Source organism: Haliotis asinina, chromosome 3 (genome assembly GCF_037392515.1).
Source record: "Haliotis asinina isolate JCU_RB_2024 chromosome 3, JCU_Hal_asi_v2, whole genome shotgun sequence".
In the NCBI taxonomy this organism is placed as follows: Eukaryota; Metazoa; Mollusca; class Gastropoda; order Lepetellida; family Haliotidae; genus Haliotis; species Haliotis asinina.
Genome location: NC_090282.1, coordinates 25,153,967 through 25,436,227, shown reverse-complemented (window position 1 = coordinate 25,436,227; position 282,261 = coordinate 25,153,967). Strand labels below are relative to the sequence as shown.

Below are 282,261 nucleotides of genomic sequence, written 5' to 3'. Positions count from 1 at the left end.
TCGATACTTGGAAGTATGTTCCATGAAGCCCAAGAAACAACTTCCTGACAAGCTGTTTGTTGACTTCCTGTCCGCTATGTCGTTGGTTTGTCAAATTTCTCGAAAGTCCATTCTGACTTGAGTGTGAGTGGATATACATATGTATTTTGTTTTATGCAACATTTCGCAATATTCCGGCAATATAACACGAGGTGCACCAATACCAAGTATTGTACCCTTGTGGGGAATCAGACCTGGGTCTTCGGCTTGATGGACAAACGTCTTAACCTCTAGGCTAGCTACCCTCACCGCCCTATTCTGACGTGACCTGTACTGGGTTATCCTCAGTGAAATAAAAAGACAGTGAAATAAAAGCGTTTTGGAACACTTACATATTTGCAGGGTCCAAAATAATTACCTCCTGTCCCGTTAAGCAATTTTCGAAAAAATATTTAAGCGAAGTGGACAGATGGTTACGTCTGTTGAGACCTGACAATGACGTTTTCACCACGTTAAAAAATGTGGCTGTTGTCTCCAAAACGAAAACGGTGATAGCCTCAAAGCAAGAATACGTTCAGTAAATGGTAATTTACTCTCTATCTTTTAAAAAGTGGAAATCTTACCCGTTCATGGTATTGGACTCCAGTATAATGAATATTTCGTTATTGCTTTTGTCACAAAGGTGTTTGACGTTTAAAAGTACTTCCACAAACATACACTGGAGACAACATAGTAGGTATCATGGAATATTTCTATACACGTATATCATAAACATTTAAAGAAACTCCAATTTCCTCATGATCCGTGTATATTTGTACAGCATGTCTTTACATTGTTGACTTGTATAGCAATCCCAAACGTTTTGTTTTGTTTTACACCAATTTCTTATGATACTCTGAATACTATGGAGACACGAATGCTTATTGTTACATTGTTAAGTCGGAGTGAATTGTCTGTTCATGATTTAGTCGGGGAATACATGCTTTAAGTATGTCACGAGCCTACAGTCCATGAAGATACGACTTGACCTGATAAAAATATTTTGTAATATTGTTAACCCATCCACGAAGCATTTATGATACTTTTCTTGATCTTCATCCTGCATCCTACCGATTGTCATGTCGGTCATGCCCTCGTAGAAAAAGTGGTGTATCAGTAGGAAAGGATTATATAAGTTTTTTTTCTGGATTGAACGGGACATATTTTCACCGCAAATCCATACAACGTGCATGTATATGATTACACGATACCATTTAGAAAGTGGTCAAATGCAACATATGTCATACTTGGGATTTCACTTTCTCAGTAAAGTACAAATTCTGGTACTTTTTTGGTTGAGTCCCATCCGGGATTCGAACCCGCACCCTCAGAGTCAGGCACCTAATCGCCAGCACACAAAGTCAGCCGCCTAGTCCGCTCAGCCACCGTGACCTCCTGGGACTCAACCAAAAAAGTACCTGGTCCAGAATTTGTACTTTACTGAGAAAGTGAAATCCCAAGTATGACATATGTTGTGCATGTATATGTTTATCACCACTCCGAGTATGGAATAAATCTGTTCTTATCACCAAATGTGTCATCATCAATAGCCAGCGATTGTGGTTGGTCAACAGCCGCCGCGAGCAAAGTTGGCAGCAGATCCTTGTTTGTATTCACAGCAATTGCAGTCAGCAATCAGCAACTTTAACAATTTCTTTCAGTTCCGTTGGGAATCTGTGAATGAGCCGGGTTTTACGATGCTTCGCTGTTATCGGCTTGCCATTTTATCATAGAAACATATGTCAGTGTCAGTATTGAACTGATAACAGCCAGTCTCCATTATCCGACGAAACAGACTTCATTGGTATAAAAGGTACAATAGCACTGACAGTTATATGAGTTGATAAAAACAACAGCGACGACACCACTTGCTGGCGTATCCTGTCAATCCATTTTCAGTGGCAAAATGTTCATAAAACACGGCAAGCGCCTGTACCCTGCCATGTAGACCTTCCAGTGTGGATTAAGTCGGAGACACGTGTTCTGTGGGAGAACATACAGGTGTCGGGATAAGACTGGCAACTCAAACTCAAGGGTGCGCTTGGGATTCGAACCCATGATGAGAGGCTCCGGAAACGTCTACTGTGCGCATCTCTTTAGCGAATTCCAGCCTCTGATATTGCAGGAATGTTGTTAAAAGCGGCGTAAAACTAAGTTCATTCACTTGCTCACTTGTGAAATGATATACCAACAATACAGCAACTCCTGCATTGTGGTTACAACTCCTGTCCATACAGTATGAAAAGGTGATGGGCTCGCTTGCTAACCAGAGGGTCATAACAGATAACACTATGTCATTGATTTATTGAGTATTGAGGACCGAACTGACCAATTCCTACCCTAAATGCGGGATGTGATTGTTAGCCATTCATGCAAATTCCACGGCTGTTTTACTTCTGCGTCCAATGGATCCTGTTTTGTGGGATAATCGTGTTATTTTCTGGATTTCAAGATTACACAAGAAACGAGACTGACAAGGGCCACAATGGTTTCATCACAACACTGGGAGGGTCACAGTCAATATTCAAGTCTCACTCCTTAACTCTACCATGTACTATTCCAGTCCTCTGTGACATTCTACAGATTTCTCTCGGCCTGACTGTTACTCTTAGGAACTGACATAATGTGTGTGTGTTTTTTCGGTTGTACTTACACATAAGCAGAACTAAGCCCTTCAGGCAGAATAGTAAACTATCAAGGTTTTTAACCGATCCCACAGATCGTATTTACATCATCCAAGCCCAACACACATTCCTTTTCAACTCAAGAAGTCCATATACATTCTCTGAAAGTAATGAATAACATCTGTCTGTCTGCCTTGAGGGTTCCTCAATACCCAGTGGTTCCCAGATGAAACCATTCCGTTGCTTCAGAGACAGTAATTGTCTTCTGGTAGATCAGTATCAGTCTGTACATCATGGCCAGACAACCTGATGGCTGATAGTATGAGCAACCAACCAGATGGTTAGGCACAAACTCCCCATGCTAGCCAGATCTTACTACAAGCTGGTCAGCTATCTTGATCCATGTGTCTCACTGGGACAGACTTCAATCCAGCTGCATTGTCTCTGTTACAAGGTCTGTACAATGGCTGGTTGGCTGCCTGTTTAACAACACACTCAGCAGTATTCCAGCTATACGACAGCAGTCTGTATGTAACTGAGTCTGGATTAGATAATCAAGTGATCAACAGCATCAGCATCGACCTAAGCAGTTGAGATATGATGACATGTCAAGCCCGTCAGCGAATCTGACCACCAGATCCGTTAGTGGCTTCACTGGACAAACAGGTATCAATTAACACGTCACAATTTAATTCTGGACTCACAAAAGTCCAGAAACTCTCAGCACTCTGGCCATGCTCTCACAAAGGATTTGGCAAAATTAAACAGGCAGCTGTTATGTATATGTGCTAAGGATGAAAAAATGAAAAAAAATTTTTTCGAAAACTCAAAATTTAAACTCGCTCGCCCATGGGCACACCCATGGGCGAACAGTGGCCAATGGGTAGGCCCATGGGCAGGCCCATGGGCGAAAGAGTATAATTTCATCCAGGATAAATGTTTTGGAGGTTGTAAATGAATGAAAAAATGATAATAAGTATCATGACACAAATTTCAGCTTGCTGTGACTTGACTCTGCTAACTGACAGCGATTTTAAAAAATCTCGCCCATGGGTGAAAAACATATTGGCCCATGGACGAGAATAATTAATTTCATTGAAACTACATGTTTTTTCCAGGCTTTGAAGTTTTTAATAAATAAGCGTGTATTTATAAGTGTCGTGACGCGAAATTAAGCTTATTTTGACTTAATTCGGCTAATTTAGAGTGATTTTTCAAAACGTCTCGCCCATGGGCCAAAATGTTTTTTGCCCATGGGTGAGAATGTTCACTTTTACTCAAAATACACCTTTTCCCATGTTTTGGAGGTTGTGAATGGATGAAAGTATGTTCATAAGTATCATGTCACAAAATTCAACTCATTTTGAATTAATTCCGTTAATTTAGAGCTGTTTAACAAAATCTCACCCATGGGCTAAAAAACATTTTGGCCCATGGGCGAGAATATTTCCTTTTACCCCAAACACATCTTTTCCAATATTTGGAGGATGTAAATGAATGAAAGTACATTTATGAGTATCATGACAGAAATTTCAACTCATTTTTACTTAATTCCTCTAAATGAGAGCAATTTTGAAAACTGTCGCCCATGGGAGAAAGACATTTTGGCCCATGGGCGAGAATATTTGCCTTCACTCAAAATACATCTTTTCCTGTGGTTTGGAGGTTGTAAATGAATGAGGATATATTTATGAGTATCATGGAACAAAATCCAACTCATTATGACTTAATTCTGTTAAATGAGACCGATTTTCAAAAACATCTTGCCCATGGGCGAAAAACATTAGGCCCATGAGCGAGAATATTTCCTTTTCACTCCAAATACATCTTTTCTAATGTTTTGGAGGATGTAAATGAATGAAAGTGCCATTATGTGTAGCATGACACAAAATTCAATTGATTTTGACTAACTTTTGCGCATTCAGGAAGATTTTTTAAAAATATGCCAGAATAATTACTTTTACTCAAAATACATCTTTTCCTGTGTTTTGGAGGTTGTAAATGAATGAGGATATGTTTGTAAGTATCATGGCACAAAATCCAATTCATTTTGACTTAATTCTGCTAATTTGTAACAAGTACAAGAATCTGGACTTCCACTTAAATTTTCATAGTTTTTTTTTATTGTCTTGGAGGTTGTAAATATATGAATGAAAGTGTGTTTATAAGTATCATGACAAAATAAAATGAAATCATTCCGGTCTTAATTCGACTAATCTCGCTCGTGGACGAAAATATTTTCGTTTGCTTGTTTTCGTTATTTTGCAAACATATGGTTTAAAAATAGATGAAATTCTAATGACAATTCAGTTTAATTTCGTGAGTTTAGTTTTATGTCGCACTCAGCAATATCCCAGCAATATGGCGGCGGTTTGTAGATAATCGAGTTTGGATCAGACAATCCAGTGATCAACAGCATGAGCATCGACCTGCACAATTGGGAACTGATGACATGTGTCAGCCAAGTCAGCGAGCCTGACCACCCGATCCCGTTAGTCGCCTTTTATGGCAAGCATGGGTTGTTGAAGCCCTTTAATTCCAGCAACATGTACAGTACACTTAGAATACTAAGCCTGGAGATTCTTTTGAATTTATCTATTCTATAAAAGATAACAAAATTTGTACTAATTAGTATGCGCCTCGCCATGCTCCAATGCACAAAGTGACCTGATTCGTTTCCATCGCAACTTAGGCTGCGTTTCGCAGTACTTCAGCCAGTTTACTGTATCAGTCGAAATCTTACAATGAATGAATGAATGAAGAGCAAGAAGTATATGTGAATGAATGAAAGAAATAATAAAAGAAAGAAGTTCATAAGTGAATGAATGAGAAAGATATAATAAAAGAAAGAAGTACATATGTGAATGAATGAAAGAATAAATGATACACCACGGTTATCCCTTCCAAAACATGCTAAAGAACGCAAAACTATCGTTAGATCACATGTGTTAACATCAGCTTGTTATTGTCTCCCTGGTCAGACGTAACAATTGTCAGACAGGTTAAAACAACAAACTATCTGGTTGACTGCACAGCTGCCTGTTGACGTAGTATACCCACATCACCTTCTTTTCCTGCGTAACCTTCATATAACCATCCTTAATATATTGAGCAGAGAGCACAGAAGGCCGTATAGCTGTAACCATTGAACCGTGGCGTCTCTCTGCTCCCAAGTTCCCAATGGGGGGTGTCCTTCTCTACCTCTTCCATTAATCTTTAAAACATCTAACAAGCTCAATGCATGCATCTTTTTTATTAAAATGTGATGTTATACATAATCATAAGAGTATTTTTATGTATTAATCAGTTGATAAATCATTATTTTATGATCCATATATGTACCATATTTTGCTTTGATTCTGTAACTATCCACATTATCACATTGAGACCTGGACAGGTCTAGGGCATTTTGTGTTAATTTACCATTCCCATTTAATTTACCATTTTCATAATGCTTAAAAAAGACACTCATTAATCTATCACAGAGTTTGTCATTCCTTCACTCCAACATGGTTGCTAAATCCCCTATGATCATAGTATATCGACTCTCCCATACCCAATTCACCTAATCCTGAGAGATCAACCAGTCATGACATACCCACATCGCCTAATTAATTTTCCGTACCTATCGAGTAAAAAATACATAAAATGGGAGTGAGCCTTGTAGGGAGAACCCTCACTCTCACAAACCCATATATTGAGGAGAAGCGGCCGTGTTTGTCGGGGATTTTTCTGGCGTTGCTAAATAAATCGTACATAAACACGTAAAATATTTTGCTTTGATTCTGTATCTACCCACATTGTGACATTGAGACCATTTTGATTTATCGAGTAAAATACGATTGAATAGTTTTGAGTTTGAATCTTGCCACTTTTGCGCTCTATCTTTTTAAATGGGGCGTGCATACTAATATTTAGGTGGTTTTTAGTATTCCATCTATTTGTTTAAATTAATTGATTTATCTGTTTTTGCTTTGTTTGGTTTTTTTCACTGCTAGTGGCCTAGCGAGTGAGTCTGCTTTGATACCTGTAAATTTATTCTGACGTTTGACGAGCGGGACGTAAACAAGAACATATATGGAGCCCCTGCATCAATACGTATTAAATTGTTTGAAACATTATACTAGACCAGTATTTGTACACAAATGATGAAATGTACCTGAAAGATCAAGGTTCATAAGAACGTACAGGGCACATTTCTCCTACCCCATTTAAGAATGTCCATTTCTGATTGGTTCACGTGGCCTTGCGAGGGAGAATAGATCATTAAGTTTTTCCCCGCCACGTGGGAAAAGCCTGCATCCACGGCAGTCAGTGAACTGTAAAGCAGTGGTTCGAATCGACTATAGTTAGTACCATGTTAATATAATACATGGTATCAGCTTGTTTTGATGCTCTATTTACATAAAGTGATATTTAAACATTCGTTATGGTAAATACTTTGTAGCAATGTGATGAAGAGTATGCGGGTTTTCTTCATCCCATTTCATCCACCGATGAGAATGGTGGTATCCTCTTTTGGTTCACACCCGGATTGTTGAATGTTTTATCAAATACACAACAGGACTGTGGAAAAGCAGTGGAGTGTGACAGTGCTCAACTCTGTTCTAATGACACCCGGAGCGTCGACTGCCTTGGAGAACTTGTGCCCGAGAATAGCAGAAGACTCGTCTCTTCGCTAATTAACGATCTAAAACACATACACAAAGACATCGGTGAAAGAATGAGCTGTGGAACCAATTCCTGAATGATACGAACAGTAGTCGAGAAAGCTGGCGTCATCGTGAATCGAGGGTCTGTGAGCAATGTAAACTGCATATTGTGACACAGTGGCCACAATAAGGAATACAGAAAAACTTGACAAGGCTTCAGCGTCTCAACGAGCAGCTCCAAAGACAAGAGATTTCCGTAATGAGCTGTGCTCATCAGACTGTCTGCCTCGCTCATAGTGACCACGTTACTGTACTTTATAACGTATTTGGTTTTCCTTCATGTCCGGAGCGTCGAACGCCAGAGTGTTGACACCTGATTACCTCCATACGTAATCCCCGAAACATCGAATTTACAAAATTTTCAATTCAATTTTAGACAGCCCAGGCAAGTTGATTGTTTAAGGAGTAAGAGGATTAGGAGGCATGGTCGACTAGATTTCTTTGTTTAACTAATCTCACACGGCCTTCACCTATAGACGGAATGATTTCTGTTCAGTTATGACATTTATGTTCTCCATAGGTCTTTATTTTCTCTTTATGTTGTTGTATATTTGTGTGTTTTGTAACTCTGATTGGGACTGGTGAACAAGCTTTACAGTACCTCACCCATACAGCATATAATACAATATAAATGAAGCATGTGTCGTCATCCATATGAACTATCATATAATAACATATGCATACATATCATTACATCAAATACAACTCATATAAGTTGTATATGGTTTGTTGTGTCTGACTAGCTCTTTGTAGAAACACTGAACATTTGCGAGAAGGTTTTTGACAAGTTAATTAGTTTCCTGTTAAAAATTAAAAATCAAGCTTAGGATTCAACTGTTTTCTGGTTTTCACAGTGAATAAGTTCTTTTCCGTTCACCGAAGTCATCATAGACCACAGTGAGAAATGTCGATCTTCAAGGAGTAAGGAAGACCATGATAGCGTATGGAGTACGTGTGTCTTGGTCGTCTCCTCCGTTACCCCCTCCCCCGAATCCACACCCCACCAGGGCGTGTAGGACTTGTCTCGGTGGATAAAAAGGGACTCCTTTTGTGTATCCGGTTTTGTGTATTCTGTAATATTGTATACTACTGGTGAAGTGTTAATCAAAGCAATATTTTGCTTGCTAAACGAACCACATTCTTTGAGAATCAAAATATGTTTTAAGCACATTTCCAAAATTGAAATGCAGCATGCACACAATAACTAAATTGGAAGAATATCGTGCCGGACAAGGTTTTTTTAAAGGACATGCACATAAATGTCAATGTCTTTCAAAGACTAATATGTGCAGGTCTTGCAAAAGGACAAAGCAGGTATGCTTGACAAAGTTCTTGCCAAGGAGGTTTATACACAACACCAAAACCAACTGGTCAGCTCGACGCCTTATAAAACAATCAATTCGAGATTTCCTTTGAACGTGAGATCTTTGGCTGCGCGTCTTGCGCAATCAGTTTTTTTTCATCCATATATACTCACGAACACCTGTTCATTTCAAAGCTGGTGTCCCCTAATGACCTAATGTGATCCATGGATGAATTTTGTATATGACAAGTAAAATACACTTGAAAGCGGCAGCTGTTTTACTCCAATAAACAAGACCAGCGGACGAGACATGACGTTTTCGGCGCAAATTGTCGTAGGCGCTTTGCGGAAATTACGTAAGTGAACGCGGAAGAAACAAAGCGTCATCGTTCCGCTCAGTTTCCACTGTCTTTGCGAGTTATGCTGAGATACTCAACAAACTGAGATAAAAGTCAAAATGATGAAAAAGTTGAAATCAGTGTGTGGATTAGAACTTGAAAATCACTTATGAAGTCTCTGACAAAGTAATATCTTTTCAGGTCATGATCATTTGAAAAAAAACCGAAAGTTCTATGGATATACAACTTCTTATAGGGTAAGCAGCATTTCGGCGTAGCTGTTAAACTCGTTATCAAGAAAGGGATATCTACAGGAGAGTCCTGTAAGTTAAACCTTTGTTTTGGGTCGAGGTCAAAATCGTTTGGTGTAGTGACAACGGTGTTGTTTTATGGGATTAGACACGGATTTTCTATAAAAAAAAGTAAAATGTGTGTCCGCAGGAAACGAAATAAGACACGTGTACCAGAATGTAAGTGAATCGATGTTAGCGAGTTCAGTCAGTGACTTCAGTTAATAAAATGGGCTTTCAGTTCACTCCTTCCATTAGTAATGAGTTATTTAGTTTCTTGATAAAATTGCTTGCAAGGTGAATGTTAGAAATGACAGTTTTCAGGATTATTTTAACAACTTCAGATATGGCAAATGCACTGCTATGCTTCCTACGTATTTTACGGGAAGATACCTTTGTGTAAACGGTTATATGTTCATTTTGAGAAATGGTAAAAAGGGAGAAGATATCTTGTGAAAATGAATTTTGAAAGACTGCAGATCAACAGTTCCAGTTGTCTCAACAACATAATTTCTGAAATACTTAGAGACCACAATCACGAAAGCCAAAGTAAATCTTTTCGAGTGTAGCAAAAATAGTGAAAATTATATTACGTATTCCTCATAGCCCGATATAATGATTACACATTAATAGTATGAATACGTTAATCTATAGTTTAAAGGTCACATGCAACGTAAAACACAACTTTGCAGATTCTGGGACCTTTCGGTATGCACTTACCGGAACAAATCATAAAAAATGCCAATTCAACCTATAAAGTTGAAAAAAAACGCGATGAAAGAAAAGCCCGCGAAATCGGAGTTCAAACGTTTCACTAAATTCCCCCCAGCGCTGGGGGGAAAACTGGTTTCAGCAGCTGTGCTGCGCTGCGTCCATAATGCATGCGCAGTGAATAGGTTCGTGGAGCTTGAAACAGTATGCACGTCCAGCGTCTTAGGTCGTGAGCAGTAGTCTAATCCTGGTTGTGTACACAAACATGTAAATAATCTACTCGTTACGTAAAAAAAATTTGTTGATTGTGGTAAGCAGTCTCTGTCATAGAGAAAGCTCATTGTCTGGTATATTCACACCTATATGACTGCCTGCCTGTGTGCTAAAGACAACATGCAATACACAGCTTCAGTCAGTGACCACGTGCAATTTAATCTTAGCACCTATCAGACTATACGACATGAAGAAAACAAGTTGATTTATGACTCGTGCACTCGAGTCCCGTGCCTGTCACATTATGTAATTAGGTACGTGTGATACACATGACATGTTTTTATGTCTGTGGGTTGCAAACAAACTACATTCATTTTTTTCGGATGACTGGATCTGACGGAAACTTGTGCAAACTCAAGTCCTGCTCTGTACTTGGACAGATTACAGCCACGCACTAGTTTACCATCTCTACTGACATGATATTTGATTGGATCGAACTCAAATTCAGAGAACATGTATTTTCCAAACCCAACATCTGTATGTACATTCTTCATGGATAACGACTTCTTTTAGTGTATGCGATTTTGTTTGACAACACTATATGAATCCATACTGAAACGACGCATCAAGTACACAAAAAGAAGTTGTTATCCATAAAGAATCTTACTTTCTTGTGACTGGCTATACTTCTAAAATGCCCATCAAACAGATCATCTTTCTGTGCACACAATGAACCCTCAGCATATCAGCAAATGAAACAGCCAATCGGAAGCCGTCGTTACACTTGAGTGCATATCCACCCGCTATGACTGGGTTCGGTCTCCCGAAGGCTTCGTTTCGGGGGAAGTAAGCCCAAATACAAAATATTGCACATTTGAATCGCGATTGTACGCTTATAATTTTGTTTATTTGGTTTTTTTAAAGCAGCAATGTATATTATATGTCATGAATAAGTGATAAATGTGTTTTAATTATGTTTGATTTTTTGGTTGCATGTGACCTTTAAACCAATCTCCTCAAGTAATCGGGACTGGATTGGCAAGCATAAACATACATATCAATGCCGCTCCATACCAATAATTTAATTACATAACATACATGACAACAACACTTCATGTTCCGCTCGTCAAACGTCAGAATAAATGTACAGTTATCAAAGCAGATTAACAGGCCCACTAGCAGTAGAAGACAAAACAAAACAAAAACAAATAAATTAATAAATCCAAATGAATAGATGGAATACTAAAAACCACCAAAATATGCACGCCCCCTTTTAAAAGGTAGAGTGCAAAAGTGGCAAACCGGTAAAATATGCCAAGATTCAAACTCAAAACTATACAATCGTATTTTACTCGATACACCAGAATGGTCTCAATGTGATAATGTGGGTAGTTACAGAATCAAAGCAAAATATGGGACATATATGGATCATGAAATAATCATTTATCAACTGAATAATACATGCAAAATACTCTTATGATATGTATAACATCACATTTCAGTAAAAAGTTGCATGCGTTCAGCTTGTTAGATGTTTTAAAGATTAATGGAAGAGGTAGAAAAGGACACCCCCAATTGGGAACTTGGGAGCAGAGAGACGCCACGGTTCAGTGGTTACATCTATACGGCCTTCTGTGCTCTCTGCTCAATATATTAAGGATGGTGATGTAGATGAAGATTACGCAGGAAAAGAAGGTGATGTGGGTATACTACGTCAACAGGCAGCTGTCAACCAGATAGTTTGTTGTTTTAACCTGTCTGACAATTGTTACGTCTGACCAGGGAGACAATAACAAGCTGATGTTAACACATGTGATCTAACGATAGTTTTGCGTTCTTTAGCATGTTTTGGAAGGGATGGCCGTGGTGTATCATTTATTCTTTCATTCATTCACAATGTACTTCTTTCTTTTATTATATCTATCTCATTCATTCACATATGAACTTCTTTCTTTTATCATTTCTTTCATTCATTCACAAATACTCCTTGCTCTTCATTCATTCATTCATTGTAAGATTTCGACTGATACAGTAAACTGGCTGAAGTTGCGATGGAAACGAATCGGGTCACTTTGTGCATTGGAGCATGACGAGGCGCATACTAATTAGTACAAATGGTAAAGAAAACAAGCGAGCGACCTACCCCTGTTGTAGATTATTTCTGGTCTGACAAATAGGAGAATACCCCATAAAACCTCGGACGAAGAAAAGCCGGGACGGGCAAATGGGAATTACTAAAAATGGAGACCACACTATTAAAACGAAACATGCTAAACTGGGAAGGTACACTTAAAACTACTAGGTAGGTACATTTGGTGAATGTCAGTGGAATTGACAAGACATATTTCAATACAGTTTAAAGATCTCACAACACCGTTTATTAATGTGTCCCAGCATAGTCACTGGAGTTTGGTCACTCTTGATTAGGGCTTTCACAAATAACTTCAACGTCATAGCTATAGGTTGAATTTTGTTATATTTATAGAATAGATAAATTCAAAAGAATCTCCAGGCTTAGTATTCTAAGAGTACTGTATATGTTGCTGGAATTAAAGCTCTGTTCGGGACCCGTGAAGATCTGGAGTAGAAGAGGGCTTCAACAACTCATGCTTGCCATAAAAGGCGACTATGCTTGTCGTAAGAGCTGACTAACGGGATCGGGTGGTCAGGCTCGCTGACTTGGCTGACACATGTCATCAGTTCCCAATTGTGCAGGTCGATGCTCATGCTGTTGATCACTGGATTGTCTGATCCAAACTCGATTTTCTACAAACCGCCGTCATATTGCTGGGATATTGCTGAGTGCGACATAAAACTAAACACGAAATTAAACTGAATTGTCACTAGAATTTCATCTATTTTTAAACCACATGTTTGCAAAATAACGAAAACAAGCAAACGAAAATATTTTCGTCCACGAGCGAGATTAGTCGAATTAAGACCGGAATGATTTCATTTTTTTTGTCATGATACTTATAAACACACTTTCATTCATAAATTTACAACTTCCAAGACAATAAAAAAAATCTTGTACTTGTTACAAACTAGCAGAATTAAGTCAAAATGAGTTGAAGTTTGTGCCATGATACTTACAAATATATCCTCATTCATTTACAACCTCCAAAACACAGGAAAAGATGTATTTTGAGTAAAAGTAATTATTCTGGCATATTTTAAAAAAATCTTCCTGAATTCGCAAAAGTAAGTCAAAATCAATTAAATTTTGTGTCGTGATACTCATAATGGCACTTTCATTCATTTACATCCTCCAAAACATTAGAAATGTTGTATTTGGAGTGAAAGGGAAATATTCTCGCTCATGGGCCTAATGTTTTTCGCCCATGGGCGAGATGTTTTTGAAAATCGGTCTCATTTAACAGAATTAAGTCATAATGAGTTGGATTTTGTTCCATGATACTCATAAATATATCCTCATTCATTTACAACCTCCAAACCACAGGAAAAGATGTATTTTGAGTGAAGGCAAATATTCTCGCCCATGGGCCAAAATGTCTTTCTCCCATGGGCGACAGTTTTCAAAATTGCTCTCATTTAGAGGAATTAAGTAAAAATGAGTTGAAATTTCTGTCATGATACTCATAAATGTACTTTCATTCATTTACATCCTCCAAATATTGGAAAAGAAGTGTTTGGGGTAAAAGGAAATGTTTTTTGCCCATGGGTGAGATTTTGTTCAATAGCTCTAAATTAACGGAATTAATTCAAAATGAGTTGAATTTTGTGACATGATACTTATGAACATACTTTCATCCATTCACAACCTCCAAAACATGGGAAAAGGTGTATTTTGAGTAAAAGTAAATATTCTCACCCATGGGCCAAATGGTTTTCGCCCATGGGCGAGACTTTTTGAAAAATCACTCTAAATTAGCCGAATTAAGTCAAAATAAGCTTAATTTCGTGCCAAGACAATAATAAATACACGCTCATTTATTGAAAAACTGCAAAGCCTGGAAAAAACATGTAGTTTCAATGAAATTAATTATTCTTGTCCATGGGCCAATATGTTTTTCACCCATGGGCGAGATTTTTTAAAATCGCTGTCAGTTAGCAGAGTCAAGTCACAGCAAGCTGAAATTTGTGTCATGATACTTATTATCATTTTTTCATTCATTTACAACCTCCAAAACATTTATTCTGGATGAAATTATACTCTTTCGCCCATGGGCCTGCCCATGGCCATTGGCCACTGTTCGCCCATGGGTGTGCCCATGGGCGAGCGAGTTTAAATTTTGAGTTTTCGAAAAATATTTTTTTCATTTTTTCATCCTTAGCACATATACATAACAGCTGCCTGTTTAATTTTGCCAAATCCCTTGTGAGAGCGTGACCAGAGTGCTGAGAGTTTCTGGACTTTTGTGAGTCCAGAATTAAATTGTGACGTGTTAATTATAACCTTCAATTATCTCTGACTGAGACATAACTGTACCCAGCAGCATTTTCCCCAGGATCTCTCACCTGTTCCCTACAACAGAATGATTCACCTCAAAACAAGTTACGTGGTAAGGTTTATTGCTTGTAAATACTTGTAAATCAATTTAAGTAAATCGAAACACTGGATGGAATGAACTAGTATCACACGTTTGCATAGGGTATTGCTGGTACAATTATTTGATGATGGATCAAAAAAATCACAGAACAGAAACACATTACAAAATGGACCGGTGCTATTCCTGCAAGATTAATTATCAACACAGAAATGAAACACCTGTCCTAATACAGAAAACTAACGCTAACAAGAAGAAATATCAATTTCCATTCAGATGAAACATCACTCCTTGTGTCATGAATCCAGATCAATGTGTATTCTCCTCCGCCTCCTGTCCTGTTAATGAATGGCCCCAGCATGCTAACTGTAACTTAACAATCAAATCTTCACATATAAGAAAATTAGTATGGATTTTTACAACAATTCTGTCATGGTCTTGAAAGGCTTGCTGGGAATGAGACTTGAAAGGCTTGTTGGTAATGAGCTATTTGCACTACTACTTCAAAAACCCCAAAACATGATGTTGTTATCTGAAACAAAATCTGTTTATCTGTCCATAGGGAGTCATTATCCTTTACATACAGCACCCGTGACCTTGGTGACAAAACTGGTACAATGTGGCTAGATCATTTATTGCATCAGGTTGTTTCCATTATTTTCACAGTGAAAACAACTTCACTGGCTTTTCTCTATAAACCCAAACCTTTTTCAACATTTTCACTTGCACTTCACAACAAACTGAAACACCAGTATGCTACTGGTTTTAGATGACTTTCTGAATCCAGTTATTTTGGTTGTTTTCACAATGAAAACAAATCCTTTTTCTACACTTGCATTGCACAGCAAATAAACTGTAACCTCAGTTTAAAAAAGTGTGAGACGATACAATACATCAAAAAGCCTGTCACAACTTGGCCAACAATCCCCTTGTGTCCAACCTCCACCAGGTCACGAACATTGAGATAATCAACAACCTGCTTCTAAAAACCATCAGCATTGAGATAATCAACGAGGTGTTTCTAGAAACCATCAACACTGAGATGATCAATGACATGTTTCTGAAAACCATCATCATTAAGATAATCAATGACAGCACAAAACCACACACTGGTGTAATATGAGAAACATACTTAGTTTCTGTGGCTAGTTACTATAGCAACAACCACTACATACAGTAGCAGGGCTTCCTGAGTGAACGTGACAGTAGGTTAGCATCCCTGTGTGATGGTCATTTATGGAGGAATGGATGGGCTCACTGGACAGCATCAATAAAAGAAATGACACTCTGGGGAAAACTCAATAGTCAAAATCAATAAAAATATTGAAAAGGTCCTTTGGAGAAACCCTGTTCTTCTAACAAAAGTAAGGGCAGTGGGGTAGCCTTGTGGTCTAAGCGTTCGCTCATCACATCAAGGGTACAGTCTGTGAAGCTTATTTCTGATGTCTCTTCCCTGCCCTCCAACCTCGATATTGGTGGAATAAAAGCGTCATAACACCATACTCACTCAGACAAAAGTATCATACGTCAAATGTGGACGTATACAATTACATGTATGTCTTTGTCACTTTTTAGAAAGGACAATTGGTTAAAACAAATTCAATTTCTAAAACAACTAGTTAGGAATGTGTCTAATTCAACCAAAAAAAACAACCATGTGATGTCCCAAACAAACTTTTATCAATATGGTCATCATAATTGATACATTTTATCTAATGAATCTGTGTGCTTTCTGAAAACATTTCTTTCTTTCTCAAATGTACATTCCCGAAAAAAAACAACACATTTTTAAGTTTGACATATTTGCTGTCATTGCTACAGGCACACATACATATTCAGGTAGCACATGAGAAGTCTACAAATGAGTAAAACAAATACACATTATGCTTTTTAAAAACTTGAAACACTTAACTTCTACACAAGAATAATTCAGGATTTGATAAAAACTACCAAGGTAAGAAAATGGATTATTTCTAAGAATTTTCAGTGGCAAATATTATCAGTAATGTCCCATTGAGGAATAAATTTCACAAACACTGTATCAAGTACTGCTCACTTACTGGTTAGGCCGAACATTTATAACTGATCATATCCTAATATTATTTCAAATGTTATTGTCAAGGAGAAGCAGTGAATATTGATTCATGCTGCATCAGTTTTGCTGCTGGCAACGTGACATGTTGAGTTTTACTACAATTTTAGCAATATTCCAGCAATATCACAATGAGGGACACCAGAAATGGGCTTCACATATTGTACACGTGTGGAATAGAACCCAGTGCTTCAGCGTGATGAGTGCACACATTAACCACTAGGCTGAACCACTATCCTGTTAGTGGAAGCGACAGTTAACAGACCTATTACAGAGATTCAGAGACAGTCAGTAAATGGCTCCTGACCTGTCAGTACCTGCTGTTGCTGATAGAAATGTATCCACCATAATGATACAACTATATCGCCCTGTCACCTTTATGTTCATAAATCAAACACATTGGTCTAATAAGTATACTGGTTTGCTGAAGCAATAATGTATGAAGCTGGTAAACTGATAAATGGAGCTGATAAATCTGAATGTCAGTTGCATTTTCTGCCACGTGGATGGAAAATGAGAGAGTTCACTTTTAGCAATATTCCAGCAATATCACAGCAGGGGACATCAAAAATGGGCTTCACATATTGTACCCATATGAGGTGTGATGCACAAATGCTCTAAACCACTAGAAAGAAAGAAAATAACCGGCTATAAACTTTACCATTTTTCTGAAACAACGATAAGCAGAGCTGATAAATTTGTCTTTTGTTTTTGTTTTGGGGGTTTTTTTAAGGAAAAAAATACAAAAAACATAATGAGTCTTTACTATTTTGTTGTTGAAGTCATGATACACAGCAGTGATAAATCGGGTGTTGTCTAGTGGTTTTCTGTCACACAGAAGGAGAGAAAAGCCACAGGTAATAAAACTCTACTATTTTCTTTAAATGAGGATGAATAGAACTGATGAATGAGCAGGTGAGTTTTGTTTTCTGCCACATGGAAGGAAAGGACAGAAACATGTAATAACACTTAAGTATTCTGCTGAAATGATGACGAAATAACTGATGAATCAGCAGGTGAGTTTTGTTTTCAGCCACATGAAAAAGATACAGGTAATCAAACTTAACTGTTCTCATTGTTTTGTTTTGGGCCACACTATCACTATCTCACTTTCAACCTGGCATACATCGTGAAAAAAGTGTTGCAGGTCTGAGACAACGACCAATGTCGTGACGCCAAATGGCAAAAATACTTAAAACTTGTACCAAACTTGATTCTGTGATTCAAACCAACCATCACAGATTTCTGGCAGCATTAAGGGACACATCTCAGCACATGAGTTTGTGCTGCTTCAGACAACTTGGTCTCCATTTCTCACCAACAGATTAGCGTGGTCCTTCAAGTTCTCATTTCATTTCTCTGTGCACCAGACAGACTAAACATGGACATATGCACTTAGTGAAGCAAGTGTTTTGATTTGTCTGGTTTATTGATTTTTGGTAAGCAAACACAGTAAACTGTCATTATAATGACCTCAAAGGGACCATTAATTTGTGTGTTATAACTCAAGTTCTCTAATTTTAAATATGACATACATCAAATGGTTTGGACCAAAAGATTTAGATTTGCCAATTTGTTATTATTGCCAGTATGTTATAACCTTGATTGTCATAAATGCAGTTTACTGTAACCAGGGAAATCAATTTTCAGCTGAAAATGTAATAGTGTGTTTTTGAATGGGGGTTCACACAATTCACATAATCAATCAGTTTGAAATTAAATCGGTGGAAATCTGCGGATCTACAGAATATCGCCATCCCTGTGTAACTTTTTATAATGGAAATAAATATAATATAGTGTTTGTATAGTTTTGTGTTTTATTTATTAGTTGGTATGAAGGTATCTGGGTTAGTTTGAATGGTGAGGAAAAAGACAAAAATATACAGTGTAAAGCGCAGAATGATGAGTGTTTTTTCAATGATATAGTCCCGAACATACTTTCGCTATGGTTTGTCCTGTTCATATAAACATAGTAGAGGCCACATAAAATACCTCTGAACAAGTAGGATTCTGTTTAATAGTGACCCTAGTTTTGTATGATTTTTAAAGTTGTATGGTTTTCAAATTGATCAACACTTGAACTGGCGGTGAGTCAATACCAATAGTCTGTCACAGGTAATGATAAAATACACAAAAGCAGATAATCCCTGAAAATTCTAAATACAGACATTTATCCTGAGTCCTTCTGTTTCTAGTTATGAGTGACTAGAATAGCATAACATACCATGATATGGAAATATAGAACCAATAACAAAATACATAAAACAAAACAACATCCCTTGTGTGAGACAATATTGCACAGAATTAATAACAACTGATACAATCATGGGACATCAATGAAAGGTAAGATGGAAAACATTATAACTAGCTAACACATGATGTGGAGCACATCGTGGTTGGATGATTACATCATCAATCCCTTGTCACCAAGCATATCATTGTAGCCATCTTGACTTGTTATGCAGCACTGACCTTAATTAACAACTTTCTTCATCCAACACAAATCTGTCATTTCATTTTCTGTGCTTACGTGAATATTATTTAAACATCTATGAAATGATATCCAGATTTATCTCCCTGCCCCTCCCAAATGTGATACATGCCCAGATGGTGCAGACCACACCCAACCACCCACCCCTTCTCCCTCTCCCTAGAAAAGCATTTGCCTCTACACCTTGGCCCTACACATGCACACACACGCCCTTTTCCAAAATCCTAGATCCACCATGGTGCCCACAGTCCATGAGTTCCCCTTTTAAATACAAGTAGACAAAATGAGTTTTTCTTATTCTCAATACTGTTAAAATACACTACTGTCAATTCTTTGGAAGTTGTGACCTAACCTTTGTTGTGTCCTAGACACTTATTAAACATATCCATTTCATATTTCTGTAATCACATCCACAGTGCTGAAATCACACTCAAGAAAATATACAGATAACTTTACAAGTAATACTTGATTCGACATAATGAAAATCAACTTGGTTCAAATGGACATTTCAGCAGAAGAGGAGGGTTTGTCACACCATCACATGATCATGACCGCAGCTACAGCCTGATGTGAAATGTGCTGAAACAAAGAATACCATACTAGATACAGCAACGGTGTATATGGATTTTAAGTTTTTAACTGCTGTTAACAGGGCAGGAGCTTTACAAGATGTCAGATTACTGTGGAGGAAAGAAAAAATCTGGTGTACATATGGTTACAACAAAGTGTAATGAAGTTAGTTACGAACCCTGCCTCACTTGATTGAAACACGCCACAATGAGAAACATTTCAGCTTCATAACAGAGGTCTGTAAGCAATCAAATCTAACATGCAAGAAGCAGCTATCAGGAGTGGTCACACTCACTGACTTGGCGGACACACGTCATTGTAGCCCAGTTGCATAGATCGATTCTCTTGCTGTTGATCACTGCATTCTCTGGATCAGACTTGATTATTTACAGACCAATGCCACAAAATTGGAATATCGCTGTGTGCAGCCTGTAACTAAACCCCTTCACTCAAACCTGACACCAACATTCCAGTGATTGGTACTGTGATCAGTTCATCTTCATTATAGGTGTCACCCTTCAAGCAGTCGGCCTTAATGCACACCACACCCCTCTCTATAAGGAGGAAGCTAATACCTGTCATGATTTCAACTCACTTGAGAAAGTCTGGTGCTCTGGAGATGACATGCTCAAACTCGATGTATGACAACGATCCATCATCATCTAAATCTGTCTCCTCCAACACCTGAACAAAAGAACCATATCACTATCACTGTGAGCAAAGCTGATAGAACAATAAACAACTCACCAATATCACCCATACCATCACTATCAGGGTGAGATAATTACACAATAACTGTAAACTTGCATCTCACCAATATCACCCATACCATCACTGTCAGGGTGAGATAATTACACAATAACTGTAAACTTGCATCTCACCAATATCACCCATACCATCACTATCAGGGTGAGATAATTACACAATAACAGTAAACTTGCATCTCACCAATATCACCCAAACCATCACTATCAGGGTGAGATAATTACACAATAACAGTAAACTTGCATCTCACCAGTATCACCCATACCATCACTGTCAGGGAGAGATAATTACACAATAACTGTAAACTTGCATCTCACCAATATCACCCAAACCATCACTGTCAGGGTGAGATAATTACACAATAACAGTAAACTTGCATCTCACCAGTATCACCCATACCATCACTGTCAGGGTGAGATAATTACACAATAACAGTAAACTTGCATCTCACCAATATCATCCATACGATCACTATCAGGGTGAGATGAAGTGATATAACAGTAAACCTGCACAGCTAACAGTGTCACATGTCTGATCTTGTGACACACCACACCGCATTTAAAATGTATTGCCTTGGTGTCACAACACAGGATTCCTAACAATAACACAAGAAGGCAACTGATTTCTAATGATGCTAACTCCTTGCTGTCAAGGTAACTAGCCTGCAGAGATAAAAGGAAACATAATTCCAATCTGAAGACATCTTGCATACACATAGGGTTATCACCATGATACAGTTAACCTACACACTAAGTTCAGTCAGAAAATCCACAAAAATATCTCTGACCCATTCCACAACATAACAGCAGCAGTCAGATGAGTGAGGTGTGTTCAATGAATCTATGAACAGTACTGTAGCTACACCATTGTACATCAGTTTGATATGGGGGGTAGGCCTGAGTGATGCAGGTCTCAGTTGTTTGCCACACAGCCTATACCAACAATGAGTGTATGGAGCTGAAAAACCTAGAATCAGGTCAATTTGTGATATAAACCCACAATCCAAGGTTTCTGGTGTGCCCAAGGTATGCAACTCTGTAAAGCAAACTGCTGCAAATTTCATTCTGGGACACCCACGGTCCTGTACTCATCTGAGGAGTCAGATCCAACATGTAAAACCTCACATCAGGTATTATTCCACTTGTCAAACACTCTGATATAGTACTTCCTGTTTCACTTGACTTACTTAGCCTGTATAAGCAAAGGGACATAACTCTACATTCTAATGGAAGTGTTTGAGACCCCTGTACCACCTATGCACCTATTTCCAGGATGAATTCTATGACTGGACTGTGCACACAGGACAACTTTCTATAACAAGGGAAATGATCTAACCTTGTCCACAACAAATGTCACCTCCTCTGTAGACAGCTCCTTCCCTGACAGACAATAGAGTGTCTTCTCTAGATCCTCTCGATTCAAGTAGTTGTCACCATCAAAATCTGAGTAGAGGCAAACAATAAGGTTTGGCCAAAGAGATGTTTATTCACACATGGATGATAAGATGATGCAACAGTTATCAACTAGAATGAATAAGGATCTCATCTTTCACATTAAACTGACATACCCCTGTGACGATCTTGTTTGTAAATGGTCTTCAGCTTACTCTGTATGTCAGAAGAGCCAAAGAACAGGACTGGGTTGTCGGCTTGGTTGATGCATGTCATCATTTTCAAACTGCTTGGCTCAATGTTCATTATCTTAATCAGTAGATTGTTTGAATACGAATAAATTTCTCACAGACTTCTGTCCCATAGCTGGGATATTTCCCCATCAAACAAACAAATTTCGCATACATTTACTACATCCATCTAAGAACTTTATCAAAGAAACATAATTTTCATCTTACAACAACTCCCATTACTATACCATAGATCCTAAATGCATAGACAGTTTTGATGTCCCGAGGTGCAGCCTCGCTGAAGATGGAAAACATGTCCAGAAAGTCATCGAATGACATGCTCCCACTACCATCCTCAGAGAACACCTCACAGATACGGCGCTTGAATGGATTCTCCTGCAAGAGCATAATGACATTGACAAGTCTCTCTACAAGTCAACCATAATTTGACAAAAGAATGGCAACAACAAGTCCTGACCAAAAGCTTTGAAATGATGTTATGGATGTGTTTACCCATGGGTGATGTGCACTTTTAGAGTGTCAGGTTGATGTAACAGTGAGTGAGTGAGTTTAATTTTACACTGCCACTAGCAAGATTTCATCAATGTCAAAGTGGGTAACACCGGCAATGGGCTCCACACATTACACCCATGTGGCGAATCAAACCCAGGTCTTCTGCACGACAAGCAAATGCTTTAACCACTACTGTCTGTTTGGATCAAAAGCAGGCCGATGAATTGCAATGTATCTTGAAACTAATAAACATATTATACGCAATGAAATGCTGATCATAACCCAAACAGCAGTTTTTTTGCAGAATATATGTCCTAAAATAATAAAGTTGTTTAACAAACTATGGATAAAATACTGACACAGTTCACTAACTGTTACGAGGGGGGAGTGTAAAGAGAGGAACTGCCAGGTATGCGAGAGAAAGGATGAAGAGGGCACAGTATGGGTAAATTATTCTGTAACTTTGTCAGTACATGTGCATGTGCTCTCCATACACCCTAAACATTAAAATCTCTAAAAATGTTAACCTTAAATGATTCTGTCCTCTTAGCTGCTTCCTGTAAGATGATTACTGCCCAAAACAATCATGAACACCTATTTTTTTAAATATTAACTTTGAACTTTGTGGTCATCAATCAGAGGTAATCATTGTGATTTGAAACTTTGGATTATGTTGACTGACCAAAATAGACTACTGAAACATGTTAAGGGGTCAATATGCCACCCACCATCATATCAACTGAGTGTAAATTCAACAATTCCTCTAACTTCACCTTACTTATCTTTGTAAATTTGTGACCTAGTCCTCAGTCCAGCTGGTTTGAAACAAATTGAATCTCTTGAAAGGTTGGTGCTAAATTTAAGGCTGAAAAATTCATCATCAACCAACAGTGTACCTTGAGTTCTGACATGTTCTCTATGGTTTCCACTGGGATCTTGAGTGTCCTCGTCTCACTACCAGTCATGTCAAAAGGAATCTGATCAGGATCCAACATCTGGAAGCGTTTGAACACCCTGCACAGAAATACATACAATGATAATTCATTGAGGAAACATACATATGACATTCCAGTGTTACTTCCCAAGGTATCATTATGACACGCTGATCACAATAATGAAATATAGTACATGACTTACCTCAAAATCTCTTTTCGGGTAAAAAATGTGCAGTCCTAAAAAACAAAGAAGAATGTTGTTTATTGAGTGTGCCTAAGCTCCTCTCAGTGTTCTGTCATCTCTATGTGCATTGTCATTGAGTAAACCCACTCATCAGCCCAGTGCTGTAGGGAGTTTGTGTGATAAACAATGATGGCAGCAGCACATTTTACAGCAGGTGCCAGTTTATGAAAGCACTTTTGTATTAAATATATTTTACATTTTGCTTTCAACATAGTTTTTAGGGATAGATGAAATTATAAATGGGACCTAATGCATATCAATATTTTTTTCATATATCAACTTGCATGATTCTCATAGGAATGGAATATATTTATTACATTTTTCAAAGCAGTAAAAATGCATTACATCAACATCCATTCACACTTTCAAAACACCTATTATTTAAAATTCAAAATTAATCATCAATAAACCTACAGTGCACTATTATTTTTATTTATTTTTATTTTTTATCTTTTTTATCTTTTTTTGTCATATCCAAGGTCAAGGCCATGGGATCAACCATAAAACATGTCATTCTGGTGGTGAAGTCTTAAGGAGAGTCAGATGGAGAGTTAGTCCACCATATAACTAGACGACTTCACACTATACCAAGGTGTGCTCGATGTAGGCCTTGGCTGGAGGAATTTATTCATATGAACTAATGGAGAGTATGAGTTCGAATACAGGTTTAAACATTGTTGGTAACTATGTTGTAATTGTTAATTCGAGTGATTCTATAACAAGCAATCTGACTGCCGTACAGGTAGTAACCTGTCTTAGTGTATTCTACTAATTAGTTTAGCTAGCTGAACTATCTACTATAATCAGCAACCAACCAACAAATCCGTTACGCAATAAGATTTATCAATTAACGAAGTCACTAATTCTTATAACAAACAGTGAGGGGTTTTAACATACGTTTCATGAAAAGGCATAGCATTACAAATCCAGTAATACACCACTGTCATCATGCTTGTCGCCAAAGTTGACATCATTATGATAATAATCATTACAGACCTCGTCATACCGATGAATCGCACACTGTCACTTGCCTGATATGCTTCTAACTGATCCTCGGTGAACGTTGTAGCTTTGTTTCCCATGTTGATCACGCTATTAATCAAAACAATCCGTTAGATTCATGCGATAATGATAGAAGTTGATAGCTAAGTTTCTACGTTCCTTCCTCCGCAGTCGATGACATCCTCGTTCTGAACATCGATGTATGATTTAGGTTTTATCGGTTGATGGTGCATTTTGCAACGGGGCCGGCGTAATTATCCGATCTTTGCCGAATGAAATGTTTGCCGTAAACCAGGTTTTGTTGTCGTAAATAGTAAGGACCAATCACGCGAGTGTCATAGCAAAGCATATGCTCATGTGGAGCATATCATTTGCTTGAAAGTCCCTTAAAACGTAATAAATAGGATTGGTGTTTACAATAACATTGCTGATCATTCTACAGTTCACATTAACGACATTCGAACGTTACCATGGCAACGAAATATCTCTGGTTAAATTGCTCTTTTTGGCAAAGCTATTTACAAGTGAGTATATACATACACAGACTGAAGTTTATGGTGGTCTAATGTAATAAATAGGTTTCCAGTTTCCTTCTTCTGACATTTTTTTGTGTTTAGACAAAACTAAAAGAATAGTCAGTAGAGGGTAGTCGGGTATTGCCGAACGCTTAACATCACATCCAGCCTAATTCGCGTTGTTTCATTATAGGCATTCATATGTACATGTAATGCAAACAGAACCTTTGAGTTTAAACAAATTCACAAACAATGGCGATGACGTCCTGTCCAACATCCCTGGTGCTCATACACATTTTACATCATCCTTTCCATTTTTCTTACTTATGTCGAATGTCGACTCTTCCGAACATCTATGTCGGGTTATTACGAAAATAACATATGCTATAAAAATTAGTTACTGTTGAACTACCATTGCTCAGTGTTTTCAAACGTGTACAATAGGTTAGGGTATTCTTTCCTCGTCCCAGTAACAAAAATCTGAAAACTATGCAAAGTTCAGAAACCGGAACGAAGATTGAGTTCCTGGATGACAGACCAGCAGTTTCAGTTTATATGTACGGCGTGTTGTGTCTGTTTAGTAACAAGACGGAGGATATAAAACGTAGATTATCCCTGGTAGCGGGAATTGAGTTCCTGGATCGACAGGCCAGCCGCTGCAGTATGTATAGATGTAACCAACACAACCTGGTGTAAGTAGCTCTTTGTTTTACTGCATATTATTCACACGAAGGTATCTCTGATAATGTCGGATAGAGAGTCAGAGAGTCGGGTTTATCGCGTCTAGTGTCTTTTTACATGATGTCGAGGCCAAGGATATTTATTCGGTAAAGGACGACAGGACAAACTTGTGAATGACTAGTATATTTTCTACTGTGCAGTCCATACAAGGCCAACGAAGCCTTGTATTATGGTGTAGAATTGTGTGATGGTGGGAAATAGACATAATGCTATGGTTAGAAAGAGTCCCTGTTTGGGACACACAGGTTGTCATTGCCCTCTCACCGCCAGTGCACGATTCCGCGACTTTCGCTTGTTTCTCTGTTTTTCTTTGTGTTCCAGGGGCGATTGCGTAGCCTAGTGGATAAAGCGCCGGGTTCGATTCCCCTCATGGGTAATATGTGTGAAACCCATATCTAGTGTACCCCGCCGTGATATCACTGGAATATTATTGCTAGAAGCGGCGTAAAACCATAATCACTCACTCGCATTGTGTTCCAATTAAACAATTAATATTTTCTACGTTAAACGACGCGTGTTGCTTAGGGATTTCTGAAGTTATACAGACAGAAACAGCTGTCACGATCATCAAGTAGAGGAAACTATACTCAGTGGACCTTTTGTTTGATAATAGACGTTTGTTCTATCATAAACATCGCGGTATATGGAGGATAAGATTCTATTGCGTGTATCTCAAAGAGTTTTGAAACACTGAAATAACATTCTGATAATAATACTTATCAACGTAAAATTACAAGTTGTCCGCACTTTGCTTCGTTATTACGCATGGTAAATCATTGTCCATCTTAAAACCAGGAATATTTTACTTTGAATAAAAATGCAGAGTTATTCTCAGAAAAAAGTTTTCTTTATAAAATGCCCATTTTCTCTGACAAAATATAAACTGTGTCATTGGCTACGTTAAATGATTTTATTAAAACAATGTGAAACTGTGAACAGTGTAGTCTAATTAGGTTTGACTGCATCAAGTTGAGGCTGTGATTTTCATTCAGGGCCTCTAGATTTTAAATCCTCCAGTCGGCAGCAGGTGTCGCAAACATGGCTCTGATGCGATCCTTTTACGACCGCTTCATCCTGAGAAAACGTCCGTCTTCTCGAAGAAAGGTTGAGATAGCTGGAGGTTGAATTCTAAATATCAAACTGTCATTTAATTGCTAAATTTGGTATAATTTGCTAGAAAATATGCTCCGAACCTAATTATGCAATGAAAATAGCAAGTCAAGTCGGCATTTGATTGACAAGTGGCGCCCCGTTTGTAAAAAGTAATATGTCAATAATAGTTATGGTGAAAGTAGAGCCGTGAAGGTCCCGGGGTAGAATAGGCCTTCAGCAACCCATGCTTGCCATAAAAGGTGACTCTGCTTGTCGTAAGAGGCGACTTGGTTGACACATGTCATCGGTTCCCAAGTGCGCAGATCGATGCTCAGGTTGTTGATCACTGGATTGTCTGGTCCAGACTCGATTATTTACAGACCGCCGCCACATAGTTGGAATATTGCTGAGTGCGACGTAAAACTAAACTCACTCACTCTGAATAAAGTAAATTGTTTAGTTTTATTATTCAGTATGTATTTATATAGTAAATTCACACAAGATTAGTATCAAATATGATGAGAAGCAAGATAAGGGAAATAACCGCGTAACATAAATACCGTCTCTTGCTGTCATATCCCGTATCATACGATACGCGCACAAACCACGGTATCCAACCTCTTTAATTATGCGAGCTCTTGCAATGCCATAGGGAAATTTGTGACTCCTAAAGAACGATATCAGTATAAAAGGCATAACATGTAGATGGTAAACAACAACTGATGAAAAATATCCGAAAGATGAGCTTTCACTGTATTAGACAATTTCACGAGACACGAGAAGCTGATATAAATTTGCCATTTGCAATTTGCTTTCTGTAACTGTCCCGCTTCTCACTCACTGATGAATCATGAATACCCTTAACAGGCGAAGGAATCGGGACTGGGGGCAGCTTTAACAAACCAACCAACCATTATCTCTCTGCAATGAATCCCCAATCCCAAAGGGGAGAGACATTCATGAAAATGTTATTGACAGCAAAAGGAAACTGGTTGAGACTGACTTTTGACTGAAGTTACGTTTTCAGATCTGGTCAAACATCAGCTCACTGCACATTTACGAGATAAAGGTAAGTTGCAGAGGGAAAACCAGGTTCCATGGATAGTCAACGTCTTTATTGGCTTTCCTTCATCTTTACAACTTCTAAATTGCCCCTCAAAGAAGCTGTAGAGGTTGACACCGTTATATAACCTCATACCCCACTCCACCTGACCCCCAGTGAGGTGTTTATGGAGGTGGTGGTGGTTTTGGGTGTGTACAAATCATGCATGGACTTGCACATAAAGTCACCAAGTTAAGACTGAGTTGTTGTGGGCCTTGTCTTAATGAACAGAAATATCTAAATTTATATGGTGGGCGTTTCTGGATCACACATGAGCGGCACTGTGACTCTTTTGGAAGGCACCCGAACTACACCCCCCGTTGACACAAACGAGAATTATGAAAGAATGCGGTAAAGGAAGATACTCTTGAAAACTGGAGAGTACGTATCTGAGTAAAATGGAGAGTACGTCTCTGTTGTATATATATATATCTTGTTGAACAAATATATTGACCCCGTTCTGCAATGCTGCATAGCTCGGACTTCTACCAGCTGTGTACTGTGATAGATAAGACAAGTTCAGGTTGTACTTTGGTGAAACAACAATAGTAGTCTACAACAGTAAAAACCAGGATCAGGAGAGTGAACCATGTTGTAGATATTTCTATAAAACATGCCAAAACTAGGAGTGATATTCCAGCTATATTGCGGTGGTCTGTAAATAATTGAATCTGGACCAGACAACCCAGTGATTGTCGATCTAAGCAACTGGTATACGAAGACGTACTAGTATTTCAACCAAGTCAGCCATTACACTGAACGTGCTCTTAGTTACCAAGTCTTGTCTCAAACAAATAACGTCAATAATGCTAGTGCAGGCGATGGACATGAAGAGAGTTCAACCAGTCACAAGCCCTAACCAGGGAGCACATCTGCCCGGCACTGCGATATACTGATTAATATTCTGTGCCACTATCCACCCAACTGGGTTCCATCATCATCGCTATCCGGTGCTAATTACCCCCATTGCTCTGAGCTCGGCGCGTATCCCATTGTAGACTGAGCCATACTCCTGGCTATTATCTGTCCATTGCCGACCAACTACAACCTCCCTTGTTAAACGTCCACTTCAGCCGGTCTTACGAGTTCATGCAAGGCTATGTGCTTCATAGCGTTCACTCATCTCCTGAAGGAGGAATCATATACTCCAAAACGCCCTGTTCCACATATGGAGAAAATGGCGTCCAAACATCTCCTACCTTTAGGGTTCAATTCTAACGATTCAACGATAGTACAAATCCGATTTGATAATGCATCCAATGTCTGCTATCCTTTCAGGTACAATTTAGATTTGCCTAGAAATTGTGACTGTAATTTTGTTACACAGAGGTTTTAAGCTGTTCTGGAATGCTTCGGGTTATCGTTTGGTAACTGTGGAACCCGATACCTCTGCTCCATTTGTTGCTATGGAAACACAGTGGTTTATGCAGAGAGTTGTAGTTTTAGGATCTCTTTTCCTCTCGTACTAAGTTCTGTTTCACCTTGGAGTCTAATAATAGCTGTTTGAAAAAAGGTAATTACGTATGTAATTAAGACAATGTAATAAGGAATCCAGACCGTTGTGAAAGAGAGCAGAAATTCTGCTATATATTGGTAAAGAAATCCGTTAAAGCGTGTGTCGCGATCTTTATGCCTCTCCATGTCTCTCCGGTCGGACTGACGGTATGTAGACGCAGATGCACAAGGGGATTACATAGGTTCACTGAAATGCAGATCTAGAAGATGTGAGTGAGTTGAGTTTGAAATAACTTAAAACAGTACTTCAATCATGTCAGTTTCTGGAAAGTCAATAAAGTAAATCCAGTCATTAAGTGACAATGAGCTCACAAACAAGGGATCAGTACTTGCAAGCGTATGAGATTCGAACCAACAATCCTCGGATGCTGACTCTGCGAGTTTAGCATATCAGACCACCACCTCCAGTGATCCCTTGTTCCAGTTCATGGTGTGTTGTTGAACACTTGTATGCTTTCATAATAGGTATCCTAGTGTATCACAGGCGGTGTAGCATGTAAAATAACCTTGCACAAAATCTAGCCATCTGATTATCTCATCACTTTGTTGTAAACACCAGCAAGACGACATGATGACATACATTATGTTATATGTGTTCACATGTTTTATTGGCACAAATGGTCAGTGGGGCGGGGCAAAAATTGAGACAGTCTTCTATATACAGGCATAGATATATTAAAGTTTACGTTTAATGCGTGTGCGTGTGTGTGTGTGTGTGCGTGTGTGTGTGTCAGTGTAGTGTTACACGTCAATTATATACAATATCATGCGAAAATGTTGTCTGACGCTATCGTCTGACTGCCATGACTTTATAGAATATTCGACCCGTGAAGGACCCGGGGTAGAATAGACCTTCAGCAACCCATGCTTGCCATAAAAGGTGACTATGCTTGTCGTAACAGGCGACCAACGGGATCGGGTGGTCAGACTCGCTGACTTGCTTGACACATGTCATCGGTTCCCAATTGCGCAGATCGATGCTCATGTTGTTGATCACCGGATTGTCTGGTCCAGATTTGATTATTTACAGACCGCCGCCATATAACTGGAATGTTGCTGAGTGAGGCGTAAAACCAAACTCACTCACTCACTCACTATAGAATATTCATACGATGTACCAGCGGTAGCTATGGTGTTAATGAGCATAATGTGAGTGTTTGGGGTAGTCAGGAAAGAAGTGAGTGAGTGAATGAGCTTAGTTTTACGCCGTTTTAACAATATTCCAAACATATCAGGGCGAGGGCCACCACAAATGGGCTTCACATAGTGTACCCATGTGGGGAATCGAACCGGACGCTTTAAATGTAAGGCTTCCCCACCACCCCTGTAACACAAAAAAATACAGAGAAAACAGCAAAGGACAGGGAATCAATGGGATGTGATTGTCCTTTTTAATCACCTATTGTGTTACCTGTGAAATAGTAACCGGTGAACGGTCGGTTTTCCTTCCCCAAGCAACCTGAAGTGGGTTCATAATGATCTTGCTTCACAAGTAGACTGAGCATGACAAACAGGGAACACCAGGGATTGTCAGTCCGAAGAGGACTGGCCTTTGTTTATTGTAACAGATATCTTTAACACCCTTCCAATTTCTACCTACCTTTACGCGCACGCACGTGTGTGTCCGGAAGGTTTATTAAACCTCTATCGAAGCTCTCGCATGCAAAAGAAAAGTCACTGGAAATGACATTTAAGCATCAATGGAGTATTTGAACCTTTTTATAAATATACTCAAGTCAAGTTTGAGGAAAACATAAATCGTGGTCGTATAGTCTGTATTGCCCTATAAAGTGTTGTTTGAGAGGTTCGCAATGTTTTTGTTCGTGGAAAGGGGGAAGAGATCACACAAACACAACATTGAAATTGAGACGCACGTGCATTATGCATGCATTCAGGCATAAATTACCGGCTTGAATGGCAGTCGTTCACTTTTTCCTCCAGAGATACAAGTACATATGTATGGTACCTCAATATGAGCAGCTAACTAACATTAAAAACTACAGAAACAGATAAGCAGCGGCATAGAGACAATTGGGTCATGTAGCAAATAAGGTCAAGGTCAATACAAGGAAGATCTGGAATAACAGATTCTGACAAGCAGATTGAATACGAATCAAACGATCTCCATGGTTAGAAAAGATGTCTTTGAAAAAAACTTGTTGTAAACAAGAACTGAGAGTTCGTAAACCCCCTCGCATGCCGGTTGCATGTTCGTATAGACATAAAACGTTGATCATTATGAGCGCTCAGCTGAAAAACAAAAACGATTGCCTAATAATTGATATGCCTTGACATTCAAATGCACATTGTGACCCACCTTTTCAAACAACTCCATATCTGACACACATTGATGTCATGGCATCCGTTCAGACCATTGTCCTACCCAGCGTTCCATGCGCCCAGCACTGAACAGGTCTCTGACACAGTCCAGCGCCATTCGGTGCATCGCAAGGGCGGTGGGTAGCCTAGTGGTAGTAGTTCGTCTCACTGAAGACCGGGTTCGATTCCCTATATGGATGCAATGTGTGAAACCCAATTCTGGTGTGCCCCGCCGTGATATTTGAATATCACACACTCAGTATTCGTCACATCAAAGCCCTTTCAACATTGCAAATGGCATGCACGAGTCAAAAGCAATGGCGGACCTTACACCGAGTTTACGAACCCATTCATTTCCTTCCTGAAAGTACCCACTGTTGGCAAAACTTTGAAGCGTTCATTTGCTTGTTGTTAGTCAATTCACGAAAGTGGTTGTGAAGGAGGTGTTCTTCCGGCGGCAAAGGAAAGCGAACTTTGATTTGATCATTCAAAACGAATCTAGTATATCGCGTGTGTACATATAGGCCTATCAGTGGACAAATACACATGGCAAACATATTTTCAAATGATTAGAGATAAAGAAACTCTTGGAAACTCTTGCACTTAATTCTGATATACATTTTACACCTTTAGAGGATGTAATTTAAATTACGAAATTCAGTATAGTAAAGCGCTATTTTTAAAACTTAGTGCATCAGATTAGAAACCAGGGACATACACCTGTTCGTTGATATTATGATTATCTGAGGGTGTAACGATGCATCGAACTATTGATTGATCGCGATTGTGAGACCGCTGATAGCATTTATCGATAGGTGCATGAAATGACGATCCAACTATCGATACTATCGCTTTAATTTATAAAATAAATAACGGTAACTACAGTCGTGCTACTCCCGATATAGTCAGTTTCATGTAAGCGACAGCATTTTTCAGTGATGTAAGGGTTACCAAAATGGCAGCTCAAGCAGACAGCGGGTATTTTGCAAATTTTGAAATCGTAAACAATACGTCAGCTGTATGGGAACACTTTATGTTTGTGAAAACAAATAAAGTGGACAAGAAACAAGCAGCATGTCGGAGGGGTAAGCTAGTATTGAAGTATTGTGGAAATACAACCAAGTTGACTGATCATGAGCGTCGGGGGCACGGTGTTGATGCGCTCGCCCCTATCGAGGGTAGGCCTGAGAGAGACAAACAACCCTGACAGTTCTAAATGACAACTCTACTCTAAGCTCGTCGTCAAAAAGAGCAAGAGACATTTCGGCAGCCATTCTTGAATTTATTGTGAAAGATTTGCGGCCATTCAGCGTTGTCCAAAATGATGGGTTTAGTAACATGTTGAGAGTTTTGGAACCACAATCGCTCGCGACTGTATTTCTACCATTCTGCTTTGTCCACGTTGTATGAGACTGTTGAAAGTGAGGTGAGAAATGACCTTCCCTGTGCTGAGAACGTCTCACTTACAGATGATCTTAAATCTGCACAGACTCTTGTTTCTAAAGTAGACCAACATAACTGTTACCTGCCTTCATCACAATATTTGAGTGAAATCAGAGTTAATGTGAAATATTGCCATTTGCCAATTATGTTAACCTATCACCAAGCTATCTGCTGACAGATTTATTTGTGAGATTTCTTGATACTTTCATAGTGACAAAAGGTTGTTGTCTCCTATAAATGTTGATTCTGTTGACTGTTCAGTGCACTGGGTGTTTTATTATTCATTTATATGTTGTCAAATCTAAAACATGTCTACCAGTGAAATGTTTAATTTTCAACCTTTACACAGGGTAAGTGTTTTCTGTTGTAACTGAAAGGTGACCATTTGTCACAAATGTGACAGAGCCAGTATTTATTTTCTTATTTTGTATGTTATTTTATATACAAAGTTGAGAGGATGAAAGATTATGCAAACCACAGTTATAAATAATATTAAATCCTGTGTGAACGTTAGTCTGTCGTACATACCCTGAAGGATATATATCCAAGAAAGCCCACACAAGTCTAGAAAATGTGGCAAGTCTAGATTTCCATAGCTTCTGAAAATGAAGAAAGTCTCAGGGCTCCATTTCATTATATTATTTGTTTTCACTATGAACGTTCTTTTTTTCAGTAAAATATATTCATTTAAGGAGACTAGCTGTTGGTCTATGTGAACGTCATCATGACCACTTGACCAATACTGATATAAAAGTTATAAGTAATAAAGAGCTTAACACATTTTATGGTCTAAGTAGTTTAAAGTAAAAGAAGTTGGTAGAAAAGGGCCTGTTCATCTGAAATGTGAATATTGTCTTTAACTATCGCAATAGTAGCAAGCAAGAGTCTATCGATAATAGTTCCTTGACATAATAGACACCCCAATCAGATCATTATCACATAAATGCATCTGTTCGTCCGAACATTTAGTACTGTTTCGCAGACCTACAGTTGTCGATACTAGCTACCTATAACAATTTGTTCAAAACACGAGGAACTCTGTCTCTGAAATCAGAAAGCGCTCTCAGCCACTTCAGGCGATTCTAAACGCTGACATTTTTTCACCGACCACTGTATTAACTATGTTCCAGACATTTGTTCTTTGGGGCTGTATGTGTTTTAGTGCCATCTCAAAAGATACGGTTGAAGACACATTGTGACTTGCAGCGAACGAGACACCGGTTAACAGGGGTCAACTAGGTCAGGGACTTTGAACACCCGATCTAATTAGACTCTTCTTATGTCAAACATGGACCAAAAGATATTTGTTCCTTTAGGCACTGTATTTGCTAGTGTCCTCTTAACAGACGTGGTTGAAGACGCACAGTGACATGCAGCTATCGGGATACCATTGTTATTATGTGTCCTGACCACACGGTCTCATTAGTCGCCTCTTACGTCAAGTATGGGTTCCTAGAGACCAACTCTAACCCATAAGCCCTCGTGTCTTTGCAAGGATTAAAGATTAAAACAATTTTGAGATGCCCCCCGCGTCGAAAGTACAATATATCATGACAAGGTCGGACACTTTAGTATACCTCACCCACCTGCTTTGCCGATCGTTTCGCTACCATCGCATGCAGTCGATTAAATCTTAATGTTAAAATAATCATGGATGGTTGGACAATCATTTTTTGCGATCGCGCAATTTGCAATCAGAACTGATTCTAAAATAAACGCATGTTACCGGAAATATTGCCCCGAAAGGTAGCTGGGTCTGGTCTAGCATACCTGGGCCCGGGAACCAACTTAGTATTTCGCGAGACTTACGGGTCCTACTAACAAAGAAACTGACAATGAAGAAAGTGTGTGGCAACACTTAAGGCACATATCCTGTGATAAGCTAACTCAATAGCTTACCCAGAAAAATTATTACAACGATTTGTGAAAACGGACGAAACCTGGTTTCTCCACACTAGACAAACTACAAGTTATCGGGCAGCTGGTCGATCCTCAAGTTTGTCATTTGTTGTTTCTTTGTATTGTCAACCCATTGATACAACATCAGGTAAAAGATTCTAATGAAAGATTTCTGTCCCCAACTCACCATCCACAATCACAACACCTACTACTGGTACACGATGAAACGACTCCAATTCAAACCAGTTACTGATTCCATGATACCCCATGTGAATGTAGCCTCGTTATTAGATTGAACTATTCCCACCCCTTGCTGCGATGTCCTCTCATCATCTCTGTTCTGGCCTTGCAATATCGTTGCTATGTTTGTTTGTTTGTTTGTTTGTTTGTGTTACCGCTGACCGCAGCATTATTCCAGCAGCACGACCGTGGTCTGAATGTAATCAACCACATGACGAAGGGTTGTTGTTGCTACAGTGGGGAATAAGCAACGGTAGCGCGGTCAAGACTGGCTGGCACCAGAGACCATGTAACAGATCTACTATATGGTCTCTGCTGGCACCTTAAACAACAGAGAAGGCTGCTGAGTTGAGCGTTTATTTGGTGAAGGCAGAGTGAAGTAGCCTTCGTCGACTGCAGTATATATACAACTCAGGCCTCCTACTGTTTTACCACAACATTCCAGGTTGTCAGGGATATATCGATGGTCACCCTGGTCGGTTGTTTTATTATTTAGGAATTACGTTAAAGTAGGTTGTATTGCCTAACTAACCCTTAGCGCACAGTCAGACTGACCATGTGTGTCGACTGTATGATGTAAGGTTAACACACGTGGTGTTTCCAGGGAGCGTGACCGTTTACGCCGGCTTGACCAGACTGACTTGCGTAATAGCCTCAGGCTCCCAGATGGAATGACAGTGCAGTTAGTCACATACGTGAAATATAGAATGTCTTGTATGTGGTGGTCAGGTAGCGCAATTTCAACCCTGATTTTACTTTAGAAGTGTTTAGACTAGATAAGTATACGATGTAGTTCCTAGAGAGAAATAAGCAGGAAAAGAAAGCTATGACACACGCAGTGGGGAGGCGATAATGAGAACTGGTATAGTCACCTCGTACAATTATGGGTTGCTGAATATCGCACAGTAGTATTATGAAGCCCGACTGCCAGTTAGAGCCAGCGTCAGTGAATAAGAGAGGGAGAGAGAGGGATGGTCAGATAAGGTCGTACTTTGCATTGGTCACAATGTTTATGTATTCCAAGGTTGAGAGTTGAAGGTTTTATTGTGAAGGCCTCTCAGAAGTAACGTTTATCTTGTGACCGTCGGACGGGCAGATGTTCCGTCTATGGAAGTATCCTTAAGACAGCCTAGGGTGGATTTTCATGAAAGTAGGCAGTGGACGGAACCTAATGGTTAAAGCTTTCACCTGTCGCGCCAAGGTCCCACGTTCGAATTTTTAAAGGCGCACAATTTTGGAAGACCTTTCTGGTGTCGCCCGCCATGTTATTGTTGGAATATCTCTAAAATGGACGTAAAATCATATTTACTCATTCAGGTACTGGATATCCAGCAAGCACTTGAAACGCATCCTATGTAGGACAGCATCACTCGTGACTGACACAGTCAGTCATTCTAACGTTTGTCCTTTGTAATGGAAGCCGCTGATACACCTCTCAGCGGCTATCAGTCATTACAAAGCCAACACAAAGTTCACGGAGTGTGCATTGAGTACTGAGGAACGTTGCCTGACTAGTCGCCGTGTGATCTCAATCACTTGCCTTGGTGTCTCCCTCCAACAGAGGTAAGCAGGTGTTTAAATTGTGGTCATAATATTGTCTAGATGCCCGTACAACTGAAGATGAAAGTCGATTTGCTTATTGTCAATGATAACGAATTCCACGTGTCTTGTCAAATATACAATCCCTGTCTGTGGCATAACCGTTTATGTAGGAATTACTAGTATCCACCAATGGCAATGAGGATGAGGTTTTCATACAGGACATTATAGGGGATTTCGAACTTCATAAATTTCAGCGTTCGCCCGCAACGACAAAAACCTGGGTTCGATACCCGACATGGGTATAATGTGTGAAGCCCATGTCCCAAGAGGTGATATTACTAGAATATTGCTAAAAGCGGCTTAAAAACAAACTCACTTAGTCATAACTTGCCAATAACGTATGAGTGTCTATGCTTAAACGTCGCAATAACATAAGACTGGGTTAATGTTCATAGACTATGTCCACTTTGTCTTATATTTTTTAAAAGTTGTCTGTCCAGTATTATATGAAACGTCATTATACATAATACATAACATTTCATTCTTCTTTCTGTGCCACGCCACAAACATGTCGCAATAGAAGATACCTATCGTCCATATGTAATTTACATAAACTAGAAACTTGAGATTGAGGTCAATTTAATGTCGGGCAGAGCAGATCTGACACAGGACAATGGTTGTTACAGCAAGAGATTTAAGGTGGCGTGTTCTCACTCTGCGTAGAGTTATCAAGTAAACGAGAAAACTACCCAAATAGACAATCACAGCAGTTCCATTAATACTGTCAACGGTCTCGTGTCTAGTTTACCAGTTCTAGCATTTCAGTAAAACATAAATATTTTACTCTGTTTAAAAAATTATTCGTGTCTTTATTTCTTTACGGGAACATTACCTATCTTAGTCCGTAAATAAATGTGTAAATATCGGCATAATAATGAGAGGTACGTGAAATCATTGATTAGTTACCTGCTAAGAGGTGACCAAAGGTATCAGGTGGTGAGGCTCGCTGGCTTGCTTGACACATAGCATGTGTCGTATCGTATGATGTCAGTTAATAGATCCAGAAAGCCATCGCATAACTTTGATGTTGCTAAACATCAAAACATAAAACAGGCAGCATTGAGAGGTGACGGACCTTCCAGCTGGTTGAGAGTGGGGTTTATTGTAGGTTGCGATTGTGACGAATAGGGCCCGCGTCTTCATGTCATTTGTACATACAGCTGTCATATGTCTTGCCAGCAGAGCTCCAGATAAGATTCAGCACACGTGGGTATACTGTACCTACTGCATTTTGTTTTTGTTTTTGTTGTTTTGGGTCTTTTTATTTTTGTGAATGTTACGTGGGTATTTAATTTTCCGTTACCCACTGCTTTCAAATATGTGGGTATTCCAGTGATTTCACTCACCAAAGTATATGTCACTGACCAAGTTAACTAAACAGTCATGTACTGCCTTTTGTCATTCCTAATCAAAACCAGCTTAAATATAGTGGAAATGATTTCATTAAAAATCACTCGACCTACACTGACAATAAAACACTAGTCCTCTACTAACAGTACAGCGTTGATAGAAATGGACGTCTTTTTCATTACGCGGCCGATTTTTATAAATATATTCTGTATGCATCTGTTTTAAAAGTTTAGCGTATGAGACATTTTTTAAATGTGTAGTTGTATTTTAAATGTGTAGGTGCGCAACAATTATTATCAACGCGTAGCTGGAAACAGCCCGCTTATCGTTCAGTCTTGTGTGATGGCCTTCAGCAGTCAGCCTTTGTTCATGTTGACACGTTATATTGTATGTTACATTTCACGTTACATAAGTACGTGAAACGTCCTATTTCAGTAACTTCTTGGAGATAAAGACACCTGATCATGCGACCAGGTAATGTGACCGGGTCTGCTGGCACTCGACAAGACCACCTCAGCATCTCAGAATGTGTTTGTATTGACATGTGTGGGGGACCTGATCGGTCACGGACGGAAGATAAAGCAATGCCCTTGGCCACTGTGTAGAGTCCTTAACGTGAGTTTAATGCTGACTGTTATTTCTTGTTCTTCATATCACCTCGGTAACAACCACGTCAGTGAGTTACGTTTAACGTCGCCTTTAGCAATATGCCAGCTATAGAGGGCTAGGAACACCAGAAACAGGCTTTACATGTTGCACCCATGCGGGAATCGAACCCGGATCTTCAGCGTGACGACCGAACGCATAAAATAGCCACTAGGTTCTCCCGCCGCCTCAGTGGGGAATGGGTTTTGGAACAGCAAAACTTAGAAATATATATATTCTCCACTACAGCTTCAAATTTTTAGAGTTTTGATAAACTGGTAAACAACTTTAGTGGTGAATTAATTGTTACATATTTGAAGCAAGAAAAAATGTGTCTAGGGACACGAATGACCCCGCTGCTGAAGGAAGCGTTCCCTACACTGAGTGTGCTCTGGTGATTAATTTCTACCAAACAAATTCAATAAACATCTATGCAACTATGAGATACACACCTTTCAAGTCCCAATGAAACACACATATGAGTTTAAACCATTCTGTTGAGCAGTTTTTGTGGAAAGTGAATAGACTTAATCCCCTATTTTACTATCATCAGAGAGAAATTCCACAAAACTTATCTAAGTTCAAATCGTCTCATACAAAAAAAATATAAAATACAAAAACAAAATATGAAATGCACACCTTTGAGTCTCTGTAAAAGGCATATGTCAGCTAAATATGGTTTGTGCAGTGGTTTTCTAGGAGAAGTGGACTAAGTACAGACCCTGTTGTATGGGACGATCAGGATGAACAGATGCAAATTCAAAGTTCAGACATCTGTAGAAGTGACATAATTAAGAAACTGGATGAACAAGGTATTAGATGCACACCTTTAGAGTCCCCATGAAACTCCTGTAGAAGCTCAATCAATTTTGTTGAGCAGCTTTTGAGGAGAACTGGATAGAATTCATCCCCTATAACACTATTTTCAGAGAGAAATTCAACAAAAGTAATGTAAGTTTAATATGGCATTAAAATTGGAAAAATAAATAAAATTCAAAAATAAAATATGAGATGCAGACCTCTAGGGTCACTATAAAGCACATATGTAATTTACATGAATTCCATAGAAAGGTTTTTGAGGAGACGTGGATAACATACACGTCTACTTCACCAACTATAACACTATCATCGTAGAGAAATTCGGCAAAATGTACCTAAGATAAATGCGTAAACGTATAAAAAATAGAATACAAAAAAGCAAGAGATGCACACCATTAGAGTCCTAAGAACGCCAAGAACGTCACCGAATTTCATGCAGTAGTTGGATAAAGTACACCCCCTCCTTTGTGCACTAGTACACCATCATCATAGCGAAAATGTGCCTAAGTTCAAATGTCTCCAGACTTACAGAACAACCCAATAAAATACCAAAACAAAATATGAGATGCACACCATTAGAGTCCCAAGAAAACCCATATGTTTGTTGAATTCCATTCAGTAGTTTTCGAGAAGTGGATAAAGTACATCCCTGTTCCAGACGGACGGACGGACACCGATGATAACCCAATATATAAAATATGAAAGGTTCTTTCCATGTGTTTCCAAGAGCAGTATGTATATGAACCACCTTCTTGTCACAGGGAGGTCAGTGAAATATGAAAATACAACCCGTGACGTCAAAGTTAATGCACTTTCAAAACTGAACTCACACGAACTCTGTACTATATAGACAGAGTTATAGGTTATCTTGCAGGCAAGCCTCAGTACAATGGGCTCAGATAACGGCTGAGGAAGGTCAATCAAGGCCATCGTGACATCGGGAATCTGAGACAACTACAAAGGCGGTAGACAAGTTTGATAACCGTTGTTTTGTTTGAACACTAACGGGCACAAGAAACGTTCGCTTGGTCAAGACATAGAAACAAAGACGTATGTGAGATTTATCATTAGTAGTTTACATCAAACAGATATCATTTTCCAATAATATAATTGAAAATTCATCGCAAAGCAGGTCTTCGATTCATTAAGAAAGATTCTAGCGGTCAAACTGTAGCAAATAAGAGTTCATACAAAAAGTGTATAAAGGGTCACATAATAAGATTGGAGTTGTGGTAGTCTCTCGTACAGACCCTGATGCAAAGAAAACCAAGAAAGCCCAAGTCTAGAAAATGTGGCAAGTCTAAATTTCCACAGCTTAAGAAAATGAAGAAAGTCTCAAGGCTCATTTTCATTCCATTTTAGTTTCTTTCACCATGAACTTTTTCTCAGTACAACATGTTCATTTCAGAGACTAGTTGTTAGTCAAGGACCCGGGAAGGTCCCGGGGTAGAATAGGCCTTCAGCAACCCATGCTTGGCATAAAAGGCGACTATGCTTGTCGACTAACGGGAGGCGATTAACGGGAGGACAGACTCGCTGACTTGGTTGACACATATCATCGCTTCCCAATTGCTCAGATCGATGCTCATGTTATTGGTCACTGGATTGTCTGGTCCAGACTCGATTATTTACAGACCGCCGCCATATAGCTGGAATATTGCTGAGTGCAGCGTAAAACTAAACTCACTCACTCACTGTTCGTCAAGAGTTGGGGGGCACGTCATGAACAGCGAGTGTCACCACCCCGGGCATCCACATACGCCGACACACGTCTCCTCATTGATTTCATCAGTTACAAATGCTACGAGAAAAGTTACGAGATCTTAGACTTAGGAGAGTTTTGTGGAACGGGGTCCAGTTCCATAAGTGCAAGAGAGTCTGTTCAGGTTGCTGTGGGTTCGCTGGAGGTAGTATTGCTGGCGGTCAAGATGGTCAGAGGGGTGTTCAGTGGTGTTCATGCTCGGAGATGCCGCTAGCCAGGGCAGTAAGTTGACGTTAACGTTGTGCAGGTATTCTGAAAACAGTTCTGGCGGTGTGGGGCCTAGCGTTCAATCATGCATTCCTTTCCACAAATGCCGCCCTATACCTTGACGCATAGTGCGTCGAACGCAGTTTCGCACCTGTCGCTCTCCTGTGCGTCGAAAACCTCTCCAGTCGTTCCTGAACTGTCTGAACTACCTTTTATCTGCAAAGGGCTCTGTCACGCAGTTTGTGCCCGTCTGCACTGACGTAGGGGATGCGTCAAGGTCATTCCAAGGAAGGGTTTGTGGGCTTGCGTACCATGCTGCGTTTTGGCGAATGTGTTCTGCTTGGGTTAAAAAGTGTAACAATTCTTTTGGGTTTTTTAATACAATTTCTTTACAAGTGATGACCTTTTTTGTTTTTTGTTTATGACTGTATTTTCTTATCGCTTGGGGACAAAGTCGTCCATAGGACTGCATTAAAGAGATAGCAATTATTTTTTTAAATGATTTCCTATATAGGGAGTAATTTGTGTTAACATTTTGTTTTATAGTTTCGGTTTTGCATAATTTATTATCAGACATCACTTTTGGGACTTTTCATTTTTTATTAATCAGGAACTACCTCGTTCCCACCCATGAAGTTCCTGGACAGAATTGGCTTTGAACATCCCTTGTTTGTAGCAAGACGCGAGTAATTAATTGTTTGTAATAATTATGCTTAAACTAAACAACCCATTGACTGACATCGTCAGCATGAATTTTACCTTAGGATCAAGTCCTTGCGCATGACTACCTGATCCTTTTAATCATCGCGAACTACAAACATTTGGATTTCAAGGAATTGTCCCAGCAAATGAATAAAACAAGCCTCAAACCTGTTTGGTAGACAAGTGCTCAAGACCCGGGTTCGATTTGGCACGTGGGTTCAATGCTGGAAGCCCATTGCTGGTGCCCCATGCCGTGAAGTTGCTGGAATATTGCTGAAAGCAGCGTAAAATGCAAACCATTGTCTCAATGACGTTGGTACCGAGGTGATATGAAGGACAAGGAATAACATCAGCGTGTTTCAGCATTAAACTCTCGTTAAAGACTCTACACAATAGCCAGATGCATTGCTTTATCTTCCGTGACTGATCAGGTCCGCCACGCATGTCGGTACAAATATATTGTCTTTAGTTACATGTGGCAGTTACAAGAACTAGAGAGTGCCCATTGGCTGGTAAATAATGTTAAAATAATACTCTTTGGTCACTTTCAATAAAATTGGAGAGAACGTAAATCACAGTCATCGAGAGGCCTATATTACAGTATGTTTAGTGATAATCTTTATATTGAAATCTATTCCTTGCGACTTACACAACTTAGGGCCTATAACTATAGGCTACCTATCGAAATTGGTAGATGGCATAACATTCATACAGTAAATATATTGTGTAAGTCATGTAAGAGTGGAATATGGTATGAATATTTCACTTAATGCTAGAATGCTATCATCCTCCATGTCTCCATGGTATAGGTTCCGATAAATTAAAATCTGTCATTCCTGTCATTAAAGGTTTGATAGGACCTATACTCTCCAAGCTCAGTATCTCCAGGGTATACATTCAGATAAATCTCCACTATACCCTGGATGCATCTACAGCTCGGGATCAATGATGTTATAACATGCCTTGCCTGGCTTTTTATCCACTCAGACGTCTACGCTGGGAGGTTGAGCGTACCAATCACAAGTCACTTTCGCTTGATAATTTATCAAACGATTAAAATTGGCAACACAATTTATGCAGTGGAACTTTGGAAGAGGTAGGAATTCTTGCATAGATTTTTTTTAAAATTTCGGACCTGACAATTTGTGTGATTTCTTCAAAATCTGAGTCGCACTGCGAACAAACCTATTCGTAACTACTCGTCTCTTTTCGTGACCTACAAGAAGACTCGTACCCCTCTCGTACGCCATTATTGCCAAGAATCTTGGTAAACCAATCAAATCGCGCCTAGTAAAACGCATTTCAAAACAAAACATTTCAAATGGAATGGCTGTACTGCTGATTTGCCCACTGGGTGTAGGATATTCTTAGAGCAAAGGCAAACTGTAGCGCAAATGTGGTTGCGCAGCGTAGAGAAAATGACCAGTCTTCATATATGTGAGCGAAGCGAGCAAAGGTTGACAACGCACTTCCCTCGCTTCGGTTCAAAAAGTATTTTTCATGTCAATTTAAAACATCGCCACCATCAAATGCACACTCCAATTTCCTCACTAGGTTGTGCTCTCCGATTTCTAACCTCATATTTAATAATTACTGACGTGAAAGATGATTTATTGAACATTTTAAGCGCCATTCGTGGTATGCAGTTCGTTCTTCGCCTCCATTAACCCTGCCAGCTTCCGGTTCAAAGCAGTAAAGGAACAAGAATAAGCAGAAATTATAAAGATATACCACATTGCCTAATTGTATCATGATTCTGTTGGATTGTATTTGTTTTAAGTGTCGGCGTTATTGTTAGATCTTTTGTAACATTTATTCTACAATAAACACACTTCTGGCGTAGTGGGAGTATGAAGCATGGGAGGTAACTCTTTATGTATTCCATACGGAATACTAACTTGTTCCTTCACTGCTTTGAACCGGAAGCTGGCAGGGTTAGTGGAGGCGAAGAACGGTCTGATGTACCACGAGTAGCGCTTAAAATGTTAAACAAAACATATTTCACGTCAGTAATTATTAAATATGGCGTTGGAAATCGGAGAGCACAACCTAGTGAGGAAATTGGAGTGTACCTTTGATGGTCTCGATATTTTATTTGGACATGAAAAATATTTTTTGAACCGAAGCGAGGGAAGTGTTTTGCCAACCTTTGCTCGCTTCGCTCGCATATATGAAGACTGGTCATATTCTCTACGCTGCGCCGCCCAGTTGCGCTACAGTTTGCCTGCGGTTTGGCATAGACAACACCCGGTAGTAAACATGGCCACGAGGGCGTACTAGGCGCCAGACGCTTGCCGGAATGACACGAGTAGTTACGAATGCGAACAAACCTTCATAGCTGCGAATGCTATGTTTGTTGACACTGGCTCGGTCGGTTGAAACGACAGCTTAGTTGATTTGCTGCTATGAGAATGCGGAGCTAGCAAAGGGAGGTAATAAAACTATCGCCGTACATGCATCCTGGGTATAGAGAAGATTTATCAGAACGTATACGCTGGAGATATTGAGGATGGAATGCGATGTGTTACACGAATACGAAACACATATCTCCCTGCATAGTGCATGTTGTTGCAAAATATATTTCACCTATTTCTATCGCATGTAAACCCAAATATACAGATCATCCACTCTTAAAGTTCAGAACTTGTAATCATCGGTTACCTATTGAGACAGGGCGTTGGAATAATACCCCAAGAGGTACTGCTAGACACATATTAGATGATCCTGCGCACTAAACGCATTTGTGACAAGTGAGGCGGTACAACGAATTGGACGAGTACACTTGGCTGCTCCAGGTAGCTTGACGATTATGCACGTGCAATACATGCTAACCGTGACATGAAATCAACACCGCATATTCCTTTGAATGATAAGACTGCAATTTCAGGCATAAGATACTGATATTCCACGCAAACCTTTAGTTAAGATGAAGACAAATAGATTGACAAGCATTTTAAATATTCAACAATTTTGTTTTAAAAAAAACACACAGGAAAATGTCATTTGCTTCGTGAAATGGATCGGTGGTCCTAAACACATTTGCTCAGTATATTGTGTTGATTCAATTCGTTGGGATTGTACCTGTTCGCAAATCGAGTGTGCTATAACAATTCATGCGTGAAACGCACGGGGAAAATGAACTTCTCGATAATTATCAGACAACCTGTCTCCCTCTTGTTTCAAGTGGATCGTTCTGTGGGGCGTTCCCAAGTATGCAAATTGGGGTCATTTGTCAGGTCGTGGATCATCTTATATGTGTTTACCAGTAATAGAACTTATAAATTATGTGACTCGCCAGCAGTTGCGGACGAGTTCCATTAAATATTTCGCTGTCCTGCTCTTCATGAATCTAAGAGAAAATTTACAACAATCAAATTGCTTAAACACTCCAACCATGTATCTTGTAGAGTCTTGTTTACAACTTTAGATTGTACCGTTTGAAAAATCTAGCAAAGTTTGGTTATCTTTTCCACCATAAGAAAAGTTGGGTAGCAGACATGTCATACCAACAACAGTTACTTATCTCTATGATATAGTGTTATATTATGCTCCGCTGTCATTTTGACAGTAATTGATGTGTAATACGTACTCTTACACCACCATTAGTAGTATATTGAGAATAAAGTGAAATATATAAACTTTGACTTGACTTGAACGATACTGAACCGGTCTTGTCGAGTGCCAGCAGGCTTGGTCAGTTTACCTTGTCCCGTAATCAGGTTTAAATATAGACTCACTCACTCAAACTTGTGAAAACAAATTTGAGTTCCTTTCCTTGAATTATAGTCTATACAGGTAAATGTATATGATTTCACATATTCAACAAATGTTACAATCAGTACATGTATGTGCTGTAATCTCAACAAAACAAATATTTCAGCGATGTTTGTGTTTCGGCACTTAAAGCACAGTCTACAAACGTACTTCCAGCAACCTCATCTCCGCGTTTCTACCTAGCTCCTACTTTGATCTCGACTTCCCTTTGTCACTTCCCGTGCAGGAGTCCACGCATCACAATAGAGGGCACATCTGTGCTAACGAATGTTTTTTGTGATAGAGAAGAATAATAACGTGTTACAGACTGCGTTGTCACGGATGTTTTCATTTTATTATACACCGGTACATTGTCAATACTGTCGCGATACCTCACTCGGGGTGATCTCAGTTACGTCATGAAATTTCTACTGTTTTCACGTGGGCCTGACGACTGCGGGCATGGATATTCGCCACGTGACAGGTTGTAGTGTGTGGGTATAGATTTTTCACGCATTTCAGATCCCTGCCAGTTACAGATATACTTCAAAGGTAACTTCATTAAAATGTAATTTCAGTATTTAAGCATTGATCGTAATAATGCATGATGAAATCGCGTCCAAAGAGGGCCAAATGGTGTTTACGTTGGAGAACGACCTCGGTCGAGATATTTTCTGATCGCTGAACTCGCCTGACACGTGCATGGGTATGTCACGAATCAGAAACAAATCTGCCTTGATTGTGCACCACAGTATTGTTTTGAATGAATATACATGTATACATGGACTCCTCGGTCCTTTCCAGGAAAATCACCTTGACAAAATCGAGTTTGTTCCATCGTTATGTTTCCCATCACTGACTGCAGCGAGTGTCGTCGTCGCTGTTTTTGACGTTGTTGTCGTTGTCGATGATGTTGTTGTTGTTCATGGGCACAGGTACCATTTACATGTATTGTTCTGTGACAATGGTAGTCTGTATGTGCTGGTCATAGACACGGGTGTATTATATAATATCTGTACACCGGTACGGTCTGTACGGACGGGGTGGGGGGGGTGGGGGGGGACTTAGTGGTTAATGCGGTATATTGCTATACTCTGCGTTAAATTAAACTCGCTCATTGCACGGACTGTACACGCCCGCCCAAGCACGCTCACTGCACTCACTGTACATGCCCGCCCGTACTTATCAAGCACAGTCTCTATTGCATGCGCCAACACGTCAGCAACCTGCACGATTGCTATTATAACATCATGTCTAGTGGCGGTAGGGTAGCTCAGTGGTTTAAGCGTTCGCTCGTCACGCCGAAGACACAGGTACAATGCGGACGCTCATTTCTGGTGTCGTCCTCTGAAAGCTAAAAGCGGCGTAAAACTAAATCATCTGTTAAACATAGGTTGCACAGAGATAAAAGACCGTCTGCACTGACGCTGCGTGCCAGACCAGTCACCGCTGGCATAGCCCAAGCGAACCTGAACTCGAAAACATGCATCGTATGTCACTGTAGAATGTTGTGTTAAAAATAGACATGACAACTGGCTCTACCTCATGTAATTAGATATGTTGTCCTCGAAATTAAGGAAAGACCATAGGCTGCTGGTGGAGATGGGGAGTGAAGGATGACGTGAATGAGCAAGCTAGTGAGATCCTCAAGGGTATGTTCCCTATGTTTTATAAGATACTAGCCCCAAATGCAGTAATCAAACGGCCTCCTTTATATGAATTATGCTTGAGCGAGTGAGTGAGTGGGTCTGGAGTATGTTTCCTGTGGTTTACAAGAGAGTGGCCCACCTGCATCAGTCAAACGACATGCCATATACTTGGGCACAAATTACGTTTGAGTGAATGAGTCTTGAGAATATTTCCTTCGGTTTTAAGAGACTATGTCCAGCTGCAGCAATCAAACGGCATGATATACACTTTAGTTCAAATTACGTTTGAATTAGTATTGGGGTTTAACGCTGTTTTACTGAACATTTTAGTTGTAACATTTATATTTCAATGACTGGTCTCAGAAAGGCGATATGTTCATGAATCGCACATTCATCTATTTGTGAACACAATAGATTTTCGACGGTGTTACCTGAAAGTTTGTGTATCTTACAGTATTTATAGATCCCCGCCTGTTAAGTCAGTATGAGCACAGCTAAATGACTGGCGCTCCGAGAGAGTTACTTCTCCTTCAGGACATAAGCGTCTTCAGACAACATTTCTACAAGTCCACAAAGCTTCAGGCATTTCTGATCATAACATACCACAGTCACTCTGGGCCCAGTATATACATAATAGAAAGTCTGGTTACAATGTGTGAAGCCCATTTCTGGCGTCCCGCGCCGTGATATTGCTAAAAGCGGCGTAAAACTAAACTCACTCACTCACAGGAAGTCTCTGTTCTGTTGATCATTGAAAAGCATTCTGTTAAAATGTGTCACTCTTGTTCAAGTGATTGCGACGTTGATCCTGATCGGGACTAATCGGTAAATAAGTGGCCCCGAAATACGATTCCAACAAACTGATTCTGGTTCTTTTTCATTGCAACCTCGGAAGTAGTAGGGAGGAAGGAGAAAGGGGCGATGTGGGGCCAGTTGGTCAGTTCTGTCTGTCAGACAACAACGATAAAAAAAAAAGGCGTTGGGACCCTGGGGGTATACTTCCTCGGACAGGGATGGGCATGAATTATGCCGCTGCAGAATCACACGGCCTAACGGCATTTATTTAACTCAGCAGCGTCTGTCAGTCAAGTGACATGTTTATTTCTCACTAACACATAGCTGCCAACTCCCTCATTGTCTCTGAACCATTTTTCATTTCCGCCGAGCTCTTACCCTCAAACAAAGCTTCTAATGAAGCAAGTCTAGATTTTCCACACTTTCTCATCAGACTGGGGTTTCTCTTCACACTATGTAGTGGCTTGCGTTTACATACTGTCTATATGTTAGTGATATATTTTCCGACACAAATACTGTGTCGATGGTACAAACCGACAAAGGCCTGAGGGTTGTAGTATCAGCTTATAGCTTGAACAAGAAAAACACTCATCTCCTGACAATACTAACGTCCAATAATGTTTGAGGGGATGGACATATTAAACAAAGGATGCATTTCCAAATTAACTTAAGATCCGCTTGGGATACAACGGAGGTGGTTCTCCGATTACCTCTTGACACGGCGTGACGTCATGGTCCCATGATGACCTCCCCGACCTTAGACAGGCACTCCGACCGAATTTCTCGCAGCTTAAACCAGTACGCTGTAAACCAGCCGAGCGGCTCCATTACCATCCCTCCAGTGAGGAAATAACGCCAGAGCGCTGGCAGTGTGGCGGACAAGCAGGCTCAGAGATAGGCACAAGAGACCACGTGCACGCAAGGTACTGTGCTTTCATCGAGGATCATGCAGTTTGTCAGTGTTATTGATCCTTTAGCTACGACCTTCTTATTGATTCTATATGCACATGCTGCAACGTTACTTTCTATGAATATGTTCATATTTAATTTGTCTCCTGTCAGACTTTCTTTACATAATTTGACACGTGACACGGACGCGAATATTTTCATGGACAGCAGGTGTTGACAAAGATTTCGTGTGGAAAGAATACCGGTATTAAACAAAAGTCCACGCTGTCTGTTTGTTCAGAGGACTCACCATTACACTGATGTAACCTTCAAGCTTTGAAGGCCAGTGCTCCCTGGGGGCCATACCGAGGCATAATTAGAAATGAAGACTGTGCCTATTTCAGAATTTGCCCTCAAGGGGGGACTATGCGACTTGGTATGAAACGCCAGCATAATAGGTCTTTGTTTCAAGTGGGTGACTTTGCCGACGGTTATAAATTAATCATTCTGTAAGGTAACTGTCGTCTTTTCTACCGCTCGTTGAATCAAGAGAGAACGGGGTATTTCTTTGTCGCGTTATTCCTGCGTGTTGGTCATTCCTTAAATAATACAAATTCGCGGAATCAGGGTGAAAACATTTTGCCTCTTTTCGTCCCCCTTTGGAATTCATTAAGCATGAGAAAGTCTCATTAATTTTTCAGCTGAAATATTTCCTCTAGAGAAACCGTAATTTGATACTGAACCTTGTTACTACAACAGGCGAAAAGGTTAGGGCAAAATGTGGCGATAATATTTCCTGTTTTCCTGGGTGCTGTTGTATTCACATTCTTTAAAGGTTTTATTGGATAATTATGTTGACCAGGAAAAAGGTCTTCAGTATTTCGTGATGTCATACGGAAATGTGATAAATGTGTGATTTATCGAAACCAGTCACCGCATCAGGAAATAAGTGAGGTGCTAGTTTTCGTGCTGGAAACTAGAGACTGTAAACATGAATAGTTGCAAATATTCCCTGTGCGGTTTGTAGTGGTATACGGGGACTTATGTACACTGAGGTGCAAAAGAAAGTATCGTGAATTTGGATTTATTTAATTGAAACCACAACGGCGGTTAAAGTTTATTTTATTTCTATTTAGCCGTCACTCATTCGTGATCAGATTCTATATACGTACCTATTTTATTTTTATCTAATTGAAAATTGAAAGAAATATCATAAAATTTGACTATGGCTATTAGCCATCACCAATTCCTGAGACAGTTTGTGAAAAAAATATTCTAAGGCGGGGTAATTGTGTACAGCTTTATATTAGTACAATGAAGTCTGGGAGATGAACCAAATCACACGTGCACTGTTTTGGATGTTCGTTTGAGCCTTAGAAAGAGTGAGTGAGTGAGTGAATTGGGTTTAATTAATATTCCAGCAATATCACGGTGGACACCAGAAATGAGCTTCACACATTGTGTACATGTGAAAAATCGAACCCGGGTCTTCAGCGTGACGAGCGAATGCTTTAATTAATAGGCTACCCCACCGCCCCGCCATAAAAAGAAAATGTATTGGTTTTCAATGATAGGATGTATAAGATGCCCACGAGCAGCTATACGACATGCGTTTCCAATTTATTTGCAGATGTCATTGATAATGGGGACACCTTTGAATTTAAGGGAATAATTAAATCAACTAATGTACATTTATCTTCAAATTAATGTTTACAGAACGTTAAAGAGAGGAGAAAATTGCAGCTTTAATCTCACCAATGCGGACACGTGGCGTACAAGTCCGCTTTGGACAGATTCCGGTGAGACGGTCCCAGGATCCGTTTGAATAACATTATTTTTTTGTTGTGTGTATCATAAAATCACCCTTTGACCTTGGGTAGGGAGAACAATACAGTGCGGTTGCCGGAAACCTTTGAGTAGACGAGGAGGCAGTGGGGTAGTGGTTAAGGCGTTCGCTGGTCACGCCGAAGACCCGTGTTCGATTCCCCACATGGGTACAATGTGTGAAGCCCATTTTCTGGTGTCCCCCGCCGTGATGTTGCTGGAATATTGCTAAAAACGGCGTAAAACTCACTCACTCACTTGAGTAGACGAGTCGCCGTAATACTGCTGGAATGTTACTTAAGGTCACGTTAAACCTTACTCACTCACTCACTGCCAAACCAACTTGACACACTCTGTAAGTGTGCACATGGCTAAAGTCATCAGACTTCTGGTGTTATTGCTAGAATATTGCGTAAAGCGGCGTAAACATTACCCACTCCCCCGCCGTTGTCTTGTTGGAATATTGCTTGAAGTGATATAAAACACTCTCACTCACTCAATCACTCACTCACTGGTAACCAAACTATCACACTCTCTAAGTGTGGCTAAAATAATCATATTTCTAGTGTCCACCGTCGTGATATTCCTGGAATACTGCTTAACATGCCGTTAAACCCCACTCACTCACTAATTGCTACACCATCGTAACACACACTCTGTGGGTGCACCTGGTTAAGCAATCAAGCTTATTTGTGTCCACCGCCGTAATATTGCAGGAATATTGCTTATAGTCGCTTAAAATGTCATTCAATCACTCACTCATTGCTATGAACTTGACACACTCTCTCAGTGTGCATATAGCTAACGTCATGACATTTCCGGTGTCCACCGCCGTGATATTGCTGGAGTACTGCTTGAAGTGACTCGCTCACTCACCCACTGTTAAACCAAACTCACACACTGTCCACTATGAGTGCATATGGCTCTAGCACATCGCCGTAATGGTGCTGGAATACTGATTGAAGTGACGTAAACCTTACTTACTCATTGCTAAAACAACCTGACAAGGGGTAAAGTTATACAGATGACCACGGCATGTTTAAAGCATAATGATAATTTTATGCAGTATAGAACAAGCTATCGCAGGTTGTCTCTGGAACTGCACTGAAACGGCGGATTAACCGGATTTCTCTACTGAGTTGTCTAGTCGATATGCAATGCCTTTATCAACACAGACAAATGCTTCTACAGGCGGTGATTGTGACACCAGTGTTGATGCTCGAAAATCCTTTATTTACATTCATCTCACAGTTTTGGTGCAGACAAACAACGTCCCCAAACGATGTTCCAAGATGCTGCTATCCCAACAGACGCTACGCAGCTAGTAACCTAGACTGAGCTGTTGGGTTGTGGTTAGAGCGGTGGGGTAGCCCAGTGGTTAAGTGTTCGCTTGTCTCGCCAAAGGCCTGAGTTCGATTCCCCATGGGTACAATGTCTAAAGTTCATTTCTGCGGTTCCATGATACTGCTGGAATGTAGTTTAACTCACTCACTCACTCACTCTCCTGATTAGAATTCACCCTTAGCGTTTTCAGCGACCCATGCATGTCGCAGTAGATAAGTAAGGAGATCGGTGAATTAGTTGATGCAAATCATCGTTACGATTATATAGATCGATCCTCATGCTGATATTCACTGGTGTGTCTGGTCCAGATTCGATTATTTACAGATCGCTGCCACGAGTGTAGCGTTTAACAACATTCCTCATTATGTATCAAGTCTTCCTTGTCACAGTGCGTTGCTATGGTATCACAAACGACTCGTCAGCAATCGAATTGCCTTGTTCTAATGCACCCATTTGATAACGGTCTTGCATTTAAAGTCGAGTGTTATAGTATCCAAGGGCAGTGTCCTTATCTGTTGCACGAAGGTTGCAAAGGGAGGTGTATAATTGGCTTAGCTGAATTTGATTTGAGGTGATTTTTTGCTTATCTGTTCCTGTTTGCTTCATGCATATTCTGTTTTCAAATTACTCCGCAGTTGGTATTATTCAAACGTTGCTGACAATGGACAAACAAGCGTCGTCGTTATAAGCTGTGTGTGACACTGAAGACCCAAGTTCAGTGTCTTTCAGCACCCATGGTTTTCGCTATTTTTGACAATGTTCCCTTCACTCTAACTCAACATGCACCTCAAGAGTATATGTGATAACACAAGTCCAGACTTGTGTTTTACGCCCATATCAGTATACATGATCAAGCCACCCTAACCTGTTAAGGCGGTAACACATCGAACACGAACAATACCGCTGAGCATATAAAAACAGTTTTACAGACTGTAATATATTGCCCTCTTGATATTATATGTTGCAGGCAGGCGACAGAGCGCACCGTAGACCTGAACAACTTTGGAGGAAGACGAGAGAAATGCCAAGTCCGCATTCAATACCACTCTGGACACTGGAGAAACTTGGAACCGTCAATCGTAACTAAAGATTGACACTCTTCACGCTCGTCAATGTGGACTAACGAGCGACCTGGATTCATTGAAACGTCAAAGAGCCATGCACACAGGAAAATTGTCACAGCTAACTGTTTGCAAATTTGAAGAATTATGCTAAATAAGCACTAATCCATCTTATCAGGATGGAACGCGAATGAATGGCCACGGCATGTCGTGGCCGAGCTGAGTCAAAGGGATAAAGGCTGTGCCCAGTGCCGATGTATCTGATGTCATTCCCTCGCCCACCTTGGCAGCACATACCTTCCAAACAGAACGCCATAAGAATGCGCCTCCCGGTCAAGGCGCTTGTGAAGAGGATCTTCATTTGCTTCGCGTTTCTCTATTGTTTGTCCTGTCTTCGCGTGTTTCTTCCTTTGCCCATTCAGCCAATGGGGGTCGTGCATTTGGCGCAGCTTGCCGTGCACTGGCAACGGTTTCCGGTTGAAGGAGCAGACGACATATTTTTGAACAATATCAGTGTGCCCGTGTCTGTAAACGTTGATGCTGTGTCCAAATATCTCAATCAGACGTGGACGAGAACTATGCATTCCGAGAAAGATAATATTGAAAAGCAGTTTCAACCGCCCATGACGAATGAACAACGTCTAAAAATGCACGTGACGTTGGAGACATTTCTTCAGGCTTGTGAATGGGCAAACCTGACGTACTTTCTGATAGGGGGCTCGTTGCTAGGCATGTACCGTCACCATGGAGTCATTCCGTGGGATGATGATACTGACATTGCCATGAATGCATCAGAATGGAGAAAAATCCGCCATGTTTTGTCACGTGTCCCAGGATATGAACTATATGCCCCTAGCAACGTTCAGTGGAAGTTTTACATGAAGAACCTTGAACCTATTGAAAATAAGCCTTTCAGATGGCCCAATGTGGATATATTCTTCTACACCGAAGATTCCACGTATGTATGGGGATTAACAGCGGATATTAAAGGAGAATTTTTTGTTAAAAAAACAGATTTGTTTCCACTCCAATACCGTCCATTTGAGAACAGAAGAGCAGCAGTCCCTTGTAACACGAGGGATATCCTCATCCGTAGGTTTGGTGACCTTGACATTTGCGTTTCTCTGGCCTACGGGCATAGGACGAGCACCAGTGTGACGAATGTAAAGAAACGTCCCTGTAAGGAGCTCTATGGTTCGTATCCTTTTGTATTCAGGAGCTCCGGCAGTCATGGAGGTGTTGTGGAGACGTTGAAAGTTGGGCCTCACGTGGTTAAGAATGTTACGCTTCCTGATTTTTGTTCTTCAACGTTCCTCAAATGAAAGTGAAGATCTCATTATCAGTTATTCAAACTCCCTGCCATGGTTCCGTTTCCAGGATGACTGACACAGATGGAGCAGATCACATCTGGCGTACACAGTGGGAGTGTGTGGATTTCCTAATTAACGCTTCGTCAAATTGAAACTCTCATTTTCTGTTTGTCAAGGCCATGTGTTTCTTTGAAGAGATGCAAGTTCAAGGCTATGTGCTCGTTCTAATCAATGATGTGCCTTTGAACAATGGTTATCGCACCATGGGTTTAGTTTAACACTATATCCATTGTATAATATATTCGACTGTTAAACTACATCGCGTGTGCATATGTGATCGGTGGACTACGCTTCCTCAAAATTCTAACATTCTGAAGCTATTTGTCAAACTTTGGCGATTGTCTGGAGAGATCTGCCAATTCAAGAGTACAGTGGAATCTGCCTAATACGTACTTGTCTGGAACCAACTCATTTGTCTGGATTGTAAAGTAGTCCGGAATAGAAATGTTTCTGTAAGTTCGTTCGAATGAATAATGTGCCTTTTCAGTGTGTGTCCAGAATTAAGGCAGATTGGAACTTCTGGAATGGCGGGTCCCAATCAGCAGCTTTGCTGACCTCAGTTCTTGTCACTGCAACAGTGCAGAGTGATGCGCGATGCAGCTTTGTTAGATAAAATAAGGTCTTAGTGCTGTGTCATGCGCGACTGTTGAACTCTATCTGTTGTGCATGGGTCACCGGGGATTTTATCAAGGGAACAATAGAATATCATCATTTCGACAGCTGAACTCCACTTTTTCTGAATAGGTGCTCGGTGGACTTATTCATGAGATAGGTGGCCATCATGTCTGCTGTTGAATCATACCTATTCTCAAGTCGGAACTTAATCACGAAAAGGTTTACCATCTTTTCGACTGTTGAAAACCACTTCTACTCAATGGGTGGTCGTGGATTTAATCATGAGAAAGTTTACTATCATATCGACCGTTGAACTCTGGCGCAAATTTTGATACGATGACTTTATAACGTGAAAAACTTAAAATCATTATACTGTTCAAGTCCATCGCTCATGCATGTGTGATAGGTGTGTGTGGACTTGCGTCCAAGCAGCCCCGTTGGTCAGTCGGTGTTGACTGCCTCTCAGTGTGTGGAAGTACAGTCACTGCTCTGTGATCATTTTTGACAGAGTTAGTAGCTTGACTATATCCGTAGGAGAAAATGTATGAATTTGACTCAAATCGTTGCTTGTGGTGTTTGATCACGTTTACTTTGTTTATCTTCTTGCAACGATCTGAACTATCGCGAATTACATTCCTGTGTTATTTCATGAACACCCAATTCAAAACAGACGCCCATTTCTGTTGACGTACGTATTCTTGCACGGGGAAAGGTGTAGCTTTTAGGACACGTTATGGGAACATATAGACAGTGCATCGATTTCAAGAACGTACAAACAGTAGAGCTTGCTTGACGATCTTATATTCATATTTTGGGGCGTGCGATTCACTGTTTTCCTCATGTTGCACTGTCCTGTGTTTGATAAATACACTCTTATACTTCTTTTCACAATGCTCAGCTATTGCGGCAGTGCCTTGTGATTATAACCTCAGCTTTTTACAGGTCTTTCTGGAACGTCAATAATATTTCGAGCTTGCTTTATGAGAAGGACCTTATTACCACATGGTACCTTGATAGCAAGTCCCAGTTCAGTGTGCATAGTTTTGTCCATTTAATAATGGGTTCGAATCTCGGTTTTCAGTAATTGTTTGATGGTGCTTAAGCACTATATCCAACCTTACGTGGGTTTCACCAATGTGGTAAACATCTCCGTTGTTGGAAAACTGTTCAGAGCAGTGATAAACCCAATTCACACATCCTGTCGATCCCAACATAATCCAAGCTGGGCAACTGTACAGTAACTTGGTGGGACCAGATGACCAAGGTGCGTTTCATATCTGTTATAGTTAGATTGAGTGAAAGGTGACTCAACGAAGCAGATCATTCGTTCAATCCAACTTCGACATATCCGTATTGATTGTGTGAGACCAAAATGAACTTTACGATGTGGATTTATATCATACCTGACTTTTCTATGTGTTTTCTGTTTTATCACTGACGTTGAGTGGACAACGTTTGACTTCCTTCTATTTCCTTTATAAGTTGTGTAACCCATGCACTCAGCAGTATACCAGGGAGATGTCTTTATTTTTCCTGACAAGACATTCCAGTGATTAACATCATGAGCATCGCGCCAGGCAATAGGGATGTGGTGACATGTATCAGTTATGTTAGTCTGTCTCGCAGTCCCTGAACGGCATTATTTTCCCTGCATCCAAGCCGTCTCTTCAATGCTATTATGCTGAAGCCTTGAATGAAGCAAGTCTAGATTTCCCCGGGTTTATGCTGAATCTCCCATCTCACTGAGGCTCCTTTTAAATTTAAATGGGTTTATTTGTCACTGCCAAAATTATACACATCCACAGACTATGCGTTAATCTACACTTATCTCAGCTGGTCTAACATCGTTGACCTCCTCTAATTACAATTACAAGCAGTAATAATCTGGCTCTTCTTTCATTCAATTACTTCGGTGACATGTACATGTCTTCAATCCATCGCATGCCGTTGTATTTCGTCTTTATACTCTGAGTATTTACATATGTTTCATGTCAGTAAATTTTATGTTCAGTGTGACGCAGAGTTTTACAATTCATAAACGCAACTATTGACGTCACAGGTTTATGTGTACACATGTTAGGCTGATTAAAAAAGTAAAATGTTTCTCGGGCATCGGCGCGTCACTTTTATTTGTGCGCGTAACAATTATTTATGGCCGTTTAAGCAACAAAATGTTGTCCGCTATAAGAGTGGGTGTCTGTAACAACGAGTGTGACTGAATCTACAACTGATAAACACGTTATAACCTTTCCAAGCTGTATTCCTGAGAGAGAAAAAATAAGAATGTGTTACTCCCTCGTCACTTTTTTCTATCAAAATTTGTTTAAAACGTCCTCGTCACTTTTGAAAATTGTGCCCGAGAAACATTTCAGTTTTTTATGCAGCCTTACCAGCTTTGTGATGTATCGCTCTCAATCATTGTAACGTAAGTGTGAGCACGAAACGAAACTAGTGACGTCACAGGTTCATGTGTACACGTATTACCTGCTTTGTGATGTATCGTTCTCAACCCATTGTAACGTAAGTGTGAGCACGAAACCAAACCAGTGACGTCACAGGTTCATGTGTACACACACTACCTGCTTTGTGATTTATCGATCTCCACCCATTGTAACAAAACTGATACATATAGCTTGTTTCTCAAGAACCTCAACTTGTTTCTGTCTGTATTTGTGCTGTACCACTTATATGTCACTCTTTCCGTGCTCTGTTGAGAACCCTGTAATTTTCACTTGGACACCTGATAGCGTAACACTGGAAATTAAAATGCGCATGTATTTAATATTATATAATACAAAATTCAAATAAGATAAGGATAATGACAATATATTATAATCTTGAAATTTTCAATCCTCACTAATCATGACTGGTACATTTCACGCATGCAGTTAGAAATTACTCCTCACCCACATCTTACCGTAGTGTTTTGTCGTTCTGCAGGTATTTGAATGTATGTACGTTTCGTCAGCATGTTTTGGATTCACGATCAATGTTCAACATTCCATGTTCTCACAGACTGTGCAATTTCGTGATTTTGAATTTTGTCAGATGATCACAAGTGACCGATAATAACACATGCATTTGACATTCGGCAACTTGTTATAAACTGAATATTCCCAACGTTTTTGTCCTATTCATCATTTCGAACACAAACGTCACGTGCCTTGAGGCAGTTGGTGGAAATTGAAAGATGCAAAATAAACTCAATAGAACTTTATTTATGTCTGATTGTCTATTTAACCACCATGCTTTCCAGAAAAGTAATCTCTTGCCTGGTCATTTTATGATATATATTTGATTCAATGAAGACTGGGAAAAACATGCTTACGGTAAGTACACATGAAATGGGTTACGACCTTCCAACATCATGCCCAGAATTCAGGTAGGTCGATATTTCTTGTATATTCGATTCGATTCTTTATTCATTAAAAACTTGGGCTATATGTCCTATTAGAGCGTAAAATAAACAATTCACTCACTCACTCATTCACTCACTCACCACTGTATTCTCTCACTCACCCACGCTTCTAAAATAGTCCATTCCTAACTGAAGTAGTTGTAGAATGCAGGACAGCCGTAAACCCATTTATCCTACTTTTCTAACATATTTTGCAAGTGTCCATATATATTCATGTGACAAGCTTTAATGAAAGGAAGAGAAAAATATATTGTATAAAGAAAGTTTGAAAAGGTTATAAAGTTCTTCAGTCCGTTTTGTTTTGTTTTTGTCTGTCCTGTGGGCGGTGGGGAAACCCTGTAGTTCTTGCGAAGGCCCAGTTTTGATGCCACAGAATACACCGTGTGATGCCCAGACAATCCAGTGATCAACAGCATGAGCATCGATCACGCATACGATGACATGTGTCAGCCAAGTCAGCGAGCCTGACCACCCGATCCCGTTAGTTACGACAAGCTTGGGTTGCCGAAGACGATTCTAACCCGGATGTTCGCGGCGTAATGACGTTTGGACCAGATAAACCACGGTCAGTCGATCGAAAAACGTTCCTGCAAGACTGTAGTGTACTGAATTGTTAGTCCAAGGAACAATGGTTTCTTCCCATCATTTCATTATATTCCTATCTGTTTTCAAAGAACTCCGCTTTTAGAAGAAACGCTTTAAACATATTAACCAACGGAGATAAGAAACATCTCTTTTTAGTTTCACGCGTAACAGTTTTGTTGTTCTTTGGGGCTTTTTGTTTGATTTTTCATTTTTGAAAATATGCAAACATACATTTGGTACTTGTTCTCTCACTGTTTCTTACAACTTTAATTACATTGATTTTATACACCGAAACAACCATATACTTACAAAACCTACATCGGTTCGCTTTCATTATGAAAGACGATGTTTTTAATCTATATTGGGGTTTCCTGAGAAAGAGAAAATCAAACTTAATAACCTCAATCTTTAAATATTTAACTCTCCCCGGCACACCCTTTCACATCCATTTTGCACAGTTCTCAAAAGCACTATTTGTACCATATTTCAACTTGTAACCAGACATTGTATTGAACTTGTCAGAAAAAAAATTTAAAAAACACAATGTCAATCCCCCTTTTGTCGTGAAATTTTGTGAAATGGCCATTGCAACTCGTGCGAAAGTGAAGTGTGTACCCCTCTTTCTCAAAAACCTGTAAACCGCCTCTTTAAATGTTGCTAATAATACGTCCCACGTGATCAGACACAATAGCAACTTATCACACAAGAGTTGTTGAGTTAGTACAGGTGTCCCTAGGATTATTAATTCCATCATCAGTATTTTTCATATTTTGTCATATTTGTTTTATTTTGTTTTATACGGCGTGGTCCAGTGTGTGTCTGTGTGATAGAATACTGCTGTCAACGGGTGGATAAGCTCGTGATTTTGATGAACATTAAGTTGACGAAGACAAATGAATACGTTGATGAAGACGAAGGCATAGTTTAGTTCGAACTTCTTTAGTTGGTTTCACAAGACATGACAAACAAGTATACATGAATGAGGTGAGCGGACTTCCAGCTCAACACAAGGGCCTTTCCAGCGAGCGGCATAATCCTGCTCGCGGTCGTGCATACACTGGCAGTCGGAATGTCTGTCTCCACACTCACATCTCACGTACCAGTATAGATGTGAGCATACATATATATAGTTTTTAACACCAATAGACAGGCGAAAATTCAACAATGGACAGATAGAGAAACAATAGCACTTCCTTCTACAGTTGGTGTGATGACAGACACAGACAAAGGGGATGAACAATGAAGGTCATAAATGTCATATACAGTAATTAATGGAAGTGACAAAGAGGAACAAGGTAGCTGACAACACAATGCACTCTGCGGTAGTGATAAAGTTCAAGATTGTAGATTGAATAATAATAACTAAATATCATATAGCCTGGCTACACAGATTTCGGTCTTTAGAAATATTTGGAAATGGCAGTCCTGAAGTAGACACTATAACATTGCTATATAACTTGTAATCTGGGGCCAGGGATTTCTTAGTCGGACTTCCTTGTTGGTTATGAGGCCGATCACAAAATGCTGTCTTGCAAGTTAGGCTAAGTGCTGGAGATAAGGACACCTCGCTACTCCGCTACCCAGCCAGGTTGTCAGGGAGAGGTTGTGATGACGGTGTCGGGTAAGATGACATGCGTGTGATTCCCGTTGTCGCGGCACTTAAGCGTACTATTCAAGTTGTCATTTACTAAACAGGTTTGAACTCAGGGCGGTATCTTTGGAATAAAAAATGAAATGCTGATTGTGCATGGCGCGTTACTTTAAATTTCCATTGGCTATACCTATTTTTATGAGATCCCCCTCAGATTTGAAGCAGGGGACAGGTGGTAGTTGTGAGTGAATATCTGCATGTGTGTGTGCGTGCGAGTGTGTGTGCGTGCGAGTGTGTTTGTTAGGGCGGGGGATGAGAAATACTGGAGGTAGGTGAGCGTGGGGAGAGAGGAGGGACTCAAGCCACGTCTCATTATGTTCAGTATAAAGCAAGGGTTTCATATGATCAAATGATCTGTTGGTTGGTTGGTTGATTAACGTCGCATTCAGCTATGTGTCGGAGGTCTGTAAGTAATGAATTCGGGGCCAGACGATCCCCTAATCTGCATCAGGAGCATCAGTCTAGGCTCTTGAGAACGAGAACTAAGTGGTATGTGTGAACCACCCGGTCGCATTAGTCGCATCTTACGACAAGGTTCCTGAAAACCAATTCTTACACGGATCTTGACGGGTCTTAATCAAATGGGTCTGTTGCCTGAGTGTTTGATGCATCGCACTGTCTTGTCCAGCGACACACGCTATAACATGTTCCTGCTGTGTTATTTCTTCTTCTATGAAGAGGGCTGGTGGGTAAGCCTAATGGTTAAACCGTTCGCTCGTTACGCCGAAGACCCGGGTTCGATTCCCACATGAGTACAATGTGTGAACCCCATTTTCTGCTGTCCCCTGCCGTGATATTGCTGGAATATTGCTAAAAGCGGTGTAAACTCACTCACTCCGGTCTTTGAGATCCATGATGCATCTGTCAGTTTGAAACGGAGTGTTGCCTCGGCAAAAAAGACAAAAACCTGCAATCGATCATTGACGTCAGCGAGAACTCACTACATTTTAGAACTTGAAAACAATCAGAAAAATCAGAAGGATGGTGTATGAAAATATCATTTTCTTGAAGGTGCTAAAGCTTTTGATCATTTCGGAAACAACAGTAAAATATATCACAGGAATACTAGTACATTTGAGGCTGACGCCGTACCCTGGCAGATTTGGATTACTTATGTCGGAGGGAGATGTCCTGGGCCCGGTTCCACTCACTCACTCACTCACTCACTCACTCCCTCAATCAATCACTCTTTCACTCACATATTCACTGTTAAACCAAACTCTCATTGTCTATGTGTGCTTATCTTTGCAGTCATTGGATTTGTGGTGTCCATCGCCGTGATACCCACTTACCCACTCACTCATCCATTCCCTCAACACCATGGTAGACCTAAGGTGATCGCCACTTCCATTCTTTAACACAGACTTGAGGCAATCGCAGCAGGAAGCGTGGATGACGGTGCTATTAGGCCTGGAAGAATTGGAGAACCACCAAGACAGGGTGTCACACCCAGTTCTATACGCTAAAGGCGCTAACGTAGAACCTGTGTTAGGAACCAAATATTTTACAAAAATACGAAAGTTCATTATTCATGCAGACATCAGCTGTGAATGCAGTAAACACAACCCTCGGTATTCCGAACGTTTCTACTCAGGACATCTCGGAATCTGAAAATTACTTCCGGTATCGTCCTGAATGCGACATTGTGTCCACCGGAAGTGCTCGCTAAATATGTAGTTTCTTCATCATCATCATGGTTGCATCGTATTGGTAATTTCGTATAGGTTGTTACCTTTAAACCCACTGAGGAACTGCTTAGAACTGATCTTCAGAGCCCCTTGTTGTGATGGGGTCATTGGGTGGTCAGGCTCGCTGACTTGGTTGAATCAGATTACTGTGTAATGATGTATTGACAGTATTGCCTGATTGCATCCTTTATTTACAGACCGCCGTCGTACATCTGCAATAATACGGACTGCGGTGTAAAACAAGCAAACACACCTGGGTATCAACGCTAACGCAGACTGTATTAGATTTCAATGGAGTGATGGCGTCCTCATTCACCAGGCGTCGCTGTATAGGTCGTTGCAACTTGACTGCGTGTTATCTTCAGCAGACAGACTGTAAAAACTTCTGTGCATAGTTGTTGACGTGCATTCCTCAGAGGTCAGATTTCTGCAGTGGTACATGTTGTCCTGGGTTTAGAGCGTACGTTACCAGGAAACGGGGATATGTTCAGACGAATGCACTTTCTGGGTAGGATTATCAGTGCGTCTGAGATTAGTTAGGTGCACCTACTAAAGATTGAATTGATTGGGTTGCTCCCACCGCCTGCTTTCATGGAAATCCAGCCTAGGCAGCCTAAAGGATACCTCAACGGAACGGAGCATCTGTCCGTCTGACGGTCACCACATTAACATTACTTCTGAGAGGCCTTCACTATAAAACCATCAACTCTCTCTCTCTCTCTCTCTCTCTCTCTCTCTCTCTCTCTCTCTCACACACACACACACACACACACACACACACACACACACACAAACACACAAACATGCGGTTCCATGATACTGTAGATATTCACTGGTGTGTCTGGTCCAGATTCGATTATTTACAGATCGCTGCCACGAGTGTAGCGTTTAACAACATTCCTCATTATGTAACAAGTCTTCCTTGTCACGGTGCGTGGCTTTCGTATCACAAACGACTCGTCAACAATAGAATTGCCTTGTTCTGATGCACACATTTGATAACGGTCTGATAACGGTCGCGTGTTGTAGTATCCGAGGGCAGTTTCCTTATCTGTTGCACGGAGGTTACAAAAGGAGGTGTATAATGGGCTTAGCTGAATATTTTTTGACAATGTTCCCTTCACTCTAACTCAACATGCAACTCTAGAGTATATGTAATAACACAAGTCCGGACTTGTATTATACGCCCATGTCAATTTACATGATCAAGCCGCCCGAACCTGGTAAGGCGGTAACACATCGAACACGAACAATACCGCTGAGCATATAAAAACAGTTTAAGTCTTACAGACTGTAATATATTACTCTCTTGATATTATATGTTGCAGACAGGCGACAGAGCGCACCGTAGACCTGAACGACTTTGGAGGAAGACGAGAGAAATGCTCAATACCACTCTGGACACTGGAGAAACTTGGAACCGTCAATCGTAACTAAGATTGACACTCTTCACATCCGTCAATGTGGACTAACGAGCGACCTGGATTCATTGAAACGTCAAAGAGCCATGCCCACTTGAAAATCGTCAAAGCTAACTGTTTGCAAATTTGAAGAATTATGCTAAATAAGCACTAATCCATCTTATCAGGATGGAACGCGAATGACCACAGCATGTCGTGGCCGAGCTGAGTCAAAGGGATAAAGGCTGTGCCCAGTGCCGATGTATCTGATGTCATTCCCTCGCCCACCTTGGCAGCACATACCTTCCAAACAGAACGCAATAAGAATGCGCCTCCCGGTCAAGGCGCTTGTGAAGAGGATCTTCATTTGCTTCGCGTTTCTCTATTGTTTGTCCTGTCTGCGGATGTTTCTTCCTGTGCCCATTCAGCCAATGGGGGTCGTGCATTTGGCGCAGCTTGCCGTGCACTGGCAACGGTTTCCGGTTGAAGGAGCAGACGACATATTTTTGAACAATATCAGTGTGCCCGTGTCTGTAAACGTTGATGTTGTGTCCAAATATCTCAATCAGACGTGGGTGAGAACTATGCATTCCGAGAAAGATAATACTGAAAAGCAGTTTCAACCGCCCATGACGACTGAACAACGTCTAAAAATGCACGTGACGTTGGAGACATTTCTTCAGGCTTGTGAATGGGCAAACCTGACGTACTTTCTGATAGGGGGCTCGTTGCTAGGCATGTACCGTCACCATGGAGTCATTCCGTGGGATGATGATACTGACATTGCAATGAATGCATCAGAATGGAGAAAAATCCGCCATGTTTTGTCACGTGTCCCAGGATATGAACTATATGCCCCTAGCAACGTTCAGTGGAAGTTTTACATGAAGAACCTTGAACCTATTGAAAATAAGCCTTTCAGATGGCCCAATGTGGATATATTCTTCTACACCGAAGATTCCACGTACGTATGGGGATTAACAGCGGGTATTAAAGGAGAATTTTTTGTTAAAAAAACAGATTTGTTTCCACTCCAATACCGTCCATTTGAGAACAGAAGAGCAGCAGTCCCTTGTAACACGAGGGATATCCTAATCCGTAGGTATGGTGATCTTGACATTTGCGTTTCTCTGGCCTACGGGCATAGGACGAGCACCAGTGTGACAAATGTAAAGAAACGTCCCTGTAAGGAGCTCTATGGTTCGTATCCTTTTGTATTCAGGAGCTCCGGCAGTCATGGAGGTGTTGTGGAGACGTTGAAAGTTGGGCCTCACGTGGTTAAGAATGTTACGCTTCCTGATTTTTGTTCTTCAACGTTCCTCAAATGAAAGTGAAGATCTCATTATCAGTTATTCAAACTCCCAGCCATGGTTCCGTTTCCAGGATGACTGACACAGATGGAGTAGATCACATCTGGCGTACACAGTGGGAGCGTGTGGATTTCCTAATTAACGCTTCGTCAAATTGAAACTCTCATTTTCTGTTTGTCAAGGCCATGTGTTTCTTTGAAGAGATGCAAGTTCAAGGCTATGTGCTCGTTCTAATCAATAATGTGCCTTTGAACAATGGTTATCGCACCATGGGTTTAGTTTAACACAATATCCATTGTATAATATATACGACTGTTAAACTACATCGCGTGTGCATATGTGATTGGTGGACTAAGCTTCCTCAAAATTCAAACATTCTGAAGCTATTTGGCAAAGTTTGGCGTTTGTCTGGAGAGATCTGCCAATTCAAGAGTACAGTGGAATCTGCCTAATACGGATTTGTCTGGATTGTAAAGTAGTCCGGAATAGAAATGTTTCTATAAGTTCGTTCGAATGAATAATGTGCTTTTTCAGTGTATGTCTCCGCGTAGCCCTGTCCAGAATTAAGGCAGACTGGAACTTCTGGAATGGCGGGTCCCAATCAGCCAGTCCAGAATTAAGGCAGATTGGAACTTCTGGAATGGCGGGTCAATCAGCAGCTTTGCCGACTTCAGTTCTTGTCACTGCAACAGTGCAGAGTGATGCACGATGTAGCTTTGTTAGATAAAATAAGGACTTAGTGCTGTGTCATGCGCGACTGTTGAACTCTATCTGTTGTGCATGGGTCACCGGGGATTTTATCAAGGGAACAATAGACTATCATCATTTCGACAGCTGAATTCACTTTTTCTGAATAGGTGCTCGGTGGACTTATTCATGAGATAGGTGGCCATCATGTCTACTGTTGAATCATACCTATTCTTAAGTCGGAACTTAATTACGAAAAGGTTTACCATCTTTTCGACTGTTGAAATCCACTTCTACTCAATGGGTGGTCGTGGATTTAATCATGAGAAAGTTTACTATCTTATCGACTGTTGAACTCTGGCGCAAATTTTGATACGATGACTTTATAACGTGAAAAACTTAAAATCATTATACTGTTCAAGTCCATCGCTCATGTATGTGTGATAGGTGTGTGTGGACTTCTGTGACCAGTTGAACAATGCGTTGTTAGCAACGGTATGGATACAGGCGTCCAAGCAGCCCCGGTGGTCAGTCGGTGTTGACTGCCTCTCAGTGTGTGGAAGCACAGTCACTGCTCTGTGATCATTTTTGACAGGGTTAGTAGCTTGACTATATCCGTAGGAGAAAATGTATGAATTTGACTCAAATCGTTGCTTGTGGTGTTTGATCACGTTTACTTTGTTTATCTTCTTGCAACGATCTGAACTATCGCGAATTACATTCCTGTGTTATTTCATGAACACCCAATTCAAAACAGACGCCCAATTCTGTTGACATACGTATTCATGCACGGGGAAAGGTGTAGCTTTTAGGACACGTTATGGGAACATATAGACACCGCATCGATTTCAAGAACTTACAAACAGTAGAGCTTGCTTGACGATCTTATATTCATATTTTGGGGCGTGCGATTCACTGTTTTTCTCATGTTGCACTGTCCAGTGTTTGATAAATACACTTTTATACCTCTTTTCACAATGCTCAGCTATTGCGGCAGTGTCTTGTGATTATAACCTCAGCTTTTTAAAGGTCTTTCTGGAACGTCAATAATATTTCCAGCTTTCTTTATGAGAAGGACCGTATTACCACTTGGAACACCGATAGCAAGTCCCAGTTCAGTGTACATATGTACATATTTTTGTCCATTTAATAATGGGTTCGAATCTCGGTTTTCAGTAATTGTTTGATGGTGTTTAAGCACTATATCCAAGCTTACGTGGGTTTCACCAATGTGGTAAACATCCCCGTTGCTGGAAAACTGTTCAGAGCAGTGATAAACCCAATTCACACATCCTGTCGAACCCAACATAATCCAAGCTGGGCAACTGTACAGTAACTTGGTGGGACCAGATGACCAAGGTGCGTTTCATATCTGTTATAGTTAGATTGAGTGAAAGGTGACTCAACGAAGCAGATCATTCGCTCAATCCAACTTCAACATATCCGTATTGATTGTGTGAGACCAAAATGAACTTTACGATGTGGATTTATATCATACCTGACTTTTCTATGTGTTTTCTGTTTTATCACTGACGTTGAGTGGACAACGTTTGACTTCCTCCTATTTCCTTTATAAGTTGTGTAACCCATGCACTCAGCAGTATACCAGGGAGATGTCTTTATTGTTTCCTGACAATCATTCCAGTGATTAACATCATGAGCATCGTGCCAGGCAATAGGGATGTGGTGACATGTATCAGTTATGTTAGTCTGTCTCGCAGTCCCTGAACGGCATTATTTTCCCTGCATCCAAGCCGTCTCTTCAATGCTATTATGCTGAAGCCTTGAATGAAGCAAGTCTAGATTTCCCCGGGTTTATGCTGAATCTCCCATCTCACTGGGGCTCCTTTTAAATTTAAATGGGTTTATTTGTTACTGCCAAAATTATACACATCCACAGACTATGCGTTAATCTACACTTATCTCAGCTGGTCTAACATCGTTGACCTCCTCTAATTACAATTACAAGCAGAAATAATCTGGCTCTTCTTTCATTCAATTGCTTAGATGACATGTACACGTCTTCAATCCAACATGTGCCGTTGTATTTCGTCTTTATACTCTACGTATTTACACATTCTTACATGTCAGTAAATTTTATGTTCAGTGTGACGCAGAGTTTTACAATTCGTAAACGCAACTATTGACGTCACAGGCTCATGTGTACACATGTTAGGCTGAATAAAAAAGTAAAATGTTTCTCGGGCATCGGCGCGTCACTTTTATTTGTGCGCGTAACAATATTTATGGCCATTTAAACAACACATGTTTGTCCACTATAAGAGTGGGTGTCTGTAAGAAAGAATGTGACTGAATCTACAATTCATAAACACATTGTAACCTTTCCAAGCTGTATTTCTGAGAGAGAAAAAATACGAATGTGTTACTCGCTCGTCACTTTTTTCTATCAAAATTTGTTTAAACCGTCCTCGTCATTTTTGAAAATGTGCCCGAGAAACATTTAAGTTTTTTTATGCAGCCTTACTTGCTTTGTGATGTATCGTTCTCAACCATTGTAACGTAAGTGTGAGCACGAAACGAAACAAGTGACGTCACAGGTTCATGTGTACACATATGACCTGCTTTGTGATTTATCGATCTCCACTCATTGTAACAAAATTGTTACATATAGCTTATTTCTCAAGAACCTCAGCTTGTTTCTGTCTGTATTTGTGCTGTACCACTTATATGTCACTCTTTCCGTGCTCTGTTGAGAACCCTGTTGAGTACGTTTCGTCAGCATGTTTTGGAGTCACGATCAATATTAAACATTCCATATTCTCACAGACTGTGCAATTTCGTGATTTTGAATTTTGTCAGTTGATCACAACTGACCGATACTAACGCATGCATTTCACTTTCGGCAACTTGTTTTAAACTGAATATTCCCAACGTTTTTGTCCTATTCATCATTTCGAACACAAACGTCACGTGATATTTGATTCAATGAAGACTGGGAAAAACATGTTTACGGTAAGTAAACATGAAATGGGTTACGACCTTCCAACATCATGCCCAGAATTCAGGTAGGTCGATATTTCTTGTATATTCGATTCGATTCTTTATTCACTAAAGATTTGGGTTATATGTCCTATTAGAGCGTTACATAAACTATTCACTCACTCACTCACCACTCTATTCTCCCACTCACCCACGCTTCTAAAATAGTCCATTCCTAACTGAAGTAGTTGTAGAATCCAGGACAGCCGTAAACCCATTTATCCTACTTTTCTGATATATTTTGCAGGTGTCCATATATATTCACGTGACAAGCTTTAATGAAAGGAAGAGAAAAATATATTGTATTACATAAAGTTTGAAAAGGTTATAAAGTTCTTCAGTCCGTTTTGTTTTGTTTTTGTCTGTCCTGTGGGCGGTGGGGAAGCCCTGTAGTCCTTGCGAAGGTCCAGTTTTGATACCACAGAATACACCGTGTGATGCCCAGACAATCCAGTGATCAACAGCATGAGCATCGATCGAGCATACGATGACATATGTCAACCAAGTCAGCGAGTCTGACCACCCGATCCCGTTAGTTACGACAAGCTTGGGTTGCCGAAGACGATTCTAACCCGGATGTTCACGGCGTGTAGGTAATGACGTTTGGACCAGATAAACCACGGTCAGTCGATCGAAAAACGTTCCTGCAAGACTGTAGTGTATTGAATGGTTAGTCCAGGGAACAATGGTTTCTTCCCATCATTTCATTATATTCCTATCTATTTTCAAAGAACTCCGCTTTTAGAAGAAACGTTTTAAACATATTAATAAAAGTGACAAATTGTGACATTTGACATTGCCAACAATATTTTGAAATAAGGACTGCTCCCTTGATGATAGTCTCACCAACGGAGATAAGAAACATCTCTTTTTAGTTTCACGCGTAACAGTTTTGTTGTTCTTTGGGGCTCTTTGTTTGATTTTTCTGAAAATATGCAAACATACATTTGGTACTTGTTCTCTCACTTTTTCTTACAACTTTAATTATATTGATTTTATACACCGAAACAACCATATACTTACAAAATGCACAAAATCTACATCGGTTCGCTTTCGTTATGAAAGACGTGTTTGTTTTTATTCTATATTGGGGTTTCCTGAGAAAGAGAAAATCAAACTTAATAACCTCAATCTTTAAATATTTAAATCTCCCCGGCACACCCTTTCACATCCATTTTGTACAGTTCTCAAAAAGCACTATTTGCACCATATTTCAACTTGTAACCAGACATTGTATTGACCTTGTGTGTCAGAAAAAAAACAAAAAAAAACACAATGTCAATCCCCCTTTTGTCGTGAAATTTTGTAAAATGGCCATTGCAACTCGTGCGAAAGTGAAGTGTGTACCCTTCTTTCTCAAAAAGCTGTAAACCGCCTCTTTAAATGTTGCTAATAATACGTCCCACGTGATCAGACACAACAGCAATTTATCATACTAGGGTTGTTGACTTAGTACAGGTGTCTCAAGGATTATTTAATTCCATTATCAGTATTTTTCATATTTTGTCATAGCTATTTATTTTATTTTATACGGCCTGTTCCAGTGTGTGTCTGTGTGATAGAACACAGCTATATAACTTGTAATCTGGGACCAGGGATTTCTTAGCCGGACTTCCTTGTTGGTTACGAGGCCGATCACAAAATGCTGTCTTGCAAGTTTGGCTAAGTGCTGGAGATAAGGACACCTCGCTACTCCGCTACCCAACCAGGTTGTCAGGGAGAGGTTGTGATGACGGTGTCGGGTAAGATGACATACGTGTGATTCCCGTCATTTACTAAACAGGTTCGAACTCAGGGTGGTATCTTTGGAATAAAAAATGAAATGCTGACGGGGTATGGCGCGTTACTTTAAATTTCCATTGCCTATAGCTAGTTTTATGGGATCCCCCTCAGATTTGAAGCAAAGGACAGGTGGTAGTTGTGAGTGAATATCTGCGTGCGTGTGTGCGTGCGTGCGAATGTGTTTGTTAGAGGCGGGGGAAGAGAAATACTGGGGGTAGGTGAGCGGGAAGAGAGAGGAGGGACTCAAGCCACGTCTCATTATGTTCAGTATAAAGCAAGGATTTCATATTTTGCTCTGAAACCAAAACGCTAATCCTCTAGGTGATTACTCGCCACTTATTGAGTTAGATCAAATGATCTGTTGGTTGGTTGGTTGATTAACGTCGCATTGAGCTATGTGTCGGAGGTCTGTAAGTAATGGATTCGGGGCCAGACGATCCCCTAATCTGCATCAGGAGCATCAATCTAGGCTCTTGAGAACGAGAACTAAGTGGTATGTGTGAACCACCCGGTCGCATTAGTCGCCTCTTACGAGAAGGTTCCTGAAAACCAATTCTTACACGGATCTTGACGGGTCTTAATCAAATGGGTCTGTTGCGCGAGTGTTTGATGCATCGCACTGTCTTGTCCAGCGACACACGCTATAACATGTTCCTGCTGTGTTATTTCTTCTTCTATGAAGAGGGCTGGTGGGTAAGCCTAATGGTTAAACCGTTCGCTCGTTACGCCGAAGACCCGGGTTCGATTCCCACATGAGTACAATGTGTGAACCCCATTTTCTGCTGTCCCCTGCCGTGATATTGCTGGAATATTGCTAAAAGCGGCGTAAACTCACTCACTCCGGTCTTTGAGATCCATGATGCATCTGTCAGTTTGAAACGGAGTGTTGCCTTGGCAAATAAGACAAAAGCCTGCAATCGATCATTGACGTCAGCGAGAACTCACTACATTTTAGAACTTGAAAACAATCAGAAAAATCAGAAGGATGGTGTATGAAAATATCATTTTCTTGAAGGTGCTAAAAGCTGTTGATCATTTCAGGAAACAACAGTAAAATATATCACAGGAATACTAGTACATTTGAGGCTGACGCCGTACCCTGGCAGATTTAGATTACTTATGTCGGAGGGAGATGTCCTGGGCCCGGTTCCAGACTTGAGGCAATCGCAGCAGGAAGCGTGGATGACGGTGCTATTAGGCCTGGAAGAATTGGAGAACCACCAAGACAGGGTGTCACTCCCAGTTTTATATGCTAAAGGCGCTAACGTAGAACCCGTGTTAGGAACCAAATATTTTACAAAAATACGAAAGTTCATTATTCATGCAGACATCAGCTGTGAATGCAGTAAACACAACCCTCGGTATTCCGAACGTTTCTACTCAGGACATCTCGGAATCTGAAAATTACTTCCGGTATCGTCCTGAATGCGACATTGTGTCCACCGGAAGTGCTCGCTAAATATGTAGTTTCTTCATCATCCTCATGGTTGTATCGTGTTGCTAATTTCGTATAGGTTGTTACCTTTAAACCCATTGAGGAACTGCTTAGAACTGATCTTCAGAGCCCCTTGTTTGTGATGGGGTCATTGGGTGGTCAGGCTCGCTGACTTGGTTGAATCAGATTACTGTGTTATGATGTATTGACAGTGTTGCCTGATTGCATCCATTATTTACAGACCGCCGTCGTACATCTGTAATAATACGGACTGCGGTGTAAAACAAGCAAACAGCCTTAGGTATCAACGCTAACGCAGACTGTATTAGATTTCAATGAAGTGATGGTGTCCTCATTCACCAGGTGTCGCTGTATAGTTCGTTGCAACTTGACTGCGTGTTATCTTCAGCAGACAGACTGTAAAAACTTCTGTGCATAGTTGTTGACGTGCATTCATCAGAGGTCAGATTTCTGCTGTGGTAAATGTTGTCCTGGGCTGAGAGCGTACGTTACCAGGAAACGGGGATATGTTCAGACGAATGCACTTTCCGGATAGGATTATCAGTGCGTCTGAGATTAGTTAGGTGCACCTACTAAAGATTGAATCGATTGGGTTGCTCCCACCGCCTGCTTTCATGGAAATCCAGCCTAGCTAGCCTAAAGGATACCTCAACGGAACGGAGCATCTGTCCGTCTGACGGTCACCACATTAACATTACTTCTGAGAGGCCTTCACTATAAAACCATCAACTCTCTCTCTATCTCTCTCTCTCTCTCTCACAGACACACACACACACACACACACACACACACACACACACACAAGCATGCGGTTCCATGATACTGCTGGAATGTAGTGTAACTCACTCACTCACTCACGCACTCTCCTGATTAGAATTCACCCTTAGCGTTTTCAGCGACCCATGCATGTGGCAGTAGATGAGTAAGGAGATCGGTGAATTAGTTGATGCAAATCATTGTTACGATTATATAGATCGATCCTCATGCAGATATTCACTGGTGTGTGTCTCTCTCTCTCTCTCTCTCACTCACTCTCTCTCTCTCTCTCTCTCTCTCTCTCTCTCACACACACACACACACACATACACACACACACACACACAAACATGCGGTTCCATGATACTGCAGATATTCACTGGTGTGTCTGGTCCAGATTCGATTATTTACAGATCGCTGCCACGAGTGTAGCGTTTAACAACATTCCTCATTATGTAACAAGTCTTCCTTGTCACGATGCGTTGCTTTCGTATCACAAACGACTCGTCAACAATAGAATTGCCTTGTTCTGATGCACCCATTTGATAACGGTCTGATAACGGTCGCGTGTTGTAGTATCCGAGGGCAGTTTCCTTATCTGTTGCACGGAGGTTACAAAAAGGAGGTGTATAATGGGCTTAGCTGAATATTTTTTGACAATGTTCCCTTCACTCTAACTCAACATGCAACTCTAGAGTATATGTAATAACACAAGTCCAGACTTGTATTATACGCCCATGTCAATTTACATGATCAAGCCGCCCTAACCTGGTAAGGCGGTAACACATCGAACACGAACAATACCGCTGAGCATATAAAAACAGTTTAAGTCTCACAGACTGTAATATATTGCCCTCTTGATATTATATGTTGCAGACAGGCGACAGAGCGCACCGTAGACCTGAACAACTTTGGAGGAAGACGAGAGAAATGCCAAGTCCGCATTCAATACCACTCTGGACACTGGAGAAACTTGGAACCGTCAATCGTAACTAAGATTGACACTCTTCACACCCGTCAATGTGGACTAACGAGCGACCTGGATTCATTAAAAGGTCGAAGAGCCATGCACACAAGAAAATCGTCACAGCTAACTGTTTGCAAATTTGAAGAATTATGCTAAATAAGCACTAATCCATCTTATCGGGATGGAACGCGAATGAATGGCCTCAGCATGTCGTGGCCAAGCTGAGTCAAAGGGATAATGGCTGTGTCCAGTGCCGATGTATCTGATGTCATTCCCTCGCCCACCTTGGCAGCACATCCCTTTCAAACAGAACACAATAAAAATGCGCTTCCCGGTCAAGGCGCTTGTGAAGAGGATCTTCATTTGCTTCGCGTTTCTCTATTGCTTGTCCTGTCTGCGCGTGTTTCTTCCTGTGCCCATTCAGCCAATGGGGGTCGTGCATTTGGCGCAGCTTGCCGTGCACTGGCAACGGTTTCCGGTTGAAGGAGCAGACGACATATTTTTGTACAATATCAGTGTGCCTGTGTCTGTAAACGTTGATGTTGTGTCCAAATATCTCAATCAGACGTGGGTGAGAACTATGCATTCCGAGAAAGATAATATTGAAAAGCAGTTTCAACCGCCCATGACGACTGAACAACGTCTAAAAATGCACGTGACGTTGGAGACATTTCTTCAGGCTTGTGAATGGGCAAACCTGACGTACTTTCTGATAGGGGGCTCGTTGCTAGGCATGTACCGTCACCATGGAGTCATTCCGTGGGATGATGATACTGACATTGCAATGAATGCATCAGAATGGAGAAAAATCCGCCATGTTTTGTCACGTGTCCCAGGATATGAACTATATGCCCCTAGCAACGTTCAGTGGAAGTTTTACATGAAGAACCTTGAACCTATTGAAAATAAGCCTTTCAGATGGCCCAATGTGGATATATTCTTCTACACCGAAGATTCCACGTATGTATGGGGATTAACAGCGGGTATTAAAGGAGAATTTTTTGTTAAAAAGACTGATTTGTTTCCACTCCAATACCGTCCATTTGAGAACAGAAGAGCAGCAGTCCCTTGTAACACGAGGGATATCCTCATCCGTAGGTATGGCGATCTTGACATTTGCGTTTCTCTGGCATACGGGCATAGGACGAGCACCAGTGTGACAAATGTAAAGAAACGTCCCTGTAAGGAGCTCTATGGTTCGTATCCTTTTGTATTCAGGACCCCCGGCAGTCATGGTGGTGTTGTGGAGACGTTGAAAGTTGGGCCTCACGTGGTTAAGAATGTTACGCTTCCTGATTTTTGTTCTTCAACGTTCCTCAAATGAAAGTGAAGATCTCATTATCAGCTATTCAAACTCCCAGCCATGGTTCCGTTTCCAGGATGACTGACACAGATGGAGCAGATCACATCTGGCGTACACAGTGGGAGTGTGTGGATTTCTTAATTAACGCTTCGTCAAATTGAAACTCTTATTTTCTGTTTGTCAAGACCATGTGTTTCTTTGAAGAGATGCAAGTTCAAGGTTATGTGCTCGTTCTAATCAATAATGTGCCTTTGAACAATGGTTATCGCACCATGGGTTTAGTTTAACACAATATCCATTGTATAATATATACGACTGTTAAACTACATCGCGTGTGCATATGTGATTGGTGGACTACGCTTCCTCAAAATTCAAACATTCTGAAGCTATTTGTCAAAGTTTGGCGTTTGTCTGGAGAGATCTGCCAATTCAAGAGTACAGTGGAATCTGCCTAATACGGATTTGTCTGGATTGTAAAGTAGTCCGGAATAGAAATGTTGCTATAAGTTCGTTCGAATGAATAATGTGCCTTTTCAGTGTATGTCTCCGCGCAGCCCTGTCCAGAATTAAGGCAGATTGGAACTTCTGGAATGGCGGGTCCCAATCAGCAGCTTTGCCGACTTCAGTTCTTGTCACTGCAACAGTGCAGAGTGATGCACGATGTAGCTTTGTTAGATAAAATAAGGACTTTGTGTTGTGTCATGCTCGACTGTTGAACTCTATCTGTTGTGCATGGGTCACCGGGGATTTTATCAAGGGAACAATAGACTATCATCATTTCGACAGCTGAATTCACTTTTTCTGAATAGGTGCTCGATGGACTTAATCATGAGATAGGTGGCCATCATGTCTACTGTTGAATCATACCTATTCTTAAGTCGGAACTTAATCACGAAAAGGTTTACCATCTTTTCGACTGTTGAAATCCACTTCTACTCAATGGATGGTCGTGGATTTAATCATGAGAAAGTTTACTATCTTATCGACCGTTGAACTCTGGCGCAAATTTTGATACGAAGACTTTATAACGTGAAAAACTGAAAATCATTATACTGTTCAAGTCCATCGCTCATGTATGTGTGATAGGTGTGTGTGGACTTCTGTGACCAGTTGAACAATACGTTGTTCGCGACGGTATGGATACAAGCGTCCAAGCAGCCCCGGTGGTCAGTCGGTGTTGACTGCCTCTCAGTGTGTGGAAGTACAGTCACTGCTCTGTGATCATTTTTGACAGGGTTAGTAGCTTGACTATATCCGTAGGAGAAAATGTATGAATTTGACTCAAATCGTTGCTTGTGGTGTTTGATCACGTTTACTTTGTTTATCTTCTTGCAACGATCTGAACTATCGCGAATTACATTCCTGTGTTATTTCATGAACACCCAATTCAAAACAGACGCCCAATTCTGTTGACACACGTATTCATGCACGGGGAAAGGTCTAGCTTTTAGGACACGTTATGGGAACATATCGACACCGCATCGATTTCAAGAACTTACAAACAGTAGAGCTTGCTTGACGATCTTATATTCATATTTTGGGGCGTGCGATTCACTGTTTTTCTCATGTTGCACTGTCCAGTGTTTGATAAATACACTTTTATACTTCTTTTCACAATGCTCAGCTATTGCGGCAGTGTCTTGTGATTATAACCTCAGCTTTTTACAGGTCTTTCTGGAACGTCAATAATATTTCGAGTTTGCTTTATGAGAAGGACCGTATTACCACTTGGAACCCTGATAGCAAGTCCCAGTTCAGTGTACATATGTACATATTTTTGTCCATTTAATAATGGGTTCGAATCTCGGTTTTCAGTAATTGTTTGATGGTGTTTAAGCACTATATCCAAGCTTACGTGGGTTTCACCAATGTGGTAAACATCCCCGTTGCTGGAAAACTGTTCAGAGCAGTGATAAACCCAATTCACACATCCTGTCGATCCCAACATATTCCAAGCTGGGCAACTGTACAGTAACTTGGTGGGACCAGATGACCAAGGTGCGTTTCATATCTGTTATAGTTAGATTGAGTGAAAGGTGACTCAACGAAGCAGATCATTCGCTCAATCCAACTTCAACATATCCGTATTGATTGTGTGAGACCAAAATGATCTTTACGATGTGGATTTATATCATACCTGACTTTTCTATGTGTTTTCTGTTTTATCACTGACGTTGAGTGGACAACGTTTGACTTCCTCCTATTTCCTTTATAAGTTGTGTAACCCATGCACTCAGCAGTATACCAGGGAGATGTCTTTATTTTTCCTGACAAGACATTCCAGTGATTAACATCATGAGCATCGTGCAAGGCAATAGGGATGTGGTGACATGTATCAGTTATGTTAGTCTGTCTGGCATTATTTTCCCTGCATCCAATGCTTCATCTTCAATGCTATTATGCTATTATACCAAAGCCTAGATTACCCCAGGTTTATGCTGAATCTCCCATCTCACTGAGGCTCCTTTTAAATTTAAATGGGTTTATTTGTTACTGCCAAAATTATACACATCCACAGACTATGCGTTAATCTACACTTATCTCAGCTGGTCTAACATCGTTGACCTCCTCTAATTACAATTACAAGCAGTAATAATCTGGCTCTTCTTTCATTCAATTGCTTAGATGACATGTACACGTCTTCAATCCAACATGTGCCGTTGTATTTCGTCTTTATACTCTACGTATTTACACATTCTTACATGTCAGTAAATTTTATGTTCAGTGTGACGCAGAGTTTTACAATTCGTAAACGCAACTATTGACGTCACAGGCTCATGTGTACACATGTTAGGCTGAATAAAAAAGTAAAATGTTTCTCGGGCATCGGCGCGTCACTTCTATTTGTGCGCGTAACAATATTTATGGCCATTTAAACAACACATGTTTGTCCACTATAAGAGTGGGTGTCTGTAAGAAAGAATGTGACTGAATCTACAATTCATAAACACATTGTAACCTTTCCAAGCTGTATTTCTGAGAGAGAAAAAATACGAATGTGTTACTCGCTCGTCACTTTTTTCTATCAAAATTTGTTTAAACCGTCCTCGTCATTTTTGAAAATTGTGACCGAGAAACATTTAAGTTTTTTTTATGCAGCCTTACTTGCTTTGTGATGTATCGTTCTCAACCATTGTAACGTAAGTGTGAGCACGAAACGAAACAAGTGACGTCACAGGTTCATGTGTACACATATGACCTGCTTTGTGATTTATCGATCTCCACTCATTGTAACAAAATTGTTACATATAGTTTATTTCTCAAGAACCTCAGCTTGTTTCTGTCTGTATTTGTGCTGTACCACTTATATGTCACTCTTTCCGTGCTCTGTTGAGAACCCTGTTGAGTACGTTTCGTCAGCATGTTTTGGAGTCACGATCAATATTAAACATTCCATATTCTCACAGACTGTGCAATTTCGTGATTTTGAATTTTGTCAGTTGATCACAACTGACCGATACTAACGCATGCATTTCACTTTCGGCAACTTGTTTTAAACTGAATATTCCCAACGTTTTTGTCCTATTCATCATTTCGAACACAAACGTCACGTGATATTTGATTCAATGAAGACTGGGAAAAACATGTTTACGGTAAGTAAACATGAAATGGGTTACGACCTTCCAACATCATGCCCAGAATTCAGGTAGGTCGATATTTCTTGTATATTCGATTCGATTCTTTATTCACTAAAGATTTGGGTTATATGTCCTATTAGAGCGTTACATAAACTATGCACTCACTCACTCACTCACTCACTCACCACTCTATTCTCCCACTCACCCACGCTTCTAAAATAGTCTATTCCTAACTGAAGTAGTTGTAGAATCCAGGACAGCCGTAAACCCATTTATCCTACTTTTCTGATATATTTTGCAGGTGTCCATATATATTCACGTGACAAGCTTTAATGAAAGGAAGAGAAAAATATATTGTATTACATAAAGTTTGAAAAGGTTATAAAGTTCTTCAGTCCGTTTTGTTTTGTTTTTGTCTGTCCTGTGGGCGGTGGGGAAGCCCTGTAGTCCTTGCGAAGGTCCAGTTTTGATACCACAGAATACACCGTGTGATGCCCAGACAATCCAGTGATCAACAGCATGAGCATCGATCGAGCATACGATGACATATGTCAACCAAGTCAGCGAGTCTGACCACCCGATCCCGTTAGTTACGACAAGCTTGGGTTGCCGAAGACGATTCTAACCCGGATGTTCACGGTGTGTAGGTAATGACGTTTGGACCAGATAAACCACGGTCAGTCGATCGAAAAACGTTCCTGCAAGACTGTAGTGTATTGAATGGTTAGTCCAGGGAACAATGGTTTCTTCCCATCATTTCATTATATTCCTATCTATTTTCAAAGAACTCCGCTTTTAGAAGAAACGTTTTAAACATATTAATAAAAGTGACAAATTGTGACATTTGACATTGCCAACAATATTTTGAAATAAGGACTGCTCCCTTGATGATAGTCTCACCAACGGAGATAAGAAACATCTCTTTTTAGTTTCACGCGTAACAGTTTTGTTGTTCTTTGGGGCTCTTTGTTTGATTTTTCTGAAAATATGCAAACATACATTTGGTACTTGTTCTCTCACTTCTCGTGTTTGTTTTTATTCTATATTGGGGTTTCCTGAGAAAGAGAAAATCAAACTTAATAACCTCAATCTTTAAATATTTAAATCTCCCCGGCACACCCTTTCACATCCATTTTGTACAGTTCTCAAAAAGCACTATTTGCACCATATTTCAACTTGTAACCAGACATTGTATTGACCTTGTGTGTCAGAAAAAAAACAAAAAAAACACAATGTCAATCCCCCTTTTGTCGTGAAATTTTGTAAAATGGCCATTGCAACTCGTGCGAAAGTGAAGTGTGTACCCTTCTTTCTCAAAAAGCTGTAAACCGCCTCTTTAAATGTTGCTAATAATACGTCCCACGTGATCAGACACAACAGCAATTTATCATACTAGGGTTGTTGACTTAGTACAGGTGTCTCAAGGATTATTTAATTCCATTATCAGTATTTTTCATATTTTGTCATAGCTATTTATTTTATTTTATACGGCCTGTTCCAGTGTGTGTCTGTGTGATAGAACACAGCTATATAACTTGTAATCTGGGACCAGGGATTTCTTAGCCGGACTTCCTTGTTGGTTACGAGGCCGATCACAAAATGCTGTCTTGCAAGTTTGGCTAAGTGCTGGAGATAAGGACACCTCGCTACTCCGCTACCCAACCAGGTTGTCAGGGAGAGGTTGTGATGACGGTGTCGGGTAAGATGACATACGTGTGATTCCCGTCATTTACTAAACAGGTTCGAACTCAGGGTGGTATCTTTGGAATAAAAAATGAAATGCTGACGGGGTATGGCGCGTTACTTTAAATTTCCATTGCCTATAGCTAGTTTTATGGGATCCCCCTCAGATTTGAAGCAAAGGACAGGTGGTAGTTGTGAGTGAATATCTGCGTGCGTGTGTGCGTGCGTGCGAATGTGTTTGTTAGAGGCGGGGGAAGAGAAATACTGGGGGTAGGTGAGCGGGAAGAGAGAGGAGGGACTCAAGCCACGTCTCATTATGTTCAGTATAAAGCAAGGATTTCATATTTTGCTCTGAAACCAAAACGCTAATCCTCTAGGTGATTACTCACCACTTATTGAGTTAGATCAAATGATCTGTTGGTTGGTTGGTTGATTAACGTCGCATTGAGCTATGTGTCGGAGGTCTGTAAGTAATGGATTCGGGGCCAGACGATCCCCTAATCTGCATCAGGAGCATCAATCTAGGCTCTTGAGAACGAGAACTAAGTGGTATGTGTGAACCACCCGGTCGCATGAGTCGCCTCTTACGAGAAGGTTCCTGAAAACCAATTCTTACACGGATCTTGACGGGTCTTAATCAAATGGGTCTGTTGCGCGAGTGTTTGATGCATCGCACTGTCTTGTCCAGCGACACACGCTATAACATGTTCCTGCTGTGTTATTTCTTCTTCTATGAAGAGGGCTGGTGGGTAAGCCTAATGGTTAAACCGTTCGCTCGTTACGCCGAAGACCCGGGTTCGATTCCCACATGAGTACAATGTGTGAACCCCATTTTCTGCTGTCCCCTGCCGTGATATTGCTGGAATATTGCTAAAAGCGGCGTAAACTCACTCACTCCGGTCTTTGAGATCCATGATGCATCTGTCAGTTTGAAACGGAGTGTTGCCTTGGCAAATAAGACAAAAGCCTGCAATCGATCATTGACGTCAGCGAGAACTCACTACATTTTAGAACTTGAAAACAATCAGAAAAATCAGAAGGATGGTGTATGAAAATATCATTTTCTTGAAGGTGCTAAAAGCTGTTGATCATTTCAGGAAACAACAGTAAAATATATCACAGGAATACTAGTACATTTGAGGCTGACGCCGTACCCTGGCAGATTTAGATTACTTATGTCGGAGGGAGATGTCCTGGGCCCGGTTCCAGACTTGAGGCAATCGCAGCAGGAAGCGTGGATGACGGTGCTATTAGGCCTGGAAGAATTGGAGAACCACCAAGACAGGGTGTCACTCCCAGTTTTATACGCTAAAGGCGCTAACGTAGAACCCTTGTTAGGAACCAAATATTTTACAAAAATACGAAAGTTCATTATTCATGCAGACATCAGCTGTGAATGCAGTAAACACAACCCTCGGTATTCCGAACGTTTCTACTCAGGACATCTCGGAATCTGAAAATTACTTCCGGTATCGTCCTGAATGCGACATTGTGTCCACCGGAAGTGCTCGCTAAATCTGTAGTTTCTTCATCATCATCATGGTTGCATCGTATTGGTAATTTCGTATAGGTTGTTACCTTTAAACCCATTGAGGAACTGCTTAGAACTGATCTTCAGAGCCCCTTGTTGTGATGGGGTCACTGGGTGGTCAGGCTCGCTGACTTGGTTCAATCAGATTACTGTGTTATGATGTATTGACAGTATTGCCTGATTGCATCCGTTATTTACAGACAGCCGTCGTACATCTGCAATAATACGGACTGCGGTGTAAAACAAGCAAACACACCTAGGTATCAACGTTAACGCAGACTGTATTAGATTTCAATGAAGTGATGGCGTCCTCAATCACCAGGTGTCACTGTATAGTTCGTTGCAACTTGACTGCGTGTTGTCTTCAGCAGACAGACTGTAAAAACTTCTGTGCATAGGTGTTGACGTGCATTCATCAGAGGTCAGATTTCTGCAGTGGTAAATGTTGTCCTGGGCTTAGAGCGTACGTTATCAGGAAACGGGGATATGTTCAGACGAATGCACTTTCCGGGTAGGATTATCAGTGCGTCTGAGATTAGTTCGATGCACCTGCTAAAGATTGAATTGATTGGGTTGCTCCCACCGCCTGCTTTCATGGAAATCCAGCCTAGGTAGCCTAAAGGATACCTCAACGGAACGGAGCATCTGTCCGTCTGACGGTCACCACATTAACATTACTTCTGAGAGGCCTTCACTATAAAACCATCAACTCTCTCTCTCTCTCTCTCTCTCTCTCTCTCTCTCTCTCACACACACACACACACACACACAAACATGCGGTTCCATGATACTGCAGATATTCACTGGTGTGTCTGGTCCAGATTCGATTATTTACAGATCCCTGCCACGAGTGTAGCGTTTAACAACATTCCTCATTATGTAACAAGTCTTCCTTGTCACGGTGCGTTGCTTCTGAGATTAGTTCGATGCACCTGCTAAAGATTGAATTGATTGGGTTGCTCCCACCGCCTGCTTTCATGGAAATCCAGCCTAGCTAGCCTACAGGATACCTCAACGGAACGGAGCATCTGTCCGTCTGACGGTCACATTGACATTACTTTTGAGAGGCCTTCACAATAAAACCTTCAACTCTAAACCCCACCTCTCGCTCTCTTTCTCTCTCTCTCACTCTCTCTCTCTCTCTCACACACACACACACATATACACACACATTACTGAAGTACTTCAGTACACAGTACCCTTGATCCCTCTGTGCAATGCAGAAAATGATTAAAATCACACCTAGCCTTATCTGTTACTTTCAAAACATAGACTGGCGATAAACATTAAGTCAAATTCAATAAACGTATGTTGTGCAGAGTCTACGGCTGGACAACGGAGTAGGGTGTAAAAGCCAACCCGCCACTGCACCCATTCCTGTCGAGTACAAGTAGGTGGAGTTAATAGGGAGGACATGTTGCTTCACATGCAATCAGAATAAACAGCTCTTTTCAAGGCGAACAATTCCGAGGTTGCTGCTATGCACAACTAACTTGCGATCGCGGTACGATTATCGACAACCAAGTCATATCAGTTGGCACGACATTTCGATTTAATGCAGTCTGTATGCCTGATTATACATGTAGATTGGACTGCCCATGTTTGGGAACCAACCTACACAGTTGGGAACAGATGACATGTGTCAACCTAATCAGTCAGTCTGATCACCTGATCCTGTTAGTCGCTGCTTAGGACTAGCATGGCCGATGTTCTAAGCCGAACCCTCTTACGAACTGACACGACTCGATTACAGTGGAATGACAAAAAATCCAAAGACGTTATTACAGCAAATGTAACCACAGCATTAGTGCAGCCTTAAATGATGTTATGAAATATAACATAGATACGTAAACTACTTCCATCATCCTAAACAGGTGGATCTGAGTCCACTGAACAGGTCCCACTAATTACAAGGTATTTGTGAATTAGTGTCCTATAATGATGATACCAGGTGCTCGCAAAAATGTGTACGTATCCTGTGTCACCCGTCATAAACACGCGAAAAGGCAAGTCAAATTTAGATATGGTGCTTGAAACTCTGAAATATCCTCCAAATAGTATACACATCTCGGATTTAATCCTATTTGCGGGTCCTCTCAACACCGTGGAACGCATGTTAAGTCCATCTCTAAACTGGTGAAATAATCGCATGCAAAGTACATGTATAGCCCTGAACGCCAGTTACAGCAATAATGGCGGACTGTCGCTTCCCTAGCAACGCCAGGTAATATTTGGTGGGACAATACTCAGACCTACCATACAAACGGTGAACAAATCATCAAAACTGTACTCAGTTATACCAAAACAGAACAACAATCACCAGAAACTGCCACAATATCCTCTGAAACCGAAACAAACCCCCTGCGACGGAAACCTAATCGTTTGATTTGGAAACAAAACTCGCGTATCAGCTACAAGAGAACGGTCGCCGAGCGCACAAAACGTCAGTCACAGCATCCCAAAACGGCACAAATACCATCAAAGATGACGGCGAGGGGAGACGAACAGGCTGTAGTCAGTAATGTTTTACGTCACCATGAGTTTAATCTTGAATATTTGACATCGGGATGTAGCCCATCAACCCCGTATTGTATTAAGCTTCAAACCTATGTTCATACTTGGTGGATATGAGTTCTGTTTTGGTGTGTATGAGTTCAGTTTGGATGATTTGTTCACCGTTTGTATGGTAGGCCTGATACTAGTAGTACCTTTAACTAGCCCTATTAAACAAATACTGTCAAAGACTCACCTACATACTGACGGTTCCTACATGTATACCATGACCCACTGTTTCCGGGCAACACACGAGGACTGGTGTTAACATTCTCAGTTCTGCATGTCAGTACCTATGATAAGGAATCTACTCTTATCAAATAGTTTATATCCTGTCTCAGACAATGCGTCCACGAGTTGATTGCGTGCCACAGGTGTTATGAATCAGTCAAAGCTAATGGGATTTAACATCATAGTGTTATATTTTAACAAATCGCGATTTATCTTCCAGCTGACTTTCAAACCTAAAGGTGTCAGACATGGAACTAACACTACACGATAAATCCGTTATGGTAGTGCTTGCAAGACCTGAGACAGACGTGATACAATACCCGATCACTGATGCCTGAAAAGGTCAGAAAATTCCAAGCTGTATTTTACGGGTAAGGTACAATCCTCAAGTACCTTTTAGCTGACCACTGCTACCAAATAGAAACGTCATTCCTATTTTGTACTCGAGCTATTGACAGGTCAGAGAGGTCAATATTTATCATTGAAGCGCCTGTAAAATATCGTGATCTAACTGTTCATGTTCTTTCTCAAACCTTATACAGTGAGCGAGTGAGTTGTTTTAATGTCGCTTTTAAACAACATTCCAGTAATATCACGGCCCAGAAATGGGCTTCACACATTGTATCCATGTGGGGAATCGAACCTACTCCACCCTAACACACGTGAAATCTAACACCGCGCCTATTGTTGAACCAAACTTATGTAATTGTTCCCGAGATTCCATTCTAAACGTCCTTGTGGCAAGTAGGGTACTGTGCGAAGTGCCATGTAAACAGGCTATTTTGTGGGAGTGTTTCAGTTTGGGCTGTACGTCCAGACCAGTTCCTCTGCTCCGCCCAATCCATTTCCGAAGACGTAATTTCAGTTCGTTCTTGACAGAGTGAGTGAGTTTAGTTTCATGCCGCACTCAGCAATATTCCAGCTGTATGGCGGCGATCTGTAAATAATCGAGTCTGGACAATCCAGTGATCAACAATATGAGCATCGATCTGCGCATTTGGGAACCGATGACGTGTGGCAACAAAGTCAGCTAGCCTAACCATTCGATCTCGTTAGTCGCCTCTTAAAACAAGCATTCGTTCTTGCCCGACTGGAAACTTCTTTGACGCAGCTAAGACCAAGGGAAGTAAGTTAACACTAAATTCTATAAAGGTCATATGCAACCAAAAAATCAAACACAGTTATCGCTTATTCATGATATATAAAATGCATTGCTGATTAATAAAAAACAAATAAACCAAATTATAAGCTTATGCACGCAAATGTAAAGTGCACTATTTTGAACGACATGCTTAGCCGGTTCTTTGGTTATTTCTTACAAGCTGATAGGTGTTAATTGATTGTGGTCAGTGATTGAAGTTGTGCATTGCATATTGTCATTAGCAGAGAGATAGGCAGACATAACGTGTCAATAAACCAGACATTGAGTTTCTTTTGTGACAAGGTCTGCTTATCACAATCAACATGTTTTGTTTTTTTTATGTAACGAATAGATTATTTACTTGTTTGTGTACACAACCAAGATTAGACTACTATCCACGACCTCATTCTTCAGGCGGGCATACTGTTTCCGGTAACCTATTCACTGCGCATGTGTTATGAGCGTAGCGCACCATACCTGCTGAAACCACTTTTTCCCTCAGCGCTGGGGGAGTTAGTTTAGTTTTATGGTACACTCAGCAATATTCCAGCTATATGGTCTGTAAATAATCAAGTCTGGACCAGACAATCCAGTGATCAACGTCACGAGCATCGATATGCACAAATGCGAACTGATGACATGTATCAATCAAGTCAGTGAACCTGACCACCGGATCCCATCCCCTTTCGACAAGAATAGTCCCCTTGGATGGCAAGCATTGGTTGCTGTAGGCCTATTCTGCCCCAGACCTTCATGATCCCATGAAGGGGACCAAACCCAGATCTTCAGCATGACAAGCAAACCCTTTAAACACTAGGCTACTCCACCTTCCATCTAGACGAAAAACCAGATGACACATGCAGGAGTATGTTTCAGTTTTATATGAAAGGCATCTACATATATTCTGTGCATGACATGAAATAATAGATTTGTAATGATTATTATGGTGGCGAGCATATGGAATATGTTTTCACATAATAAAAGGACAAATCTAAGAGAATAAAACTCACAACAAGAAAGACCAATGTTTGAAATGAACAATGCAGTCATGTCAAAACTATCCTACACACAAAACAAGGTACTGGCAAGGATCGAAAATTTAAACAAAGTAACATGAAAGATGTGAGATTTATGTCAATATTGCTTTATAAAGTAACCCTTTGTTTAACAAGAGCAACAGAATGCTCCGTAACAACACATATGGAACAAGGAGATAACACAGGAAAATAGCAAACACTTAAAGGGGCTCCATGCCAAAGTTGTTGAGTTTTGATAAAAAGGCATTGGAGGTCAAAAATCTTTTAAAAAACATATAAAAACCTAAACCAGATACTGGCTGTAAAACCTAGTGTTTGAATTTGTAAAAGAATCCAAAGTACAAATATTTTCATCAGCTTGGTGTTTTTTTTGAAAAAAAAAACTACACAGGGATTGACTTTTGTGCAAATAGCTGTCACTGCATTTCATATTTCTTTTATTTTCAAAAAAAAAAAACCAATATGGTCATCAACAGAGAAATAAGTTTCGCTGTTCCACAACCACAATGTGAGATCAGATCTCATTAATTGAAATGTTTTAAGTCATGAACCCTTACATGCGAAACAAAACCATCACAAATGTCTTAATATCATGGCATCCTACTTCCCAGTTGGCCATGGACTGCATACCATTTCTCATCACAGAGATGCAGCTGAACTGATTACTTAACCATACAAACCATCACCCCTTCATACAAGTATACATAAGTTGTTTGAATTACCTCCCTTGGTCAGTGCAGGGTAGGTTGTTTAAGAAGTTTCCAGCAATAACTTTGCAGAGCTTTGGTAAAAACATGGTTATTATGCCAAGCGTCAACCTGAAACAGCTTGCATGCCTATATGTTACTCATTTACTGCCACTCAAAGAAAATACTCAAAGTCTAATCTAATAATTTTTGGTTAAATGTTCTTTTATAGTAACAAGCATACCTGATTCATGCTGTTCCACAAAACAGTGACTAACTGAACGGACAAAAAATTATTGAACAGCTCCTATATTTCCTGCATGTGATGTACCAGGGCATAAGGCTGTGCATTACAGATCGGACAGTAGGACTGTCAGTAGAGCACTAAGCATTGACACTAAAGCTTACACAGTGGGGCTAACAAGGCTAAACGAATTCACTGATACTCGGATTGTAAAATGACACAAAATGATTCACTTTGTACGATACTGATTTCATGCAATATAACAATCTGAACACCACTCTTGAGATAGTACAATCGTTTGGTTTATGAAATCTATTGTTTGATTATCTGCTGGTATTTTCGTAAAAGAACACAAATATTTGATGCCAAAGGATTACTTCAGCAATAAACCTTTTCACTTTGACATGTAAGTCGAATATGGCGGATCATAATGGTGTAAAACTTACAAGAGTTATTGCTCCTCATCAGTGTACGGCTTAACCTTTCTAAAACAACATTAACAGGTTCATCTATGATGAAATGTGCAAAAAATAAAAGTACAAAACACAAAACATTCATAACATAGGATATAAATAGTATACTTTGATAGATTCCTAAGCGATTATATAAATTAGCAGGGCAGCTTCATATCTTCTAAATGGAAATACAAAATATGGAACGTAACGATGTTAGATTAAGTTCATTGTATTCCTGAGATTTTTTTCATTCATTTTCAAACAGAGTCATTACTAGCATGGCTTCCAAAACCAAATATTTGTAACCATTGTAGTCCTTTCAAAAAAATGACTAAGATGATGATGAGAAATATGCACATGAAAAGATACACATGAATAGATCTAATCATGCGTAAACATACATTTAACTTGGGTTGATAACATGGGTATTTTAAATGTTTTCATTATTTTGATTTGTTTTTAATTCACCTCTATCAAACTGTTAAGTACATAGTTTTAACTTGAAAAGTTTTGGATTTTTTTTTTAAACACAATCATCTATCAAGATCACTCCAATTCGCACCAAAATTGACTAATAAAACTGACTAATAAAACCCAAGGCTTTTGCAAGGTCAGCAAACATGTTACCCACACATAACCTTTATCAACTAACATGTATCTCAAATAGTGACCTAACTTGAAAATAACCATTTAGGAAAGAGTTTGTCCATATTTCCCAGGATCAGCTTCCAGGCCGTGGTTTCTTTCACTCTGGCAGTGATGAAGCGCTGTAAATTTGATCATTCGCTGCAACTGAGACTTACCCCAACACTAACGCACTAACATATAACTTAAGTTAAGACATCTAAAACATCTACTCTCTCATGAGGGGACAAGTTTGATCAATAACATTAACCCAACAATATTTGGAAGGCATCAACAATGAATCAAACAAATACTAAAATTGTCAACACTATTCAACCAGATATAAAGTTTCGGATTGACTGAGCACCAATAATGTATTGTCATGGATGAACAGGTTGCAACCTTAATGCCCTTGGGGATAATGATAAGAAAATTATGGTCGTTGATTAAACATAAACACAAAAACAGAGTGAGTCTCGCAATGACCAAAATTGTCCCCTCACGGCAGACTAGTACCTGGCTGGCTGTATATATTACAGTTAAGGACAATCTCCAGGAAAAACTGAAATAATGATATCGCTCTTCTCCAATAATGTACTGGGTCCCTTTTCCTCTCTCACTATGCATAATGATGTATTGGTAGAGTCATTGAATGGCATTAGATGTTTTGGTAGTCATGATGACATCACATTATGGAACATTTTTCCTTTTGACCCTGCAAAATAAAAGACAGTCATAAGTTTACATCTATAATGACATGTGTAATAAAATCAAATCATCTACAGTCAAAAACAAAAGACAGATTTGGGCAGCTGTGTCTTCTTCACAAATGAGTGTGCAGCTTTTGTACTGCTCTTTGCCAATCACATACTCCCTCATTTGAAAATCCATTCAGTTTTTAAAATGCTTTCTATTTTGCTATTTGATAATGTTCTGCAAAAATAATCCAGGATGAAATTTGTGATTTGTCAAAGAAGATTATGTTCAATACACACAAATTAGTGAAACCATCCAAACATGACAGAGGGAAAACCCATGTAAGCAAGTCTGCAAATGGCTTATATACACCCCATAACTAATTCTGATCATAGGTGATGTAAGCCCCATGTAAATGAGTCTGTAAATGGCTATGTAGACCCCAGATAACCGATAATGATACTCACATCTTCTCCCTCCCCTTCAAACTGTAGCAGCTCGCCGGAGGGGCGACTGGAACTTGTTCGGTACGAGCTGCTGCTACTCATGGAGGACTTGGCCATGTCACAAGATGCCACTTCCTGGAATACGTATGTTCATGCTATACAATATTCACATTTCAAAACGGAACACATAGCTGGATATATCCATGGCATATTGCCTTCATTTATCTCACGACACACAGGATATTCATATCTCAAACTGCAGATGTGGCCATCCATGATAAAAGCAGATATAGCTGTCCACAATAAACTGCAGACATAGCATTCCACAAGTGTTTGCAACTGTCATGGCAATGTCCCTTGCTGCTGAAGAAGAATGAAATATTTATAACGTATTCACTATTCTTTACTTTTTGCTCACACACAAGATGCGTGAAATGACTAGTCTCTGGATAATCATTCAATGTAGGCTGTCAACAAAATTGAGAACATTGGTTGCAATGTTAAATGGAATGTTACGTTCAAAAAGTGGTCAAAGTGTTCTATTCATGTTGAAAATAAGATTGAGGTCACCCAAATCGAATGGTGTCTGTGTGATCCTACCACTGTAGGCTGTCACCAAATTTGAAGACATTGGGTACAACAGTTCATGACATATCACTCTAACAAGAAATGGGACATACGTGCGGACAGATGCGGTAGTGGACAACAAACTGCCAATATAGTCAACCATGATAAACTGCTGATATAGCCATCCACAATAAACTGCATACATAGCATTCCATGATAAACTGCAGATATAGCCGTCCGCGATAAACTGCAGATGTAGCCGTCCACAAAAAAAACTGCAGACAATTTTCATGTCTACTACATGAGTGTAAACAGTGCAGGACTGGGTTTGGGGTTAGGTATAAGTCTCTCAAACAGATCCTTTAATTTTCTACTGTACTTGATACTTTCTTTGGAAAAAACAGGAATTAATTTTATTCTTGACTCACCTCCTGTTTGCTGACAATTACTGTTCTCATAGAATCTGAGATGAACCAGCGTTGACCTTTCATCACAAGGTCAGATGGGGGGTCGTGTGTTGTTTCAGTATCAGAGCTCCATACCTGACAATAGAAGGTCACATATGTATGCAACAGGTGAGTGAGTGAGTTCAGACTGATCCAATATTGCAGCAATATCATGGCAGGGGACATCACAACTGAGCTTCTTACATTGTACCAATGCAGGGAATCGAATCCGGGTTCGGCGTGACAAGCAAATGCTGTACCCATTAGACTACCTCACCGCCCCTGTACATGAAAGGAACCAAGTCATCAGCTTCCCTGTCTTTTACCCCTTGGATGGCAAACTAAACTATTCTCAATCTCGTTAAGACTGAGAATCCTTTGGGTTCTACGCATCTGTTATTACATCGGTTCTGTTGCTGAGGCCATGAAAGCAAATTATCAACAGATTATCCATCAAATGAGGCAGACCAGGTTCTGCCAATTCTTGTGTTGGATCTATTCTGCTGATTCTGTAACCATGACAAACCAAGATCATATCCAACAGGATCGAGTGAGATTTTTTTATGCTACTTTCAGCATTGCGACATAAATATCATGGCAGGAGACTCCAGAAACACACTGTGTCCATATAGACATAAAATGCTTGTACAACTAGGCTACACCATTGCTCGCCATATATATCCAAGATTTATAAACCACTGCATTTGAACAGGACTCAGTTAATAAGGCAGGTAAAGACAAGTGTGCTTACAATTCCCAGTAACCAATAACTGAAGGATTGGGCATCATAATCACCCATCCATCCTCCGAAATGTCATGTCATAATTTCAATGCAGGGTTCAAAAGCACAGATTTACTGGTGTTATAACAATGATTTACAAAGGTAAACAGCCTTGAAACATTGAAGCCTTCAGGCTACATGACCAAGGCGTATAGTCTCTACTGGTGCATGTGCTCAGACTACAGACATACCGTCACATCCTGTCCTGGCTTGACTGTGACATTGCGATGGAACTTATAGACTGTTTCATCATCACCAGCTGTGTGTTTTAGCTGCCATCCTCCAATATTTACAGCCTGGAAAACAAATAACACTGTCAAACAAAAAGACAAAATGGTCCTATTAACAGATTTATAAATTTCAGTAATTTTAATTTTTTTTACTTTTTACTTCAGAATCCCCTCTTATAAACTATGTTGAAGCAACTGGCATCTGATTTTGGGGTTGTCTTTTTTTTTTTTGAGACATTAGACAAGCACATTGCATTCACTCACAAATACACACAGACAGAACAGGTAGCAAATAACATGGAAGTATGTGTTAATACATTCGGGTGAAAAGATAAACACAGTGTTATATCAAGAGTGTACTTCTGAACATGATGCGACATCCACTTTTGACAGAATTTGTTGTTTGCAATTTTAGAAAAATATCTTGCTTTATCGATCTTGTATCTATCACTCCACAGTCTCTTAATACAAGCAATATTTGGAGTGGAAGAAGCAAGTTTGCATCTATAAACATGGAACTTTGCTACTAATAAACTGAGGCCAAACACCTCAGACACAACATTGTCTTTGTAATCCCACCAAAACAAGTTCCGAAGTAAAGGTAGTTGAGGACCTTTTTCAAGTAACAAGAATGACTTCCAGAAAGTTTGGACATAAGTGCATTCCCAAAATAAGGGATAAGCACAGTCCAAAAAAAGGAGCACTTGTTGACTGGAGCAACTTGGCCAAATAGGAATTGGTTGACACCAATCTGAGCAGTATTAGCATTATGTCTGGCATTGGCGTTTTTGGTTTTAAGAATCTCTCTTCCAAGTTGATGTCTACTGAAAATATATACTCCCATTTCAATTTAGCCTTGAAGACCTATTCTAAGCAGCTACGAGTATGTAGTAATAAAATTTTGCTCCCTTTTCAACAGACAGTATACTTCTGACAACTGGGTTATCATCCAAAAGTTTAAATAAGGCAGGTTCCCTAACCGCAAATAGTGACAAAAAGCTGTTACAAATAACTCATCTTGATAGACAGTACAAGAGTACTACAGTGAGCAAGTGAATTAGCTTTACACTATTTTTAACAATATTCCACCAATATCAGTGAGTGAGTGAGTTTGGTTGTACGCCACACGCAGCAATATTCCAGCGATGTGGCAGCAGTCTGTAAATAATCGAGTCTGGACCAGACAATCCAGTGACCAATGGAGCATCGATCTGCACAATTGGGAACCGATGACGTGTGTCAACCAAGTCAGCAGCCTGACCACCCGATCCCGTTAGTCGCACTTTATGGCAAGCATGGGTTGCTAAAGGCCTATTCTACCCCGGAACCTTCACGAGTCTCCACCAATATCAAGGCCGGGGACACCAGGAATGGGCTTCACACATTGCATCCATGTGAGGAATCGAATCCCGGACATCGACAAGCGAAGATTTCACCCACAAGTGTAGCCTTCCATCCACTATTACTGTTGTAAAGGACAAGTACTACATGCTGCAGCATCACCGACATGATGACACAACGTTACACTGTGACCTACAGATCCTCCTTTGATTACAGACAAGGACTACCAAAAACCAATTCTGCTCTAAAATCACCACACTTCTGATGTGCATATCTGCAGAGTTACCTCCCTTCCAACTTACCTTGCCTGACTTGTTGGATAGTCTGATGTAGTTGCCATCTTGGTTGACCTCCTTGATCTCGATGGCTCCCTTGGCAGAGGTCTGTGTTGAGTAACCGCTGCTGCTGGCCTGCTGGGAGAATTCCTCTACCGCCTCGGAGAGAGTTACTCGCTTCCTCTTAACGCCACGTGACACCTGGGAGGTCTTGGGAGTCTTCCGTGGGGTTCCCTCCGCGGCAGACTGGGATAAGTTCAACCTAGAGACAGTTCAAAATGAGTGCTATCTGGATTGTGGTAATCAATCTGGCTGGCTATCGATCTAAGATTAAAGTAAATAAAGATTGATTATTTTGATAAAACACAGACAGCTTGTTGAGAAATATTTATGCACTAATTACTAACAAAATAGAACCCAGCAGCTCAAAGATAATTTTGCATATTGTCTGCATAAAGCGTAACTATTTCATCACAATGAAGCATATGACTTTACAGATAAAAGCTTTTTAATTCATGGGGCAATGTTTTGCTAAACATCACGTAGAGGTTGCATCACTAAGGCTTCTGTCTTTGTTTACTACAAATCACTGTATAGTTTACAGCTCAAAATATCACTGACAAGCTTGACCAGCCCAGGCATGACCACCAAAACACCACTATCCAGCCAGAACATTGCTGAGGGCTGTGTTAAACAGGTGCTTGCCACTAATGTGGCAATGTCTTCAGCCACTAAAGACTGTAATATTTTTAACATAGTCACTAGTTTTTCCGTTTTGGTCACTCACAAGGTGCATGAAATGACTGGTATATATCACCCAATATAGGCGGTCGACAAAATTTAAGACATTGGCTGCAGTGTTTTACAAGATATTGCGTTAACTTAAGTTTGAAAAGTGAACAAACTGTCATTGTCACATTAAGAATGAGATCAAGGTCGCCAAAATCAACTGATGTCTGTATGATCATTGAATGTAAGCTGTCACCAAATTTGAAGACACTGGATACAACAGTGCATGAGATATAAGGTTCACAAGAGCTTGAAAAGTGGCCAAAGAGTCGTGTGACCTTGAAAACAAGGTCAAGGTCACCAAAATCAATAGGTGCCTGCATAATCCCCATGTCGGTTGTCACCATATGTGAAGACCCTGGATACAACAGTTCATGAGATATCACGTTAACAAGTAATGGGATGTAGATACGCACGTACCAACACTGCTGAATATATAGTCCCTGGTTCTGCATTGCGGGTGAGGACCACAACAAATAAACAGCTGCTCACCTTGCCTCCTCCCCTTCCAGCAGTTTCCTGTATGCATCGATCTCCCGGTCCAGTCGGATCTTGATCTCCAGGAGATCAGCATACTCCATAGCCTGGTCATCTAGATTCTGTCTCAACTCTGCAATCTCAGCATCCTTCTGTTCCAGGCGAATGAGGAACTCATCACGTTCACGACGTAGACGTTCCTCCAGCTCCGACACACGTCCCCCATAGGAAGCATTCTAGAACACGATAGGATATGAACCTTGAGGAACACTGTTAAGATGTTGTCAAGCTGATTTTCACGGACTGCGCTTACAAATGAAGGAACATATTCTGATATGGTTAACAAATTTATAAAGTTTCAGCATCCTACCTCAGAGCGTAGTCTTGCTACCTCTGATGACAAATCATCATACTTCTTGCGGATAGTTCGAAGTTCATCCCAGGCATTGCCAGCTGACGCCCCACTGCGGTCCACCTGGCTCTGAAGATCTCCCAGCTGTAACAAAGAAATTTGAGGTGACTATAAACCTGAACATTTTCAAAATTGAAAAAAAACCCCAACTCATCTACACTTCACAGAGTGTGCTCTATTATAGTCAAGAGAGCAAATGGCTCTGTAGTCTTTTCACAATGTCTCCTGAAAATGATTGTTCAAAGGTGTTGCAAACTGTAATTACAGTATAAATGCAGCTGTTATCATCTAACATGATCTATTATTAAAGTGATGCCATAGGCTGCAATATTCATGAAGCAGTCTAAAGGAATATGCAGCCACTCATTCCAGTCACTTTGACAATTTACAAAAAGTATGATTGTGTATTCACTTTGAGAAAAAAAATCAGAAGACTGCTAATTTCAAATAAAAATGCAAGAACAGTAATAGACTGCAACTGAATTTATCCTTGCCAAATTAATCATCTGATTCTGAATGGCCAGGTGTGTTCATCTCCTTGGTCCCAACACAACATGAAACATATCCACTCAGTAAATCACTTCCAATCACATGAAGTCGTACATTCATACGAAGTTGTATCCACAGAGAAAATAATATTAAAACCAATCAGAGCCAAAAATGGGACAGACTGAATCGAAAAGTGAACGTAAATAGAACTACCTTTGAGAACCTCTGCGCCACACTAAAATTTCTACCATAAACATCTTCCATTTTGCAATATATATCAGGTAAACCAGTACAGAGTCATTTTGCTTAAATCACTGCATCAGCCCATGGTGTTTACTGAGGCATGCTTTTTATGACCACAATGTAAACTGTAGCTGAATCACTCAAGTGAAGCACTCATCTTTGAAGGCAGGTTTTCTTTCCCTAGTATTATCAGCAGGGGGGTAGTGTTTAAACACCGCAGCTTGGCAGGTGTTGCAGTAACAGCCTACTGGAGGGGAACCTGTCACAAGTTTAACATGTTTTAATTGTTTGATTTTTTGCAATCTAACACCTTAACCTCCATTTGCATCACGACAATAGGAATGTCTTATTTTTTTTTATGTTTGTAACCGTTGCAGCTGTGTTCAAGCATAGCTGTAACTGAAGTTGTACGTACAATGTAACACAAATGCACATAAAAGAATACATTATGAGTTTTATACCACCTGTCATGGACCTCATGTTAACTCATGCTGTGTAATGTGGCTTTCACTGAACTGTGTATGTCTGGCTTATTGCTTTTCAGTGTCATAATGCGGGATATATTCTGTTGAAATCCATGTGCAGCCTGTGTACTTTGTGAAAGGGTATTAGGAGTTTATTCTTCAGCTCAAAATTTTATTTGCCTACCAGGCGAAACAAACCACATCTCCACATTCTGACACGGTAAAATGCAGAGACCAATGCCACCTTTACTAATCAAGTCTGCTTACCAAGTGAAAATCTGAGACAAAAGAGACAACTGATGGGATAAATTGGTCAGACACATGTCATTATTTCCCAATCAAAGCCCTTACTGCCAATTACTGGACTATCCAGTCCATACACACACTGGAAGCTGTCAAAACCGTCATCTGTCCAATAAGGCAAGTTGCCAACACTGGCATACAATTTCAGCCCCATCCATGGCTTGTACATTTACCATCAGCTCTACAGCTCTGCACCTTGTCTAAAGCGGATTATTCCTTCAGTCCCAATAGGCGCCGGTTTAGACAGCTTCCACTGTAATTATTAGCAGTATACTGCCGCACAGATACAGTAATGCTGAGTGGGGTGTTATAACTTCACTCTAGCTGCATACTGATACATTGGCGGAACAGATATCACTGCTTACCTTATTCTCATAGAGAACTTCCAGTTCAACCTTGACCTGGTGCAGGTCATGCTCATGTTGCGCCCTCAAATCACGCAAGGCCTCGGCCAATCTGGCCTCATATTCCTCCTGCAAACGTCCGTCCACCTCCTCCAGCTCCACAGTAGTCCGGGTTCGACTCTCGTCAAGTTCCTGCAGTCAACAACACTCTTTACAACCACACTTCAGATACAGATGGTAGATGCAATCTTTTCTCTCAATAACCATCTCCAAGACATTCCAGTACGTTATAACAACACAATGTTATATGTGAAGTGATCCAATCCATGCTAGCCTAGTCATATAGACAACTGGTTGGTCAAGAACATTGACATTGCTGTAGAGTGTCATTCTATCCCAACTGCACAAATAAATATTCGCATAAGTTACAAAATTGTTTCTGGGCGGTGAACGCACTACAAAAGACAGTTTACTAAGGACAGTAGTTAATCTTTGAGTACACACCTTTTCATACACCTGAGATTTAAAGGCAATGTCTTCCTTGAGACTCTGGACTCGGTTCTCAAGGTCGACACGGAGAAGTGTCTCTTCCTCCAACTGGGCCTTGAGTTTGTCCAGTTGTTTCTGCAGTGCAGCATTTTCTGCTCGTAGATTCTGTAAACAAAACACAAACACAATCAATGTCTGTATGTCAGAAAGCAATCCCTTTCTCTAAAATCATGCATTTGAGTTCTCTTACCTTTGAATTGGAAACTTTTGCTGCTAAGTTTTAGCAATACCACCATGAATTATATTACATTTATAATTGCTTCTTTGTTTAAAATTTTATGATGGACAATTTAGAACTTGAACTGATTAAACATCATGACAATTTTTATGGATATACAACTTCTTTTATTCTGTGATAACAACATTTAGACACAGATTCTAATGTCACCACTTGATTGGTAACGCCATTGGAACCTATGTCGAAACGTCACCTTCACAGAATAAAAGATGTATATCTATCAAAAATTGTCATCATTCTGGGCTACCACTGTATAAAGCCAGTTAAGTAATTACTATTTCATTTATTTGTCTAAATGTTTCTAATGAATCTCATAATTTCCTGAGAAAGAAAAATAACACCAAGAACAGAAGAATCTGGATCAGGTTCGAACATCATTACAATCTAAAACGTACAGCATTTTCTTTCTCTAGTGGTTTCTTCTTGTTTTCAGCATCTGAAAGACGTTGTTGTAGGTCGAGAATTGTGGCTTCGAAACCAGCAATTTTCTTCTCTAGAGACTGTGCTTCACGATCTCGTTTGTAGAATCTGAAACAAGAGAGACAACCATGAAGAACTAGGCAAATCTTCTCACTATTCACATGGACTCTTATGAAAGTGGTAACAGACAGGCAAAAGGCTGGTTTCCACAAAATATTAATCCTGTTATAATACTGAAGATATCATCACTGCTGGAAGATACAAACTGGAAAAAAGAAGACAAGATTTCACAGAAATAATAAGAAGCATAGAATGCACAAATAATACTAAACCAAAGGAATTTAAAAATAAAATTTCCTTTGGTGAAAATGATTAAATAAATAACCATTTGAATTTCATGACCGAAGATATAATTCTGTTGGTGACTTGATCATGAAATACATAGCTCTGGAGATCACATATATATACACACTTCAAAACATGGACCACATAAAAGTGTCAACAAGAAATAAATGCAACATGTAAACTTCTTTACCAATATATTACTGGGTATACAAGGACTACCTGGCTCAGTGCAGTAACTGCCTCTGCTTGTCTAAAATTTTTAGTAATTAACTCCTTGAACAATTGTAAATGTAGTTCTGTAAACAATCCTCAATGTTATATCGAGTACCATTTTCTTCCCACAGAGGTTACTCCTGTCACGACCCGTGAAGGTCCCGGGGTAGAATAGGCCTTCAGCAACCCATGCTTGCCATAAAAGGTGACTATGCTTGTCGTAAGAGGCGACTAACGGGATCGGGTGGTCAGACTAGCTGATTTGGCTGACACATGTCATCGGTTCCCAATTGCGCAGATCGATGCTCATGTTGTTGATCACTGGATTGTCTGGTCCAGACTCGATTATTTACAGACCGTCGCCATATAGCTGGAATATTGCTAAGTGCGACGTAAAACTAAACTCACTCACTCACTCACTCACTTACTCCTGTCACATTTTCCGACATAAGCTCTGTTCTAATACAGCCCTTTCATGGTACGAGTGTTCAAGGTTGGAGGTATTCAGATTTAGTTGTGCAGAGACGTTTCAAGAGTGGTAATTTACAAGATCTCTGTAATTTCCGAATGCATCAGGAAAACTTGCCTCTACCAGTTTTTGTTTCTACAAACACATCCTGGCGATTGATCCCTGCACTCTCTATTGCCAGTGTCTGATTTTTAGTTACACATGAAATAACAAAACTTTCCTTGGCACGTTGATGTACCAACTCTATTGGGGCCGTTATATTGGAGCTAAGTCTATTTAACGCATGTTTTAATTGGATAGTAACAAGGGAGATAATTCATGTTGCAATTTTTTGCCGCAAGGGATTTTTCTATGATTGGGAAATGCGGCCGTACTAGAACAGGTCATGTAAGAAAAGTGAGTAAGTGAGTGAGTTTAGTTTTACGCCACACTCAGCAATATTCCAGCTATAAATAATCTAGTCTGAACCAGACAATCCAGTGATCAACAACATGAGCATCGATCTGCGCAATTGGGAACCAATGACATGTGTCAACCAAGTCAGCGAGTCTGACCACCCAATCCCATTAATCGCCTCTTACGACAAGCATAGTCACTTACGCAAGAAGATATGACAGGAGTAGAGGAGAGTGTGGGAAGAGAATGACTGAGTACAATCATGCATAAAATCTTGTTAGCTGGATTTAGAAAACACAAGGGGTTATTTATTTACTATTCCATAATATTCCATAATCTCACATAAGATATGATATCTTATGGAGGTCATCCAAATTAGCAAATCAAGGCAATGATATACAGGAAGGGTACGATGTCACAATGTCACGCATGCTGTGCAATATCTATTACAAGCCAGCAACCAGAAACCAGATCTGCTGACAGGGCTATTCATGAAGTACTGAGTCTCCCAACAAGGCGGCCATGTGTCAGCTGCACCCTTTGACCTCCTGGGGAGAAACCCATCTCTTAGTTGGCATCATGCTGCAGATAATCAAGTTAATTATCTGACACAAGAACATTACAAAGCTGTGATGTCATAATGATTGACAGCTGAAGGGGCTGAGCAAGACAGTGAGCTCATCTGACTTCAATTGTCAGCAAAATGTCAGACATCTCTCTCAGGGCACGTTCCTTTCTGCAGTATTGTATTAAACTTTCCAATCTAACCTTTCTTTGCTTTAAGGAACCTTTCTAATCAGGAAATAAAGCTTGTTCATTATTAATAAAACTCAGCTCTTTAACATGCACTTAATAATAAATATGATTTTGGCAATTTATCACATATTTTTGGCAGTGTATTAATTTCCTTTGAAGATAGAACACAGCTTTCTAACAAGAATCAAGTTTCCATGTTTCATAATAAAACCATAAAGGTTTGCGTTTCATCATAAAAGTGTATCATTACAACTGGAATACCTGTTGCAATGTGATGAATCTGAATGAACAACCATAAAACAGTTTTAACTTATAGAAATTGCTAAGAATCCTCTTGTTTTCGCCCAAATACAGCAAGTACGGGTCTTCAGAATTCATGAATTTAATGAGTTTTTCAGTCTAACCTGTATGACTTGTCAATTAAATATGAGAGACTCTATCCATTAAAGGTCATGATAAAACAATAAAGTGAACATCAACAAGTCAGCAATGTAACATCCTCTGCCACACCTTCTAACAACACACCCCTCCTGTCCTCCATAAGTCAGTTGCCCCATGTGGTATACATTCCCCACAAAGGCTGCCCTAGGGGCCAATTACCCCTGTGTCTTCCAGCTGTCATTCACCCTTCTTTAACCCTGTTTCAGTATTGCAGGAGCCAGGAGTCACTGTACACCTCCACATAACTTTCTATAATAAGGCCATGCCTATCAATGATTCAAGGGACCTGACAACACAACTATACTGTCATGACTAATTAACAACAGAAGCTATATAGTGAGGTGTGCTGGGATTCAAGCCCATGCAAATACTACTTGCCTACAACTGATGTGAAATGTGATATGCCTCCCCCACCAGTCAGTCAGTGCAGGGCCACTAATCTCTCCACACACACACATCCCTGCAAGTCAGTGTGGTGAAGAGTCATCCCCTTCCAGTCATCACAGATAGTATTTGCCTAATATAGTACCAAAGCATAACAAAGAGGTTTGGGGGGGGGGGGGGGGGAGAGAAAAGGGTAGGTTTGTGTAAAATACTCAAGGTCTTTGTATTAAAGATGAGACGTGGTCTCTTTTGTGTGCCAAAAGATTAAAAACTTCTTAAAACCGTAAAATACTACTGCCATTGGTACTGTTGTGGATTTATCATCGTTTTGTTGCTTTTAAGTGAACGATAATTACATGCTGTCAATCAGCTTATGTTAGGTACTCTAGCACCTCACAATCACAACAGCAATAAACACTTAATTCTACCAGGACAATCAAATAGAATTCGCTGAATTACCACCTCAATACCACTGTTTCTAATGACAATTTCTTGTGCGAGTGAACCCGCTTCCATGGCAACCATGGGAAAACTGGTCAATACAGCCAGGCCTGTATCAAGTTTATTGCATGTCCATATCACCATCTGGGCAGGGCAATGACTTGTTTGACCCGCTTACCACCTTAGGCCAAACCAAGCAATTACACCTATAAATATATCCCCTGATGGAAGTAAATATATAATTAATTGTAATCACTGTGCTCCGTAACACCAACTACCAAACAAATTTAACAAAAACATATTTTTTAGGGAAAAGGAAGTGTGATGCATATGCAGAATAAACAATACACCTGTTGTGTCCTTAAACTAGCAAACTATGACCAGTCATTGCTATCTGGGGAACAGATGCAACAATTGCATAGCTATCAAATTCATCCAATGATGTGCCAGAACTGTGATCATGTGATATCAACTGTTTTGGCCTTAAGAATCTGCATTGTAATAGTTTCACTTTTAACGCAATCATCATGAATGTAATACAATTTTATTATCTTTCATGGCAAAAAAAAAAGTCACAAAAAATTAATGTTTCAGCGTTTATGAATAACTACACCAGGATAACCTTGGTAATGTCCGTTCATAGGGGTAACAATGGTATTTCATTAGGACAAAGACTTCAACAAAACATTTTATGAGTTTGAATGTCTTCTGAATCAGATCCAACCACGTGGCTGGAAACATCTAAGCCGGAAGTGAGGCTGGCGTCTGCCATGTCACTACATTACTCAGAGACAAAGAATGCAATCCAGAACTATGCTGTCGCCATGGCGATAGTTGCTATGACAACCAGTCACAACAGGCCTTTTACAGGAGGATGTAGTAGTGTTAGCTACACTGTGATACATAGTCATTACTACAAAAATCTACTATTTCACTTCTAAAAGAAAGGGAACTTAAGCAAAGAGCTGCATTAAATTTTACAAATATTCATTATTGAAAGCATTGTTAAACAACACATTCTTACTATGTCAAGGTGCTGATTTAAGTGGAATTTTCCAAAGCACTCCATTGAAGCTAGGAATTGTTCATTGATGTTCATATAATACCAACATCCGGTCATGAATGCAGTTGACAAAAACTCTACTAAGGCTTTTCTCCAAATCACAATGGCAGCTTCTAATATGTTACTAGAGATCCCAAGGACAGACACACGCATTATTCAACAGTTCAAAAACCCACAAACAAAATGTTAGATCTTTGAAAGGAATCATCTCCGTGTCAAGGGTGCATGACACATCCATGCATAATTCTTGTTTACACACGACCGATAATAGCATATCCAATATATACTCCTTGAATTAAAACTCCCAAGCAGACGACAAGCATTTGCTGCTGAACAGCTGAAAGACAGCTCGCCTACACAAGGGCAAATGGGTAGCTAGCTATTCATGAAGTATGCCTGTGTCTGCTTTAACAATCAACGTCTGAAGATATGAAAGACTTGGTGAAGTATCTTTACCCATCTGCTGAGGTGTTTCTGCAAGCTCATCAAAACAAACACTTAGTGTCTGCAGCCACACGACAACCTGTTTGTCAAGTTCTTTTTCCAATGCTGAGGCTGAATGTGAAACTGAAAAGGCTAAACACTCCAAGGAAAGGTCATAATTCCTCACAAGACTTTGATTTTTAATTAAAAGCTCAAATGAACGATAACATGTGAGTAAATCCTAGTGGACAGCAGTAAATATGCATCAGCTAGTTTGTAAAATTCTGTATATGGAGGAATAAGTAGTGGAGCTCACAATACAAAAGTTAAAAAAATTGAAAAGGCATACACTCTTCAAAGTTCTTTTTCTTTCATCACTGAAGCCAATAAACTGATAATGGTACAGATAACCCCCAGTTAAAGATTGTTGCCATAGAAACACCTGTTCACACACCATGAATTGTCATGAATAAAGTATCAGGTTATTTTTAGACTACAAACCACTTAAAGGCCAGATTGAAATAGACAGGTTACCACATGAGGAACACTAACCTGAAGTTTCCTGTACAGGCCCCAGTGCCTTTACGGCTCATTTATGTCTGAAAACTACTACAAAAGAACCTGTTTTTTTTCTTAAAATATTGCCTCAAAGGAATTAACAAATGCAAAATTTGGCATCCCTCAGTCATGAGTAGAGAAAATCATAAATGCAGTGAGTCAATGTGTTTATTATGTTCCAGTTAAGGACAGTACACTATTTCATAAATCTGTGCTACTTAAAATTTATTTTTAAAAAGTCATTCTAAAATTATAGGTCAAGTTAACTGCAGTTTTCAGATGGGGAATTCCGTATCTATTTTTAAACAACGGCCTACAAGTATTTATCATCTGAAGTCACTTGTTGATGGGTGTTGTCTGTACACTGACCCAGAGCATGGACATGCTTGAGAGCAAAGAAAAACAAGCTTACCAACTTATATAACACACACACACATATATATATATAGCCATAATTTAACAAAACACAACGAAAGGAAAACTATGCTTGAAAACACCAACCATATCATACCTTTTTACCTGTGCAATAACACATTTGTCAAGAACATTTAGAAATGGTTGTAAGTAGAAATGGTATGAATTAAAGCTAACTGTCTGTTTCCATTCAGATACCATGGAGAAAAGGACAGTGGGCTAACAACAGTAACATAGTGCCATTAGCATGTCTGGATGTGAAGACCCAGGTTCAATTAACAACGATGCCTGCATTACATTACGACTAATATATTTTCTCATTTTTTTACTGCTAAACCTTGCTACTTCAATGAGATTCTCTGAGTAATACTTCTGCAGCCACACTCAACCTTTAGTTCCACTGACCAATAACATAGCAGACACTAAATACAATGACTTCTTTAAGTTTTAATCTCTCAAAAACTGCCAACAAATATGTGCAAAATTTGTAGAGGTCAGAAGCAAACACTCGAAACTAATCACCAACTTTTATATCCTGGTGCAGCATAATTAAGACGACTCTTACGGACAAATTATCAGCTTATCTGAACAGATTGAGAGATTTCATAAAGCTACAGTCATTTGTAAACAATCGTGAAGGTACTGTTCCATTCTCATACAAAACACTGAAACAAATATGCTAAGTAGAGCCAATGAAAATCTAGAATGGGGCAAGTCTAGACTACCAGTTTTAGCCGGAAAACAAAAAGGTCTCTGGGCTCCTCTATGTAGTTTAGCACTGTTCTGAAAGAACTTAAATTCCTAAATTGGTTCAAAAACACTACCCATGTGATGGGACTTCATGGCTGATCAGCATGTATAAGTCACCTAAACCGGGGGGATAATTAACTAGATTCTGATGGAAGACAAAATCCAGTATGGTAGGGTCAAACACACAAGCTAGAGTAAATACTACAAACCTTCAGTGTGCTAATACCAGCATGAGTTGAACAGCAAACAACAATTACCTGTGCGTTGGGCACGAGTAAATACTGCCATTGTCCATGCATGCAGGGAGATGCAGGTCCTTGGGCAGAAAATACTCTCCACCTCACCCCTGTACTGACCTCATGTACAGCACACCTAACTTCGAACGCATCGCACTAAATACTCTCAAAATAGCTAAAATATTTTGCATTTCAGAAATTTTAAACTTAACAGTCCACTGATCTCTGGATGACAGCATCCACTTTAGTCACGATACTGAACAGTAAAAACTGACAAAGCAATGTGGCGATTCACCCTTACCTGCATGCATTTTGAAATGCAAACTCTTACAAAAGAAATCTTGATTTCCATCTGCTAGTGCTATAGTTGCAAACATGATGTCTACATCCTAAGATAACTGCTTGTTCTAATTGTCATCAGCATATAGCTGGAACATTGCTGAAAACTATATGCAAATCTAGTTAATCATCTATCTATTCATGACAGTGAAAACCTCTAATTTGAAATGCTTCATATATTTTCAAGATCACTGTAAGATCCACTGTGGTCGAAATGATTAAAACAACTACAGATGCAGCTGCACTACTGATCAAAAATTAAATGATTCAAATATTTTCCTTCACTATTACTTCTTAACTGCCAAAATGATTAATATGATTTGTGTCAGTGCTATCACTGTCAAATCCTGTACACTCTATCCCATATGCAACCAACCCTTTCAACTTCCCTTACAAATTCTTTCATCTTTGGCTTACAGGAAGTTAAAACTTCCACCCAAGTCATAATCAATCATAGTACACACTTGGTTCGTTTTCTGATCTGATATACAGAAATGGTAGGAACATACTACAGATACTAAATTCCTGTTCACATTATCTGCATTTGCTAAAAGGAACTTTCTTTAGACTCTTATTAACTTACAAATTAGAGCATGGCCATACTAGGAGTCCTATGATCAAATGATTAAAGAAATTATGAAATATTGTATAGTTAAGATCACCCTGTCCAATCTATTAAGCATTTTCATATATATATATTTTCAATGAAACCTGTTTGGTATTAACCTCTGCAAAGTTCAGTCTCATTGTCAATGAGCTTTTCAGTTTTCCCTTCTGCCTTGCACTTATTATCATACTAAAGCCCAAAATAAAGTGAGTCTAGATTCAAGTTTCCAATTTAACTAGAAAACGTCATAGTTCCTGTTAGTATACTGGGAAATGTAAAACAAATTAAGGTTCCTTGGACAAGATTTCATAAATATTCTTAAATTAATACAATTAACAACAGGCAGTACGTACATTTAAATACAGTGTACAAATCTAGTGACTACCATGAAATCTTCATTATAAATACAAATTAACAGACTAACATTTTCAAATACTTCATTATTGTAGATGTTTTTTAAAAAGGAAAACAAAACGCCTTAAAAGTATTACTCTGTTATGTCTTTATGTCTTGGAGCATAAGTGGTCTTCTGACCTCAGAATAAACACGACTATGTTAGTCATACAAACAGCTGGGACTGGAGGACCTCCTCGTACAGCCATATCCTTAATTACTGATCTATGGAATGTTGGGAGTAAAATAAGAATGTGACATTACTCACTCCTCTGACAAGTAAATGTGACACCTGGAGATCACCTGAATGTAGTGACCTCACTGACCGAACTGGTCAGTCAGCTTTCACACCTTGCCTTTGAAACATCAGGTACTCAAGTTTCAAAACAAACCTGCATCAGGTAGAACCTGACCTACTTAATTTAGGAATGAAATCAGATGTAGCATAATACATATCATTATCACCTGTAAACAACCCATTTGACTAGAAAATCCTCCCAATAATTATCAATTTCTACCTAAGTCTACAAAAAGGCCAAGATTTCCTCAGATTATCTAGACTTGCCTGACAAATGATAAACATGATAAAAGGACCAAATCAAATACATGTATCTGTCTATTTATCACTCAGTACACCCGAGGAGTAAGACTACATCTGCACTGACACAATACCTAGTAACAATATCAACCCACTTTTGTAACAGCTTCAACTTCTAATGTCAATATTTTTACATTGATTTCTTTCCTCAGATCCCAACCTAACATTTCTTGTCAAACCAGTTTGTCAATGAACTTTAAAAATCTACAATCAATACAAATGACAAGCACTGAAAAACCTTGGAGTTAATGAAAGAACCAGGTCACATTGACATTTCAGAAGTGCCCTTGGGCTGACGTGAACGAACAAAGAACGCTATAATGCAGGAACCAAACTGTGATAATATTGTTAATTCACTAGGAAGTACACCATCACTGGTACTTCAATGTGACAACTGCATTAGAGCACAGAATAGTGCAATTATATGCTCTAGACAAGTCATATGTTCCCTTAATGATTTCTTTATGATTTAAATAGAAAGAAAAATTGATATGGGAACCTGAGCAATGTCTATCCTTTCATTATTTAGGCTTTAGGGCTGGGCGGAAGGTAAAGATGATATGGTTGAAGGCCTAGGGAAACAGGCTGGAGGTCAGGTATGTGGGAGTGTGAATCACTCAACCAGATCCACATAACAGCAGCATCCTGAAATCCACATGTTCAGATGATACAGCTGCTGGAACACTATTTTCCTATCACTGCCAAAACATCTTACCTGTACGTCTAGTAGATTAATACATCTACCTGTTACTAACAGTTATTTTAAATCTTATTTAAAAATGCATTCAGTGGCAGGCATTCAGAAAGGAGAAGTATATGACATGGCTTCAACTGAACAAGAAATGGTCTAGAATTAATGTGTGCTACAAAGCAGCTCTTTGAGAAAACACGTTCGACCTTACACACTGACGTACATCAGACGTCCATATTTAACACGGGAAGCCAATACCAGTTGTTGTGACAGTAGCACATGTGAACTGAAGCAGCATGCAATACGATGTAACACATGCTCACCGCTGACGTCTGATTTCGGTCTGCAACCCATCTGACATTCATTATAAAAGTGAAACAAATATTGAATCGTACTTACTTCGACTGCCACTCGTCGCTAGATTCCTTATATCTGTTCACTTCAATTTGTAAACGAGCCTTTTCCTTGGCGGTATCATCCAAAAGCTTCCTAGCGTCAGCTAACTCGCTTTCGTAGAGTGACTTCACATTCGTCACCTCACGTTTCACAACTTCTTCCGTAGATCGCACTTGTGTAAACAAGCGACTATTTTCCGTCTCCAGGTGTCTAACTCTATCGATATAAGCTGCCAAACGGTCATTCAAGTTCATAAGCTCCTCTTTCTCTTGCATGCGAACCCTTCTTGCCGGTGATGGAGGCCTTTGCCGGCGAGGCGAGGACGCGCTGGAGCCTGGCGACTCGATCCCAGAGTCGGATCGGCTGGTGTATGTGGTAGTTGTGGTTTTCTTTATCCTCGACGCCATGGCTGTCGTCTTTCAACTTACAAGCAATCCACGAAACGGTAAAAATCCACCTAAACGCAACCCTTATCTCGCAAAATGGCCGGCTTCTATGCAACAACGTGCTCCCGCCTTTCTGTCACGTGACCACGCACCGTGTTGGTCCCAGCCCACGCTTCCGCATCAATGATTTTGTGGGTCAACGAAGCGTCCCACACAAGTGTACCGTGTTGGAGTGCTATGCGCTTATAAAAAGTCATGTATGTTCTATAATTGAAATACCAAACTTTACAGAGTAGTCTTTATGTCCAGGGTTTTCCGTGTAATAATTTTAGATTTTCTAGTTTACACGCCTATTTACTATGAATTACTTCTACCCATTACCAAAATCACACCGCTCAGCGACAACAATCGCGGATTCAGCGCCTGTTCAAAGGCCACGCCCTTTCCATTGTCTCAAGTAGCTGATTCATATGTACAAAGGGGGCGTTGTCGCTTGTTTAATTTGTGAATAAACTTCATTCACCGTTTTCCACACAATTACGACATGATGCACACGCTTCTGTAGAAAAGTATACTTGGTTCCACGAAACCGCGATAATTCTGCAAGTACAGAAACAACTCTTTATACAAGTCGGAAAGTTCAAAGCCACATGTGCTGTGTCGGCGTCACAAAGGGTTAAAATCGTACAATAGCCTCAGGCAGTGAGCATGAAGTCACATTCTGAGGTATACGGCTATAATAAATAGTAAGACACGTAAGTCGGATTGTAGCTACAGGTGTCCTAACTTGGCACAAACATCACATATTTCTGTTTGGTGCTGTTTCGTATGTATTCATCACTTTCATTTCATGTGTTTTGCTGCATACAGCACAGTGCCTTACCTTGAACAAGGTGTCGTTCAACTTTAACCTGAAATATATACTTTTAAAACAAGGAAAGGTAGAGCCACAAAATAATATCATATGTGTGTGAAAGGGCTCTACAACTGATACAGAAGAAAGGAGGAGGTATTATTGTACAATGGTCAGAAGTAAAGCTATTCTGTATACACAGAGAATGTATAATTTGTTCATCAGAACTGATGCACTTTCTGTGTCAAATCAGGTGCACGTTGATGTGTGTGGAATCATAATGTCTGCTGGCTGTGCACACGGGAGAAAACATTTCTGCCACGTCAGCAGGTTATACATGTACACCTAGATTAAATATCGACAGTCAAGCAGTTCTAACAGATGCAAATAATGCCAATCAATCACTAATTCATTGATTGTTAAACCATTTACCTTCGTATTATATTTGAAAACAATGCTCAGATGGCGATATATATCGTTGTGACCTAAGTTGTGTGGTGTGTATATTGTAAACGATTATCCACGTAAAAGGTGTGTTATATCAAAACTTTGATTCTTAATAACTGTAAGAAAAGTCCTGGATATATATGCAAATGACATACATTTCAATATCCAGACACACAGACACACAGTTCGTCAGAGAAGAAATTGCACATGTAAAAAAAAAACAACAAAAAACCAGACCCAGCATATAATGCACTGTTCCCGATGTATATAACGTGTAAGAGCAGTACGTATACGTGTAAATGTCTATATGACAATATTGAGTGGTACTATGGATGTTTTATCATAGGCGGATGCAGAGGCGGATGTGCAGGGGTGCACATCACTCACCCCACTCCGTTTGTCCTCAAAGTTAACATCCCCACTTTCTCATAAGCTGTACCAGACTCTGTTTTATCATAGATAGCTTTTTAAGAGAGCGACGGTGTCTTTGAAACAATTTAATAAATTTTGCGGTTATAGGGGTCTAACAAAGTTACTGTCTCACATGCGAAGTACGGATGGTCAACAGGTGAGTTTAGTTTTATGCCGCACTGAGCTGTATTCCAGCTATATGGCGGTGATCTGTAAATAATCGAGTCTGGACCAGACAATGTAGTGATCAACAACATAAGCATCGATCTGCACATTTGGGAACTGATGACATGTGTCAACCAAGTCAGCAAGTCTGACCACACGATCCCGTTGGTCGCCTCTTACGACAAGCATAGTCGCCTTTTATGGCAAGCATGGGTTGCTGAAGGACTATTCTACCCCGGGACCTTCACGGGTCAATGGTCAACAGGGGTCATATGCAAAAACATTCAGTAACATCATCAGCAGCAAAATCACTTTTACACAGCTTACACGTGGGTTCTTGAAATGGTGTTTTGGGGCGTCCAGAACTACCCAGTCCTACTTCTAGAGGTAATGAACCTTCTGCCACCTGGGATTACGCACGTTGCCTTTTACCGTGTAAAAAGAGAGAGAAAAAGGAAAAGACAAAAAAAAATTGTCGGTTGTAGATGGTCGACTATTCATTAATAACCACGGAGTTCATAATTATACAATGTTGTAACCCGAGAAGAAACCCAACAGGCAAGATTGCGTGTCTTATGGAGGTAAAACATCACCATTTCACACAAACGATACGAAGGTGTCACTAAACTCACAGAGATATGAGGTTAACCTGGGTTCGTGCCGGCCAGTCCACTCAAAGCGTTGACGTACCTCCCTCCACATTCTCAGCATTTTTAGTTATGAGGACTGTAAATTCTATTTACTTTATACCGGTAGTACACACGGCCGTAAATATAAATACACGTATAACTGTCGCCCCCTCAGGATCACACTGTCTTGGATATTTAGATTCAGTTGGATATAGAATGAATATTCATATATATATATCAAAATCATTACACTTGCACGACTGTTGTGACTTGTTTGGGTGATGGTGGTGGTCTGTAAAAGACCGCGTCTAGACCACACAAGCCCGTAATCAACATCATGAGCATCGATCTATGCAACTGGCACAAGATGACATGTATCAGCCAAGTTAGACTAACGACTAGACGAACAACAAGTCTCTGAAATGAACATATTTTACTGAAAAAAAAGTTCATAGTAAGAAAAGAAATATATTGTATAATATATAATGAAATGGGGCCCTGAGACTTTCTTCATTTTCAGAAGCTTAGGAAATCCAGACTTGCCACATTTTCTAGACTTGCATGGGCTTTCTTGGATGTATTTGCTGCAGGGTCTTTATGACAGACTAACAACTATAGTGTCTGAACTGAACAGTTCATGTCTTAACTCCTGACATAATAAAAAAGACTCTTCATTCTCAGACTTGCCACATAAACTACTCTTGCATGGGCTTTCTTGGATATGTTTGTTTCAGTGTCTGTATGACAGACTATTCAACCAAGTCACTGACAGCCTGATCACGATCCTGTCAGTCGCTTATTAGGACAAGCATGGGTTCCTGAAGACTAATTCTAACCCAGGTCTTCGCGCGTTATGTAGTTTAGCAAGGGGTGTGTATATCCTCTTATATCCTCTTAGTTTATGGACTATGGACAGCGCTTCTTCCAGAGCTGTATTATATATATTTTTATAGTAACAAACTAGCCCATATAAAGTAAAAAGGAGCACAAGGAAGACCAAAGGTTCAGAACCTGGGGAAATCTAGACTTGCTTCGTTTAAGGCTTTAGCATTGCAAGGAGGGACAGGCAGTAGGGAAAATAATATGGTTCAGGGACTGTGAGACAGACTACCAGAACTGTGGATATAGCCAACACGTGTCTGTATAGATTTACAAAGACATTTATCTTTTCAGTGTGGATACAGTTGTGGTGATACCACATGAAACTTCTGTTAAAAGCCTATATTTTGAGTGAGTGAGTGAGTTTAGTTTAGCGTCACGTTTAGCATATTCAAGCATATATCACTGCATGGGCCACCAGGCTGACCAGAATGGGTTTCACACATTGTACCCATGTGGACAATCTTCGGTGTGACGAGCGAACGTTCTAACCATTAGGCTACCCTAGTAGATGAGACATCCATGACAAGGTCTAAATCCAGGTGGCTCGCTCTAATACGATGTCACCATATTAGTTTTCTTTCTTCACATTGGAATAACCATGCGTGTAAATATGTGTTTCATTTGTAACCGAAGTAAAAGGATGTGTGTATTCATTTTTAGCCAGGACCCCGTTTCACAAGGCGCTCGTAGCTATACGACTGTCGTAAGACATTTTCACTGTATAGACGTTACGACAGTCGTAGCGCTACGATATATAGCTTTGTGAGACTGGGCCTAGTTTGGCTTATTTCAGTACAAAGTGCACAAATGCGTTCAAAATAGGCGTTTTGGCCATCAACAATATATGTACTAGAAATCTAGACTTGCCATACATGATGGACTTGCATGGGGAACATCGGCTATATTTTAAGGGTCTGTTTGAAAGACTATACTTGAAGCAGGAAGAAATCAATAACTGGATCGACACCATATGCTGTCCCAGCAAAACATCCACCAGTGCATGAAGCATGGCGATACTTGATTACGGTCATGGGGTCACTGAGCACAGTGTTTATTGTCTTTCCAGGGGAATCTTTGTCTCTGCATGCATGCATGGCGTCATGACGGCAAAGGGAAGCAATGCCCCATAGTGCTCCCATACCCCAGTGGGTGCAGGTCCCATGCACATATATGGTGATTCGTCGTGGGGGTTTTCTTGGGCAAGCCTGCTTTTCGGGAACACGCTTTCACCCGAGTGAGGGACCTGTTAGACTAGCATCACTAAGGACTCTCCAATATACACATCAAGCTGACACACGTCAATTAAAATATTGTTCATCGTGGCTTCAAACCACAGGGCGCCCACAGTCGCTTGCATTCATAAATGAATTTGAAGACATCAATATATGAAATGTAAAGGTTTCCATAGAAACCACCCAAGTCTTGATTGGAAAGCTGAATCCTTTGTGAGGTGTGGATACACTGGACACGTTGTGGGGACGCTGACAACCACATTGTTTCGCAGAAGGAAAGCTGTGGGGTTTCATGTGGGTCTTATATATTGCATATTCACAAAACACGAACAGAAACAATCTGCAACCTCATGTGTGTGTGTGTGTGTGTGTGTGTGTATGTCTGTGCGCTCGTGTTCGTGCGTGCGTGTCCTAGTGCAGCAGAAAACTGTTATTATATACCAAGCAGGCTGAAATTATCATTATCTTAAACCTTTAATTACTTGTGAAAAACAGTGTTTGCGTTTTTGTTTGTTTAGGGTTTCTTTTTTTTGTTTGTTTGTTTGTTTTGTTTTGTTTTGTTTTGTTTTGTTTTGTTTTGTTTTGTTTATATCTAACAGCAATCGATATAATTACAGTGGTCGGGGAGATGCTTTGCTTACCACGCGTGCACGCACATACACACCTTTGGGAGATTTGCACTAGGTTTGTGATACTTTTGTGGGACAATGTGTATGTATTTGTAAAGACACTTAATATTGTTGAAAAATACAATGTATGGCACTGCCTTTGGAGAACACATATGGTATGCCGTGTTCATAATAAAGATCAAAATCGAAGTGGCCAGGCACATGATAATACTGTCATGAGGTCGACTGCGCCAAAACGCAACCTTTATTGATTCCCTGCTACACAGGTGTGATATTCACGACTGTCCACGCGCGGCTTGTAGAACTACACCTGAATGTCCATTCTACGGGCATAGTCGGTCAATGGATTATTTCCAGGGGCTGACATTAATGACCGATCATGCGCGTTGAAATGGATTTTACGACTGACCACACAACGCAAACACAAACTGGGTTCGAATGTCAAACTGAGGTCACTGGACTTGAGTTGTAAAAAGTCGTTGTCCAGCGTGTAACACCAGTATGGCGTATAATCTATACGATTATACCGTTCACCATTGTACTTTATATGCGAGTATATACATCGGGAATAGGTGTTGCATATTTGGCCTCGACGTATCAAACCCCGTCACTGAAAACCTCTTTCTGCTTATTGTCGGAATTTATGTAATTTCCCTGGATATAAGGATAATTCGTACAGATTAGAGCTAAAAGTACAGAAGCGAAAACGAATCCACTGGCGTTCCTTGATAAAGAACATTCACTGTATTGGCAGGGCAACCACGCAATGAGTTATTGTCGAGATAATTTCCAATAACACGAATATAAGTTTAAACGCTTGATATTTACGATTATCATAAACGTAATATTTCCCGATCAAAGGACAGCCACTGTGATCAAAATATGACAAACAAGTTACAAGTGAGTCTTGTGGGAAGTCGTTTTCTGGTCTTTAGGAGATTTTACGACGGCTTCCGATGCAACCGATTTCCTAAGCATTTCCTTTCTGAATACGGGGTAAGTTATCAGCTGATATGGGAGGTATGGAGGCTTAGAGTTTGAAAATGACTTTTAATGCACGCGATAACACATTTTCATGACGTACATGTAGTATTTTTCATAACTGGGTGGACTGTATGATCCATACCCTGTATGCATTCACCATTAAAGCCCTACACACTGTATTTCAGGGCATGAAAGTACATAGTCTAAATAAAAACGACTAAAGAGTACAGCAACAATTGAAACCAAATTTCATAATCATTTCTACAATACATAATCCAAGCTCCTAAACTCTATACAATTATAGACCGGGGATGAGGTCAATACCTGTCTTTAATGGAAAAGCGACATTTACCGTCCATAGTTGCATGCTGACGGTCATGTTTTGGAATTTTCATTTATGAATACTACTTCGCATACTGGAAGGAGGTCTCATAGGTTCAAGCTTATTAAGAGTCTGACATGAGCGTGATCATTGATATTTGTGGTTTTGGTTCGCAATATCTTTTTATTTGACTATTCACTATGTCATTTAGTGTGAGATCAACATCTACGGGAGTGTATATAACAACTGTGTCAATGGTAGTTTAAAGATAGTCTGATTGATTTTACGAGTCCTTCTCTGACTACCGCATTCAGCTGAATAAACCGTTTAAAAATTAAACAAAACGATATTCTCTGTCTCATCCAGTACAGTTTTTATCATCTCAGGATATAATGTAAAACATAATTGCTTCGGAATATCAGTTTTCTAGGACAAGTGCCAGTAATGACACGAGTATCAGATGAAAATTTCCGCTGTATCATGAAGTGCCAAATTGAGGTCTGTTTCAATTAATAGTGCTGAAACTTTCATGGCAAGTATTCAAGTGGTTGATTCCATCCTACTGAAAGGCAGTCCTCAAAGGTATGTAAGTTTTGGATGCGTTCAAAATGCGTTTCAATTTTGCGCATATCAACAAATCATGGTATAAAAGTACTTTCGAGGGAGAGAGAACTGAGATAAGATACGATGTTAATAAGATTGCGGTGTACTGGCAACAGTTTTGATAAATTTTGTAGTTTTAACAGGTATTGTTAGTCTATTTAAAAGGAGTACCTTCACTGATCAGGTTTTTATGAAATAGGGAACAGAATTAATTATCAATTTCGACCATCATCTTCAGATTTCTTGATTGTACATATCAAGGTCAAGGCGAGTTCTAAATAGCGCGGACGCCTGTTTTGGGGTGGGGGGTTGGGGGGGTGGGTGGGGGGTGGGGGGGGGGGGGGGGGGGGGTTGGTTGGGTTTTTTTGCGATTGATAATTACACGTTTAATAGGTCTGCGGGCAACTACGGACCCATTTACATGTACATCATCGAAAGGCTTGATATAAGTTTCTATTATACTATAAAGTAGCAAAGCTGTCACACGTTTTAATCTAAGCAAAAATTACATTCTGAACTTCATGACGAACGATATTCCACGAACTTAATAATGCTGCCAATGAGAAGTTAATATTGAGAGCTGTAAGAGATTCCACGGCCTGACGTTTATTTACACATTTTAGTAATACCGAGTTCTAATCTATAATATAATAAATATAAATGGGATTATTTCGATTTTGATGTATACTTTTCGTCGTTTGTTCTTTATTCAATGACAAGTATAATGAATTTAATATCTAGGACTAAACGTAATTACCCTGGATGACTAAGAGTTCATATATCTTGGAAGCCAAGAATCGGTAAGTGGTATGGTGATGCAGGAAGGATGGATGCAATCATCACGTCTCTCATGTCAGTCCATGAATGGTGGAGAGTCTGGTCTGAAATCTGTTATTCACAGATATTTGCATCCTCGATATCTCCAGGGCATACGATGAATCTCCACTATCCTCGGAGTCTTATCAGAACATGTACGCTGGAGATATCGAGGATGAGACATTTGTCATATGACCAAAACACGACTTAGTGCAGCATAAAACGACATACAAATAACTGAAATCTTTGAATGAAACCGCTCATACAACTTTCTGCCATAGCTGAGTCGCATACGTACTGGCAATAATTTAAGGGATAGAAATATGAAAGAGTTTTATTTATCTTCTTATTTGTGCCCATGAATATTTGCTAAAGCGAATGCAGTAATACATTCATTATGCAATAAGGTGTATTTACAAATATAAAATATGGTGATTACAAAAGAAAATTGTCAAAGTATTTGCAAAACTTTATGAAATATCACGTGACCGGAAGTTCCGCACAGCTGACCTCGAACGGAGACGTCGAGAACGCTGGCTAGAACGATCAGTTCAGCTACTTGCAGATGTCTGTGTCACCGATATATTTCGAATCCGACAATGATGAAGACTTTGCTGCAACCGAACTTCTTGAAGTTCCAAAGAAGAAAACAGCTAGGAGAAGTTTGGAAAGCCAGTTTGAAACTTGTATACAAGAAAAATCTGTTGCTCCACAGGCGACAGTCGGCGTGGAAGAACAAGTCAATGTTCATTTACCAACGGAAAAAATAGAGTCAAGCCTTAGTGATATAGTGCCCCACGGAAAGGACCATGATGCCATGCATGAAATGCTGCCTACAAGACTTTTCCAGCAGGTAGATATATCCTGGGAAAATGTGTGTCTGAGTGTGAGAAATGAATGCACTAGGTCTATCCTGATAAACCACCAAATAACATTTAGTGTAACAACATTTGCATCATGATCTGAACATATAATTATGTTTAATTTTCTTGAGTTACTGAAACAGCGTTGCTGCATATCAGCAAGGCTTGAAAGAGCCAAATATATCTTACAGATGATTTGAAGTTGGGCTCAGTTTAGTTGATTGAGAGTTCCTGAATGTCAGTTTGGCATGTTGGTGTGAAAGTGCACACAATAGCAATCTCTGGTTTGTCTGGTCTCAACGCATATCCAAGCTGTCATGGCAGACCTCAAATAACAGAGACCATTGCACAGGAAAACTGTCAGAAAGGCTGGAAAATATCAGTTACCAAGTGTACCTTGACTTCTGCATGTGTTCTGTTTACATGTCTACCATATAACATACATTCAACCTTCTACATACATCCACTTCTATCAATGTTGCAGGTACTGCCAGCAACAAGCACAGAAAGTATAGGTAGTGCAACTTCACACAGACAAAGAAGTAAATCACCAACAAGAACGCCAAGCTTCTGTGCAGCCATCTCTGCATCTCTCATGTCACTTGAGGAAGAAATGAAAAATAAGGAAGCTGACACACTGGCATCAAGAAACAAACTTTTGAAATTAAAGTCCAGTACACCCAAAAGCATAGCCTCCCTTCCTCCATCACCCCAGGTTCCCAACCAAACCAGCACCCCAGCTCTAGATCAGATCATTTCCATGTCTACATCCCAGTGTAACACAAGTGAAAGGTACTCGGAAATTTGTGTCAGTTTTCTTTTTTGGTTGACCAGTAGTCATGGTCAAAAACCCCACTGAAGTTGATGGATATGTGTTTTTTGCTGAAAAATCAATGAGTGTCTATTTTGTTTATGTCAACAATGTAAAAGATCTTTAAATGACTTAATACACAGTATAAATTTGGTGGCAAGTTGATTATTTAAAACACAGTTTAATTATTAGATGAATCATAATTATTCATCACTATGCAGCCCAACAGTCTTATAGACATGTGGTTCAGTTGTGTAAGGCACTGTAGTGTTGTGCAGTGTTGAGTGCTTTGTTTATACGGTAAGACCCCTTGAGCCTGGGTTCAAGGTCTGCTTGGTGTTTTTGTCAGTGATGTACACAGCATTGTTTTATTCAAAGATGAAATGTCTTAGACCTGTGTTGGTGCAGGCTTTCCTCCCACATGTTAAAGTGTAACTAAGCTTGTACTGAGATAGGCATCTCTTGCTCAATCACAAAAATGAAAATAATTTAATTTTCACTATTTCTTCACCAAACTTGACACATTGTTTGGTCTAGTGGTGAACAGGTGTCTTTTGGTAGTTCTGAATTCTGAATAAAATATTTTTTGCATTGCTTTCAAGTTTTAATTGGACTGAAAGTGGTGGTAGTGCTCTTTTCTGGAGTAGAACTCCAAAACCATTCACTGATTCTTAACCAAACTTGGCACATAGCATGCAATTGGTCTAATGGTGTACTGGTGCCTTTTGATATTTTTGGAATTCTGAATAAAATATTGTTAGTGTTTTCATGGCAGCAATTTTACTTAGACTGACATTGGTGGTAGTGTTCTTTTCTGGAGCAGAACTCTAAAATGATTCATTATTTCTTCACCAGTCTTGACACAAAGATAGGTGTGATGGTGTACTGATGCCGTTTGGTGGTTTTGGATTTCTGAATATAATGTTTTTCTCATTTCCATGGCAACAAGTTTGACTTTGACTGAAATTAGCGGTAGTGCACTTTTCTGGAGCTGAACTTTAAGGTCGTTCAATATTTTTTCACCAAACTTGGCACATAGATAGATCTGGTGGTGTACTGGTGCTTTTTGGTAGTTTGGGTATTTTTTGCATTCCCATGGCAATAACCTTGGCTTACACTTACATAGGTGGTTGTGCTCCAGTCACTTCTATAACTTTTCATTATTCTCCTTCCAGTTTTCTTATACACACCAAAACATTTAGCTTAATCATAACTTGTAGACATATTCATGAAGGATATTTTGCCATTGCGGGGCCATTGATGACTTTGTCTTATTGTATTTAAGTTGGTTTTGATTAGGTACTAGTATGACATAAGGCAGTACATACATGCTTAGTAAACATACTCAATGACATATACTTAAGTGAGTAAATTCACTGTATTACCCACATATTTGAAAGCAGTGGGTAACAGAAAATGAAATACCCACTCAACTTTCATTATACCCAGTCCAAAAATATTCTGTGGGTACAGAACCTACATGAGCCAAATCGTATCTTGAGCTCTCAAGATTGTCTTTTTCAGGAACATTTTCCCCTGATTTCATAATATTTGTTGTTGCAGTGATTCTGTACTGTGTCGTATTTGCCATGATGGAGACAGCAGTGAGGAACTGGTCTCTCCTTGCTATTGTACTGGAAGTGTAGGCGCTCTCCATTTGACCTGCCTGGAAAGGTGGCTGGGTACCTCTAACACAACCAAATGTGAGATATGTAAATATGAGTTCAAAGTAGAAAGGAAACCAAGACCAATCATCGAAGTAAGTATGAAGTTCGAAAAATTTAACTATTCATTGTATATTTATAATACTTTTTCTGTTACTCTCTTTCTTGACCCGTGAAGGCTCCGGGGTAGAATATGGCCTTCAGCAACCCATGTTTGCCATGAAAGGCGACTATGATTGTCGTAAGAGGCCACTAACGGGATTGGGTGGTCAGACTCGCTGACTTGGTTGACACATGTCATCGGTTCCCAATTGCGCAGATCAGTGCTCATGTTGTTGGTTACTGGATTGTCTGGTCCAGACTCGATTATTTACAGATCGCCGCCATATAACTGGAATATTGCTGAGTGCGACGTAAAACTAAACTTGCTCACTCTCTTTCTTTGTTCTTATGACCCTGGCATGGATACACAACACAGGTCAAACAGAGATTAACCAGGTATTACGAGTGTGTATTTTCCATATATTTGGTTATTAATTAAGTAATAATTATTATTGGGTCACAACGTTTAGTGTTCTGAATAATAATTATGATGGGTCACATTTCGTATAATAGGTGGTCAGCACTTTCAGGATTTTGGCAGCAAGCTTTCCGGAAGTGCTTTAGCGTTACCTCCTCTTGAGTTTGTTTTGATTATTTGTTACTTCCGGGAGACTGCTAGAGCATTCTATGGTGTTGGTTTTAAGTGCTCAAATTTCTTGGAACTATGACTGAATATATATAAAGACGGACACAGACACACATTACTGGAGTATACATCATCAGTATCAATATCAATTTGGTGAGTTTGCTATATATTTTGTGACCCATTGCCTTAGAGTTTGTCTCACTTGTATTGTATTTGAAATCAGTATTGTGAAATTGACTGGTGACTTTGTATAACTTGGTCTCTTTGCTTAATAATAATATTTGAATGTTTTAGACTTGTCTTTGTTCTGTTTTGCTGGTTCACAGGGGATTTCTTACACCTTTTGTCACGGCAAAATTATCAACCGTAACACAAGCCTGTAGGTATAGCACAAGCATGGGTGGCATATTGTGATGGATAGATTGCTTCGTAAAACCCCTTTGCGATACTAAACACAAACTCACTGGGAATTGGTGGTCCCAAGTCTTTGACATAAAAGTCATCAAATACAAATCCTGTGTATTAATACTCCACTAACGTGATAACCCATGAGAGTAGACGAAGTAAACAGTAAAAAGACTCCTTTGAGGGTGATGTCCTCAAGCTGCTCACAGTCGGTTACGGTCAAGTGTGTGAAGATAATTCAGTATTTATGCAGGACCAGGCACTTGTAAATTACATACACTAGTGATTTGATACATTTTACACACAAGATTGAAAGCTCACTTCCCTTCTTACAGATCACCACTAGAGCAGATGGCAGAGATATTGCAATAAGTTTATTTTAGTAAGGGCATCATAGTTTTTTAATGTGTTTCACAAAGCCACCAAATTCTGAACATAAGTTGGCCAGTCGAAAAAAAAATAATTAAAACAATCTTAATAAATACAACATTTATGAATAATGTTCTTGACTATCATCTATTGTAATTCTTATTATGTTTGCTTGAATTCTTTGGACATGTGGCAGCGTGTGATAAAAAGATAAGCACATGGCATCAGCGGTTAGTTTTAGGTTTGAGTTGTCGATGTTGGAATGAAAAAAAAGCAGTTTTGTTTCAGGGTGTGGGCAATAAAATTAGATGGGTTGGTCAGGTCATGAGAAACAAAAAAAGTAAAAATGTTGCCCAAACTGCAGGGATGTTCTATGGGTAACATGTCTCATTTGGCACTGATCTTAAGTAGGATAAACATACGACCTGGATACAACAACCATCATAACATCATAGTAGTCTTGTAACACAGTTGCTGTTTGGTCAGTATCTTGGTTATTGCATTGGATCATTCAGATAAGTGTCGAACTTGTTGGTAAAGGTCGCAGTCTTCGTTGATTCTGATGTCATAAGATGTTATTAGATCCGCATAATGATTTCTTTTGTTTTCAGTTTCTGCGACACCCAGCCTCTGCATCAGATCGGAAGAATCTGGCATGCGACTTATTGTGCTTTATAGTGCTCACACCACTGACTGTGTGCAGTGCCTTTCTGTGTTTGATGGGGGTAAAACACTACTCCCAGTGGAGTGGGCAGTGGGAAGTTCCTGGTCTTGCTTCACTGACTGCCTGTCTTCTCACTGTTTATACAATCTGGTGCTGTGTAAGTATGTTCATCACCAACTCTGTTGATCATGTGGAATTGTCACTTCTGCCCCAAGAATGTAGGTACTTACACACATGATCGCCAGTGTGATCATGTCTTGTGAATGACACACTTTCGAACAATATTTAGTATATGTATTATGTCTAAATTATTATCTATTTCTTGACTAGACTATTTGAAGTTTTTGAAAGGCATTTAGAATTTGAAGGAACATGAATACACAACATGTTTTATGGATAACTTCTTGCTGTTCACCAGGTGAATGAATGGGTCTTTAAAATCAATAGCCTTGCATTTCATTGCATTGTGTAATATGATGCTTCAACAAATGCATGAAGAATATCATCTCATAGAGGTGAAATGGAATGGGGTTGGATGTCATGTTCAAGATTTTGTAAGGCTCATATCGCCTTGTTCATGCCCATGTATGTGTTTGGGTGCTTATAATCATCTGGACTAAAGCCACATGGTTTTGTAGTGGTAGGCCACTACCATGCCATACTTGAAGATAGATGCCTGATGACTCACAAGTCTCAGTGTACAGGTTTTATCCCTTTGATGACTGTCAGGAAATAACAAAGAAGTGTGTAGAAGATGGCATTAGTCTTGCCTTGTCTATAAAGTCACCATATTGCTGACATTAGTTGCATCTGTTCATCTTAAAGGCACTCATTGCAAAAGATGTACCCAGAATGTGTGGATGCATTATCAGAAGCAGACCTTTCTGGTGTAAGTCATGCTAGCATCCCAACATAAACACCTGACAGCTTAAACTGTCACTGAGAACTGCATTCTAGTAGTTCTCTTGTTGAGAAGTATCAAGAAGGGGAGGACTGAACCTGAAGGCAGTAAATGTCTAAGAGCTACATGATCTCATGACCTTTTCCCCTGACAATTCTAGGCATAAGGGCAATACCAGCTATTTCCTTACCTGCATATTGGTGAACCAGCAGTGTCTAACATCTGTGCTACTACTTGGCCTGGATCATCAACTGACAGACCTCCAGTATCTGTCCTGGGACTTGCACTCTTCATGGAATTGACATTTACCCTTGAATTGACACCGCCTCCAGTGAAGGAGGATCAGCATCATTTGCAGTGAAAGGAGAGGACTCACAGCCGTGAGCCGCCTGTTCATTTTTGTGATTGAGGCCAAGGCATGATAGTAAAGACCAGTCTTGAAGACAGGCCAACCATAAGGCTGGTCATTATGGATCATAAAGTGACTTGCTCCTGGCCTTTCATAAGTGGATTCACTTGTCCCTTAACAAGTGGACACCTTTGCAGATGATATACTTGTAATATTCAGGCAAAATGTTCAACAGATAATAAAAGACCTGTGGCTCATTAGTAATCAAAAGGGTATTGTCAGAAGATACCATTTGTGCCAGTACTCTATGGATCATGCTTTTTAGTTTGACACAAAATTGACATTGTCCCATAGGAGCATGTGGTAGGAGAAGTTCCTGTAGGCAAGTCTTGCTGAGCTATTTCTCCAGGATATTGTTACTACTAAATAAGAGTTCAGTTTGGAATTCCATTAGTAGCATGGGTATTCACAATGTTCACGTGATTACCCAGTAACAGTCCTTCACAATCAAATGTATCGACCTGGAGATGGCCTACCAACATACTAATGGATGTGATACACACACTAGCTGGGGGGAAAAGGGCAAAAAAGTTTATTAGGTGCAAACGTATAGACCTGGGCCCCGTTTCACAAAACTCTCGTAAGCTTAAGATCTCGTAACTTCTCTCGCAGCATTCCCACTACCTATGTTACAGTATAGGCAGTAGGAATGCTACGAGAAAAGTTACGAGATCTTAGGCTTACGAGAGTTTTGTGAAACGGGACCCAGTATTTAATGTGTGTTTGTAAAATTGACCTTGTAGACTTACAACTTATACAATGCTACTTTAAACCCTTTTTGTCAGCACTGGTTGTCCAGACATATATTGGTCTTCATCAAACACTGGAATACAGCTGTTTTTGCTCATCACAACGTATAACAGATTCTTCATGGAATCTATTTCAACTGCACAAGTTTGTTCACATATTATCTACAACTTGCCTATTTCAGGTTGCTGTTAAACACCACATCCAAGTTGTGACAGACTGGCGAAAGAAGAACCAGATCATCAAAATCATCTATCTGTCACCTACCAAAGGAAAGACAGTGCTGCATACCGAGACTGTCTGTGATATTAACAACAATGCTAGGTCTCCAGCACAGACACCAATATCTCACAGTGCCAACACACCTCGTAGCTCACAGTGTCAGGGAGAACTACCCCAGGACACTCCTAAGTCCTACAACACTGCAATGCTGAAACCTATTCTGAAGTATTCTGTAAATCTCCAAGCTTATAGTCATCCCTCTGGACTAGACACAACTGGTGCATCAGTATCTCACACCATTTTGTGGGGGGGAACTGATTCTATGGAATGCAGTTCTAACCCCATCATGATAACACGAGCTGCTAGTTCACAAATGATGTCTATTCTTGGCAAGGAGACTTATGTGTAGCTAACTTTAAAATGATTAGAAATGTATATTCAGTGAGAAAGAAAAAGCAGACAAAAATATTTATTAATGACACAAATGTTTTTGAAATGATATGTATTACAGGACCGTTGCATGTTGAAAATAACACTAAACTGTTGTCAAATTAATTGTATCATTGCCATGCTCTAGCCAAGTTTTACAAAATTGAGTGACTTGAGATACTACGACCTTGTTTAGTTATCAACATATAAGTAGTTATACATTGTGATTGTAATCATTTGAACATTTGCTTTTCACATATTTGTTGTACATTAGGATGTGTTTCACATTCCACTTTAATACACTATTTTCTCACATGTCATAACATATTCAAACATATGTTGCATTGGAGGATGTAGGTATTTACAGTATATATTGTACGTTGACAGTGTTACAACAATTACTGTTGAGTAGGATGACTGGCTGCTGGAACATAATATCTTCCAGTTTTCATATTTTCACATCTCTATACTAGATGTTTCATTTCATTACATGATCCATACTCCACAGTTCCACATCATTATTATTGTATAGACTCATTGTATATGAAACGTGAACGCAGACATTGTCTCCACCTTAAATTAATCTGTGATACAGTTTTGCAGTGCTGATAAACATTCTGAATCTGTGATACTTGTTTCCATTACACACTTGTACATTATTTGACATACTCTTTAAAATTCTGCATGATTGTATTTATATCAACGTATGTTTACAATTGTTGTTCAAATCTACAGTTTGATGACAATAAATTGGTCAAACTTTGTATTGAGTCATATTTGAATTATCAGCGGAGTGACATGCTATTCTTATTGTTTCACAAATAACATTTTGTCACCAAATTGTACAAAAACTCACTATGAGTTCCAATCACATGCCATTACCTTCAGACCCATAAAAATGCATGATTTTAACATCAACATGATGCTTGTTTTGTTTCTTCATATGATTGTCATGGCATATTTGTACACAACACAATAGTCACGAATGACATTATTCAGATTACATAGGGTTCGAAATTAATGCTTTGAGGTAGCAAATTTGCTATTCAAAATCCTATTTAGCTACCTGAAAAAAAAAACAGTAGCAAAACCTGCCACAGTTGCTACCTGGTATTTGTTAGTGAAACCACTTACATTCATCAAGGAAAGATCTCCACTTGTGCACACTCACTTGTAAACATCCTTATACTGGTGTCTTAATTTCCTCCAAATGCTCATCATAACTTTTCTTGGTCACATGCACATCACAAAACTTGCATAACTTGGACCAAGAACAAGTCAGTCCACAACGCATGTACAGAAGTACAACATTACTGCTTCAAATGTTTGATAATCAACATTCATCATTTCCTGAAGCGTAAGGGCGATAAAACATCATCTGCTACTACAAGTAAAGGTATATTTTAGCATAACTTGATACATACCAGTTTGCAAAAGTAATTAACATGCTATGTACTGATTACATGATATTTTTTACATAACAGGAAAAAATGCTGCTACCATGTAAGGGACTGTGTTACCTATTCTTAAACCAGGTAGCAAGGACTTGCTACTTCGTAAAAAAGTTAATTTTGAATTCTATTACTACTCATTCTTAGTGTGACAATCCAGTTCAACCCTCGAATGTCAAAACGGTGATGATAATGTTAGGTAGATGAGATAAAAAAACATTTATTAAGTGCTCTAAGAGCGTAAATTTGCAAGACAGATGTAGGTTACATCTCAACTTGGTTTCTAACCTTCAGGGGTGTACAAAAGTCAAAATCCTTGATCATAGAAAGACTGACAAGGAATCTGAAACTGCAACACACATACAAGTTCATGCACAGCCCAGTCACAGAAGACATCCATATAAATATATTATCTTGCAAGACACTGATCTCATGATATAGTTCTTTTCCTGAATTTATCCAGTGCATTTTGCAAAGCATTTATATCAGCCTTGTGTTTCATAAGAAACTCGCCTTCAAAATGAAACACTGGGATATCATAGCAATACTTTTTGAACCATTCCTTATTAGCTGGCTTGGTGATGTCAACTTCCTCCAGTGTAAACTGCAAAGAAAATGAGGATCTTAAGAGGCTGAAGTGAAATATCTGGCAAAACTGGACATTTCAATGATCGGATTTCTTATATTGATACCTGAAGGCTCGGACCGTTCAGTCCAGTTCACACAGCAATCCGATAAAGACAGAGTTTGATTTGGACAGAGTATACTGTATGTCCATTATAACATAATCTAATGGTAAATAACCATAACATGCTAATATGAAATCAAACTTTGAACATCAATTACATCCTTGTAAAGTCTAAAAAGTTTGTTTTATCATGTTAAATTAAAAAGCTTGACTAAGTGCAGTGATGGAGTTGGGTTCAATGGCACTTTTCAACAGGATTCAACTTGGGGAGGAGAGAAGAGAGTTTGAAGACATGCACTGGACATTTAACACTTTGGAGCAATCCATGAGCACTGTTGTCTAGCTGACAAACCTACAAACTCAGTGAGTGCAGTCTAAGTAAACTTAGTCACAGTGTATTTCGTTACACTCCACCACTGAGTCTAACTAAACCTTGTAGAAGGTCACGTCAGATAACCTCTGAGCAACCAATAACTGTCCAATCAAACACGAGATGGTTAAATAGATTTAACCAATGAGACAACGGCTACTATCCAGGGATCGGAGGGACACAGATCTCTCCACAAAGAAAAATCCGCACATAACAGTTATTTGACCTGCAGTATATATGATTTGGGGTTTCTGTTGACATGGTTACCATTAGCCATCCTTGAATATTGCCAAAACACTATTTTCAGCGACTTTTTACTCACCGTTGTCATGGTTGTACGTACGCCGCGTGCATCACCCGGAAGTGAGCGTATGCTAATTAGCATTTGGAATCGTTCGAGTGCGAACCTTTTCCAGATAAAAAAGTTCAAAAGGTATGTGCGAATGTGCACTTTCACGATTTGGTAAGCTGTATTCTGATTGGTCAAGCTCAAAGGTCACCTGGCACGAACTCCTATAAGGTTTTGTTAGACACAGTAGTGGAGTGTAACGAAAAGTACTGAGGATAAGTTTACTTAGACTGCCAGTGAGTGCAAGTCAGAATTTCATGCTTGCCCTGACCCATAAATGTCCAGGGTAGAATAGGCCTTCAGCATCAGAGGCGACTATGCCTGTGGTAAGAGGCTCGCTGACTTTGTTGAAACGTCATTGGTTCCCAGTTGCACAGATCAATGCTCATGCTGTTGATCACTAGATTTCCAGTCCAGAATTGATTATTGACTGACAACCGCCATATAGCAGCATTATGGAATACTGCTGAGGGCGGCATAAAACTAAACTCACTCACTCACTCTGACATGCCCAAGGGATGTAACTCTGCACAAGGGATTACAGTGCCTTGGGCTACTTCCACACTGATTGAATACTAGGAGAGTGGTCAGGAGCTTTACATGTGTCATGTCCAAACCTGATGTGATAATGGTTTCAGTTCTTCTTTGGCATCATCACATAAAGGGCAGGGGTGTTTGGTGTACAATGTGAGGATTGGCAGGGGATAGCTGGATTCAGAAGAGAACCTCCAAACAACTTGGTAGTGCCAAAGTGGTTGCAGAGCATTTCTTGGCGTATGGGATGGTCCGCGCACATATCTTGCAAATGCCAATGGAGACGGATACAACAGATGTCTCATCCTAAAACCTTTTGCATATAGGACGAGGGTAACCTGAAATTTGTAAACATTTTGTGTTATGTTACAGTCAAAGGTTTTCACAAAAGACTTATATGGTCTCTACAAAGGCAAAGAAAGATTTTACGTCTGTGGACAATCAAACTCGTGCTTTGCAGCTAAGCAAGTTGGTAAATTGAACACTGATCTTCCTGTGTGGTGTGTCTTGACATCATCATGAAAGGGTAGCCATAGATAATAAAAATACATTTCCAAATAACAGAAATTGTGCCACTGGTAAGCCAATCTCCTCTTGCATGATCACAAGGGAGACAAAGAGCGTCTGATGCCATGTAACACTTGGAATACTGAGTGAGTAACTTAATTGACTATTTACTGTCAAGGCAATATCTGCGAGGTGCAGCGGCCATTAAACCGGAATGAAAACAAACACGCGTGTCGGTGTGACTTCCGCCGGGTAAACAGCTACGCGCATGCGTACGTTATATTTACTGCAGTGCAGACGCTTCGGCATGACAGCTGACTGAGATATAGAATAATGTTAAGATATATCCTGTAATAGTGTCAAGGACGGATACTACGTACGTATAGCGAGGCAAATGGGTAGTCTTTTGTTCATTACATACAGAGGTGCCATATATGTTGTTCTGGCATGTAATCTATCATGCAGAACCTAAGCATGGCACTAGAGAACATTTAAGATCCCTCACAACAAGCGTCAAGTGTTTGGTTAGCTAGACAGAGCAGTTTCAAAGCATCAGTTCGTAACAGTTGTTTACATTTGATGCCTCACAATGTCATTTGTGTGTAGGCATGGCAAGGCCATACTCATTGGCGAGGAGAAATGTTAGTATGCATACTATGCAAACGACACTGATTGCATTCTTTATCCTCTGGGTGAAAGGAAAACGAACATAGAAAATGTAGAAAAGTGTTTGGCGGAGTATCAAAATGTATATCTCACATTTACATTTCTTGCGCTATGCAACGTTTCCTACCATATAATTTCCCTTCTGACCAGGGATAAAACATTGTATCCACCAAGCTATTCTATTTTCTTGACACACATAAACGTGATAAACTGTTCACCTTTTCATATTATCTTAGGGTTATTATTGTTCTCTATCATAAATATGTATGTTTTGCTATGTGTCCCCATCTTATGTACCACATTCATATTTTTCTGTGGTAATATTATGTTCCCAGGTGATTTATTACATGCTTGAAGATGTCTGCAACCCAACAAATCAAAGTAAAGTGGATTGAACACTTTAACTCCAGTTGGGTGTCTGAGGATTGTGAATCTATTACAACAGAAGAAGGTTTAAGAGAACTTTACACAAGGTTAGAATCAAACAAAGAAGTTCAACCTGTTTCACAACAAGCCATACACCTTCGGGGACCTACACTTCCTGATTTTGAGAGAGATGCTTTTTCCTTGGATGAACAAGAACATCTGTTGAACACACTTCGATCAAGTCAGCTTTTTTTAGCTGAAGTTGTTTGTAGTAACACACCATTTGCACAGAAACTCCAGCAGCGACTTGTCATCCTACAGAGAGTATATCATGCAGTATCCAGTAAATATCATGATAGGCAAGGGCTCAAGCCTTGTAAACAAACTGATTCTGGGGACCAGAATTGCAATGAATCTAGAAATCCATCGCTTAGGTTTGTGACGGGTAATGAAGCTCTTATCGAAATGGGAGTGAAAACTGGTCTGAGTTTGTTGTTTTCATTGTTGAAACAGAACTGGAATCTTGCTGGACAATCAGGTCAGCTTTCATTTTGTAATGATGTCCTTCAAACTGCAGTAGACATCGTAACATCACTTCCTCCTTTGTCTCTAGCAAATGAGACAAAACTGACTCCTTTAGGTGTTGACTCCTTGAATCAAGTGACTAGGTTTCTGTGTTCTGCTGCTAGTCCCTCCTCTGGGGCAGATAACTGTGGTCAGAGACTTGCATCAGAATTAATGCTGTTGTTAGCCGCTCAAAGGGGCTCACTTCGTTATCTCTTGGAATGGATTGAACTGACTCTTCAAGTGTCATCTGCAGCTCAGATTGAGCAGAAGCGAGGGAACCAGGGCAAACATGGCTTGATTTCATGGACATTCTTTGAAACAACCCTTCAACAGATGAAGAATTCCGCTGTATGTTGTTATATATCTTTACATTTTAACTAATTACAATGATGTGTGCATGGAATATTATTGAACAAATCCTAAACACTTTGATTTCTCTCCAGTATGTTGTAATTTTTAATAGCGTATTGCTCTCACCATGATAAGTGTAATGTTAATTATTCTGTTACCTTTGTTTTAGGAGGTCTTCGCCTACATGATTTATCTTGATAAGTGGGCATAATGACAGGCTTGTTATGTGAATCTCTTTCGTGTGTTTCAGGGAGGTCCCACAAATTTTGAAAGGAAAACAAAGCCTGATCGAGATGAAGCTGGCCTCACTGCTATGTATGAAGCTGGTCTTCTATTACTGGAAGAGGTAGTCTGAAGGCCTCTTTATAAACTATGTGTTTTGTTATGTGTTTACAAAGGTATAGAAAATTGTAAACTGTTTTTGGCTTCTATGTTGTTTGTACACTTGAAATTCATTATGAACATTATTTTAATAAAATAAATCATTCTTCCATCCATGTGTACAAATGGCTGTGAAGGACTGTATTATTGATTGTTTCAGATCTCTCTGAAGATTTGAACATGATGTTTTACCTTCTTACGTGTTTACTGTTTGGAAATATTTCCTTGACATGACTTACGTGCATTTTGGCCTATCTTTAGAAGTCATACCCACAGAGATGTGAATTCATCACTTGGTGCTTTAAGTCTGCAGCCATTTCCAGTTTGTGGGGTATCAGCTGCTCGATTTCACTGCTTGATTTCACTGCTTGATTTCACTGCTTGATTTCACTGCTTGATGTCTTGTAGATTCCCAGAAGGGATGAGTGTGCCATTCACATTTAGTTCAGTAGCAAGTGTCCACAGAAAAATATCTTGAGACCCCATGTTTGTCCATAATGCACGTAAATGCCTGTAGCTTATTCCATTCATATGTCTAAGGCATGACTAGAGAAGTTTACACATTAGTGTAGTGTCTAGATGCAGATCAGTTCGTTACTGGTAGTTATCGAGCTAACAGTTTCAGTATTCAATGGTGTTGTAGTTGCAACAACTCGCTGAGGAATATGCCAATAGCAGTGCTGGACCTGATGAAAATAGGAACAGTCCTGCTAACAATGCCCTGTCTGGATCCACTATCTCACCCCAACCATGTGATGTGTATGTGTGGGGCAGCAATAGTAGCCACCAACTGGCAGAGGGTAGTCAGGAGAAGATACTCACACCCAAACAGGCCTCATCATTCAGTAACTGTCAGCAGGTACACCAGGTTCTCTTATAAATTTGAGAATTTGCCTCAACATGGATAGTAAATCTTTGGTGATTGCTAAATTTAGGATATGTTACAGTTTATAGATATTTACAAATACCTTTTTAATGTATGAAAATTGATGAAATGTCACAAGATAGAAATAAAACAAACCATGTCAAAACTCTTTTCCCCAAGTAAATTTATTATATTCTGTAGATTGAAGCTGGGCAGTTTTGCACATTTTTGATCCACAATGATGGGTCAGTGAGTGCTTGTGGGAAAGGAAGCTATGGCAGACTTGGATTGGGCGATTCTAACAACCAGGCCCAACCCAAGAAGCTCAGCTTTGAGCCAAAGAGGAGGATGAAAAAAATCTCCTCCTCCAAGGGATCTGATGGTCACACACTTGCTCTGTCTGTTGAAGGGGAAGTGTTTAGCTGGGGAGATGGTAAGTGTTCATATTTAGAAACTATTATCCTGACTGCATATTCACTGAGTTCATGTTGAAGTTTGCCATCAGATCATATCAAGTTTTCCTTATCCTGACGCATGCTTAATTGCTTATCTCCTCTTCCTGGCAAAGGCAGTGGAACTCCTGAAATCCCCTGAAGTTCCCTTCTAAAACAAGCAGACGTAAAATTCACACTCACCCATGAGTTGCCTCCCCTCCCGTGCACATGGTCAGCTGATCGACCATGATACTTTTTCCTTATTGCCTGACAAGGGCAGCTGGAGTTACCTGGGTTCTCCATACGGCTATAAGTTTTTCAACTATTTTGGTCCTTTTACTATATTTATGTCTGGGGTATTTGGTTTATGTATATGTATCACAATTTGTTTATTTGTGATTATTGGGTGATGATATAGCACGTATTCGTCAACCGAGACTTAGTCTCCGTTGATGAAATTGTGTTTACAGTGTAGATTATAGCTGTCAGCGGTTGACTCCCTCCGACGTGTAAGCCCTTGTGTTCTTCCACTCTTTGCTGTGAAATTTGCAGAAATTTATTTGTTTCGGAACTTATTGTATAAATTCATTCTTTTCACAGGCTTGTGAGGGACAGGCATCATTGACTTTCATTAGTCATGTCTAATCGGGTGATTTAACTTAATCGTTTTTTCATTAACTGCTGAAATTTGCTGAATTTCGTTCCAGACACCTCGCATGGGTGAGTGCACTCACAGGTCAACTCGTCAACGGAGAGGATCTTCAGCAGTCTCCCCTCTTGTCGAAGGCACTGTCAGTACTTGTCGTCTCCCTAAGACGTGGACTCTCATAAAAAGGATCATCTGCATCCATCGAATGCGTCGCACAAACGGAAGGATGCATACAGATATTACTGAACATCTTCTCGGAAGGAAGTTCTCATCTCTGAGTCACATCGTGAATCACGAGTTGTCTGGACTTAGTCTCACCATCCAACAAACACAGCACTTTATGAGGAAGGGGGAAGACATGCGTTAACAATTCTGCCGATAGCTCTGATATCTATGATTTCTTAGAAGTTATTTACAGCATTCAAGTCAGCAACCAAGTTTCAACAACAACCTTCACCATGTGGAGCCCTCCATCAGAGAGACACCTCTACGAGATGCATCTTCTTTGGACGGGCTCAATTTAGAGCCGTCAACCAGACTCTCATCTCAAGTTCAGCAATCCTACGAACGAGGAAGAGTGAATGATCTTATCAACTTTCGTCACTCAGAAATAGGTTCAGTAGTTTACGTCCGAACACCTCATGTGAACTACTGTGGGACTGAATCGATGTCCTTGACAATATTGAAGAGGTTGTAAGGATTATCAGCCAAGACTTAGAGAAGTCATGATGATCAAGTCCATTGTCTTCTTGACAACGGTGCTCAAGCAGACAAGTCAGTGTTACACTAAAGAATCTACAGAGTGAGAGATAAGAAGATTAATACCAGACGTCCAGGAGGTAAAGATTGAAGATCAGGGTCGGAACGACTGGAGTTTTCCACCCTCAGCCGTTCCCATACAACTGTCTCCATTGGATCGATGTTTTCAACTCCACTGGACAGGCAACCAGCTATAAACAGACTTCCTGCAAATGTCAACGTATTGACGATCTGGAAACGAAGAATGATGTATCCTCACTGCATACAAGTTCTTCATGAGAGAAGTCAACTCAGTCTACAGTTGGACTTCACTGTCAGGCTACTAACTCAACTTGGATGGAATGTGAATCTAAATTCCTCTGGATTTGATTCATCACTACATGGAAATACACAGCTGTCCCAGAGAATTGGTGGGTCAAAGTTCAAGTTGATGTTAGAACAAGTTCTACTCTCTCCGCTACCATTACGACAGTGTCAATGTCTACTCGGGCTGCTCACATCTTCTCAGGATATGATCAGAAGAAGACGCCTACAACTATGTCTATGACAGCAATTCCTCAGTCATGGTTTCACGTCGTGACCGGTTTACGATGCTGGATAACTTGAAACAACACCCGCTGTGGGGAACTTGCCAGTGAAATGTCTGCACAGGAACTTATTCAACAACCATCTCTATGTAGACACGTCTGTCCAAGGATGGGGTGCCCATCTAAACAACGATGTTGCAGCAGGAATCTGGAAGACGGAAGATCGAACTCTTCCCATCAGCCAGTTGGAGATGAAAGTGGTGATTCATGCTATCCATCACTGGTCGACAACACTGAGAGACAAGCTACTGATGATCCACACAGACAACTCAACAGTGGCTTTCTACTTAAACAAGCAAGGTTCAATGAGATCACCATCTCTACTGCACCAGTTGTTTCAACTTTTCGACGTGGTCGACAGTGTCTGAATCTACAAATAAAAGCATGCCACATACCAGGAGTCTGCAACATTATGGAATACGCCTTATCTCATCCTCTTCGTCCATCATTAACAGAGTGGATGCTGCTTTGAGAGGCAATTTAACTAATCAGCCAGATGTTTGGATCGACGCAAATAGACTTATTTGCAGCAATGTTCCACAGACTACAACCTTTGTATCACTGGTACAAGATCCATTAGCCTGGGCAACAGACGCTCTCAGCATCCCATTGGAAGGACTAAAACGCATTCGCATTTCCCCCTCCAGTGCTGCTACCAAAAGTCAAGAAAATAAAATAGACCAAGAGGCTACAACTGACTTTGGTCATGCCTTACTGGCTAACGAGACATTGGTTTCCAACACTCATAGAGGAGTTAGGACCACCAATGAGTTAGGACAAGCAAGCCATCTGCGTTCCGACTTCACATGTAGAACGTATCAAAATCTGTTTAAAAAACAGAGGATACTCGACAAGAGCAGCGAAAGCAGTTACCTTATCTTGCACCCTTTATGATGACAAGTGGAAGCGGTTTGAGACATTCACCAAGAAGAAAGGCTTCACAGCGATGAAGGCAACATATCCGCAGATAGCAGAATATATATGTCACCTACGACATTCCAGAGGTCTGAAAGGCACTCCATTATCTTCATACTTGGCAGCTCTAAGCTCAGTTGTCACCATGGAAACAGGGACCAAGCTGTACCCGAGTTACTTGCCTTGTTATGCTCCTTCAAGCTGGAAGATCAGCAACGTAGATTTAGAGCTCCAGCATGGAATCTAAACATCGGGCTCCAACATCTCAAAGTGATGCATACGAGACGCTTGATGGACCTTATTTGAACTGCTAACTCAGAAGACTCTGATTTTACTTGCCTTGGCTACAGCTGCATTAATCAGAAATTCATGCTCTAAACTTCAACCACATGAGCTTCAATCCCTAGACCCCATGATACTCAAGATTTATCATTATGTCCAGTCAGAGCATTGAAGATATACATCTCAAGTACCAAGTCTAGAAGGCAAAGTTTCAAGCACCTGTTTATCCCTATAGCTACTAAGACACTTACGGAAGTATCCCACAACACTATCTCAGTGTGGATCAGAGCTGTCATATTGAGAACCTTTTAAAGCAGCAGGAGCCTCCAACCCACATGAAGTCAAAGCCTTGGCCTCTACACTAGCGCTACATGGGAATTACACTAGTGCTACATGGGAATTACACTAGTGCTACATGGGAATTACACTAGTGCTACATGGGAATTGCTCACTGTCAACTATAATGGAGGGCTGCTTTTGGAAGTCAAACACGGTGTTTGCCAACCACTGCCTTCGAGAGGACGTCTTACGAAGGACGTCTCTGGCATTCATCAGTTTGGGCCTCTTGTCATTGCTCAGCAACTAACAGTTCCCCAAAGGCACTGAGTGCACTCACCCATTTTATCACGTGACTTGTGGAAGCTAGACGCTTTGCGGAGTATAGTGGTGGAAAGTCCATGCACACGTCTTAAACAGACTAGCATGAGTGATTAGGACCCTGTACTCGTAATGAAGATACTTGTACACAAAGAGGGGTCGCAACTAGTCTCGATTGCTATATCTTGACATTTAGTTGCATCAGAAACTAGCAGGATGCTAGTTACTTTTGATGTCATCATGTGCCAGTCAACGAAGTCGTCTACGGAAAACAAGTTCGACTGGATGTGATCCCCCCAGAATCTACAATGAATATTAGGAAGGACAGGACCGAATCATCCCCGTTAAGTTCCCGTTAAGGGGGAAAATTATTGGACATAATTTGGTACAACCAGCAGAATCCAGCGTGGTCTGACCCACCGCCGTTTCTGTTGGATTCTGTAAGCAATTAAGCTTGCGTCAGGATAAGGAAAAATATGTAATTTTCTGAATAAAATTGATATTTTATATTTATCCTGACTCGTGATGAAAGCCCTCCCAGCTGCCCCTCACAGGCATGCTGAATTCTCATATTCTCGTATCGGGCAATTATAGGAGAGACTGAGTATAATGGCCAATAAGCTGACCATGTGCACGGGAGGGGAGGTAACTTGTGGGTGAGTGTGAATTTTACATCCGCTTCTTTTAGAAGGGAACTTCAAGGGATTTCAGGTATTCCACTACCTTCGCCAGGGAAGAGGAGATAAGCAATTAAGCAAGAGTCAGGATAAGTATAAAATATCAATTTTATTCAGAAAATTACATTTTTAAGATTATCAAATACAGTAGGATAATACTGATAATAAACCTCTGAGTTACCTTATTAAGTTGCATATCATTACATGTAATAAATGGCAATGGGGTGCTCTAGTGCTTTATTCATATTGTTTCTACTACTACTGATAATCAGATGATGATGGTCTGTTTCTCAACTTCCAGGTGATTATGGAAAGCTTGGCAATGGAAATAATTCTACACAAAAGAGTCCAAAGATTGTGCAAGGACCATTGACTGGAAAGGTAAGTGATATTAAACTGCTTAGAACATCTTGAGTTGAAGTATATCAAAACTGAGCTCATCCACACAGGAGTTCCTTTTCAATGCTTTATATCAGTGTGTGAAATAAGACCCCACAAGACAGACTAGGTTTCTGATTGATTGTCTAAATTTCAGCTAGTGAGTCTGATTTCAGTCTGGTTTCAGTCTTGTAACGTTTTGAAGATACCAGCCATGATGTCTGATTGGGTTTTTGGCTTATTTCATACACTGTTTTTGTAACATAGTATGAATATCTTAATGTCTGTGTCATCCAGTCAGAACATGATATGTTGATGCTGCAGGTGGTGAAGTGTGTGTCAGCCGGCTACAGACACAGTGCTGCAGTTACTGAAGATGGGGAGTTGTACACATGGGGTGAAGGTGACTATGGAAGGCTAGGTGTGTAGCAGTTAATGGATTATACTTAATTATTTAACTCTCAATATTCTTTGTATCTTTTCAGTATGCCTGGTTCAGAAATTTAGATGGGAATATATTCTTATGAATTCTGTGATGATTTCAAATTGTATGAGATCAGTCACATAGCTGGAATATTGCTGAGTGCAGCGTTATGCAACAAACCAACCAAACCAGCCATGATCTGTGCACAGTGGATTATATGATCAAGCAAACATTTTTGATTTCTAGGACATGGAGACAGTTCTAGTCGGAGTTTGCCACGCCATGTGAAGGACATATCAGGTGTTGGTCAAGTTGCCTGTGGCAGCTCTCACACTATAGCTGTCTCACAGGATGGAAAAACTGTCTGGTCATTTGGAGGAGGTGATAATGGTATGTCTCAGTTGGATGTTCTAGCTTTTATAGTGTTCTTCTGATTACTGACATTCCATGTGATATATAAACTTTGAGAGGGACTTGGCATTTTCCTCTGTGTATTTAAGGTACTGGTGTACATATTAACTATTACGTTTTTACACAACTTGAATTAAACTTGACAGGATTGACAATTTGCTGAGCTGAGTCACTTTTGAATTCCTGGGTATTTCTCTGGGTGTTACTGTTGTTATTGCAGCATTCTATGGTTTGTTTGTTGTCCACAGGCAAACTTGGCCATGGAGATATGAATCGGCAGTATAAGCCCAAAGTGATTGAAGCTTTCATTGGGATGTACATCAGGAAGGTTGCTTGTGGCAGTCAGTCCTCCCTAGCTCTCACATCTACTGGGCAGGTATACCATTGTTCCAGTGATACAGTAGACTGAAGTGATACTTCAAAATCACTATGCAAGTGTTTGTGAGATATATTTCCTACAAGTTGTTTCAAAAGGTATCTGGGGTATTTAAGATAAATGATATCAGACAGACACAAGTACAATACATTGTTATTGTAAAATTGCACCGTGATCACACTTGTTCATGGATCCATAAAACATAGTGTTTGGGGTGTTTCAGTTTTATGCTTACTCTTTGTAAAACATATCTATACTAGGAATTAGTTGAAAGTCAGTCTTATATCTATGTAACATTTTCCCCACAACTAAATATTTTTTATTTATGTATAACAATTATCAACCTTTTTGATCCATTTCATTAGAAGGCCATAATCATATGGTTCGAATATTGTACATTCAGCATTAAACCATCTGAAAACGTTTTGGAACTGATAAGCTTTGTTTGGGAATGGTTGCCTTTGTTTGCACCTTAGTCATAAGAATACACTGCTACTTTGTAGGTGTATGCCTGGGGTAGTGGGTCGTGCCTGAGCTGTGGCCTATCTGAGTTTACAGCACTACGACCTCATCTGATTGAGGACCTTCAGAATGTCCGGGTGGTGGACATTTGTTCAGGAGACAGTCACTGCTTAGCACTTACTCATGGTCAGTTCATTATACGGTATCATTTTAATTCATATACATACATTATAACATTTGAACATTGTATGTTTTGCTTTACACAACTGTATTCTTTGTAATATTTTTTGCTACTGTAGTTTTCTCCTTATACAAAAATGTTACCATTGCTATATATGGGATTACACTTCCTTAGTAATATACAAATTCTAGTCCTTGGGAAATGAAGCCTTTCCACCATGAGACACCTGTTCAAAAGTACATAAAGTCAGCAATCAAACCCATACAGGTGCCAACGCTTTCACGTGAAAATGGAGGACAACTAGAATATATATGTACCCCTCTGACAATTACAAGTTAGAATGACTCTCATGGCCAAAAGCTATGAATACAAAGTTCCTTTTGAAAGTCACAAGGTGATGGCTGAAAGCTATGAATGCAAAGTTCCGTTTAAAAAGTCACAAGATGGGACCCAACACTGAAAGTACTACATTAGCTGTTTGAAGAAAGTATAATCCCCAACATAACATTTGTTACAATTAGTCGCTTTCTGAAAGGTTTTTGCATATTCAGTGCACAACAATGTTAAGTAGTATGTAGTTTGCAACAGTAAATGTTTTGTCCAGATAATGAAGTGTATGCCTGGGGGAACAATGCCATGGGTCAGTGTGGCCAGGGACATGCCCAGAGTCCCATCACTCGTCCCCGAAAGGTGATAGGAGTGGAGGGTGTCTCCATACAGCAGATCTCTGCAGGCACCTCTCACAGTATCGCATGGACAGCACTTCCACTTGACAGGTTAGTAATTAGCTGAATTGACAGGATAGATGTTGGTAGTTGCTTGCTTAATGTGCTTAAAAACTTTTCTCAGTGGCACATGTGGATGTGTATGCAACTTCCGCCTGTTGAGAGACAAGTGATTTATGTACATAATGCTATGGACAGTCTTAGGAATATTGGTGTCAGATATCCTGAGAAAAGTGTTGTCCCTCTACAAAAATGACAATGTAAGGTTTATTTCAGGACTAAATGAACATTTGTCTTGCAAAATGATAGTGCAGGTCAGTTATGCTTGTGAGTTATTCTGCAGACATGTCATTGCTTGGCATCGTCCATTCTGCATAGACCTGCAGGAGCACACCTTCATGCTTCTGAGAACATTCCTTGAGAGATACTGTGATGGCTTTGACAGTGTAGAACCTCCGGCACCATTCCCAAGCAAAGAGTGAGTAATCAAGTCGAGTATGACATACCTGTGAAACATTCTCATGGATGGTTTGGTTAACGACGGTTCACTATAATATTGCTGGTCAAATGTAGAGAACCATCACCTGTTGATATGTAAGTTATAAAACGTCCACACGCTGATTACTTACAAATGTGATCTTCCCCTTGCCTTACCCAAACCATTTCCTAATTTGACAAGCGATTACAGATCAATACTTTCATTTACTGATGTACCTACAATATTCTCTTTCACTTAATATGATATAAATGTAGTGGTCTTTTATGTTTTTGTGAAACAGTTAATAAATTGTAAGATGTTTCTTCAATTTATATGTGATTTTATTGTAATTAGACTTTGATGTGTTAACAGCCATCTTTGCTGTGATTTCTGAGAAACACAGGTGTAAATATACTGATGATTTCTTCAGGGAACACCATCACTTTGTGTTGATGTGTTTGAAGCTGCTTAGCTCCCATTTGTCTCTCGCTCTGGCTGGAGGACTTGGCTCTGACATTCTGGGGAGAGAGACACGTCCTCTCCGCAATCTTCTCTTCCGGCTCATGGATACAAGCACACCAGATCTTGTACAGGAGGTACACAATCCTTCAGCTCAACATAGGATTTAAAGCTCCTAATGAAAAACATGATTAAAGTAAACTTGTACCATCTTAGTCATTAACATCCACACTTGTAAATTTAGAAAAAGTTCTGTATATATTCCAAAAAACCTTAAATAATATCCTTATGCGTATTTACAGCCAAATGTGCATTTCATCATTCCCATTAATGATGATGTATCATTAACTTTTGACACTGATTAGAAATAAATCATCTATGTCTACATCATAAATTTCTCTGACAAGGATACCAGAATTCAAACGATTTGTTGTTTCCATTTGTGCAGTTGTGTGAACACATTTGGTTTGCTTGAGTTAGTGTTTATGTTGAGTTACATGTGAAAAACAAATGAGGCTGTGTGTCTGTTTATGCACAAATTAAACTGTATTTGTTCCCTTCTCTACTCTGGTTAAGGGTCTATTTTTGGTTAACAGGATTTCCATAATAAAATATCAATTGGAAATTTGTTTGCTTTATGTTTGTTAGTCAAATACTTGTAGGAATGATTGTCAAGTGACCGGTATCCTCTGTACCTATGATGATTTTTGCAGGCGGTGTCTGAAACATTGTCGATAGGAGCATCGCTGCTGTTGCCACCTTTAAGAGAGAGGATGGAGCTGCTACACTCACTGTTACCCCAGGGACCAGATAGCTGGGAGACACTCACTCGGGGACAGGTAGCAATGGCTTGTTTATGGGACTGCCATTATCATGACTATGCATACAGTTCTGAACTTAAAGTCCAGTTATTTTATTTTGCTGTAATGGATTTGATGATATTTTGCAATTAAATTTCCTTTACAAATAGTTTCAAGTTTCTTAGAAATTTGCTTTATTTTCTTGCCTTTTGTAAGTTATATGCGTTTGTTGTTTTAGATTTTTGGTAATGTGTTACTAATGACCAAGTTATCTATTGTAGAGGATGCAGCTCGGTATCATACTGACAAGCCTTCAAGACAATCAGCAAATTGCTTCTGTTTTGGGATTTTCTACTGCCCTAGACACCAAGAATATCCAAGAGAAAGTTTCTGAGTCTGCCACTTCTGATCTGCAGTTAGCTGAGGTTCTGATGAAAACTATCCTTAGAAACCTAGCCTCTCATACCGTAAGTTATTGTTTAGTATTCAGTTATGTCCTATTCTTCAATGACTTCACCAAATATGTTGGATATATTCTTGGACAATATTGCTACACTGTCACCTACCAAAAGAACAGAGCAAATGTTGTTTTGTTTCTCCAGCATTTCAGATTTTTAAACATATCCTATGTCACAGTGTGCACTTCTGTCTCTTGATTCGACACTGAGTGGAACAATGTAAATGTTTTCTCTCTAAGCCTCTCCATCCCCTCAAGCACTCCATGCTACCCTTATTTTAAGACAGCTTCTGAACTCTCATGCAAAGCATGCAGCGCGTGTTACTAACTGCCCACATGACTATCTCCAAGTCATCATTCTGTTTCTTGTCGCACAATAGTGCGGATGTGTCTGCTTACTCTCAACAAAATGGAGGGAAAGGTTGATCAGGCTCCGATCCTCATTTGTTGTGTTTGGATTGTGTATGTCAATGCAAGTGGGATTCTCAGTGTGGAAAATGTAAACATCACACCTTTGAGGAGTTTGGCATATATGCTAAGGCTTGTTCCCGTTGGTTTGCTGATCAGCTCATTACACAATGGCACTTAAAGGACCTAGTCCCTCCTAAGTGATGTTTAAATGTCAAGTTTTATCTGTCAGCAATCTCAGTCAACTCATTCAAATGATGCAGAATCGGGCATCATCTGATTCCTATCTTTCAGAAGATCTGTGGAATTTGCTGGGCTCTGATCATGCTAACAGTCCGGATGTGTCGTCTTCAACTACTTCCTGGGTAGTGGTGGTTGCAATGGTCCATTACCTCAGGATATTTTGGCTCAACAAGATCTTTATTCTTCGCTCACAGTTTCTCATTAAACAAATGTAAGGGCAGACGAATCAGAGTTTCCTGAGTTGTGCTTCTCTTTCACCCGCCCCTGGTCGTTGTCTGTAGCGTCTTCCCAAAGCAGGGGCTGGCCTGATTATTGTCTTTGACTCTACTTTACGAGGGCACCTAGAAAAAGTGGCAGAGTGACATTCTTCTGTCTGAGCTACCTCTTTCTTCGGAGATTGCGACCAAACTCCACATCACTCAGGAGCCCCCATCTCCATGGGAGACATGCTCAGTAAGCTAAGGAGTTCAGTAGAACTCATCACAAGCATAAGGGTTGTGTAACAGGCCTCCTTTGTGCTTTGCTATCTACGGCCGTTTCCAGTCTGCACAGTTCAACCATGGGATAAGTGCATACCGAGAGATAGGATAAGTTTAAAAATTTGAAAATTTTAGTATAAACTGTATATTTATACTGAACATCATTGAAAACGCACCACCTGTAAATTTTGAAATAAGGCAATAGAATCTTTTGGAAATGGAAAATTAATGGTGGGAATTTTGATAATAACACACTAGATCGTAAATAACGCTCTACAGTAAAAAACGGATCGTTCGAACACATCATCGAACACATCACATGAAAACAACAAAATTCATGCACATCACACACGAAGGGCACAAATTGCATGCAGAAAGCATGCTGTTCAGGGGTATAAATGACCTTCGGCACAAAACCGTTCTCATTTTCGCAGTACTTTCGTAAGTAAAGTTTTTTCACCATGCCAAGATTGTCACCAGAGGAACGAGAACAGGCCTTGGGTATGTTGCAGGTCGGCGCTTCAAGCAGAAACATTGCACGACGATTTGGGTGTCATCATTCGACCATTCTGAGGCTTGCTAACAGATACCAACAAACAGGAACCAGCAGGGACCGGCAACGCCCAGGTCAGGCACGTGTTACCACCCCTCGTCAAGATCGAGACATTGTACGGCGCCATATTCGGGATCGAACCTTGCCCGCTGCCAGAACCGCCAACGCTGTCCAGGGTCGACGTGGTTTGATCAGCGCTTCCACCGTCCAACGCCGTCTCCGTGCGGCAGGGTTACGTTGTCGACGCCCTTACGTTGGACCCATCCTGACTGACAGGCATCGCCGTGAACGCCGACAATGGGCTGAACAGCATCGTGTGTGGTTGTTACGACGTTGGCATGATGTGGTGTTCTCCGACGAGTCGCGTTTTCACTTGCGAAATGCTGACGGGCGTCTACGGGTATGGCGTCGACGGGGTGAACGTTATCATCAGGATTGTGTTGTGCAAACCGATCGGTGGGGTGGAGGCAGCATTATGGTGTGGGGAGGGATAAGTTATCACCACGAGTGAATGCCGTTTACTACCGTGACAACATTCTTCAGAACAACGTCGTTCCCTTCTTTCACCAGCATCAAGATCTGCACACATTTCAACATGACAATGCACGAGCCCACACTGCACGTGTTTCAATACAGTATCTGGCTAACAACAACATTCCTCTACTTCATTGGCCTGCATTGTCACCAGATTTGTCACCCATCGAACACTTGTGGGATTACATCGGCCAACGCCTCGCACGTCGTCCGCAGATCAACAACCTTGGGGAACTCGACAATGCCTTGCAGCAAGAGTGGAATGCAGTGCCTCAGGACTTTATTCAGAGACTTATCCGTTCAATGAGGAGACGTTGCACAGCTTGTGTTGCTGCTAACGGGGGTCATACACGCTACTGACTTTCCATTTTGACCCCATCTTTATTTCATTGTCAGCTGCATTAAATCTTCACTGTTTTGCTTGATTGTTTTTTGCTTCTTTTCTTTATCAAACATTGGTCTACACAAATATGTAAAATTTACATAGATTGCTCACTTCTGCTCTTAGAAATCCACAATTTTAGGGGTGGTGCGTTTTCAATGATGTTCAGTATATATACTTATCCTATCTTACGCGATGGATTCCCACCCATCCTCAGATCTCCTAGATGGATATTATTCAGTGGCTCTAAGAAAGAGAATGATACATACCGTGAGTTAGGATAAGTATATTAATATATAATGTAATTTTGAACTTACCTTGACATAGGACTGTGCATATTACCTCATGCTTCACTAAAACGAGATCAGACAGTCATCATTGATTCGCAGTTCCCATGAATGGCTACCTCATGTATCGATGAATGTATAGGCACAGAAGTGGCATGATCTGAACCTGGATGTTTCAAAAATCACTATTACTTCAAGTGTTTGCTATAGTTTAAGTTTTTCTGCCTACTGCATTGTGGTTAGGTTGTTACTATATGGTAGACTAGCATTGTCTGCATTGGAAGCCCCAGTCACCAGCGGAGTTCAGTGCTTACCTTACAGCTAGAAGGAAGCGCTTCATCCAGCGTGACAGGAAGATGTCGTCACCTGCGTTGTCGTTAAGGTCTCAATCATCTCTCCTGGTGACTCCAGAGGGGCAGACACCAGTGTCAACGCATAAATCAACGCAAGTTTCAACTTGTGATCAGCATTCACCAGAGCCTCAGTGTCCTGACTCCTTTGTGGACTTATCACACCCCAACGCATTGAGCCACCTGGAGGTCCAGAAGCTGCTCAGGTCTTTATTGCAGCCTCCTGCAGATACCTGCCGCTGATACCTAAGTCTTCTGCCCCAATGTCAGTGCCGCCTCCTCCATCTGATAGAAGCCTGATGGATTTGGCGCCTTTGTCTTCACTTAAGTTTCCAGCACCAACAACGACTTCAGCGCCACTCCCAATGCCGAGGCCTATTCCGACGCCGACACTGATGCCAACGCCGACATCTGGATCATCTACCTCACAGTCCTCTGGATACCGCATCCCCCATATATCATGATCACTTTTCGTCGCGGGAGGTGGATTTACAGAGGCAACTGATGGAAGAGCATGCTCAGTGGGTTGAAGCGGAATGTTCCCGGCGTAGCAGAAAGTCGTGCTCTAGCTCCCCTCGTCGTTGGAGGTCAAGGTCTCCTCGTCGTTCTCGTCGTCACCAGTCAAGATCTAGATCTCGGTCTCTGGCAGAGAGAGATAGGCATTACTGCAGATCCAGGCCACGGTTTCCAGGATGCTCATCCTGACGCTCACCCTGTCCTTGGCCTTCTAGATCTCTAGCTGGGAAGCCTTTGCAGTCAGTGCCTCTGCCTCAACATACGGTGTCATCCTTGTCTTCTCACCGTGTTGAGCCGCTATCTTAGGATAATGCTGAGGAGCGCTTCTGCTCCGTGGATTATAATGAAGAGCTGTTGGAAGATATAGCCGATGGTGGTACTTATCTCCCTCCCCCTGCTATCTATGAATGGATAGCCGACAGGCTGCCAGATTGTCCGTCGCCACTGTCAGAGTCATCGGACCCCAAGGCTATTTGGCTTACGCCTGAGTTACTATGTCCGCCACACCCTGTGGTCGCTGATGCCATCGCGCCTTTAGACGCCGACTTTGGCAAGTTATCTCTCAATCCGACTATTAGAGCACTTCAAGTTGGAAATATAAAGTACACAGTCTGGACTTGAGGACTCGGGAGTGACGCACGGTGAATCACTGAAGCCTCTATCGTGCTCCATGTCATCCTCTTATAAGGTTCAAGATGCCAATATGCTAGCCATTGATACGGAATTGAGATGGATGCTCAAGCCCATTTAAGTGTTGGCCTCAGCTACTTCGGCAGTGACCTTTGATCTCACAGAGGATTATTCCTCCCGGATCAATCACTTCGCGACTTTGTTCAATAGCAAGACAAGGTACTGCATGATTTGCTAGCTCACCAGCGTGCGGCTTTAGCGATGACCACCACTGTTCAATGTTCTGGCTACTTGGATCCGTACACATGGCAAGAGGCAATTACTACGGGCTCCTTTTGCGTCGAAGAGTGTGTTTGACGACAAAATTCTGGAAGTTTACTGCCAACATGCAGAGCTCACAAACATGGAGGTTTCCCTATCGCCCTAGTTCTGAGTTATGCCTTTCGAGGCAGACAGTCATGTCACGGAAGAGGGAAACGCCACTACATTCCCCACAGAGAGTCGATCAGGTCAGTTTTTGCCAGAGGCCGTGGACGCCCGGATACCGACGCCCAAGCAAGGCAACAAGATCGTCCCTCTACTCTCAGCAGGGGAAAAGGCAAGCGACCCTACTCTTCCCGCAGAATATGGGAACTTTCACGACTGGGTTCTCCCACCCTCAGTTGTGCCTGTTCATCCGACGCCCGTAGGTGGGAGACTAGGTATCTTCTGGCCCATCTGGACAATCCTGGAAGACCCCCATGTCACAAACATCCTAAGGACCAGCTACAAATTACCGATTGTTGTTCCTCCACTGCTATCATCTGCACCTCAGTCACAAGTGCGTTCTCAGGAGCAGCAGGTCCTACTTCAAGCCAACATTCAGTCGCTATTGGACAAACAAGCGATAGAGACAGTGCTAGATCCCAGTCACTCCCCAGGTTTCTACTCACCCATCTTCCTTGTCTCCAAGGATTCAAACAAACTTCGGATGATTCATAACATGGCAGTCATCAATCGTCTATGCCTATCCGTCTATATAATCGTCGGACCCACCTCACCTTCGATTCATCTTCAGTGGGGTTCATTCCCAGTGGAGGGTCCTTCCGTTTGGAATTTCTAAGGCCCCATGGCTTTTTACACGGATCACTTCTCCGATTGCCAGATTCCTGCATCTGAGAGGGATAGACTTTGACCCCTACCTGGAAGATTGCCTTCTGAACAACTTTGAGCCTCAGTTGCTTTTCAGACAATTGGACTTATCCACTTGCCCTCTACATCAACGAGGGTGGATAATCAACCTCAAAAAGTAGCATCTAGTGACGTCACAAGAACTGACGTTTATCGGAGGTCTGTTTGTAACACATTCCAGCCTGGTCAAGGTTCCTCCAGATTGTTGGATGAAGATTCTCAGGTTCGCGAACTTAGATCCCTATCAACCTCTAGCCCTCAGAGAGTGGCAGTCTCTGCTGGGCCTCTTGACTTCGTCTCAAGACCTGACCTACAGGGGTTGCCTCATGCTTCGGACGCTCCAACGTTTTCTTCTACCCTTCATTCAAATTAATGACCTACGGGTGAGATTCCTGTTACCTCAGCATCTGCATCCTTACCTCCATTGGTGGACTGTCCCATCAAATGTCTGTGCCACCGTCTCTTTGACAGAATACATCCACGGTCACAAGCAGTTCATAGATGAGTCACTCCAAGGATGGGGTGCTCATCTGAATGGGCAGACCACTTCAGGGCTGTGGTCAGACACAGAACAAGGTCGGCACATCAACAATCTGAAGATGCAAGTGGTTATTCTGGCAGTATGCCATTGGAAACCTTTGTTGAAGAACTCCGTATGGGTTATACGGAATCAGGGAACTACCAGGTCAAAGAAGCTTTTAGACCAGATGTTTTTACTCGCAAATCTTCTGGACAGCAACAACATCATACCAAGGGCTCATCACATTCCAGGCTGCAGGAACATGTTGGCCGAAGATCATCCCCGACAGAATGGATGCTCTACCCAGAGGCGTTCTAACTTCTGTGTCAGAATCACGGCCGTCCCTTGATAGATCTGTTGATCTTGATAAGCTTCTGCTGTATGTGTCTCCAGTTCCGGATCCAGCAGCTTGGGCAGTCGACACCATGTCCCTGTCATGGGAAGGACTGGACACCTAAGCATTTCCACCTCCAGTTCTACTTCCGTCAGTCATCGACAAGATCAGACAGACGGGGAAGATCTGTCTGCTTTTGGTCATGCCCTGGTGTCCAACCAGATCATGGTTTCCGGAGTTGTGCCATCTTGCCAACGGGCACGTCCTTCAGTTACCAGAGAGGCCCAATCTACTGCGCCACAGTCATCAGCTACATCTAGACCCGATGAGATTTCATCTGCACAGTTGGATTATCTTCAAAGGGCTTTGAGAGATAACGGATATTCTACTTGGGTAGCTGAAGCTCACCGTATTTCTACTAGATCCCTGTATGCCGATAAATGGATGTCGTTTGAGAAGTTCTGCACACAGAAGTCTCAAGACCCTTTATAGGCTTCACCACAATTTATTGCTGAGTTCCTCATTTTCCTCCATTCCTCTAGACATCATAAGGGAATAAGGGAAGTACCATCGGAACTTACCTTACCATAAGGTGATTTCCCTCCCAACACTGGATGCTTCTCCCCTCTCTGGGCTTTTTGGACCAGTTTCTTCAGTAAAAGTGATTTTGAAAGGTCCGTGCCTACGCGGTTCAGGAGATCATGCCACTTCTGTGTCTGTACATTCGGTAGCCATTCATGGGAATGGCGAATCAACGACTGTCTGATCTTGTTTAAACAAAGCTTGAGGTAATATGCATAGTCCTATGCTAAGGTAAGTGTTTAATTATCTAAAATATTTAGATTTTAACAATAAAATATTCAATTTTTTCACAGCATGTATGTAATTGAGTCTGGACACAGCTAACCAGTGGCTGAAAACATGACCTTGTGTCTAGGCCCTAGGCCCAGATTTAACAGAGTTTAATAATATGTATCCCTTTGAGATCCTTTCAGTAGGATTGAGTGGTGAACATATTTGAATTTTTTAGCATTAAACTTGGATCTCATTTTCTCTTAGAGTTATCTCCTCCCAGCTATACTGTCTGTATTGATTTGAGTGTTCAATGAGCGTATCTTGTCATTGCTACTTATAATGCAGAACTTGAAATGCAGAACAGAAAGTTGAGTTGAAATCCCTTCATGATGAGTGGTTGTGAAACAGCTACTGTATGGATTGCTTTTATTTCCCGCATTGGCAATTTAGAGATTGTTCCTGAATATTTTCATTCATCTTTTGTTGTAACTGTACTCCCGTCCCTTTCAGCTTGCCATGTGTTTGTCAAGATTCTGACAGGAGCCGTCGCCAGGCTCACTTTTTCTTCCTTGAGGTGGAGGACAGCCATGAAGAGTAAGGCTCTCCTGCTTGTGTTAATTGCTTTCAATTGAATTGTCCTGCTTTCAATTGAATCTTTCCCCTGCACCCATACCACCCTCAACACAAGCAAGCGTATGCTTGCCAATTGTTGGGGTGCACTGCCTTATATATCTCTGGATGGCTAGTGGTCACTATTCCTTTGAGAGCCACATCAAATCCCTGGGTCCTGTCCACACTTGCTTGCCACAGTGGACGAGGTCCACCATTCTTCTCAAGGGTTAGGCACACTCTAGTGCCAGCCTCCAGAGACAAGGTGGACATTCTCCGTGTCAAGGTTCTCTACAGGACTAAGCAGCTGTTGAGGTGGCAACAAGAGGGGTTTTATTCCACTTACTTCCTAGTGACTAATATGGATATTCTTCCGAAACAGCGCTGGATGATTAACCTCAAGAATCAGAACGCATTCCGATTCAGGATCTGGTGTTCTTGGGAGGCACATTTCAAAAAACGGATCAGTGGACTGTATCCCTTGCTCTAGACCATATTGTGGTGGCTTTGTTTGCTAGGCAACATGGCAGTGACAGTGGAGGTGGTTTTGCAAGCGCATCAGAGGATGCAACCTATACAGCAGGCGTTAGCTCCACTGTGGCCCCACTCAAATAGTGGGTGTTTCTTCATCTGCGGTGGTGAACAGAAGTTGGGAACTAGTCCAGGGGTATCCCTCTGGAAACCCTGACACCATCCCTGACAGTTGAGCCGAATGCCTCCCGCATTGAAGGGTGATTCACTCAGTCCTGGGCTGTTGGTCAGAATAGGAAGTCTGTTTGCACATCACTGTGCTAGAATTGAGAGCAGTTCGTTGGAGGTCCATCAGAATCCTAGGATTCAGTAGGTGGCTTGCCTGCTGTCCGGAATTGACTCCAAGTGAGTGGAATTCCTGCACCAGTTGCAGACACAATTCTGACAACCGAATGCTAACCCTGTGGAAGGGATTATTTGAAAGTTCAATATGAGGACCTGTTATGAGTGTTGGTGTGTCAGCGTGGGGATTCTCGATCCCTTTTCTGCAGATTTAGTCTCTATGTGAGAATTCTTCCAGTTTCAATTGTATGCTGATATAGCAGCTTCAACTGTTCGAGGATATTCAACGGCTATTTCTGCATTCCACATTCCTGTTAATGGTGCAATTTTGGGGCAGCACCCTCATGTTCAGCACTTTTTAGCATTCATGAACATAATCCATCTTTCAGGCGGATTAGTCTCCCATGGGTTTTCTCAATCATTCTTGATTGACTGTCTGTTCCCTTTTGTCACAGTCGATGTGTTTCTTTTGGTGGTAACTTTTGGCAGGCAGGTTGGCAGGATTCACGCAATGTCCGCTAACCCAGCGCTGACTGTTTTTATAAAGACAGGGTTGGCATTCGGTTGCCATATAGATAGATTGATAGATATAGGATATTTATATAGCGCACATATCCACGCACTAGTGCATGCTCTTACTGTCCTAAGAGAGAAAATGGTTTACATATTACAGTGCAGGAGGGAGGGTGGACTGTTTTGTTTACGTTATCAAGGTTTCACATACTGTGTTCGACCCCTCACCCTGGCTCATGCCTCCGCCTGATTGGCTATGGTGGGCAGGTGATCAGGTAAATGAGATTTCTTTCTCTGTTTATAGCTTGGGAATCACTCTTGTTATCAGGTGTGTTCTATGAGACAGAATGCCGGTCTCAGACTCAGTCTTTAGGAATGTGTCTTATGCTTATCTGTACCCCAAGGAGGACTATTGGAAAAAATATCGAACAAGCATGTAGAGGTTACAGATTCTTTGAATATAATCCTCCTTGGGATAGTGCCATCACCACAGTCTGTCTGATTGCATTCAGTATGGAAAGTTAGGTACAAGGTTGAAGTCAAGGGTTACCTGCTCTTTTTCTGTAGGGGTCTGTGGGGCTCTGTAGTTGTGGTCTCACAAGACAAAAATAAAGTTTTTTGTTTTGTAAATATTTTATTCAAATATTGTTACCACTGTTGTAGAGATTTTAATAGACTTTTAAATGATTATATGTATCCCAAGGAGGATTCAAAGAATCTTCTAAAGGTTTGATTGTTTTACAAATAAAAGTCATGGTTGTCAACAGGAGAAGACATTGAATGAACTGGCTAAGAACAGTGACAAGAAGAGCAATGAAGGCAGCCCTGACCGAGCCCCTCCATCTCACCTACACAGCTTACTGTCCTCCCTACAGAAGCACCTGCTGGCGTTCTGCTTCAGCAAGGCAGCAGAGGGAAGCCTGGTTAGTAGCATTGTCATCAGTAATTATACCAGAACTTCACCAATACCTGTCTTTGTGGTATCTTTATTTGTAATACCATGCCATAGAATTTACAGAGTGCTTCCCATACTCGTCTGTCAGGTTTCCAATGGATTGTTGTTTACATATTTAATGACATGTGGAACTTTGTTGGTTAAGTTATTAATCACAGTTATTTAGCAGATGCTCATGATATGGTCAGAATCGTACAGTTAATGCTATTTTCAGCATTATTTTTCCCCTGTATTTATTTACTGCTATAGACAGAAACATTGCATAAATTAGGCACAGTGGCAGTTGCTAATATGACAGAGTCAGTTTTCGACCATGTTTTCTTCATTTGTTTGAAAGTATGTGATATTTTACATCTTACTGTAAAAAAGGTCTATGTTCAGTTCATTTTTCAAACCTGATGTTGCTTAAGAATCAAGATTTTTATGGACATCAACTTCTTTATATGAGAACACAACGTTTCTGAGTTAATGCTTACTCCTTCATCAGGTGACTGAGAATGGGGTACAGAGCTATATTATATAAGTACAGGTAAAACAATAACAAAGTAACAAGTGGAATGAATTAACGAAAGCTGGAAGCCAGTATAAACAAGCACTGATAGGAAGCCGACAGTTATGATAACAATGATGGAAGCCAAAGGTAATACATTACAGATGATTGGATATGTTTACATAACACAGATAGGGGATAAGGATGATGTACATGATTGGTGATAAGTATGGAATGGAAGTCAATGGTGATACATTACGCATGATAGGATGATGTTTACATAACACATGATTGGGGATTAAGGATGATGTACATGAGGGTTGATGAGCATGTTTACATGAGGGTGATGATGTACAAACACAAGTATATAAGGATGTACACGGGTAGATTGGCTATACATGAATTACATAGATAGAATGTACACAGATAGATGAGATTAATTTATCACTGAGTCATCAATCTTCATTCTTATGTATTTCACTTCTAAATGCCCTTCAAAGACCCGATGTTGCTTGATATATTGGTAATAGTTCAGTGATCATTGTGATGACCATTTTGTTTCCATGTCTAGATTGTACCTGTGGTGAACCTGTTGCACCACCACCTGTCTCTATTCCTGCCTGTGTGTGGGGAGATCCTGTCTCAAGCTACACAGGCACTGCATCAAGGACAGGGAAATGAACACTTCTCTTCTCAAGTTGAAGGTCAGCAAGTAGACCATGTTTCACCATTAAACCCTCTTAATATCACTTGAAAGGTATTTAGAGGTTGGACGAATATGAATATATGATATGGTGAAGGAGCAACATTTAGCTTTTTAACATTGTATATACAAGTTGTAATCCATGAAAACATGTCATGGATCATTTGATGATGTATACAAATGTCACCATGATGTGTCCTAAGTATGTGTTGTACTGTTTGTACTTTTGAGTAACAATAAGTAAAATAGAACTTTCATTTGACTTTATTGTCATTGTCTAACTGGAAAAGACTTAAAGCAGAAGAAATAGCAGTTCGAATAAAATATGTATTGTGACCATTTTCTTCCAGAAGTTACTGTTCACCTCATTCTATTGACTGTTTCCTCCTATGTTTTGATTGTGCAGTCTTAGCTTCAGGGTTAGAACAGACAAATATTGTTTATCTGTTTCACCTCTTGGTGTGTCTCAGAGCTGCTGTTGGCTTCTCCTGCTGGTGGGATGTTGACTCACATTCTCCACTCGCTGCTCGTGCTCCCCATGGATATGATGGTGCCTGTCCTCCATGAGATACTCTCTCTGCTACCCTGTCTGGACAAGCTCAGTAAGATCCTCCCTGGGACACAGAAGCTGGAGGACATTGAGTTGGAGTTCAATAGAAGTATGTCATTAGAAATTTTGAAAGTACTTATTGATGGTTCTTATCTGCACTACAATACGCTCATTTCATGGTAAATGTACATCAATATTTTCAACAGGCTTCATACCACTTTGAATCAATGTATTCATTTTATGTATGTCTTAGATGCATATGTCAAACAATTATCATGTAAGGCCTACTTTTTGTGTAGGGACTCAATACCCTTTGTTTTTGGTCAGGTGGGAGCACATCAGGAGGAGAGAGTGCGATTCACTGGTGCTGGGTTGTGGACATGGAGAGAACATGTGCCCTGGTTGTTGGCCATTGTATTGGCGGTATGCTACTTGGAGCACCTGTTTCCCCATGTGAGACAGAGTCCTCATACTGGCTTGAGAGCAGACTCTTCAGTAATGGACTTGAAATGTCTCAGGTGGATTTAGGTGAGGCAACGAGAAAAACAAACAATTTGTTCCCATGCAGTAACATCTGAGATTGGTGAAGATCTGGCTCAGAATTTAGTCTTCAGCAACACATGCATGTCAAATAACTAAGCCAGTTGCGTAGATCAATGCTCATGATGTGAACCACGGAATTGTGTGGTCGTTAACTTACAGACAACCATCATGTGGCTGTAAACAATGACAAAATGCTACCAGAGATGCTAATGGTAGTACATATATGCTAACTACATTTGGGAATGGCGAAGTATCAATTGCTTTGTTGTAAGTTATCTTCTTGTGCTTTCAGAGAAAATATCAAGTGCAATCCAAGAAAGTGTGTTCGAATGTAGAACAAACCGAGTCCAGCCCAACTTTGATCTTAATTTAGACACTGTTACCTCCCTGCTTCTTGACCTCAGCCTTGGAAATCAGACAGAGCCTGTTAAACATGTGTGGAGCATGATGGTGGACTATGCAGAGTACCAAGGTGTGTTAATCATCTGATCATTACTTTCCACCAATCAACATATATTGTTCCTACTTTTACTCTACACGCTTACTGTGATGGAAATTGGTAAAGCTGTTGACTCGTCATGTTTGTCAGATGTTGGGCAAGTATGGATACCTCATTGCTGTTCTCATTAAAGATTGTAATGTGGGCATATTGTCACTGCATGTATGTATTCTAATTGTTGTTGAAGCGAATGTCCACTTGACAGAAGTACCAGCACTTCTTACATTTGTTTTTATTAAACTGAACATCTGAATCTGGGTCGATGCACCCAACAGCCAGGATTATTGCTCATGGAACAACACACTGGTTTTCATAGCCCAGCGTTACTGTTATATACATAGCTCCATGTCATAGCTTGGACCATGCTCACAGGGTTACAAAACAACATTACCCATCTTACTCAGCCTTTCCTTTCTCATTTCAGATTTTGATACCTGTGAATTGAACAATGAGCCGTTGTTGGATACCGTCAGTAGGTTCTACCTGGCAGCTCTACTGAAGCACACAAACCAAGCCAAAGCTGCATTTGAATTAGAAAGGTTAGGTTTCATTTGTTTTACAATGTTTTCAGAGAAGAAATAAAAACAGCTTCAAAAAAACATGTTTGAGTTTCCCAATTAAACATGTCATTCTGCATCCTTTACAGTCATAAGTTTTCTCACTAGGCAACAATAATATACCATGCTTGGGCTTAAACAATTTCGCTGAGACATACTAACTGAAATTTTTTAAATTGTATTTGAATTTTGTGTTTCACTTGCTGTTACAAATGTTCCAATATCCCTCTTTATGCTAAAATGGTTTTTCGTCATAACTGGGAGTAAACACTGTGAATGGGCTTTTCATACATATACAGAAGACATTACATTCTAGTATCCTTATTTAAATTTTGCCTTTATATGGTTAAATATTATGAAACTTTTTGGGGGTGTTTCTTTAATGAAAGGCGATCAAATTCGAATGGCTTCAGAAATATAAATCTATCAGAAGGCATATACATGATCCTTATCCAAACTTTGCTGATTGTAGATTTTGCTAATCTGTATTGAAGCAATGTTACATAATGTCATATGCATTGTTGCATGTTGAAAATATGTTTGAAATTTGATACTTGACTACAAGAGTTGACAGGAAAGAAACAGTCTGTCTTTGCTAACATTTGAAACTGCTGACTGCTTATTCAGAGAAGCAACCATGCAGTAGCACTACTTTTGATAGTTTCATGATTACTGTATTTTATGTCATCCTCTGATTATGTTCTCTAAAAGTCATTCTAGACGTGGACCAAACAGAATCTGATCAAATCGAAATCTCTTCGATTTCATTATCATGGTCCAGAAAACCTATCTACCTCTTACCAAGAAACCATATTTTGTTCACCTTTTTTTTAGTCCATCTAAACAGCTTACTTGGCTGTATCAGCTGGTATACAGACTTCGAAGTAAGCTGGTATCATTCAAGTTGCCACGAGGGACCACCCCTCGGCCGCCAAGGGAGGAAGTTTGGCAGGGGGAAAGGGATGATGACAAGCCAGAGAGGCCAGTAACAGAGGAGATCATTGAGTCAAGTCTGACACAGATTGGGGAGGAAATCACAGAACACTATGAATCTGATCCAGAGAGAAATGACAGTGAAGGCCGATCAGGTAGAAACACAATGTTTGTTGTTTGCTTACATCATCGGTAGAGGTTACAAAGATGCAACTTTGTTCTCCAAATTAAGATTTGATGGCCAGTTTTGTTCAATGTGTCTTTTGCAGATCAATGATATATGTCTATTTCTCATCTTAATTTGAAAAAAGATGACTTTGTAAAATTGTAGCTGAAATAGGTCATTATTAATAATAAGCCAGTCAAATTAATTTATGTTAAGTGGGTCAAGATTCACATATTTACACTAAAGGGGTGATAAACACACCAGTGACTGCCTCAATACTGAAGGATCTTTTTGTACACATCTTCTATATATAACCACAGAACTGTTCAAACCAACCAATCTGATGTCTTCATTTGAAACTTTGTACTAAGACAAAAAGAATTACCTAACCATATCAGTCAGACTTGAAGAGTCATGAAATTCTTGCACATGGAAATGTGTATCTATCTGTATTCATGAACAGTGTTATATCAGTAACAAAGTTAGGACTGAGGATGAACACTTTTATGGATAGACAACTTCTTTCTTGCAGTTTTCTGTCTTGCAGTGGAAAAGAAACTGCAAGAAAGAAAGAAACTGCAAGAAAGAAAGAAACTGCAAGAAAGAAGTTGTCTATCCATAAAAGTGTTCATCCTCATCATACCAACTTCTAAAATGACACTTATAGAAGAAACTTAGGACTAACGGATGGATTAGGTGATTGTGTTGACAACAAACCACACTGATTTTATAATCCTAGCTGTATAGCTATATGCAGCTAATTATGTTTCTTCAGGATTCACCTGGTTTCTTCAGTATAAATGATTGATTCAATCACATTGGGCACAGACTTCAATGGAAAATCATTTTTCAGTTTTTTGTTTATTCAGAGGATGAGGACAGTCAGAGCTGTAGAAGCAAACAGTCCTCAACACCAATAACCTATGAAGATGTCTGCCTCACAGTGTTACACAAATGTGTTTTCCTGCTGTTGGGAGTGAGGTCTTTTTCAGGTAAGAAAGTGATGTAACATGGAAATGTATAATCTCATATGCAAATGTGTGAAAACCTGTACCACTTCTGGTTTCATCCCACATCAAGCTGACACAGAGAATAACTTCAAAATACTGGTCAACATTTCACTCAGTGACACAAAGACTGAACCCATGGAGTTCAGGGTTAGAATTCATGTTCATCAACCCATTCTTATTGTAAGGTGCCATTAATGATTAGCTGACTGCTAGTCTATTAGTTGATACTTGTTTTTGTATGCCAATGGTGTAGATTATGCTCATCAAAAGAATCAGTGGATTATCTGGTCCAGACTTAACTATCTAGCAACCATCATATAGCGATAAAATTGCCGAGTGCAGTGTTAGACTAAACAGAAACACCCAAAACACATTGACTGGTTATTTGTGGACTGGTCTGTTCTCAGATGAGTCCGACCACCTGACTCAGTCACAACCACAGTCAGTAGCTGCAAGACAGGAGAGTATGGAAGAAATATCAGGTGATTCTTCATTTCTACTGCATTGTATTATCTGTGATAATCTATAAACAGATTTTTTTACCCAACAAACTTAAAGTAACGTTTAGAAGTATAGTATTGTTAAAGATTTATGGATTTCAGCTTCTATGTTATTGCAGTGCAACATTTCTCTGCAGATTGACAATTCTCTTCTATTTGCAAGATAGTCATATTCCTCATTTGTGCATTATTCAATTCTGTGCTGTGTTTTGTTATTGTTTTTCAGACAGTGCATCAGAAAAGAATACGTTGCAGTCTCCTGGACGCCGAGTCACAAGAAGAGGAAGCTTCCCAGAGATTGCCTCCAGTGAGACTCAGGTAGTTAGTTCAGGATTTCAGCAAATATAGGAATATCTTCTCACAGTTCATTACCTAGCTCCTTTTTGCTGGTGAATGATTGCAGAATGATTGTTTGTAACGTGCATGACATTGTTGCAGGAGGAGCTATCACTGAGAGTACGAGACAGAGATGGAACAGCAACACCCAACTTCAACACAACCAAAAGTAGGTGATTTGTTTGAAGAATGCCTTTTATTTATTCATATCAAAATGCTCTATAAACAAATAGCCATACCAACAACATTCCCCATACACATTATTTTAGAGTTTTCATGACATGCTCATTACAGTATGATTGTTTTGTTTAGTCACCAAAAGCTTAAAGGATGCTATACAAGTAGAGAGTGTTATTTGTAGAAAGATGTGTGATTGCAGCATTTGTAATCGAAATTTACAACTGAACACTCCTTTTCATATGCTTAATTTTTCTTTATCCTGACTCATGCATATTATGGTTATCTCCTCCCTCTATGTGAAGATAGTGGAACACTTGAAATCCCTTGAAGTTCCCTTATAAATGACGTAGACATACAATACACTCACCCATCAGCAGCCTCCCTTTCTCACCAATATGGTCACATGACCAGCCATGCTTGCCACTCTCTCCTTCATCGCCCAACAAGGATGGTTGGAGGCACTTTGGGTCCTGATGCGGCGATGAGTTTTTGTTTATATTTCGGTCCTATAATCTAAATTGTGTTGTATTCACTTTTTGGATTGTAATTATTATCATCAATATGTAAAATCATCGTTGAGACTTCACTGTGAACTTTCCAAGAATTTATCGGATTCAGAATTTGCAGTATATTTATATACTGTTTAAAGGCGTGCTAGGTACAAACAATGTAGGCTTTCGCTACTCATGTCTAGCCAGTTCTGTGTCTAGTTACCGTATGTTGTTCATGGCTGACATTCATCATTTTAGTGATCAGCCAGACGTGCTGTTCTACTGAAACCAGAAGAGTTCAGAATGATCTTTCTACCACAACTGCTGCATCTCATCTGTCCAGTGGATTATCTGGCCATCATCTATCTAAATGATGCTTACCTGCACATTCTGATTCATCCGGATTCTAGGAAATAACCGCATTTCTTATTCAGTGGTCGGCCCGATGGGCTGGTCCTAGTTGGAATATCTTTGGCCCATTGGCTGTTTACTTGGGTCACCAAGCCCATCGTCGTTTACCTACATCGGAAGGGACTTCGCAGTGCCTTTTACCTGGACAATGGCATTCAAGCTCATGAGACAAGTCAAGACTTGTCTCTACAATTAGACTTCACCATCAGGCTACTAACTCATCTTGGATGGCTTGTGAATCTACTGAAATCACAATCGGACCCGTAGCAAGATCTTCAATTCCTAGGGATTTGGTTCATCACTTCCTTGAACTGCATCGTCATCTCAGAGGATCCGTGGGTCAAAATTCAAGCTATCATAGAACAAGCTCTATTCTGTCAGTTACCACTGCCACAGTGGCAATGTCTACTCGGCCTGCTCACATCAGCACAAGATTTGACCAGATGAGGTCATTTACAACTTCACCCATTACAACGGTTCCTGATTCAGCACCTCAACACCTCGGAGACAACTTGAGACCATATCTACTATGGTGGACTCACTGGTCAAATATCTCAGAAATTTAGTTGCAAGAGTCGGTCTTAGCATCACTACAAGGTTGGGGTGCTCACCTGAACAACAAAGTGGCAGCAGGAATCTGATCAAGCAATGAACTCATTCAGAATATCAACCACCTCGAGATGAAAGCTGTAATTAGCGCAGTACGGCATAGGTCAACAGCATTGAAGAACGAACTACTGATGATTCATACAGACAACTCCACAGTAGCATTCTACATAAACACGCAAGGATCAGTTCAATCTCACTCACTCCTACAGCTGACATCTTAACCCAATACAAGCATACAAGCATGTCACATCCCAGGTGCACGCAACGTCTTGGCTGACACGCTGAATGGTTCTACACTCTCGACATACTTGGTGGCACTCAGTCTGTTATCACCATGAAAAGTGGGGATGAAGCTGACTAAAGTACCTGAACTACTCACTTTACAACGATCATTCAAGCTGGAAGACCAACAGCGCAGGTTTAAGACTCCAGCTTGGGATCTGAATTTCGTACTACAATACCTCACACGTGATGTCTACCGGCCACTAGACCGGACATTGCTTGAATTATTGACACCAAAAACGCTGTTCCTACTCGCCCGTACTAAGACAGGGTGACAACATTTCAAGTGTCTATTCATCCCATTATCTACTGAGACTTACATGGAAGTATCTTGCAACACTATATCTGTATGGATGACTGAGGTGTTTCCCAACCACTACCCACGAGACCTCACCACAGAGGATGTCACTGGCATTCACCAGTTTGGGCAATTTGTTGCCACATAACAGCTAACAGTTCCACAAAGGTGCTGCGTTTGACTCACCCTTTTATCACATGACTTACTTAGACCAAGACGCTCTGCAGAGTATAATGGTTGAGAGTCCATGTGCACATCTTGAACAGGCTAGCATGAGTGTTTATGAACTTACTTATTCATGGAGAGAGGTCGCAACTGGTCTTGACTGAAATGTTGACATACAGTTGCACTAGACACTAGCAGGGCAGTAGCTGATCTATATATCATCACAATCCAGTCAAAGTATGCTTCAAGAAAAGACAAGATCGACTGGATGTGATCCCCCATCTCACGAATGAAAATTGGAAGGACAGGACTGAACTATCGCCATTATAGTTCCCGAAGGAGGGAAGTACTGGACATACTTATATGGCAGTCAACTGAATCCAGCATAGCCTGACCTACTGCTGTTTTCATCAGATTCTGTAAGCATAATAAGCATGAGTCAGGAAAAGAAAAAATACATAATTTTCTGAATAAAACTGGTATTTTATGCTTATTCTGACTTCAAGGGATAGTGGGGAGATAGTCGCATAGTGGGAGGAGATAAGCATTATAGGCATGAGTCAGGATAAGTATAAAATTTCATTCGCGAAAATTACATTCCTATGTTTGAGGCTTCAGGAGATGTGGAGATATGCATTTGAATCAGAGTACAGTTTGACATGAGAGGTATCCTTTGTTCAGGCAGGAATGTGGGATCACTGCAGAAAGTCAAGGAGACACTAAGGCGTATGCGATGGAGGCGGGAGAGACTGGAGGACTTGAAATCATCTGGTCATCATATCTCATTGGTCTCTCTACACCGAGACATCACAGAAGAGATTGGCAAGTTTGTGTGTGGAGAGGAGTTAGCAACTTCTGCCAATAAGCAGGAAACAGAACCAGCAGCTCTCAGTGTCAGTATCTCAGTGTTGGGTCAGGCTATGGATCTTCAGCAGAACAGAGCTGAGGTAAGGCTCACAATGAAGGGTACTTGCAAATTTTCTATCAGATTCTCATCTTTGTAGCCTAATGTCAATACCCAGTGTGTGGTTTGACAGGAAAACTAGGATTAATGTACGGTACTTATCTAACAGAGTGAAAAGATGGCTCTCAGACTCAGAAGGCATGGAGATAAATAATCAGCTTGTACAGGGGGTCCTCTTGTTTAGTTGGAGTTGAAGGTTGAAGGCCTGTCTAGTAAAGCTTACAATCTGGCTTCTTTTAGTCTCGGCTGTACGCACTGAACCAGGTCGTAGAGTTGCTGTCTACTGGGAAGGAGAAGTATGAGAACCTCACCTCAGATAGTTCCTCCACCACCACCCTCCTCAACTCAGCCCATCTCCAGCTGCTGGCTGGGTGCTTCGGTCTCCTCGTCCTCCCAGCTGAGGGGCTGAACACCAGTACTCAACTCTACCACTACCAGGTGACTTCCAGTATCCATGGAGCTTATAGTCTACTACTGATGCTAATAACAATAATGAACATGTTTAAAATTCACCAAATCCACACCAAAGTACACTCAAGATGCTACATCATTAACCCAGTAAATATGTCAGTGGGCACACAAGTTCTGTTTTCACTGCCATGAGATGATGTGTGATGTGTTATTTGGTATGGGATTTTGAAGGATGATCAAATTGGAATATTTAGAACTCTCTTGCTTCTTCTTGTGCAGGATGGTATTAAGGTAGCCCGCTCACAGACACAGCAGGAGATACAATTGGCTGTTCATCGGATCTATGAAGCTCTTGTTGCATCTCTCATAGACACATACAAGTCAGAGGTTTTGGGAGAGGGTGAGCATGCCTTCATCTACATGTCATCTGTAGCTATAGTATTATGATTCTTCAGGGTTTTTTGGCAGGATTTCAGATTTGGTTAGTATGGTGATGTAATTGATATGTTAGGTATTCAAATGAGTAATGAAGCACAAAGACCATACCCTTAAACATATCACTTTTTATGGACATTGAGTAACATTTAATTTGTATCATAGGTTACTAAACTATATGTAACGCCACTCACAGTACCTACTGTTTGGTTGGTATGTTAAACCTGTATGCTCCCCAACTCCAGCCACCAAGAACCATCTACTCCTATCCACTATCCTTGCCCTGAGTGTCAAGTACAAGCCTGTGGATGTGTCACTGGCTGTGTCATGTGGGCTGCTGCCAATGTTGTTCCAGCTGTGTCAGAACTCCGTATCCCTCCCCAACACTCTCCCACCATTACAGCGGTGCCTGGAGGCCACTCACCTGGGAGCCATACTTCAGGTGTCAAGTCTCAGACTGCTACAGATCATAGCAGTCACCACAGGGTGGGTAGTGTGTCCTCATAACTAGGCATTGCTAGAGTCACAAAGGAGACAATACTGTGGAAAGAATGTTTATGTTTATCTGAAGAGATGTACATATAGCACAGTTTGTGCAGAAGCAAATCAAACTTTATCACTTCTTTAGAACCAAGTCGTGTTTGAAATTGAATGGAATTCCAGAGTCCATTGTGAAGTATTTGAATTGTCTGTTGACAACTTATAATCTGTCATTCTTGTCATTAAAGTTTTGATAAGACCTATACTCTCCAAGCTCAGTATCCCCAGAATATACATTCCGATAAATCTCCACTATACCCTGGATGCATCTACAGCTAAGATCAATGATTTTATTACCTCCTTTGATGGCTTTTTATCCAGTAAGGTATCTCCAATCTTGGCAACACAATTCATGTAGAGGAACTCTGAAAGAGGTAGAAGAAGCTGTTGCATATATTTTTTTTAATGTCTCAGACCTGACAGTTTGTATGATTTTCCCAAATTCTGAGTGAACAAACCTTCATAGCTGCCACCACTGTCTTTGTTGACACTGGCAAACTTGGTTATAAAAGTGGTTTATCTGATTGACTACTGTGGGAATGTGGAGTCAGTCAGGGGAGGTAATGAAATTATCTGGCCGAGCTGTAGATGCATCCAGGGTATAGTAGAGATTTGTTGGAACATATACCCTGAAGGTGTCAAGGATGTAGATTCTCATGCAAGATTTCAAACAGATGTTTTCCAAATGGAAATTAATTCTTTACTATTGTTATTTTATGTTGTTTTTCATTTCTTTTGAGTGGTAACTTTTCAATATAAGATTGTTGTTTTGATATGAGGAGATATTGTTTTCCAGTACCTATGCTGACCGACTGAGTGTGGGGGTGATTCAAGCCATCATAGAGCTCCTGTGGAAGCACCTGCAGAAACTGCTCTACATAGCTTGCCCTGACCTGGACACAGGAGATGGGTGTGCATCAGGTGAGGAACCTATGTATGTGCTGTGTAGTATATATACTGTGATGGTGGTGTAATAGACTCGTGCGGTGTGCTGAAACTGGCTTGTTCATTCATGCTGAAAAAGATGATGTTGGTGGCGGCAGCGATGATGATGATGCTGATGATGATGCTGATGATGATGTTGATGAAAGATCATGATCGGACATTCAGATTCATTGGAGTGAAATGGGTTCAAGCTATATTCAACAATACTTTCGTTTGTGAGGCAGAGTGAAAGATGCTTACATTCACGAAGACGCATGAAGATCTGGAGAAAAATAGGTCTTCAGAAACCCATGCTTGCCACAAAAGGCGACTTTGCTTTTTATAAGAGATGACTAACGGGACTGGATGGCTAGGCTCGTTGACTTGGTTGACACGTGTCATCCATTCCCAATTGCGCAGATCACGGCTCATGCTGCTGATCACTGGATTGTCTGGTCCAGACTCCATTATATACCCACCTCTATCATATAGCTGGAATATTGTTGAGTACAGTGTAAAACTAAACTCATTGAGTCACTGCACTCATGAAACCTACAAGCACAGGTGTGGTGTTGACAGACCAAGGATCATAATCTGACTCACACCATTCAGCTGATTCTATTGAATACAAGTCATTAAGACTTCTTAATGCTTCATAAATATGAGATGTACTTGAATATTCATAGCATGGATAGAGACATATATTACATTGCAAATTAGTTCATTCATATGGGGGAATGTTTTTCCCTGCACAGAAGATAATGAGAATGAGGCAACATCTTCCCAGACTGCTGTTGGAGATTTCCTAGTGTTTCTGAGACGTGTTGCAGTCTCAAAGCCCATCCAGCTGAGACTTGCCTGTGCCAGATGGGTGGATGCTCTGCTGAACATAGCTAGTGGAACAGATGACAGAGGTATGATGCATGTCATGGGCATAGTCAACTGGAATAACGTATTGATATGATAGAAAACAGTATTTGTTTAGTTTGTCAGTGTAGAAGCAGAGGATTACTTTGAAACATAAATCATTTTAATGTCATTAGGTCAGGTCCTGCTCTGTAAGACTCAGAACTATTCAATCACCACTTGCCATTAATGGTGAGAATTAAATACAGTGTACCTCTGTGATACACATTGCAGATTTTGTCAGTCATGACATGTAACATGAATCTGCTGATAATGCATTCTGATTCTGATTCCGGAGTGTGCTCAGCAAGGAGTTTGTAGATAAAGAAAGATCACCATAGAGTCATCACTGTAATCAGTGGGCATGATGTGTTGCAGGAATGCCATACTTCAGCAATCTGAGGACACGCCTCCTTGCTCTCATCCTTCTGGAGGCTGTGTTGCCAGCCACAGGTGGGGGGGACACAGAATACAAGGACAAGGTCAGTCATGCAGCTTAACTGAGATCAGTGACCTCTTTCCTGCATACGGAAAGAATGTGTCCACAGCACCTCGATTGTCATAGACCATTCTGGAACTTGATTTGGAATAGTTCTTTGTTACTTAACCTAAGTAAGGTGGCTAAATGTGTTCAGATTATCAGGCTCTGTGGTTTGTCTGATTTTGGGGGATATTATTCATTACATCAGTCAGTGGTTTGGCTGGGGGAGACTTGATTATTAAATGACTACCGTTGCATAGTTATTGTATATGTTTTGTTTGTTTGTTTGTTTGTTTGTTTGTTTGTTTGATGTTTATTGCCGCACTCGGCAATGTACCAGCTATATAGCAATGGCCTGTAAATAAATAAGTCTGAACCAGAAAATCTGGTAATCTACATTTGTCATGAGTGAGTTATGTGACCTTGCTGATTGTCTGTCATGACAATGTAAATAATTTATCATGTCGTCAGACTTAGGTTTGCCAAACCAACACATGATTATTTACAGGTCATTGTTAGTTGAGTTTTGTTTCTTGCTTCTAAAACATAGTTCACACATTCACTTAAATATGTATATATATGTATAATTCAGTAAGTGACTTGTAGTGACTGTTACTCTTTCAGCCTCCTTGTCCTGGATTATGATTTATGGTTACTTGGTTAGCTGATTTTCATTATCATGAAAGTTTAGAAAGGGACTTACTGGTTTCTTCTAGTTCCATGGCAGCATATTTACCATATATATACGTATATAAGATTAACAATAGCTGACATTCAGAGGTTGAAGCTTAACTACTCATAAGAATACATTAATAATACAAATGCTTGTTAACCTGATACATATCTTTCCATCTTTTAAAGGTTGTGGGACAGCTGTTTGACAGCCTGTCTAAGAATATGTGGCAGATACCAGTTGCTGAAGCCATGCAGAAAGCTCAAGATAGGAAAATGAACCTTTTAAGAAAAATAGAAGCCTTAGAGAACTCTGGTGAATTGTCTGGTGCTACTAACATAGTGGACTCCATCATGATGCAAGGTGCTTGCTTTGACCCAGAGAAATGTTTAAACAGCAGCGTGGAAGCAGGACATACACTTGTTCATGGAACAGGAGGCAGGGGATTCGGTATTGGCAGTACTGCCGTCACATCTGGCTGCTATCAGTGGAAGGTAGGCACTTGTTACACACCAACTGGACAAGGGTATTATTTTATTGTCATTCATAGCTGTTGATGCTGTCATACAGGTTTATGTTAAGTGCTTCAGTTTATAGATTGTACAGTTTCCTAGAGTGGAGCAATATGTTGTGAAAGGTCGCTTCTCCTGATATGTGTTAAGATCTCAGATTTGGCCCGATCATGATTGTTGGGCTGTCTCGTCCAGTGAACTCAAATACGCTTGAACTTTGTATCCTGATGTGACAGTCTAAGCTTTGGGGGAGTTATGTGATTCTCAAAATTGGAACAAAGGACTTTTGACTAAAGTAACAAAGTCTTGTACTTGATTGTAAATTACTGCAATGCATATATGCTTGCTGGAGATGACAAGTGTTTTTATTTATTTTATTTTTATTCATTATTCTGTTTTGCAGTTTCTGATCGTTAAAGAGAACCGTTGTAATGAAGGTACATGTGTGGGTGTGTCTAAGTGGCCAGTGCGGGACCATGGTCACCGTACAACATCAGACATGTGGCTGTACAGGGCCTACAGTGGCAACCTCTACCACAATGGGGAACAGACACTAACACTACCGAACTTCAGCCAGGGAGATTACATCACTGTAATTCTGGACATGGATGCAAGGACACTTGCATTTGGGAAAAATGGAGATGTAAGGATATGATTCAGATGTTTCTTTGAATTCCTAGTTATGTACACTCAAAAGTTTCCTTGATAAATATGAAATATCTGCATCGTCTGCATGAGTAACCCTTTACAAGAATGTGTGTAATTGCTGCATTTTGAACAAACTGTTAATGAAACAGTGACATGTGATAAGCACTTTTTGGTGTGACCTGATCATCATATATTGAAACACAAGTTCAAAACTTATTCAGGATGTAATAAATGAGTGCAGTATAATATGAATATAATTTCTTTTCATAGTATGGACACTTTGGAATATCTATAGTTCAATGTACCATTTGTTTCAGGACCCTAGAATTGCCTTTGAAGACTTGGATGCTGCAGAGCTTTACCCATGTGTGACCTTTTACAGCAGCAACCCTGGTGAAAAGGTAATGTGTACTCACTTTTTGTAAAGTCTGTCTGATGTACAGTTAACCTGCTGCAGTTTGTGTCATATATATTTCATACAATTCACTGTTGAAATTTGTCTAATAGGAAATTGCCAAAGACTGACTTACTATGCCATATGCATAACAAACAAGGTCATGAGATTAGTATAACTCATCAGTGGTTTCTGTCACAGGTGAAGATAACAGACATGCAGCTACGAAACACACCCAGGGACCTGCTCCCTGGGGACCCCCACTGCGCCCCCACTATAGGGGTAATGGTAGAGGCAGGTATCACATTGATCAGACACCTGCATGCAGTAGACTCATGGACCTCACATGTCAACAACAAGATATACAATGTGCTGGGTAGGATACATAGCAATGAGATTGCTACCACAAACACACTGGGGGAAGAAAGACAACCAGAGGAACAAGCAGGTGAGTTTAAGTCATAGTCCTTGATAAAGGTTTCAAACTTTATGACTTATCCTGTATTTGTTATCATTGACACATTTTTAGTTTGTAAACAGTAATAAATATATTGATTGTAAAACAAACAGCTTCAGTGAAAGAGAGATCTTGATTTCATGTGATTCTGATGCTATGATAGCTTAAAATGGCACAGTTGTACACCAAGCAGTGAATTCTTGCAATACGTGTGTTAAAACCAGTTGTGGTCGATACGTGGTTAACTTGGGGATTATTATTGGTCATTGTACTAGTTATATCAAGTGTGTACTATATGTTGTAGAATAGCATCAAACCTGCATGTTTACAAATAAGAGCTCCAACACATTGAGTGGTACCAATAACTGTGATGAAATCTTACACTTTCCTTTATTACCTGCAGTATTTCATCTCACTGACTGGCTGGTGTAGTTCTTACTAGTGTTTATACGGCATCAAATGTCCCTCAGTGTGTATTCAACTTTCTACAGGAGCTGAATCCCTAGAGTTTCCAGATAGTGCACCAGACAAAGTCCACCCACACCACATCCTTGCTGACCAGGCATCTGAGTTCATGCATGAGGGAAACTTGGACTGGTTGTGCCAAGAGGTACTAATTCACAATTTTAACAATGTGGAAGTTAATATGATACTGATGTCCTTTCTGTTGTATCTTAGGTAAAGGATAATGGGCAATAGACTTTGTAGATATTCAGATTTTCTTGCTTTTTATTGTTTTCTTGACATTGCCCTTATAATAAAGTATTAATCCCTTATGTATGGTCATTAGTCAACAATCAACTTACTTCTCAACGTCAGATTTTAATCTGAGCTCACTCATTGGGTAACAGGTATGACATGTTCACTATGTTCATTGCAAGTGACTTCCTAGTCATATCACTTATACACATAAGCATCATTAATGAGGTGCTGTGTGACTGTGCAGGTGTGGCCCTGCATGGTTGTTATTGGTGGAACAGATCGGGGTCTGAGAGTGGGAGGCCGGTGTCTGCACAGACTCACTGGGAAGAAGGGGACTGTGCTTGGCCTGGCTCGAGAAGGAGCTGTAACAGCAAAGGTGCAGTGGGATGAAGGAGATACAACTGTTGGGTAGGTTTCATGAAATGGAGAAATCATAAGAATTTGCTGATTCTTCATCAAGAGTATTCACACTTCAGTGATTTTTCTTGTTTAATGGTTGATAAATAGTTTTGCATAGTGATCTAAAGTAAGTTTTACTTGTTAATTCCTGTCTTGAGTGAATGTCTGCTTGACATTATCAACTCTTGTACCTTTTTCTTGAATCTTTTCACTGCCTAATATTTGGTACCTTTTTGTTTTAAGATTGTTCCACTAAACTTTTGTAACTAATGATGCAATTTGGAGGATTGGTCCTAGAAACAACAACTGACCACATTAATATGATCTAGTTTGGTCCCCAAGTATCAGTGGGGCATTCACATTGGCCTGAAATAATGAAAAACAAATATCTATCCAAGATTTGTATATCCTGATTGTCACTATCTTTGTGGGCTATCTTTAACCAACATATTCCTCAACATATATTTCCTGATTCCAGTGACACATCTCTAAGCAACCTGGAAGCTGTAGAGAGTATCCCATTTGCTATTACCAAACTTAGTGGTATTGGAGCCCACCACCTAGAAGCTATAATGGAGATGACCCTCCTGTTGACTGAGAAAGCTCCATCAGATATTGCTGTATCTCCAACATCACCCAAGACTGGGGACAAAGACAAGTCAGTGTCTGAGGCCAAGGAAAATGAAGATGCCCTCATGAAGGAGCTAGATGCAGACATAGCACGCATCCTGGATGAGGAGGAAGCCAAAACTGTGGACTTTGATCACAATGCTGACAAGAAGGCCTCTACTGAATCTGATGAAGAGCCTGCACCAAGGGGAGACAATGTTCCAAGTGTGGATCCTTCACTGGGAGTTCGAGACTCCTCTGAAGACATTGCTGAAGTAACAGATAGCTCAGGAGACCAGTGGTTTGAGGCTGAGAGCGATACTGTTGCCAGACCAGTGGAAAATGTTACAAATGCTGCCCTTCGGTCTGGAGGAACACAGAGGGAGGCTGATGCAGAGGTATCAAACAATACTGCTGACCCAGTAGATGAAGAAACAGAACCACCTGATGTTATGATAACCACACAGTGTTCAAATATGACTGTCAGTGACTCAAGTACTCTTAAGTACTCAACAGATGAAAAGGAACTGAAATCTGTGAAGTATGCTGCAATACAACTGTCAGCATTAAAGGCTCTTTCTGTGATTATCTGCAACAATAAGTTCACAGAGATGTTACTGGTGCCGAAAGAGAAGGTCAGATTGGATGGCACCAAAGGATTACTGGAGGGGATCATTCCCCAAAAGGATGAAAAACTGAAGAGTGTTCTAAGAAGTATTTTGAAGCTGATGGTGCAAAGAGCAACAATGCCATCACCATTCCGGAGAGTTGTGTCTCTTAGTGAACTGGAGCGGACTCTGAGTGTCTTACATAAATCCATGGTCACAGTTCAAGCAGATGAGAAGCTAGGTCTACAGGAATATGAAGGTACATCTTGCATTGGCTTAGAAGAGGCCATAAGCCTTTATTCATCACTAAGGTGTCTTAATTCGAAGTAGTTGTGAATTGTGCCTTAACAGTATGAAACATTGTTCATAATTTCACCTACTTGCTTATCACTAGACACAGTTGTCTTCAGACTTCAGAGATTGATCTGGGCTGATTGGGAAAAGGGAAGAATGTAGCCTGATAAGTAGACATGAGTTACTGATAAAAATGTATTGATCTGGGCAAAATGAATCTTACTGCTACTGTAAATGACTGTAACCTGATTTAGTTCTTGATCATTGTTGATGCAAATTTCTGACATAATACATAGAAATGGTGCGTACATTAACTGAGTATACTTGCTCTGTATTTAACGATGTAATAAGAATCTCAGATGGCATCCACCCAAATGTGTCAACTGCTAAATTCTAAATGCTGTCTGACAACAATATTGCTCCTATGTTTAACAGTAATTTCAAGAAGCACTATATACAGTTTGATTACCTGTTACAGTTTCATTCGTATACCTTACTAGTTCAAAAAGAATTTGTCTCCTAGTGCAGTATTATCAATATCATAAAATAATCATTTGCAGTCATGTTTATGAAAATCTTAATACTATCAGAATATGTTGAATTCACTTGTAAAAAGCATTGTAGAGAGACAATGAGTTCGGAACTTCTTGGAGTGTTCTCATTGACATGAGTCATGTAATTTGCTGCTGTTACTTGCCATCTGTCAAACGTACTGGAGCATAACTCAAGACTGAAGATAAAACATGTTATAGCTTAAAAGCATTTCACACCATTAACGGTCTTGTGTCATAAAAAACTTGCACTGTAGGTGTTTTAATATGTTGCATGAAAAAAGTTCTTTTGGGAAAAAAACAAAACAATATAAACAATGATTTGTTTTCAGTTTTTTAATTCATGGCATCCTTGATCTGTATTATGTTTGTGCATTTCGTGAAGACTTAGTCTGAATGTAGCAAGTGTAGGTTGACTGTACTGGCAAACATATGAATGTTTGAATATTTGCCTGTCAGACAAGCTGGAGGAGAGACTGGTGAGTGAAGGTGTGAAGCCAGAACACAGCACTCCAACCCATACTGCCCAGTCTACATCAGACAGTACCAACTCTCCAGTAGTTGGGGAGGCCAACAAACCTCCAAACCCCTCACAACAAACCTCCATTCTTCAATACATGAGGACAAGTTCAAGGTAGGAAGACAACACCAATACTGACAGTCCTAAATTAGGAATCATTGTGTAGTATTCATGAGCAATATTAGTTGATATTAGTGTCCACCAGTATAAGTATGTACTCGATATTAGCAATACATTTGCTTTAGTCAGCATGATTCAACCTAAGTTGTACAAAACTGTTGTGTAGACTTTAGACTTCACTCGTTGTCTTTTATATGAAATAAACCGGCACTCATTGGGACTGAAAAAATTATCTGGTTTAGACAATGTGCCAGACTGTAGAGCTGATGATAAATGTACGAGCCATAAACGGGACTAAGATTTTATGAAAGTGTTGACAATTTGCCGGATTGGACAGATGCTGGTTTTGACAGCTTACACTGTAATAAATTCAAGATGTACATTTTATTTGTGACTCAAAGTTTTCCACTTCTTCATCTCCAGTATGTATTATATTTTCAACATTGCAGTGCTGAAGACATGGTTGGATTCACAAGAAGGATGTTCCATGCATTACGACCACGCATATCACTAGGGGTGCCTCTACAGCCCCGCCGGAACCCCCCTCCCCCTCCCATCCGATCTCGCTCTCCATCTCCTCCCCCACCTGCTATAGTGACACACCTCATGGAGATGGGATTTTCCCTGGCACATATCAAGCAGGCTCTCGCAGCAACTGGTGTGTGACATTAACAAATCTATTGTTGAGCTTAAATAATCTTTAAGAAATATATGAAATATCAAAAGAATAATTTGATTGAGGTTAATTACTGACTTCCATCCTGCACCCTTTCCAAAATGTTGATTGAAAACTAAATCTAAAAATTCTTATAAGTAAATCAGCTCATGTTCTGTCTGTTGTGGGATACACACCACTTATCTTCAACTCCCTTCAGCCTGACATTGCTGTGAATATGTTTCATACAGGCATCAGTGGTAGAGAAGTGACAGCAAGATCCATCAATAGTCTGGCCACCTGGATGCTGGAAAACCCATCTGAGCTGTCCGCCATCAGTAGTAGAGATACACTTAGACCCTCAGCCACATCTTTGTCAGATGACACTGACATGGTGGCTGACTCAACAAGGTGAGAACTCTCAGCAGTCAGATGTATTAACATCACTTTATGTAATTTGACTATTGAAGATGAAGTGGCTGCAAACGATATGGTCACTTGTGGATGTCACATATTTTCAGGTATTGCCATGGGGAGATATGCTAGTTATTGATTATTATTGTACATCAGTGTTTTTAACTGGTGATGATTTAGATGCTTAATGGACTGAATGAAGTCTTTGTGTCACTTTGTTTTCAAACCAACTGTTGGAAAACATTGGAGAAGAGAAATTTGTAGCTATTGATGTCTGTTTGTAATGAAATTACAGGGATGTCAGTGCAGACACATCTTCCTTCCAAGATGGCTTCCTCAGTGATGAATCGTCAGATGAGCAGTTTGAGCTTCCTCAACCAAGAATTAGTCGGCGACCTCGGCGTCTCACTCGCAGTCGGCACATTGACATCAGGAGTTTTCTCACAGCTGGTAATTAAAACACCCTAGCAATATTATGATCACAAGCTTTAATGTTGTGTCGTCGCTGGGAATGGTTTTGAATGTTGAGGATGAATTTGATAACACATACAGATATAGTATCACAGCAAGTGCAGTGCTGTGACTCCATCAGTTCTAATGAGGATGTATATTGAGATAACTCCATTTGTGCTGAATTGGTTTGTATTGGTTTTGAATATCCTCATTATTGTAGATATTATTAGTTGCATGCTATGTTAATGTATGAAAGACTGCATGGGACTCGTAAGTTCCATATTTACAGTATATTCTACATTCTTTTTCATAGACATCGTCCTTGGGGTACACATATGCATTTTCTTCTGCCGGAAAATGTCACATGACAGTTGTATCAATGTTTTAATAGAATATTGTACAATAAACAAAAAGTCTTTTCTGTTCATTATACGGCCCCTCACCACGTGGAGTCACCCCTCTGCCGCGCATGCGCAGGTAAGCATCCAAGCCTGTATCATCATTCCTTCTGCTGTCACCATGTTGTACGGACGTGCTGGAAAGTTTTGAAACAAAGTTCCTCTACCTATACGTACATTGAAGATGTCTGAGTCTTCTTCTACTGTATGTATGGTTTATTCATTCGTTAATACAAAACAGAACGTTTATTTAAAACCAAGAGTTAACCTGTTGTCTATGACTTTGTATTAGCACTGACTTTCCCGTGGGCTGTGCACGTGTTGCTTTCCCATGGCAGGAATCCGGTGCCCCCATGTGTTGAAGTATTGCGTCTAGTACCAAATAGTTCATGTCATGGGTATTCACGTAATTTTCAATGTTTTGTACGTGTTAGTGCCAATTATGTGCTTTGCATATTGGCTTTCTGGCTTTTACGGCATGTATTTTGTGTGTTACTTAACAAGATCATCACGATAAATGCTTATACTGTTTAGAGAAAGCAGGCTACGAACCAGAGGTCTGCGAGCTCTGTGCTTTCTCACGTCTATCGGCTATTTTCATTCAGCTGTTAACACGGAAGGCCGTATTTCTGGTGGCGGTAACATCTGGGATTAGGGTTGGTGATTTACATGCCATGTCTGCTGACCCGGCGCTGACTGTCTTTAATCCTGACCATGTCAGTATTTGCCTCCTGGATTCTTACCGTCCGAAGATCGATCACGCTTTCCATGTGACAGCTCCTATCGAACTTCCCAATCTCACCCAGCCTTCTACATCAGGGACCTCTGCAACGAGCACTCACCTGTTGGATGTCAGTAAGATCCTCAAGGTCTATATCAAATGAACACAAGGCATCCATATGGGTACCCATCTGTTCTGCTGTTATGGTGGTGGGAAGGCTGATTTGCCAGTTAGCAAACAGAAACTATCTCGCTGGCTAGTTTCAGTCATCTGTGCTGTACCAGGCTAAGGGAAAGCCTCCCCCTGAGGGGTTGAAGGCTCACTTGGTCAGGGCAGTAGCCGCTTCCAAAGCATTCGCATCGGCACTGCCCATTCAAGAGACTTATTCTGCTGCTGTTTGGAGCAGGCCTAGTACGTTCATCAAGCACTATCAGCTTGATACACACTCACGTGAGCATGCGCAGTTTGGCCGTACTGTTCTCTTCAGTGGTCAGTGTCCTGCCACCCTTGCTGAGTGAGTCTTGGTTGATTGACAGTTCACGCTGATTATATACTGCGTATAAGTACATATCTCCACTGCTGACATATACAACAACTGCGATCTAGATCGATTGGTTGTCAGTCTTTAGTTGGGTTTTCCCCCTTACGGTGCTCTTTATAGAAATCAAGATGTGGGCGGAGTTATGTTTGCACTTTTGACAGTGCTATTTATATCATGCTTAGCTCTGAGGTCAGTATCGGTGCGGTTGTTCCTAGTCGGTCCTCTCCCTTAATGCCTCTCGCGGAAGCTCAGCGGGAGTACACAGGTGAGAACTTTGCATAAGTTAATTTTCGTAATTAATATCGCTATAATTACATACTGAACCAGAATTCCCTCCTTTCTAGCCTCCTGTCTTTGGGAGTCTGAATTTATGCATATATGTACCCCAAGGACGATCTCTATGTATAAGAATTAGACAAACCTGTAGAGGTCTCCAATTCTTTGAAGAGAATCGTCCTTGGGATAGGGCCACCCACCCCCACCCCGCAATTCTGTTCACTGATTTATTCAGCAGAAGGAATGATGATACGGGCTTGGATGCTTACCTGGTTGCCTGCTCCAGGGGCTGTATAATGAACAAAAAAGACTTTTTGTTTATTGTACAATATTTTATTAAAACATTGATACAACTGTCATGTGACATTTTCCAGCAGCAGAAAATGCATATATGTACCCCAACGATGATTCTCTTCAAAGAATTGGAAACCTCTACAGGTTTGTCTAAATTTCAAAGCGATCAGCCTTTTGGCTGACACATACTATCTAATGTCAAAGTCATGTGTGCAACTTGTGTAGTGTGTCATGTGACAGATTTGAAGGTGTGTACAGTTGGTACACCCTGGCAAATCCTTCTACATGGTTCATATGCAATTGGGATTGGACAAATTTATCTCAAGAGTAAAAATACTATAATGACCCATTTCAGGTCGTGAACGTCGTGATGAGAGACCAGAGAGACGTCATGAGATTGGAGAAGCACGACCTCTGTATGACCCTTTTGATGACTTTGACTTGCAAGATGAGATGTACAATGAAGAAGGGCTGGAGGACGTGTTTACACTTGACCCAAGCAGAGAAGTGTCAGAGGTGAACTCCGATCAGTAGACTTACAGAATATATAAGAAATTAGGTGGCAATATTCTGTCTTTATCCAGGTGGCAAATAACATCATGTGTGGTGGACATACTAACGAATGACAGCAGGGGGAACTTGGAACTTTTAGTGAACTCAGACATGCCTAGGGTATTCCTGAGTTGTTTCATATTTAGGATATGTGTATCCAAGCTTCACCTGAGTCCTTTGACTTGGCATTTGTCTGTGTTCTTTGAATAATCTGAATGTTTTCAGAGACGTGACACAGAGCCAGGGAGAATGTTGACATGTGAACTGTGTAATCAGGAGACTGGAGTTATGTCTCGTCACCTGAGGCTATGTCACCCTGGATGTGGAAGTAAGGAATATATCACTGTTCTAGTATGATTGCTTTGTTTGTTTGCTGTTTAACACCACTCTCATCAGAATTACCGCTGTATGACATCAGTCTGTAAATGATGGAGTCAGCACCAGACCATTCAGTGGTCAACAGCATGAGCACTGATCAACACTGTAGGGAAACAATCACATGCATCAACTGTGTCAGCAAGCCTGACTGTCCAACCCTGTAAGCTTACAGTTTCCAAGCATAGATTACTGATGACCAATGCACTGGTCAGATCCCCTGGAAAAATCACTGAAATGATAGGCAGAATGTTCAGTACACTTTGTGCCCAAAACATTTGAGATTACATGCCCAAAAATGGCTCTGAGTGTAATCTTCAGCAGGTCTTACAGATATTATTTAGCTGAGGCTTTGCTACAGACTAAAACTAGAGTTACATATCCTTAGTTTGTTTTGCATTTGTCACTTTGCATGGTTTTATTTTAGAGCTACCAAGAGTAGAATTCTATTTGGTCTAATTTGTTAGTCTTCATAATGATACTCTTTCAAATTGAAGTAAGTTTTACTTGTATGAGTGAGTTAGGATTAGGTTATGTCACATGTGTAGTATTTCAAACATACAATCCAGTAATGGCTAATAATAACAGCTGTAGTTTGGACTATATCATTCCAGTACTGGTTACATGATGCTTCATTGATTTCCCTGCATTAACACACTCTAATACTTCCTGCTCCAGGAATCAGCCGTGGCCATGGCTATGATGGTACTGGACGGTATGAGCAGGTTGGCTATGGGGGTATCTGTGGGTCAGGGCATCCCCATTACTTGCTGTGCAGGGACTGTCGAGACCGCTACCTGCTACAGAGGAAGCACAGCACCAACATAGTCCCAGAGTCAGTGACAGAGGGCAACACTGACAAGTCGGCACCAGATCTGCTGGGCGCCACAGATGGAGGACTGGATGGTAACATGCCATGGTTACCTGCAAATAATACCTATAGTCTCATTGCTTAACAAAGCTCTAACTAAAATCTCCATGGAAAAAGTACTGACTTGAAATTAGTCGAGACCTAAATAAGTGCCATGAAGAAAAGTGGTAACAAACACTATTGCAATGCCCATGTGATTGCCCACTTCAAACAATAATGTCCCCCTTTTTTGTCACCATTTGTGTATATCCAGTGTTTGTCAGTGTTGAAGCAGAGAATCGTCAGCTATAACAATCACTGACATTGAGAAGATTATTTTTGACATGGTTAGCGAAATCATCTCATATGAGTTGCAAACCTTTATGTTTGTTTCTAGATGAACTAGCATTTCTGTCTGAGGACAGTGGTATCAACATCAGTGCTGACAGCTATCAAAAGCTGCTACCTCGCCTTGGCTTGAGTGATCGCAAGTCCATTCCTGAAGCTGTCCGATTCCTCGAGCCTGATGCTCTTGGGGCAAAATCTGTCTCTAACAGTACTTCAGAAGTTACAACAGAATCTCTTAGTGAGTTTTTCACACTTTGAAATTTCTAATACATTGTGACTCAAAGTTATTCAATCTTTTAAGACAACATAGTTTATAAAGTTTACAACAGTTTAAATTTTGCATTGCAGTGAACTATAATGTAAACAAATGTTTCACTTGTTGAATATTCTTTATATTTGAAGGTAGCATCTACAAATCAAGTAAGCTTGATCCCAAACAGAAATCTCTTGGTGAACAGGCCACATGTCTTCAGAGTAGTGCTGATCGTCTGTTGGCCCTGAGAAGGACCACTGCAGCCACACAGGTGTTGTTGGCTCGAACTATGGTCATGAAGGTTCTGACTCTTCTAGCACAGAGGTATGTTCTGTCATCTTCTACTGGATCTGGTGTGAAAGGTTGACTAGTGGTTAGGGTGTTGGCCTTCTGGCACACAGGTATGTTCTAACATGCTCTACTGGATCTGGTGTGAAAGGTTGACTAGTGGTTAGGGTATTGGCCTTCTGGCACAGAGGTATGTTCTGACATGCTCTACTGGATCTGGTGTGGAAGGGTGACTAGTGGTTAGGGTGTTGGTCTGCTAGCACAGAGATATGTTCTAACATGCTGTACTGGATCTTGGTGTGAAAGGTTGACCAGTGGTTAAGGTGTTGGCCTGCTGGCACTGAGGTATGTTCTAACATGCTGTACTGGATCTCGGTGTGAACGGGTGGCTTCTGGTTGGGGTGTTGGCCTGCAGACACAGAGATATGTTCTAACATGCTGTACTGGATCTGAATGTGAAAGGTTGACCAGTGGTTAGGGTGTTGGCCTGCTGGCACAGAGGTATGTTCTAACATGCTTTACTGGATCTGGATATGAAAGGTTGGCTAGTGGTTAGGGTATTGGCCTTCTGGCACAGAGGTGTGTTCTAACATGCTGTACAGGATCTGGGTGTGAACGGGTGGCTAGTGGTTAGGGTATTGGCCTTCTGGCACAGAGGTGTGTTCTAACATGCTGTACAGGATCTGGGTGTGAACGGGTGGCTAGTGGTTAGGGTGTTGGCCTGCAGACACAGAGATACGTTCTATCATGCTCTACTGGATCAGGGGTGGAAGGGTGACCTGGTAGTTAAGGTCATGTTCTTGTGGCATGGTAACCTTTGTAGGTAGAGTATTGTCTGTTGTTTTCTACTATATCTCTGGTGGTATAGTACTGTCGGAAATAGAAAAAACACAAATGAATAAACACGTTTATCTCTACAATGTAGTTGATATGTGAAAATGTGAAATATCTGTTAAAGTAAGTTTGGCCTAATTGCAGTTCCAGTGGTAGGGAGATGTGAAATGTGAAAAAGGACTTTACTGAGGAGAGATTAGTGCAGAAATAAGCAACGTGGACTTTTTCAAAGTCCAAAGCGACTTTTTTTGAACAGACCATGGCTTTATGCAAATTAGTGTATGATGATTTTGGATTACAAAGGGCACTTTCTAAATGCCCATTTCATAATTAGACTCAGCTTCATTACAAACGATAGCTAACACAAAATATAATAACTTTCATGCTGAAACTATTAAGGATGTAGCTACCATGGAGTCTTACTATCACAACAAAAGAAACAGGTAGGAGGGGTCCTCTCAAAATCCAAACCTAGATGAGTGAAGCAGAGAATGGTTGGGGTCAGGCTGGGGTATATCAGGTAAGATATGATAATCCCATAGGGAGAATTAAAGAAGGGAAGTACAAAGCATGTCCTAACATATATGACAATTTCCAGTCTTTTCAATCTTTGGGTGGCAATGACACCTATATAGTCTTATCAGAAATTATTGAGAATTTTAGGAATATTTTTATTTGGATTTCTAGTATAAACAATCTTGACTACTTATCAAGTGCTTGGTAATATTCAAAAGAATTACCCCCCTTTGTTTGCTTGCTAGCAGACATTTTCAGTAATCCTCAGCATGGATGATTTGGAGAAAAGGAAGTTGATTCTACAGTATTATAATAAGGACATCAGATCAGCGAAAATGATTTCAAGTAGAACTAGGCATCCCTTTTTCCACTGTTTATCGTGTTTCGAAAAATATTGCAAATGGATATGACATTTAGCTTCAAGGATGTGCAGGTAAGCCCAGAAAAGTGACAGGAGGCATCCTGGTATTCTTGATTCTACAAACAAAGGAGTTAAGAAAATGTAAAGCTGGATATGACTGATAGAGGATCTGTGGCTGTCTGTAAGGAGACAATTAGAACTGAGCTGCATGCAATGGGTTGAAGGAAAAATCACGTAATTCTTTTAACGATCATGAAACCTGAACAAAAGGAGCAAAGGCTGAACAGGTGCTTGCAATGTGATTTTCTCAGATGAAATTTGTGTGTGGCTGTGTCCTAATACACTGAAATTCTGGACCAAACAAACTGAAAACCTTTGTATCTGCGCCGAAACAAGTGACATATGGCATATCTGTGTTGGGGGCAACACCCCTCTGTGTTTGAAGGGAATATTTTTTTCTATTTTCAACAGCAGTTTAAGTAGGTCAGGTGGCACCAGTAAAGGTGTTTTTTTTTGTGTGTGTGAAGTGCAACACAGGTGATGTCAAATCTGCTGTGATAGAAAACATTGCTGTACAATAAAATACTTTCTGCTGAATAAACAACCTATATATCTAAGAAACAACCTGAAGTAACTGACTGTTACTCATTTTTCCAAAGGAAATAATCTTTACTTCTTGTTGATTTTCAGTGGCAGCTCATGTTGCCTTTCAGCTGCTTTAGATCACATTGGTCTGGCTGACATTATGCAGATAGTGAGACTGATGTCCCTGTGTGCGGCAGGGAAGATAGAAATGTCCCATACCCAGCAACGGGATCAGTCTGAGTACCTGCGCTATCTCACTACCGCCATCGGGGCACTTGTCCAGGAGAGTCCTGTTTCACTTCAGCAGCTCATCTCCCTCTGTACACAGGTATGTGCAGCCACAAGAGATTTAGATCAGTATCATTGATAACTACAAGCTGTACCATTTTAGATTTTGACTTACATAAATCTATCCTGCAGCTTTTTAAGTGACTTTGTCTGTTTGTGAGGATTATTACAAAGAAACTGGATTACTCTTTAATACACACCTCTATAACTTGGGGAAATTGTTGTGATTCAAAGGGACCAAAAGAAATTTGGTTTGCTCTGTTTTCTTAAGATTTTCAGTATATAAGTCTATCTGGGTATGCTTCAGTTTCAGTGAGTTTAGGATTGATATTGAAAATATTATGAAAACATACATACTAGTGCCATTCCACAGTATCTCAAATGTACCCTGTAATCCTAAATAATTCTGAGATGTGATAAAGAATGAAATGTAATTGTTACCCATTGTGTTGTGTATTCATCTTCACTGAGCTTCTAATTGCCTTGTAAGAACTACATCATCTGCTAATGCAACAACCCTATTTAATACCCTACTAAATGCTACAGATTATGTGCCATCACATTCAGTTGTATATGTGAAGTCTGCAATGTGACAGGAATTGATGCTGGCAGCCATGGGCCTCAGTACAAGTAGCATGGAGGATACCAGCAGCTCCAGACACTCGCCACACAAGGTGCCAGACTCTCCAACATTTGCAGTTACCCAGGCTCTTGTGTCCTTGCTAGCTCAGAAGGGATGGAGTCAGAAGCTAATCCAAGCTCAACTTTCTCTTGACAAAGGTAGTGTAGCACTTACAATTGTTTTGTGGAATAAATAAGGAAGTCGAGTCGTATCAATCTGTGGTGCTGTTATCTGTAGTGGTCTAGCACCCCTCAAGACTACCAGAGAATGATGTCCATATATGTTCTAAGAATTATCAGTTCCCTCAAGTCAGCACTGCATATAACTTGTTTTCTGTCAGATACCCCAAGTGAGAGTGCATCATCAGATGAGACAAAGTTCTCCCCACTCCAGCTTATCAATGCACTCTCTGCATGTGTGATCTCTGCTCGAATGCCCTCTCACCATCGTCAGTGGTCTGCATACCAGCTTGTACAGGCCCTGTCTGCTCAGGGTCAAAGTATTCCCTACATGTCTGAGAACCAAGTGGATCTAGTCGGAGACCTGCCTTCCTGTCCTGTATCCAAACTTGAGGCTCACCAGAACAGACTGTCAGGATGTGCCTGGAATTGCAAGAAAACTCTGCTTGCTTCAGGGTATGTGTACCTCGTGAAACTTTTACAGGCTTTTACATGTTGATGTTATTGATATTGCCACATAAACATGTTCTTTCAACATCAGAAGGATTCTTGAACTAACCAGTGTCCCTGGTTTGTTGTTAGAGGTAACTAATACAAGTATTACATAGCTATAATATGTACCTGACTGATGAATGTGTCAGTGTACTTAAAAAACATGGATCCATGCTCACGTTATCAGCCACTGGTTTGACTAGGAAGGAATACTGCTATCTCTAGGGAAACAATATTCACTTGCCAAGATCACAGTGCTTACTTAAATGTTCAGTTTAATATGTTAAGATAATGTTAAGATAATTTTGCACAAATGATGGCAGATTTTTATCCCCTCATTCTGTATTCTCCAGTGTTCCTTTATGATTGTGTCAGGATTCACATTTGTGATGGACCCCCATCAATTGTTTGGTGACTCGCTATCAACATTTCTGTGTTGTACTAGTGCATATGATGGAACAGTACGGGTGTGGAGTCTGCCCAACAAGACCCATCAGTTCCTGCAGCAGACCTGCATCTTCAACCAAGGAGATGACGTGTCGGTAGTAGACCTAGACAACAGTCCCTTGTCTAATGTTTGCTGGAGCAGCTCGGGGAAAATGATTGCAGCATGTATGGACAACATGATCAATATTTGGATCATAGGAGGTCAGAGTCATGGATTCATACCTATGTACTTTCTTAACATGTATAGTACAAATGTCAGACAAGAGGAAATGCTACTTCCTTCTGCAGGCATAGACTACACTGTTGTATATTAAAGGTTTTATGAGCCTTCATGTACCATATCTGGTAAAGCAAAGGGTGCAGAAAAGGTTTATTACAGGTCATATATTGAAGCACATGTGGTTCGATTATGTCAATAATGATAACTGTGTACCTATGCCTTGCATAATTTTTGTTGAATAAGTTTGACAGTTATCCGTTTTGTGTTTTTAATGTTTGTGCTATCAAGTAATGATATCTGTTCACTGGGAAGGTGGGAAAGGGTACCTGGACATCCAACCTCACTGGGTGACAGCTCTCACCTGGCCACAGTCTAAAGGGATGTTTGATGGCCAGCTAGGACTGTCCACAGATGTTTTGTTGGTGGGACGACTTGATGGCTCACTAGCTAGCATACAGACCCTGGACAGCTCTACCTACCGAAGACAGGAGCTGGAACACTGCTACAGGAGAAATGGTATGCTGACTCCTTCATGGGTAGTCACTGGAGGTGTATGATTATTTATTGAAATGATACTAAGCTGAGGACAAAGATGATTAGTATATAAGTCAATTTTGTTCACTTGATATTAAAAATGCAGGTTAAAGGAGGCAACCATAAGGGTTGAGCTCATGTCCTTGGGCAGCATGAATTTTTTTTTCAGAAGTCCTTTTTGGGGTACATATAAGCATTTTTATGTCCATCAAAAATCCCTACGACAGTTGTAACTGTTTTGATAATAGGATATTTACAAAACAAAAAACTCGTTTTTGTCTTGTGGTACCACCTTTACATGGCCCCCAGGTCCCCTACAGCCAAGAGCAGGTAAATCAGGCCGTCTACCTCGCACCTCACTTTTCATGCTGTCGTTTGACTAGACAGAGGTGCGTGGTCCATTTAGATAGTCCAACACAGCAGGCACTACTGTCATTTCCGGCAGGACTCGACCCCGTTTCCGGGGACTTTGACAGTAGTTAGGGAGGCCGCAGAGGCTGTTAGTCATTTCAAGGACTCTGAGGGCTTGCTCAGACAACCCTCCACCTCTTGCAAGCGACCTCCGGTCCTTAGCCAGATGCACTGAAGTGGACTGATTCACTACAGGCACGAAAGAGCAAGGGCAAGGTGCAAGGCAGCTTCACAGCAGCCGTTTCAGTAAGCACACCTCCTGAGCCCTTAATTGTCCCGCTGCAAGCACAAGCTTGACTTCAGTTGCTAGGCAACATGGCGGCGATGGTGGACATAGTTTTGCGTGCACATCTAAGAATGCATCCCATTCAGCAGGCTTTGGCACAGCAGTGGTCCCACTCGGAGAGCTACAAGAAGAATCTGTCTATTTCCCAGTGGTTGATTCCCCAGTTGTGGTGGCTTAGTTGAAGTGTAGGAGATCCTACATTCTCACTTAGAATCTGGATTAGCCGCTTCTACTATTTGAGGCTACTCCACGGCTATTTCAACCTTCCACATACCCGTCGAGAGTGCCTTGTTTTGACATTGGTACAGCGTTTTCTTGCAGGCGTGGGCAGACTGCGTCCGGTCATTTAGACGGACAAGTCCTCCTTGGGATTTGTCTAGAGTACTGGAATGGGTTATCCACTCCTCTTGTTTATGACTTGGCCAACCTGTCGTTACAACTGTTAAGTTGGAAAATGGATTTGTAGTGGCCGTTACGTCTGGTAGACGTGTTAGCGACACACATCATGTCTTCAGATCCGGAACTTATTGTGTTCCATAAGAATCGGGTTAGCATACGCTCACCGGATTCATACCACCCAAAGATCGATCATTCGCTTCATGTGACAGCGCCTATCAATCTACCTGTGTTTATAGTGCCTGCGTCGTCTGATAATACATATCGTAAGGCTCATGTTTTAGACGTTAGGAAAACTCTTAAAGCTTATATTAAGAGAACAGCCTTACTCCGTAAGGAGAAAAAGCTATTTTGCTGTTATGGTAGCGGCAGTGCTGGTTTTCCGGCTAACACACAGACAGTATCCCGATGGATTGTAGCGGCAGTCTGCATGGCCTATATACATCAAGGCTTATCTCCCCAAGAGGGTTTGAAAACTCACTCAGTGAGAGCAGTGGCCACATCAAAATCGTATGCCACGGCTCTGCCCATTAAGGGTATCTGCTCAGCGGCTATTTGGAGTCGTCTGAGCACGATCATCCGTTTTTACCACCTGGACAGACACTCACGAGAGCGTGCTTGGTTCGGTCAGTCAGTTCTCTGCAGTGGACAGAGTAGCTCTGCTCAAGTTGATTAAGCTTTGTCAGATGACTATATCTGTTTGCACTCGGTGGTGGGTTACTATCTATTCCCATTTTATCGGTGGTGGTATTTGATGATGGTTTTTTAGTCCCTCCCCCTTTTGTCTTAGTGCCTTACTTTCCTTTCCATTTCCCGGCTTAGTTTGCTAATGTGGTATAAACAGGGTTCAGTTTGGCAAGTTTCCCATACGTCCAGGTCTCCAAACTTTGATTTGGGTGGGCGGGGTTTGTCATTTGGGATTTCCCATATTCTAGCCAATGGGCATATAAGCTTTGACAAGTGGGTCCTCAGCTTTGTCACGCCCCTGCCTTGATTGACATCAGCAGTCAGGTGACCAGGCCGGTGACTTTTCTATTTCCGTGTAGTTGTAGATTTGCACTTCAATCAAATGGACTGTGCTGTCAGACAGAATACCACTCCCAATTGTTTACCTTCAGGAGTCTGTTTAATGCTTATATGTACCCTAAGGAGGACTTCTTCTACAAAAGAGTTATACAACCCGTAGAGGTTATGAATTCTTTGAAGAATGTCCTCCTTGGGGTACGGCCTACCGCCTCCCCTCATTCTGTCTGATGCGTTCAGCATGATAAGTGAGGTGCAAGGTGGACGGCCAGAGTTACCTGCTCTTGGCTGTAGGGGACCTGGGGGCCCTGTAAAGACAAAATGAGTTTTTTGTTTTGTATAAATTGTTGCTCACATTATCTATCACTGAATTGTCTGTCCCAGATGCAGGTATTTACAGGCTACTGTGATATATCTTCCCAGTGCAGTGTTAAATAACAAATTTCACATTTCATGTAAATTATGTATGACATTCTGCTTTGAAATTCTCTGCTCCAACTTTACTTACATATAGTGTGATTATGTCATGTGTAAATATTTCTATTCTGATCAAATATTCTTTTCATTAGGCTTCTGATAAGGTAGAAGTTTATGAAATTGTCATTTGGCATTGATATATGGCTGTGATATTGTTTTGTTTCATTGCGAGCTACTCAAATTGAATTTACAGACAGCAATATTTGAGACTGTGAATATGCTTTGTTTCAGTGTCAGTGACTCAAATAGCATGGTTCAATGATGACCGGAGGTTTGCAGTAGGTTACAGTGATGGAATGGTGTCCTTGTGTAGCCAAGCCGAATTTGAACAACCACTCAACACTGAAGCACATCAGGTAGGTAGTAGCTTGGTTAGGTAATGAAGGCAATCTTTTGTGATAAAATCAGTGGCCAACACATCATCCTAATGGAACAAATGTCTATTACTGAAGCATTATGCATTCTGAGCATAATGTTTTGATAAAGTGAACATTAGATACAAAAGAAAAGGACATAGCTTTTTGAAACAGTGATCAACATATCTATCACACTTGGATGTTGTATCATGTACTTTTTGGAGCAGCAATAACCAAGATCATTGGCTATATATTTAACTTGTGATACGAGGCCAGCAGATTCCTATTGAGTTGTGTGTGAATGTGGGTGTGAAAGAAGGTGAATGAGTGTCTGTCTTAATGGGAAAAAACCTTCTTCCTTTGTATGGCCATAAATTACCTACAAAATACACTATTACATGTATGGCATGCTGGAACTCACATTACCTAGGGTGTGAGCTATCTCATTTGTAACAGGTAACGAGGAAATGAAATACTTAAAACAAGAAATATAATGTTTGACAGGTGCCAGAGTTGTTGTGATATAGCTTTAGTCTCAGAGCACTACTGTTTGTAACTTATGTCTTCAGCTGTGAATCTAATGCATGAAAGTGTTAAGTCTTTCAGTCTGGATGGTGTGATTCTAAGTGAAATTGTTCAGAAAATATTCAGAAAAATAATTTAAGATGTATTTGTTTGTGTAGATGTTCTTAACAAAATCACCCAAGGGACATGAGTAACATAATTAAGGCATTAATTACGATGTTAAGAACTGCGTACTCAGTGAAGAAAACACTTTTCACTGCGTTGCTTTCCTTTCAGAATTCCGTGCTTGTGATGAAGTGGGACCCAACAGGTCATGTGCTGGTGACATGTGCACTGAATGAACGTAGCATGAAGGTGTGGAAAACAAGTGGTGAAGGATTGACCTGTATATGGAGTCTCACCCACCCTTCCTCTCTCTGCTCCATGGAGTGGTGTTCTACACTAGGGTCTGGCGATAACAAGAGGCTGCTCTTAGCAGGGTGAGAACTTGCCATGCTCACTCAGTATTAGTGTAGTACATGGAATCCAGTGTACACAGTAGGCTGTGCCCAGTTGCTTTGTCAGGTTTAACATATTTCCATGGAAACAAAGCAAGTTTGGCCATCATTTCTTACAATAATAGTGATAAAATGCCTTGAACTTTTGACTATACAAACGTAATTCAAACATGAAAGTCTTTGTAAGCCTGTACAAATTGGTATGAACATGACAGGGAATAATGTGTTAATAGCATCTTCTTCGTCACACGTGTGTAGGACAAAGAAACTATTTCTCCGTGCCTTGTTACCCAAACATGTTTGATGTAGTTGTTTGTTTTTTCTTTTTCCTTTTTGCAGAATCAGAGCAAGGCCTATACTAGAATTTAAGATGTCACACTGTTTACGTTGTGAAGAATGAATGATATTTTTTGTGATGAGGCCACATTGATGTATTCTATCTTACTGTTATGTCAGTGGGTGTGAGGATGGAGGTGTGTATCTGTGGGAAATCCCTCAGCCATCCAACGTGGAGGTCCACATCTCACCCTTCGCTGTCAAACATCACTCAACAGACAGGAATGAGGTACTTGATTCTCTAAATTTGATGTTTCTCCTTATCCTGTCTCATGCTTGTTTCCTTTCTCATTCCCCTCTTCTGAACGGTTAAGTGTAAACTTTAATACCTTCCTCACTCTCCTCTATTATCTAATATCATAAAAATTACATTTCTTTAACTGGAAATTTTATTTTCCTTTTCTACCAGTTGCAAACTCAAAAATACTTTGAAGATATTTTGAGGATGTGTTTGTTTTTATTTTTGTGCATATAATCCAGTTGACATGTGATCCATTGGTTTCATTCTGTCCATTTTGTTAGCAATAACAAAAGACCAATGAGTGTTTCTGCACTGGTAGATATATTTCTCTGCCATTTTACAATGGGCCCATTAGAAAACCAACCAAACCGTTTACCTCATAACTGAAATAAAGACATCCAAAACACGAACCCTGCTTGTTACAGCTGAAGCAGTGTAGGAAAGACGTAGAAAATCTAAACTGTCCACAAATATTTTACAAGTCCTGCCAAAATGTTATCTGTCCTCCAGATACTAATGAAACACCATTTCAAGAAGTAAAAAACTGGTTTCTTTTATTTTAAGCTATCATTTCATATGCACACAGAGAGCTTGGACTGTTAAATCTCTCCTAATGGAATCACCTGGTTACAACATTACAGAACTAGTCTTCAGACAAGTCGTCAACATCTCCATCAAGATCTGAAAAGTCAGATATGTTCTTATAGCAAACATATCTCATCAGTTTTGTTTGCAATAATTTTATGTTTGATTATCCTAGTATCTTTTGGCAATATTAAAAAAGGTTATGATCGTTATATATATGTCACTGGTGTGCTAAAACTGATCTGACCTGAGGACGGACTGGTTATAATTTTAACCTGTTCTACACAAAATTCCCCAGGCTCAGATGATGGAACATGCGATGTTCTGAAGAGATGCTTATGTCTGACTTCAGTAGGCTTCCTATAGTTTATTCACAAAGTGATTGTGAATTCTTGTATTCTCATTTTTCAGTTTTCATCCACTTCAAGTGACAGCAGAGATGAAAGCCAGGACACACAGCCTCACTCCCCACTGAGTCCCAGCCAGGTGCTGATGGGGCACCTCACAGGGGTCACAGCCATAGCTTTCAGCTCCAATGGTCTCATGATAGCTAGTGGTTGTGGCAAAGGATGGGTTAACATTTGGTCTCTCCAGGTACATATAGTAGTAGTATTTGTAGTCGTAGTAGTAGTAATATGCTTAATACTTCAAATACATGTCAGGAAGTTGACCACTTGCTTGAACCAATATGTTTATGTTATCCTTGCTGTTAAGGTCATTAGAATGTATGCTTTATTGTTTGCTTATATATCATTACTGATGCAAGTTCAAATGGAAACCATTTCCCAGATACTTCATTTAACTACATTCCTTGATTTGCTGAGTTCTCTCTGACTGTTTGATTTGTTCTATAGTTTCTCCTCATATGTTTAAGAAGTGGTCCTTTTTGAAATTAGATGTCTGTATTGTAGGATGGCTGCTTGCTACAAACTCAGACTGGCAGTGGTATGGTGAAGAGTATATCATGGGTTGCTGATCGCAGTCTCACTGTGTGCTTCAGCAGATCAAAGGTCAGACACATTTGTAGATTATCAGTACGATTCATATAAGCCAGCAGATTTTGTAAAGAGTGAGTGCTAAGTAGCAATCAACAGCTCTTTTATGTTCCACCAGTATGTTGTCACATCTATATTAGTTGTATGATTAAATCAATTTTCATTTCCTGTTTTTAAAAGGATATAAGTAACATCCACTACACCCCAGAGTTGTTCACCAAGAACCGTGTTGTTGCTGTGGCTCGCCGTGCTCTCAAACTGCGAGGAATCACAGGATTGCACCAGGCACCATGTTTCCGTGGAATGCTTCAAAGACTACCAAGCATGCTTCAGGAACAGTACCTTCATGAAAAGGTAGTATACATTTACCTGTATATCGAAACGGTTCTTTTTCATGAACTGTTGCGTATGCTCTAGATTTATAGGCAGACCTGTATACAATCACAGTAAGTCAGCAAGGGGATATGGAGTTCCACTATCTATGGATATGTTTGGTGTGGTAATCCATTATTGCTGTCTGCTCACATGCCACTGCTGCAGTTCTACTGCCAATAGGTGTGGTGAATCAGTATACTGTGTGTTTCAGCCTGTGATCCTGTCTGGTGAGCAGCTCATCCACAGCTTGTACCTCCAGTGTCTTGCCTCCCTTGCTGTTGGATTGTCCCTAGACAAGGCTTTGTGTTTCTCCCCACAGCCACTACATCACTACACACAGGAAACAGGTAAAATAGGAGGAAACATGTGAAAGATCACATATACTCTGGGGAGTACACATACATAAATCATTATATTGACATCATCATAAATGAAACCCCTACTCATTTCGATATTTAATTACTTTAAATCGACCTTTACGACAACTGTGCACAATTTTCTCCCGCGAACCAAATTTCACCCGATCAGAGGGGTGCGCCTCCGTGCATTTATTCGTTGTGTTGAATAGTTCATTGGCTCTTTACACAATGTAACCTTTGCTAAGATTAGCCTCAACTGCCATTCTTTAAAATTGCACTAGCTTTACCTTAGTGACTTAAGATTACCTTAGTGCTTTATGAAAGGAGGCCCAGATTGAATGTGGAGATGTAAACACCTCCACTTATTTTTCATTGACATGTTGTGTCTCTCTTTACCCACCGTCCATAATGGTGGTGGTCATTTTGTGCCACATATTTTGTTCTTTTCTTTCAGAATATGATTGATGCCATTTGAAATCATAAACTCTCTGATAATGTCAAAATAATGCAATCCATTTGGATTTCATCATATTGGTAAAGGATATCATGAAGATATATTGATGTCATGTTTTAGGAAATATTTGATGTTTGTCCAAGTTGACATTACATAGCTAAAGTAGCTTTCCGGTACAACCATCATCCTCATTCCCTGAATAAAGAGTCAGCTGAACAAGTCTTTGATGTGTTGTAAACTTTTTTTGGTCTTATGTGATGGAACCTAACTGATATATTATCATTGCTTCCTGTCTGTTTGCATCATCTGCAAGAAATGGCTTTCCCTGAAGCCAGTTTTACCTTGTCATCCACAGCCCACAACAACCTTGTATCAGAATGGCAATGGCTTCTCACCTATTCCACCACACTCAAAACATCAGCTGCCCTTGCTAGCAGGAAGCCCATCCCTGAAACCTTCAAAATACTTAAAAGAGACTCAGAAGATGCAAATTCTGTTGGTTATGTGAGTAATATATCAACTAGTCCTTTAAGTGTGGTGCATTTTGTATCACAATACTACTTAACTATAATTATGTTGTCATTACATGTAATTCACTGGTGATAAAATCTTAATGACTAAGAAAAGCAGATTGTGTAGTAATTATTAGATTTTAAATGAATTTGATCAATGAACTATTTCTTGTGATAATTCCGGTATGATCTGTTGGGCGATCAGGACAACACACTGTGGGACTTGAACAAGGACAGTCAGATAATGTCCTGGGTGACCCACCGTCCAGAAGACTGGCAGGTGGGAGGGCGATGTGAAGTTTTCACCTGGGGCAGTGGGAGACATGGGCAGATGTGTGAGGCAGGGAGGTCTTGTCTGACCCCAGTAAAAGTGCCATCTTTCTCATGTGCTCAGCAAGTAAGTATTACTATAAATACACAGTATCATTTAGAATGTGGTCAGATGTAACTATGTGATATTTACAACACCTGGAATTATAACACTTTCAGGGTTTACCTGCCCTTTGTATTATGTGATAGTATTCAATTGTCTCTAATACTCTACCAAACAGCATCCTACCTTAGTGCTCAATGCTATTTGCACTGCATACACAATGTACATACATCAGCAGGTTTGGTCCAGGTTACTAGAGCTTGTTTCTCATTGATAATTATAAGAAATTGTTTTAAATTGATTTTCTAGTTGCTGAACCGAAAGTTAAATGTGACTGTTCATCTCTCCTCTTACTGTCACATCCTAAGTCCTACATGAAAACTTAGTTCTGTACAGAAGTCAGTTTTTTAGTTATTGTGGTCTTTACTCCTTGAAGAAACTTTGTGTTTGGACAAATGAGATGTTACTTATAACTGACCATGAATTTGTTATTTGCAGATTGTTTGTGGTCAGAACTGCACTTTTGCTATCCAGGCCAATGGGACAGTGCTAGCTTGTGGGGAGGGGAGTTACGGTCGCCTGGGACAGGGCAACTCTGATGACACCCACACACTAACCATCATCTCAGCCTTGCAAGGTACTTACTATACTACTGTTCCGAGTACATGTGTGGGAGCTACTTTCTTGAATGAATGCATGGTTTTGTCTACCCTCAATTTTAATCAACAGTTTGGTACACATGACCAAGGGGTCAGAGCAATTTTATACATTCAAATATTAGAACTTTTGCTAAAAGTTCTGGGAAAGGGGGTCATTGATTTTGTACATGACATGCATTGGGTTCAGTTACTTTGTACTTAAATTGGTATAGGTGGCAGTCACATTTTAAATGCCTCTCCATCAAAATCACCATCACCCTCTAGCCATAAATTATGAACATTCCATTAACATACAGCTGACATTAAGAAGAGCCAAGGATTCTCACTTCAGGTATAATTCCAGCAATATTGTAAGTAGATATTTCTTTGTGAGTGTTTTCATCGTAGGCTTTGTGACAATGCTGCTGGCATCATCAGTTGGCTCCGATGGTCACAGTCTGGCTCTGACAGAGAGTGGGGAGGTGTTCAGTTGGGGTGATGGTGACTATGGTAAACTGGGCCATGGTAACAGTGACAGACAGAAGAGGCCACGGCAGATAGAAGCCCTTCAGGCAGAGGAGGTGGTGCAGGTAAAACACTTTGAAAAATCTAAACTTGTGTACTCTAAGTTATCGAATTAGTAGTAATCAGTGTAAACATTATTTGTCAAACACCAAGAATTTTTTACCTTCTGCACATGACGACATGTGAACATGTTAGTATAAGACTTGTTTGAGTGGATTCAGGTCGAGGAGGTTGGGTAGTAGGTGGCAATAGAGTTGCTGCAATTGTCCTGTTCACTAACTGGAGTGGGTAATCATTGTGGTTGACAAAAACATCTCTCAGGTGATTGATTTCTTCTGTAGAACATACGTTCTTAGCTCTTCTAGTAAGTGTGGAGATAATACCTCGTGGAGGGTGTTTTTTTCTGATAGTGGACATACTGATTAGTGTGGGTGGGTTTCCGGTATACTGTTGTCTGCAGCTGGTTGAATGGGTGCAGAATACAAGAATGTATAGGAATGGGATCTGGTTGTTCGGTTCTGCCTCCATGGTGAATTTGACTCTTGGATGTAGCTTGTTGAGGTGGTTTAGCAGCTCTAGGGGGGTCGTTGTCAGGTTTCAAGACAACAAAAGTATTGTCCACCTTCTGATACCAGCACATAGGTTGGAAAGGTAATGTGTTGAGGGCTTTCTCTTCAAGGTCTGTCATAGAGGTGTGACGATACAGAAAATTCACAGTATGATGCATATCGCGATATCTTGGATCACGATATGCTATCATCAGTTATTTTCTCCATACGGAGATATACCTTGAAGAGAAAGCCCTCCTTACATCACCTTTCCAACCTTGTGCTGGTTAACAGAGACCAAGGCTACCTCATCCCTATGGCTTACGATGATCCTATCAAACCACTCTAGCCTCCTGTACAAACAATTTACTCTGTGTACCTCACTGGCTTACTTACTTATCATCACATTGATTACTTGTATTCATACTATGCTCTTTGTACCACTGGCTTCTATGTTTAGCCTTGTATCCATTGTTACCCCCCCTTTTCGTTATCATCACTTGCTAATTAGTTTTCCATTGTATGTATATCACCTGTTCTCTCCCTGTATCATTTACACTTGAAAACGATACAAGAACCTGTATCAAAACATTGTGTTCCGGTGTTAAAGAAGTTGTCATCCATATACACTTATTCTATTCTATGTTAGTATATGTTTTCAAATTTTGTACCCATACTGATAAAGTCCACCAGTTTTACCATCAAGATGAAAGTAATTTAAAGTTCCAAATATTAGTAAGACCATTGTTACAGAGAGTCTAACAAGCAATCAAATGATCCACATTTCAGATAGCCTGTGGGTTCAAGCACAGCGCAGTAGTGACAGCAGATGGTAAGCTGTTCACATTTGGTAATGGTGATTATGGGAGACTTGGACATGGATCTACTTCCAACAAGAAACTCCCAGAGAGAGTCATAGCCCTAGAGGGACACCACATAGGCTTTGTGAGTTTGTTTATTTACCTATTTGTCATGTCCCCTTTCAGGATATTGTTAAAATCTGTGTGTGTAACAACACTCATTAACTAACTAGTATCTTCAGATTGTGTTTTTGCTTTGTTTATGCAATACCTGACAGGTTCCTTTGATCTTGATAATCCCATGCTCACCCTGACCCTGATGATATGTCTGGCAGTACAGTACCCATGCCCATGTTTTTTGGTATACACCTACGGCCAATGTCACTTTCAGATCAGACAGTGGTGGTATAAAATGAAGTAACAGAGGCACATGTGTTGTGAACTAGCAGTTATACTCCAGCTTAACCCCTTACTTAGACTTAAGGCAGTTCTGACTCTCCAACATTTGTCTTTGTTCTGGTACAGGTTGCATGTGGTCTGAATCACACTCTCTGTGTGTCTGTTGACGGTATGTCCGTGTGGTCCTTCGGTGATGGGGATTATGGCAAACTGGGTCTGGGCAACACACTGTCCAAGTCTCTCCCCACCAAGATAGAAGCTCTTGACAGTGTCAATGTGAAGAAGGTAGCTTGTGGAGCACAGTTTTCCATGGCTCTCACCAAGAATGGAACAGTCTTCACCTGGGGCCAAGGTAGAATATTCAATATTCTTTGTATTATTGAAAAATTGTTCGATTATGAAACATTGAGTATTGTATTTTTATGATTATTACATATTGAAGGTAATTAAAGTGCTATAACATTTTATACATATTTATTTTAGTTTTCAATTTTAAACATTGATTCAGATTTTTTGCTCATCACTGCATGGACTCTGATAGACCTTTTGTGTGATCATTCCTAACTTACTTGCATGTTATGGTGTAGGGGTTCACATCCACTTAGTATCTGCTGGTTTTTGGTGTCTGTATATAAGTATGTTACAGTTGTATTGAACATTTGCCAACAGATCGATTGATAGGACAGAGTGATGCAAGGTGCAGAAATCACACCATACCTATGTGTGTGAGTGCATTGTGTGGTCACTTTGTGACAGACATTCAGACTGGCTCTGACCACACTATTGCCCTCACTTCTAAGGGTGAAGTGTGGGTATGGGGAAATAACTCTGACGGGCAGCTTGGTCTCGGACACACCAACTCAATAAGAGAACCACAGCAGATAACTGGACTAGCAACCAAGAACATCAGACAGGTAAGATATCAATTTCAAAAGCCTACGAGGATTGATTTAATAAACATAGATCCTGTTTAAACGTACCAAATGGCTTATATTTATTTACTCACATGTTTTAGCAGGGATAATCTACAACAGGGATAGGTCACTGGCTTTCTTTCTTTACCATTTGTACTAATTTATGTGTGCCTTGTCATGCTTACAATGCACACAGTGGCTTGGTTTGTTTCCAGCACAACTTCGGCTTTAACAGTTTATTGTGTCAGAATTTTACAATAAAAGAATGAATGAACTATGTGAATGAATGAATGAAAGAAAGAAAAAGAAAAAGCAGTACACATGGAAATGAATGAAAGAATAAATGATACTCCACGGCCATCCCTCCCAAAACATGTTAAAGAACGCAAAACTATTGCTAGTAGAACACATGTGTTAACATCAGTTGTCCTTTTTTCAAAATCTACTTTAAGACATGTCTGTTTACATTAGTAATTAATTCAGATATCTTATTGCATGTGGGGAATGGCATGGACATTAACAAAATGTTAAGTGACACAACATAAGTTAAGGGGCTTTTCAAGGAGTTACTGCTCCTCTTGTTAGAATCTCCCTGTTTTTAGTAAGCACTTGACCTCCTGAATTTCTATAGATTTCAGCAGGTCGAACTCACAGTGCAGCATGGACTGCTCCTCCCCCTCCGAAGCGTATCCCTGGTGCCCCTGCCCCCCTCCAGCTTGGCACACCAGAATCTGTCCCCCCACAGTATGGATCCCTGAAAGAGATCTCTATTGAAGCCATCAAGTCTCGTCTTTTAGTGCTACACAGATTCTCAGATCTTGTCTACTCTTCCTGGAAACTCCATAATCTCTGTCCCAGACAGGTAAGAACATGACTGCATTGCCACTCGTTCCTTGTGCGGTTATATTTGGCATTTTCAGATAAGCTTGGCATCAACTGGCAGCAGCTAGTTTAGATATTCTTTTATGATTTTCTATTTGGTACTTTGATCTTCTTTGAAATATTTTATGTTTTAATTTTCGTAGGAATTAAACAGTTTTGATGCTGGTATTTCTGGCATAATGGATGGCCGACTTCGCCCAATTTTGTCACCTCGTGTGTACACACTACCCATGGTGAGATCTATTGGCAAGACTATGTCTCTTGGCAATACATGCAGGCCCCAGATAACAGTGAAGAGACTCTCAACAAGGTATTTCTAAACACAATCAAATGTTTTTAATTTAAACTAAACAATTAGATATTCTGGCCCATCTTAGATTTTCTTGATTGTGGGGCAGAGTTGCATCCCTTGAAATTCCTCTTGATTGTTTTTCGGATTAGAAGCTGCTATATTCAATCCCTTTGGTTTCACACATGGTTTTCCTACGACAGTAAGCTTACTCGCTCAGTTAATCATTCACTCTCATGATGCCATGGTGCAATTTGCATTTGAATACTTGTGGCAATGTGTGTTATTTGCCATCCTAATGATTATAAACTCAACTCTGCTACCAGGGGGAAGAAGTGCCGTCCTGTGTATGTACAGATTGCACAACAGGTTGTGAAACTGCGTCCCGAGGAACTTCGACTGCCAGCTCATGCCTGGAAGGTGAAGCTGATTGGAGAGGGTGCCGATGATGCAGGGGGTGTGTTTGATGACACTATCACAGAAATGTGCATGGTGAGTACCTATGTTGCGTTGAATATTTGATCACTGAATCCACACTCATCTATACAAGTATCCCTTAACAAAGAAGTCATTGCTGAAACAGGGGCTGAGTGATGTTTTTGAATTTGTCATTAGTTTTTCAACCACATGTTCACATCTAGTGACACATTTTTATTAACACAGACATTTGCTCCTTAGAATGTTTCATGACATCAAAGCCCATCTGATTTCCATTGATGGAAACTCCACTTCATGCAATTTCAGTGGAAATCCTTAAACATTCATAAGTTCTGGTCCCGGTCTTTATTTTCTAATTCTTTTTCAGAAGTCCTCTTTGGGGTACATATATAGCATTTTAAAATACCTACAACAGTAACAATATTTCAATAAATCTTTTACAAAACAAAAAACTCATTTTTGTCTTGTGAGACCACCCCTACACGGCCCCTTCCTGGGTCCCCAACAGCCAAGAGCAGGTAACTCCTGCCGTCTACCTCACACCTCACTTTTCATACTGTTGTCATTGAGGACAGTTGTCTATTCACAGCTCTTCTCTACAGTAAAGCAAAGCTTACAAAAGTGAAGTTCAAAATGAGTGAGAAAGCACCAAACTCTGTATGTATGCTTCCTTTTTAATGCAAAGGCGCTATCAGGAATTTATAAGTCACTCCTTTTCATTCATGAAATGTTGTAACTTTGCGTGGTGCCCTTTGCTTCCAGCCATGTGGCTGGTAAGATGACGGTCGATACGTTCCTCGCGGTTAATTTTTCCAGCCTTGTCAAGACTATAGGCATGGATAAAGAGTACTACGGGATTATAATTATAATTTAACATGCCTACATTTTTATCTCATTGTATATAAAAAGTGAGGTGTTTATTAATTGTTGTTGAGTTACTTAAATATCATATCCTTCATGGCTTCTCTACTTATGCACATGTGTCGGCTATTCATTCATTATAGGTATAATAGCTTGAAGTTTTTAACAGATAAATACCGCCCGTGGGTACTATTGTTTCTGTTGAATATTCATGTGCGTTTGATGGATCAGCGGACCTTGCTACTAGTCATAGCTCGGCTCTGTTTTTTCCAGTTCAGAGGATGCACAACATGTAGCGCCATGCTGCCCCCTCAAGATAGGCATTTGTTATGCCTTAGATGCCTGGAGGAGGAAGCTCACGATGAGCAACCCAGGTAGCATGGCAGCATTGGGCCAGCATTGGGCCACTGCTGTAAAAAAAAATTAGGCGAGTGCTGGCATTCAGCATTGGGCCAATGCTGATTATCAACGTTGGCCCAGCATTGGCCCAATGATGGCGTGCCAGTCTGTAGCCAATGCTGTGCCTTCCTTTTGCCAATCATATCATCCTGGCTTTTTAATCTACATACATGATTCCTCATTGTTTAAGGCCAAGAAATCGTATCTTGGTTTTCTCTACCATCCATCCCTTGTGATTGTGACAATCGACATTTGTACAGATACTGTAAAACACTTTATAACACTGTATTTACCAACGGTAAGTTAAATTCTAAGGTTTCTTAACAAGAATGTTTAAAAAAATAAAACTTTATGAAACGGAACATGTGTTCACATATCATTATATATCTTACATAAAAATAGAACATTAACAAATATCTACGAATTGTCTTAAGATATGCAATTCAATGGTACTAAAATGTGTGTATGTCATAAATAGTTGAATCTATGCGGTTGAAAACAGAAAACAAAATAATTAAATGTATCTTCTTAACTTTAATTCACTCTCTAATACGTAATGAAATGAGATTCTATGCATCATCAAAAATCATGCTTCATTAGTTTTCAATGAAAATGTACAACTCTCAAAACAGTGATGCCACAGCATTGTGACGTCATGAAGTTCATTGACAGGGCACAATACAAAGTCTACTATCAAAACGATATCTCCCAGGAGCTGACACACGATCTCATACAAGCGATATCTCCTGTGGAACACAGTTTTTGATGATGGAGTTGTTTATTGTACGTTTGTCGCAGTTTTATGAGGCTTTCCATTTCGCAATCAGATGCCTTCGTGCACGCTGGGTTCTTCCGTGCTGCTTCTGAAATGGAAATTGAAATTGGACGTAAAAGTACATAAAAATGCTGTATCAATAATTCTCTAATTTCATTAAACATTTCAATGTATATTATTGTGTACTGTCATATATAAAGTCACAAGTTTGACAATTCTAGATTGCCTTACCTCTGAAGCTCCTTTCGAGTTTGTATGTTTCAAACACTTTCTTTTCATAATATAATTTGAAATTTTAACAATCCCAGTCAGTCAAGTATGCAATTGTTACCAAATGTGGTACTGATCGAAAACCATATGTATTTCTGATTACAGAAAACAGTGACAAGTATAGTACTGAAATGAAATGCTGCTGTAAATCGTTAGGATGGCCACGTTTAACTCAGTGGCACTTATGTATCAAATTACAACCATTTCCAAATAAACCATTTATCCTTTAGTAACATGTTTGCATATATTTTAAAACTGTGAAAATATGGTAGACTATACCTTTCTTAAATGATCCTGGTATATCACGTGGAAAAGGGACTTGAAATCTGTAAATCCTCGGACAAGTGCAAGAGTGAACACTGGTGTAAGATACCGCTCTTAGGAGAAATTCTTCAGTTGACAGTCTGCAGCAAATGCCTGTTTCAAATGTTTCCATTGTTTGTAGTTTCTATTAGATCATAATTAGACTAATTAGACTATAAACTTTTATCTTTCGCAAAAACGCTTGTGCACTGATTGTGTGAAACAGGACAAGGGCTTTTTAGATATATTTGTAAGTTAATCTTCAAGTTTCACAACTAAAAGTAGCTCTGGGCAGATGAACCGATAAAGAGGTTAAATTTAGAACACATGGGTCAGTGCTGGGAATCTGCTGGTACCAGCTGGTGGCTGAGAGACAGTGGCTCCCCGGCGGTGGCCCAGTGCTGTGCCAATGCCATGAGCTCCGTTGCCGGCACAAGCGTAACTCGCGGCAGTAATACAGCATTGGGCCAATGCTGCCATGCTACCTGGGAAGGTTGCGACATATGCCAAGCTTTATCGCCTCATGCTTTAAAATCTAGGCATGCAGACCTTCAGTTTTATCAGTCCTTAATTCAGGACTCAAGAGCCTCCATCCAAGAAATCAAAAGAAGATTCAAGTAAGAAAAAGGGTTCGTCTTCGTTTTCAGTGGTGGGGGGTGTGTGTGTGTGTGGAATCTTCTAAACCAGTGAAGAGTATTTTGGGCCCAACCCCGGCGGTGGCGTCATCCTCTACTGCACCTCCACCTGAAACCCCTCAATCTTTAACACTTGGTCTAATTTCCTCTTTGTTGCAGCAACAAATGACATCAGTACATACCCTAATTTTAGACGCGATGTCTGGTCTCCGGCAGGAGATCGGCGTCCGTCCGGAATTGGGCATATCTACACACACAGCGTCCAAAGAAATCCCCAGCCAAGCCTCTGGTGTTGGTGTGGGGATGTCATTAGGGAGTGAGCCGGTACCGACCGCAGCATGGTTGCCAATATTGGTCTGGCGGGTTTTGTACCTGCGGTGTCTGCCACTCAGACTCCGTTTCAGGTGTAAATTCGAAGGTGGTGTCACCGGCCTCTGTATCCTTCCATCTATTCTCGCGGAAGTGGTTAACCCCCTTCTGTCGGGTTCTCGGTCTCGTTTTGATCTACCTGCACTGAATTATAGATACTTGATGGGGGACCTCAACTTGTACAACCCTCCAGTGGTCTACGACGGCCAAGGAGCCTGCTAAATTGAAACAGCCATTGCAGGCGCATAAAGGCAAAGGTATAGGTAGGGGCAAGGGCAAGGCTGCAGCGCCACAGTAGCCTTTTCCGAGGAAAGGGAAGTCGGCCCCAGCTTCCCAGTAACAGGTCCTCCGGAGCCTTGCTCACCCCGAATTGAGCAGTTGGAGTACTGCCAAAGTCGGGAATTCACTGCCTGCTGCTGCACATTCCTGTGGGTGGCCGCCTTTCCCTTTTCCTGTTGGAATGGGAAATCGTTACAGTGGACATTGTTTGGAGAGCACGCTTGAGGATGCGACCCATTCAGTAAGCGTTGGCTTGGATATGGACTCATGCCTAGAGTTACGAGATTATTCTTCACACTCCAGGGTGGTTAATTCCTCATTTACGGCGGTGGACGGTGGTCTGGATTCCAACACTTTCGGGAGATGGTTTGCGACTGAGTGGTGTGTCTACAGATGGACAACGAGACGGCGATGACCTATATCCTGAAACAGGGCAGTATGGTGTCTCTGTCACTCCTACGAGAGGCTTGGCAGTTTCCACTGTGGTGCGACCAGTTCAATGTACGGAGGTGTCCTGTTTATCTCACGGGGGTGGACTCGCACAAGTGGATGCTACATCAGGAGATATTCGAAGAGACTATCTCCCGGTTGATTGGGTCGTTCCAGGTGGATCAGTTTGCCTCAGGGGAAACAAACCAGAATCCAGTGTTTTGCTCTCGGATGCCCAGGATGCTTTCCAACTCGATTGGACGGGCAGGGTATTGTGGGCGTTCTCGCCTCTACCACAGATTCCCAAAGTCCTCTCACAGCTTGCCACTCAACCAGCTCGAATGTTAGTGCTCCTTGCACTGCTTTTGTCGTCTCAAAGCTGGTTTCCGGTAATTCTCAGGTTTCTGCCTCTGCCTCCTGTCCTATTACCCTTTCGACCGGACTTACTATCCCAGAAAGGAGCGACACACCCAAATCCCAGGATTCAGTGGGTGGCTTGGCGTTTGTCAGAAATCGCCTGCAAGCGAGCGGAATTCCTGCACCAGTTGCAAACACAATTCTTGCTTCTCAGAGGGATTCAGTATGAGGATAGATAGGCCTGTTATGCACGTTGGTGTGTCGACAGGGGGATTCTTGATCCCTTCTCTTTAGTTTTAAGTATTGGAATTTTTTTACAGTCTCCGATAGAGACCGGTGTAGCCGTGTCCACTATCTGAATCTATTCCACAGCTATTTTGGCATTTCATATTCCTGTCGACGGTGCTCTCTTGGGGCAGCACCCTCTCGTGCGCCGCTTTCTAGCAGGTGTGGATAGAATCCGTCCAACTGTCCGGCTGATTAGTCTCCCAAGGGGGGGTCGTTCTTGACTGGCTGTCTGGTCCTCTTTTTCACGAGCTGTCGTCTCTTTCTCTCCAGCTGTTAACTTGGAAAGTTGCCTTTCTTGTGGCGGTAGGCAGGTAGGCGACATTCAAGCAATGTTAGCATATCCTGCTCTGACTGTCTTTCTTACGTCCTAAGATCGCAGGCACTTTCATGCTACAGCACCTATTGAGCTACCCACGCTCATCCTCCCCTGTCTAGTACCTCTCTTCGACATGTTCACGTCTTAGACGTTTGTAAAACTATCCGAGCTTATATCAAACAAACAGCTGATATCTGGAAGGATAAACAATTGTTCTGCTGTTGTGGTGGAGGGAGAACTGGTCTGCTGGCGAGCTAGCAGACCATCTCAAGGTGGCTTGTCTCTGCCATTTGAATGGCTTACCCATGGGTTAACCATACCTAATGGGTTAAAAGCTGATTCTGTTAGGGCAGTGGCTACATCACAGGCTTATGCAGCAGCACTGCCCATTGAGGAGATCTGCTCAGCAGCTATTTGGAGCCGGCTGAGCACATTCATCTGACACTACCATTTGGACAAGCACTCGCGGAAGCATGCTCGGTTGGGCCAAACAGTTCTCACCAGTGGGCCCTGTCCCCCTAGCTGAATGAGCTTTCGATCTTACAACCTTGTATACATTCTTTCTGGCGGTGGGTTCCACAGAATCATTCTTATTGGTGATGGGTATTTACTGGTGGTGGTAACAAAATTTTACATTATAACATTGACATACGCTATTATTTGCTTATTATTCCTGGCACTGTTTAGCTGGTTTGTGGAATGTTCAGTGTAGAGAATGGGGCGTTGGCATATGTCCATCGCTTATAAGCTCCTTGTCTGATTGACTCTTATTACCCTCATTTGCCACGGTGATTGGGTAAGTGTTTTTCTCCATCTCTTGCCGCTTTGGCAGTGTATGAGAGTGTGTGAAGGGTACACGTTAGCAGACAGAATGCCTCTCCCAGACTCATGTTTGTTGGGAGTCTGTCTTATGCTATATATGTACCCCAAGGAGGACTTCTTCTGAAAAAGAATTATGCAAACCTGTAGAGGTTATGAATTCTTTGAAGAATTCTGTCTGACTAGTTCAGCATGAAAAGTAAGATACGAGGTAGACCGCGAGAGTTACCGGCTCTTGGCTGTTGGGCTCACAAGACAAAAACGAAATTTTTGTTTTGTAAAATATTTATTGAAATATTGTTACAACCGTCGTAGGCAGTTTAAAATGGACATGTTAATGCTATATATGTACCCCAAGGGGGACATTCTTCAAAGAATTCATAACCTCTACAGGTTTGTATAAATTTTTTTCATCAGAAAACACTTCATTTTAACTTTATTATGAATCATCATACACCCATACAGAAATGGTGTCAAGATTATTCAGTAATAAAACAGTATATTGACAGATTAATTAATACTGTATTCACAGTATGGAATAGTGACTTTATTGCAACATGTCAGTATGTTCATGTCGAGCTGATCCCTGTTAACTTTTCTCCAATAGGAGTTGGAGTCTGGAGTTGTTCCACTACTGATTCCGACACCAAATGCCAGGAATGAGTCAGGAAACAACAGAGACAGGTAATTTATGTATTGAAAATTATAGCCTTTAATTACAAGTTGTTATACAACAGGATCAGTTAGGTAGCCTAGTGGTAAAAGCATTCACTTGTCACCCCAAAGAAGGGTTCAATTCCCCATATAGGTACGGTGTGCAAAGCCCATTACAGGAGCTCCCCACCATGATATTGCTAGAACATTGCAAAAAGTGTGATAAAACCATGCTCACTTACTCACTGACTGTTAAACAACACTTTATTAATCTGCTAGCTCATACTAAGTGTTGTGATGTATGTCAAACTAGTAGTTGCCCTAAAGTTACGCAACCCTGATATCTAAATTTAGATTCTTGCTGAACCCTTCCTTGACATCAGAGGAAAACATGGTCCTGTTCCGGTTCCTGGGTATTCTGTTCGGAGTGGCAGTACGGACCAAGAAGCCACTTGACCTCCACCTGGCCCCATGTGTGTGGAAGTTGATTGCTGGCATGCCACTCAAGGTCGAGGACTTGGAAGAGGTGGGTACAGTCTCATTCTCTTGTACTTTCCTTGCATATCTCATAGAAAAGGATATTAGATCTTGTTCTTAAATGACATGGAAGTTGTTATGGGGACTGGGAGAGACACAGTTATTATGATGTTTCATCATATTCCTTTACATTATCCCCAGTATTTGTCTATGTTCAGTGTCTATATTGGGTTAATATATACTGAACAGCAAAAGAAATGCTAAAAATGAAACCTCATGAAGGTAAGTATTCATGTTTATGTCTTCTTTTTAAATACATGACAAAATGCCAGCGTTGCATTTCTTTTGCTGTTTGGTATATGTTACTGTAGCATTGCATAAATGTATTGACTCATGTGTGTTCCTATTTAAATGTTTGAAATTAAGATTGTTTTGTTTGAACAAAGCAATAAACACTGTGATTCTGTCGTGTGTCAGGTGGACCACTTGTACATACAGAGCCTGAGAGGTATCCAGGACATCCATGAGAATGGTGTTAATGAAACCAACTTCCATGAGGTGAGGACACAACAAATAGAATGGCTAACTACATTCTGACATCATTAAACTTACTGACATACAGATTTTGGTCTTCAGCAGATAAAAAAATTAATTTTGAGGTAACCTCTCTGTAGCTTAGATATCTCTTATTTTAATCTAACCACTTCAAAATGGTATTTCAAACATATAAGTAAGAGATGACATGTTTAAATGTGAACTGGTGGCATGGGATCTGTCTTGTGTTTGGCAGGGGGATGGGGAGGGGTATTTTTTTGTATTAAGTGATACTTGCCTTAAACACTGAAATCATATTGTTGTTATTTGGACGTCAAGTCATCTGACTGACAAGTTGGAATGGAGTTATTTACAACGTCATGGTAGAATGAATGCATTGACCTGTATGACTGAGACAGTATCTTTGATGATGTATCTTTAATTAAAACAAGCTTTCATGAGCTTGTAATGTGTTTATTGGAAGAGGTGTTGAGGGCAATAAATATTCTTGCCATGCACACTTTCACTAGCATATCTGTGATGGATGATAAAATGTTTACTGCTGTTGTGGAATTGCAAGCAATTAAAATATGCATAGTCCTTCTTCTCCTTGTTATTATGTGTTATGAATATAATTTAGGAACTGTGTTTCTATTTAAATATATTCATTTTCGAGACAGGTTGTTAGTATACATTCAACCAACCTCACAGGTTTGTCTAAGTTTATTTTTGTTTATTTTGTCTTGTTCGTAGTTCATCCCTATTGACTGCTTTGAGGGTCAGAGTTGTGATCAAAGAATGGTTGCCGTTGTGACAGGAGGCTTCAATATCCCCCTCCACTTCCACAACCGCAAGGAATATGTGGAGCGTGTTATGCAGCACAGGCTCCATGAGATGGACAAGCAAGTGAGTAGTCTCGGCAAGGACAAGCAGTGAAAATAGCAAGATTATTAGTTAGATTGATTGATATGGAGAGAAAAGATAATCAGTGCTGTCATTTTCACTTTTAATGATAGTATGTTGATCAAAAAAAAATAATAAATACTTCTTCAGTATGATCCATGAAGCATGTTTGACTTGACACAAAGCAAAATTTTGACATTTTGTCTTTTGACTAGGAATGCGCATTAAATGTGTGTGTGTTTTTTGGTGTGGTTAGGAATCATGTTGTTTGAAGAATTATTTCTTTGTAATGTGTATGCTTTTTGCAATAAAAAACTATGATCATTGTGAAATAGTACCTGATGGAGGATACCTGTTTGAACCGATCGTATTCTGCTTCAGAGCAGTATATACATGGAGAATTCCTTTATAACCTATCCAAAATCTAATACCAAATACAGGTTTGTCCCACATACAGTTGTTGTCCACTTGTGATATGTATGTTCTTATTGGTCAGGCTGCAGCAATAAGAGAAGGGATGTCTTGGATCATCCCAGTGCCCCTGATATCTCTCCTGACAGCACAGACACTGGAACAGTTTGTGTGCGGGACTGCAGAGGTGTCCATTGATGTACTCCGCAAAGTTGTCAGGTCTGCACTCCACTAATAACTGAAATACAAAATTAGAAATTTCTATTCTCTTGAAAGGTTTATATATGTGATGTGATGTAACATGTTTTAAACTAACATAGGTAAATTAAGTTTGATATATGTGAAATAATTGCTTTTATGAAAGTTGACAATAGCAAACTGTTGTTGTACCTGAAGTGTCTGCTTTATTTTGGGCATCAGGTACAGAGGAATAGATGAGTGCCACATTATCATTCAGTGGTTCTGGGATGTTCTTGAGGCCTTTACTAATGAAGAGAGGATCCAGTTTCTCCGCTTTATATCTGGACGAAGTCGTCTTCCAACAAACCCTGCTGACATCACACAGCGCTTCCAGATTATGACCTCAGATAGGGTGAGTGTCTTACCACTTACGCAGTTCATTCATATGATACGTATCGTCACAAAATTCCTTCATCAGTCAACACGAGGGGAAATGCTTGGACCTTTTGCACTGACTGTTCTTGTGTGTAATATTGTGCTTTTGATGACGTTGCAGGGAGTAGACAGCCTGCCCACTTCACAGACATGTTTCTTCCAGCTGCGTCTTCCTGTGTACAGCAGCAAAGAGATGTTAGCAGAGAAACTCCGCTATGCTATCAACAACTGTCGTTCCATCGATATGGACAACTACATGTTGGCCCGCAACATTGACACTGGACCAGGATCAGATGAAGATGTGGCTTGATGTTATCGTCAACATCTTGTGTAATTCCACAATACAGTTTCTGGTCCTTAAAAATCAGGACTAGTTTGTCTTGCTCTCCATATCACAAGTTAATCCCACGAGACCAACTTTCAAGCAATATATTAAGATGAATGTTGTTTTAAAGATGAGTATACACCAGAACATTGCTATAATCAAAGACTGCTATTGTGATGTCCTGTTGATACCGTCACTGAAGTGAAATTTCAGGATGGACATGAAACAACAGATTAATGTTGTAATGGAATGCTCAGAAACTGACATTTCACACCAATCTGAAGCACAATAATAGCACTAGATATATTTAAGTTGATGTAGTGGTGTTTGTCTGATCAAAAACCTGTTTGAGTGCTCGTTACCAGTGTATGAAATAAGCCCAAAACACAGTCAAACAACAGGGCTGATAACTTCAAAATGTTATCAGCCAGAAATGGATTTAACCAGACCAGACAATCCAAAGAGTATTACTCAGATGTATGGAACATGTTATCTAATGTGTTTACCAGACCATCGGGCTATGCAGCTGTATATTTAGACCATCATGTCAGAAATCTATCCTGTCTCTGATGGTCAGACAGGACTTATTTCATACACTGTCATTGCAGTTCTTATATACAAGAGATTGTATGAAGATGTTTACCAGTATTAGTTGAGTGTTTTTGCTGAGACTGACAGTTATGTGCAATATTCCATTTATTTGACTGTTACGTTTTTACAGTCAACTGGAAATCACTGCCACATCAAACATTCAATCTCATGTTGACTCCCATTAAAGTACTTTCAAATATAAATAAGTACAATGCCTTGTGGCATTGAGATATTATCTGATTGAATTTATAGTGTGTGTATGTACAAATGCGAACCCTACCCATTTAAAGTGATTGTTAGATTTGAAATTGATGTGGGAAAAGTTACATAAATTGTTCTGAGTTTTTTTTGTTGTTGTTTGTTTGCATATTTTAAAAGTATGTATTGTCCTTGTGGAATGTGGACAACCTTTAGATGTGACAATTAAGGATGACAGATATCCAAGTGAAGTTATGTGATTACCACCAGAGAGGAAAGAAATGTTTTGACAGTGTTATAGCAACAGACTGCCATGGAATTGTCAATGATTGAAAGGTTATATGAAAATCAGGGGCATGTCCATGTAGTTCAAATATATTCAATATTGTGCAAATGCTTCACACAATTATATCATGGACATACCTTAACTCTATATCACCTAAAGAAACGTGAGATCTGTGCATCTTTCTTATGTATCTTGAACTGGATGGTAAATAAGATCAGCTAAATATCAACAAACCATTTTGAACCATTGTAATTCAATATTTTTCATTATTAGTGTCTTTCCAGCTTAAGTGATTATTTTATCCATATACCACAATGCACTGACATTGTTTCGAGGTTGTCACTGTCAACAATATATGTACATTTGTGTTTATTCATGATTACTCCACATTGTATGAAATTGTCATATTTACACTTCATTATCAAATAATTCTCTTCAAGGCTAGAAGCTGAATCTGCTTTTTTCATATAGTCTGTTTGCAGAGAAAATGTAGCGATGAATTTCATTTCAAACAAATTAGTTTGTTTCAATTTCAAATTTATTTCTTTGTTCCATTTACTGCGCTTACCCCTTGTAATACAAACCAATAATAGTGATTTGAGTCTTTTATGAAACAACTTTTATAATATGTTGAATGAAATTCTGATGTTCGTTTGACAAGGTAAAATTGTGAGGATTCATAATTTTTATTTTAACTTTGTTTTATTTACTATTAGAGTAAAATCCATTTACTCGTTTACGTTTCACTACAGACTGTAAACAATTCTTGAAAATAATATTTAGAACAAGGAAGTACTTCAAGAAGATTTGACAAGAGTTATGTCCCTTGTCTCATACCAATCCAGTTATTTCTGAGGCATCAGAATTCTGTTGCATCCCTGTGTCATACAAGCAATCATCTATTGTGGGTTCAAATCATGGTACAGCCTGTTTTTAAACTGAGGTTGATCTGCCCCATACCCATATCCTTGGGTTTTACCAAGTGGTAAACACTTAGGCCTTGCCTAAGTTTGGGCATTCCTCCCATATTAAGCTGGTATTGCTGTAGTATGCTCATTCAGTGTTGTGTGTACTGCCAGGCTGCCATCACACTTGTAGGAATAGTAGACGTCATTATGTGGGATACACTGCCCGTTTAGGTTGTGAAATATCTGTAGCACTGATTAAATGGGTTTGTCTCTTGAACAGATATTGGAACATGCATCCTTCTGATCATTCACTGAATTTATATGGTCAGGACTTGATAATTTTAGCTCATTCATTGCATGACATCCTACATTTCCTGTTTTAATTTGGCATATGTCGGAGTAAGTGAATAAATAGCATGTCCAAATTTAGCAAGAGTAACTACTAGTTTTGACAACACCAGTACTTGGGCTTAAAATAGTGTGGACAATATCTCCTTCACCCAAATCAAAGACCCGGTAGTTGGCAGTATATACATATTAATAGCTGATCGAGTGTCTGTAGTGTATCAGTCAAAACTATTGTCCGTTTTATGACTTATATATTTCCTTGGTTATCATTGTCATTATTACTTTGGAATAGTTAGTCTTAATGTAGAATTTGTTTTTGTCCTAAGAGTCAGACTCGTGAGGTAAAAAGTCTTTTTGTTTCATTTTTCTTAAATTTCTGTCTGACCTTTCCGTGAATGAAATAATAAATGCAAACCAGAATGGAGACACTCATTATTTAGAGCACTAAACTACTGAATATGAATTAGAAATGTTTTGAGAATTAACAAGAATTCCTGTTCAATCCCTTTGTTGGTGGCTTTCACAGTTCAGGTATTTTCTAAATGTATCCTCTATATTTTTGTTATTAAAGTATTTTTGTAATGTGTCAAATGTACAACAATCACAAATGAAAACCACATGGTTTATTATTTGTTGACAGACCTATAGATATTAGGTTTTCGTCTAGGTATTTGTCTAGCTTCAATAAACATGCATATTTGTAATTACATAACAGAAATTGAAATGTGTATAGGAAACAGAAATACATGAAATATTACTTGTACATCATGTCAGAGTATGTGTTTATATCATACAACATTGTGTATCTGAGACAAATACATGGGTAACAACTTCTTTACTTGTTTCTCACAATGCTTCTGGGCTAGCTGTTGCCCCTACTTCATCTGGTATTACTCCACCAACTCCTAAATGCCTTTGAAGAATTTCAAAATTTTATATATTTACATATCTATTTGTGAGTACATATATATATATGAAGGTTTAGTCCATTTGAAGACACTTTTCAAATCTGCATAAATTAATCCACCCTTTTCCCTAGTTGGTAACATTACCAAAATTACCCAGAAGTTCAGTATACTGATGATCTTTCCCCACAAGAGTAGACTAAAGCTTAGTGTCTGAATACATAATTTTGATTGTAACAAACAAGCCTATTTAAATTGAAAAGGAGCCCCAGCCAATGAGAGATTCAGATTCCCTGAACCTAGGGAAATCTAGACTTGCTTTATTCAGAGCCTTAGCACTGCAGGGAGGGCTAGGCTGTAGGGAAAATAATGTGGTTCAGGGACAGTGATATATAGTATCTCCCTAGACTCCAACAACATCATACTCTTGTGATTATTATTTACAACTATGGAAGCCTCTTGATATGAGACTCGCTTCAGTGTCTTCAGTTGAGAACTTTGTCAAATTATATTAAACTATGTTCATAGTATATTTATAATTAACTCAGGTGATTTTTTTGGGGGGTGGTCCAGTCCATTCGCTGTATATTTTTGTTTGAAAAGCTGAAAAATTGTTAAGTGCAGCATTAAACAACAACAACAAAAAAAAGTTGAAAAGCAAACAACAAACTACAGGTACAAGGAACGAAAATGACTGGTCCTATAGAGTTTGTTATAACTGTAGTATTCTGTTGATATGTGTCTGTGCTACCAGCTACCAGACTGTATACATCTAGTAGTATCAATCCAACTTGCTATCTGTACATTCTGTCTACAGTAATTTATGGTTTCTTGTTTTGGGAGTGTTGACTGAGTGTACCGTTGTGAAAATGTTCATTTATTGTGCCAAGCATTTGGCTGTGATGATCTTTCATATGATAATTATAATTCTAGCTTTTGCTACCCAGAAACCCATTTCTTCATTAAAGAGTATTTTGTAAAAGTAAATAGAATTTTGTTTATCTCTAGCTTAAGACAGACATTAACCTTGTCTTTTGGAAACATTTAGTCTTGTGCAAGAAATGAGAATATTTGTTGTGATGTCTTAACAAATACTAGTATCATATGGAGGCATGTTGTCATTACACATGAATACACCTCTGACCCATTAAACGTGGAAGGAAATAGATATTTTTGTCATAGCATGTGCAGTAGATGTTATGTGTGTCCACTTCTGTATTTATCATGTAATTTATTTTGGATATTTTGGGATATGTCCTGTTGACCTGATCATGTTACTGGGTAGTTAACATGAGTCAAATTGTGTATGGGTGATAATGAGACTAATGAAAACTTATGTAAATTGTTGATTTATTGATTTCATCAAACTTAATGTCATCCTTTGTATTATAAATATCAGGTTATGATAATTAATGTATGTTGATTAAGTACTGTCTAGATCGCCATTTTACTGGCTGTATAAACATTGTACATATTATTAGTACAATACTGTCAACATTTACCTTTACAGGAAAATGTAATTTTTCATCTTGAAGAAGATTTGTACTCACTAGTAATACATTTCAAGTGTATGTTTATTTCAGGTGTTTTTCTGTAAGTTTGTCAGGTTTCAAGTCTGAAATTAAATATGCTGTTAGACCAGGCATGAAAGTCACTTTGATTCTGTGCTTCTATTTCAGCTGAACTGAAGATAAATTACATAATTAGTATTTCAGTGTCTTTTCATTACAGTTTCACTTTGATAATACAGTAAATTGACTTCAGAACATCTTTACTCAATATGTAGGTCAGTGAAGCAGACATGTTTCATGGATGATTCCACCAGTATTTGTGCAGGCTTGTTCCATCTATTTGTGTGTCTGTCCACGTGTGGACTGAGTGAGTGTTGTTGTAGCCTTGTGATGTGGATTGCTGCTATTTATTGCCAATTGTTTGCCTAGCCAAAGCCCAGTTATTTACAGTCTGCAGTTATGCAGTTGGAATATTGCTGGTGCTGGCATTAAATATAATTTACTCTCTCTCAGGGTTGGTGAAAGCATCTTAAAGATATTGGTCAAGCTCTATATGGCAACATATCAGCCTTTCATAGATAATGTGTGTTTAGTATTCAGTCAGTTTCAACAGTATTGGAATTTGTACTCAGATGCCCCTTCTTCCTCTTCTTACAGATGTGAGGACGGTCAGCTGTAGATATTCTTAAAGGTCACATGCAACATAAAACACAACTTGCAGACTCTGATACCTTTCGGTATGCACTTCCCCGAAACCTTCCCTGAATCATTAAAAAGACCAACTTAACCTATAACGTTGAAAATAAACGAGATGAAAAAAGCCTGCAATATGAGAGTTCAAACGATTCACTAATTTTCCCCCAGCACTGGGGGGGAAAAAGTGGTCTCAACAGCTATGCTGCACTGTGCCCATAACGCATGCGCAGGGAGTAGGTTCGCGGAGCTTGAAACAGTATGCCTGCCTTGAGTATGAGGTCATGAACTGTAGTCTTATCTTTGTTGCGTACTCAAACAAGTAAATAATCTACTTGTTACATAAAAAAAATATAAAAATAAACAAAACAAACACATGTTGATTGTGATTAGCAGACTGTCACAGAGAAAAGTGAATGTCTGGTTTACTGACACGTATATGTCTGCCAGCTTGTCTGCTGATGACAATATGCATTGCACAACTTCAGTTACTGACCATTTGCAATTTGAAATTAACACCTATCGGGCTTACAAGCCATAAACAAAGAGACGGCTAAGTGTAATGGCAAATGAACCATTGGGCAATGACTAGGCGGTTTACACATGACTGCACACCCACCGGCCCTCACTGGGTTCGGTATCACTGCTATTTCGCATTGAGGGAGATAAACACAATACAAAGTATTGCACTTTTAATTTGCATTTAAATGCTTAGAATTTTGTTTATTTGTTTTTTCACAATACATTTTATATATCGTGAACAAGTGATAACTGTGTTTTAATTATGTTTGATGTCTTGGTTGCATGTGACCTTAATTTGACTAAGTGTGGTCTTTGGTGTCACCTTGGCATTTTGAAACTTCTAAGGTGAATTCACTGAAGGCCTATAATGTGAGATCTGCAACATTAAAATGATGAGGATGAGTGAGACTCATTTTATCCAGTTGACTTTTTCCCTCTGTGTTTCCAACAATATTACTGGTGACTTTATAGATCCATGCTATTGCTTCCTTGCAGATGTGCTTTATGATTTGCTGGAACCATTGTAAATAAATGATATGTTCCTTGCCTAAAGCTACTTTTTCCCTTTTTGACAGAGATATGAACACCATACAGAGAAATTTGTTCTCAATATCTAGATTGTTTAGGAGGGGGCTGTTATGTATCAGCCAAGAAATGCAAATGGAAATGCATTGTCACACATTTTTTTGTGACTTTTTATTTCAGCACACCACGGTTACATGTTACATGGACAAAGTTTGCTATGTTTAATAATGAATGAAGAGAGTTATGGACAAAGTTTCATTGTGGCAATTAATTATAATAGTGATAGTAATAATGGGGCTGTAGTGTATGTTTGTGTCATGAGTAATATACCAAACTACAGGCCTTTCTAGGCGTAATAGAAATTTGACTTCATGTTATTATGCAGTGAGGGAAATTGATTGGTATGTTAATATAACATGTCCAGTACAGGGAGAGAAACATACACATTTTAATGGAAATCTAATTTGTCACATAGCAGTAGAAGGTATATCACATATATATCAAAGATTGCAATTTTGCATATGTTTTTTATGTTTTTTTTCAATCAAGATCAGATGATTTTGTAATGTCAAGTATCCGGGCAGTCCAAAAAGACAACTTCCTTTGAGTGTTCACATTCTTCTGTTGATCAATGTTGATCAATGTCCAAAGATCAAAAACTGTGAGTCACAACTTAATGAAATCATGTCAATATCGGGTGTGTCCTCCATGGGCGTTCACAACTGCAATACAACGTTTCCTCATGGATTGGATGATGCATCCACACAGCTTGGGGAATGCGCCGCCATGTTTGTACCCACATGGCACCACTCTCCTGCAAGGTCTGTGAAGGGTCCCTTACTTGATGAAGCCGCTTGCCTAACACATCCCACACATGCTGTATGGGGCTGAGGTCGGGATATTGATGCCAGCATTCCTGAGGAAATTCGTTCTTAAATCGGCCATATGAGGTTTGGCGTTATCCTGTTGGAATGTCAGACCTGGGCCATGAGCTGCCATGAATGGCAAAACCTCTGGAACAAGCACCTGATCCCTCTATGCTGCTGCATTAAGGTTTCCGTAGATGACAATGAGTCGGGATTGAGCATGATTGTTGATAGCACCCCAAACCATAATGCTACCTCCCCCAAATCGATCCACTTCCTGTACGCAACACTGAGCATTGCATTCTCCTTGTCTTCTCCAAACTCTAACTCTTCAATCAGCAGAGCTTAATGTGAACCTTGATACATCACTAAACACAACCCTATTCCAATCTCACTGGGTCCATCTCAAGTGCCATCATGCCCAGAAAAGACATTGGTGTCAATGGAAACGGGTTAGAATTGGTCCACGATATGGTCGCCATGCATGAAGACGAGCAGAGCGCAGGCAATTTCGAATGGTTTGGGCAGTCACTCGACCTCAAAACAATGCATTCCCAGTGGATGAGACAGTGACAAACCGATCACGCAAATGACGTAAGACAATCTGTCGGTCCTCTGCGTGTGACATCACGTGCGGTCGACCAGGACAGGGGCAGTCAGCTGTGGTGCCAGTTTGATGGACATGTGTGTGGAGATAATGGATGGTCTGTCAACTACATCCCATAACCCTCGCAACATCAGTGACGGACGCTCCTCCATTCAGCATGCCAATGGCACGTTCACGCTGAATGTTTGACAGTCGTCACATTGCAAATTAACGAATAATTAACCATAAAACTGTGTTTTTCTGAGATGACACTCTACTCTGCTACCGTGAGATCAACTGCACGTGTATCAATAGGTCACATGACTTGTGGCACGTGGAAACATGATTTTAGCATGCAGTGCTCTCCCCCTTGCTACATGGGGCCAACCAGTAGAATGAATGTGTGATGTAATGCCCATGACAATGCATTTAACCATAATCACAACAAGAACTCTCTCAAGAAAAGTTTCAAAACACTATTTGAAAAATAATGAGTGTCAAGTGTTTATTTTTGCTGAGTTTATTTGTGTCTATTAATTTCATTTTTAAGAGTTTTTTCTTTACTTTATGAATATTGCTGTATGCAAAAATATATATTGGAAATCACATGATTCATTCAATCAACTTCATTATCATATTGATATGTCACATCATTTCATAACAGAGATACAAATACAGTATTGGAACTCATTCAATGCCCAAGAAAACAGTGTACTGTATGTTGTATACCCATCACATTCTGCATGCTGACATTGTACTACCCATCCACTGAGCAGTGTGTCATATCAGAGGCAAACAAGTATTGGGTTATACTGCATTGTAACACTGATGAATAAGCACAGCTCACACAGTATGAGGTAACCAATTACGTTTGATGACTTGATGACAACCATTATACTTTGGACAATTTCATTATGAACTATACACACTGACGGATGTTTAAAGTTAGTTCTTCACAACATTCACAGGTGCTGCTATTCTGCAGGCTAGCAACAGGTGCTGCAAATGACAGATGTTAAGTGTCTGTCTCTATGTTGTTGCACTTGGTGTTAGGTTACACTATCAGTTGGACAACAAATACAACAAAGAAAGATACACCACACATTGGAATATAATGGGACTTTCAGGGGTTTTTTTCAGGTTTCAATTTGCAGGTACTTTGCAGGACATTTTGCCAGAGTAATTTTATGTTGTTGGTGAGGAATTTACATGGTGAATATACTGTGAGGGAAGAGAGAGTGAAAATAGACATTTATTTTATCAAAGTCTATTTGAGATATAAATCATTAACTATTAACAGTTTTAGCAATAATAATAACAATGATATCTAACAACCATTCATGGTGAAAGATACTTTGTTGTCTTTAAAACAAACACATGTACAGGTTTCAGAAAATATCATCATCTATTTTTATGTATATGTGAATACAGCTACATACTCCAATGATATGAAGTGTAAGGGACCCTTTTCACTTGCTACTTTGAACACTTATGGCTGTCACTTCCTGTGTCCTGTCTTACCCTAAGGCAAACAGCAAATCATGCCCTTCCCCATCTTGACAACTTTGGCATAATAAACATGTTTACATGAATGTAAGTCATAATATTATGTAACGTACAAGGTATTAGTTCTTGATGTAAATTTAAAACATCGTCCGCACTTGTAGAACTTGGTCAGTTCCAATCACCCTGCAGTTAGTGATCAGTCATATACTAACAGGATCATTTGACATCTAATCAATCTATCCTTGTTTAGTCAACTCACTGATAAACTGTTATCTAATGCATGGTTCATAGCTATTGATGTTGCATTGGTGGTTACTGCATCAAGTCTTCCTTGACTGCTGGAAAAAAAGGTCTTTAAGGAAAGTCTTAAGTAATTACAAATTAATATGTACATAATATATATAATTCATGTCAAATGAACATCTCTATAAAATCAACTATTTCATTTCTGAACGTTCTATTGTATATTTATATCAATATTTCAACATAATATGCCATACCTAAAGGAAATCCTCAGGACGTATCATATGAGGTTATTTCAGTGAATCTGCATGTTAGTTGTTATAGTTGATAACAGCCTTAGCAAAACTATTTGACATCATCACTGTAAAAATCACAGATGCTGAAGGGTATTATCAGGGAGACTATTTACAAATTGTTGTTGCAGATTATCCCTGGTATTATCAGTGAGTAGTTCATGCCCTAACATCACAGATCATTACAACTATCTAGTGGCAGACAAAAATACATAATTCAAACCTTCAGTTACTATTGTCAAGTTTAGTGTCATTAGAATAGAGAAAAATATAATTTGAAATATCTATATTCTGTTTGGCATTTTCCTGAAATGTGACAGGAATGTATAACTGTACTATATTTTCATCATGTGCATGCATGGAGTAGAGGTGAATATTTCACCTCATGTTTACATGTTTCTTAGTAAGCAAGCCCCCACACAATGGGACACAAATATTTTATCTGATTATTAGGGTCTTAAAGCTGATTATTTAGGTGAAGTAATTTTAATGAATAGCAAATGAAGAATGAATTCTTGTAACAGTACTAGGTTTAATGTATGTAATTTACCATTACAGTGAAAGAAACTTATGACTTTATTATTTTTTACTCAGCATTTACAAACCCCTCCCCCCCCCACCCCCACCCCATCCCATCCCATATTTTCCATTGTCCAAATTATTTTATTTCTTTCCGGATAAACCACCACGATTTCATCCAGATATTAGTATCTGCATAAACAAAAAACAAAAATGAAGCAGTTCATTAAGTATGTCATACAAACACATATTCATTACATCACACGTCAGTTGTAACCACTTGTCACATTCACTGGACTGATTCCTGTGTGTTGTAATTTGTTTAATGAACAATACTACAATGGACACCTAATTTCCTATTTCCTTGTTACAACATTGTAATCTCTCCCGCCCCCCCAAAAAATCCAAACAAAAAAAACACACACAATACACAAAAAAAAATCGTGACTCTCATTGTTTCAACGAAATGGTCATATTGTCATACACGAGAATGACATGGTTTGTCATGTGACACTGGCATCGTTGGTCATCATTATCGTACGATTCCACGTGTCTTGTGCATCACCATACTATAAACACCATGCACCAACGTAACGAGACAGAAAATGCGTTTCGCTGTATCGTACGATACACGCATCCAACACATAAGGGAAGACAGGTTGTTGACGTTGAAAGAGAAAATAGATGCTATTCATTTGTAAATAAACTATTAACCCAAATATTGTTAACATGTTCATCATTTATTTTTCAGGGTTGGTAACTGATAAGTATCTGTCAGAACACATCATCACAATCAAACATTTATTTACAGTTCAACACCTTTACACCCCTACACTAAAAATAGACTGTGTGGGAATGACCCCCATTGATGATTTTCACTAACGTGATTGGCGATAGCGAATAGCAGTAACCAATGAAAACAAAGTTGTTATTGGCGGGGGAAAGGAGGCTCTACATAATTTTTGTTTATTTCATCGTGTGAGTTAACAATTTCATGTCTAGGTTTTTGACAGAAAACATTTCCCATTTTGGTTTCGTCGAATACTGGGGTCGTTTTCTCAAACAGATGTCCATTTCATAACTACTATTCCCACGAAAAGACAAACCAAATCTTTCACTTTGAATGTGCACCGATTAGGTCAAGAAGCCGTCACACGCCTGTGATTTTGCAGCCGAAAGTGTGAGAATATTCAGCGACTCCGAAAAGTACCAGCGATTTAAGGTATTGTATTATCTATTTGTTTAATGGTATCCCTATTCACATGTACTCATAGGCTTCTTCCAGGCAGACCTATGTGTTCACATCTTACACGTGGAGTACCTCGTCAGGGTCACGCCTCCTCCTAGCCCTTGTCATGCACTGTCTACTTGTATGTGTTTTTTTTTTAATTAATCACATATGATATGTGGATATAGAATGTAAAAAACTTTAAACTGACGACCTTTTTAACTACTCAAACCCTTATTTTTCAAAACTGCTGGGGGGCTGGGTGGGATGGATCATCAACTGCCCATGTCCCCCAGTACAGTAACAGTTCCGCCAGTAGCTGAAACGTATCTTATTTCTTTTATGATTATATCAAGGGGTTAGTGTTTAGGTTTTGGGTTTAGATTTAAGCGTTATGTTAGGTTAGGGTCGAGGTAGGCTTGCTGTAAACACTATTTAAAAACCACCTATTTTACTGTAAATCTTAGGCATAGAGTGATAAAAAGATATGGGGATTACGGTCGGGAACCCTTCTGCCCATATAAATGTTCCTTAATCCTCAGAGCAAATGTTAAGTAAACAAGAAGAACCCACCCCACTACCGGCTTGTCATGTGCACAGTTGATAACCCTCCTCCAGATCATTTGTACAAAACTGATGACACACCACACCCCCACCTCCCCAGAACACCCCCAATATCATCATCATCATCATCTTAATCATCATCTTAATCATCATGATATCTTAATCATCATCTCACACACTCACACCAACCATAAATCATGAATGGCAGAAATATTTTTTTAAAAAAGGAACTTGATTTTTTGTTAGTAATTGATTTCCATTTGTGATCATTTGTCTCCAAAAATGATTTTCAGTCTCTCTACTTGTATTATCAGATTAAAGTTTTTGGGACACCATGCATTTTTTGGAGGGTAGGTGCTCTTTTAAGCTGTATCAAGGGGTCACAGAGACATTGCAAATTTTTTAACAATGTGTTTCGGAGAAAGTTATTTATTAAAAGGAAGTGAGATGTTTTAAAATCCATGTGATAATCAAGACAACAATATGTTCTTAAGTGTCCAAAAACCCATAACAAAATGCACACCACGATGTGTAAAAGTGTTGATCAGCAAGACTGTGTAAACGTGTTTCGATCATGATTATTCATAGAGCTAAAATATGTGCATTTCAGTCCCTGAACCTTGTCTTGAGTTGAAAGCTAATGAACATGTCCCATTAATTTGTCCAAATACACATTGAAAAACATGATAAGAGACACTTGAATCTATTGAGTGAAATACAACCCACCTCCAGTAAATGCTGGCATCACATAAGTTCATAGTGCGCAGTGCTGACGCAACATGCTCAAGGATTAAGGGTGTATTTGTTGCTCTGTGGATGACACTAGCTCATGTAGACTTTGGATTTGTACTCTTTTAAAGGTTAGTAGCTTTTTTTGTTATTGTTCTGTATTCAGTCAGATCTCTTTCTAAACATTATAGCATAAATTACCACAATAGCAGTTGATTATATGGTCCCTAGTAACACTTATCCCAGATGTTCTGATGTACAGTAGATGAACAATATCCCCATGTCAGCATAGTACAAAACATTATGAGTATTCATAAAAAGCATACAATCTGTGCATAAATCTTGAGTCCTATATCCTTACTTCGGGATTTACATTGAGTTCTATATTTGATAGTCCCAGGGACTCATGCTCGTAATTTTCAGGGGTCCTGAACTACAAATTTGGCGTCCTAGACACTTAAGTATTACTCTTGATACTATTATGTAAAGTTTAAAGGGATTCTTGTATTCAAATGCTTTTTGTGCAAATCAAGAACAAGCCCAGTGCTTCAATTTCACTGCTACAAATATGTCATTCTCAGTTGTGTCTTAAAATCTTTTGCGACATTTTGACTTATATGGGTCATTTTTATAATTGGGATTTTTTGGTTCCCCAACAAGCCAATTAAAGCACACTACCAGCAATGATATACAAATGAGTAATGATTTAAGGTAACCATTTCATGACTGGAAAGTGAAACCGAATAATTACTGAAAGTGAAACCAAGAACTTGATCAGCTAGTTTGATTTGTCATTCTGAAAGTTACTCAATCATAACAGACTCTTTAACCCCCCCGTCACCATTATTATCTGTTACCTGTCGTAATAATAGAGTGCTGCTTGTCACCTTGGTCATGACATATGCACATGTGTCTCATCATTGATGGTTGTTGTCAGTCCAGCTTGATAATAGTGTCACCATGTATATCAAGACATCACTGTATCTATTAAATCAGAAGCTGCTGTTGTTAAAGTTTGAAACATCATACATTTTCTTAATGAAAGTTGATGAATGTCTAGCAACTCTGTACTTGGTGAAATGACCTGTGAAGATCCGGGTTAGAATTATCTTCAATAACCCAAGCTTGTTCTAAAACGTGACCAAGAGGATGGGGTGATCAGGTTCACAGGTTATCAGTGATATGGGTGATACATATCATCATATCCCAATTGCGTATGTCAATGCTCATGATATTGATCACTGGATTGTCAGGTCCAGACTTGATAATTTACAGACTGCAGCACGAAATTTCGCTCGCTCGCTCACTCACTCACTCACTCACTCACTCACTCACTCACTCACTCACTCACTCACTCACTCACTCACTCACTCACACTCAAGTCCGTGGAATTGCAGGCATTCATGTTTTTGTAGCAGACTTTGACCATACATTTTCCTGTATCATTTCCACCATTACTTTTGAATAATTGATGAAATGAAAACAGAATTCAAGAAAATAAATGTATTTCTTCTGAAGCCTCAAGCAGTAGCAGGCCTTTTGAGTTTGTGACAGCTACCCTGGGTGTGGCCGAATTCTTTCACATTTTCACAAACACCTCTTGTCATCATAGTGTTGGATGGTCAATAGTCACATGTATCTTTTACATCTGACCTTGACCAAACAAGATGTCATTATCGTGACTACAACTTAGGTGGGGTTTGTAACAACATCTAAAGTCGGATCATGATTCGCAGTATATTTATGTATGACAGCATGATAACACAACTGTGCAGATATATCACTGATATATGGCTGAACTATTTGCCCCAGTGTCTATCCCCCTTCTAGGGGTCTAACCAAAGTCCAGTTCATCCAGGGTAAGTGCTGCTTTACATGTGGGCAGTTGTAGGAGCCTGGAGTGTTGGATTGTTACAGCTGTATTGATGGCACTTTGATCTTGGTTTGTAGTGTGACATTTAGTAAGCAAGTCAATACAGACACCGTCCTTGTTAATTGTAGGCTACAGGTTATAGTCTACAGTTTGAGCCAAAATAGTTTGAATCTGCTTGTAAAATTTTGCATGCTCATTCAAATAATGGTGGAATTTCACCGCACAGTTTGTTATTCTGTGATTTGTGTGACTCAGTGTGAGATATTAATATACATAATCAGTGTTAGTTTTTCCCATGAAATGTGTGTTTAAGAAAGGAAGGTATTTTCTTGCGTGATAGCTGACCCTCCTTCTAACCATAAGCTGAGAGCAACTATGCCACCTGTTGAAGTCTCAAAATGTTTAATATACCAAGGATTTTTCTACACCAGATGCCCACACTGAATCCTAAGTCTGCAGCAAATGTCTGTAAAAGGTGAGATGACAGGCATGACTGCATTATAAACTTTCACTTTCATTCAGGAAACAAGGCCAAAAAAATTTGTATTGGTGACAGCAATAAGGTGACTTAGGGTTCGCCATCAGGAGTAAGACTTTTGCTCTATGGTGAGATGGATGTAGCAGTGTCAGTGTTTGTGTTCACTTAATTTTCGTGGGGCTGGGTGAGAATGCTGGGTCCGCTTAGCCATCGTCACCCTGCGATAATTGTAACTGCCATGCCAGTAACATAGACGTACAGTAATTGTGTTTGAGCTGCTTTTGTCATGTGGAAGCTTATCTGTATCATGAATACCCTGCTAATCCACTTCACTGACTGGGGTGACCCAGTTTTGCTTGGCAGACGCAATATCCATGAAATCATGGAGGTTTTCACTTGAGGACAAGGAGATTTGTCTGTGAAATTGAAGTGTTCAGCATGTTAGGTCAAGAGAGAATAAACAACGTGATGTATATTGTGTCATTTCCTATATCATCATGGCACGTGCATGATAGATATTGTTTTGACAGATATGTGTCAGTAGACACAACATCACATGTACCTTATCGCGGTCAGTCAGCAGAAGTGTCAACAGATATCATTAATGTCACTATGTTACACATTGTCACATTATAACTGTCTTGCCAAGTCACACCCTCCTATCATACTCAGCCCTGTGATAGTTTTATTACGCAGAGCTGGATATAGCATGGAAGACTATATTTAGTGAAACTTTCAAACTACCAGTCTGACCAGCTGGTCACCACTGTCATTGATCTAAAGACCTACCACAGAACAGTGTGTGATTTAGCCACTTATCAAATACAGTTGTCTGTTTCTCAGTGTGTATAACACTTTTATACCATCTAGATTATTTATATACAACCTGAAGTGGTGCAAAACTTTGTAGATATATCAGTTAGAACCTGAAGTGGTGCCTTTTGTTATTTATATTTTTTGTGATTTATTATTTTCTAAGTTTCCATTGAAACATTTCAGACTTTGCCTCAAAAGTAACAGGTGTGTTTCATTTCCAGAGCACATCTCAAAAACTTTGTAATATCTGTCAACACAACTTGGTAGATATGTGTGGCAGACCTCAAAGTGGTGCCTTTTGCTCTTTTCAGGTTTTGGTGATTTATGATTTTCTCGGTGTCCATAGAAACGTTTCGGACTTAGTCTTAAAATGGAGGGATGGGCTTCGTTTCCAGAGCAGAACTCAAAAAACGTTCAATATTTTTCTGCAAAACTTGGAAGATATATGTGGCAGACCCCAAAGTGGTGCCTTTTGCTGTTTGCAGGTTTTTGTGATTTGTTATTTATTCGGTTTTCATGGAAATGTTTTAGACTTTGTCTCAAAATGGAGGGATGCAGAACTCAAAAACCATTTGATATCTTTCAACTGATCTCGGCAGATATATGAGGTAGATCTTTGAAGTGGTGCCTTTTGTTGTTTACAGATATATAGCATTTATATTTTTCATGATTTCCATGGAAAAAGATTCAAAATTAGTCTTAAAAAAACATCATGTAACCTCCAGATGATTTGTCCTTTCAAATATGTGGGTGCCGAGGGGATATGTCATCTTCTGATGACTCTTGTTTCTTCCTGCTAGCGAAAAGCTAGAAGTCACTGTAAAATAACAAGATTTAAAAAATTTGAATTTGGATGGTGAATCGAAAGGATAAGACACATGTCATAAATATACTAGTACAACTGGATAGTGGAATCATAATTTTGTCACCATTAGGTAATTCCTGCTAACCTTTAGTCTTCAGGTAAGTGTAATTTTCCATCCTCCTTGAAATGTTTACTGTTGTGTACCTCCGTAAAACAGATTTTGGGTTGATGATTAAATATTTTCTCATAGACAAAACATGGTTTTAGTATTTTGAATTTTTTAAACCAAACGGTTGATTAGTCTTACATATTTTCTTTGGTGAGATGATAAATGAACAGTGATATATATTTCAGACAGACATTTATTCAGTAATAGGCCAGTGGCCCAAAATACAAACATAGTTATAATTAGAACTTACAACAGAATCTCTTATTTTTCCAACGTTATATAAAAATAGGCATAAATTATTTATAACATATATATATATATTTCCCGTTTGATAAACAATTTGAATTATGTGCATATTTTGTCAAGTATGTGTATCATTACCATGCTAATACCAGTGGTGTGGGAAACAGTTTTACAATGAACATGTTGTCCATTATCTTGTAATGGTTTCAAGAGACACTCCAAGGTTTGTTGTCCAGACCATTGAGGGTGAAGGAGATCTGTTGTAATCTTCAACCATTGTATCAGGTCAGGTGATAATAACCTGTAACAGAACCCTGTAAGACAGTAACCCCTTTTGGTATGTATAACTTAACCGTCATGGGGAAAATATCCCTCTTGGTGTATGTATAACTTAACCCTCACATTTGACATGTTTGATGTATATATTATTTGACCCTTATGGCATATAGCAATAGCCCCAATAGAATATAGGGAATCACTCTCTTGGAATATATAACGTAACATCCAGAGAATATTTATCAAAACCTTCATGTAATGTAGACATTAGCAGTGTTGGAATATCGTGTAACCGATACTGAATATAGAAAATTGCTGAGATAGAATGTTTAGCTATGGAATCCCGATTGATAATAGCCCATGTGAAATGTTATTAATATCCAACTTGGAATATGTGGCATACTAACACATGAAATACTTAGGTAATATTTTATAACAAGGCCTGAAATGCAGCATATAACACAACTTTACAGATTCAGATACCTTTCGGTCTCCACTTACTGAAACAAATCGTCAAAAATGTCAATTCAACCTAAAAAGTTGAAAAAAACGCACCAAAAAAAAGCCTACGAAATCAGACTTCAAATGATTCACTAATTTTCCGTCAGCGCTGGTGGGGAAATTGTTTTCAACAGCTATGCTGCACTGCATAGCAAGTAAATAATCTACTCGTTACATAAAAATACATGTTGGTTGTGATAAGCAGACTCTGTCACAGAAAAAATTGAATGTCTGGTTTATTGACACTTATATGTCTGCCTGCACGTCTGATGATGACAGTGTGCAATACACAACTTCAATTTCTGACCATTTGCAATTTGAAATCAACACCTAACAGGATTACAAGCCATAAACAAAGAGCCGGCTAAGCGTATCGGCAAATGAACCAGTGTCCAATGACTAGGCGGTTTACACATGAGTGCATGCCGAGCGTCTCTGACTGGGTTCAGTATCACGGCTGCTACTTTTCGAGGAAGATAAACCCAAGTACAAATTATTGCACTTTTCATTTGCGATTATATGCTAATAATTTTGTTTATTTGCTTTTTCACAATCATCAATGCATTTTATCTATCGTGAACAAGTGATAACTGTGATTTAATTATGTTGGATGTTTTGGTTGCATGTGACCTTTAACCAAAAGTTGTTATTGATCTGTTTGTTGTGTACTCTGATATAAAGCTATGTCACCTCTGCATAGACATGATAATGCACCTGTTTGATAGACTTCATGTGCTCAACCTACCTGTGTGATGCTATTCATTGTAAAGTAGGGTTTAGGATGGTTGTGTCTGATTGGGGGAAAATGTGTGTTTGCATTTACAATTTATTGTTTCATTGCCTAGCAGCCATTTTAGCAGTAGCTGGCAATATCAGATAGCAAATCTTAGTAGCCACCTATAGTATCGTGAATATTGCACCAGAACCAGAATGTCAGCTGATGCACCAAGTACCTGTTTTGTCCGCAGCAGTGTTTCATTGCACTAACTGCTCAAAATGAAGTAGCTTTATAGAGATAAACAACATGACATATGCATCACAAACGATTCCTTGGCATTTAGGTGATTCTCTGAGAATTTTTGTTTGTGTTTATCTGCAAACATGAAAATTTGGGAAAAACACCAAAAGAGGCCACACCCAGGCTTCCATTTCAAGATAAGTCCAGACTAATTATATTTCCTGTTTTATGGATTTTTGTAATGAGGAAACCTACAGACAGAAGGGGAAAATATTAAAAACACAAAAGCAAAAACCTTTATGAGTTTCCATGTTAACTCTTTTGGTTTGGTTACATCAACTAGAAATAAGTTGAGTGAGTTTAGCTTTCCTACTGATCTCAAGAGTATTTTTCTTATATCACATTAACATTAGGATTTTATGTTTTGAGGGGAAAATTCATTTATATTTTTTTTTATTATTCATATTCTTAAAAATATGACTGCAGAACCATAAAACAAAAAAGTAAAATTGGTCTAGCATCAGCTGGTATTACATAAGGCTTTGTGCTGACTCATGACTCTGATCTTGTATTACAGATTCTGGTAACTTCCAGAAGTGGTATTCTATAATTTGATAAGTACAATATTGAAAAACTTTCTGAATAACGAAATAAGAGAAGTTATTATCCATAAAGTTTGTCTACAATTCTGATTTTAGTATTTGCTGGGTTGAGTCCCATCCAGGATTCAAACCCACACACTTGAGTCAGCTATCTAACCTGATCAACCACCTCAGGCTTCCACTAAATTGAAGCTGAACAGCTGTTAGTCAAGACCAAAGACTTTATGTACCTTTTGTTATTTTGTGTTGTCTCCATTTTATTGTCAGCGATAAACACTCTGTGAAGTTCTTTTGGTTTCATCATATATTTATTTGTTCGAAAATAAATTCAGGATGGCAGACACAATAAACATCTAAACAAGGAAAATTTCAGTGATGCTGCTGTCAAATCTTCTGTGCTCAATTCTATAAACCATGCTACATATTGTCGATGCAATCAAGACCTCATACCAAGTTCTTAATTAGCTGGCCTCAAACTAATGGTTACAATTTTAATTTTGATACAAAGAGTTTTTTGTTTGTTGTGTTTTTTAATTTTTTCAATCCCTTCAGTTTGAGTTCTGGGGGATAAGCACTTCACAATGTCTTCTTTGCCTTCTCTACCCATGAAGTAGGAATTTTCAAGCTTCCTTCCCAAATTATTGTTAGAAAGAAAGTTTCATTTCTTGAGGTTTTTCCCTTTCTCTTATTGGTCTTACAACAAAAGTAGGATTTCTTGAGGTTCTGCACTTTGTCTTATCTTTCTTACAAGACAAGTAAGATTTCTTGAGGTCCATAAACCATTTAAAAAAATACTGTGTACAGGCACTTGAAATTGCTTGAAAGGTGAAATTGGAATGCTTTAAAAAATGAAGACACTTTGTCATTGCTTGAAATTTAGTTTGTTCCTGTTGGTACAGATTACCCTATGTGGACCATGATTTCAGTGCTTGTTTCAGCTGAACTTCCACCTGTTGCAGTGGTACAGGGTCTTGACAGTTCACAAACAGAGGGTCAGTTGTTTTCATGGAACATTGATCAAGGTTTAGTTTGAAACCTGCAGTATTGCAATGATTGATAGATGTTTGCCCACTCATTGTGATCAGCATAGCCGACAGGTGTATCAGGTGTCGACTGACAGGAAGATATGACCGTCCCAAGCCCTTCTGCATTGGCATAAGTGAGGACCGAACCTGGTGTACCTTTGTACCGGTCACAGTTAAGCAGCTGCTTGGAGAATCACCCAGGTATGACCATTTATTGAAATCAGGACCGGCACAGCGTTCTTAAAATACCGTTGAGCTTGCTAGACGAGGAATGTTTACACTCAACTGAACCAGCCCAATTCATTTAATTGTGAAGCCGTTCATGTAGGTTAATTGTATACATACTGCATGCTTCGATTCTGATTCCCTGACGAGATTAAGAACTCAGACAACGAGGGATTGATGCTGATACAGGTAAATTATGTACACAGTAGAGTGCCATCGCAAGTGTAACTGATCTGATGAGTTAGCTAGATCTAAGGTATTAATTAGTTAATATGCAGATTTTAACATTTGACTTATTCTGTTTAGTAGTTATTCTGTTAGAATAGGGGAATTGGGGTCAGAATATAGCCCCACTCCAGATTCTTACAATATATATAATTCTTATAAATTCAATCACAGGGTAGCACTGTTTATGATGTGACCCAGTTGATGGTTAATCACCTACCCAGTAGTAGGCTGTCGAGTTGGTAGACCTACCGCTAGTTTGAATGACCCTCTTTCATCTCTGTTCATAAGGCCTAGGCAGCCATGACTTAGTGATAACTGACTGCGAAACTATCACATTTCTTCAAGAGAATGTTCTTTGTGTACATAGAAGAGTTGTGTTTTGATTATTATTTATTAAGCCAAGTATATTGGACCATCACTGGCTAGGGGGTGAGCCTTCTTTTCCTGTACAGGATATATGGTCCAATATTTAATGCATAACAGTGTTACATGTGTGTATATTTAACCTGCTGAAACAGTAGTAGTAGTAGTAGTAGTAGTAGTAGTAGTAGTAGTAGTATGAGTAGGAGTAGTAGTATGAGTAGTAGTATGAGTAGTAGTAGATGATGATGATGATTATGTCACTGGTACAGAGCTGAGTTAGTAATATTCTTTTCAGCCATATCAAACACTCATGTGCTGACCTTGCATCTGTCTTGAAATGAAAGCTTGATTCCTGCATATTCCTTATTTGGTCTAGTTGTTAAACATTGAACAAATACATAAAAATTGGCATCAGTTTTCAGTTTCAGAACTTGCATTGCTGAATTGCTTGGCAGCCATGTTTAATTTCTCAATCATGATGACTTGATTGAAACCAAGAAAGAGGACTATTTTTGCATTTTTTTAGAAGAAAATTATTAACTTTTCAGAGTTTGTCAGAACTGATAGCTCAAATATTCCATACATTTGGAAAAATCGCTCACCTACTTTGAGCATAATCCCAGTTCTTGTTACTGATATATAGCTAGCTCTAGGCTTTTAGTGGATACTCATAGGTTCTTTCGAAAAAAGATTTGGTTAAAAACGAGTTATTTTGCTTTTGTAATGTGAAGGCACATTTTCTTAATCTTCAACACATTTGCATTGTTGTTGAGATTGCTTACAAAACAATAGTTTGTGCCAGTGGTAACAATTAATTTGACCTTCAAATGCGCTTGTGATACTGACAGGACTTTGACCAGCTTAGTAATAATATGCTCGTGATTGTCTTGAACACAGTTGGATTTGTTCCGCTTAACATGTCCATGGTTTAGCATGTATAATTTGGGTCAGTCGGATGTCAGGAGCTCTAACTGGAATTGTCAGTGAACAATGAAATCTGGCAGCTATGGTTATGTATTGTTTGGTTGTTTAACACCACTCTCTGCAATATCTCAGTTTTATGGCATCTGGGACTGCAGCTTTTACGGATATATCACAATACACTCAAATGATATGTGATGCAACTTGAAGCCTCACACTTCATTCTATTCCAGATTGAATTTAGCATGGATAAATAAAATTGTGTGGGCAATGCTGTATGTTTATATTTATATACTGGAACAGAATAAACAAACTGTGGACAGTGATCAAAGTACTATGGACCGATGGCCTACATGTACCCTCTTTGCATATAAATACAATAAATAAAGCTTTCAGCTGTTTACCATCATCTTTTGATAGTCAGAATTATATGTGGTAACCAACACCAGTCGGGATAATGATTGTCAACTATTGGGCTGCAGTTCATTAAAACATGTTTTATGAGATATTAAAATTATATCCTGTCTTCCAACAAAATTGGATTGTATTTCAACAGAACTGTAACTGAATATCTCAACACTGATGGAACAGTTGGTGAAGTCATCACAGGTGCAACAATTCTATGTCAAGGGTTACTTCCCTTGAGCAAGCAGAAGCATGTGATTGTGGGTAAAAACCCCAGTTTGCCCTGATGTAGATCGATGTTCTAGGTACAGATTTATCTGTGATGTAGAAACGGTTCTTTTCATTTCAGTTATGTTCTTATTGGCTAAGGGATGGTGGGGTACCCTAGAGGTTAAGCATTTGCTTGTGACATCAAAGACCTGGGTTCGACTCCCCACATGGGAACTATGTGTGAAGCCTTTTTCTGGTGTCTTCTGCCATGATATAGCTAGAATATTGCTAAAAGTGGCATAAGACCAAACTCACTCTTACAAAGCTACAATTTTTTTGTATTGTTTCTAAAATTATTTTTTCAAGATATCTTCACACATTAATCAAGCAAATTGGTAAGTAGCGACATACAAATTTCTACTTTTATACTTGTTCAGCTCTTGAAACCTCTGTGATTATGGAGAAGTACAGTATCTGATCTGATACTGGGTACATTTAAGGAAGAGACATGTTCCTGTACAGAACTCCCATCCTCCAGATAACGTATGTATATAGACATAAAAGACTTGTAAATGTTTGATGTAGCCTCTCATTGAATCCCCTTATCTCAACACCATGGTGAGACACACTGGCTGGTAGATGGTTACTGTGTTTTTATTTTCTTTGCTCTTAGGTCCCTTCTGCTTTGTAACTGGGGCACAGTAGCTCGGTCGTCTGGCGTCTGTATATGTTTTGTGTTGAACACAATATACTGTACCTGTGATCTTGAGTTGTGTTCACTGTGAATATGTTTCTAAGTTTGTCAGTACCATGTGTTAGCTCATAGGCTTCAGGGGTTTTGATGTAGCCCAGTGGTTAAAGCGTTTACTCCCCCTCATGTCGAGTGCCTGGGTTCGATTATCCACATGGGTAAAATGTGTAAAGCCCATTTCTAGTGTTCCCTGCCATGATTTTGATGGGGTATTGCTAACTCACTCACTCACTCACTCACTGATGTGTTGTCACCAAAGATGTGTACATGCAACACCTGTATCAGGTTTGATTTTCCTGCTACAGTAAGCTGATATATGATGAACTAAGTGAAAAACTGTTCAAAATGGTGCTGAACCAAAAACTCACATGTAATCATATCACAGATTGTATATCACAGGATCGTCTGGCCCAGACTCAATTATTTGGATATCCCTGCCATATAGCTAATCTGTTGCTGAGTGTGGCAAAAAACAAGAAAATTCAAGCTGCTCACTCACTCACTCACTCACTCGCTATTGTTTTGGGGATTATCATCGTTTCAGAACTCAAATAATGAAGTCATAAACATAATTCTAGAGATTATTACTATGGTTGTTACATCACTATGGCCTCTATACCAATCCAAACAAAGATTATGAAAGAGAAGTAGTGCATATCTCTCACAACTAAACTGTTATAAATAGTTAGAAAAAATGTGTTTCTATTGTTAGTAATCTATTTGGAATAGATTGACAGCATCTTACAGATGATGTGTATCATGAGAGTCAGCAAGTATTGTCGATCGTTAACCGGTTTCTCTGTGCGACGTGATAACCATGGCAACACAATTAGATGCTTATACAGTCAGTACTGTTTGTATGGGAGACATGATGGTTAGATCAGAATGTGTTTCTTCCTTCTTGTCATCTGACAACTATGAGACCATTCAAAAAGGTATGAAACAATGTTTGTCACCGGAAGTATTGACATCTCGGGAAGTGTTGTGACCTACTTATGGGCCATAGCAGTCAAAACATTATGATTTTATACTTCATTTCAAAAGTTTACACTCACCAGTGTAAATATGGGCACTTTCTTCAGGCAACTGTTCTATGTTTTGCCAAATATTCCATACTGTTTAAAGGTACCCATTATTGTGTATTGATGTATTGTAAAACAAATCCATACAAGATTTTTGTCATGAGGTCAATAACTGGTAAAAATCAGTGAAAATTATCGAATTGTCAACAAGACTTTATACCACAATGCAGTTGTTCATATGTACGATATTTGCATATGCTTTTCAGCAATTAAATGCATGATCCTCATGCAATTCATCTGCATAAGGTTTGCAGTGGGTTACCCCAGTTTAATGGACAAATCAGTCCTCAATGTGTAATTATACATAGTCAGGGTTTTAAGTGAGCCTAAACTTTTGAAACAAAGTATATTAACAATGTTGTCATTTTGATTGCCAAAGGTGTGTTTTGATTACCCTGGCATATGAACAAGCTCTCTCATTTCATCTGCAATTAACGTCCCCAGGTGTTGGCGACATTAGACTCAGCTGCTCCTAGGTCTTCAATTAGTATGATGTGCAGTAGATGCAGTTTTTACTCGATGTTAAAAGCAACGTGTATGGAACCATTCTTTATTGGCAGTTTCCTTTATTGGGTATAGAATTGTTTTGAAATTTAATTGTCATAGACATTAGTGGAGAGTGTAGCGACCTTTATTGAGTCCATTTCAGAACCGGTAGTCAGTTGATATTAATATTTTGGTGAAATCGTAGAAGTTATCATTTGTGATGCACACAGGTATGTTATGCATGTTTTATACCTATATGAAACCCTTTAGAAAAAGTCTCTTGTTCCAGTCAAAGACCCATGAATATTTGGGCTGGAACTGATCTTCAGTAACCCATGCTTGTTTTTAGAGGCGACTAGCGGGAATAGGTGGTCAGACTTGTTTGCCTCATATCGTATCCCAATTTTATAGAACAATTTTCATGCTGTTGATCACTGGATTGTCTGGTCCAGACTTGATTACGAACAGACAGCCATTTTATAGCTGGAATAATGCTGAGTGCGGCGTAAAACTAAACTCTCACTTCTCACATGAAAGCTATCTGACAGAGGAAGATGTCCATGTATAGTGTGTTGTTGTACAAAACATCCTCAGCCCTGCTACAGTTGTAAGTCTGTGTTAAGGTGTGAGAGTCAGTTAGGTCGCCCACAACTTTGAGCGTCAGTTTAAAACAAATACAACTCAAGTGTAGACTGATTTGGCATGGACATTAACATGATGAAGCTTTGTCCTCCTCCATACTTGGATTTATTAACTAGATGGGACTGAGCTATTATGCCAAGGTTGACAACTTGCCAGATTGGGCAGCTTCCACTGTATATAGTGTATCTTCACACTAGGGACAACATTCCAGAGTGACCAGGTATATATATAAAATATGAAACCGAGAACTATATTTGGGGCTAAATGCCAGACTAGATCTTTGTTTTCTCCGTCTGCACTGGAAGGATAGAAGTGATTTCACTTCTATTTTCACACCTTTGCTTGGTGATATTCATGAATGCACACTGGTATAATCATGGTAATACATGTACCTACTCTGATAAACCTGATTACATGACAGGTGGAATTAAGTGTTATAGGAAGTATTATTGGCTTAGGTCAGTAGACCAGACCGAATTTCACTTGATTCTTTCTGAAGTCATTGCCTTTTGCAAGCCAATTGCAGTTGGCATTTTGTGTAGTATGGTCTGAGCAGGTGCCCTTTGATAATTTTCTGACCACTGGCCAAACAACCAACAGTCGTGTTGACCCTTAAAACGTTACTGACAAAATTTGGAAGAAAGTGTCGGAAATCACCATGTTCCAAAACATAGGGAAAACAGCTTTTTTAGAGCAAGACTATGAGGATACTTGGGGCAGACTGGTCTGGCAAAAAGGGTAAGCACTAAATATGCTCCTATGAATCTTGGTTCCAGGTGATGCATGACATGACATGACATTTGATTATTTTATGTCTGTCATAGCAGTTAAGTGGACATGACTCACTTACATATCACATTCTGTTTCTTTTCTTAAAAATTCATTATTCCTGCTTTATGTAAATGGTAAACAGTTTGATGGTGGCCAAAGTTAGGTTAAATATCTTCTCTAAATAATTTTGATTACATCTGCGATTAATGTAAGCCATATTGGGCAATATGAACATCCCATTACACCCAATGTTAGTGCATCCAAATGACAGTCAAACGAAATTCCACAGATTCATTGTGGGAATGCAAACATTGCAAACGTTGCAGTGTGGCTGTTTAATTGTGAGTTGAACTGAGACATTTTAACTGTCAAAAAACATAAACATAATGTTTTACACCAGTTGAGTGAAGCAAATGCAAACCAAGGAAAGGGATGCTCAAGAGTACTCTACTGTAGAACACTGTACAAGGCGACGACAACAGACTGCATGGTGACACTGGTTACCATGGACACATTTAATAAGGAACGGGGAGATGTGGATGGCATACTGACGTCAATACAGTGTCACATCATGGTGTACTGTCAGCACTTTTGAGCATTTTGAAACTAATATGTAAAATTGGTTTCTGGCTAATCACAGAGGATGGTGAACAGAAAAGCACTTACATTATCCCAACTTATGAAAATGCGTGTGAGATTTGTGTAATTTGTATACATCACACATTGGAGACATGCAGTTTGGATATTGTTTGGTCGCTTATCTTTTTTCATAATGAAAAGGGTTGCTACAATAGTCTTGGTTAGATATACAGCCTGTGTATCTCTTATGTCCATCAATTAAAGATTCTCAAGGTGGGTACACATACATAAATCATTTAAAGACATTGTTATAAATGAAACCCTGTCATTAAAACTACCCATTTCGACTTTTTATTACCTTGAATCGACCGTTTTGAAAACAGTGCACAATTCTCTCCTGCAAATGAAATTTCAATCACGCCTAGGTGACTTAATGCCAAGGTGACTTATTCATGTACATTTCCGGGGGTAGGTTATCTTGTTCATGGGTTTGTGTAAACCTGTTATCGTGTGATTTGTTTTGAAAAATGAAAGCTTTATGTTTTCACAATCTACTGCCATTTAATTTTGTCCCTGCTTTGCTTATTTTCCAATATACAACTTGTTTTCATAGGTGAATCTGTTAAAATCGCTTGTCGTTAATATTGTTATAAATTGTTCTGTTACAAGTGGTGTCATGCAAAATATTTTTGGTCATGATTCAAAAGCATGTTTAACTGTCTAGCAGGAAGTAGTTTTGATCTTTTAACTTGATGAAAACAAACCAAACTTACTGATTCTCAAACTGACTATCGACGGTGAAGCCAAGGTTTTGGTGGCAAACTGTCGCGAACATCTGCCAGTCTGAGAGTAAATGCTGTTTAGGACTGTTTTCTCTGAGTTACAAAATCTAAACTACTTTCTACTTGTAGTAAAATATGTATTTCATTGACAGACAATAAGATTTTGTATGACATTGAACATAACATAACAACTGTACTCTTGGAATTGAGGTGGGTGTCAATATGATAGTACTTACAGTAGTAATGTCACTTGGACCACAACCTCAATTGATCGCTTATGAGGTCATGTTTCATACAAAATCCTTTTTGTCATCAATCATTTAATACTAGTAAGTAGTTTTGATATTTCTAACTCGAAGAAAACAAATCCAAATAGCATCTTCTATCTTAGACTAAGGCTTAGTCTCTGAATATATATAGTTGTGACAGTAAGAAACAAACCCATTTTCATTGACAAGGAAACCCTGGGAGACCAGAGATTCAGAACTTGAGGAAATCTAGACTTGCTTCATTTAAGATTTTAGCACTGCAGAGAAGGCTTTCCATTGGGTAAAATAACATGGTTCAGGGACTGTGAGACAGACTACATCAATCTTGACAGCGAGGTAGGAGTCCAACCACCCACTTTCATACATACAGGCTTCCACAACGCTCACTACATGCTCACACCATCACCCGACACGTGAGACCATTTAAGGGCAACCTGACAATTCGGCATGTCTTTGTTGATGTCGCGAAAGCAGCAAATTGATGAGCTTGTTAGACATTTTGTATACAACTAACTGCAAATCCTTCCTCACATGACGTCTCTGCGTTTCACTGAAGTGGGCTGGTGAATTTCAGTCGTTTGATATTAATATTAACCACATGTTTTTAAAGAAAAAAATTGATGTTCTGCGTAAGACTAACCACATGTTTTTCATATGTAATGGTTAAAAGAGTACAAAAAATGTGTTTGTTTGTTCTTTAACAAAGTCAAAGTCACCCAGCTCCAGCACTGGAACAGGTAGTGAACTTTGGTACTGTTCTTGCTTAGGCCAAGGAGTATCTTGCTGAACCTCTCCTTAGCTGTCAAAGTGTCAGCCACCAGAAATTCTTGTCGCTTTTGGAACTAGCCACAGATTGTTCAGTGTTCAGCCAGACTATTCTCGAAACGTTCATAACCTTACGAACTTCGCAAGCCCATTCTTAAGACACTGGCTACGATCAAAGTTACGAATTCTTAGGGCTACGAACATTTGGAGAATAAGGGCCCAGGTTACTAACAACAACAAGGTTTACCACCTAACACCCCCCTCCAGTACATGCTCTCACAGTCCATGTCTAAGATATGAGGACGTAGGTTACAAGATTAACAGCATTGCTCATAAGAAGGTTGACCTAGTTTGAATCCCTTCCACTTGGGTCATGTGATGGGAAAGTACTATAACAAAATAAAGTACATTTAATCTCTGTTTGTCTGTTGAAAATGAAACTAAATGGAACTACATAAAGATGGAAAATTGTTGAACTGAAAAATTGAAACATGTTGAACAACTGGAATATGATTCATAAAATGATGATCTATCATCATGATAAACCAAATTGAAGTGATGGATTTTTTGTAGTTGATATATCCAGATTAATGTGGGTGTGGGTTGAAGCAAGTTTGGCATAGTTGAAGTTTTGTCACATACTATATAAAGATATACACAAGATTAAATTCTTGTGAAACTAAGTGTGAAGGGTTATGTACGTGATGAAAGCAAGATAAAGCTTTGCTATGAGTCGTGTTGATGAGCAGTGATTGGGGGAGGGGGCAAAGTACGATCTGTGTCCAAGACGTGACGTCTGCTGTCAGAAGCTGCCATATCTTGGCCCACAGAGAGGCAGGTAAGGCAATCACTGGATAAGCTGGTTGACGTAGCACCTGTTGTCAGTGATATATGTGATCATTGCTTCAAGTGGAGTTCTTGTGAGAGATGATTTATTGACCAACCTTGATCTTGTAGCAGCCTTGTTTTGGTGAGCTTATTTAGTCTCCTCTGTTGGTTGTTGGATTTTGTAGGACTGATGTCTCAGCATTGTGAAATACGTCCTCTCTTGTGATGGTGTTGGAAATTTCAAAATAGGTGTGAGTTTCGTTGAATATAGTACTTATGGACTTATTGAATGAGTGAGTTTGGTTTTACGCCGCTTTAAGCAATTTTACAGCAATAGCATAGTGATAGCAGAAATGGGCTTCACACATTGTATCCATATGGGGAATCAAACTCGGGTCTTCAAAATGACAAGCAAAATGCTTTAACCACTAGGCCACCCCACCGTCCCTGTGGACAAGTTGACAATGACTTTGATCAAAACTGTTTTCTGATTGGTTACAACTGTTGAGAACATGTAAACTAAAACAAACCCTGTTTAGCCAAACTTGTCTTAATTTAGATATAAGAAGTAACTGAAATGGTCATCATGCGATCTAGATGTGTGACTTTTCTCATGGCTGTTTCTTTCTATCATGTCCAGAAAATTATTTTTGAGAAACAAACACCAAAGTTGCCAGCTGTACGTGATCCTTGGTTGTTGCTACATCATAATGGACTGACATCACAACGATGTTCAAATTACCTCCACCTTCATCTGACATATCCTTGGTACCATTGTGCTATCATTCCTGTCAACTGAGGTGTCAATCTGTGTCAAATATGGATTGATGAAGAACTGTCTTTAAATATGTGACAAAAATATTCTGTGGAAGATGGCGACTGTCTCTTACGCTGCATGGTAAACCCAAACACATTTAAACTAGTATGACATAACCACAGCAGCCACAATGTTGTTGGTGCCTCAGGAATGAAGTCTCCCTGGATACCAGATTGTGCAATCCTAAAAATGTCTTTAACTTCTCCAGGGCATTTAGTGAAAATGCCAAAGAACCAGGTTCGATTCCTCTTATGGGTACCATGTCTGAAGCCCATCTCAGGTGTAATGTGCTGTGATTTTGCTGGAGTATTGATTAAACTACGCAAAAGTAAACTCGCTCTTTCATCAGAAATATTTCTCAACAAAATTGTTGAGAAATCGTAGACATGTCACTCTCAGTGGAAACTTGAAATGAAAGCCTCTGTAAATGTGGTACAAGCTGTTGATAACCCAGTCAGAATACCAGTCAGAATACCTGTCATCAAGGTAGCTAGGTGGATGCGTCTGCACTGGTTGATTAGGGGTTATCAGCTGTGTGGGTGTGAAACTTCGCAGTTTATGTAATCTCTGTCTTTCTCTTTGATCGTTCTATGTAACTGAGGTTAGAAGGGAGTCCAGGGTCAAGTATTATCTTGTCCAGGTTCTCTCATCAACCACACATACCTGTATGTCAACTGATAATTTGAACATGTCTGTCTGGATATTTTTAGTCTTGGGATCAATGAAGTCTAGGTGTGTAGTATACATATTTTATAGGCCTGCAGAGACTTGCTTTCACAGAAGCTGGCATTTGACCCAAGTCTGCATCAAATATCAGTAACAATTCCATAATTGATCATGTTTTGGTTTTAAGTATGTCATGGTCTTGTAGAGGTCAGGCTTTTACCTTGACTCACAAACATGGGGGTTCACGGGGACCTCTAATTATTAGTTTGAAAGGTCCTTGCATGCATTATGAGGGCCCTGTGAAGTAACAGTGTAGAGAACTGTACGGTACAGGCTGGAAAGAATCATTGCTGGATGAAATGATGCACGTTACTGCTCTGAACGAAACAACCAAATACCTAGCAAAGTCATAGATATGTTGTGGGTACAGTGAATAATAACATGCATCCCTCTGGATGCAGTAAATATCTTTACTCCTTTCTCAGTATTTGTATGTAATGTGTGCAAATTGGAGCATAACGTATAACCATGGAGGTGATTTATATTTCACTGATATCATGACAGTTCATAATTCAGCCTTTCGGTATGGTTTTAACAATTTTATAACCTTGTAGAGGTGATTTGAATTTCACTGTTGTCAAGACCATTACAGAAGGAGGCTTTTTCTTCTGCTTCACAGGATTTTACTATCAAATGCAATGTTTGAATGCCTCCAGCAAATCAGACTTCCATTACTTAACCAACTGGTTTCTTTCCCAAGTTACATTCAACAGAGGCTTTGTTTAGTAATACAGATAACTCATGGACAGGTTCAGAACTGTGTGAGCACATTAGTTGACAGTTGGCAGATGATCGCTGGTGAAGTGTCCACTTCACACCATGTCTGATAATGTTGAAGGGTATTATTTTGTAGTGCAAGTATTTTATGCTTGTCTGATTTCCGTTTGTCTGAGAGAAATTATGTAATCAGAATAGTTCTCCTTCACTTCACGCTTGTTCTACTGTTTCCCAGTACTTTCAGTTGTCATAGAGAGGTCCCCGGTATAGCATGCTTGTTGTAGAAAGGTCCTATGTATATTGTGCCTTTCGTAAGGAGGTCATGACTATGATATGTTTGTCTCAGAGAGATTCCTATGACAGTATGCTTGTAGTGACACCAGTATATCCTGTCCAATAAAGACAGGTCTACAGTATACTGGGGCATTTCCAAGGAGGGTTCCAGTATGTCACACCTTGTGTACTGGTCAACAGTTTATCATGCTTGTCAGAAAGGTTCCCAGTCTCACATTAACTTGTCACAGAGACATGTGGAGTATAAAATGCTGGCCTCAGATTGACAATCACTCATATGATGTGGAGAGGCCTCCTGTAAATCTTCTCAGTACAAACAGGCCTCTGTATCTTTTGGTTATTCCAGACTTGTCCAAAACAATTGCAGTATATATCATGCTTCTCTTATATACTGTAAACAGCCAAATTATCACGACTGTTTAATTTTCGTGAACATCATGTCGGACTTCACGACGCGAGAATAAAAACATGAGATAATGTAGATATATCATACACTCTATTCAGGTAAGTCAACAACACAAACACAATACAGGTGTCATTGCTCAATCATGTGTCACCGCTGGGCTAATCTGGATTAACACAGCTCAATCACGTTCTATTTTCATCGCTCCAGCACCTAATTAAAAAGGATTATTTCTGAAATCAGTTACATTAATTTGTTGTTAGATCACATCGCAAATCTGTTTATTTTATAACAGGTGTCAATTGCTCAATCACATGTCACAACTGGACATGGCTCAATCACGTTCTCTTTTCATTGCTCTAACACCTAATTAAAAAGGATTAATTTCTAAATCAGTTACATTAATTTGTTGTTAGATCACTTCGCAAATCTGTTTATTTTATAACAGCTCAATGGTCACGCTCCCACGTGTCGTGTAAAAACATTTAGAGACGCCCCTGTAACAAGATCACCTCGCGAAAATAAGAACGCACGAAAATGTTTAGTGACCATCACTCGCGAAAATTTAAAGGCGCGGAAATAAGACAGTTTACAGTATCAGGGGCTGTGGGGCAACCTAATGGTTAAAGTGTCACTTGTCACTTCGGAGAATTTCCTTCGATTCCCAACATGGGTAGAATATGTGAAACATATTTTTGGTGTCCTCACTCACTCTAGTATATCAGGCTTGTTACTGAAATGTCTGCAGTACTGATAGCCTCTCTATGAAAGGCACTACATCACACTGTGCAATACGCATCAGCGATAGAAAGTAGTTTCACCCATAGCGAGCTGTTACTCTGTACATAGCAAGCCCTAATGTCCATTAGCAAACATCTTATCGCTGGTGCATAGTAAATGGTGTGTATATACTGAGGGCCTTTTTCTGTCAAACATGGTACTTGTATACTGGTCACATGTGTAATATATTAGGCACCTATCTGACAAGCAATATGCATGTGTATACGGGAACCTTTCCGTGACAAATGTTACAGTATTCATGAGACCTAACAACGAAATGCACGATATTGTTGCAGGTAGGTAACAGTATTACATGCTGGTCAGAGAAGCCAAAGAGACATGTGGTCCTGACTGTTTATCAACATACGACAATGGTTTGTGGTTTGTGGCTCATGCTTTCAGCGACATGTTTGGCCAGCCCATTGATGATATACAAAGATTGATACAGCTAGAATATTGTATACTGTAGCATTGTAAATCTATTACGTCAACATAGACGGCATGTTTTCCTTCTGTTCCTCAATAAGTAGCATGGTGTCTTCATGTCCTCCCTGGTTCATTGGGATTAATTTAGGAGTGATTTCTAAGATACAATCTGATCCTGTTAATGCTGACAGTAAATGATGATACTATCAGGTCTTTGTAAGATTCACATCTTTTCCTCTGTTTCTCTATATTTCCTTATGATCAGCCAATCAGAGTGAGAGCTACTGGGGCATGTCACTGTGACCCACCTAGATCATTAGGAAACATGTCGCTAGCAGTTATGAGCACATTGGACCACTTCCTTCCCCTTCTAGTCTTCCCTCCCCCCACTCCCATCGCCCCTCTCCCTCTATTGACTCCTTTTGTCCAGTGTGTTGACAGGCCCAGAAGCTGGTATATCCTGGCTACTCTACCATATTTTCCATTTTTCCTCTCCCCAAAGCAGTGTTGGGATATAACTGTTGATTGAATGTTACTGGAAAGGTTTTAAATTCATTGACATTAAGCTTGTTCCAATCTCTGAAATAAATTTTATTTGTTGGCTACAGTTGGAAAATGTTCTCCCTTTTATCAGTTTATGAAACAGAGTTAATTATGGCAAATATGGTATTGGGTTGTGACCTTACATATTGTTGACATACAGTGTTCAGGTAGCCTGGTAAATATATATATGTCGAATAGCTTTCCAGATGTTCGTTTATGTTGTATTATTTGTAGTGTTTGCCATCGCTGGCTTCTGTTTACCTTGTACATTTTGTAAATATACAGTAATATTTGATTGAAAGAATAGAAGTGAGATCTAGTCCTCATATTTGTTATGTTAGTGAACACAATGCTGAAGACACTGACATCCAAACATCGTCTCATGTATTGCTTGGTTGCATCAAGTGCTTACATGAGTCATCTTTAATTACAACTATAAAATATTCATCATACATCAGTTGGATAACATGTATGTAAGGCATTCTAGAAGTTGTAAGCAATAGTACTGATGTAGAAAGTGTTAATGGTTGACCAACTTCTTTATGCTGCAATAGTGACTCCTTTTGTCTGTCATGGTTCTCGTTTTCTTTCTTTCCAATGCAACATCTAACGCAACACATCATATGTGGGATAACACTTTCGAGGTATAAGTACAGATTCTAGTATTTTGGTTGGGTTGAGTCCCATCTGGGATTCGCATCCTCATCCTCAGAGTCAAGTGCCTAATATTGTCTACACACAAAGTCAGCTGCCTAACCCACTCAGCCACAATATTTCCACCATGTAACATGACAGAAAGATTTGTTGGTTGACTTTGCAGGAAATATATAGCATTTTTCTCAGTATGTCTCCTTATAAGTTGAAAAGTAATATTTATTTTGCCATGTACATGCCACTTATCTGCCAAGATGGCACTTAACCAATTGTGGCCCTGTGTATGTGGTGGTTTGTTTTGTGAGAGCCCCATGACTTGAGTACTTATTGCTAGAGTAAGATTAAGCCTCAGATGGTTTTGTTCTGGTTTCAGATTGCCATATAAGGTGACTGTGCTTGTCGTAAGACGTGACTAATGGAATTTGATAGTCAGGCACGCTGACTTGGTTGACACATCTTCCAGTCACAGTTGTGTAGATCGATGCTCATGCTGTGGATCACTGGATTGTCTGGTCCAGACTCGATTATTTACAGACCGCTGCCATATAGCTGGAATATTGCTGAGTGCAGCGTAAAACTAAACTCACTCACTCTGGTTTGAGAAACCCTTAACTTATATATGGATAGCTGTATTGGTCCAGGACCTCCTTTCACAAAGCACTAAGGTAATCGTAAGTTATTAAGGTAACCTTGGAGCAATGTTAAAGAATGGGAGTTAAGGTTATCTTTAGTAAAGGTTGCTTCGTGAAGAAAAACCCAGATTATGGGATCAGGGGACCTGGATCCCGATCCACAAAGTGTTTGTAGAGTTACAACATGTTGCAGCCCTTTACTTTACCATAAGCTTACGAATGTCGTAGCTACCTCTTCGCAAAATATCCAAACTGCAGTTTAAATAATGCCAAATAATGCCAAGTTTGTATCCTAATCGACAGAAAGACATTTACAATTTCATCAGAACAATGGGTTTTTTTGTAGACCAGAATATGTTTGTTTACAGAGGACTGACAGTGTTGCAATATCATACTATGTTACTGTTGTGCAGATATCCCAAATTTATAATACCTCAGTGCTATCACCCCATGGTGTGATAACAGTGTGTATCCCATGTTTATTACAGGTGTGTTAAACTGAGATGTCAGTGGCAGGAATATCACAAAGTATCCAACAGGTTGAGGTTGCCAAGACCAAGGTCAATGAAGAGTTAGAGATAAACCATAATAACAGGTACACAATGTTGCAGTTAGTGGAGTAGATGCAGTGTAGTTTCCAGGCTGTAGTATAAGTTCAAGGCCACATAGTCGTCCTAGTGATCTGCTATGGTGATCTGCAAAGGTGATCTGCACTCCCATACTGAGAGATACTACTGAGAAAAGACATGATAGAAGAAACTTGATTTCTGTTCATGCATTCTGTTCTGCTATGTGTATAACAGGGTTTGTGGTTCTTCATAACAAGTTTCTAGTGTCCTGCTTGAGAGGTTTTGGATTCATGTGAAACATTACGTACAGGTTTATACATTCTACACTTCTGTTGTGACAAACCCCCTTCCTCTGTGCTAGCAGTGCCCACATTTCAATTTTATGTTACTATGAATGCTGTTTATGGTAGGTTTAGAACCATTACATGGAGATCGTTCATGGTAAAGCACACGGCTTTGAGAGACTTGGCCCCTTGAATGCTGTCAGGGTTTTGTATCTCCAATGAAACAGTCTTCATTGAAAGGTCTTTGTAGAGTCAGTGACCTCAAGCTTGTGTTGGAAAACAACTACAGCAATAAATACGTACTTGTCGCACCACTCACAATACCAACGTGAAGATTCCATTTATATTTTATATTGTATAATATGCCCAGGATCCAATTCCATGGTGGCATGTTTGTTGAAAACAAATGAAGGAAACTGGTCAGGTGAAACTGTCTTCTTGCTAGGTAGTGCCCACGTACCTGTGCAGCTTCTGAATATTCATCGATTCATTTATCGACTTAATCATTGATCTGTGGGGATCGATGGTCTGGCCTAATTTGCAGTTGCTGTTAAAGATGCACAACCTGGATCTAGTTGTGGTGGTCTGATGTTGTTGTTGGGCCTAACAAAGACGTAGTAGTGTCTCTTAGCCGTAGGATGTTAGGGTGCAGTTAGAGTTCAGTGGATATTTCATCTGGAATAATCATGGGAAGGTAGGATTCATATACAATGGTTGAAGGTAGGACATGCCTACAGAGGGGTTAGACTCAGGACTGTGTTCACTGTCACTTGAAACTGGTAAACATGTGTAACAGTTATGGTTGAAATGCTTGGTGACTATCTCTGTTGAAACTCTTGACTGTAAGATAATTGTTTACTGAATAGCTAAAGGAAGTGTGAAGGTTTATGACAATTATTACTGAACTGTGTTCCTAATCTGTGTTGAAATTCATTACAGTTTGTTGTTAATTGCTTACTGACTTTGCGGAAGGCAATTTTGTAGTGTATTTGAATTACTAACTAAATGCATGCTCATTGGTGATTGTTTGTATGGTAAAAAAATTCCTGTGTGTCAATCAGTTGCTTTTAAAATGTTTTTTGTTCTTTTTTCACGTTGTCTTGAGACTGGAGATTTTTAGCACTTTAATTGATACTCCATATTTTATAAGTGTGTAGAATTATACTTAACCATATTTTGAATAAGTATAAGTTGAAACAGGTTTTGACGTTTCATTTAAGATAATTGCACTTAAACAGCAAACTACATGATAGTGTGCTGTGTACTACTCCTGTTCCAGAGATGCCCTAAATATATCATTTTTACCACAGCATTTTTAAAGATTAACGTTCTTGACAGAAATGGGTGGGACTTGATAGCTGTTTTGAAGAACTGCATAATATGGCAGATGGTTATTGACAGTGTGTGTGTGTATGTATGTATATATATATACAACAATGTATGTGTATATATATATATATAACTGTTAGTTGTGCAAGCACCTGTGACAAGAACGTGATGGCCAGCCACCATAAACACACAATATGAGAGTGTGCCAGGAACATGTTGTCAGAATTATTTTCACATGAATAAATATACAATATTATAGCTACCAAACTTGACTCATTTATCTAAAGATATTATCCATTCTCAGATACTTTGTTTTCCTATGCTGTGAACTTGCATTTTATTTTCAGTCACTGAGGACAACAGTACTGTAAACCATTGTATATTTATGAGTAATTGTATACACATTATTGTGTTAGATTTTCTGAGATATTTCCATGATTTAATGCATGTTTTGTACTAATACCATGATTTGTTCCAAACTATTGAATAAACAAGTTCTGTAGACATTTACCTATCTGTATATTTTCCAGTGCTGTCAATATAGCAGAGAAACCAGCAGAAGAGATGTCTGTCCAAACTCAGAGTAATGGCCCCCAGGGATCACGAGGTGAGAGGCCTGTTGTACCATTACTGTACTGATAAAATAGTATGCTGAATTTATAATACACTAGAACTTCCAGCAGCAAATTCATCATGTTCATCATGTGATACGTGTATTTCAAAGTCAGGTGCTGGGGTAGCCTAGCGGTTAAAGTGTCTGCTCATAATGCTGAACATCTGGGTTCAACTTCTTTTAGAGAACCAATATGTGAAGCAGCCTGGTGTTGCTGGAATATTGCCCAATGTGGCATAAAACTGAACTTGCTTGCTCATTTAAATGTCACCTGTGGAAACTGATTTTTTTTTTTCTTTTTTCTTTTTTTTTTTGAAAACAAATGATAGCTGTTTTCCAAAATTGTTCCTGAGGCCATGTTTATTTGATATTAAAGCTGTGGCCAGAAATGTAACATGTCGCCATAGAGCAGGAATATTGCTCAGTGTGAGGTAAAACTAAACTGACTCACTTGTAACATTTGTGTGAATAATTGACTCTAGACTAGACAGTCCAGTGATTGAGATCAAAGTAAACTGATATACAAGGACATGTATCAACCAGGGTAGCTGACCTGGCCGTCTGACCTCATTCATCACCTCAAGTTGCAGCATGCATGGGTTGCTGGGGGGAATCTCTCTGAGTGAATGATGAGACAAAGATCCAACAGGGCATGGTGGGCGAGCTGGCTAAGGCGCCAGGCTAGTGATCCAGCAAGGTTGAGGTTTTGGGATCGAGCCCACCTGTGACCGGGTGTAAAAAAACCTTGGAGTCAACTTTGTGTGCAGACTCTCTCAGTGTTATCACAACCCCTAGTGTACAGTACACAACCCTGTGCACTTAAAAGAACCCACGAATCCGTTGGTATATGACCAGATGGTGGCCACATGAACACGTGCATACACCTAGTTGCGGGTACAGCAACGTGCAGTAAACTTGGACAAAGTGCTGTGACTATGTGTCCCAGTCCACCCAGCTGTCAACTGGGTACCTCGTTAGGATGAGAGAGCCACAATAAACTCGATGCGCCTAGTGGCAGCAAGAGTTGTATACTCCCCAGGGAGTTGAGATTGAAATACGATGTGCTGATGAGATTTACATCCGGTGATTGAGGGAAAAATACTTTAGCGCCTAGAGAAATTGCCTTGCAGTTTGATTTGTGCGCTATACAAGAACACTTAACTAACAAATATCTGGATCATTGAGACTTTGTAGAAGTGTTGAAAATGGCAGATGTGTAGATAAACAAATAATCATTTTAAAGTGAATGCCTTGATACAGTATATGAAGTGTGTTCTATGTCATATTTGTGTGTCTACTTTGATAGTATTGCATTGGGGTGTCATGGAGTTTAGTATTGACCTGTCGACTCAGTAAGTATACTGATCATTGATAAGAAATGGATCAGTGCAATGAATTACCCATGCAAACTTGCAATTCATCATGTTAATGCTGAATATGAACTTGTCTGATTCGTTAAATGTTTGATATTTTCTACCGTCTCATTGTCCATCTCAAGCATAGTAATCTCAAATATATGTGGACAGTTCTGTGGAAGTGAATTTGATTCAGATAGGTTAGTGATACATTTTAATCAACAGATTAATCAACAGTTCTGGGGTCAGATCCAGAGAGTGTTCGTAAAGTTACAACATGTCAAAATTCTATAGTTTACTATTTACTAACGAATGTTGTAGCACCACGAACACTTGATGGATCAGGACCCTGTGCAGTGTGCTGCAGCAGGCAGTAATGCATCTAGTTGTACAATGGTGAATTGCCTCAGGCATTCAAATAGTCAACTTTTTGTTAGATCTTTCAACCGTAATGTGATACTTCCACAATGATTTGCAATAACTCTGTAATAAAACATGGAGTCAAACAACAGACCAAATTTTAAGTGAAGAATAACTGACTCAAAATGCAGTCACATGTCAATCATATGTGTAACTATATTGAAGAATTGTCTCTGAAATGAGTTCACCGTTTCTACATCAGAATTTGTTCAAATATATGATCCACCTGTATAGGTGTTGGGATGTTTCATTCATGACCGGAAGGCTAAAATCGTGACACTTCTTGGTTCAGTGACCGTAGCCTTTGCACTACTTACAATACACTGTTGTGGCTGAATAAACAAGGCGCACCTCGCTTGGAGTCTTTGACATATTACAAAGAAAACAGGATTAACATGGACGCTGGTTAATTTGGGAACATATAAAAATATAAATGAAGTTATTTACTCATTTTCATGTCTATTCTTTATACATTTTCTTTAATTCGACATGAATATTATCCCCTGCTGAGTCTGATAGCAAGTTGTCCATGCAGAGAAGGCTGAACTTACATGCACAACAGTAAGTGGAATATCACAATAAAATATTGAATCTACAGTAAGTAGTATAGTCCAAACATCAGTGATTGTAAGGCAACACATGACATGTTATTCAACATAGAAGAATGTTCAGAACAGTTTTCAAAAACTTAAAATTTCTCACAAATATTTATGTTCAGGTGTAATGGCATAGCCATTATTTTCACATCATGTGCATTCCTGCAGAGAACGGAGACATACTTATCAGTGAATGTTCACTTCAAAATGTTTCATTAACAATTTTACCAGTTTGTGATTTGGTTTCAGTCACATTTTAGTGAAACCTTTGTTAATGTTTCAACATTTCTTAAACAGTGGTGTGTAAAAGTTTGGATTTTGATTCTTGATAACATTTTGATACCGTTGCTATTAACAATTTCACAAAGTTTCAAATTAATGTTTAAAAAAGTGTTTTAAATACATTATGAAAATGTTTTTACAAAACATTTCCATGAGAAACCTCTAGAAAACATTTTATATTTGCCTTGAGCAAAGCACTACCACTGTACTGAATGCTGTGCCTTGGATGTATAGAGAGGCAAGTCTAGATGAGCGGACAGTACGGTCTGAAGATTGCCAGTTTGTTGGAGGAATGTTTATATTTTTTAGAAATTATTTAAGCTATTAATTATTACCTTAGAGACATGTGCAAGTTTATACTGAACCCTATGTGCTGTGAGCTGGGTAAAGGTATGGGGAATGCGTCAGAGCTTTCCTTGTGCAGTCTCCACCCCCTCATAGACTGGTATAACTGTCAGGTGGTGGGTACAGAGTCTCAATCACTGTCCACACACAGCCAGTTAACAAAGCACCTGTTTAGAACTAACTTGACCTGTGATGACCTGTATAGTGTACTTTCAGCTAACACCCAAGTGAAACAGGTAGTCAGGGGGCATCTCAAATATAACAGATATGAATAATACCCATGGCTTCCACCATATGGTGTATGTATCCATATTCATTATTTTTTGGATTTTCTTGGGAAAATGAGGAAAGGAAATCTTCAGCATGAGTTATCTCAACATGTGCATGTAAAGTTTGAGTTTATTTAGGGGTTTGGAAAGAGAACTTTGACAATGGGCCATATTTCAGGATTATTAGCTATTTTCTGAATTAAAAATGGGCCACTGCCCTTGTATCAATAGTAAATTTCAAAATTTTAATAGGCCATTTTTTATTCTAAATTCTAATGTGCAAAATGGCACATGGCCCCTGCCTTTCCCAATCCGTTTGTTGTTTCTGCTGCCCTCAAGGTATTCCAACTCTATGGGGGCAGTGTGTATATAATCAAATCTGATCCAGACATCCCAGTGACTGACATAATGAGCATTGCTCTAAGCATGTTGGATTTCATAACACACATAAACCATGTCTGAGTCTGACAACAAGTCCAGGTAGTCAGCTCTTACCACAGACTTTGAAGCAAACTTTAAAAAAATTAATCTCCACAACCTGTAGAGCAAGTATTGGAAGGGACTTTCTCAAAGCCTGTTCATGATTGAACGTTTTCACTATTCCTTAAAGGAATTAGCTTAAAACATTCCAGTCAAACTGATGTGAACATCTTAAGCTGCATCTTCTTACAGACTGTGGAACATTCCAACATGAACTGGCTTTGAGAAAATCCCTACCAATTTCTCCTACTGGGACTACTGTACATTTCCCAATATGGCTTGGATGAGTTAAGAATAAGTTTGTTCTTTTCATGCAGGGAACAGTTTCTATAAGTATGTCAATAGAATTTGTCTTTGCAGTGTTAGATTGTTTATGTTTTATGATGACAAGATGCATATTGCCCAAGTCTTTACTGAATAAAATATCTGAATCTGTCAGCCACTGAAAGTCGAGATGATACAAGATATATCACATGGCTGGTAAGTTCATTGTGTGAACACCAAGTGTCTGACTACCAAGATATGTAAAATAACTTCCAGCCTGATTTCTTTCGTCATTGGCTTATTAATGCGTTTAGTGTAATTGGAATACTGGTTCCTTGCATACAAACGGATACTGATACAAAAGAATTTGTATTGTTTTTGTTAACAGTTGACATATATATTCCTGCAGTGTTGACTGTCTCCTGCAAGATATCACCACTGTTGTATTGATGTGTCTAAATATAGTCGATGGACACGGTTGAGGAGTGTGTTCTGTAATGAGGCCACAGCAACTAGGAATCAAGCGATCTGTTCCCGTCATTAGATCAATACAGTGATCAGTGCACTCCCTCAACTCATTAACCCCTTATGTTTCATGCGTCAACCAGCAAACATCAGCAACTGATCCAGATTATATGGGTGCGACATGTGAACATCAGGTGTCACATCCAGAAACACTGGATTCATTTTCTTCTCTGTTGTCTTGTCTCGAACACCTGCAAAATGTTATTGTTATTTATTTGACTGGATATGATAATTCACTCTAAGAAATGTTCCTTGTTTTGTTTTCTTCAATTGTTTATAGGAGAAATATTCTTGCCGAATATGGTGAATTGTATGGTGTAATTTATGGTTTTCTTTGAGAGGAATTTTCAAGTCGTAGCAATAAACAAAACCATGCGTGATAATGGTATTATTATCTTCACCAAAATGTCACATTCATTGCAATGAAAAAAAAATTGTCTATCCACAGAGCATGGTTTTTCTTAATTTGCTTTTATTTTGGGTGAACTTAGTGGGATATTATTCCTGTCGAAATTTTAAACAATATGTGAGATTGATTAGCCGGAGTACTAGAGTCCGCAACCTACAGTCTGTAGAAGGATGAGGACAGTTTTTATGAAGATACTTTTTTGTTCCTCATTGGTATGTTTCGACTTTGGTTCTTTTGTCGTTGTGAAGCAAGCAGTGCCATATCCATAAAAATTATCCTCATTCTTCATCCATCTCCTCTCCTCAACGTCTACAATGCCAATCAAGAGGGAAAATTACCCCGCTCTCTGTACAGTGACAATACCGTAAATGACTGCCGTAGCCATGGAAATGATATATCTGTGTAGTGTGTCATTACACTCAGACCAAGATCATGCAATACACAATACGACTCTACATGTATCCATGCATATTAAAATTCTGTATCCAGATTTAGGAACTAATTTTTTTTTTAAATATGGCTGAATCCCAGTCTTGTATCTACCTTTAGCATCCCAACATGCAGATTCATAGTGATAAATCTGTTCAAACAAAGCATCCAAAATGACTTCAGTTTGTATGTTCCTTGCGTGATTGGTGTATTAAGTTTCTTAACAAGGAAGGATCTCTGCTTTGTTGGTCGATTCACGATCACATGGTAGTAGAACTAAAAAGAGAAACAGGAAGAAATGTCATCTGCGTAACAAAGACATATTGCAATGGTCATAATGACATGGTTTTAGACTGCATGTGGTTTAAACATATTTATTTTGGGAAACCTGGGTTGGTAAACAAGCATTTTATGTTTACGGTGGAAGCTGTCAAAACCGGGATCTGTCCAATCCGGCAAGGTGTCAACACCAGCATAAAATTTCAGTCCTGTCTGTGACTTGAACATTTATCATCAGCTCTACAATCTGGCACATTGTTTAAACTGGATTATTTCTTCAGTCCCAATGAGTGCTGGCTTCTACTGTATACAAATACCACCCCAGCAACATAACTGTTACAAAATCGTGATGATCACAAGGAAACGAAAAAAGTTGTTTATTCATTAATGGAGGAAGGAAGATACAGCTGACAATGATGATAGGTGCTGCAAAGAAATTAAGTAAATGTTCAAACTTCCTAGATTTTGTAGTCATTAGTCTTATAATAATAGCATATTTGTTACGTGCATATATTCATGCTAAAGCATGCTCAAAGCGCATAAAGGTAAGATAAGATTAATAATAAAGAGCTACTGTTCAAAGGTTTTCGTGAACATGCATGTTTTTATATTGGATTTAAAGAATTAATGTCACAACAGTCTCTGAGGCTCTGCAGGAGCTATGAGTCTTATGAAACTTTCCTAAACATTTACAAATCAATGGCTTTTAATCAGGCCATATATATGCAAATGTTCTCATTACCCCCTGATCCAAAAAATCAACCCGACACTAAAATGTTCTTGAGTTTTTTCACTAGAGAAAATGCAGCTTTGACTCTAAAAATGTAATTGAATTTTTCACACTTTTAATTTTTTATTTTCTGTCGGAGGAAAGGTGTGAATTTCCACAGAAATCAAGGGGTTTTGGACATAAAATAAAATGTAAAAGTAAAATCTACCAACCTAACCCATATTTTTTTTTTAAATGCTGAGAAACAAGGACATTTATTAATGTGACCTTAGGCAATGATGAACAAAATTTGATCTATCCATTTCAATAAGTTTGTTTAAAGACTTGTTACTGCATAGCAAACACTAACTAGCAAAGTGTTGGGACCATGTGAATCACAAGCATTTCCATAGTGTTTCCTATCTCATTTTACATTATCCAGTTAACTAGGCTAAGGGAATTTCATACTGAACCCTGGGTTGAACATAAAAGAAATTTTTGTTTTGTGGCTGTGTGGTTAGATCACAGACATTGACAGTGCTGGATAATTGGTGCCTGACCCAGATTTGAGGCGACTATCGGGATCGGGTGGTCAAGCTCGCTGATTTGATAGACACATTAGTCATTGGTTCCCAAATTGTGCAGATCGATGCTCAGGTTGTTGATCACTGGATTGTCTGGTCCAGGCTTGATTATTTACAGACTGCCGCCATATAACTGGAATATTGCTGAGTGCGGCGTAAAACTAAACTCACTCTCTCACTGATGTTACTAAGGCTTGATGGTGGCATATTCTTAGAAAGCTTTTGGTGTATTTGCGGTAGCTGCAGCGAGGCCAGAACCTGAGAGTTTGGCAGCTACAGGTGTATGGATGTTGTCTTTGACCTGTTTGTATCATAAGGGAATTTTATGTTTAATTTGATACTGACAAACGAGTAGCCTTGTTGCATGCTGTCCCTCAGGATCCGTTAGCATATACATGTGTGTTTGAAACGAGGAACATTACTACTTTTCCTTGTTTACTTTTCTGTTAAGTAAGAATGGTAAATGTGTTTTGTTTAACCTCAGAGGTATTGGGTTAGCTGGCTTGTTAGGCAAAATTCCATGGTTTGAGTCCCAACATTGTTTCAGTGAAACACAGGGGCGATGGGGTAGCCTTGTGGTTAAAGCGTTCACTTATCACACCGAAGACCCGGGTTCGATTCCCCACATGGGTACAATGTGTTGAGCCCATTTTCTGGGGTCTCCTGCCGTGGTATTGCTTGAATATCGCTAAAAAGCGGTGTAAAACTAAACTCACTCACTCACTCACTCACTCACTCACTCACTCAAAGAAACACATCTGCAATATGTACTAGAAGTATCATGCTTTAAGTCTTAGACATATTTTTAAACTTTGGAACCACACCTGCACAAACCACTGCCAATGAACAGCCGATTGATCCCATGAATGTTTGAATGATGTTTTGTTCTTGCTAACAACAGCATCATAACCCTCTTACCTTCTCCTTGTTTCCTTGTGCAGACATGGATGACGTGATCCCCACCGAGAACCTGTATGCTATAGGCCGGGCGGATCCTGTCCGTCTGCACATGACGGAGAGAGGGCCTGGAGCAGTCAAACCCATCACTGTCCCCAACCTGCTGCGTCAGGCGGCGCAGAACCTTCCCAACAACACCGCTCTTGGTGAGTTTGAGTCAGTGTCTGGATGTATGGGGCTGGATCCCTGTTGGCCACTGTAGGTGTGAAGGAAGTCTTTGATGCCAATCATTATATTGCCTAATGATACATGGGACATCGTGAATGGTACATGAACATATGAGTATAAGACAGATGTTAGTAACTTCTATATAAGTGACCAGTTTGCTATGTTAAAGATGAATTTCTTTCCCTGAGTTATTGGGAGACAAAGTCATTAGTGTTCGTGTGTCTTTTAATAGTGTGTAACCAACTTTCTGTGGTGTTCCCCATCCTACCTGCTGCCGTAGTATTATTAGAAACAGGGACAAACTCACAGACAATTTATTTTTTCTTTCAGCTGTGAAACGTAATGGGCAGTGGGTGAAATGGACATATAGTCAGTATCTTGCATCTGTATGCCGTGCAGCCAAGTCGTTTATTAAGGTCAGTTCCTATAACCAGCAACAACATTCATTCAGACATATTGAACACAAATTCCCAGGTTAACATTTTTTCTGCAACATGACTACTAATGGATAAAGTAAGAAATATCCAAATCTTCCCAAGGATATTTTTACCTTTATCAACGAGTGTTGGTATAACTTTTTAATCCACCTGGCATGTAATGCAGGGGGATGTAGTCGACGGAAACGTTTTGGACTCAAAATCTAGGGATGGGCAGAACTCAAAAAGCGTTCAATATTTTTCTGCAAAACTTGTTACATAGATCAGTCAGAACCTAAAGTGGTGCCTTTTGGTACTTACAGGTTTTTGTGATATACTAGTATTATTTCTAGGTTTCCATGGAAATTATTCAGACTTTGTCTCAAAAGTGAGAGGTGTGTTTCATTTCCGGAGCACATCTCAAAAAGTTCCTAATATGTCAGTAAAACTTGGCAGATATATGTGGCAGACTCCAATGTGGTGCCTTTTGCTATTTACAGGTTTTTGTGATTTATAATTTTCTGGTCTCAAAAGGGAGAGGGATGGGCAGCATTTCCGGAGCAGAACTCAAAAACTTCTAAATAACTTTCTGCGAAACTTGGCAAATATGTAGGGGAGACCCTAAAGTGGTGCCTCTTGCTATTTTTCAGATTTTTGTGATTTATCATTTTCCCAGTTTCAATGGAAACAATTCTCACTTAGCCTCAAAATGGAGGGATGGGCTTTGTTTCTAGATTACAACTCGAAAACTATTCAATAACAGCAAAACTTGGCAGATACTTCAAGCAGACCAAAAAGTGGTGCCTTTTCCTATTTACAATGTTTTGGCCTTTTTATTTTTCCTGGTTTCCATGGAAACAATTCTAACTCAGTCTCAAAATGGAGGGATAGACTTGGTTTCCAGAGCAACTCAAAAACCGTTTCATATCTTTCAACAGATCTTGGCAGATATATGAGACAGATCTTGAAGTGGTGCCTTTTGCTGTTTACAGATATATGGCGTTTATATTTTTCATGACGTTTGTTTGTTATTATAGCTTGGCCTGGAGCCATGCAGTGGTGTTGGTATCATTGGTTTCAACTCTCCGGAATGGTTTTTTGCTGATCTGGGTGCTATATTTGCTGGGTAAGTTATTATTGATGGGTGAGCTGTTTAGTAAATAATAAAGTGCTTGTGTTTCAGGTAACCCTGGAAGACACTTGTGTAAGTCACAGTAAATGAGCTCGGTTGCCAATCTGAATGATTCGTTTGAGTACTTGCAAACATGCACCATCAAGTATGATGACATGCCTGTACATCATGTTTGGTATTATACTGTTTAGTGTACACTGTATCACAATTATATTCGCGTGTTTACAATAGGTTCCAAGTACAAACACCCCGTGTGTGGAAGAGTCTCATTCAACTTTCCAACAATACATGCACAGCTATCTATACATGTATATATATGTTACAGTCAGATTGTGAAATCAGTCATTTCTTAAAGTGCTGTATTTCAGTGGCTTGGCTACGGGGATCTACACCACCAACACACCTGAGGCATGTCAGTTTATTGCTAGTAACGCCAAGATTAACATCATCGTGGCAGAAAACAACCAGCAGTTGGAGAAGTTCCTCAAGATCAAGGACGAGCTTCCTTATCTCAAGGCCATCATCCAGTACTCTGGGGAGGTCGCCCATAGAGAATCTTTCATCTATTCAGTAGGTTACTGTTGATGTGCAGTCTGTATGTGGACTCGTAACTGCTCTTGAGTGAGTTTGGCCTTACACCTCTTTTAGCAATATTCCAGCAATGTCATGGTGGGGGACACCAAAAATGAGCTTCACATATTCTTCACTCTCACTTAGCCAGAGTCAACCCAAAAGGTCTTGTTCAGACAACATTCAACTATGGCTAGGTGAGAGATGCGAGCCAGGTAATAAGCATTAGCCTCTGAGGCATGCGCCTTTTTAAGAGTTAGTCTGTATCTACAGTGCAACACAAAATGTATGCAAATATCATTGATATCACTAATTGACCAGTTCCTCAAATCTTCCCCCAAAATGCAAATTATATCCATGTACCATTGTAATGTACATTTGTCTTTCTTTAATACAAACTTCACTTACCTCACTAACTGAGCATTTTGTTGAAATAAACTATTGCTCATCTGGACTACGTGCTATCAAAACTCTGGCGAAGCGAGTGACCTGTTTTGACAGAATCTGGCAAAGTTAGAGGACACCATTGTACCTATTTTGGAACCAAACTTGAGTCTTCGTTGTGACAAACAAATTCTAGCAATATCATGTTGGGGGACACCAGAAGTGGGCTTCACACATTACCCCCATGTTTGGCATTGAACGCGTGTGTTAGGTGTGATGAGCAAACACTCTAACCACTGGGCTACCCCACAATCCCTTCATAACCTGAACTGAGTGAGTGAGTTTAGTTCACACAGCACTCTGCAATACTCCAGCTATGTGGCAGCAATCTGTAAATAATCAAGTCTGGATGAGACAAACCAGTGTTCAACAGCAGGAGCATCGATCTGTGAAAGTGGGAACCGATGACATGTCAACTAAGTCAGCGAGTCTGACACCCAATCCTGTTAGTCACCTCTTACAACAAGCATAGTTGCCTTTTATGGCAAACATGGGTTGCTCGAGACCAATCTACCCCGGTCCTTCAGGGGTCTCATAGCCTGATCTGAACAGAATGTGATAAATGTGATGTCTAGACTTGACTGCAAGGAACAGTGAAATGCCTTAAGACAGGATGACATTACAAGTTAAAGAACTGAAGTAGAATGCTTACACTTATTTTAAGATGTTATGAATTTTGTCCAAAATGCTTTAATCTGACAACTAGTAGTAGCTGACCCTGCTGCATCCATAGTTAAATAGAAAAACAATTGATAGAGAGTTACATACAAATTATACTAAACTTGTGACCTTTCAGTGGTATTTGACCTTGCTTTCACTCGGTCAGATGCTATAGCAAGGACACTTGTTTCTTACAATTCATATCTAATGAGACCTTGCGTAGTATTCTTAATACATGGCTGGTAGGTAGCTGATATTCTGTAGGTGTATCTATTGTCTTCTTTGACACTTGGCACCCTAGTAAGCCCTTACAGGTGTCTCAGTTAAGATGATATTGATATTTTTTGCCTTTTTACAGAATCATTTCAAATGCGATTATTCATTCCTCAATGTATAAAATGCGAAGCCATTCTTTGGTTCATTCTAAGTTAACACTATTGTCTTTCAGTGGGAAGAATTTATGAAGCTCGGAGATGATGTCCCTGACTCTCAGCTGGAAGACCGATTGAAGGATCTTGCCCCAAACAAGTGTTGTACTCTCATATACACTGTGAGTGTTCGGAATATTAGTATCTTCTAATACAGTAGTATGTCCTCATATATATGTATACTTAGTGAGTGTTCAGGATGGTAGTATGTCCTCATATATATATACTTAGTGAGTGTTCAGGATGGTAGTATGTTCCATTGGCATATTCTCATAGAGTTGTATGTTAAGAGTAAAGCACAAATTAATTGTTCAGTGTTGCATCTGGACAGCGTAATTGCGTAATTTACTCAGTTTCAGTTAAACAAACCACTATTTTAATTTTTTATGCGTCACACGTCATGCAAAATTAATATTATGTACACAGTTTTGTACAAATGAAGTGTAAACTTTATATTTATTATCACTAGGAAATTATTGTTAAATTTATTATTTCCAGCAAGTGGATCGAAAATGGAAGTGTAAAAGATAGCGAGGTAGTAAATGGTCCAAGTCTGATTTTGTTATGATTCTTACAACCCCGTAGATACCCATATTTGAAAAGTTGACAATATTAGGCCAAGTACTATATTCTAATAGTATTGCCTATTGTACTATAGTCAAAGAGTGGTTGGGGTATTAACAGAGGGTATGAAACTTCCAAACATTTCAGTCAGACAGATCACAGGGCTGGTTAGATGTAGAACTTGGCAGCCATGACCAAAACTGCCCACAAAATATCTTCAGATACACGTCTAAATCTTAGAATGACCATTGCACAGGTGAATTTGATAATCTGGCAGTCCATGTTGAAAAGAACCCATCCTGGGCAGTCAGGCAGGTATCTCGAACACTGGTTCAATAGCAATACTCTGTCAGGCCATATCAGGATAGGTGACATGAAATGGGCTTCACATACTGTACCAAGCATTCAAAATTAACATCGGTCCTTAGGCCTGAAGCCAACTGAGAACCACAGTCACCCACAGCTCCAGCAAACACTGTCTGTACCCGTGTAGGGAATCAAAAATGGTCAAGCAAACAGTTCAGCCATTATACAACATCGTTGCCCCATCTTGCCTGGATTTGATTAAGTTAATACTGCCGTCGTATAGCTGGGAATGTACCGAGTGCTGTGTTCAGCAAATGTGATAATGCTGGTCTTTTGCACAGCTGTAGAGTCTCAAACACCTCTTTTCTCAAAGTACTTTTGAATATCATTGAGGTTGAACCTGATATATTTTGTGTACAAATATATGACTCATTTCCAATGCCGTCCTTAGCCTTTTATGGTTTGTTTCAGTCTGGGACCACTGGGAACCCCAAAGGAGTCATGCTGAGCCATGATAATGTAAGTACTGTGTTCTCCTTTTGCGTAACCCTGTAATATTGAGCCATGATATTGTAAGTACTGTGTTCTCCTTTTGCGTAACCCAGTAATATTGAGCCATGATAATGTTAGAACTGACTTCTCCTGTTATATAACCCTGTAATATTGAGCCATGATAATGTAAGTACTGTGTTCTCCTTTTGCGTAACCCAGTAATATTGAGCCATGATAATGTTAGAACTGACTTCTCCTGTTATATAACCCTGTAATATTGAGCCATGATAATGTTAGAACTGACTTCTCCTGTTATATAACCCTGTAATATTGAGCCATTATAACGTAAGTACTTAGTTCTCCTGTTATATAACCCTGTAATATTGAGCCATGATAATGTAAGAACTGACTTCTGTTATATAACCCTGTAATATTGAGCCATGATAATGTTAGAACTGACTTCTCCTGTTATATAACCCTGTAATATTGAGCCATTATAACATAAGTACTTAGTTCTCCTGTTATATAACCCTGTAATATTGAGCCATGATATTGTAAGTACTGTGTTCTCCTTTTGCGTAACCCAGTAATATTGAGCCATGATAATGTAAGAACTGACTTCTGTTATATAACCCTGTAATATTGAGCCATTATAACGTAAGTACTTATTTCTCCTGTTATATAACCCTGTAATATTCAGCCATGATGATTAAATACTGAGTTCTCCTATTTACTTAAAAACGTGTTTAAACATTTGGACATTGAAACTAACTAATAGTGTTACAATTCAGGTCACATGGACAGCCAAAGCAACAGGCGATGCCAACAAGCTACGCTATGGTCAGGAGATTTCGGTCAGTTATCTCCCCTTGAGCCACGTGGCAGCTCAGGTGTTGGACATTTACCTGCCGATATCATACGGAGGAACAGTGAACTTCGCCGGACCTGACGCTCTGAAGGTAGATTAACCTTAAGTTGTCTTGTCTTACGATGCAGATAAAATTCTGTGGCCTTGTGGTTCTGACATGAATGTTTGGTAAACTGAAGCAATTGCTTTTTAAGAACATATAGGCACTCTGGTCTGTCGCCTACGATTGGGAGCTCACTCATGGCAACAATGATGGTTAACCAGTAAAATTGCCCATATCTACTTGGGACAAGCTGAAATGGCCAAGGGACATAACTCCACGTAGCAATATGTGGCAACAAACCATCTTCAATAGCCCTAACATTAAGTTATGTCCTGATGTATTGCAGGGAGCACTTGTTCAAACTCTGAAGGAGGTCCGGCCCACAACTTTTTTCGGTGTACCACGAGTCTGGGAGAAAATGATGGAGAGAATGTTGGCCGTTGGCAAAGAAACCACTGGCTTGAAGAAGAAGATTAGCACCTGGGCGAAGGGAATGGGACTAAAGGGAAACTACAGTCTTCAGAATGGGTAATCATGAATACATGTTTCTACAGTTGATTGAGATAATGTTTGAAAGTTTAGTTCAGTGGATGTCACTTTTAATTCTATAAGATTTATCAAACTTTTTACGGAGAGGAACAGTGATAGTTTTTCCAATATATGCAACTTTTCTGCCTCTGTTCTGTAATCTTGTGAAATGCCACCCGATAGTAAAGAAATGTTATGACCAAGTTCTTAATTTACTTCAATACATCAAGTAATTTTGTTCTAAAATATTTTTTTACCCAGTTTTTCAAAGCGAGGAAAGTCAACTAAACGGTAACTGATTGATTGTCCAGTGATTATATTGTACTGATGTACTGGCATGTGTTTACATGTTGCATATCCCAGCATGCAGTGCAACTAGTGTATAGTGCGGGGTTGGAATGATACACTGACATCTATAACATGTTATATGATACTTATGTAGTCATCAACACATTATATGGTGCACAATTTCAGATGAACCTTGCTTTGGTTCTTATTCTTAAAGGCATACTAAAGACCTTTCGGTGGCAAATTAATTTTTGTACATTGGATCATTTTATTTTGAAACAGCACCAATAATCTGAGCTCTATGTGGCAATGCTAAATCAGTGTCTATCTTTAAGCAAGAAAGTCAAGTGGTTCTAGCTTTTCTGAAGCATCACTCACTTACTCACTCGCTCAATTTCTGACATGGCCAAGAGATTACTCAAGACAGTTCCTTGAACATCTGATGAGCAGATAATCACAACTCGAAACATATTAATGCTGAATAAAGAGTATCAAGTACCATGGTACGTCGGTGTATCACTTCTGGCTTGGTTCATGTAACGTATCATTTGCATAGTATAATGTCAACATCTGTTCACTTTCAGATTGTGTATGCTTCTTTGTGTATAGTCTTATATGTATTTCTTTTGATTTAAACATGTGTATCAATTGTTGTTTAGTTTCCCTGTTGGTAGTTTGCCACAGTATATACCAAGGATTTATCTAGAAGCAGCACTGATTGCCCAAAATATAAATTGGAGAAAGTCAGTATTTCCGTCATATTTGTGATTTTTGTACAGTTTAATTTACTAAATTCAGATTTACTTAACTTGAATTCAATATAAAATTCAGTTATGTTAAATTCAGCATCAAAACAAACAAAACAAAGCAATAACATTATTTATCAACAGCGAAATATGATTTTGGAGCTTTAAATAAATTTGAGTATTAATCATTTCCAGTTTTAGATTTTCACTATAATTTTGCTGCTAACCACATGTCATCATGTGGCTGACAAAGATAAATCCCTGATCCATTACCAGAAAATATTTCCCTGGTGTCCTGTTCCTAATCCTAGGCTCTGCCAGTGAGTGTTACATCTGTGCAGGTGTGGTGTGTGACCCGAGTCTCGATGAATGACATATTATTCCTACTTAGAATTAGAGAAGGATTGGATCGAAGCAGTTTGCTGTAGTTTGTATAGAAAAACTTACATGAAATATCAAATCTCACTTCTGTTTTACAAATAAGAAGAGAATCTGTATTTTAACCATAATTTTTAACAGTAGGTGTTCCTCCTGTAAGAGAAGCTTTGAATACCATTGAACATGTGAGTGCAGTGGATATTACACTAGATCAGTGTGAGGTGCATAAAGCTTGTTTCATTTTCTGACATGGAAGGTCAGTTTTGTGACAGATTGAATGTAGTTCCATCCAGTCATTCCTGCATGTATTACTTCCTGCATAAAGACCCACATTCCCTCGTCGTACAACTTGGACGTGATTCACTGCGCATCAAACCCATCTCCTTGTTGTTCCCTCACTCATACACAAGTGTCATGTCTTGACTGTCTTTCAGTAACAATTGTATTTTGATGGAGATATGCATTTTTTTTGTAACCTTCTGCTCCATGTCTCTATTTGTATTACTTATTGTGTATAGACTGCTAGGCAGTGGGGGAGCCTAGTAGTTAAAGTGTTCTCTCATCATTCTGAACACCTGGGTTCTATTCTCCACATGGGTACAATGTTAGATGCCCATACTTGGGTCCCTTGCTATGATATTGCTGGAATATCACTAAAAGTGGCATGAAACCAAATGCACTATTATTTGGCTGCAGCTTATGCCAATAGCTGGAATACTGCTGCCTTCACTGTTGGTTCACTCACCCTACTTTCGTGAATGCATTATTGTGTATTGTTTTTGTATCAATGAGATGACTTTACTCATTTCCAGTTCATGTTTCTGTGTACATATTACTGTTTCTGAAGAATGATTTGTGGGTGGCCTTGGCCCATGTGTCATGTTTGCTGGAGTTGAATGAGAAGGATTCACTGGTCAAGTCATGATTATTTTTATTCCTACCCTTACGGCCTGGGTCAGTGCCTGTGATTCACACATGATTAGGGGCAGTCGGGTAGCCTTAGAGTTTGATTCCTGACATGGGTACAATATGTGAGGCCCATTTCTGGTGTCACCCCTGTGATATTGCTGGAGTGTTGCTAAAAGCAGCGCAACACCATACTCACTCAGACTTGATTGTTTTCAAGTGGCTATGATATGGCTTGAGCACTGCTGAGGACAGTGTTTTAGACTCGCTCAGCTCAGTATACAGTTTACTTTTAGATGGGTATCTTTGCCACTACAGGCTCCGAAATGATAGAATTTAGATGTTCTAGTTTACAGTTGGTTTATGAAGTATAAACCACAGCTGTTAGGGAAATACCACAAGACTGTATATGGGGACAGGTTGAGGTGCCGGGATCGAGCCCACCTGTGACCGAGTGTAAGAACCTTGGAGTCGACTTTGTGTGCAGATTCTTTCAGTGTTGTCACAACCATTAGTGTACAGTACACTATATATATATGCGGGTATATCTGCGCTATATAAATATCCTATATGTATATGTTTCTATTTGCAGTGGTGGATTGCCGTTTGGCTTCAGTATTGCGAATGCTCTGGTATTCTCCAAAGTTCGTGCAGCTCTTGGGTTTGAGCGCTGCAGGTTTTTTATCTCTGGAGCAGCTCCCATTACCAAGGATACGCTGGAGTACTTCTACAGTCTCAACATCCCGATAGCAGAGGTGTATGGCATGAGCGAGTGCTCAGGTCAGTACTTCCTTCGACCTTAACACCCCAATAGTGTACACTGGTATTGTCTCGTCTCATCTCGTCACGTCTCGTCTTGTCCGTCCATCTGTCTTGATAGTTAATACACCCAAACAACCAAAAATATTGCAAGTTTTTTCTACAGACTCTGACCTAACTCGTTTCTATTCTAAAAACATTAGTGACAGCCATTTTAGCCAGCCTGAGTGTACAGTTATAGATATATAACAAGTAGTTTCTGAAATAAAAACTCAACACAGATCTTCTCCTACATGTTTCCATCATGTATCTTCAAGGAGAAGTGATTTCAGTTAAACAGATACATGATGGAAACATGTAGGAGAAGATCTGTGTTGAGTTATTGGTTTCTGTGTACTTAAGTTGTACATAATGATCCTGCCAGCTGGTACCTCTAATGCCACAGAATGCAGCCAGAGTGTAAATATCAAATTTACAAACAGAAACCAAGTTCACAATCATTTATTCCTTGTTTTAGATGGTGTTTTATTTTAAACTATATGGTAAAATTGTGTAAATTTGTAATAAACATGACTACTTTTTAATGTCTGGCTAAACAGGTTTGTAGACATGATATACTGAAATTCAATAGTTACTTTTAGTCATCACTGTTTGGATTGCTGAGCTTTCTGAAACCTTTTTAATATGGATGAAAAAGTTTGTTTTTTCCGATGTTTGACATGTCTATGAATTCATAGTAGGTTCAGCTGCTTAGTTGTGACGTTAATTTTCTATATTTGTCTTCAGGTCCACAGACTTTTGGACGAGATGGTCCTGAAAATCGCATAATGAGTGTCGGTTTTGAGTTTGGTGGCGTTCAGACAAAACTGGCAAATATCGACAGTGATGGCAATGGAGAGGTATGTTGGCTAGAGTAGCTCCCATTCTCGGTCAGACCACAAATAGTTGTTTCTTTGTTACTATGTTAATCTGTGGGATTAGAACAATAGAACCCAAGATAAGATGTGCATTGATGTCAAATATACAAACTATATCACTGTTACTCAGTGTTAATATTCAATGTTAGACACAGTGTTACGAACATGTTAGTGCAAAGGTCTTTTAGTGGAAACAGGGCCAAAATTTGACTGTTAGTTGTTTAACGCCTATTTCAGCAATAGTCCAGACAGTTCAGTGATCAACATCATGAGCATCAATCTACACAATTTCGATATAATGACATGACAAGCATGGGCTGCTGAAACCAAGTCTAACTCAAACCTGTATTAGCCAGAGTGTCACATCCTGCATCATTAGACGTCATTAGTTACCATTCACAAATCCCAATCAAGAAATGTGTGAGAGACATTTAGAAGCTCGGGTAATATAAAGGATAACAGTGTATGGAAGAACGACATCTTTATTGCTGTGAGAGCAATGTTTTGGAGTAGGTTCTAACACTGTTATCATGCAACTATTTACTTGATAACAGTGTAATAACCTTAACGACATTCTCACAACAAATAAGATGTTGTTGATGTATTGTTATCCTACCTGAATGTATATTGCATTCAGCTGTCCCTGGTGAATATGTTTCAATGTCTGCTGCTGGTATCATGCCTGTCCTTAATAATTTATCTTCAGATTTGCATGTATGGCCGCCATGTGATGATGGGCTACCTTGAGAACGAAGAGAAAACCAAGGAGACCCTGGATGAAGAAGGCTGGCTACATAGTGGAGACATCGGGAAGAAAGATAAAGATGGCTTCCTCTTCATCACTGGTAGAATCAAAGGTACGTGCACACATTTTACCTGGCATGAATTCTCTCAACAAATTGTCATACCTTACTGTCAAATGTGGAACAATTATCATGTGTTGATGGTTGACATTCATTAGCGGGAGCATATTTGTGTACATACAACACTGAATAAATTATAATATTCATTAATGTAACAACATGATCTCTTGTAATATCTGAATGTTCTATATACAGCCTTGCCCCACAATAAAGCTCTTTGCGGTACTCTCTCATACTACTCTATGCCTCCCATATAAAAAAAGTTGCCATATGATTGGAACAACATGTGTAGTGCCGGATTGCTGTTTCTTGGTTTGTTGAATAATAGGTAGCATAACAGGAATCGCAACTGAATTATCTTCCTAAAGTCCTACTTAATACTCCACACTGACTGTTTCACCTGTAGTGAAGGCTGTAAGTCCTTCATTATACTCAAGGATGCTTGTCACGCCCAGAAGGCTTGAAGTCCTTAATTGTCCATGTAGCTTGTCTGACCTGTAGTGACTGACTGAAGGCACTGCAGCAGGCTTGCATTTTGATTCAGCAGTGTTGTGATGCATTTTTTATTGCAGAGTTAATCATCACAGCAGGGGGGGAGAATATTGCCCCAGTGCCCATTGAGGATGTGGTGAAAGAGTGCATCCCAGCTATCAGCAACTGTATGTTGATCGGAGACAAGAAGAAGTTCCTCTCTCTGCTGATAACTCTCAAGGTGAGGAACTCCTGCTTTAAAGGCGCACTCAAGCAGATACCCCTGTCACTAACTGTGTTCGGCATTTACACTTTCCTCAGAGTGAGTTTAGTGAGACAATCAGTGATCAACAGCATGAACATTGGTCTGTGCAATTGGAAACCGATGACTTATGTCAACCAGTTCAGCGAGCCTGACCACCCAATCCTGTTAGTTACTTCTTGCAACAGTGAACAGAGAGTGTATTGGATGAAACAATCATAATACGTTAGAACTTGTGTTTAAGTGAGCAGTCTGTTCCAAATCTTTTTCTTTGATACAATACCTTCCTGTGTTAGAATGTGAGGACACCTCCATTAACAGTTTTGTCAGGTGCACCCTGATACAGCTTGGACTGCTTATGGTAAACAAAAGTTGCTCAGTTCTGGATCCTGTCAGATGTCATTACTGAAATGATTTGACATATGACTGAGTGAGTTTGGTTTTACACTGCTTTTTGCAATATTCCAGCAATATCACAGCAGGTGACACCAGATATTGGCTTCACACATTGTACCCATGTGGGGATTCAAACCAGGATCTTCAACATTATGTCACTATGTGGAACTGCTCTAACCACAGGGCTACCCCACAGCCTTGATTGTTCTTTTTTCAAAATGAAAAGCTGAGGAACGTGTGAAATATGCCTTTAATGTTAATTCCTGTACTATGTTCATGGACAGAAAGACACTATAAATAGATCCACAATATATGCTTCACATCAAAAGTTTAGTATCACTAATGTAATTATAGTCACTTACTTCAGGTAACTGTTTTAAACTGAATTTTGTTTTGAATTACTGTTCACATGCTGAGTATGTGCACATGCTTTTCATCATGGTGATGCATGATCCACGTGCAATTTAACTGCATAAGGTTTGCAGTTGGTTCCTCCAAGTTAGTGGAGAAATCAATCTTTGGTGTGCCTGTGTATTTATGAAACATATAGTGACTGTTTTAAGTGTGTCAAAATTTGGGGGAAACTTTCATTGTGTTGATATGAGTAAAATCATTCAAGTGTAGGTCTTGAAAAACTAACCTTCTCTCTTCTCAGACGGAAATTGACCCTGAAACCATGGAACCTTATCCCCAACTAACCTCGCAGGCCTTGGAGTGGTGCAGGGAGCAAGGAAGCACAGCAACCACTGTCAGTGACATCCTGGACAAACCGGACACGGCAGTCTTGAAGGCTGTCCAGGCAGGCATTGACAAGGCTAACAGTCGGGCTGTGTCTAGAGCCGCCAAAATCCAGAAATGGTCAATCCTGCCCAAGGACTTCTCAATACCCGGTGGAGAGCTAGGTAGGGAGGTTTAGGGATACTATATGGAGAGGACAGAATGGATAGGGAGTTGGTTGAGCTGGAATCTTGATTGCATTATCTGACACTGGTTTGATGTCCCCAGACTGAATTATTTGTAGATAACAGTCATGTATCCGGAATATTGCTGAATGTGATGCATACTACTATCCATTCAGCTGAAAACCGAACTGATGAATTGTAGTCTAACTCAAAAACTAGTAAACATAAAACGCTCAATGAAAGCGTGGGACAACCAGGTGTTGGAGAAGCATGTGCACAAGTGCCAACTAAGTTATTAATCCATTAACCTGTGTTTTGCCATTTCCATCACTTCTCGCACACCTAGCTGTCTATTTCTTTGCACTCGTAACAAATAGTGAACTTTGTCAATAACATACTATAATAATGAGAGTGTAGTAACAGTGCAGTTACATTCCTTGGTACAGATATGCCTTGAAAGTTACCTCCCCTTTACTACCAGTCATTTCAATCTGTTTACCCATTCATGGTGATATTATTTTCTTTCCACAGGTCCAACCTTGAAACTTCGCCGTCCAATTGTAGCAAAGATGTACCAGAAAACAATAGATGCTTTTTATGCAGAGAAATAATATCTCTCTTGTCCTGTGCAACTGACTCCCATCAAAATGAACAAATAATAGTGCAAGTCTTAGAACCATGACACCATTTTGTGGAAAGAAGTATGGAAGTGTCATATATGTTGGGGTATACTGTGACAGCAAGCACGTGAAGAAGAAGAAATCTCTGACACTAGTTGTTTACAGAATACGAAGAAGGGAGACATTCGTCATTTTTCTCAGGCAGGATTTCATGACCTGGGAGACCATTTCTAGTGTTTCCTCCAGAGCATTTTAGAAGGGCGCTGTGCCCTGCCCTTTTCTTCTGGTGCCCTTTTTTACTGCGCCCTGCCCGGTACTTGCTAGCTGTGACCGAGCACAGGAACAGACTGACAGTCAGCAACTGTAACAAGCATCTTATGATCAGCCTAAACACCGACAGCCACAATGACACTGACTTGGAAACTGTTTTGAAAAGCTTCCTGAGAAAAAGCAAAGGAGACTGTAGGTTAATAATACATGAGGCTCAAACTGATCATTTTGCTTTTGTTTTTATTGTGATTTGTGCCCTTTTCAAACTAGGGTGCCCTTTTCAAACTAGGGTGCCCTTTTCTGAAGAAACTTCACCCTGCCCTTTTTGTGGTCTGGAGGAAACACTAATTTCACTCTTGTAGAGCATTAATAATCAGAATTAATTGCCATAATTATTCACTCTCTGTTTAATACACTACACTGTATTAGGTAACGTGTGAAACTTAAAATTGAAAATACCAAGGCTCCATTCCACAGTCATCTTAGCCTTGTGTTTGTTGTAAATCTTTCTCTTATTACAAGTGTTTCTACCATGTCAGTGGTAAGATCAGTTTGTGGAATGGGCAGTCAGGGCCAATATCAGGTTTTTCCTTATGTGTTCTTTTATGTCATAATGGAGAAAGGGGAGGTGAGGTAGCCCAGTGGTTAAAACATTCCGGGTTTGATTCCCCACATGGGTACAATGTGTGAAGCTCATTTCTGGTGTCCCTTGTCATGATATTGCTAAAAACGGCATAAAATCTAACCCAGCACTCACTCACATGGAGAAATCATTTGGCTACACAAAAACACAACAGACACAACGTTTTGGCTCACCTGTCTACTTAGCGGATTTCTTTCACTTTTATTTTGCACTGCCCAATACCTTTGTGCATGGCAATAATATATGCACCTTAAGTAACGCATCATAGAATGTTTTTTAACGGTGCTGTATGAAAGAGTTTATAAAAAATCAAGTCATCCAAAAATTAGATGTTATTGATAATACACTACTCAAAACAAGAAACAAGCACTTTAAGGTTGAATACAAAGTATAATAATGTCCTGAAATTGCTAAATTTGGTATCATTTTGTAGAAAAATATATCTCAAATCTAAATGTTTCATAAAAATAGCAAGTAACCACAGCATTTGTTTGATGAGTGGCGCCCCCTTGGCATTGTTTGTAAAAAGTTCTTTTAAAAGCAAATTGTTGACTTTAATGTTCACCATGTGTTTGTTTTTTTGTTTTCTTTTAAGAAAAGATTTCAGTATCGTTATAAAACAAAGGTTGTATGTAGAATTTGACACATTAATTAATTAAAAAGCAGGGGTTAACAATTCTGTACATATGCACTGGTTGTTTTTGTAATTTTGTACTTGAGTTTTTGTCATGAGTAATTGACGTTGTACATAGGGGCACTTTTTTTTTCTTTTTTTTTTTTTTGTCAAATTAAAAATGGTCCCTCAAAAAACCTTCAGAACACAAACAGGACTCAGCTCTAAAGGGAACCTACCACTGTTCAAGGTAACAGTTGGGTTGAGGGGAGGATGTTCACTTTAAACTAAATGTGTTCAGTTGGTGTTTGATTCATTGTTTATATTCAAGTGTTGATTGGCTGCAAAGGCTTTTTTGCATGCTGGGAATTGTGAAAATATTTTTCTTAAGTAATAGTTAGCTGTAGAAGCCTTTCCAGCAAGGCACAATCATGAGTATATAAGTAGTTTCACTATTTCATCATCTTTAATATCATCCATATTTTTGGTTTCTTGTTGAATTATATAGATCTGCAGTGTTAATCAGAGAACATATCCAAGTTTGTGGTTACCTTGTATTCTGTTGTATCAAATGTTAGACCCAACATATACTTCAATCAAACTTTGCCATTTTACCTTATTTGGTCAATTTTAATGACAACAAGTAAGAGAAATATGGTGGAAAAGTATTTACTTGTTAATTTACACATCTGTGTAATTTATGCAACATTTCCTGATTATTTTCTGTACATTTTTAATTTACATTTGAACAAAAAATAACATTTCATGAACACACATTGTATTAAACATTTAATTTGTACATAAACATTTATTGTATGTGACAAGTTTGAATCACAAATATGACTTAATTACGTGAAAGGCAGTTGCGCATAATGTATGCATTATTGGATTGTTTTCTTATTGACTGTTCATCCTATTTTGTATGGTTGATGAGTTTAATCAAAATTTTGTTCATGAGGAATTGTTTGGAAATTGACATGAGATCTCAGCTGTTTTAAATCTGTTTGAATATGGTTTATATTTTGTTATTTGTCTCTTTGCAGTATGGGTAATGAACATATCGGTAGTAATGTACAGCACAATATATAGGGATATTGTCAAGTTCAAATAGCCATGCTGTGATATGGCAGGATAAATGCTAATGGCAAAACCCAACTCACTCTCTCACTTGAATTGCAATGTGTTCGGCTGAATGTGATGATGGGAAAAGGGTGAGAAACAGAAATCACTTATCAGTCAAGTCAAAATTCATTGACACAAGAATGTGGCGTGTGTGTTTTTGTTAATTTATGGTATTTTATACGGAGACATAAACAGTTTATTTTTAAGGTCACATGCAACCAAAAAAAAACATAATTAAAACACAGTTATCACTTACTCATGACATATAACAGACACTGTTGATTGAGAAAAAAACAAGAAATAAACAACCTTATAAGCATACAATCGTGAATCAAAAGCGCAATATTTTGCTTATTAATATGAGCTTACTTCCCTGGGAACAAAGCACCTGTCAGAGTGGGTTGGTGTGCACTCAAGTGTAACAAAGACCTTTCATTGGCTGGTTCGTTTGCTGCTATTTTGAATGCTCATAGTGTGTGCGATGGTCTGTTTGATTGGCATTTTAGAAGTATGGGGAGTAATAAGAAAGTATGATTCTTTATGGATAACAACTTCTTTTATTGTATATAAATATTATAATGCAACATTTCACTATGGATTCATATACTGATTTGCTAAGAATCCATACTGACACGCTGCATCATATACAATAGAAGACGTTGTTATCCATAAACATAGAGATGTTGGGTTTTGTGAATACATGCTGTCTGCATTTGCATTCGATACAATCAACAAATCCTGACATTATTAACTACTGCATGGCTGAAAACTGTCATTCGTCCAAGTACTAAGCAGACAAAATAACATGTCCAGTGTACTAGCATCACATCTGCCTGTCTGTGTATATTACATGTAACAGAGACAGAACCCAGGTGTATGGCCCATAAATCAGTGTATTTTGTTTATGGTGTATAGCAAGATAGGTGTTAAGTTCAAATTGCATGTGGTCAATGATTGAAGTTATGTCTTGCATGCTGTCATCAGCAGACAGGCAGACACATAAGTGTCGATAAAACTTAAAGACTTATAACAATCAAAACGTTTTTTCTGTGTTTCCGTAGACATGAATTAAGACATTTTAGTTTTCAAACTGAGCTATTTTTAACAATGAACTTAGTGTGTCTCGTGCTAAACTTTCTTGAAAACTTGGCTTGAACATCCACAGGTATGGGAGCAGTGTATTGTTATTACTGTAGACCCAAAATGCTTGTAATCACAAGAATATCTCTTGTTCTCCAACTCGCAGGACAACACAGCTGGTGAAACCACTTTTTCCCCCATACCTGGGGGGAAATTAGTGAATCATTTGCATTTTTGTGATAATTTGTTACTGTAAGTCCATACGAAAAGTAATCAGAATCTGCAAAGTTGTGTTTTGTGTTTTGTGTTGCATGTGACCTTTCATGATTAAAATAGACACAATAATTTGTACTGCATTGATTTTGTCTCCACTAGAATCTCATTACTCAGGACTACTTTTTATGATACTTGAGATTTTGTAAATGAGAACAGTTATGAATATGAAGTATTGTTCACTAACATCATCCCATTGCATTCCAGTGTAGCTACTCATCAAGACATAATATCTTGAAACGACTGATGAATATTATGTATATCAGTACATACTCTCAGTATGTATTTTATATAGAGAATATGGTATAACTTTATTTACATTCATAATTCACCACAGTGCATATTTTATGAACATTAGGGATTAGTCTATGTTTGAATGTTTCTTGTTGAATAAACTGCAATATGAATGACGTGTTTAGTGTATTTTGTCTGTGAAAGTACCAAGAATGACTTTACAAAAATATGTCTTTTTTTGACCCCACGATATATTGTGCAGGGATGTTTTCAATGCCTTGTCTATCCATCCATCTCCCAACCATTTAATCCATCCATCTCCCAACCTATACTCCATCCATCTCCCAACCTATACTCCATCCATCTCCCATCCATATAAAACTGAAGTGTGCTTCTTACTATATATTAGGCCATCTCTTGTTTTCCCAGAATAACCACATTTGAGGTTTTAGTTTTGCAGGGACAGGTTTTACTTTGCACAAGAAAGACCTCTTCTCAGGTTTTACTTTTAGTTAGTAAGACCACTCGTGTTTACAGAAGTTGTCTCCCTTTGTACACCAAATTTCAAGCTCACCAAGTACAGAACATAGTAGTATCAGTTTTAGGCTATGTGCTTTAGATATTTATGAAGTTTGATAACCTGTAGATTTTGGGGTTCTTTTCTCCATCCCAGAATTCACCCAAATTCAAGCCAACTGCATGACTGCACACACATGAAAAAATAGTGACAACCATAACCCAGGGCAGCTATGTTTAGAGTGATCATCTATGGCAACTGTGACAGCCTATCAGGCATCCACATTATCATATTTAGTAGTCTAGTACTACCAACACTACTACAGACACTATGAAGATGGCAGGCATGTTTTGTCTCCTAGTGTAGATGTTTGTACTGATTGCTCAGGATCACAGTCTAAACAGTGTAAAGTAAGTATTGTAAAATGTGCTTCAGGTACACCTTCAGTTGCTAACTGTGAATTGACTCAATCCATGTCTCACATGAACTAAGTTATTATAGAACCTGTGGACAATTGGTTTTTGGCAATTTTTTCATACACCTCATTGGGATAAACAGTTCTTTATACACAGTTCAATTTCAATTTAACAGTTCAATTTCATTCAAAGTATAATTATTAGAGTATAATTATTATATGTATTAACACTTTTACTTTGAAAATGAACATCATAATCAACTACTCTTACTTTGAACAACTTTTATTTGGTGTAAATTATTTCATGCAAGAAGTTTTATTCAAAATATAAATATTTGCATCTTCGATATCTCCAGGGTATACGTTCCAGTAATGATGAAATATGTGGTGCCATAGGTAGATATTCTACAAGGCAATGATCTGGTAATAATATTTCAAGAGCCTGTTTCATTTCTGCGTTTAATAATGAGATTAAATTATCATAGGACAGTTTTAATCCTGTGAACAAATCATGATGATGTATTTACATTAAGCCAGAGTGGTTGCACAAGGTTTTTCTAATGTCTTTATTGTTGATTATGTAACCCTGTGTGACAATCATCAGCAGTCTCTTTCTAAAAATGATATATTTAATAGAATTTTGTAATATCAGCCCCTAAAAGAAATAGACAATCCACGAATATGTTATCATGTACAAATAATTTGGTGCATGATTTGGAAATCTGTTATTTGCAAACATTATTTGATTTTCATGTTCATTTATTTATTTATATACTTCCAAACAGAACAAAATAAAAAAAGAAAAATTAAAAAAACATGTTCCATTGCCGGGAATCGAACCCGGGCCGCCTGGGTGAAAGCCAGGAATCCTAACCACTAGACCACAATGGAAGCTGTTAGCTACGGTGCAATTTATGGAATATAAATTAAAATGTTAAATTACTTTTCCTCTTCACCTTTAATATTTTGAAATGAATGTATAACCAAAGACGTGGATAACGTCTTTCGTATAATATGATGAATGGCTCATGTTTTGATTACTGTTGATACCAGTACCAAAATTACTACGTACTGATCATGGACGCCGACATCTCACCTGTTCACTCACTTCGAATCCTGCGATAAAACAACAATATCGTGAAATACAGGTCGAGGCCAGTGCATAATTTTCAGTATTTCATAATTACTATCAATGCAACTGAACACTCGCACACATTCTTATTTTTTCTAACATTAGTGATTTGAAATCGGTAAATATAATAAAATCGCGTACCTTTTATTAAAGGGAGCTAACTCTGCCGCGGGGGCTGACCGTATTACGTCAAAACTCGGCCAAACGAGAGCGAGATCAAACCTCGCGAACTGTTCTTCACTTGTTGCTTCTCTTTCCACTATTTTCGTTCAACGGGGACATACGATATTATGTTTATGAAGAGTTCTTTTTTGGTTTTAATTAGAACGTAAAATTATATTATTTTCAAAGGTCTGGTTGCCAAATCAATATTTTCTTGAAATCATCAAAATAACATGACCAGGCTCAGGGTGGTCCTGTGCGGTATCTTTAGTTACAAAATTCAAATCATGAATCAGTTATATATTATATTAAAGCAGCAGTCACAAGCTCTAGGTAAAAATGATGATGCATGTGATTAGAGGAAAGGAATTTGATTAAGTGGTTAGGTGTCATAGTGAGTCATTATGCCTTCATCATTAAATAACACATTATAGTCTGTTGGATATGAATGAGTAGGCACTTTGACAAAAAGATTACCCTTCCTCAACCTATTACCACCCAACAGTGATAAATAAACCAGGACAGAACTGATGAAGATGTTGCCCAAACTTCCCACAACATCAGCCAAAGTGAAGACTGATAATCCTAGGTCACAGACTAAAGACAGAAGCCTTTCTTGGTTATCGACAATGATGTAGACAACAAACTGTTGGTGTTCTTATCGCCTGACATGCTACAGATGAGGCAATTCTGTTTATGGATGCCACTTTTTACACCTGTCCAAGTTTGTGGAGTCAACTCTATGCCATCCATTGTGTGACAGGTAATACTATGTCTCCAGTTGCCTTTGCCCTAATGCCAAACAGACAACTAAATACTTATGACATAGTCCTGACTATTCCTGGAACTGAACATCCCAGACATTGTCCACACAAACTTTGAATTACCTGCCATTAAGCCATCGAAGAGGTCCTCCCAGACTGTCATGTTAGAGGCTGCCTGTTTCACTATAGCCAGTGTATGCTGAGAAAAGTGCAAACCACTGGACTACAAGAGAGATGCAGGAGTGTACGCTATAGTTCACCAAGCAGCATGTCTTCCTCTCTTGCCCATTGATGTAGTACAAGTAGTTTGGATAGAGGCACTTGTCAACAGACCAAACAAGCCCATAGTGAATACATTTGCAGACTATGTGACAACACCCTGGGTAGATGACAATGCTACATTTAAAGTGTCTATGTGGAATCAGTTCGGTAACAATGGTCCTCGTTCAAACACACACTTGGAGAGTTGGCATTGCCAGATAAACAAATCACTAAAAAAAAAGCATATCCCAATGTCTTTTTTCTGCATACTCATGAAAGTGTCAAGTCATATTTTAATCTTTGTGGGTGACAGCTTATAATCATTACATATTGATGTAACAAGTACAAATTGCATAACAAGTACAAAATATATAACAAGGTTAAAATACATAGCAAGTACAAAATACACAAATGGCGAAAGTAGTTCTGGAAAAATAAACTTGTCTTATTTGTCTGTTTGGGATCAATTTAGAAACCTTTAACAATAATACAATTGTTATTGAAAAGGTTTACATTGTCACAAGTCCATGATGTATTTAAAGTCACTGGGTCATGGGTTGAAAGTAGTTCCTATGCAAATTAGCCAAGTTTTAATGAGTCAGGCCTGCTGTTTTGTCCTTGGTTTTCATTGGCTGAAGATGTGCAGCATTTTGATTGGATGTTGAATTTAGTTGCACTTGGAAAGTGTGAAGTTTGTTCACTTGCTGTCTTTCTCCCAACTGGTCATGGTGGTTTGGAAGTCATGGGAAGAGGATATTGACTTTGGTGGAATTCAGGTTAGTTATATTTGATTTTAAAGAAAAGGAATAAACTACAAAAATATGTTCAGTTGTTGAAAGGTTCATTCAGTATTTATTGCAGCTGAATTTACGTATTTGGTGGAGGTATATCTTGACTCGGGGTTAAAGTTGTCAATTTCACTTACAATTGATTCAGATTAATATTTGAGTCCAAACAGATTGCACATTTACTTTTCTGGTGAGAATTTTCATGCTAATTAAGGCATACATATATTATAGGTCCTTGGATGGTGTATGATTTTGGTGCCTCACAATATGTGGTCAGTTGATGCAAGTTGTCCCATAGATGGAAAGACAAGCTGATGTTGTTTGGAAGATGCCAAAAGTGTTCCATAATTGCACTTCTAAGAATCTTGTGTAACTGAACCTCTAATTATGTGATGTCCATATATTTGAGTTCTTTTTATATGTTCAGTGGTAGTGGAACCATTGTTATCGGAACAATGTGCAATAACTTGAATGTAATAAAAAGGGTTATTTTGACAGAGATTTATATATCCATATACATTGTTTCGGACTTGCGTTATTAGTCAACTACAGAAATAAACTCTGAACTACAGCCTCAACGGAGCTTGGTTCTCTGCTGTCAAGTCATCCCCGTTACATTAACTGGTGTAGATGTAGGCCAGTGAGTGTTTTCAGAAGCAGGGCACTTAATGCAAGGTTTTCTGCTGAAGCAATAGCTTTAGACATCTGCAGGTTTAAGATGTAAGCAATAGAAACTGAAAAAGATTCATTAGCCTGTCTAGTCTTGGACAAATGGAGAACAAAGGCAATATTACCTTATGTTTTAAACTTTGTCATAAAACTAATTTTCTCCTCAACAATAATCCTTACATTTGCCTTTCTCTACAAGTCCATGGACTTTTGAATTATTTTATCTTGTGTACTAACAGACATCCATGACTAGGTTTGTATTACATACATGCTGGATGAGTAAGTCTGCTTATCAATGCATATGCAACACACGTAAGAGTGTTTATGAAACATACCACATGTTTACTATAAAACTTCAGCAACCCATGCTTGTAGTAAGAGGTGACCAGCTGGATCAGGTAGTCAGGCTTGCTGACTTGGTCGACTTGTCAATCAATGCTCATGTTGGTTCAGATTTCATTTTATGAAGACTACCACTATACAGCTGAAATATTGACGAGTGTGGCATGAAACATCATGGAACAAAACAATCCATGTTAAGATTTGTTTACTATAGACACATAGCATCTTGTGTACTTCTAGTAGAACAGAAACAACAATCAACATCACTGTGTCCTCCCATGTGGAAAGAGGACTACACAATGTCAGATAACTGTTGTATGTACATCTTTAATCTGCAGGCACAGTAATACAGACAACATTATACACCAGTCAACAACATAACATTCAACAACACTTCAAGCATCCTCGATATCTCCAGGGTATACGTTCCGAGAAGTCTCAACTATACCCTGGACGCATCTACGGCTCAACCCGATAAATTTATTATCTCCCTTGGCTGGCTTTTTATCCAATCAGGTGTCTACGCTGGGAAGTTGAGCGAACCAATCACAACATCACTTTCACTTTTCAAATTATCTAAACCATTAAACTTGGCAACACAAACCATGCAGAGGTTCGCTGAAAGCGGTAGGAGTTCTTGCATATATTTTTGTAAAGTTTCGGACCTATAAATTTGTCTGCATGATTTCCCCCTAATCTGAGTCACAAACCTTTGCAGTTGCGACCGCTATCTTTGTTGATGCTGGCAAGCTCAGTTATAACTGCAGCTTAGCTGATTGGCCACTGTGAGAATGCGGAGCCAGAAAAGGGAGGTAATAAAATTATTGGGCCGATCCGTAGATGCATCCAGGGTGCAGTGGTACTTCGAACGATTCGTATACCCTGTAGATATCGAGGATGCACTTCAAGTAGCATTTGTACTTAATCATGAAACAGTTACTTAAAAGAAACATATATTTATACATACCCACTTAAATCTCCATATAATTTCCTTTGCCCCAGATCATTGTTGCCTAAGTGCTTGATTTACATATCAAGATATGAATCTTGGGTATTACAGCGGGTAGCTATGAAATCAATATGCCTATACTTGAGATGTGAATGTTATTCTTATTGTGAAAAAATAGGTCGCTATGCTATACAGAAACAAAGTATAACGTTTATTAGCTTCAGTATACGTTAGAGGTGTGACCATACAGAAAATACACGATACGATACTTATCGAAATATCTTCGAACGATTCAATATGATTCGATACACATGATATGCTATCTGCAGTTATTTTCTTTAGAAGCGTATAATTTGATATCAAGTTCGTGTAAATATTGACATAAACAACAATTTTGAGGTCGTATCACAATACGAAAAAAGTATCGACATATTTATCATTTGATATAGTATCACGATTATTGATAGTACGATGTATCGTCACACCGCTAGTATATTTCTTTAAAGCATTATGAATGATTCAAGTAGATCCGACCCGTGAAGGTCCCGGGGTAGAATAGGCCTTCAGCAACCCATGCTTGCCATAAAAGGCGACTCAGTTTGTCGTAAGAGGCGACTAACAGGATCGGGTTGTCAGACTCGCTGACTTGGTTGACACGTCATCAGTTCCCAATTGCGCAGGTCGATGCTCATGTTGTTGATCACTGGATTGTCTGGTCCAGACTCGATTATTTACAGACCGCCGCCATATAGCTGTAATATTGCTGAGTGCGGCGTAAAACTAAACTCACTCACTTCAAGTAGATCCTATAAATCATTAAATTAATGCCTAAGAAGATTAATGTGAGTGTTGCCCTTGACAGATGTGTCATGAAATTATTGCGAGTAGCCTTACCAATGGCAATCCTGTAAGTCACCTCTTCCTGTGGCATCATGGATGAAGATTGTTCAATTTCCAAGTTTTGAACACACAAGTAAGCACAATTACTTGAATGCAAACAAGCAGTGTCATGTATTCACCATGACTGATGTGGCTGTGTTGTGGGTGAACAGTGTTCATTATTTGAAAACTTACAAGTTGATCATCCTGTGTAAACCAACTGGCCACTTGATGACGCCACTTGGAAAGTGGTACTGTGTCTACATGTAGATCTCAATTACATTGTACAATATGAACTTTGTTAATTATGTTATAACTTGTTTCTAACATAACCCTAACATAACAAAATACCGGTACTCAAATAAGTCCAGATGAAAAGGTGTCACTAAAAGCAAGCATGGGGCATTCAGTTATTTCATTGCACCACGAGTACCCATGCATGCATAAACACTTGCATATGCATGCAGTAACACTGTACTGTTCTGGAGGAAGACTGAGTGAATAGTTTGGCATGGTAGATAACAGTATAAACAGAACATACAGCAGGAAAACATCTATTCAGCAACCATTCTCTCAAGTTAAAGTGAAAAGGAAACAGGAAGTTAGTTATTTCTAGTATTATGCACACATGATAAATTTTTAAATCGGATTTGTGATGTGATGCTATTGTTAATCAGTCAGTGAGTGTTCCTTCCTTCATGCTCACATTAGAGCAACATAGGGAACTATCAGTGAGGTACTTACCATAATATGATAAACATGCATTTGTGCTTAAAGGCACAATGTCACTCTTTTTCAACAATATGTTGGGCATATGCACAAAAATAAATGACGATTGAAATTGAAATAATTGAAACTTCAAGGTAAACAGCTAGCTACCAAATAGGCAACACTTGCCACATATGGAATGTAAACGATTACTTCATAGATCGAAGCCTGTCGCATACAGTGTTGTTTGCTGGACAGGCCTCAAACCAGTTGCGTAATATATGCTTTAATAGTGTTCCAAGGGACATTGCTTGAAATAAAATTTGGTTGCTAGAGGACGTGAGTGTCAATTCAATACAACCTCCCATTAGTTCATGCAAACTTTTTAATTTAATAATGTAATCTTAATACATAAGATCCTTACGGAATATATAATACTGGACAAAATAAGTTAGAATATCAATCATAAAAATACCAATATACCTATCAGTATGTCAATGAATAAATATTTCTCAAAATTTCTCTTTAAAATTTTCATATATCTCTAACAATATTTGTCCAGTATATCTGGTAGCTTCGACAAGGGCTGATAGTTCGTACTAATGAGAGAAATGCAATACTGATTTTTAGAGAAGTGTGGCATAACAACATAGTCAGACCGCATTAGTCCGGACCCCGACAATCCGATTCCCGCGATATCCGAACAGTAGCTGGCTGTAACCAATCTTGTTTACTATATAAACTCATTACCTGTTCATTCATTAATCCGATGCTTCAGTCTCCGTATCCGAACGTTAATTAGCGGTAACAGATTGGCTAATTACACATGGTTTTGCTTCATTAATCCGGCGGTACATCAAAAAGGTTCGGATAATAGTCTTACCTCGTGCGCTGGTCTTCATCGGCTGACTTCAGTTGTAATTGTTAACTGAGGTGACACTTCTGAGTTGAGCATGTCATTAGTTTGTGATCTTAATCAGTTAATAGGTTTCACTTTTGTTTAGTTAGAGTAATACCTGTCATGTTTCCTTGCTGTATAAAATACCGATCGAGTCAAAATGAGATCAGCTGCACTTGACACCTGTCAGTCACAATGGCAAGTCCCGCCCCTAAGCGTAAACGATGTGAAATTACTGCCGCACAAAAAAGAGAAATTTGTAGATACAAAGAGAAAAATCCTAAAGCCAGTTTTGATCTGATTAGTAAGCATTTTGGTCAAGAATTCGGAAACAAAATGGACATTCATGATTTTGACTATTCACGCGGGTGGCTTTACTGCTTCAAATCACGTTACTCAATTTTGAAACAAGTTTATCAAGGGGAAGCAGACTGTTATTGGAGATTTCTTTCAACAGAAGTGAGGTGATTGG

At 39.6% G+C, this 282,261-nt stretch overlaps 8 protein-coding genes and 1 non-coding gene across 13 annotated transcripts; 6 read left to right on the top strand and 3 right to left on the bottom strand.

The window, feature by feature from the left end:
• Positions 1 to 17,512: 17,512 nt before the first annotated feature.
• LOC137277735 (calcium and integrin-binding family member 2-like) lies at positions 17,513 to 25,140 on the bottom strand. The gene is made up of 7 exons (XM_067809633.1): positions 24,980 to 25,140; positions 23,907 to 23,941; positions 23,666 to 23,783; positions 22,505 to 22,652; positions 21,971 to 22,077; positions 20,466 to 20,554; positions 17,513 to 19,879 (listed from the first exon to the last, which is right to left on the bottom strand). The coding sequence occupies exons 1-7, from the start codon at positions 25,028 to 25,030 to the stop codon at positions 19,858 to 19,860; spliced, it is 570 nt and encodes a 189-aa protein (XP_067665734.1). The 5' UTR covers positions 25,031 to 25,140; the 3' UTR covers positions 17,513 to 19,857.
• Positions 25,141 to 26,100: 960 nt separating this feature from the next.
• On the top strand, positions 26,101 to 78,800 carry LOC137276697 (uncharacterized). The gene is made up of 2 exons (XM_067808318.1): positions 26,101 to 26,157; positions 74,812 to 78,800. The coding sequence occupies exon 2, from the start codon at positions 75,159 to 75,161 to the stop codon at positions 76,224 to 76,226; it is 1,068 nt and encodes a 355-aa protein (XP_067664419.1). The 5' UTR covers positions 26,101 to 26,157; positions 74,812 to 75,158; the 3' UTR covers positions 76,227 to 78,800.
• On the top strand, positions 37,291 to 59,912 carry LOC137277720 (uncharacterized). Of its 3 annotated transcripts, XM_067809610.1 has the most exons (3): positions 37,291 to 37,379; positions 39,204 to 39,383; positions 54,124 to 59,912. In XM_067809610.1, exon 3 carries the CDS (start codon positions 54,472 to 54,474, stop codon positions 55,537 to 55,539), a length of 1,068 nt encoding a protein of 355 aa, XP_067665711.1. In that variant the 5' UTR covers positions 37,291 to 37,379; positions 39,204 to 39,383; positions 54,124 to 54,471; the 3' UTR covers positions 55,540 to 59,912. The 3 variants fall into 3 exon arrangements, 2 of the variants coding, with proteins under 2 accessions (XP_067665711.1, XP_067665710.1); XM_067809609.1 differs by lacking the exons at positions 37,291 to 37,379; positions 39,204 to 39,383 and adding an exon at positions 47,067 to 47,208 and having other exon boundaries at positions 54,124 to 59,418; XR_010956629.1 differs by lacking the exons at positions 37,291 to 37,379; positions 39,204 to 39,383 and adding an exon at positions 49,954 to 50,023 and having other exon boundaries at positions 54,124 to 56,762.
• LOC137278804 (uncharacterized) lies at positions 65,205 to 66,272 on the top strand. Its single transcript, XM_067811314.1, has one exon. It carries the CDS (start codon positions 65,205 to 65,207, stop codon positions 66,270 to 66,272), a length of 1,068 nt encoding a protein of 355 aa, XP_067667415.1.
• An 8,984-nt stretch (positions 78,801 to 87,784) lies between the features above and the next one.
• On the bottom strand, positions 87,785 to 109,951 carry LOC137277718 (lamin Dm0-like). The gene is made up of 11 exons (XM_067809607.1): positions 109,395 to 109,951; positions 99,454 to 99,586; positions 98,776 to 98,925; positions 98,293 to 98,463; positions 96,387 to 96,512; positions 96,032 to 96,252; positions 94,778 to 95,012; positions 93,096 to 93,200; positions 92,106 to 92,219; positions 91,132 to 91,245; positions 87,785 to 90,683 (listed from the first exon to the last, which is right to left on the bottom strand). Exons 1-11 carry the CDS (start codon positions 109,796 to 109,798, stop codon positions 90,654 to 90,656), a joined length of 1,803 nt encoding a protein of 600 aa, XP_067665708.1. The 5' UTR covers positions 109,799 to 109,951; the 3' UTR covers positions 87,785 to 90,653.
• Positions 109,952 to 118,247: 8,296 nt separating this feature from the next.
• On the top strand, positions 118,248 to 126,685 carry LOC137277719 (E3 ubiquitin-protein ligase MARCHF1-like). Its single transcript, XM_067809608.1, has 5 exons — positions 118,248 to 118,603; positions 119,098 to 119,405; positions 120,988 to 121,183; positions 123,162 to 123,371; positions 125,456 to 126,685. Exons 1-5 carry the CDS (start codon positions 118,316 to 118,318, stop codon positions 125,900 to 125,902), a joined length of 1,449 nt encoding a protein of 482 aa, XP_067665709.1. The 5' UTR covers positions 118,248 to 118,315; the 3' UTR covers positions 125,903 to 126,685.
• A 3,464-nt stretch (positions 126,686 to 130,149) lies between these two features.
• On the top strand, positions 130,150 to 209,553 carry LOC137278803 (probable E3 ubiquitin-protein ligase HERC1). Its single transcript, XM_067811313.1, has 78 exons — positions 130,150 to 130,197; positions 130,823 to 131,768; positions 132,022 to 132,117; positions 132,796 to 133,011; positions 133,219 to 133,450; positions 138,219 to 138,298; positions 138,620 to 138,716; positions 138,966 to 139,109; positions 139,379 to 139,506; positions 140,010 to 140,154; positions 140,754 to 140,925; positions 141,218 to 141,352; positions 141,783 to 141,948; positions 142,525 to 142,650; positions 142,893 to 143,078; positions 152,972 to 153,127; positions 154,221 to 154,353; positions 154,823 to 155,011; positions 155,230 to 155,430; positions 155,738 to 155,917; positions 156,369 to 156,483; positions 157,336 to 157,589; positions 158,470 to 158,592; positions 159,018 to 159,092; positions 159,337 to 159,428; positions 159,549 to 159,615; positions 162,564 to 162,829; positions 163,087 to 163,284; positions 163,537 to 163,657; positions 163,938 to 164,178; positions 165,029 to 165,153; positions 165,912 to 166,070; positions 166,441 to 166,544; positions 167,405 to 167,710; positions 168,132 to 168,371; positions 168,694 to 168,777; positions 168,972 to 169,218; positions 169,719 to 169,837; positions 170,174 to 170,337; positions 170,807 to 171,804; positions 172,850 to 173,024; positions 173,480 to 173,688; positions 173,937 to 174,096; positions 174,395 to 174,549; positions 177,138 to 177,298; positions 177,560 to 177,662; positions 178,388 to 178,615; positions 178,957 to 179,145; positions 179,310 to 179,484; positions 181,850 to 182,072; positions 182,629 to 182,812; positions 182,995 to 183,289; positions 183,771 to 183,973; positions 184,305 to 184,508; positions 187,351 to 187,475; positions 188,277 to 188,479; positions 188,954 to 189,062; positions 190,071 to 190,253; positions 190,571 to 190,669; positions 190,835 to 191,008; positions 191,241 to 191,376; positions 192,198 to 192,346; positions 192,560 to 192,751; positions 193,226 to 193,364; positions 193,774 to 193,955; positions 195,228 to 195,383; positions 195,764 to 195,989; positions 196,307 to 196,551; positions 197,183 to 197,413; positions 197,577 to 197,743; positions 198,049 to 198,214; positions 204,868 to 204,944; positions 205,269 to 205,440; positions 205,869 to 205,949; positions 206,679 to 206,831; positions 207,325 to 207,458; positions 207,660 to 207,831; positions 207,976 to 209,553. The coding sequence occupies exons 2-78, from the start codon at positions 130,845 to 130,847 to the stop codon at positions 208,162 to 208,164; spliced, it is 14,328 nt and encodes a 4,775-aa protein (XP_067667414.1). The 5' UTR covers positions 130,150 to 130,197; positions 130,823 to 130,844; the 3' UTR covers positions 208,165 to 209,553.
• A 10,241-nt stretch (positions 209,554 to 219,794) lies between these two features.
• LOC137277729 (long-chain-fatty-acid--CoA ligase ACSBG2-like) lies at positions 219,795 to 273,481 on the top strand. Of its 3 annotated transcripts, XM_067809622.1 has the most exons (17): positions 229,343 to 229,360; positions 244,734 to 244,840; positions 246,958 to 247,034; positions 254,928 to 255,089; positions 255,442 to 255,527; positions 256,565 to 256,653; positions 257,028 to 257,229; positions 258,782 to 258,883; positions 260,103 to 260,150; positions 260,915 to 261,082; positions 261,381 to 261,562; positions 264,473 to 264,660; positions 265,426 to 265,538; positions 266,263 to 266,413; positions 266,992 to 267,131; positions 268,204 to 268,450; positions 268,982 to 273,481. In XM_067809622.1, the coding sequence occupies exons 2-17, from the start codon at positions 244,749 to 244,751 to the stop codon at positions 269,059 to 269,061; spliced, it is 2,127 nt and encodes a 708-aa protein (XP_067665723.1). In that variant the 5' UTR covers positions 229,343 to 229,360; positions 244,734 to 244,748; the 3' UTR covers positions 269,062 to 273,481. The 3 variants fall into 3 exon arrangements, with proteins under 3 accessions (XP_067665725.1, XP_067665724.1, XP_067665723.1); XM_067809624.1 differs by lacking the exons at positions 229,343 to 229,360; positions 244,734 to 244,840 and adding an exon at positions 219,795 to 219,901; XM_067809623.1 differs by lacking the exon at positions 244,734 to 244,840 and having other exon boundaries at positions 229,275 to 229,360.
• Positions 273,482 to 275,056: 1,575 nt separating this feature from the next.
• Positions 275,057 to 275,128, bottom strand: Trnae-uuc (transfer RNA glutamic acid (anticodon UUC)). The gene has a single exon. It is a non-coding gene; the product is annotated as a tRNA-Glu (tRNA).
• Between the last annotated feature and the right edge of the window lie 7,133 nt (positions 275,129 to 282,261).

What these genes read in the sequence shown, in the direction of transcription:
- LOC137277718 (XM_067809607.1), bottom strand. Translation starts at nt 109,798, where the DNA reads ATGGCGTCGAGGATAAAGAAAACCACAACTACCACATACACCAGCCGA. An exon ending in CACTAGAGAAAGAAAATGCT is followed by an intron (nt 98,926 to 99,453) that starts GTACGTTTTAGA and finishes TTTTGTTTACAG; the next exon opens with AATCTACGAGCAGAAAATGC. An exon ending in CTGGAAGGGGAGGAGGCAAG is followed by an intron (nt 95,013 to 96,031) that starts GTGAGCAGCTGT and finishes AACTGTCTCTAG; the next exon opens with GTTGAACTTATCCCAGTCTG.
- LOC137278804 (XM_067811314.1), top strand. Translation starts at nt 65,205, where the DNA reads ATGTATCTGATGTCATTCCCTCGCCCACCTTGGCAGCACATACCTTCC.
- LOC137277729 (XM_067809622.1), top strand. Translation starts at nt 244,749, where the DNA reads ATGTCAGTGGCAGGAATATCACAAAGTATCCAACAGGTTGAGGTTGCC. An exon ending in TCCCAACAACACCGCTCTTG is followed by an intron (nt 255,090 to 255,441) that starts GTGAGTTTGAGT and finishes TTTTTCTTTCAG; the next exon opens with CTGTGAAACGTAATGGGCAG. An exon ending in GAGAATCTTTCATCTATTCA is followed by an intron (nt 257,230 to 258,781) that starts GTAGGTTACTGT and finishes ATTGTCTTTCAG; the next exon opens with TGGGAAGAATTTATGAAGCT.
- LOC137277735 (XM_067809633.1), bottom strand. Translation starts at nt 25,030, where the DNA reads ATGGGAAACAAAGCTACAACGTTCACCGAGGATCAGTTAGAAGCATAT. An exon ending in ATCAGTTAGAAGCATATCAG is followed by an intron (nt 23,942 to 24,979) that starts GCAAGTGACAGT and finishes TTTGTTTTTTAG; the next exon opens with GACTGCACATTTTTTACCCG. An exon ending in TGACATTTGTTGTGGACAAG is followed by an intron (nt 20,555 to 21,970) that starts GTTAGATCATTT and finishes TCTTTTGTTCAG; the next exon opens with GTGTTGGAGGAGACAGATTT.
- LOC137277719 (XM_067809608.1), top strand. Translation starts at nt 118,316, where the DNA reads ATGTCTGTGTCACCGATATATTTCGAATCCGACAATGATGAAGACTTT. An exon ending in AACCAAGACCAATCATCGAA is followed by an intron (nt 121,184 to 123,161) that starts GTAAGTATGAAG and finishes TTTTGTTTTCAG; the next exon opens with TTTCTGCGACACCCAGCCTC. An exon ending in TTTATACAATCTGGTGCTGT is followed by an intron (nt 123,372 to 125,455) that starts GTAAGTATGTTC and finishes TGCCTATTTCAG; the next exon opens with GTTGCTGTTAAACACCACAT.
- LOC137277720 (XM_067809610.1), top strand. Translation starts at nt 54,472, where the DNA reads ATGTATCTGATGTCATTCCCTCGCCCACCTTGGCAGCACATACCTTCC.
- LOC137278803 (XM_067811313.1), top strand. Translation starts at nt 130,845, where the DNA reads ATGTCTGCAACCCAACAAATCAAAGTAAAGTGGATTGAACACTTTAAC. An exon ending in ATTTGGAGGAGGTGATAATG is followed by an intron (nt 139,110 to 139,378) that starts GTATGTCTCAGT and finishes TGTTGTCCACAG; the next exon opens with GCAAACTTGGCCATGGAGAT. An exon ending in ACAGCACTTCCACTTGACAG is followed by an intron (nt 140,926 to 141,217) that starts GTTAGTAATTAG and finishes GTTATTCTGCAG; the next exon opens with ACATGTCATTGCTTGGCATC.
- LOC137276697 (XM_067808318.1), top strand. Translation starts at nt 75,159, where the DNA reads ATGTATCTGATGTCATTCCCTCGCCCACCTTGGCAGCACATCCCTTTC.